A 288,358-nucleotide genomic window follows, 5' to 3' on the forward strand; every position below is an offset into this window, starting at 1 on the left:
TTATGCCTTTTAAAACAGACTCCTACTTTTTATATTTACTTTAAGTAGATAATATAATTAACCAAACTCCTAAGTTGTGCACAACAAACTTAAAATGCCTTATTTATGGTAACAGTAAATTTTATTACTTTCTATGAGCTGATATTCCGGATAGCATTTCAAAGTAATCTGCAAATTCAAAGAGGTCAGATTGGTACAATTTTGTGCTTGCATACCCTCAGGGACTTTCTTCAGTATTTATTCCAGAACTGTTACTAGAAAAAAGACAGCTTTATTCATTCCCTTGCCAGCAGGAGTCTTGGCAAGAGACAGCCCTTGGCTGACCATAAATAAAATTTCTTGAATCACCAGCATCTTGATTTAAGAAAGAAATTTTACTGTGTCTTTCATACACAAAAGCTGATTAACAATGGTTTAAAAAAAAACACTATTTCACTTTTCCACAGGTGTACAAAAGGAAATATAATGGGCTTACATTCAACAATAAAGCTTAAAGTTCACTCTAGGTAATAGTTGCATTAACATTCACATACACAAGCACAGAGTAAGTATATCTCAGGAGTCTTATAATAGCATACAGCATACATATGGGAGATTGATTCAGGTAACATCATAGGTGTTAGTAAGGTTAGCAATTCAGAGTGTTAATAGAAAAGGAAAACTAAACAAGGCGAAGGTGTAGGCTATCACACCGAGACAATCACAGGATCAGAGGAATGAAAAATCTGCTCACTGTATGTATGAGAAAATGATATTCTTCTTCAGTTTCTGGGTCTTGATATAGTGGGTTAGAGAAGGTTGTGTAATCAAAGTGCACATCATTTTTCTTAGAAAAGAGAGAGAGAAAGGTCCTTTTACTTAGTAATTAATACATGCAAGAGGCAGCCCCAGAGTGACCTGAAAGAGTAAAGCTGTGATTGGCAGGTGGCCGGTATAATACAGATGTTCCAGGCAATTCTCTTAAAGCACTTCTGTAGCAGCAATGATCATTTTAAATGGCTGTAGACTGGATTCTCTTTTGAGGGGAGTTGGGGGATTTGTGTTCATCATATTTCTTTAAAGATTTATAGCTATAGACTTTCTCTTTTTTAATAAACCTATCAAACAACAAACAGCATAAAGTGAGGTGTTGGGGTGTTTCTTTTGCATATGTGTTGCTGGAAAAGGGTGTGTCCTTTTCATAAACATTGTGTGCAAAAGAATTTTTAATAGTGTGAGTGAGCACAAGGACATGCACAGGAAACATCAGATCTGCTTCTGTTGCCCTGGCTGGCCCTCTGTTAAACACTTGGACTGCTGACTTGTGTGCATACAGGCTTTGAGTATAGTGATACTATAGCCATCAGACTTGAGGGACTCCTAAAGCTTTGTCAGTGGGGGTGGTGTTGTCAGCTACAGGATGACCACCACACCTTGAGATGAGAAAGTCTGGTGCCTTTGAGTTTCACATTTCCCCCTCCAGACTGAAGACTCCAATATTTCTGTATCTTTATTTCCCAGCCCTTCTTGTGTCAACTAGTCTAATCTGTACCATCCCAGCCAGCATCAGGCTCTTGAACACTCATGGTAGCTACACACACCCAGTGACCACAAACGCCCAAGCTGCTCAACCTGAATACCTTTCAGCCTGCCCTGCAAATGTCATCAAGATGCCTGAAGCACAGGGCTGAGAGTCCAACTCTCACTGGCGGGGCTGGGAAGCCTCTCCTTTGCGGCGGAGGAGAAAGGAAACTTGGGTCTGCTTTTTAGGTTCTGAAAACAAGCCAGAGTGGAGAGAAAGAGTTAACACCAGACTTAGGAAAGCTTTAAGACAAAACCTGTTAAATGCGATCAAGACAGACACAGGGAACTTTCTGCAGATTTCTGAGGTCTCTAAGAGGGCTCATGTCATAGGAGAAAGGAGCAGGGAGTTGCTACATGGGAGAGATTTGCCATTATTACAAAAACTGGCTAAGTGGCTTGTTTCCATTTGGTGGCCTCACTGGTCGCTGTTGTCAGTTGTACTGTTCCCTTTCTCTTTTTTCTCCTGGGTCTTGTTACCCTTCTTCTTTTTCTTCTTTTTCTTGGTCTCCTCCTTTTTGCCGAAGGTTATAAAGTCGCTTTTGTCAATTTGGTTGCTAGCAGGCTCCTGCCGAATGGAGATGATTGCAGGAGATCCTGGGATAATGAATTTGTCTGGCAACTCACCGGGACCAGACTGTTTGGGGTTGCCTGGTCCATATTTAAAGGTCCAGCTGTTGCTGTTGACACCAGCACCTACTGGAGGGGACACCTCTCCTGCCTCAGGTTCTGAAAGACAAAAACATCAACAACAGTGAATGAATGCCTTCCCTTATGACATACACAAGTGGGAAAAACTGCCCTCAAGTCTGAGGGAGAAGCCAGTGTCTGGAAACAATTAGCAGGGCAGATTTTCTTACCACAGGGCCCACAAATCTAGTTTTCTAATGACATGGTTTTGGGTCTTTGCAAAGAATTTCCTAAATAAGACAGCTGTGGTAGCTTGCCTGGGAACAAGACAGGAAGTATACAGATGTAAAGCAGAAAATGCTACTTTCAGTGTATGGATTATTATCATTTATGTTCTCTCGTTTCCTTTGTTTTGTTTTGTTTTTTCTGGAGACAGGGTTTCTTTGTGCAGCCCTGGCTGTCCTAGAATTAACTCTGTAGACAAGGCTGGCCTTGGAATCACAGAGACCCACCTGCCTCTGCCTCCCAAGTGTTGGGATTAAAGGTGTGCACCACTACCACCTGGCTTATTTTCACTTTTACTTCTGCCCAAGCTACAGATGATCTGTTTGAATTAATTATCCATCCTAATTGTATGGATAGAACAGAGACGAAATGGGAAGAAGTAGGGTACAGAGGCCACTCCATAATACAAGAGGATGGACTCCTGCTATAGACTGAATCAACTTGTTTGGATATAGTATTCCAAGTCAATTTCATTTTCAAACTAAGCCTCCTTCCCCAGAGTGGTCATAGTCTATATACCAAAGCATATGCAAAGTATTGTGGAACTACAAAGGAGAAAACTATTCATTTTATTGGATAAGGTTACATGGGGTTCTAGAGGTAAAGTGGCATTTGCACTGAGCCTGCAGATGACTACAGGAAGCTCCAATGCAAAACTCCAAGAGTCAATCAAGTTGGAAGATACTCCATAAGATGTCATAGCCAGAGCTGGAGAGGGAGAGTGATGGTCTATCTGAAAAAGTGACCCCAGGGGCCATAACACTGGAACCTTTTAATGCCACAAGAGTGTTTATTCATCTGACTCTGCTTTTTGGTAGACTCACAGAAAGCTCAGCCAAACAACTTACATTCACTTGCATCTTAGGATTGTTCGTTCACATCTGGAATTTCCATGCTTTGCTTCCTGCAATTTCTTTGGTGTCCTGGAGCATTACTGTTTTGGACATTGCCTACACCAAGTTCTCTATACTATTTCCCAAACCAATGGTTACATTTCAATTCCTACCCTATCAATCCCCTCAGAAACAATTCCTTCTTGAAACAGTGACTCATAAGTACTTTGTCATGCAGGAGAAGAATAAACCCCATGGGATCTTAGTGCAGGATTAGGCTCCTGTAACATGACATATTAACATGAAAGAAAAAGAAAGGGAACCACTTAAGAATGTATGCATTTCATATATACATAGAAAAACCAGGGGGTGGGCAGTTCGTAAAGTGTGGTAGCTTTAAATTGGGTTTCATAGGATTCAATGGAGAAGCAGTGATTTTTAGACAAGAGATAAGACAAAGGGATGAACTTTTTAGTTCCAGAGGACAGCAACTTAAATGGAAGAAAGTGACTGGTTGGCACAGGTTATTACTACTGATCCAAGTCTTCTAACGGTTCTCCCTAGTGTGTGTACAAACATTTTTCATTTGCTTTTGCAAATCTGTTTCACTTTTAGAAAAAACAGAAAAAAGGAGTCAGAGACTTTCTTCCTCTTGTCTTCCATATGTTGCAGAGTTGTGCCAGGCCACAGCAGTCGGCATTCTCCTGACCTTTTCCTTTTGCCTTTGACTAGCTTCCTATGAACGATCCTCCTCTCCCAAGTGTGTGATGGATTTGGCCTGTGACTGCCTTTATTATCTCTATACCCTCCTTTCAGGGTCTCATCCCTGTTTGATTGGCCTGTTTAAACGACCATCTAACTATGATAATAAAGTTGAACATGGTTTCACATGCTTATAATCCCAGCATTCACGAGGCTGAAGGAGAAGGGTGGAGAAGTTCAAAAACAGCCTGGGCTACATAACAAGTTCAAGGACAGCCTTGAATCATCTCAAAATAAAAAGATTAACATATAAATGAATACACTAATGGGATATGGATTTGTAGTTAAGGTCCCTATCCCTCTGCTGTAATCTCCTACATCCAACTGCCTCTCTGATGCCTCTAACAGAAAATTTCACAAAACTTACAAACTGAAGAAATCTAAAATCAAACTTTTGATTCCTTCCCTCTAGTCTGGTCTAAATCTTTCCAGTCCCAACACATGAGAATGAGAGATCTCATTGACCCTGTTGTTCAAGCCAGGAAGGGCAGCGCTACCTTTTGTTTTTCTTTATTGTCTGCTCTCGGTTTACAAGACATTGCCAAGACTTACTATTTATACCTCCTAAGTATATCTGACTCTGTTTTCTCCCATGTTCATTCTTTTCAGGACAGCATAATCTCTTATACAAACCAAAGCAATAGTTTCTCTCCTTGCTTCACTGCTTCCTCTTGGCCTCTCTCTAGTCGCCCACATAGTAGCCAAATTAGCCTTATTCTTTTAAGTCCTCCAAGTTTTAAAAATGGAAGTAAAATTCTTTAAAATAGAAATCAGATGAGATCACTCTCCCGCTTAAAATTATCCAAATTATTCTACTGTCTTGGGGGGGCAGGGAAGAAACTCTTCTAATATTGTATATGAGAACCATGAATAATATGTGACATGATGCCTTTATTCTCCACTCTCTATAAATCTTCCCTACACCACCATTCCAGACTCACAGATATCCTTTCAGTTTCTCAAACAATCCCTGGGGTTGTTTTACCTCAAGATCTTGAAACCATTAGGTAGATTCTGAAGGTGTAAGATTTACACTAAGCCTTGGGAAAATAAGAGTTTTTCAGTGTAAGACTTCTCCAAGAAAGTGTAACAGTGACTTTAGAAACAAACCAGAGCATCTCAAATGATCTTCCTTCCATTCTTTAAAAAAATATCTTTTTATGTTTATGGAGTTTGCCTGCATGTATGTCTGTGTATCAAGTGTGTGCATGGTGCCTGAGGAGGCCAAAAGAGAGTGTTGGATCTCCTGGAACTAGAACTACAAATGATTATCAATGAGCTGCAATGTGGATGCTGGGAATCTGTTTCTCTAGAACTCTGGTCCTCAGGAAGGGCAGCAACCCTCTTAACCACACTGATCCACCTCTCAAGCCCCTCCCTCCATTCTTACCCTGATTCCCCATTCTTCTAATCTGTGATTAAATGCTATCTGTTCAGAGAAGTCCCAATGTGGGACCCAAATTTCCACTTAGGGCCTGAGAAAGCTAAAAACAAAACAAACAAATAGATACAGCTCCTAAAGAGGTGCTGCTGTGCAGCAGAGCACTTGAGTAACTAAGTAGAAACAGCAAGCTAAGTAAAAAACCTGCCACAATTCAGTCGCCAACCTCCTAGAGCTGGGGTGGTTAAAGGCAGCTCTCAGCCAGGCCCCTGTGCTTAAGGTTCAGCTCTCAAGGACCCCAGGAGGGGGCAGAGCCAACACCAAAGCCACATGGCAGAGGGCCTAGCTGCCACTTAGCAGTTTAAGGTTTGACTCACATGGTCAGAGAACACTACAGGTACATAGTAAAACAGGTCCAGACTGGAAAAAAAAGAGGTTACAGTGTGCGTAGGTACTTAAGAAAGAAAAGAAAATGGGTATAGACAGTACAGGAAAAATAGTTTAAAAATAAATAAAGTCTTTAAAGAATTTTTTAAAATTATTTTTAAAAGTAATATAAAAAGAATAAGCCACATAAAGATGGGAAATACACTGGGATCCTGTATGGTACTTTGTTGACTGAATTTTTTGAATGCTGATGAGTAAATGGCAGCTGCTGAGAGACACAGGGTTGAAAAAGGAACTGCTGAATAAAACCATCCTAGATACTTTAGGATGTCTTAATTTTAAAATGGAATTCAAAAATGTGTTGCTTTGGGGGAGAGAGAGGTTATGTTTTTGTTTCCACAGGAAAGGCTGTGGATTCCTTCAAAATTAACAGAAACAAGATTTGATTGGGGCAGACCTCCTGAAAATCTTGGCTACAGAAATGAAGAAATAAACCTAGAAAGACTACAAAACAGGTAACATATATACTGACCCCTTGACATGGGAATATCTCTAAGACTGGATGAGACATGATAAATCCTGTTGGTTATAGTCCTCATGACTTATTATTACATGCCATCCTTTCATATGGTTTGGCTGTACAGTCCAAACAAACTTATAAAGTTGACAGATGGCTTTACCTCCTCAAACATAAAACAAAGAAAACATCTTGGGCTGGCCTGTGCATAATGCATAATCCATCTTGTATTGATGATATATATGTTTCCTTTGAATGTTTGTGTGTTTTCAGAGCAAGGGGACAAGACCCCAATGTAAATGGGTGGTCCAGGTGATTTAGCCTTTCAGAGTTCCTCTGTTGCAGTTTCCTCAAAGTTCTATGTTCAGAAAAACTTCAAGGCTGCTAGCTGAGATGGTCCAGCCTCACAGACTATTCTAGCCAGGACTTCAGATAAGCCTTTCTCTTTCCCATTTGTAGCCAAGTCTCTGTGTAATAGGAAAGTGCAAGGCTTATCTGCAGGTTAGTAGTTAGTCATCTATAACAAACTTGTAGTCATGTTAGGTACGTTTTCAAGGTTAAACATGTATTTTGGATACATAGGTGATCTTTAAATGCTTCAGAGACCTACAGAATATGGCATTTAAGATGTTTAATAGCCTAAGGCTGTTCATGACAGTGAGACATGTCTGCCTCCGACAACACCAATCTACTTCATAAAAGGATGATGAACCTCCATATGGAGTTCATTTTCTTTGGGGTAAAGCTAGGCATTTGGACAAGAAACTGTCCTTGCCCCAACTGTTGGCAGTATACTATACAAACTGGACAAGCAGGACACAAAGGAAAATGACTGCTGAATTTTGCCAAGACAAGGTTGGACATTCCTTCAAAATTCCTGCTTCACAGAAAAGTCTGTCCATAGGCTCAATGTTGCAGAGGAACCTTGGGTGACTGTCCAGGCAGCCAGATGCTTCTACCATTCTATAGTTTTGGAAGTTGTTTGTTCTGCACTTCGTGTTCACTCAGGTAATAATATATCCTTCTCAGGTGTCTGGTGGAGTTGAAGATGAGATAGTTACAGTTTCTTTGGTACCAAATTCAGAAAAAAAACTTACATAAGAGATGGAAAGTTTGTAAAGTTGAGAAACAAAAGCTTAAATTGTTTATCTAAGAAAATGTTTTGAGGTCTAAAAAGATAATATTGGGTTGGTAATACAAGTTAAGATAGAAAGTAAACTAGGTATACAACTTTGGACTCACCAAGATAGGATAGCTAAGGGAGTATTCTCTGAATTTGCCAAATGCAAATGGACTGGCTATTGTAAAAGTAATTCTTACTTGATAATACTTCTTAATGTATATAGTCTTACTATGGTAAAGCTAAAGCCTTTCTTTTCATTTAGACAAAAAGGGGGAAATGTGGTGGAATATTTGTTCAACTGTGCAAAGATGTGCTGCATTTGTTTGATTATGTAAAGATGTGTTGCCTGCCTAAGGCACCTGATTGATCTAATAAAAAGTTGAACAGCCAATAGCAAGAGAGGATATATAGGTGGAACTTCTGGACAGGGAGAGTAAGTAGGAGGAGGAATTTAGTCTCAGGAAGAAAGAAAAAGAGATGCCAGGGAGATGCCAGAGGCCAGACAGACAGACATGGAGGAATCACAAAAGTAGGACATACACAATGAAACAAAGGTAAAAAGCCCCAAGGCAAAACATAGATGACTAGAAACAGGTTAAATTAAGTTAAAAGAGCTAGTGGGACAAGCCTAAGCTTAGGCCAAGCATTCATAATGAATAATAAGTTTCTGTATCTTTATTTGAGAGCTAGTTGGTGGCCCAAGAAAATTCAAACTACAGAGTATTCTAATCATTCCGGCCAAGCATCTAATAGTATCTTCTTCACCTAGTAGAATCTACTTCTGCAAGATTTTCAAAGGCAAGGTATACAGATATAGATACATCCACCAATATAACCAATGCCTATATAATTCCTGGCCCAATCATGTATATAAATATTTGTTAAGTTAATGGACAAAACGGTTGTTGTGAAATGCAGAAATGGTACCCATTCTGGTAGACCAAGCAAGTCTATACTGATGATACTTTTAAGTCCAAAAAGGTAATGCAAACAAAGTGGCAATCCTGAAGCTCAGCACAATGTAAGCTCCATAAATGGTATCACATATGGGTCTCTCTCTCTCTCTCTCTCTCTCTCTCTCTCTCTCTCTCTCTCTCTCTCACACACACACACACACACACACACAATACACACACATATTCACAGTGCTTGGAACTAGGGGGCAGATAAGGCATGAGATTACAGAAAGCAGGAAAGTGGGGGACAGGAAATTTCCTTCTCTACTAAACCCCTTTTCTCATAGCACACTTCCCTTGGTAGAGTTAATGCTATAGCTCTCCAGGGATAGGGCAAGAGACATTGTTCCCCCTCTGAGGCTAAAACTACTTCCTTTCTTATAAAAATAATCCAATCTTCAGCTTAGCTCAGCCAGAATCTAGCTGTTAAACTTTCAGATACAGGCTCCAACTCTGAAAGACCTAGAATAAAGGGGGAATGGGGAAGGTGTCTATTTTTGTTTGGAACCCAAGGCTTTTCACGTGTTAAGCGAGTACTCTACTACTGAGTCATACCACCTCCTTATTTATTTATTTATTTATTTATTTATTTATTTATTTTAGTTGGAGACAAGGTCTTGCTAAGTTGAGCCTCAAACAAGTGTAGTGCCTTCAAACAAAAACAAAAACAAAAACAAACAAAAAAAACCCCACAAGGGCATGGGAGAGCTGACCCTGATCCCAACAGCTTGGGCTGACTAATAAGCTACCACCCAGACCCACATCCAGGGCTTTGAGTTGGCCCATCCCAACATCTACACCATCTATGACCTGCCAGAGTGTGTGAAGGGGCTGATCCGGCAGAACCATAGCCACAGGATCCCTATAACTGGGGCAACAGCAAGATATCCAAGAGGAGTTTCAGTGAGGGTCCAGTATTGATGCTGTACCAGAAGCCAGAGGCTTGGAATCTAACTGACAACTTATTTCAATGAACATTTGCAAATAAAGCTGACTGGACAAAAGCATATACTTCGTGACACACTGCAGCTCCCAATGCCACTCAGATGAATGAAGAGCTGTTGAAGAGGCAGGAAAGATAGAGGAGCAAGGTGGGTTTTGCTTTGAATTCATATTTTTAAAATTTCCTTTTTTGGGGCAACACTATGGTGGCGAGGGCAGATATGGAGGGACTGGAAAAGCAGCATGATGTTAAAATACCCAAAGAATCAGTAAAATTATGTTAATTAAAAACAAACAGAAAAAGAACAACTGGGGATTGAACCTAGGACCTTGCATATGCTAAGCAAACACTCTGCCACTTGGCCATAGTCTCAGCCCTACGGAATATTTTTAAAGCGTTTAAAAGCTTTGGATTTGGTGTCCAGAACTAGGTTTCAGCACCACCTGAGAGCTTTAGTTTAACCTTACAAAAACTCAGAACAGAAAAATTTCTGACCATAGACTCTGTATGAGGGCCCTCTTGCAGTCACTCAGAGAGGCCTTCATTCTGTAGAGTAAAAGAACATTAGCTGCCTCGTGCACTGGCCTAGGGAGGCCTTGCAGCAGGCCCACCTGCCAGCAGTCAGTTGACCTCTTTAATACATCAGGGAGCTTCCTTGGCCTTTGCTGGCAGTCTTGGTTTTACCTGACTCAGGCTAAACTCTGAAGAGGCAGTCAGAGAGCTATTCAAGTCAGCCCTCACATGTTCAGCTTCCTTGGAGTAGGAGGAGGAGTGGTTTCTCCAGTACTCCCCAGACACTATGCTGCTTTACCTATTCTGGTCTCCTTCTGTAAGCAGAAACACCTCTGAGGGCTTCAGCAGCATCTGCAATGTGACTCACTCAAGAGAAAGCATAGGTTAAGGATCTGACAAGACAGCATTTACTGACCTCCCACTCAGAACTGTTCTTTGACTAAGAGAACTGAAGATGGCTAGGTCTGCCTGTTAAATGCTTTTTGGGCAGATCCAGGGATCTAATTCCTTTTGAAGAAAGTGGTGAGGGAAGATGCAACAAACTCCAGCTGTAAGCCAGTCCCAGAAAATGGTCCACAGGGGAAATCTTCTTTCAGCGATACCTCCTCTCCTTCTTAGAGCTCCCACAGGCCCCCCATTATTCTCAGGGACCCAGACACAGTCAATCAAGATCCGAAGAACTGGTTCTGGAGGCTGAAGCAGAAGTATCACAAGTTCAAAGTCAGCTTGGATCATATAGAGAAACCCTGTCTACATTTTTTTAAGCGCTAAAAGGTCTGGGAATATAGATGAATAAGATTTCTTGCCTAAAATGAATAAGGTCCTGAGTTCAATTCCCGGTACCATGCCCACCCCCTGACTCCAAATAAGTGGGCTTTTTAGATCCTAGGAAGAAAGTATAACAAATATTGAGCCCATAAGAGTTTGGATCATTAGGAAGAACCCTTCCAGATATTCAGAAGACAAGAAAGTTTTAGTAAAGTTGGATCATAATTATGAAAATAAAATGGTTTTCCTTTTTTTCTTTCTTTTTGTATTGGCCAGTTTCTTCTAAACTTAAAAAGTAGAATAGTGTGCATTTTTCAAAAGCACAAAGCTTCACTTTTCACTTCAAAAACTGCTTTCCTGAAGTAGCTAGCTGGCAACTTCATGTAATCCTATAATCCACTTGGGCACTGCACAGGGGTCTTTGGGCAAAATTCCTATCTTTCCTCTTTCACGATAAACTAAGCCTAGCTGCACGAGTTCATGGCGTGCTTCAGGGACTAGGAATGATTGGGGAATCAAAAGCCAGGGGAGGGTCTGAAGATGGTTCGGTAAATGCAACGCCTGTAAACGTTTCCCCAGTGCCCTGTTCAGAGCTGCAAGAAATCAAAGGGAGGCAAATAGAACTCTAAGAAATAGATATTGCTAGCATATGTGTCTGTTTTGTAAATGAGGGACCTAAAGACCAATTTTGGTCACACGGTTACTACCTGGTGCAGCCTGGAACTAGGATCTGGATAGAAAGAGGCACATCCTGATCTGTGTATCAAGGTCCTGGGAAAACTTAAAATAAAATACGTGCACAGGAGTTGTTACGGCTATCTGTTTTGTAGCCATCTGGGAGAGGCAGAGGCAAGCAGGATGGGGCCTCTGAGCTAGAATCTGCTGAAAGGAACAGAGGTGGGGGAGGGGTGCGAATGTGAGTGAGGAGTCAGGAAAATCACAGCTCAGCCTCCAGGTTTCAGCCTCCCCCGCCCCGCCCCTTTCTCCCCATTCATCCCTTTGTTACCATCTCTGGGATTCAGTGCCGAGGTTAATAAAGAGCTTCCAGAAAACCCATCATTGTGATTAAAGCCGAGGACTATCTTGCCAGACAGCACTTTGGAGCCTGCCTACCGCCCACTCTGATCCGTCAGTGCACCCAGCAAAAGCTATTAAATGATTACAGGCGCTTCCGGGCCAGCCAGCCAGCCAGCCAGCTTCCCCGGACTGTTGCTGCTCCGGGGGTGGGCTGCTGTTGATCTGGATACTGCGGTTAGAGTCTGGTCACCAAAGGCTCTGGGTTTGTATGTATTCAGAGGTTCGCTGAGCTCGTGTGCCACTCCGCCTCTCCCTCTCCCTTCCTGCTTCTGCCATCCGCGCCACGGTTAGTCACTACAGTCACTGCATTCTTTCAAGCGGCTCCGATTTCCTTTGTGTCTTCTAGTTTTAAACAACTGCCCCTTGACCCTGCCTCACCCCACCCCACCCCCGGCCCCAGAATTTATCAGGAGTTTAGAATTGTATAGATGCTCCTTCTGCCTAGAGGGAAAACAAAAACAAAAAATGCACACCCAAACTGCTGAAAAAAGAGACTATAGATGTAAACCATCCCCTCCTCCTGCCCACCCTGCTTCCCATATTCGCTTGGGTTTGTGAACTGACTGGAGAAGCGCCACCCCTCAGCCACTGGTCAATTGCACAAACCTAAACCGCATTCACAAAACAGGAAGAATTCAAGTCTGAAATCCGAAGCTTGTTCTGGATTAGAAAAACAACAGAAAAGGCTACAACTACCTGGGGCCCAACTAACCACGGCCTTCATTTCCTTGCTGCTGCTTGTTTCAACAGTGGGCACAGAAAGAATTCCCATAAAAACAAACTGTCAGCATATATTCCCTAAACTCTACAAGACTTGAAACTTTGTTACCAGGATACCTAGGTTTAAGCCTAGCTACCTGGTTCCACTTATCATTTAATATCTTTGCGCCTCTGCTTTCATGTGTCAAACAGGCAATAATAGCAGTTGTTACGAGATAAAATGTAATTCTTAAAGAGCACCTGCCTGGCACAAAGTAAAAACCTCCTTAGCTCTTACTTGCTAGTAAGAGAGAGCCACCGAAGAGTCACTCATTTATTAAAGAACTATTATATATATTGAAGGCTTGTCTTGAGTCAGGCAGTTTATTTGCATATTCTGCATATGTATATTTATTTGATGAATTTTAAGGCACAATTAATTAAATTTACTTTAAATTTGGATTTAAATAATGTTTATTTTCAGATAAAAATCTGAAGGCTTCAATTAGAGCAAGTTGATTTGCTCTGAATCACATGGGGATTTGATAATGAAGAAGCTGAAAAATTCTTCTCTCGATGGCTTGGCTCAGTAAGACAACTTACTCCCCTGAAAACACACCTTGGGAAGCCTGGGAGTCTATTGTGTGTGGAGGGGTAGAGCTGCTCTAGATTCTCTGGCCTAGCTTGTGGTCTGGAGGGTAGATTGGGGATGGGGGGGGGTGCACCTCTGATTGGAAGTCAGACTGGGCCAGTGAAAGGCTGACCCCCAGGGGTCACCAAAACTTCCACTCCTGGTGTTCCGATCTCTTTGGGTGGGATGAGCTGATCTGGAAGAAGATTCTATGACTGTCTGGTGCCTTTGGGCCACAGCTGGGCTAATTTTCAGTAATCTTGGAGCGGAAGAGAGAATACAGTTGGCATATTTTTAAAGCCACAGCTCTCGCTTTGTGCCCAAAATAACTCTGCCATTTCTAGGTTAAGAGTATAAAGGCATCATGTGCTGGAAACCCAGATTCAGACACTGGAATGGCTGGTCTCAAACCTTCCTACCTTCTACTTGAAAAAACAAACAAACTTTTTTCAATGTCCTCCATAACCCAGCCAGGGTTCATGCTGCCGGTTTTCTCTGTTTTATTTCTTGGTTGTTTAGGTCCTTTAGAAAAAGCAATTTCCCTTTACAGCCTTTCTTCTCAAATATCCTACTCCTCCGTGGCAGCTGATTATTACACACGAAGGAAACTGCTTAGACTTCAGGTTCTGCAGGAGAGCTCGAAGATTTGAACTGCAGTCTCATCTCCGATACTTACCTGCTGTGAAACCGTGAGCATTCACTTGGCCTCTGGCGCCTATCATTTCATATGCAAAACACAGCCACCTAACAATGTTCTCTAACAATATCCACCCAATGGGGTTGTGAGCATTAAAAAGAGACAAGGCTCATAAATTACAGAGAATGATGCCTGGCATGAGGAGACTGAAATAAAGAATGGTTATCATTAGTATGTACAATTCCTTTAGGGTCACAGTACACTGTTAATTGTAACACGAAAAATAAAAGACCCAGAGACTGATATTGGGGTTCAAGCTTCAAGCTGAAGATCAGAAAAGCAAAGCAGTTGGCTACTAGCTCTCACTCTAATTCAGACTGAAATGCGGTTCTGCCTCCACCAAACTTCAGACTGAAGCCTCTCCTCAGTGTGGCTGGAGAATCCTGAGACTTCAATGTCTTACTATCCTCACTGTGACTGGAGAGTGAGTGCCTGATACTGAATGCTGAAGACCCTGCTCCTATCTTTTATGCCTCTCTAGTGTTGGAATTAAAGGTGTGTGATCCCAGGTGCTGAGATAATCTTTGTGTGAGCTGTTTCTCTTCAGGATTGGATCAATCTTGTGTAGATCTGGGTGGCCTTAGACTCACAGAGATCTGTCTCCTTAATCCTGTGTGTGCCTGCTTCTGTGGCTTGTGGCTGACCTTGCTTTCTGAACCCTCAGGCAAGCTTTAATAAATCATAAATAATATATCACCACAGTTAACCTATTTCTGTGGGCAGTCCTTCCAGGAAATGTCTTTTCCAGGGACCTTTTCCCAGAGGGTCTGCCCCTCCCAGGTGTCACTGAGGACCACCCACAGTGACACTTTCCAGTTTAGAAGTGGTTGAGAGGGAGGGAGGGATTCTTGGGGCCTCAGGAAGAGGCAACAATGTTAGGCATGGGAGCAAGCACATCTCTACTATTCTGCTTTCTTCTCTTTTCTCCTATATTATTTTGTTAACAGTGGTTTGATGGTTTCTATCTGTAAAATGCAGAAAATCCCTCCTCAGAAGCTTTATTACTCTTACCACTATCTATTTACAGCACAGTAGCCATTACATGGAAGGCATTAAGAATATGGATAGGGCCAGATGGTGGTGGCGCACGCCTTTAATCCCAGCACTCAGGAGGCAGAGGCAGGCGGATCTCTGTGAGTTTGATACCAGCCTGGTCTAGAAGAGCTAGTTCCAGGACGGCCTCCAAGCCACAGAGAAACCCTGTCTCGGAAGCCCCCCAACTCCTCCCCACCCGACACCTTTCCCACCCTCCCCACCCCCCACAAAAAAAGAACATGGATATGAATCAGGAAAGTGACTATGGAAAGGTGACCTGTTCTTGAAGAGTTACAATATAGTATGCAAAATAGGTAAGTCAATGAATTTTGTGTTTGTTTTTCGAGACAGGTTTTCTCTGTGTAGCCCTAGCTGTCCTGGAACTTGTTTTGTAGACCAGGCTGACCTCGAACTCACAGAGATTGGCCTGCCTCTGCTGGGATTAAAGGGGTGTGCCATCACACTGGCCAAGTAAATGAAATTTTGTTTTTCTGGAGCTGAGGACCAAACCCAGGGCCTTGCACTCGCTAGGCAAGAGCTTTACCACTGAGCTAAATCTCCAACCCCCAAGTAAATGAATTTTAAGGTAGAGTAACTGGCATGGTGATATGTTCAATTTCCTAGAGACAGTATGTCCAACACATAAAAACACCACTCATAATATGAAATGGCCATGCTTCAATTCCTGAACTCCTTTCACTATTTAAACCCTATTTCAAGTTCCTAAGCAGATAAATGGGCATAACAATAGCTTAATGGGCTAAGTGCTTAGGAGTACCTGGTATACTGTTTGAGTACATTTTAACTATTACTATTGTCGCTTACAAGTAAATTCTCTCCTCTCTCTGCTCCAGGACTCTCAGTATGGAGGCTAAGACTCCTAATGATAGTGTTACTGTATTAGACATATAGCACAGATGGGGGGAGGGGGTCAGAAGGAAAGGTGTCACAGTTACTGTACAACCACAGATAACAACACTAAGTTGTTATTTTCATACCCTATGGCCTCACAATCCTTCTTCTAGAAATACATCTTACACAGATATTAGTGGAAATGTATTAAGACATGGTTTGTACAAGAATACATATATTGCATTGCTTACAAATGAAGAAGCTAAAAAGAAACTGAATAAAAATGAATTATATATCAGCCTACTGCTTAGTACTACCTGCCTTATTAGAGAATGATGTAGACCTATTTTACTGACTTACATATTTGTTAAACTTAAGCATTGGTGGGGGGGGATTGAGACAGGGTTCTCTGTGCCTTTAGAGGCTGTCCTGGAACTAGCTCTTGTAGATTAGGCTGGTCTCGAACTCACAGAGATCCACCTGCCTCTGCCTCCTGAGTGCTGGGATTAAAGGTGTGTGCCACCACTGCCCAGCAAACATAAGCATTTTTAAAAGTATTAAAAAAAACACCTGGGCAGCACAGTAGAGATGACCCTATTGATGGGGGTGTGTTGGGGTGTGGGTGGGTGTTCAGGTGAGACAGTCCTTGAGCATGGGCGATCTAACTCTGCCCCTCATCTGCCATATGGTGGTATGGGGGAGGGGAATGATCTCCCACCCCAAACCCCTCCTGCCTTGGCAGCTGGGAGAACTGGCCCTGAGGTCAGAAGAGTGGGGAAGCTGGCCCTGCCCTCACCAGCTGCTTGTACCTCCACTAGGCAACACAGAGAGCTGGCCCTGATGGTGTAGGTTTGGGAGAGCCGACTCTGAGGACATGAAACCAGGAACACTGCCCCCCCCCCCGCCCCCCCCCCCTGCTCATCACTTCAAGGGATGAACTAGCCAGGGCAATGCTGGAGTGCTCACCCTGGTGGTGAGAACAGGGGAGAGCTGGTGAGCTAACCAACCCTGCAACCCAGGCCTAGAACCAGGGTTATGAGTTGGCCCACCCCAGTATCCATCCCGTCTATGATCTGCTGGAGCACATGAAGGGACTGGTCCTGCAGACCCAAAGCTGCAGCATCTCCACAGAACAACAACAAGATATCCAAGAGGGGTCCCCAGTGAGGGCCCAGCATCAATAGTGTAGCAGAAACCAGAGGCCTTGAACCAGACAAGTTCCATATATCTTTATTTGCAATGAAAACACGCAAGTAAAGATATATGGATAAAAGGGTTTACTTAGTGGCTCACGGTGTCACACTGCACCTTCCATGATAAGATTTTTTTTCCTCTTTTTCTCTTAAATTTTATTTTGGGGGGAAGTTTGCAAGGGTAGAGGTCAGATAAGAATGGATAGGGAAATAAACAGGATCAAGATGTATGATGTGAAAGACAAAGAATAAAAAGAAAACTAAAATATATACATATACATAGAACTATACACTAATATGCATGTCAAATCCTGCTTTGACTTATGAAAAAGGCATATATTATAGGACTTAACAAATGTTTTAAATGTTTGATAGAGTGAACTCTATGTAAACTACAGACTATGGGTGATAGAAAATCAATCAGTCTGGTTTTAGCAATAGTAACCAATCTACCACTCTGAAGCAGAATATCCATGGGGCCCCCCAGGCATGCGTTTCTGCATGTGGGAGGGGGGCACCATATTTCCTTCTTTAAAGAAATCCTGTAAATAAGTAAAACTTATAAATTAAAAACTATTTGGAGGATGCTCACAAAATTGCTAGCAATGATTGCCTCACTGAAGAAGAATAGTTGAGAGAATGGCATCTTTATGTAAATAGTATCATACTATTTACTATACACCAATAATATAATTATATTTTATCTCTAAAACTTTTATGGGCATTCTGGGAGATAGTCACTATGTTTCTGAAGTACTTGTTACTAGCCAGGTAGAGAATGAGGCATTGCTCATTGTTTTAGTTCATTAGGGATTTGATTTTCATAATTTTTGTTTCATAACTAAATCAAACAGAAAAAGATCAAAACAAACACACGCTCAGCCTAGTTCAAAACTCAAGGCACTATATCATTGTTGTGTATATCGGAACCCATACCTCACAGTGCTTCATGAAAATGGGGGAAAGGAGGTTGATAAGAAATTAAGAGTCTCAAGATAGTGATTATATGAAAATGAGGACATGATGGCTCCTAGGTATGGTTGAGGAGAAGAATTTTATTGGAGATAGGAGGGAGAGAACAGCCAGAGGCATCTGGGAAAGTCCAGACCGAACTGGGCCATGAGAAGAGAAGGGCAGAGTGAGAGAGAGAAAAGAAAGAGAGTCCAAGTGGCAAAGAGGCCCAAAGCCAGCCAAGACAGGAGCTGAGAGTGTGCAGGGTCAAACTGGCAGGTTTATATAAGAATAAGAAGGGGAGAGCTAGGTGCTGGTAGCACACGCCGCCGGGGAAGCAGAGGCAAGCGGATCTTCGAGTTCCAGGCCAGCCTAGTCTACAAAGTGAGTTCCAGGACAGCCAAGGCTATACAGAGAAACCCTGGCTAGAAAAACAACAAAATCAAACAAAGTAGAATCTGGGGGAAGGGAAGTGAAAGTGAAGGCCCTGGCCTGGAGAGGTCTAGGGTAGTGGCAAGGTGAGACTGCTGGGAGAAGCCACAGGTACCAAATGAGCCTACAGGGCAGGAGTGCTGTTTTGGTATGCTAACAGACCACAGTTAGCCATTTGTCCCAAGTTTCTTAGGGACTGACCGAGAAGTCTTCCTAAATGAAGTGGCCAGTGAAACTAGCCTAGCCTAGACCTAGATCCCAGTGAAATTACCCTAGCCTAGCCCTAGATCCCACAGCTAGCACCCTCCTCCAGCCCCGTGATAGTCACTTCCAAGAGCGTTCCCACTCCCTGCCCTACCCAGAAGTGTGTGAGGCACAGACAGTCCCCCTACCGAGAAAGCATCCCCTGCCTTGGGTTACTCTTTCAAACTTTTCTGCTCTCCCCTCCCCCTCTCTGCTCAATCTGTGCTTCTTGGAATTTGGCAGCGATCCCAGGCTCTGTGTTGCTGTGTCACTTCTCAGCCTCAAGCAACCATTTCTAGACGAGTAGTGATATCTCTGCATTGAGGACACAAAATGGAGAATCTGTCAGAACGCCACGGTAGCAAGATGACAGGAGCATGGAAGACCTTCACCACCACCACCACCCTGACCTACATACTTCAATCGCAGCCATTTAACATGGCAAAAAATGTTTCAAGTCTTACTTTGAGTGCCAGGCATTGTAATAACTTAAGAGCTTTAAATTTAGTGAAAAGAGTGCTGGTAGCATTTTTTTGGTGCTTGATACAAAACCATTCAGAGCAACATTCAGGCACTACCCAATCACCCCTGTTTTACATATCATTGCATTAATTGGGTGGTACAAAAGATTTTGGCACTGTGAAGTGCTATTTCAGTAAACTGTGGTAATATAAAACCAGCTTTAAACACACCTGCCTTCATGATCTACACTTCCTCAGATATGATCACACCAGGTCCCCCTAAATTGATGAAGAACATTCTCAACCCAGTCCTATGTATTTGTAAGAATGTACTTGGGTGGGTAATGTTGGATTTGCCTCCCTTTACTTCCCTATCCTAAAGTTTCTAAACTTGGTTTGTGTCTTAATTAGGGTTTGTTTCTTTTGCTGCAATGAAACATCATGATCAAAAAGCAAGCTGGGGAGGAGAGGGTTTATTTGGCTCATACTTTCATATTGCTGTTTCTTCAATATGAAGGAAGTCAGGACAGGGACTCAAACAGGGCAAGAACCTGGCTGGAGGCAGGAGCTGACTCAGAAGCCATGGAGGGGTTCTGCTTGCTGGCATGCCTCCCATGGCTTGCTCAGCCTTCTTTCTTATACAACCCAGGACCATCAGCCCAGGGATGGCACCAAGGACTGAGCCCTCCCCCAGTAATCACTAATTGCTGGATCTCATGGAGACATTTCCTCAACTAAGGCTCCTTCCTCTCTGATTACTCCAGTTTGTGTCAAGTTGACACACAAAACCAGCCAGTCCAGTTTGAGAGAGGGAAAGGCTTTTTTTCTTAGCTTATTCACTCACTCATCCTGACACCTGACAGGCTGATACTTGAAGATTTGGTAGAGCTGAAAGAGCTTTAAAGCATTTCCTAAAAACAAACCCTGGAGCTCTACTGCCAGAGAGTAAAACTATCAGTTGTTGCTTTTTTTTTAAAATCAGAGTATTTAAGGCCTGTAAAAACTAGCTTTAGTTTGCCTTCCTGATATCAGTTCCCATTTACTTTCCTACCCCACCCACCAAGTGCATGGCTCCTAGTCACCAAGATTATTTACTTCTTGTGACTTTTTTTTTTCATGTATTGTTTCCTTTGCTGGGAATTTTCTTTCTCTCTGCATCATACTCTCCATTCTTCTATATATCACACTAAATGCCAAATAATATCTGACATGGTCTGTAGACTTCCAATTCCATCATCTAGGCTTCCATAGATGGCTGTAGAGAAAGGGTTGTATCTTGCAAAAGTAATTTGGGGAGACTCTCAGAGAAGATGAATGAGCTCAATTGACTTACATGAAGTTTGTAATGAGTACAAAAGAGTCAGGCATTCTGAATGCCCAGCTTCCTCCCCCCTCGTATTTCTATCTTACTTTTCATGTTTCTATTCTCTATGACTAATTACGAGGAAAGAACTGTTATACAATTAAAATTTTAATCATATCAGCTGGATTAGAACCTGCTTTGATGTAAGGGCTTAATTAATGGCTGATGGTTCTACAGAAGGTCCCAACTAAACTCAATACTTGAGTACGTGGGTACTTGCAAATACTTGGGTACTTCCCAAGCCAAGGGAAGTATCTCTGGCAAGAAGGCAGTATTTCACTTCTTCATCTATATGTGGGAGGTGGGGTGGCAATGAAGGATAGAAAGAGAGAACAGGAATAAATGCTGGTAGACCACAATGGAATTGTAACAACCCGCCTGGCCCATGATTGGTGTAAAGATCTTCCGAGTACCTTTAAAATCACAGCCACTTAGAGGCTATTATCCTGGAGGCAAGGTTGTGACCCTGAGTGAGAAAGATCACAGAAGCTAATGTATACTTCTAAAACTCTAGAGTCAAAGATAAAACACCAAAAAGGCCATACCTCCAAAAGAAATTTCCCAGAGGCAATTATGTGGAATCAACTCATTCTTAGTTGGACAGAAGCAAACTGAAGTGACACTGGCCACTGACTAAACAGTCCCACGACAGCAGACCTCAGGAGCAATACTGCAACATCTCAGTCCATACAGAACTCATAGAAGACTATGCCCCTGAGGAGGGTCTCTCATGAGCCCAAGGCCTCATGGCCATCAGCAGTGGGAGGACAGAGTGATGAGTGTAGAGAGGCTTTGGAAGTGCCTCGCCTATTACATCTTGGGAGGAAGCTGGTGTCAACCCAGGTTCTTGTTCAAGGTACACCTAAGAATCAAACAAACCTTGACGTACCTATAAACCCAGAGCACTAGGCCCAAATTACCCAACTCCTGTCTCTAATGTAGGGAGCAGCTTTGAGGAAAACCTGGAAAGATAAAGAAGAATACTGGCTAAAGCACTTCCCACTCCTCAAGCCTCCAGTGCAGACAGATATCTACTGGTCAGGCTCTTAACTATCCTCTCCTATTCTTCAAGAAAGTCCTAATTGTACATTTAATTCCTTCCTCCTAGGCACAGACATCAGAAGCAGAGAAGACAGGCCACATGCATTGACTGTTTCCTGACATCACTTTGTAGACAGTGACATTTTTTAGCAGCTATAACGCCCCACGGTTACTCTTCTGGATAAGCTTTGGGATGATGCAGGGTGTGTCTTCTCCTGTCTCTCCCCAATCGGTAGAACACAATTTCTAAGCCAGGTGCATAGCAGTCAATCTCAGGCCTTAACATGATAATGTAGTGGGAGTTACTCCCTTTCTGCCCACATTTCCTCTGCTGTCCACAGAGAGGGGAATGATTACCATATGGACTCTTCTATCCTTAGGGTGGTGTGCTCAGGAAAGAGCTAGAAAGGAAGAGACCTTTACTCCTATTCCTTTGTTTACTGTTCATAGGAAATAACTGTTTATTCAGTTTGGGGAGGAGGGGCATGGAAAGCCTGATTTTAAATGGATTGTGCCACACACCAGCAGTCACTATCTATTCACAATATACCTTACCTAAATTTTTTCTCTATTCTCCCCAACTTGTACTGAGTAATCCATAAACTAGGATAGCTCTCTCTTCCCATGGGGGTGGTGGGCACTGGGGGTAGGTGGAACGACAGAAAGCTTTTTATTTTCATCCCCTTTGTTTTGGAAATTGGAGGCCCTGATAATATTCTTCAAAGTATCTTTGCCAGTAATAATCATACTAACTTTGATCATTCAGCTCCTTGTACCTGTTTTTTTAATTATATATAGTAATATATATATATATATATATATATATATATATATATATATATATACTATTGTGGGCAGTGCACATTTCACTGTAAGCGCACAGAAATCAGAGAACAACTCTGTGGAGTTGGGTCTTTCCTTCCACTTTCATGTGGGTTCCAGGAATCGAACTTGGGTTGCCAGGCTTGCAAGATAAGCACTTCACCTGCTTAGCCATCACACCAACCTCAGGAAATTAGTTAAGATTTGGAGAGGAAAGATGATTAATTAGTCTCAACTAGAATTAGGACAATTCATAAAAGGATTCAAAGTCTAGTCTGCAATTACTATACCCCCTTCATTTTCCTAATATGTATCTTAATTTACCTCCACCTTTATTAAACTATCAACCCATGCATGGCCACCTCTATTTGAACACCAAAGATCCCACGGTAGGGAAAATGATGTGCCCCTCTCTGAAAGAGGTCCCTATCCTAATTTCCAGGACCTGTGAATATATTGTATTGCATGATAAAAGTGATCTTAATTATATATGATTAAAGATCTTTAGACAGATTATGCTGGATTAGCTAGGCAAGCTCAGCACATTTACAATGTCCTTAGAAATTAAAGAGAAAGATTTGCAGATGCTACATTGTTGAATTTGAAGTTGAAACAAGGGCCCAAAAGTTTAGAAATTCAGGCAGTCTCTAAAAGCTACAAAGTATTAACACATGGGTCCTCTTATTTATTCTTCTAATGACTTTTGGGACAGTGTCATGCTATGCTACCAACACTGGCCTAGAACTCCACATCTTCCCTCCTAAGCCTCCCAGCTGTTAGCATCACAGTGTTGTAATTACAGTTATGTGCCTCCATGCCCAACTTCAAGAGGTCCTTCTAGAGAGCCTCTAAAAGACATATAACCCCTCCAACTCCATTATTGTAGCCAGTGAAGCCTACTTTGGGCTTCTGATCTTCAAATCAGATATGATAATCAAGTTACACTGTTTTAAACTACATATTTTGTGTTCATTTGCTTTGGTGGTCTTTGGATATAGAGATGTAATTTGTACCCTAAGGCAAAATGATGCCTTTACAAGTAACTAAAACTGTAAAGGGAGCTTTGGAATTGGGCAATGGGTAGAGACTGGAAGAATTTGAGAGACGGAATAGAAAAGGCCTCAACTACTTTATACAGACTGGTAGTAGAAAGGGATATTAATTATTCTGCTACAGAAGACCCATAAAGACACAGGAAGCATGACAAGGTAATCATGTATTTCTTAGAGAATTCCTAAATTTTTATGAACACACTATTCATGCAAATATGGATACCAAAGGTGTTGGGGGTGGTAATCAGATGGAAAGATGAAACATGCTATTGGCAATTGAAGGGAAGTGTATCCTTGCTTTGAGTGTCTAAAACACACCATGATTTATCCCCATTTGGGACTCTGACTTCCAAAACTGTAAGATAATAATCTGTGATATCTGAAATCACAAAATTTATGTTAACTTGAGATAGCAATAACATTAAACCCGTTTAGGCCTCTCACTGGCCTAGAGCTGAGACAATGAAACTGTCAACCTATTCTCTTTACCTGCCATGGGGACAATATGACAGAAAGATGTGGGTTGAAATGCTGCCTGTGGCACTGTATTCATTAATGAGTTCAACAATTTTTTCTTAAGCATTGGTGTGTGGGGGCCTTTCACTTGACACTGAGACTATAAAAGTGAGCAAAACCCTTTGGTCAGCTGTGTGATGTAAGGAAATCACTGATTTCCCATAAGCCTCAGTTTCCTTCTCTGAAACATGGGAATGATAATGTACTTCTCTCTTAGAGTTGTGTAAGGACTGGGGAGAAGCTCTATTGGTAAACTGCTTGTTTTACAAGCACAAAGACAGCCAGGCGTTGGTGGCGCACATCTTTAATCCCAGCACTTGGGAGGCAGAGGCAGGCGGATCTCTGTGAGTTCAAGGCCAGCCTGGTCTCCAGAGCGAGTGCCAGGATAGGCTCCAAAGCTACACAGAGAAGCCCTGTCTCGAAAAAAACAAACAAACAAACAAACAAACAAACAAAAACAAGCACAAAGACATGAGTTTGATTCCCAGACTGATGTTTTTAAAAAGGGTCAATCATGGTGTTGCATGCTTATAACCCTCTACCAAGGAGACAAAAACAGATTGATCCTTAGAGCTTGCTGCCCAGTGAGAGACCCTGTCTCTAAATAAAGGTGGAAGGCCCCTGAGGAATGACACCTGAAGTTGTCCTTTGACCTCCACATGCACTTACACACACACACACACACACACACACACACACACACACACAGCGCGCGCGCGCGCGCGCGCGCGCGCACACACACACACATCAAAGACCCTCCTACTAATAAACTCACTGGGAAAATCTCCCTAGGGCTGTTTATGTGATTTAGGGTTGTTGGGTTTTGTTGTTTGTTTCATTTTGTTTTCCTAAGAAGAGGACTGGGATACATTCAGTTGGCAAAGCACTTGCCGTGCAACAAGGCACTGAGTTCTATATCCAGTCCTAGGAGGAGGTAGGGAACAGCCTCCTTGTAGACTTTAGCTAAAAAGGAAAATTCTGTGCTCTGTGGCTCATCATCAAATTTACAGACTCAAATGGGTCTTCCTAAGAATTGTCTACACACCCAGTGATTCCCCTCCCCCCAAAAAATCCAGCCTCTCTTCATTCAGGTTGGTGAGTGAGCATCTGTTGCTCACATTTTCAGTGGTTTTAGGGTATTCATCTGACTCCAACTAATGATGGGAACAGTTTTGGCCCAGCATGCCATTCTGGACACAGGGTAGACTTTTGTTGGACATAAACTCAATCTGCTGACTTTTATTGAATCATCAACAGTGACCTTGCTTATTTAGACTGTTGTCTACAAAGCAACCCTCACTCATTTTTAAGTCTTTTTTTTTTTTAAACATATGATGAAACCTGTCATCTAAAGACCAAGGATTTGGGATACAGCAGGTAAGAGATATGACTCTAGTAATAACGAAGCTCTCATTGCCTCTTTTCTCTTGTGGACCCAAACCTGGCCATCCAAAGCTACTTCTTCATACCTCAAATTTCTACAAAGCTCTCAATTTCCTGCTTAAACTGGAGTGCAAACATTTCTTTTCCTGGATATCCTTTGGTAATATCTCCTCTAGTACTGGCTCCTTCCATCCTTTCCCTAGTCCTGTCCCTAGAAGGTAGACAAGACTGTTGCTGAGGCAGTGTCTGGCTTCAGAAGGTAGATTAGAGCAGCTTCCATCTCTGCTTCCCCCCCTTTTGCTGATTGAGAGCAATGAGACTTCAAGTGCCAAGTCAGAGAAAGTCCCCTTGCAATTCTCAAGCTTGTTTCCAGCTATCAGAAGCCTGATGGCTCTTCCCTAGAGACCCCTGGTCTACAGCCAATGCTTGACCTGAATATGTTTCTCCAGATTAGGCAGTGACCTTCTCAACTGCAAGGCTGACTGCTTCTGGGAAGATGAATTTTTCAAGTTCCTTTGGCTGACTGTCTCCAAAAATTCTTGCCATAAAAGTCCCTTGCTATCACCATGGCAGGCTTTAGTTTAATGATAGCCAGTGTGGGTGAGGGGTAGAGCAAGACTCTCTGGAACTGCAATGCTTAACACCATTCTGAATTGTCATGATAATTCTACTGTAAACCCGTCCATAGGAAGCAGACCTTGAAAACAGGAGTTCCCAGACCCCTAATCTAAACAATCCTGATCTTCCTCACAGAAGGAAGTGCAGACTCCACCCTCCATTTCCCCTTCCCCACAAAGCTCGCAAATAGCAAGCAGCCTGTTGTCTTTAGTTTTGAGCTGAGTCAAGTGGAAAAATTGTGAAATTCTCCCTTTCTTGGGCTCTTTACAATAGGATCTCCCTGGCAAAACCTGACTCTGACTGTTGATAGAGGGCTTTAAAAATGCAACAAAAACAGTCAAAGTGAATAGCAAGAACTAGAAAAGCATTTTAGAAAACTTGTTTCTTTTTCCTTTCTTTCGTTCTTTCTTCCTTCCTTCCTTTCTTTCTTTCTTTCTTTCTTCTTTTAAAGATTGGATCTTACTATATAGTTTGGCCTGAAACTCAGTATATAGGCCAGGCCACCCTTGAACTCTTGACAATCCTCCTGCCTCAGCCTCCTGAGTGCTGCTTTACATGTGTGTATCATCACAGCTGGCTCCACACAACTATTAAACAAAAGAATAAAATATATGACTTTTCTAAAACATAGTCAAAAGTTGTCAGGAGGAATTTCCTCAGGAACCATACTCTATTGCTCCAATGTAGTCAACATGTCAAATGGATCAATGATAACCAGAGAAACTACTATTAAGGTCCTTTTTGTTTGTTTGATTGATTGTTTGTTTGTTTGGCCCAGCATTAGCTTGTGTCTTTGCATCTTTGGGGTCTGAAGAAAACTGCAGCCTTAGGGAACAGTTATTGATGTCCATCTCTCCTCACTGCATATGTCTTCAAAATGTGTGTCAAGAAGCACACATGAGTGTATACAAGGTTGGGTAATTTCCAGAAGACATAGAGTTTCCATTTGAGGCCACTGAGAAGGAAGAAATTTCTTAGTGCATAACAGGGTTTCAACCCTGGTTGTATTTTGCCTTGAGTTACCAATCCAGAAAAAATTGGTATGAAGGAAATATACAGAAAACACACAGGGTAGAGAACTACTGCAGAAGGTACTTCTTATAAATAAATAAATAAATAAATAAATAAATAAATAAATCCTCAGAATACCAGGATATTCTCAACCCCATCCTTTTACCTACACAGCCAAAAAAAAAAAAAAAAAAAAAAAGATACAGAGTGTCTCTCCAAGTAGGAGATGAAGAAAGGACACATAGACAGAGGCAACAAAGCTTCCTGGCTTCTCCAGGCTTAATCCTTCCTTTGCCACCTTGATATCATCCCCCAGGCCAGGCTATAACAAACACATCTTTGTCTATCATGGGCTACATAGACCACTCCACCAAGCATAATGAGCTTCGAACCCCCAGACAATGAAATTGCATCTTCCACAGGTTTGCTTTCCTGAGATCATTACACAGAGCTCTTTTCCTGGACTGTCAAGTGGAAGGTGACAGTGAAAGACATAGAGAAGAGCTGCCCCACTCACGAGATCCCTGAACTCATTTTTTTTTTATCCTAATAAGGATATGTACACACCTACCAGGACCAGCATTGCCATGACAACAGCTGAAGTCCAGGGTGAGCAGGTTAGTGGAACAGCATGCTCTCTCTCTAAATTCTCCCCAAAGAGCCTGAGGCTGCACTCACTCATGAGACATAAAAGATGTTGACAGCCTCCTAAATGGACTCCAAAAGAACTAAAGGAATATAGTTTCTTTGGGAGGACTGATTAGAGATGGAGCCTTTCCTTGAGGACTTGGCTTGGTCAGAAAGGCAAAAATCTATAAAATTAATAAGTGCTTGGATCTCCCTATAAAACTAGGACACACAATCATGTCAATTTCCCACAAAGTAAAGAGAGGCCACAAACCAGGACAAAAGCAATCCTACAAGGAAATAGAGAGACAGGCACTTAAATAAAATCTCAGTAGCATAGCCTCCCAAAAGAGGCGACTCAGAGAAACTCAGGCTTAAATTTTGAAAGTAAAGGATAAAGTCGTCTCTTCTATGAGAAATCACACAAAAAAAATAGCTGTTTTTTTACTAATTGTTTTTCTTTGGACCCTTCAATATATGAGTTCTATGTCATTTAATTCTCCTAATGACCTCATAAGGAAGACACTACACTTATGTCCATTTTACTGAAAAAGAAACTGAGCACAGAAAGGTCTTGGGGACATACAGCAACCAAGTGGCACAGAAAAAAAAAAATCCAAGGAAGGTTGCTCTGAGTCTGGCATTTGGGTGTTTAACAATTATCTCTGGGGTCTGGGAAAGGACCCTGCTTCCCACAAGAATCATAAACAGATGGCTTCCTCAGTTTCAGAGCCTCTAAACATACTAGTAACATCAGAAATATTTACTCTAGCCCAATTCATTTTTGCTGTTACTGATTGTGACTTCAACACTGGGGACTGAGCCCAGGGCTTCCCACATGATAGGTAAGTAATCTAGCATGGAGTTACATTCTACTGCTCTTTTCACTTTTTATTTTGAGACAGTGTCTCATTAAGTTGTCCAAGTTGGCCTTGAATTTGCAATCCCCCCTGTTGGCAGCCCCCTGAGTAGGAGAGCTTACAGACCTGAATCACCAAACCCACCTCTAGACAAATTCCTAAATTTTAGGGTGCACTGAGACTACATGGGGAGTTCTTCTGAACACTCTTCATTTCTAGCAAGTCCCTAGATGTCGTTGGTACTCTACAGCAGAAACTACACTAAGAGAACCACTGTCTAGTACCCTGAGTTCTCTAGCTAAGTCTCACTGCCTTAGAGCCTATCCCACTCAATTAATCTTTCACTGCTTAGTCCCAGGTCCCCTGGGCCTTGCTTCACAGGCTATAATGTTATCTTTGGCAATGTTATGTGCCTTGGGATTCCCTGAGCTCTTCTGATAAATATAGAGAACAGTTATTATCCCCTGTTATCCCTAGGGGAATGGACTCCTGGACCACCACAGACACCCAAATCAGTTGAGGTTCAAATCACATGTAAAATGCAAAAGGTGTAGTGATTGCCTGTAATACATATCATAGACCCTCCTCTGTACTTCATATCATCTCCAGATGAGTGACAATGCCTAATACAATGAAAACGCTATGTACATTTTTACTTTGTACTATTTAGGAAAGAGTAGCAAGGCCTGTATGTGTCTGGTACAGATGCATTTTTTTGCCTCATATTTTTATTTGTGGTTGGCTGACTCCATGGATGCAGAACTTGGAAGATCCAGTTGGATTTCCCACTCTAAAATATTTTTACATTTGCTTTAGTGGATAGTTTAGTGGGTTTTTGTTGTTGTTGTTTGTTGTTGTTGTTGTTGTTGTTGTTGTGTTGTTGTTGTTTTATTTGGAGTGGATTTTTTTTCCTAGAGAGAGTTTTCCATGTAGATTATGCTGGCCTCAACTTGAGATCCTGCTACTACATCAGCCTCCCTTGTGCTAAAGTGTGCACTATCACAACCAGTTTGCACATATCTTGTAGCTCTTGAGGAACCTTGAAGAACTAGTAGGCAAGGGCAGCCTGACCCACCCACCACAGATAGCCAAACCAGTTTCCTGGCAGGCAGGGCCCATCTTTTTTAGAATCTCTTGGGATTTCCTCTGGGAGTTAATCCCAAGAGAATATTCATTAAGACTTTTTCAGGTCATTCACCCAGACAAAGTTAAAAAGTTGTAACACCTGTCCGTGTTTGGCCCTCTAACATCCCTCTCTCTAAAACACATTCCTCTATCCTTGCAGGGGCTGTAACCATATTTTGTGCATTCTCTGCTTAGCTAATTTTCTCTGTGCTCAGTCTCATGGGAAGCTGGAGGGAAATAAGGAGGCATGTGATCCAGTGCTGCTTACACAAAAGGCAGAGCTGGAGAACAGGGGCCAATCATCAGAATTAACCAATTTAATGCCTGACTTGTTTATCCTACATAAAACATCACCTGTAGCCCCCATTGATCCCTTCAGAATATGGCTTCTTTATTCTAGGCTTCTGCAGACTGTGAAATTAAATGAACAGCTTACCAACAAAGCAGAAGAATTAAAAAGGGAAAGCAACTCCAAGAAGCACACACATGAATAAGGAGCAGGGCACAGCAGGTCCAGGTCCTTTGTGCCTATGGTTACAGCCACTGCCAGTGTTGGTATGAAAAGAACAGTTTGGCAAGACACTAGAACATCTCAGACACAAGTGAAAGGACCTGCAAGCACAAGAAAGAAACCTTCCAGAAGCAACTGCACCTTCGTCATGAAGCACTAAGAATAACACAATCAGTGAAAAATAGGATTTGTTTGGGATTGAAAATCAAATTTGGAGAAGCATTTTCCTTTTCTCCAGGGAACAACAAATAAACCCTCCTCATCCCAAGTCCAGGAGGGTAGTGGTGGGTAACTGGACTGTATAGATGAGTGAATGACCCAGGTAACCTCAAAGGACCCGTATCTGGGCTACAAATGGAAACCACTGAAAATTCTAGCCAGGAGGTTGTAAGTCAGGGCCAGAGAGTAGATTATGCACCACCTAAGTATTTCCCCAAAAAGGCATATGCATTGATGCTACATGTCAACCATTGTCTTCGGCCCTTCTTTTCCTTTTGTTCTCATGGCAAGTCAATAACAAAGGCATCGCTACACTCAACTTACAGAAAGAACAGTTTAAAAGATATGCATTTAGGAACTTTGTCTATGTGCACTCAGTGAGTAAGCATGGCATTGGAATTCAGCTCAGCCCTCACTCTAAATCTTAGTTGTCACACCATTCTTTGACAAACAACAAAAATCACACTTTGAGTTCTAATGCCAAAAAGTACAAAGGACAGGGCAGAAGGCAGAGGAGAACCCTTTTAACTTCATGTAATTGGTGTGGGGGCATTTCAAAAAGCATGGTTAGGTCACCACGGAGTAATTAGAAAATGTGAGCTCTCCCCATTCCACGAGGGCCATGAGTCATGTGTCAGCAGCCAGCAAAAAAGAAAAGCAATGGAAATTCATCATCTGTCTCCATCAAAAACATGGGTCATGAATAGTTGGGATAGATGATCTCCAAGCACCACTCCTCCCTAAGAAGCTATTGGCAGTGGATGGATGATGGAGGAGAGAGAAATTGCCACTGGTAGGTTTCCGGTTCTCCAGTGCATGGCCCCACACCCATGCACATATGGGCAGCACTAACTGGACTTAGTGAGCTATCAAAATAAATGACATGAAGTTAGGAAGGGATATGTTGGGAATACATAAGGAAACTCGGAAGGGGTACATGGGAATTAGATAAATTATGTTTCATTGTATACATGTATGTAATGCTCAACAATAAAAAAAATAAAGAAAAAGAACTTGGATGCATTCTACTTGCTGACCAGTAGTAAATGCATGGTATGTGTATGTGTGGTGTGTACACATGCATGCATTAGGGACATATATTCCTAATATCCTTTTGAATATGAAGAAGAAACCTGGGTCAAAAACATGAAATAACCCATAAATGTTCCTATTTCACATGTGTCTAGAAATTTATATCAACCAATGTCATTCATGGGAAGCTATATTTAAAGCTAGCTCCTAGCTCACCAAACTAACCTATAATGTCTCTATGACAACAGGAGTAAGCCTAAAGGTAGGATGACCAGGCATGACTTCACATGTGGCTTTGAGTAGCTCGGAAGTGTCTAGGTGCCTCCTCACCCTACATTTACTATTCTGAGAACACACTCCTCAGTCATTTGTTCATTGGCACTGGGGTTGCAGATTTGTTCAATGGACTCTTGTTCTTATCCTTGCCATCTGCCAATATTAGCTGTCTGATAAATTGCTTCAACTTGTGCATTTTTGACAAATCTTACTTTTAGTTGACTTGTGAAACGCTCATAAATAGCAAATGCTGCTTGATTAGAATAAATGAAAAATCCTTAGAGTTGTCAGCAGAAACCAGGCCCTTAGCTGCACATGCTATTCAGCCTAACCATTTGAAAGGCATCCGATTATTTATTTTTAGAAAGAAGTCCTCACATATACCTTCTTACGTCATCTTTTATGTATGTGTGCATGTACTCATTTTAACTACTGAGCCATCTCTCCAGCCCCAATACTTTATTTAACTTTATTTTATGTGCATTGGTGTAAGGATACTAGATCCCCTGGAACTGGAGTTACAGACAGTTGTGAGCCTCCATGTGGTTGCTGGGAATAGAACCCAGGTCCTCTGGAAGAACAGCTAGTGCTCTTAGCATGTACTCATTTTAATATGGGTGGATTCTTAACAAAGCAGCATACTCTGCAGCCCTGTTACATATGCCTGGATACACTTGTGTTTGAACCCTATCTCTGCTGCTCAGAAGCTCTATGAATGTGGGTTCAACCCAAACTTCTATTTCTTCAGTCTCTAAAATGAAAACAGATGTAATAAGTTCTTGTTTATCTATTTTCAACTCTTGAAGAACTTCAAGCATAAAATCAAAACAGTTGTTTATATACAGAGACCGAGTTTATAGGAAAGAATAAAAAAGGAGCCATCTCTTACAAAACCAGGTCATTTGACCAATTTCCAGAACCCAAACAAAAAGAGAGAGAGATCCTGACTCTTTACCTGGTGTTGCACTGGATACTGTTGGCCACTGCTGATCAGGTCCTCCTGGACCAGCCCGTAGAATGCCAGCCTCCTCCAGGTGCACAGAGCTGAGGAAACAAATAGACCCAGATAACAGTTAGACCATTAATGCTTTTTCAACTCTTCTCCCACCCTCAGAAATTGCCTCCATTATGAAGGGAGGTCTGCAGCTAACACTCCCTGCTCATGCTTAAACTGCAACCATTACTGCTGAACAGTCACCTTGTAAAAGTGAAAAACCATTGCTGACTTACTGCCTGCTGTGCCACAGTGATAATAACGGGTTCTATCTTTGGTGGTTTTGGTTTTCATTAATACCTTGTGGTGCTCATTAAATCTAACAAAAGACCCACAAGACGACAAATGTCATTTTAACATCTCAGTGATGATGAAGGAAGCTTGTTCTCCAAACTCCCAACCCTCTCTCATGTTAAAAAACACTAATATTGTCAGCAGTAATATCAGTTTGGCTACCCAACTCACTCCTGGGAGTGGGGGTGCCCATTAACCCTAGGTCTCATACATACTTGCAAAGGTCTCTATCACTGAGTTACATCTCCAACCCTTCCTAATTTATTTTAAGACAGCATGATACTAAGAGGACTGGCTTTGAAACTGGCTTTAAAGTTGCTGGTTTTCTCTATCTGTCTCCCAAGCAGTTGGCGTTATAGGCATGTGTTACCATACCCAGCCCACTAACTATTTTGTTAGTTTTCCTGAAAGAATATATATATATATATATATGTATATATATATATATATATATATATATAATATGTATATATTACAAGAAATAGTAGTATGGACAGACAGTAATAAAAGTATTGTCTGCCACCAACCCTGAATAATTCTTAGCATTACTTCTCTTTTATTTTTTTCTGTATTGTTCTACAAACAGGTGACCTACCCAACATATCCTAAGACAAGAGAAACCCAATCACAACAATTCATAGGTCCACATTCAGAAGAGATTAATTCAGCATAAAATACCGCTGGGACCTGACCTGAAAGAGAGACACCTGGAGGCTAGCAGAGAGAAAACAAACTATCCAAGGACAGGAAGAGCACTGTGTCTATTGATGTATGTCTATAGCTATAGTGCACATCAGAACTTCAGAGGAAGAAGGAAAATGGGATCCCAACTCAGTAGCTGGGGAAATTCTCCAAAATTGGAGGACACTTTTAAGTAGACATTTGTTTATCCTCAAATTAAGTTACCAAAGCCTCAGTGACTGAGTGAAGGCCTCATAATGATATGGTGGGTCATAAGTTGAATAGGAAAGAGGATCCTACATCCAAGCAGTCCCTTGCTCTTTCACTCCAAACACTCGGGGTAATCCCCTGACTAAGCTGTGACCTAACACTGCTATCTTCATCTACAAAGTAGAATTTTCTCATTTTTTGTAAATATTTATGTCCTTTGGAAGTTTGGGAATCTACCAGAAAATTATGTGGACATAAAGATGTAACTTCCCTGCAATCAGTTCAGCTCAAAGCAGATCTGAAAAGTAAAATACAAGTGACATGATACCGAAGGTTAGACAGATCAAGAAGCTGATGCTCTGCGAAAAGGGAACATTCTTTATTTCCCAGCTCTGATACATGTTCAATGCACTACACCATGGAAAAGATACAATGTTTTAGTTTCAAATTGTATTTCCTTTCTTCTTACCATTTAAATCTCTTAATATCCTAACTGAAACCTGAACAGGAACAGCTTTGTCCATTTGCTTATGGGACGAGAAAGTGACAATTCTTTAATAGTTTATTTTAACCACAGTTTTAAAAAAAGCTGCACCTCACAGCCTTGGTACCTTTCAAGCAAAGCATGAATTCAATCGAAATAGTAAAAGCTGATACTGAAAAAAGAGCTTAATTTACCTAGTGCACAACGACACAAACATCTCAGCTGCAGACAAAAGCACAGGTCATCTTTAATGAGTATAAACAATTCCTCTGGTGCCTCACAGAAGAGCATCTGCATGAGTGTTTCTAGCTTAAAATTATGAGCCTGGTTCCAGCATGACATCTCAACAAGCCCGTTACCAATCTTCAGTCCTTCCCTGATTGCTCCTGATTCAGAAATAGCACCCACATAATGATCTCTGATCATTTGTAAGCTTGAGAAGGCACTACTTTATTTTAATCTAATGCATGTTTAATGAGCCAAAATTATATTTTCATTAATTCTACACATACTATTCTACAAGCTTTCTCTTTGGACATTGTCCTAGGTTTGATGAAGACTCAATAATTGCCCAGATATTCTGAGGGGCTTAAAGTCTGGAGTTCATTTCTTCTTCAAAGTTAAATCCTTTTGCTAATATAATCATTAATTTCTTGAGCCCCCTATCTGGTTTTCAAAGACAGTCACAAATAACGACTCTTTCATTTGGCCCCATGGCATGGACACACTCTGGGAATCAGTTACTGTCAAAGAGACAAAGTAGACAAGACAAAACTATATTAAATCTGGGTCTTGAGTAATGCTATTACTCTAAGTTGATCTAAAGCAAGCTAGATTTGGTCTCCAGATATTCAATAAACATGGCTCATCTCTAAAGAGCCCATGATATTGGTAACAATAAGAGAGCAAAATGATGGAGAAGACAGAAGATTCTCTCAGGGGCAAGCATAAACAACAATGGCTATCATTTATTGTGGCTAACAGTATGTAATAGGGTAAGCTAGGAGAACAAGGAATAGGAAATGGGAAACAATGTATGTATATACATTCATAATGTAGTCAAATTTGAAAGCGTCTGATTTTTATAAATTAAAATTTTAAGAGAGACAAAGTGTAGATGAGAGAGGGGATGAAGGAGTCTGAATCATCACAGGAAATTTAAAATAGTTTTACGTTGATACCAAAGCTTTTAAGCTGACACATCCTTGTAAGAATTTTGGTGAAAGTACAGAAACCTGCCAATGATTCCACATAGCATTTTCATTTCCCAGTACTCAATAAGCATTTGGCACTGATTACTTCCAAGGTTTCAAGAAATAATCATGGAGACAAAAATAATTGCATTCCCGGGGCACAATTTTTAAAGCGTCTGAATTTAAACAGCTGCTTCTGGCCTGGGGAGATACAGTTTATCTAACAGAACCCACTTCAAGTTACTCCCAAGAGAAGAAAGGAAGGAAGGAAGGACATACATACCTGTGCATGCCTGCTCTGAGCGAAGCAGAGTAACGCCAGTCAGGGTTGGGCTGTCGGGGCTGCAAAAATCACAAAGGGAGTTTGCTGTTAACATGGCAAATCAATGTGCTCCCAGGGCAGTATTACTCGATTAGTTGGCCCTTCAATATTTTCATGCATCCAGTCAAAAATACCAAACGGGACATTTCATATGGGATGCTAAAATGAAACATATAACATATCACTTTTAGGAGAAAATTAAATTACATGGCCCAGACTGAATATCAAGGAAATTCATATTTAGGAGTGTTGTGAGGGTCACATTTAGTTCTGCTCTGCCCAATATAAGTCTATGTTCTTAAAACACTAGAGCAGTCTGTCTTGTGACAAGAAAAACTTTCATTGTTTTTACCCTCAAATGCCCCACCAAAGGCACACCTTCAATTCTGTAGTCTAGCTATAACAGAAAACACAATTACACAAATTCTGCCGATCTGGCTGGACTGCAGAGGACTGCAATCTACTGCTGGCTTTGCAGACTGCAGTGTGTTTGAGCCGGGAAGGATGTGTCCAGTCATAACACTAGCAACTGCTAACAGCTTCTTCTACTGATAGAGGAGGGATAGTACTGTACTGGCTCCCCGCTCCTTTCTCACACTTTACCTCCTCATTTAATTCTCTTCACTAGGCTCTGATTGCTTACCAGGAAGTAGCTGAAGTCCATGAAGACCCTGACTCTTTCTGCACCACCTGTGTCCCAGAAAGAAATTTTGTGTGCCCTCTGCCCACAGACTATCATTCCAGAGTAGAAGTAACAAAGGGGAAAGTATGGGCACCCGAAGGCCAGGTGGGGAGCCATGTACTGGTTAGAAGGTACTCAGACTCACCAGAGACAAATCAAGCGTGAATACTAAGATGTAGTTTAGATGGAAAATGGAAATGGGATGTAATTGTGCTTTCCTCTGGTTACATGATCATAGTTAGCATCATAAAGCTGTAGCAATGCCAATAAACCATTTCAAAGTACAAACTAGTCTTCCTCATCGCTCACATAGTTCATGCAAATTGTGTAAAGTATTTTCATAAACACTTCATAGTTCACAGAGAAGTGATAGAGCCAGAATCCCAAACTTCTAACAGATTTAGGGATGGCTAGGCGGTACCCAGAGAACCTAAATCAAGGCCTAGAAAAGTGACGAGTCTGAATACTGTATTGCTGTTGTCCGCTGACCTCCACCCCGCACAAGCTGTCACTTCGTTCTCTTGTATTCTGCTGGCAAGATATGTTGATGTTACTGGCTTCATCCTTGGTTTCTAAATCTATAACATGTTATTATTGTTCCATATAAAGTAGCATAAATCACCCACAGACCATATAAAGCAAGTTTCTGTTCTCTACAAGTACTGTTAGAGGCAATGAAAGAGAGTGTTTGCAAAGAATTTTGTGAACCTGAAAACATGACTAAAATACATCTGATTAAATTCTCACCATCACCATCTCCTCCTGCCATTGGCAGTACCAGTGTCCGCTTGTGCACGAAGAAAATCTTTTTAGAAAGATTCTGGCATCTCCTGAGTGACTGTTGCTTATTTTTCTATGATTGGGTAATACTCATGATGAAAATTACCGAAACTTGATCTTGGGGAATGAAATCACTAACTTCGATTTGCTGAAAGGCACAATTCTATCAGGACTGAGCAGGAGACTCGCTTTATTACACAATCTCGCTTCCTCAACAACACATTTAATTTGTCATGTTGCTATTTTCAATTAACAGTCGATTGGCAACAACGTACTTCTCAGATTCATTTGCCAAAATGATAGTTACGAGATTTCTTATGGCAATAAGACCAGACAGGGACAAAGAAAGGAAGAAAGCAAATAGTATATTGTAATTCACCATCTAATACTACACAATGAAATAAGTACCTTTATCCTAATACTTTTCTAACCAAACGATACATTCTGTGAAATTGATTGTAACTGTTTTACTCATAAAACACACAGATATCCCCCACAACATTAGTGAACACAGAATTCATGAACTTTTAGAATGTAGCAGAGGTCTGACATTGGATAGGTTTTCAGAGGTGTGTGTGTGTGTGTGTGTGTGTGTGTGTGTGTGTGTGTGTGTGTGTGTGTGTTTTCAAGACAGGGCTTCTCTGTGTAACAACTTTGGCTGTCCTGGAACTCACCCTGTAGATCAGGTTGGCCTCAAACTCATAGAGATCCACCTGCCTCTGCCTTCCAAGTGCTGAGATCAAAGGTGTGACACCACACTCAGCCTTTTAGAGTATTTTAAATAAATGAACTGTCACACAAGTTGTGATAATTGTACTTAAAATATAAAAATGAGTGCTCTTCAAAGACACTAAATTTGCTTGGTTGGTGAATACATATTTACTTCAACATACCTAGATACTGATCCATCTTAAAAGAATATAAAATTGAAACCCAAAAATATGTGTGGATTTCATACAAAATTTGGTTAAATTTGGAAAAAGTTCAGGTTGAAAGACTGACAACTGACGTATCTGCTACAAGACACTAAGGCCTTGGTCTAACTATGATTATTTACCTCTAAAATATTTGGACATTATATCTCTTGGTTTTGTTTGTATGTTTGTTCATTTGAGAGAAGGCATCATGTGCCCAGGCTGGCTCAAACCGCTATGCCAAGGCTGACTTTGAATTCTTGGTTCTCCTGACTCCCCCTGCTAACTACACTAAGATTGCAGACTCAGCCACCATACTTTTGTGTGCTGAATTTCCAATGGTGAAGTACTCCAGTTAGTCTTTTAATACAATGATAGTCACAGAACATCAGATGCAGAAAAAAAGTCAATTAGGTAATCCAGTGATGTAATATTACTGAAGAACAAGCACTGACTTGAGTTCCTGCTAAAATTATAGCAAAATTTAATTTATCCTGTTCTGTATTATTTGTAATTTGTGCCATAGGATCCTTAAGCAACAAAAGGCTGAGTCATTTCTAAGAAAATTTAAAGTAAAACAGGTTTAAAATATCCTGTTATTCATAAACTCACATGAACGCTCAGTGAAATAAAATGCTGTCTTTTCAGCTGGGCATTGGTGGTGCAGGCCTTTAATTTTATCACTGAGGAGGCAGAGGCAGGTGGATCTCTGTGGGTTCAAAGCCAGCCTGGTCTATAGAATGAGTTCCAGGACAGCTAGGGCTACACGAAGAAACTTTGTCTTGAAAAACCAAATGCAAAAAAAAAAAAACAAAAACAAAAACAACCACAAAACCAGTCTTCTTACTATGCATATCAATGTTGAATTTGTCAATAAACTGCTCTTTGAAACTTGAAACTATATGCAATATCTTCCTTTTCATTCAGGATGTATCCACAGCCAATTTTTCAGAGTGCTGTCTAATAGACATTGATCTAAATTGCAGTAGGCAGAGTGCTAAGACAACCTCGAGACCTCCACACCACATGTGCATGTCCTGTATAATCTCAAGACTCAGAGTGTGGTGACTTATCGCCATAATTGCGTTTATACCGCTCAGCTGTCTTTCTAAAAAGGGGGATTATTCAGGTAGGACTAACCTAGTCATAAGAGCCTTTGGCATCCAGATCTAGAAGTTCCAGACAGAAAGAAGTCAGAAAGATGGAAAGCATGATCGAGACTCCATGTGACAGGTGATTCTCTAAGGCCAGCCCTGTGAGCAAGTCACATGACAGGACATAAGAGAGACATCTTTGAGCGGGGAGTAATGGGCCCTCCTTGGTCCCAGCAAAAAGAGATAAGCCAGCATAGGATTCTCTCCCCAAGGAATAGAACTCTGCCAACAACCTGAATGGATTTCCAAGTAGATTCTCCTCCAGAACCCCCAAAAGAGTATCTAGCCATTAGGTGTTGAAGTTTTTAGCTTTATGAAAACTGAAGTGAAAAACTCAACCACACAGCGCAGGACTATAAGACACTAAATGGATGAGGTTTTAACCACTAATTCATGGTAATTTGCTACAAAGCAATAGAAAAGGAATGCATTAAACATAATACTGAAAATAATAATCATGACTGTACATTACATTTCAGTAAATCAAAATTTGGAAAAAGATAAACTTGAGGATTCTGGGTAGAAACCTTCCTTCCAAGTACAACATGTAAACTCCAAGCTACAGAACAGGAAAGGAAAATAAAATATGCATGATACGTTCTAGTACAACAGAAAGTGCAAGGTCTGGTTATTCTGGATGCACAGCCTGCAGTACAGCAGCAACTCTTTTCCACACAGTAGGACCTCCCTGGAGCCAGCAAGGCCAGAAAGAAACTGACATTTCTCTTCACCTTTGCAATGTCAGATATTTCTTTGCATGTGCCAAGTTCAAATTCTTGAAAAGAAAAAGCCTGCATAATTTTTAGGTTAGCATATTTAAAACATTGCTAAAGAGTTCTCTTGACCTCTGAACTTTAAAGTCATGGCTACAGATTATACTGGTCAAAATATTATATTGATAAGGTAAAATGTGTTCATATTATAATATCCATGAAAACTGTTCCAAGTGAGGGAGGTCCTGTAAAAGTCACATTTAAGAAAACACCTGTAAAAACAAACATCCAGACCAAAAAATCAAAAATAAAAAGGCCAGGCAGTGGTGGTACACATTTTAGTCCCAGTACTCAGGAGGCAGAGGCAGGTAGACCCATGTGAATTCAAGGCCAGCCTGGTCTACAGAGTGAGTTCCAGGACAGCCAGGGCTACACAGAGAAACCCTGTCTCAAAAGAGAAACCCTGTCTCGAAAAACCAAAACTAAATCAAACAAATAACTGCACCTGGGATAACAGACTACATGTGACATGAAATCAGAATGGGAGCTACTTGAAAGGAGGGAGGAGACTAGATGGTCGGGGGAGCACCAATAAAAAGAAAGTATGAAAATTCCATGATGCAACCAATCATCTTGTATGATAACAGAAGGAGGACGAAAAAGGGGAGAAAGAAGAAAGGAGGAGGAGGAGGATTATTCCATTAAATTCTCCTAAAAGTATCTTGGTGATGGCATTTTTTTCCTCAAATACTTGCAAACTGACATCATTCTGACCTCTCATTGAAAGCAAAAATTCATAGCCAACCAGGGCAAGAATCCAGAAATGAACCTGCTATTCTTTCAGGCAGACAGAGTGCCAATAGACAATGTATAAAATGCCAAGCTGTGACCATGCAGTGTTATGAGTAAGACCAGATGCCCATGTAATAGATTACAGTGGAGTCAGAGGAGAGGGTAGGTCAAGGGCAAGCAAGCCACAACAAACACATTTTTCCAGCAATAAGAATATGTATGTCTAACCTGGAAAAGCTGTTGCTGCTATTGATGCAGAACACACTGCTAATATATATATATATATATATATATATATATATATATATATAGTCTAAAGAGATGGAGAAGAGCAGTCATTCTTCTGTTTGGCTCAACTGTCTCTATGGGAAAAATGAGGAGGGATTCATTTGAAGAAAATGCTGTGCTATTAGACCAAGAACAATAAACTTTTCCCCTCAGGACAGTCCTATAGCCCAAATGAAAATGGCAACACTAAACATCCCCACCCACTAAAAAGTGGTCATCAAAGATGAAATGCTAGAATAGAAATTCATGATTAAAATTTCTTGGCCTTGGAGCTGAAGAGATAGCTCAGTGATTTAGAGCATTTGCTGCTTTTTCAGAAGATCAGGGTTCAGCTCCCTGCACCCACATAGAGGCTCACGACTGCTTGCAATTCCAGGGCATCTGATGCCTTCTACTGCCCTCTGTGGGCTCTGAAACACTTGTGGTGCAAAGAAATTTGTAGGCACACACACATACACATAAAAATAATGAGTACAAAATAAAATCTCTTGGTCTTGTGTGGTGTGGGATATCACATGCATATAATCACTCCGGAGGATCAGGAGTTCAAGGTCATTCTCAACTATGTATTGAGTTAGAGGCCAGCGTAGACCATAGGAGACTCTGTCTACAAAAAAGCAGCTTTGTCTATTCTGACAATAACACACCATCACGTTATTATACCTTGAGTGTAAATCATTCCAGGACAGAGCCACAAAATGACAAAGTCAATCCTAGAGGAAACCCTTGTCTGGATTAAGTTGTATATGCACGTACAGTTGGTAGAAGTAACTGAGGATCTGATAACTGCAAATTGCTTCATTATACAGAAAAGTGAAGCCAAACTTAAACCTCTCTGCCATTCTTCATGATTTCACATGCTGTGCTACTGAGGACTCCAAATGACTCACTAGCAATCAATCTTAGGATTTGGTCTTTTCATGGAGACTCTGAAAGAGGTGCCAACTACTTTCTCTTCAGGTTTTCCGAAGGATCCAAAGAGAAATTCTGCCCTGTTGCCAAAAAGCCATCCTAGCACAACTCAGGAAATTAAAACAAAACAAACAAACACTGTAAGTCTGATGCTAAATGTTGATATTTAATAAATAACAAAAGATAGCTTTCTTAGTGAAAGAACAAAGATAAAAGCTCTGAGTAAGCTTTGCCAATGGTACAGCAGTAAATAAATAAATAGCTGACAGTGGCATTCTGCCTGAATATCCCATGCAAAAAATATAATTGGGATTTCTGTCTACTCCTACTATTGAAGAAAGCAGGCTTTAGAGTCAGAAAGATGTGGCTTAAAATACAACTAGCAGTGTGTTACATTATATAACCTCTCTGATATTGTTTCATGTAAAACGTACAAGAAATAAAATCCCATATACACATAGTGCAAAGTAGAGTATATATAGCAGGGTGGCCAATGAGTAAAAATTCCTTCACTCTTCATTTCCAATCCCCATCTAATTTAAATGCTGGCACATGGCATTAGTAGCATTCCAGCACCCTCTTGCCATCTGCAGTAACTAGGAAAGAAAGAGAAAGCCCTACCTGGGAAAGTCATCTTGACCTAGCAATGATGATTTTCAAAACAGACTGACTTCTGTGGCCATTTTGCCACGCTAGAGCAATGGGACTGACATTTTCTCCATAACTGCAATAAACTCAAGAGCTGTAGACCTTGGGACACTTCACTGAATTCTGAGAAACGTCTTTCAGATATCATTTGCCTTTACTAAATTCATGCACTCTCCTGGCAAAATCCCACAAAAGCAATCACTTTCTGACATAATTTTATCTCTCCATCAGAGGTTTGTGTGCCACAGTAACTGTTAACATACAGGTCAGCGAAAGACAGAAATAGTTCGTGTATCAAAATGCCCCAAGTGTTGGGTCGAAGGAGAAAGGACAAGCATGTCATTTTTCTATGCTTCCAGCACACAGCTGGTGGCAAAGCTGAGCCTGGCCTGGCTTGCTCTCCATATCTCTTCACCACCTGCAGGCTGCCCCAGTCCAAAGGACGCTACCTGAAATTGTTAAGCACAAGTCTAGAGCATCTTTATTTAAAGACAAATCATTTTTATAGGCTTCCAAAAGCTACCATGTAACGATTGTGGAAATGCTTTAATGCCCCACTTCCTCCCTGTTCTCCGCCCCCAACCCTGCCACCACCACCCCCTTCTTAGTCTGCAATCCGCCTCCATGGGAACTCAGCATTGATTACTTTCAGCTCTTCTGATAAGTGAATAACAGCCAGAGGAGAATGAAAACTGCAATCTACTGTAAACCAAGAATGGAGATTCTGTGGCTTATGCATTACTCTCCTTAAGATGGCTGTGAACTTTGAATGTGGAAGTATAGACATTAGTAAACTTTACCAATGTGCTAATGAAAAGCCACAAACTATAGGAAAAATAAATATTATTAATTCATTTTGTGCTGACTCTCAGAATCCTAACTGCAAGGTAGTTATTTGGAAAGTAAATTCACCCCTATTTATAGGACAGGATTTTGCTTTGAAATCCAAGTTTAAAGGAACACAAGGCATGCACAGAGTTACTACCCAAGTGTACCAAAATATTAGTGTACTTTTCATTCATTCGTACTATGCATTCTTCATTTTAATGAACAATCTGGCCTGTGACTACTTAAAACTCAAAACTAGTACATAATACAAACCATCATGTACAGTAAACCAGCCACCTTCTAAGCCTTTTATACTATTGCAGGACTAATTTTGGATCCAGAAAATGAACACATACTTTCAGAGTATTGTCATTTAACTTGTAGACGTGAAAGGCTTGGAAAGTATCCTTCACGTTTCAACAAAAGCACAAATTGCTAACATGGAATCAGAAGATTACTAATATTTGAGGATATTTAAAATGAATTCTGGGACCTCATATTAAAATTAATTCTGAGTGTGCTAAGGAAGGTGGCTAGGTTGGAGTTCTTGGTCTCTTATTCCCCAGCCTCAGCTTGTCCTGGTCTTCACCATCCCCACATACTCCTAGCCCAATTCTTCTCTGAGTTCCCTCAGCCAATCAGACAAATCTGTACTCATTTACTCTGGCTTACTACCATTCACTCCCTCTCACAGCCTTCCACAAGAGTGACCATATCATCCAGCCACTGCAAACTCTAGCTTCAGAGGGACCCCAATGTGAATTTCCAGAGAAGCCTATCACATTAGCCCTGTGTAATTGATTGAATAAGTTTTAGGGACAAGGTCTCACACTATGTAGCCTCAGCTGGCTTGGAACTCTTTATGTAGACCAGGCTGGCTTCAAACTCACAGATATCCACCTGCCAATGTTTTTTTTCTTTTTTCTTTTTTTTCTTTTTTTACTGTGGACCTCTAAGATAAAAACAGCAACAGTACCCAGAAGTAACCATGCATCTCTGGAGGTCTGAAAGTGTATATATTTAATTTTTAAGCCCAAAGCAATTACCCTGTAGATGATATGGCAGAGGTCATTTTTCCTTGAACCTCACATTACGTCCAGTATATAACCCTTACTCCCAGACCTGTTCCATTTCTACAGAGCTGGGCTTCAAGACTAATCCTCACTTCTCAAACACTTTTATGGCTAATTCTTCACCTGTGCCATTAGAAAATGGTAAGTAAAATAATTCCCCAGGGCTTATTTCCTAGACAGCAAACAGCAGGTTATAATAAGATCAGAGATACCATTAATATTCAATTTACCAGATAAACCTTGTTGGTGTTAATAAATCAGTAATGCCAATCACATGGAACTAGGGGAAGGGACACATGAAAAAAAAAAAGAAAAAGAATGCATGGCTTTCTTGGAGACACTCTGATCACTCCCTCACCTCATTTTGAGAGACAGCCTCGTTTTTTAGGATAATCAGGTTCCCGGCACTCTGCCCACTTTGGCCGGTGAGATGCCTGTTGTCAGTCACCGATGCTTGGGCTCCCCCAGGCCCTGGCCCTGTCTGGGCCCCTGTGTTGTAAAACATGAAAGTATCACTCCCTGAGCCTGCTGTCAGGCAGGCCTTGTAGCAGTAGGTCTTGGTGAGAGAGCCGTTGCCTCTAACCTCAATGAAGTGAGGCTGTACTTTGAGGCCATGTGGTATCCTGGCATCAATATTGTTATTGGCCTGTTTGTACAGCTCTGCAGGGCACCGCTCCCTCACGCCACAGAAGCCTCCACAGCAGGTCGTGCCATAAGCAGTGTGGCGGTAGCACTTGATGAGGCTCAAAACAATGATTGTCAAGAGAAATATAAAAGACACTGTGCTTAATGCTATTATCAGATAAAGTGTGATTTCAGAGTATGTCCGAGCACTCTTTATATGTCTCTGAGTGTCGGGGAGCATTTTAGAAACCCTGTCCACCACAGCTACTGTAATGGCCACAGTAGCTGACAGAGGCGGCTCTCCATTGTCACGAACCACCACGGTCAGGTTGAAAGTGGTACCACTCTCATCTCCTATCTTTCTGGTAATCCTAACTTCTCCCGTGTGAAGCTCTACTTTAAAGAGGTCCGAGTCAGAAGTTGGGACTAAATGGTAAAAGAGCCAAGCATTCTGCCCGGAGTCTGAATCCATGGCTATGACTTTGGTGACCAGGTAGCCAGCAGGGGCAGTCCTAGGCACCATCTCAATGGCTGCTGATGAGTTAGTTGAGGTAGGGTAGAGAATATGAGGGGCGTGGTCATTCATGTCCACCACATACACATTGGCGGTCACAGTGCTACTGAGTGGCGGCCTCCCCTTGTCCTGGGCTTCCACAGTCACAAAAAACTCTCGAAATTTCTCATAGTCAAAGGAATTGACAGCATAAAGGCTGCCACTGGCACTGTTAATGGAGACATAGGAGGTGACCGGCAGCCCTTGAATCTCCCTGTCTAGGAGTGAGTAAGTCACCTCTGCATTCTCCTTTTGATCTGGGTCTGTGGCTTGCACAGTGCAAAGCAGCACACCCGGCAAATTGTTTTCCTGGATGTAGATGGAATAGGAGTCCTGAAGGAAGCTTGGTGGATTGTCATTGATGTCAGAGATCTCAATCTGCAGTGTCCTTTGAGATGTGAGTGGTGGTATTCCCCCGTCAGTGGCTGTCACTGTGATGTTGTAGGCAGCTACCTGCTCCCGATCCAGTGGGCCACTCACCACTAGTGTATAGGAGTTTCCAAAGCCATTCAGCCGGAAAGGCAGTGTAGACTCCAGACCTAGGTTCACTTTCCGGTTGGAGCCTGAATCTTGGTCGTTCACACTGAGAAGGGCCACAACGGTGTTGAGAGCAACATCCTCAGGCACTGGGCTGTATAAGTCTGTGAGCACCACCTCGGGAGCGTTGTCATTCACGTCAAGAATGTCCACCAACACCTTGCAGTGACCCGCCATGGGTACTGGTCCCCGGTCAGTCGCTTGCACATAGATCTGGTAAGAGGAAGACTCCTCATAATCCAGAGTCCCACTTACTCTCACTTCCCCTGTAGTGGCGTCGATGCTGAAGAGCTGTCTCTCCCTGTCTGATGTGTAGCTGCTCAAGGAGTACCTGAGTTCACCGTTTGAACCCTCATCCGGGTCCGAAGCATTCAATTTCACTACCAGTGTGCCTGGGGGAGCGTCCTCCCGCAGCTGGACGCGGTAAGTGGATTGGTCAAAGGCAGGAGAATTGTCGTTAGTGTCCAGGACGCGAACAGAGATCTGAGCCGTGCCTGAGCGAGCTGGAATGCCCCCATCCACCGCAGTGAGAACCAAGTGGTGCAAGGCAGTCTGTTCTCGGTCTAGGCCCTTCCGCAGTACGAGCTCCAGCACCTTGCTGTTCTCCTGCAGGGGTTTAAGGTCCAGCTCAAAGTGCTCGCTGGGGCTGAGCTCGTAGGTCTGCACTGAGTTGGCGCCGACGTCGGGGTCCTGTGCACTCTCTATGTGAAACCGCGCTCCAGGTGCCACGGATTCGCTTACCTGAAGCTGGTAGTCGGGCCGCGGGAAGCGCGGTGAGTTATCATTGATGTCCAGTATCTCCACCTGGATTGCGCTCACTGCCACCGGGTTGTGCGCCAGGACTTCCAAGCTGAGCACGCAACGAGGCCGCTGCTCGCACAGTGCCTCGCGATCGATGCGCTCGTTGACGAAGAGTGCTCCGCTGGTCAAGTCCAGCTCCAGGTAGCGCGGACTGGGCGCACCCAAATGGTTGATGCGCAGGCAGCCGGGTCCCAAGCGCCGCAGTTCCAGCCCCAAGGCTCTGGCCACGTTGCCCACGAGCGCGCCCGGGCTCTGCTCCTCCGGCACTGAGTATCGTAGCTGGGAGGCCGCAGGGCCTGGCAGCAGCACCAGCAGCAGCCGGAAAGACAGAAACAGCAGCCAGGGCAAGGGCCGCAGGGGTCGTGGATGCTCTGTCGCCCCAGGTCTGGTGCCCGCCTGCTCCATAGCCGCCGGCCCTGGCGGAGGCAGCCGGGGCAGGGCGGGAGGCAGCAGCTTGGCGAGCCTGCTCCTCGCCGGGCCCCGCCTCCGCCCTCGCGGCTCTTCACGGCTCACGCGCTACAAATGCCCGAGGCGGCTCCCCTCCCAGGCGTTCTCAAGGGCTCCGGGCCCTGCCGCCCCCGCTGACTCCCCATATCCCAGCTCCTCCACTTGCCTCCAGGCACTCCACGGGTCTTGGTTTTCTGCGACTGTCGCCGCCGCCACCGCCGCCGCCGCTGATGATGCTCTAAGGAGAGGGAGGGAGAAGCGGAGAGGGAGGAGGTGCTCCGCAAGTCCAGCTCGGATTCCGCACCCAAGTGGCAGCGGACTGCGACCGTGCACCGCCCTGCCACTCCATCTACTCCAGCCCCTTCTCCTTCATCCTCGACCCGCCGAATCCCAGCAGACCGCGGGAACGCGGCCACTCCCTTTATCCCTGCCCCCACGGTCCTGTTCATCCAGTCTCCACGCTCCCCAGCAGGCTTAACGCATCTTGTAAGATTAGCCTGAGAAAAGCAGCTGAGTCCCTAGAACTCCCACTGTCAGTTCCCCAGGTAAAGATTTCAAAGCGCCATCCAGGAAAATAAACTGTAGGGGAACCTGGGCGGTGCCTTAACAGTCAGAGGAAGTAAACGCTGAGGAGGGGCTTTGGGGCTTTTGAAATGTGGACCAGTTGTTTACTTGACCCCCACACCTTCCCAGCCCCGTTTCTTAGAAGTACAGAAATCCTTTAACTCCTAGGGCAAAGGGCAAAGAAATGGCTGGTGCTTTCTTCCGTGGAGCAAGCGTCCTGGGATCCAGCACTCAGTCCAGCTCCCAGCCACGTGCCTTAACTTTCAGTGTGTATTTTGGCATTTACCAACACGTCAGTGTTTAAAATTCTCTCCTTAAACAACTGGCTCCTTAAAGCTTCAAGAAAAACCCGTGTTCAACCTGTTTCGGTCACAGTAGGGGGAAAAATGTAGTAAAATTTCAAGCCACTCTTTCCTCGTGCTTTTACTAATCTTACTTCAAATCTTTTCATTTATTGCGCAAGACATTTTCTTTCAAGAGTGATTAATTTTTTTTTCTTTAATGGATGACAATGTCGTCAAGGGCCTACAAAGCCATTAAATCAGCAGAGTTACTCTCGTTCTGCCCAGCCAGGCTGGAATTTGAATTCATTAATGCTTTACAGAAAGAAATAAAAAAATATCACTCTGCTGTTATTAAGCAAAACGTAGGAAGCTGGGCTTTATCTTACTATAGCAGAAATATCGGCGGTACAGCTCATCTTCTGCAAATACAGGTCTCCAGTACCTCTGTGCCCGCCTCAGACTCCTCTTAAATTGTTACAGAGGCCACACGCAAATGCTCTTCAGTGAGCATGAAAGCTGAAGGAGCAGAGGAGGCCGCTCTGTGCTGTGTCATTGCCTCCCGGTTCTGAATAGTCAGCTTTCCCAACCCTCTTCCAGAAAGGCTTGAAACCACAGGCCCCTGTGCAAACTCCATTTGCTGCAACATTCTTTTTTCTTCCTTATCTCCCAGTTTCCTTGTGCTACATAGATGGCCCCTTGGGTAACTTTCTAGCTATGTACTGGAAGGAAGCCAGAGTGAGACCTGACATTTGGCATGGTTCCCTCCATTGGCAGGACAAGTTGATGGAGCCCAGATTTCGAAGACCAGGGCCAGCACATCCTTCCTTCTACGACCTACTAAGTGTATCCACTAACAGTGTCCCACAACCTAACCGATTCCTTCTAGAGAAGCTAAGTTTCCTCCCATCCCTGCCTATTTGTCCTCTTTGTTCCATCAAGGGTGCAGAGTGGGAAGCAATTTCCATCAAAATCTATTCCTGTCTCCTTTTTAAGGTCCTTGGCTTCTCCCTCTTCTGTCTGTATCCTTCCCAAACATCCCCCAGTAGCTCTGTCTGTTTGCTGTGGTAATTTGATCTCTGGGAGCCTTAATCTCTCAAGAGCACAAATTGTAGACCTGGCCTATGTCCTCACCCATTACTTATTTCAGAAAACAAATGGCCTGTAAGTGGAATCAAGTTATAAGTTGTCAGGAAAAGTGACCTTTCTTCCCCTCAGCTCCTCCAAGCCTCATAGTCGCTGCCACAACTGCCCAAAGCCACCGGGTGTTGACCATGCATGATCCTATGCCCCTGAAAAGATCACAGGCACTTAAGGAAGAGATAAAAGTGACAAGGGCTTTGTGGTGCTTTTAACAGAAGCCCCAAGTACTGTGCCTCCAGAGGAGGAAAACGCAGAATTTGTTTTTCAGACATCTATAAGAGTAGCGGCTGAGATGTCCTCTTTTTTGTTGTTTTTCAGAATTATAAGCTCCAACTAGTATTTACTCCTTCAGTGGCTGGAAGGGCAAAAGAGCAGCAAAAATGGCCTCCTTTCCAGAGACTAGATGCTAAAGAGTTGATATTCTATTTGGCACCACAGTGATTTCTTTTCTCACTATATTGTACTGAGATTCCTGCCAACCTTACCAATGTTTGCAATGTGATTGCCCAGACTGTTGCTAAGTGCCTCATCTACAAACATTTGTACTAATGCCCCAGTCATACTATTGTGCTTTCCTTCCTTTTTACCTTTAAGTATTCCAATTAAAAAACAGAGTAAAACTGATTGGGAGCATAAAATATGGAAGTAGTTGCGCCTCTGCTAAAGACTATGTATCTTTCAATGCCTAACCTTCAGTTTGCTTGTTTTAAATAATGGAAACAAAAATAAAACCTATGAGGTTATTGTTATAATTAGAATAACTAATAAGTTATTTGGACAGTTTCTGGCAAGCACGCTATTGTTATTGGTGGTAGTGGTGTTTATTAAGTGTAACAATTGTTAGTATCAAATAACATCTTGACTAATCACCTATATGTGGCATGACTCCTTAGACACAGATAAGCAACTATGACATTTACGAAGCAAATGGTGGCTGGGGACAGGTAAGTATACTCAACGTCTAGCTTTTCCAAAGTTTTCAAATATTTCTAGAACTTACCCTGTATCTTGAAAATAAAAGAAGCAACTCTTTCATATCAACAATATATGGTTTATATATCACTTCTTTTGTATTTGTTTTATGTATCTTTGTGAGTGTCTGATTGTGTGTGTGGGGAGTACCCACTGAGGCCAGAACAGATCTCAGATCCCCTAGAGTTGGAGTTACAAGTGGTTATGATCCACCCAATATGGGTGCTGGGGATCGAACTTACCTCCTCTGGAAAAGCAGCAAGTACTCTTAGCCACTAAACCAGCCCCGGAAAAAACTTATATCCAGCTGTATAGTAAAATTACTAATTACAAAATAAAATTACTTCTCCATAATTAATAAAAGGTGACATGATAAAAAGAGCCATAAGACAGGTCACTGTATTTGTCTGCCCCTGTGCTGGACAAGAACTTCGAAATCATATTCCTCAATTATGTTTCTTAATTATATTTGTAAAATACATCTCCCATGAGGTCATTGAGCACAGCAGCAAAAACCAATCACAACAGAATTAAGACTGCAAGAAAAAATACTCAAACTCAGAAAATCTCCTAGTTCTCATCAATTTTCCTTAATTACTGACATCATTATAAATCATTTTACTTTGAATAACCAAATGACTTGAGTTTGGGGGCATGGGACAAAAGGAAAATACTAACTAGTCACTAGTTTTATCAGGCTTTCAGTATGAATATATGTCACAAAAAGGAAAATCTAATTTCCTTTTTATTTTTAAAATCTTTGTTGTTTTGAGACAGCATCCTGTGTAGCCCAGGTTGGCCTTGAGTTGGCTGTGTAGCCACGGCTGGCCATGAACTCATCCTTCTGCCTCAAACTCCCAAGTGCTAGAATTACAGGCAGGTACCACCATGCCTGGCCCCTAACTTTTATTTATAACTCATGAATGAGTGCTATTCTACAAACTAGGCATGTGTTACACAATAAAAAGAGAGACAACTAGATATCCTTAATAATTAGTATGACACAAAGTAGTTTTTAAACTCATCTCATAGTAGGCATAGGAGCACTCTTCTATAACTAATACTGACTCCTAAGAGACAGAGGTAGGAAGCTCATGAATTCAAGGCCAGTGAGATACGACTTCAAAAACTTTATCTTGTTAAAAAGGTACAGGACTCTTGATCTCCCTCTCCACAGGAAAATACTCCGCAATGAGATTATACCATTATGAAGGTGTAGTTTTGCAATGACTGGGAGGGATGCAATGTTTTCTATATGAAATGATAGCTGGATTTTTTCATATATCCTTCATCCAGAAAGAATGTACCCAGAAAATGTTTGGGTTTAACAATCGGATTTTGGGGAGGAATCCTCTGAAACTTTGTCCTGAGAAACTGAAATGCTGTAGCTATGTGGCTGAGGCATCTCAGAACTGTTTAGAGTAAACAAGAGACTCAAGCCATCTTCAGATTATTAACAATAAAAAGGTAGAGACAGGCTAAAGGCTTGGGTCAGATAGTTAATACCAACAGATAAAATCAAATTTTACTTCTTCATCAGTGTTCTCAATTGAGGTGACCTAACAAGAATCAGAGATTGGAGACTGAGATTCATTAGGAAAATATCTTATCTAAACCATTTATTTTTTCATTTTATAAAATTCAGTGGTTAAATGGAGTTTAAATCTAAGGTTAAGAGGAGAGAGAAAGCATAACAGCAATAATAAAAGGTATGTGGAGATGAGAAGCAGAGACAGAAGAATATAGAAGCTTTCAGGCCAGCTAGCATGGGCTACACAGAGCAGAGAAAACAAGAGACATTTTCTTAACAAAGTGGAAGTAGAGAGCTTCCAAGATTGTCCTAACTCCATAAACGTGCTGAAAGTATGCTGAAGCTTGAACACATGTGTGTGTGTGCTTTCGTGCATCTCTCTCTCTCTCTCTCTCTCTCTCTCTCTCTCTCTCTCTCTCTCTCTCACACACACACACACACACACACACACACACACACACAAGGATACATTTTAAATGTGATATGCCTGAGGGATCATTCAAGGTATTAAAATAACTTACAGATGGACCACAAAATGCTAATTTTTAAAAGCCTTTGAGCTTGATATAAATGCCTCCCACACTCCAACATTACTGAGGTAATTAATTACTCATGAACACTCAGAAATGAAGGCATTCTTACTGGGACCTGCTCTAGCTCATCTGAAAACTGATGACTTCAAACTAATTACACAGACTTAAAGTTTGTTTGCTTTTTCTCCAAACAGGTATTTTTGGGGTTTTTCATTGGTAGAATCATTGATGGGGGTGCTATAGACACAGTTTATCTGAAATTTATGGAGAATTAAATAATATCCTACTTACCTACAAAGACGAGACAAGATGAAGTAAGAAAATGGCAACACAGTATAACCATGTGGTTTTTATAATTCTTTGAATAGCGGTGCCAAAGAGGTTTTATTAATGGGATGGTTCAACTTGGAGGGATTCTAATGAGGGACTTCAGGGCTCTACCCTCTATCATATCCTAGTCAGCATTTTCTCAATGACTCAAGACTAGTAAGTAGCAGCAACGGTACCGGTCAATCCAGAAGCGAGTTGAGCCCTTCTGGAACAAGAATTATGACTGTCTAGGACAAGCTGCATCTTAATTCACAAAATTAGTACCAATATTCTATTTGAGATTCAGTACATGCCTCCAGTTCGTAAGTTTGTATTTAAACTGACTTCTGGCTTCCTCGTTTGCCATTGAAACATGTTCCAAGTCTCCATTCATCACTTTGGACCTCTTATTTTAATAGAAAGCCTTGTTTGGCCCCGTTTCTCCTTTACAATTTTTGGGATTTAGCCACAGAATAAAATAAAAAGGGAATCTGGCACTAAAGAACATTCTTGTTCCCAAGTGGGGTTTAGCCAAAACAGTCATTAATTCTCATGGATAGATAGCCAGGCAGATAGTAGGTCTACAGACAGACAGTAACATACATGGGTAGATGTGAATGACATTGACATTCAGATATCAATAGCTGTTGACTTTGGGGGTCCCATTTATAGTCTGATTCCTTAAGAGTTTACAGTTTACTACTTCTGTGTATATCTAATCTCATTTAATTCTTGTAAGACCCTAATGAGGTTGGCTGAAACTCAATTCCAAAGAGGCAAAGAAATTTATCAGACTCTCCAGAAAGTTTTTTCCTCCCAGGCCTCTTTTCCTCCTCAAAAGAACATTTCTTTGCATTTTTATCTATTTGTGTTTTGCTCAAGCTGGGTCATATGAAAGATCTTTTCTTAGATTTTTAGACACTTTCATAGGGACTTCCTTTCCTACTATCAATGTATAAAGGTACTACTGAGTCCACATCCAGGCCAGAATTTGTTGTCATTTCCTTGCTTAAATGACTCTGTTCTGGTTGGATAAGATGAAATCTCAAGGTAGTTTGTATTTGCATTTCTATGGTGGTTAGTAAAACTGAACATTTTTCATGTTTATTGGCCATTTGTAAGCTATAATTTGAGAATTGTCTGCTCATGTCATCAGTCCATTTACTGATCAGGCTGTTTGATTTCTTGCTGCTTAGTGTTTTTTAGTTCTTTGTATATTCTAGATATTAAACATCTGTCAGATGTATAGCGTGTAAAGATTTGTCCCATTCCAGAGGCTGTCTCTTCATTGGATTAACTGTTTCCTTTGTTGTATAGATTTTTAGTTTAACAAGATCTCATTTATTAATCATTCGCCTTTTCCCTGCCAGCTATCTTTTCTTTTCTGTTTTGTTTGTCATTTTGTTTTGTGCTTTGGGTAAGCTGGGTTTTCTTTTGTTTTGTTTTGGAGGGGTTGTTTTATTTATATATTTGGGGAGAATGTTGAAAATTGAACCCAAGGCCTTGCACATACGAGGTAAATGCTCTACCAGTGAGTTCTGTCCCAGACTCCTGTACATCATTATTTTTGAGTAATCTAACATCTGTCCACTTCACACACACACCTCTAATAGAAATCTTGTTATTGCTCACAAACTACGAAATTTCAAATATTTTACATAGACTCCTATTTAGCAGTGTTTCACAATTATAAACTTCTTTTGTAAAGACTTTGATCTTCTGTATATATAAGTATTATATATATAAACAATTAGAATTGCCAAAATAATGCTGTAAAAAAGGGGGGGGTTCATCTATTCATCTTCTATTATCCAAACTGTTCTTGTATTCTCTGCCCTTGCTGGAATCAGTATTTTCCCACTTGACATATTCCATGTAAGTAGTGGGGGGTTTTACAGATGAATTTGATTTGCAGACATAATTCCCAGTCATGTTCCTAGTGATGGATTTTGCTATAATTCATTTAGCATTTATACATACAACAGAAGAACAAGAACGGAGATAAAATATAGCCATCAAAATTAGCCAAGGTAAGATGGATTTCATTTTCTATGAATGATACTTTGAGGCATTCTGATGAGATAATTATCTTAACAAATCTCATTTTGTTAAAGCTATTTAGAAATAACATTCATATTCTTCCATTTTACTTTGCACTTTCCATTCTTTTCTTCCACACGTGGATGAAGCAAACTACACTGAAAGAATTGAGAAGGAAATCCAGGTTTGATTCTGTGAGCATCACTGAGCCAGCGCTCTCAAAGACGCCTCCACAGCAACATTCCCTGGTGGGTGCCAACTTCAGCTTTTCCTAATACAACAGGGAAAATGTACAAAGCTTCCAAATAAATCAATATTTATGATTTCCCTTTGTCTAATTCTATTGACCAGTTCTCCAGTAAAGACGGTGAATACAAGATAACATGGTGGTAACCTTACTGAAACCTTAAAGTTGAAGCAGAACAGTTTGACAGTTACCAGAAATGAGAAGTTGATTTCAAGTAGAAGTGGATGAAAGTTTCACTTTCCCTCTTTCTAACCCAGCATCACATCTATTATAGCAGCTGTCACCCTCAGATCTTCAATATCCTCTCTAATGAAATTTTCATCAGAGCCTCCCGTGACTGGCGTCTGTAGTACTCTCAGGTTGAACGAATACACCTGTGATCCAATTGCTATAAGTTCATTTAAAATTTTAACCGTGTATGAAACATTTATTGGTGCATAAATCAGTGCACACACAGGATGTACTGGACAGCCATGACACATGGGCTATGTGGATTAGTGTTGCTCTACCTAGCAAGAGTTGTGGAGTAAGGGAGATTTTTAAATCATTTTTTGCAAGGGCCAATAGTGACACCAGATAGCCTGTTAGAAATACAACAATGATCCAGATAAAGTCAAGCTGCATTTCCTTTGATTTCTTTTTATTTTTTCTTGTTTTTCTATTTATTCTGGTTCAATAGTATTTAAAAATACATACTAACACAAATTAAACTTATCTAATCATTTAAAGCAGTAAAAATTAAGTCTCATTTTTTTTTGGTATTGGCAGATCTCTCTAGACTTTAACCTGTGCATATGTAAATATATCAACATATGTTTTTCCAAAATGGAATCACACTCTACATACTATTATACAACTTTGATTTTTTTACATTTTTATTTTACACATGTGATGGCTATCTTTCCCTGTATTATTTATATGTCTGTATGCATATATATTACTGTTTCCTTCTCAGTGTTACATAATATTCATTGCATAGATATTTCATAACAAAAAGATATTTCATAACATTTTACTACACAATTGAATATTTAGGTACATTTCTGAAAATGTGCTTTTATACATGCTTATGTATTTACTCTGAGAGGCTTCCTTTTTAAAAAATAAATTTATTTTTATGTGTGTGTGTGTGTGTGTGTAGGCCACATGCATAAAGTTGCCTTTGAAGGCCAGAAGTAAGAGCATGAGATCCTCTGGAGTTACAGAGGTTGTGAAGTTGTGAACTGCCTGCTATGGGTGCTGGGAACTGAACTCAGGACCTCTGGGAGAGCAGTTAGTTCTCTTATCCAATGAGCCATCTCTCCAGCCCCTCTGGAAGGTTTTTAATTAAAAATAATTTACATTTATATTTTATTCATACATATCAAAAAACCTTCTGCAAATTTTATGCCTTTTATCACACCCATCACTTGTAAATAAGACAATTGTTGACTTAGGATTTATCCACAAAATTTCTAGTTCATAATATAGAAAAAAACAGAATCATGTTTACCACAACATTTTGCTTTCCTCAGAAGTTTCATAATCTAGTTCATATGACTCCATAAATACCTAAATGGTAGCTGAAAAATTCAGTCCGTTTACTTGAATATTTCATTTAAATTGACTAATCTATTACAGTGTTTTAAATAATTTTTACTGTTAAAGTCTGTATCTTTAAAAATATGTGTTCATTCCTAACTCTCCAAACAGTCATTCAATCTTTTTTTTAGTTCTTTTTTTAATATTTTTTTTAATTTGAATTAGAAACAAGATTGTTTTACATGGCAATCCCAGTTCCCTTCTCCCTTCCGTTCTCCCCTACCACCCCCCAACTAAAACCCTACCTATCACATACCCTCTCTTCTATTCTTCCCCTGACTCAACCTTTCTGCTCCCTCATGACCTCTGCATCCCTCCTCTTCTTCCCTTCTATTCTCGTAGCTCCCTCCCGGCTCTTCCCATGCTCTCAATTTGCTCAGGGGATCATGACCCTTTCCCCTTCTCCAGGGGACAATATTTGCCTCTTCAATCTTTTAGGCAGATATTTTTTAAACTCTTAGATTTCATTCTTGGATAAATAAAATATTTAAGCAAAGCCCTAAAACTTCAGGCCTGAAGCTGAATCCAGTATATTTAAGCCCATAATAAACACAGAGACAACAAATTTCAGCCTCTTGACAAGAGGAGAGGTCAGTTAGTGATTTCAGAACTCACAGTGGAAAATCTAGTGTCCTGTCCTACACCAAGGCAACCAATGTTAACAATAATTTTTGTACACACATACATGTAGTATACACACACTAATTAATAAATAAAGTTTAAAACACACCAAGCAACTATCCGAGAACTTGAAAATAAAACTGGGTAAGAATTTCTCTCTTCATCCGTGGCTTCATTGTCTACAGCTTTATTTTCCTGTTGTTGACTGTAAACCAAAAATACAATACAGAATAAGAACTGATCTGAGAGGTAGAAACTTTCAATGCGGAATACTGTTACATCTGTTCTATTTTACTATGCTATTGTTGTTGATCTCTTACTTGTTGATCCATATTTAAAATTAGACTTTAAATTTAAAAATTAAACTTTATCATAAGTTTGTATATATAGGAAAAGAATTTAGTATGACGACACCTCATTTTATTGTACCATTTTAAAAATAATTTATTGTTTTGTTTTGTGTGTACAGATGATTTGCCTGCAAGAATGTCTGTGCACCTCATGCATGCATGCCTATTGCCTGTGGAGCAAAAGAGAAGGTGGAATCCTCTGGATTGGAATAAGAGATTGTTGTGAGTTACCATGTGGGTGCTGGGCTTGAACCTGGAATATCAGTCAGTGCTCTTAACCACTGAGAAATCTCTCTAACTTCTGAACTTACTTTTATTGTGTTCTACACATAATGCATTTTGTACAAATTGAAGATTTGTGGCAACTAAATATTAAGAAAGCCTCCTAGCAACATCTTTACAATAGCTGAGAATGATCATTAACATATTAGCAATAAATCATTTTAACTAAAATATGTGCACATTTTTAGACATAATGCTATTGCATGTTATTGACCCCCCAATTCCAGTTCCCTCCCAAATCTGTGACCTCTTTTTCTTAATTATTATTGTTTTACACACACACACACACACACACACACACACACACACTCACAATGCAAGTGGTTTGAGTAAGAATGTCCCACAAAAGTTCATATGTTTGAATACTTGGTCCTCTGTTAATTGAACTCTTTGGGGGAGATTATGAGGTGTGGCCTTGTTGGAAAAGATGAGTCATTGGGGGAAGGACTTTGAAACCTCAAAGTTCACACCACTCTCCGTTAGCTCTCTACGTGCATCCTGCTTGCAGTTAGCAAGGTAAGCTCTCAGTTTCTGCTCCAGCACCCTGCCTACCTGCTGGCATGCTCTTTACCACAAAATCATGGACTCTACCCCCCCAGAACTGTAAGCCCCAGTAAACTCTTTCTTCAATAAGGTGCCTTGGTAAGATGTCTCTTCACAGCAATAGAAAAGTAACTAAGAAACACACACACACACACACACACACACACACACACACACACACACACACACACACACACAACCTATTGAGTTTATTTATTGTTACGTGCATACACACACACACACACACACTTGTGTGTGCCTGTGCATGCGTCTCTCTCTCTCTCTCTCTCTCTCTCTCTCTCTCTCTCTCTCTCTCTCTGTGTGTGTGTGTGTGTGTGTGTGTGTGTGTGTGTGTGTGTGTGTGTGTGTATGTGTTTAGGGCTTATCACTTGTTATTGGATAACCAATTAGGGGCTCATCTGTAGGAAAAATTGATTTCCCTTGCTCAGCACCCATTAATTGTCTATAGATTTTCATCTAGGAATGGGGCCTTGTGAGATTTCCCCATCCACATGGGCACATTAACCGGTATTGTCATTGTCCAGGTCTTGTTTAGGCAACCATTTTAGTGAAATTTCATAGGGGTAGCCTCCCTGATACATATAGAGAGCCCAGTCTCACAGCAGGCATCCTGGTCCTCTGGCTCTTACATCTTTCCATCTCCTTTTATTCAATATTTCTCGAGCTTTGGATACAGGGGCTATGCTGTAGATGTATTGATTGGTGCTGGGCACCCCACTGTCAGTGGTTCCTTGCATTTTGACCACTTGTGCTTCTCTGTAATAGTCTCAACCTGCTGTAAAACAAATCATCTTTGATAAAGCTACACTTGTCTTGTGGGCATTAAGAATAAGTAGAATGAAGTTAGGAACTATATTAATTTAGGAAAGTGGCCATAGTAGGATCTCTTCTAGGTCTCATAGACTTACTAGTTACAACTATTTGGCTGTGTTTATAGGACCCGGTATGAATTCCCTCCTATAAAGTAGGCTTTAAGTGAAAACATATAGCTATTGGTTATCCAAGATGCCTTTGGGTAACCTAAGATATGAGTAGCATTATTCACCGTTGGGAATATCTTGCCATGATGGTCAATGTTGACACATTTGTAAGTTTCACAGCTGGGAAGGACTAGTGATTGTTTTTCTCTCCTGCAAGTTTGTAGGGCGCCTTCAAGTTCTGTGAGCTAGTCCTCAGGGAGGGGGCTTTCAGGTCATATATGGCTTGAGTCCTCCAAGTTCTGTGTCCAAAGTGTGGTGTCTTCAGCATTAGAGATTTATCTTCAACCTCTATGAAGCAACCAAAGGCTATAGCTGCATGTCTCTCCATCACCGCTCCCCAGCTAAAGCTCTCATTTTCACCATTTCCCTCGTAGTCCTGTGTCCTGCTATTCTCTCTAGAGCTCCTTCTTCCACACTACATGTCCTTTTTAAGTTTCCTGGTTTCTGTGGTTACGCCAGGTTACATAGTCACACATTAAGATTCAGAGCTAGAAACCAGCAGCATTTGTCTTTCTGGGTCTGGGTAGCTCTGTATAATATTTCTAGTTCTTTAAATTTACCTGAAAATTTCCTGGCTACATTTTACCCCATATCCTTGCCAACATTTGTTGTCCCTTGTTTTGTTGGTCTCAGAGATTTTCCCTTGAACTGGCTTTTTGGAGCCCATTCCCTATGAAGGGATACTCTCTCAGCCTAGTTACAGGGGTGAGGGCCTTGGTCTTCCCCCAATTGATGTGACAAACTTTGATGATCCCCCATGGGAGGTCTCTACCTCTCTAAGGAGAGGATGGGGGATAGGATAGGGAGATGGTGGGGGTGGGGGTAGAAGGATGAGAGGAAGAGGGAACTAGGATTGGTATGTAAAATAAGATTGTTTTTAATTTAAATAAAACATAATAAAAATAAATCTCAAAGTAGTTTTATTTTTTGGCATTATGTTCAGTTTACTGTCTCTTTAATAAAATATATGCAATATCGTCCAATGATGAATAAAATAAGGTTGTCCCTAGAATTTAAGTAGCAATCTAATTAGGCAAACAGGGCATGTCAGTGGGGTGTCCTGAAGACTTGTAAAATGTAATGCAGAGAAAGCAATTCTATCCAGCCTGTATTTACAAGTGTGGGAGTTACACAATTGCTACATAAATACTCACTGAGATTCTTGAGTGGAACCAGGTACAAATGAAATAAGGGAAGTCAAACATCAGATTTAGGTCCCAAAGAGGACAAGGAGCTAGTCTCTCATCCTGCACGTCACTGCACATCCCAGATCTCACCGAGGAGCGGGGTAAGCTTGTGGTCATTCACCCTCCAGGTCATCAGCATCTCTGCATGGTGCAAAAGTCATTTTAATTTGCATGCCCATGATTGCTAAGAATGAAGTAACACTTCTTGAGATATTTTAAAACCATTTTTATTTCTGCTTTTGAGGACCCTCTGTTCAGGTTTAGAGATCATGTTTTAGTTGTGGCATTTGTTTCCTTGACTTTGCTTTTTGAGTTCTTTATGTATTCTTGATACTAATCCTCTATCAGATGCATAGCTGGCAGAGATCCTCTCCCACTTTGTGGGCTTCTCTTCACTCAACTGATTATTGCATGTGCTTTGCAGAAACATTTTAGTTTTGTAAGGTCCCACTTGTCAGTTGCTGGTCCTAATGGCAGAGCAAATAGAATTCTGTTCAGGAAGTCCTTTCCTACACCTGCATCATGTATGGTACAGCCTGTGTTTTCTTTCAGGAGTTTCAGTGTCTCAGGTTTCACATTGAGGTCTTTGATCCATTTGGATTTAATTATTGTGTGGAATGATAGATACGGATTGAATTTCATTCTTCTGCCTGTGGGCATCCAACTATCCCAGCACCATTGCTTACAGAGGCTGTCTTTTCTCCAGTGTTGTTTTGGCATCTTTGTCAAGTATCAAGTGGCTGTAGCTATGGGCACTCATGTTCAGGTCTTTATTTTGTTCCATTGGTCTACATGTCTGTTTTGTGTTAATACCATGCTGTTTTTTTTATAACTGCTGCTCTGTAATAAATATTGAAACTTAGAATAGTAATGTTCCCAGAATTTTCCCTTTTACTCAGGATTGCTTTGGCAATCCAGAGTCTTTCATGGTTCCATATAAATTTTAGGATTTTTTCCTATTTCTGAAAATAATTTTATGGGGAATTTTATTTGGGCTACGTTGAACTGGTAAACTGCTTTTGAGAAAATGGTCATTTTCACAATATTAATTATGCCCATTCTCGAGCATTAGATGTCTTCCCATTTTATAGGGTCTTCCTTGATTTCTTTCTTCAGGTATTCAAAGTACTCATTGAAGAAATCTTAAACCTCTTGATTAGGTTTATTTCTAGATTTTTAAGGCTATTACAGATGGGCGTGTGTCCATAATTTCTTTCTCAGAATGTTTGGTTTTGGGTGTATAAAACATTACTCACCTTCCCCGAGGAGTGGATGGGGGTTGGCATGGGGGTCGGTGGGGGGCATGGGAGGACAGGAGGGAGAGGGAAATGGGATTGGTATGTAAAATAAGATTGTTTTTAATTTAAATAAAAATTATTTAATTAAAAAGAAATGTTGCTGGTTTTTTTTCTAAGCTGATTTTGTATTGTGTCAACTTGCTAAAATTGTTGATAGTTTCTGTAAGTTTTCTGGCGGAATTTTTGTGATTTCTTATATGTAATATATCATCTGCAAATAGGGATAATTTGACTTCCCTTTCCTATTCATATCTTTTGATTTTCTTTTATCTTATTGCTAGGGCTTCAAGTATTATATTGTAAAGGAGAAGAGATAGTGGACAGCCCTGTCTCATTCCTGATTTTAATGTAATTGCTTCAAGTATTTCTCCATTTAGGATGATGTTAGCTGAGTGTTTGTCACATTTGGCCTATATTATGTTTAGAAATGTTTCCTCCAGTCTTATTCTTGCAAGGACTGTAATCACAAAACATGTTGGATTTTGTCTAAGGACCTTTTCTGAATCTATTGAGATGACCAGTGGTTTTTGTCTTTAATTCCATTTGTTTATTGCATGTATTTATTCATATATGCTGAACCATCCTTGTATCTCTGGAATGTGGTGGATGATGTGTTTCTGATATGTGTCTGTATTTGGCACATATTTTATTGAGGAGTTTTGCATCTATGTTCATCAGGAATATTGGCCTGTAGTTTTGTGTTTTTGTTGTATCTTTACCTGGTTTGGGTATTAGGGTAACATCAGTTTCATAGAGGGAGTTTGAAGTACTCATTCTGTTTCTATTATTTGAATAATTTAGGGAATGTTGGTTATAGATATTCTTTGAAAGTCTGGTATAATTCTGCTGTGAATACATCTGGGCCTGAATGTTTTTAGTCATTTGGGTTTTTAAAAACCACTGTTTTGATCTCCTTATTTACTATGGGTCAATTTAAGACACTGATTTCTTCTTGATTTAAATTTAGTGATTTGGGTGACTCTAGAAATTTAACCATTTCCTTTCAGTTTTCTAACTTAATGGACTATAAGTTTTTAAATTATTCCCTCATTTTTCCTATTTCTGTCAAATATCATTACAATTTTGAGAGGGATTACATTGAACATATAAATTTGTAGAATATAGTTATCTAATAATATTAAGTCTTTCACAAACAGGATATCTTTCCATCTATTTGGGATTTCTATATCTTTCATCAGTTTTTTATTCTTTTCATTGTACACATTTTCAGCTACTTGGTTGAATTTGCTCCTATACATTATAAATTTATTCTATTGTATTATAATTATTTATTTACTTACTTGTTTATTGATATTTATGTAGTGCTTGGAGATTGAGCCCAGGGCCATGCACATGTTTGGCAAATGTTTCAGTACTGAGCTTTATCCCCAGACCATTTTTATTATTTTTGTAGCTAATTATTTTTGCAAATAATATTTTAAAATTTCTTTTTCAGATATGTTCTTCAGGTGATTTTTTTTCTTCAGGTGATTTTTGTATCCTGTAACTTCACTGAATTCATTGGTTAGCTTTTAACAGGCCTTTTGGTAGGCTATTTAAATGTATTTAATATCATAGTATCTGCAAGCATTAACAATTTTATACTAAATATTTGGGTAGAAAAAAAGTGAATCTCAATCTTATCTCAAACCATTCACAAAAAGATGAGCTTGACTAGATCATAAAGCTAGAAGCTAAAGCTGAGCAATACTAGAAGAAAACATAAGAACACCCGACTAACATGGTAGGAAATGCTTTTAAAGTAAAGACACAAATCAAAACACAAAAAGAATAATTTACATTCCTAATTTTTTTAAAATTTGGAGGCTAGGATGTGGCTTAATGGTAGAGCACTTTCTTAACATGTGTGAGCCATTGGTGTGATTTCCAGTAATGAAAAATAAGCAAAAGAAACTTCTGGCTTTCAAAAAATAAAGACTAAAAGACTACAGTGCAAACTAAATATTTACAACACATATGTCTTATGTAAGACTTGTATATGTAATTTCAAAAAACTGAAAAAATGAGGTAAAGGAAATTACTATTCTTCATCTACATGGAGCTTCTCATTGGAATGTAGATCATTTGCTATCTTTGGGAATTCTTGAGATTTACTTTTTTTGTAATGTTTTTGTACATGTTTAGATGTAAACCTATTGATACTATAAACAGAAAAAGAATCTTCAAATACAGACATTCAATTTCTTCTGGTAGATTTCTGAAAAACCCTAGTAAATCTGATGTACAGGAGACTATTTAGCTATCAGTACAAAAGTTCCTAAATTTAATAAAATTAGTCTGAGTATATACTACCTTCAAAACTGTATATATAAAGAACTATAGATAAAATATTGATTAGTTTTAAAATAGACTGTAGTATAAAAATAGTGTACTACGGAGCAGAGACAAATATATGAAGCATATGGGAGCTGAAATATGCCTAAACTGCATATAAAAAATTCACAATTCATCACTCTGCCCATCTAAATAGGATGAATAATGAATCTCAGAGGTAAAAATAAGAACATGAACTACTTTCAGCTTCTCTCTTATCACACAGAAGGTAAGCCTTATTTGGCAGTAGAAACTGGTATAAATTAAATATTTGTGAACCCAATGATGACGGATTAAGAAGGACAGTGCATAAGGCTCAGAGCCTAAGGCTCTGAGCTTTGGTCTTCACAGAGATACAATCAGATCTAATTGATTTTCTAGTTGAACAGAAGGCAAAAATTGTCATAGTAAAAAATTATAGATTGCTGTACTTTCCCCAATATTTATATTAATTCTTGATGACAAAGATGTTTGGGAGATGTATTTAATCTTATCCACATAAATAATTAAATGTCTTGCACACACTATTGTTAAAAGCTTTGGAAAGATATGGAATACACCTTCCTTTTTAAGAGAAGAAGCCAAAAGTAATGGCTTGTTTCTACTCCATGACATTTTCCAAATACTAACAGAGCAGAGATAAAAACTATGCCTCTTTTTAATTGCTTAGGTATCCATATTATTTGTGGGTACTGAGCTGGGGAATAGAAGCAAACTGTCTTAGACCTAATCCAAAGTTAATTTTAGTATTTTCCAAGACATTCCCACACGTGGCTACCAAAGATAAATCCATAACCCACAAGTATTACAGAAGTAGAGAAGATAACAGTACTCTAAATCACAAAAGTGTTCTCTCTCAACACCAATGAGGCTTTGTCTCCTCATTGGCATTTTCTCCACTGTCAACTAGCTATAAGTTCACTTCAGTCTCTTTTGTCTTTGAAACTTATTTTGCTAATTTTTCAATGACATCATAATGACCATACCAATGAATACTTCAGAGATCACTTCTTAGTTGATGACTTTAACATCCTACGTTTGCAAGCAACTCTAATTCTTCAAGATTCCTCTTGCAATTTGTGCTAAGTAATCCCTTCAGGATCCCCCCCCCCGCCCCGCCCCGAAAACCTCCACCCCATTTCTTCTCTATTGGGTTGTGGACTTTCATTCTCTCAGACTTTAAAATGTTTTCCATACAGTTTGATCTTACCTGCCTCATCACCCCTGCCACCCCACTTTATATATTGTCCATTATTCCTTCCACACTTTAGCTTCAAGTATCGCCCTAATGCAGATGACTCAAAACATATCCTCAGAGCTCCCTTCAGATACACAAATACTTCCAAAACTTAACGTATCATTTCTATGAACCTTGATAGGGTCTCCTTGTTCCTTTTCTGAAACTAACCTATCATTTCTCCTCTTTATATCACACCAAGTTGTTTCCTCCTGGCATCAGTTTAAATCTCCATAGCTGACTACTTGTATATTATTAACTGTGACCTAATTTCCTTTCTTCCACTCTGGTCTTTTACAACGGGAGCTACACAATATTTCTAATGATATCCTTGTGAAGCTTAACTCTGACAATAGAATGCCTACACTTCAAATCTTACTTTTTCCTGTATGATTATTCTCTGTGTGTGAATGTACACTTACAAATGCAGTTGCATGGCACACATGTAGAAGTCAAAAGGCAGCCCTTGGTGTCTGTTGTTGTTCTTTCCCTTTGTTGTTTTTCTACTTTGTACACCAGGCTAGGTACACCACTAGCTTCTGGGTGGTCCCCTGACCCTGTCTCCTATCTTCCGATAGGAACACAGGGCTACAGACATTCACACTGTGTATCCAGCTTTATGAGTTCTGGAATTTGAGCTCAAGTCCTCACCCTTGTATGGCAAACACTTCTATTCACTGATAGCCCTGGCTGTCTTGGAACTCACTCTGTAGACCAGGCTTGCCTCAAACTCTCAAAGACCTGCCTGCCTCTGACTCTGGAGTGCTGGGATTAAAGGCATGTGCTGCCACCGCCTGATTTATATGGTTATTCTTAAAAACAAATTTTGGGGGAAAGTCATGTCAAAATAAAATGATAACCCCATTGAATTTTTTTAGCACAAGACCAAACACAACTAATTCAGAGAACATATAGTTTGGTAATATTTAACCTAAGAGCACATTATAAAAGATTTAAAAATCTTTGTCAACAAAATTTTCATTTTTCCTTCACTATCATTAAAGCTATTCCTTGATTTTTATGTTTGTTGGTTTTTTTTAGAAAAGGCCACTTTGCCATTTTTTACATGAGAAAATATAAAATCTATAATTATTTGGATTCTCAACATCCAACCAGTCACCTCTATATGATTTGAAGCAAGGCAACTCAAGTAACTTTTTTCAATCAACTTTCTTGGATTTTCCAAGTATCTAATTTTCCATTACTTGTATCTATAAATATTAATATAAACATAATTCTAGACAGCTATTTTATTTTTGAAGCAAGCCAAATTATTACAGACAAATTATACATAGTCTTTAGAACTATGCTGGCAAGCTGGGTGGTGATGGTGCACACCTTTAATCCCAGAACTTGGGAGGCAGAGGTAGGCAGATCTCTGTGAATTCAAGGTCAGCCTGATCTGCAGAGTGAGATCCAGGATAGACAAAGCTACACAGAGAACCCTGTATTGGAAAAAGAGGAAAAAACTACACTGATACATGTTTTTATTGCTTAAATGTAAAATGTTACATTTCCTTAAATTTTACTGTATTTAGTAATGAATATATGTTAACTTTATAATAATATACCATATGCTTATGGATGATTTTAATTGTTTCTAAATATGCATGGAAAAACTTTAAAGAGATATAAAATATATCACTATATTTATGTATGGTCTTGGGATTACAGGTGGTTTTGTTCTTTCTCTAAAATGTCTCTGATGTAGCTGTGGTATATTTGAATGGGAAAGTTACTCTGAGAGCATGCCATCCTTACTGACTCTCTACCTTCTTAGGATAAAACCTAAAGCCCTAAGGATTGCATTGATCATCTAAATTTTATTATTCGCTAGTCTAGCCTCAACTTCTATCTTGTTTGGATACATAGACTATGTTTTGGACAAATGAGACTATTTTCTGCAAATTATGTCTTTTCTCATTTTTCCAGGCCTTTAGTTGGGGTTTTAAATGTGATTGAGAACTCCATATTCTACTCCCTTGCTTCCCAGTTCACTCCGTTATTCTGAAAGGAGACACTATGCCTGGGAAGATGCCCCTGCCTAGCCAAGTACTCCAACAAACACTCCACTAAGTTGTTGATGTCCTTTCGGTTTCCCAGGCTGTATGGATTTACTTCAATTTTAGCTTCAATGTGACTGTATTATAGTTTATGGTCTACCAGGTTATTGTTATATTTCTTTTAACAATACGGATTGCATCTAATTTCTCTCCATACTTCCTCATGCTAAAAAAATCAAATCAAATAAATAAATAAATATGAAAAAAATTATGCCAAGCAAAGCCACAAATACTACTTTTGAAAAGTTTGACTAGGTGAACATTTTAAGTAAAAACATGTGCTATTTTGTTCAGTTATTACATATACCATTATTTAATATACATTATAATTGAATTATTTTTCTAAAAATTGAAAAGAGATATAAATATCCTTACCAAGGTTTAGAGAAAATGAACATACTCATCTTCAAGGGAAAAGTAATTCAGATATTTTAAGACATACATAAAAGCACTTCAATATTACGTAGATGTTAGTCTACTGGTGATAAAACTTACGGTAGGGAATATCAAGTAATGGCAACCTAAATTATTCACACCAGCCATCCTACTGAAGCAAGCAAATGTTCTGGATAAAATATTAAATCTTAAAGAGGACTGGAAGTCTGACAAGACAATGGGAGAACTGCAGGACAAATCTGGGGGTGATCTAAGAATCTTAGTGAGCTGTGAAACCTGTGGGCTACACCAATGCCCAGGCTGGCAAGACATTCCCACTATGCATTAGTCCCATGAAGTTTATAGGATTTAAGGCCTGCTCAACAAGTTGAAACCCATACCTGAAACTGATATTGTAATGAAGAACTTGAGGCTAGGAAGGTCATCGGCCCTAACAGAGAACCCACTGCTGTAATTCTACTAAATGACTTGTGATTCTATCCATGAACTAGAGTACTGGGCAACCCAGAGAAGCCTCTTTTTTGCAGTAGATGGTGAACACAAAGACCCACAATTGGTCACAGTTCAGAGAATAAGAGTGCAGAATGCTCAGTTCCTAATGGAACAGCTATACCGTACCCTATCCACCCAAGGCTTAGGGATCATGGTGAAAGAGGGTGCAGAAAAAAGTATAAGAGTCATACATAGGTGGTGGGTTACTACTAAAAATGGTGTTTTCTGGACACAGCAGGGCAGTTAAGCATATGGATTCCCAGCCAGTGAGACAGCACACACCAGACCTGCTTAGGCTCTGGTCAGACAGAATTTCATCACTGAGAGGGGAGGTGGGCATGAATCCCCACCCCAGCTAAGGAGCTGTTGGCAACTGACAGCTTCTAGGAAGGAGAGAGCCAGGTTTCCCTCAGGGCATGGCCCCTGGTAGGCAAATCACCCTCCAGTGAAGGCCACACATCGGAGAGTATATAGGCAGCATACATTGTGCTTGACACAAGCCAGGTGTGGTGGCGCACGTCTTTAATCCCAGCATTCAGGTGGCAGAGGCAGGCGGATCTCTGTGAGTTCGAGGCCAGTCTGGTCTACATAGTGAGATCCAGGACAGCCAGGGCTTTGCAGAGACACCCTGTATCCAAAAAAAGGACACAAAAAGGTGGATAGTGAAGAGGATCTGGACTAATTGAAGGAGAGGGAATATGGTCAAAATACATTACAGAAAATTCTCAAAGAACTGATAAAAATAAGGAGATAAAAAGACAACAAATACTGCAGAGATGTGAAGAAAGAAGAAACCGTATCCTCTGTGGGTGGCAGTGTAAACTGTGCAACCTCTATGGAATTTAATGTGGAGATCTCTCAAAAAGCTAAAAGTAGAAGTGCCATACAACCTAGCTATATTACTTCTGGGAAAACACTCAAAGGAGACCTTGCACATCCATGTTCATCACTGCTCTATTCACAATAGCTAGGAAATGATTCAGCCTGGACATCCATTAACTGATGAATAGATAATGAAACTGTAGTACATACACACGATGGAACTTTACTAAGCTATAAAGAGAAATGAGATGATGAAAATTTCAGGAAAATAGATGGAATTATAAAATATTATACCAAGTAAGGTAGTGCAGGCCCAGAAATACAAATGCTCCATGTTTCCTCTTACATATGAATCCTAGCATTGAATCTTTAAGTTTATGTGTTTAATTTCAGAAATCTGTAGAGCTGAATCTATAAAGGAAGCTATAAAGGGCCCATGAGAGGGAGAGGGGAAGAGGTCTTAGGAAGAGAGAAGATGCAAAAACCAAATGACATGTAAGAGGTTTAAGATTTAAGTTTGGATGGGGATGGAGTGGAGGTAAAAGGAGATTGGGCAGGGGGGATTGGTTAACTGAATCAAAGAATATTTGAAAAGCCCCTATAGAAGCCCACTACTTCGTAAGCTAATATAAAGCTATTTTTTAATTATGTTGCTCTTAAGTCACATAGTTTATGGTATTTTGTTGAAGTAACCCAAATGGACAAAGACAAACTCAAAGAGTTAAAAAGGAAGGAACTTCTCTCAACTTATTTTATGAGGCCAGTATAACACTGGTTGCAAACCCTGACAGAGCACTGTAAAAATGGGAAACAGCAAGTCAATTTCTATAAACACAGATTTTAAAAATTTTAAATAAAATAGTAAAAAGAACTAAAGCCAATGATATAAAGGAGGATAATGTAACACAACCAACCTAGATTTACTCTAAGTTTGGTTTGAATTTCAAACAAAGCAAAATTGAATGGGTATGTCATTAATAAATTAATAATCTGAGTCATTGTATAAATAAATAAAAATGTGGTGATATTTTGTTTATGATCTAACAAATAAACCTTGCCTGAAGATCAGAGTACAGAGCTACCTACAGGCAGTAGGTACACGCAGTACAGGCAGTAGTGGCACGCACCTTTAATCCCAACACCCACATTAATTAACCATAGAGGCCAGGTAGTGTACACATGTTTAATCCCAGCACTCAGGAGGCACACAGATCCCTCTTAATTCAAGGCCATCCTGAGCTGCTTGAAATGAATCCAGTCTAAATGAGAAACAGAGCTTATACAAAGGTGATCTCAGCACTTGGGATCCCACACCTTTAGTCCCAGCACTAGAGAGGAATATAAGGTGTGAGGAGACAGGAGGAGGTCAGTGAAGTCTGAGGTTTGATGGAGACAGATGCAGACTCCATCCAGATGCAGTCTGAGGCAGGATCACCCCTTTGGTCTGAGCATTGGCAGAGGTTAAGAACTCTCTACTGGCTGGATGCTTTGCTTTAAACTCATTATCTGTCTCCGAGTTTTTATTATTAAAACCTAGTAGAACTTGTAATACATAAAAGGATAAAGCCCATACGACCTCAATTCACAAGCAGAAAAATACATGATGTAGTTAAGATCCATTAATGATTTTTAAAATTCTTAGCAAACTAGAAAAACATAAAACGTCCTTTATGTAAAAAGGATCTTTGAAAAAAACCAATCAGGCAGCATATTTCATATTAAATACTATTTTTCTCTGAGATTACCAATAAGGTAAAACTACTCATATCATCATTTCTGTTCAGTATGATGGCAGATTTCACAATTAATACCTTAAAGCAAAATATATGTTTAGAAAGTAAAACAAAATAAAACAAGCCAGTATTACTTGGAGATAGTATGATAGTATGTGTAGAAAAATCTAAATAGGGGCTGGAGAGATGACTCAGTGGTCAAGACTGACTGCTCTTCCAGAGCACATGGGTTCAGTTCCCAGCACCCAACATGATGGTTTATCACCACCTGTAACTTCAGTTCCAGAGAATCCAATACATCTTTTAAATTCTGTGGGCCTCCAGGCATATGCATGGTACAGATAAAACACCTATACACCTAAAATTATTTTAAATAAAAGATAGTTTTTTTATTTTAAAAAGAAAAATCTGAAGTAATATAAACTTAAAGCTAAATTTGGCAAACTAAAGTTGGCAAAGGTATTAGTACGCATTGATGTAAAAATCAGTTTTATTTCCATATATATATATATATAATTAAAAATTTAAAGACCATGTGAATAGCCCCAAATGTCAGGTATGTAATAAAACTTGTGCAATAGTTCTTCACACACACTTATGCAAAAGTAAACACTGAGAAAAACAAGTGAAATAAAAAAATTGCTTTGTGCATGAACTGAATTCCTCACTATTTCTGTTAAACCCCATATTCTTATAGATTCAGAATATCTGAATGAAATATTGTCAGTATAATTCCTATTCTCTTTTTTATTTTTTTAATTAAAATTTTAAACACTGTTTTCTGTGTGTTTAAAGTAATACTAATTAAAGCCACGGATTTTTGGTAGGAATGTATTGAGCTGCTTCTGCAGTTTATATAAGAAAAGAGAAGGGCCAAAAATGCCTAAATTAATCTCAAAGTGGGAGAACTTATACAACTGCACACCAACACAATTTAAACCGACTATATTTAACACAGGATGAAAATGGCTTAAGAATAGACAAGGAGGAAAATGAAACATAAGAGAGTCTAGAAACAGAACCAATGAGTGTGCACTCTTGATTTATGAGAATGGAAGCACTAAAGTACACAGTGAAAGGGGGACTCTTTTTAATCGCACCAATCTAATATAATAGTGCTGAGAATGTAGAAAGTCTGACTGGGTTGACACAGAAAAAAAATGAATATCAGCTCTCACATTATGCCTTACTCTAAAGTCAGCACTGGTAATTTAAGATCTAAATGTTCAAGTTAAGACAGGAAAATTTCTGGAACTTATTACCTAAATGTAGCCATTTAGATTTAAGTTTCATTAAAATTTGTCACATTGAGCAAAATATGTTAAACAAATTAAAGAATAAGCTTTGTAAAAGAACCGAATTCCTCACTATTGCTGATGAACCTAATATTTGTATAGAGTCAATAAATATCTGAATTTAAAATATTGCCAGTATAAGCCCTATTTTCTATAGATCCACTGTAATACTAATTAAACCCCATTATTTAGCTAAACAAATTTCTTTTTGAGGGTTAAGAAAGGGTAATTTTACTAATAGTTTTATGCCAATTAATTGAATTTATATTTTAGAAACCTTCTTTAAGTCTATAGTCAGGCAGTTTCAGAGCTGTAGTCTATAAAAACGTAAGGGAAAGGTATTACTAACTCTACACAATTTTTTTCCAAAAACCAAAGAGCAGAGAATATGTACCAATTCATGTGTAAATATTTTAAAATATGTTAATACTTAAACCAAACACAGAAAATAGAAGATCACCAAAAATAAGTATCACTCAAGGACATTTACATAATTAACAAGTCAAATCCATGAACATACGGTGATAGCCACTTAAGAGCACCCCATGGATGTAGTGTAGTTAGAAGAGTGCTCTCCTAGTAGGCAGGAGGTTTTGAATTGGACCCCCAATACCATGTAAACCAGCATGAAGATGCAATCAGAGGTGGACGCAGGAGGATTAAAAGTTCGGAATCTCCCTTAGCTACCTAATGAGTTTTTAAAGAAAAAAAAGGAATTAAAAAGCAACGTATATTTCTATGTACTACTCTGAAATTATGTTGGGTTTATATTTCTAATGGAAAAAAATCAAATGAAGAATGCACACTATATGGAATGGGTATGATGTTACTTTGAATGTGTCTTGTCCATAAATTTATTTTGGAGCTATGTAAACACTTCACATAATTAAAAAATTTTGAAAGAAACTTGAAATAAATGAGCGTGATTTCTATATATAACTGGTAGCTATCTATAAAGAGATACTTTAAAATTTAAAAAGACTCAAAGATACTTTAAAACAATAAAAAGTAGTAACTTCCCTGGGTGTGCTTACTGCTATCTGAATCTTAAGAATAACAAGAATAGTAAAACACTAATTATAGTGACCATGTCATTAGTGCTGTGGTAGCATTATTTTCTAAGTCTGTTGCTTGAACGGTGTATGGTAACAAATGATTGATCTTGTTGATGTAACTGAAATTTTTAATTTTGGGTTTAGGATAAATATAAGATTGATGAAGTTAGTAAAGACCTCAGAATGATGAACTTGAGTTAGAAAGATTAATATCAACTTATATGTTTCATCTTTTTAAAGATTAATCTGTAAAATCAAAAATACCAATGACAGTTTATGGCTGGAGAGGATGCGGAGAAAGAGGAACACTCCTCCACTGCTGGTGGGAGTGCCAACTTGTACAGCCACTGTGGAAATCAGTATGGCGACTCCTCAAGAAAATGGGAATGAGTCTACCACAAGATCCAGCAATTCCACTCCTAGGCATATACCCAAAAGAAGCACATTCATATAACAAGGACATATGTTCAACCATGTTCATAGCAGCATTATTTGTAATAGCCAGAAACTGGAAGCAGCCTAGATGCCCCTCAACTGAAGAATGGATAGAGAAATTGTGGTACATTTACACAATGGAGTACTACTCAGCAGAAAAAAACAATGGAATCTTGAAATTTGCAGGAAAATGGATGGAACTCGAAGAAACCATTCTGAGCGAGGTAACCCAATCACAAAAAGACAAACATGATATGCACTCACTCATATGTGGACCTGCTTTATGATACATAGTAGTGACCATGCTTTATCAGAATTGTTTTTAATAATGTTGCTCAGAATGGTTTCCTCCCAGATGATGACTGAGAAACTAATTTTAAAAAAAATGGTGCCAAGTACCACAAGAGTAACAGAACTGTGCTGTTTTCTGGGATTTTGTTTTTCACTTTGTTGTTGTTGTTGTTGTTATTGTTTGTTTGTTTTTTGTTTTTGTTTGTTTGTTTTTTAAATGGAGTGTGCTGGATGTCTCTACAATTTTGTTCAAAGGACTGCAGAACCTGGAAAAACTGTTGCTGCTATTGATGCATAACATATTGCCATTATTGCTATATATATATATATATATATATATATATATGCTAATTGAAACTCAAATATGTGATGAATCCAAGGTGTTTCAGGGAGTGCTCACCTGTGCATGCAAATTTGATTTCATCTTTAGTAAGTAGTAAAGTTATATGCTTGCCAAAAAAATTAAGTGACACAATGGAAGACAAATGTCACACAATTTCAATTTCATGTATAACCTAGAAATGATGAACTTATGGGAACAGAGAGCAGAATTGCGGCTATTAGGCTTCAATGTGGTTCTTTTAACAATGGGGAAATGATTGGTTTAAGGATATAAAACTGCAGTTGGACAAGAGGCATGGTCTCTCTGAAGTCTTGAGGTCTACTGAGAACATGATGAATATGGTTGATAACAATATGCTATATTTTAAAAGTTGTGAGATAGTATACTTTAAGTGTTCTCAAAACAAAAATGATAAATATGTGTGATATAACATGTTAATTGGTTTAATTTAGCCATGCCATTGTGAACATACTGTATTCTGTATCATAACTGTGCATGACTTTATTTATGAGCTAAATAAATGAATGAAAAAAAAGATTAATCTGTTTTGCTGTCACTGTTTTGTTCTTGTTTTGTTTCATTTGAGACAGATTCTCTCTACATAGCTTTGGAAATTGCTCTGTAGTCTAGGCTGGCCTCAAACTCACAGAAATTTCTCTGCCTTCTGAGTTCTGAGGTTAAAGGTGTACATCACCATGCCTAATTAAAAATTAAAATCTTTTAACTCGGTAACTAACAATACCTAAAAGCTTGACAGTAACAATAAACACATATGTTTTCTGAATTATATTTTAAACATAACCTACTAAAAAGAGTGGAAGGAATACTGGAGAATGACTGATTACAGGTCTAGGAAAGGCAATGTAGAACATGACTTATAAGACTGTTTTACTCTACAATTACATCAAAATAAAAGATTTAAAAGAAGCCATACATAAATATAGACTCAGTATCCCAGCTAAATAGAACCAAACTTAACAAACCCAAATAATTTGAACATTAAAAATTAATAATTATAATGGATGGTGGTGGTGCACGCCTTTAATCCCAGCACTTGGGGAGGCAGATACAGGCAGATCTCTGAGTTCAAGTCCAGTCTGGTCTACAGATCAAGTTCCAGGACAGCCAGGGCTATACAGAAAAACTTGGTCTTGAAAAACAAAAAAATAATAATAATTGTAATGTATTGAGTCATATTAAGTTTATTTATCGGTAGCAAGTCTTTCTGTATAGCACCAGCTCCCAAATAATGGCAAAGACTTCTTATTAATTATAAAAGCTTGGCCTTAGCTTAGGCTTGTTTCTATCTCTTATAACGTAAATGAACCCATTTCTATTAATCTACATGCTGCCACATGGCTCGTGGCTTTTACCTCTCCCCTTGCATGTCCTACTTTCTCTCTGTCTCCTCTGGCTTCTCTCCCCTACCTAGATTCATCTCCTCTTCTTTTTTCTTTGCCTGGAAGTCCCTCCCAACCTCTTCCTGCCTAGCTATTGGCCATTTAGCTCTTTGTTAAACCTATCAGAAGGCACCTTGGCAAAGATACATCTTCACAGTGTACAAAAAGATTATTCCACAGCATTTGTCTAAAGTTTGTTCAACATTTAAAAAATTATTTTTCTTTTTTTAGGGGACTAGGAAATTAATTTTCTGTGTTTTGTTTTTATTTGTTTTTACATCGCTAGGGACTGAACCTATAGTCATACTCATTCCAGACAAGGACTCTCTGTCACTGAGCTATCTACCCAACTTTTTGAGGCAGGATCTCACTAAGTTGCCCAGTCTAGCCTTCAACTTACTCCTTAGCCCAGGAAAACCTTGAGTTTGTAATCCTCCTTGTTTAGCCTCCCATATACCTGGGGTTAAAAATCTCTGCTACCAGGCTAGCCTTGCTATTCTGAAAACTACTGAAGAAATGAAAGAATCAAGAATTTGTGCTACCTTTCTATATTAGTTAGGGTTTCCATTGCTGTAATACATCACTATGATCAAAGCACCTTGGGGAGAAAAGAGTTATTTCATCTTATAGTTCGAGTCCATCACTGAGGGAAGTCAGAGCAGGAACTATAGCAGGGCAGGAGGCAGGAACTGATGCAGAGGTCATAGAGAGGTGCTGCTCACTGACTTGTCCTCAGGGCTTGCTCACTCTACTTTCTTATAGTCTTTAAGTTCAAAGTTAAGTTCAAAACTATGCCAAAACATTCTTTCTCACTGTTTTTGCATTTTCACAGATGATACAAAAGCACTAATAGGAAAAACTTACCACCACAGATGGAATTAAGTCAGTGTCTTCAGGCTCCACTAATCATCACTACATTCATTATCACACATTTGCAGCAAGAAAACACTAGAGGGATGTCCTTGATTAAGCACTTCATCTTATTAATTTTATTAAACCTCAACGATTAAGTGCATTTGTTTTAAGTATTTTATGTAAGAAAACCAACCTGGAAAAAATATGCTTCAGATGCTTCTGCTACATACTGAAAATGTCATTGCCCCAAGGAATGCCAATTGTTTCAGGATGATTGGGTGTTTCTCTACAGAACAGCATTTTTACTGACAAGAAATACTAACAAACCATGACTATCTGACTGATGTTCTCTCAAAAATGAATGAAATAAGCTAGTTGCTATAAAAAAAACTAGCATTATTTACTCTGAATGATAAAACTCAAGATTTGGGATGAGTGAACTTTGGAGAAACTATGGGAGCTGGGAGATGGCTCACCAGTTAAGAGCACCAGATGCTCTTCAGAGGACGTGGGTTTCATTTCCAGTACCCACAGCAGTTCAAAACTACCTGTAACTTCAGTTCCAGGGAATCTGATGTCCTGTTCTGGCCACTGAGGGTACAGGCACACATGTGGTAAACAGACATACATACAGGTAAAACACTTGTACACATCATTTTTAAAAATGGGTTAAATCTTTTAAATTTTTGGAAGACATGTATCTACCATTGTGAGATTCCAGCTTCATAATATGAAAGGCTCTTATGAGGTCACTGATAGTATGAACAAATGTGTTTTTTACTTTTACATACTAAAATATGTTCACATTTGAATTACTTGCATACTTCAGGAACCAAATTACAAATGAGTATGAATTTTAAATTACACATTAGAGCTAAGATGGCTAAGCCAGTGAAGTGTCTTTCATGCAAGCACAGGAGCTTGACCTTCACAGTTACAGAAAGTGACTTTAGTACTCTACTTTTTTCAGTAGACAGGTCATCCAGACAAAAACTAAACAGAGAAATGCTCAAATGAAATAATGTCATAAATCAAACAAACTTAGAAGACAGCTACAGAAAATTCCATCTCATCATGAAAGAATATACTTGCTTATCAGCAGCCCTTGGAACTTTCTCCAAAATTGATCAAACACTAGGACAAAAACCAACAGATAGAAGAAATTTGAAATAACACTCTACATCCTATCTGAACAACATGGATTGTAGTTGGTTATAAATAACAACAGAAAGTTTATATAAACTCATAGAAATCAAAATGGAAGTTAAAAACCTTTTTAGAATTTAAAATGAAAACAGAATACAACCAAACCCATGGGAGATAATGAAAGTAGGTTTAAGAGGCAATTTCATAGCACTAAGTATCCACATCAAAACACTGGAGAGAGTGCATAATTAGGAACTCAATAACTGAAAGCTCTAGAACAACAAGAAGAAATAAGTATCCAAAAGAGCAGATGGCAAGAAAGAATCAAACTCAGGACTGAAATCAACAAAACAGAAACAAAGGAAAACAATGAAATAAAACAAAACCAATGTTAAAAAATGAAATAAAAATTGGTTCTTTGAGAAAATTAACAAGAATGACAAACCCTCAGCCAAATTAACTAAAAGGTAGAGAGAGAAGGGGCATTACAAAAGACAATGAGTAACTTTAGAGAATCATATGGACAAATTCTAAAAATATGTACTCTAATAAGTTGGAAAACCTAGAAAAAAGGATGGGTTTCTTGACATATACAACTTAACAAAGTTAAACCAAAATCAAATAAGTAATTTAAACATATCTATAACTCCCGGTGAAATAGAGGGAGTGATTAGAGTATTACAAGCAAAAAAATAAAGCCCAGAGCCAGATGGATTCAGCACAGAATTCTACCAGACCTTCACAAAAGAATTAACGCCAATGCTCCTCAAATTTTTCCACAAAACAGAAACTGAAGGAACGTGTTCTACTTCTTTTTATAAAGCCATTATTATCCTGAAACCAAAGTCACACAAAAACCTAACAACAAAAGTAAAACTATAAGCCAGGCAGTGGTGGCACATGCCTTTAATCCTAGCATTCAGGTGTAGTGATATATTTTTTTATGATTTATTAAAGCTTGACTGAGGATACAGAAAAACAAAGTCAAGCACAAGCCTTATAGAAGTCAGGCACACACCTTTAATCCCAGCAGACAGAAGATAGGAGGTGGTTGTACACACCTTTAATCCTAGGATTTGGAATTAACAGATAACCGGATCTTTGTGAGTCCAACCAAGGCCACCCAGATCTACACAAGAGTGAATCAGTCTAACTGAGAATTATCACTCACACCTTTAATCCCAACATTAGGGAAGTATATAACACAGAAGCAAGGTCTCAGAGAGGCATTCATTCTCCAGCCATGCTGAGGAGAGATTACAATCTGAGGCTTGGTGAGAGCTTCTGACAGGATCAGCCCATTCAGCCTGAGGTAGAGGTAAGAAGCTTGAAGTTTGAATCTCACTATCAGTCTCTGGGTCATTTTTTGTTGTTTTACACTCAGGAGGCAGTGGTAGGCAGATTTCGATGAGTTCAAGGTCAGTCTGGTTTACCAAGAGAGTTCCAGGACAGCCAGGACCACAAAGAGAAACCCTGTCTCAAAAAATAAAAAAAAACAAAACAAAACAAAAAAATCCCCAAATCAAAGCAAAACTAAAAACCCCACCAAATTATCGACCCATATCCCTATGAACAGAGATACAAATGCTCTCAATAAAATACTTGCAAACTGAATCCATGAACACATAAAAAAGATTATCTACCATGATCAAGTTGCCTTATCCCAGAGATGTAGGAATAATTCAAAATATGTACATCAACAAATATAATCTACCATGTGAACATCTCATTAGATACAGAAAAGCCTTTGACAAAATCCAATACTCCTTCTTCATAAAAGTTCTGAGAATGTGATGTAAGAGGAACACTTACTCATTGCTGGTGGGAGTATAGACTTGTACGGTCACTATGGAAATCAGTGTGTCAGTTCCTCAGGAAGCTGAGAATAGATCTACCTCAAGATCTAGCTATACCATTCCTGGGGATATATAAACCCAAAGAACTCTTCATCCTACTACATAGATACTTGCTCATCTATATTCATTGCTGCTCTATATATAAATAGCCAGAAATTGAAAACAGTCTAGATGTCCATTAACTAATGAATGGATAATGAAATGTGGTACATTTACACAATGGTATATTACTCAACTATCAAGAAACATGGAATTATGGAACTCACAGGTAAATGGATGGAGGTAGAAAAAAATCATCCTGAGTGAGGTAACCAAGACACAAAAGGACAAATATTGTACATTTTCTCTCATAGGAAGATGCTAGTTTTTAAGCTTTTGATATGCGTGCCACAATCCATATAACCACAGAAGTTAGGTACCTAGTAAGGGGCTGGGGCAAGAAGAGTATGCCCCATGGTAGAATAAATACAATATACTGTTATGGAAAGACAAAGGGAGAAGTAGACTAGGAGGATTAAATAGGGAGGGGTGGAAGAGAAGGGTAAAAGAAGGAATTTGGGGAGGGACAATTAACACTAAAAGCAATTTGAAAAACTATACAAAAAACTATTGCTATAGACGCTTACTAAAATATAAAGATATGTTAAAAGAACCTATATGGAGTCATCAAATAACAGGAGAGAGAATTTCCCAACTAGATATCTTATGCTACCAAGTAAAACCTCCAGTTCCAATGATAGGTTATATCTTGTTGAGTCACTGGCTAAAGGAGCCCTATGGAAACCCCCAACCATCACAGGCTATCGTCAGAGCTATTGGTTACTCTCTGCAACCTGATGGTGAAGCCCTATTGCTGAAGACAACACTTGTCTATATCATCCAGCATGGAGAAGTTAAGCTGGTGCCTAACTAGAAGTTTCACCCCTGACTAGTGTCATGGTACTGGAAGGTACTTCGTATTTACTGGAGGAGAAAGGTAATCACCACTATCACCAACCTATAATCCCTGCAAATTACAACAGCAACCTGACTGAAGATACACCCGTGCAATAGCGGCATGAGGGTTATAGGAGTTCCAGTGAATTTTCATTGGATTTAAGATCCACTCCTTGACATGGAACCCATACCTGAAACAACTAATGTGGCCAAGAACCTGAGACTAGATAAGTCATGAGCAAATGGAAAAAACCTACCATGCTATTCTGCAAAATGAACCCAGCAATAAAATGACTTCTAGGGACCCATTGCTATTCCCACAGATCAGGGCCTCATTCAAACCATATCAAAGAAGCTTATTGCAGTAGATGGGAATTAACTCAGAGACCCACAACTGGACAATGTGCAGAGAGCGAGAGACTCTGAAGCACTCAGTTCTTCATCAAACTCCTCCCTTCGAGGCTCAGAAAACTGTGGAAGAAGGGGTGGAAGACTGTGATAGCTGGAGATGATGGATGACTCTAAGGAAACAGTGCTGTCCAGACACAACAGTACTACTACACATACAAACTCAAAGAGTCTGGCAGCATGCATAAGACCTGCACAGGTTCAAGTCAGATGCGATCCCAGTACTGAGGTAGGGGAGTGAGCATAGGGTCCTATCACAAACCATCTTCAGTTGATACCCACTGGCCACAGGAAAACTCGGCTTTCTCCAATGGAGTATCAGTGGGTATATCAACCACACTCTAGGGCAGGTCCCATGCCCAGGAGTAGTTTGTTGGTCAACAAAAGACAAAACCAATAATATTTTGAACTTTTATTTCATTTTGCTTTGTTTGACATTTTTTTGTTTTTGTTTCTCGGGGGTATTCTTTGTTTTTTTGAAAGAAGGAGAGAGAAAAACAAAGCTTGAGTAAGGAAGTGGGGAAGATATAAGAGGAATTGAAGGAGAGGATTTGTTGTTGCTTGTTTATTTTTCAAGACAGGGTTTCTCTGTGTAACCCTGGATGTCCTGGAACTTGCTTTGCAGACCAGGCTGGCTTGAACTCACATAGATCCATCCTCCTCTGTCTCCTGAGTACTGGGACTAAAGGCATGCACCACCACGCCTGGCTGGGAAATTTTTTTCAATAAAATTTCAATAAAAAAGAGCCACGTGGAAAAACAAACAAACAAAACACCTAGGGAACAAGACAAGTAATCCCCTTCATCATTTAGCTTGTGTTTTTGTTTGTTTTGATTACTCTTAACAACAAATTGTTTATAGCCCATAATATTGCAGTCAGGAGCTTGTGTTGTGGGCCATATTTATTTTATATTCTTACAGATGTTAGTATTTCTGATATGTATTTGAACAACATAATAAAAACCTTTTTGCAATTAGTCAGTCCTCAAAGCAACCCATAGAAGTGAATATTATTGTTTTGCTCTAACTGCAGATTTGAAGACAAAAAAAATCAATAGATCACTAACATATCAGACATATTGCCAATACTTTCCCACTCACATATTTCTGAGTATTGCTTTTCTTGTCTGTCCACTCAAGCTATGATGCTATCTTTCTTTTTATATTATTTCTTTTTATTCTTTTGGAATTATAATATAGTTATATCATTTACCCCTTCCCTTTACTCCCTCCCAGATCTTCCATATGCTACTCCTTGCTCTCTTTCAAATTCACAGTCTTTTTTATTTTTACCTATCTGAGGGTCCCTATTTTCAATTAGCAATAATCACACCTTGTATAAACTTCATTTGGCCACTGCACAAAGCTCAAAGAGTCTCTATTTTACAATCAGTGCCATTATGCTATCTAAATGATTTTTATTTTTTATATTTATTTTTTATTTTATGTGCATTGGTGTTTTGCCTTCATGTATGTCTGTATAAGTGTCAAGTCTCCTGGAACTGGAGTTACAGAGAGTTGTGAGCTGCCATGTGGGTGCTGGGAATTGAACCCCGGTCCTCTGGAAGAGCAGTCCGTGCTCTTAACCACTGAGCCATCTCTCCAGCCCCCTAAATGATTTTTAAATCTGAATATATTTCACATGTCATGCAAGCTTCCTAGGTTACAGCACTCTAAAATATTGTAAAGTTACCAGTATCACCAATAGTTACAATCTATGATAAAGTCTACTTGCAACCATATATCCATGAATAAGCAAAAACATTTTGAATACCAAACCATTCTATTACTCCGTAAGCAGGTCACATTGCAAATATCCTTAACCTATTTATTCTGGAACAATAACACATTAGTATAGCAGTGAGATGCTCAACCCAGTAACTTTGATATAACATATTTAAGAGTAGTAGTTGTATGCTGTTTCCCGATCCATTTTTGTTACAATACTGTAGGTTTTCTGAAGAAATTGCCAACACTTCAATTATAAATGACAGGTTGAAATTTACCCATCAGGGGTACCTTTTTTTTGATGCCAGCTTAAGAAATTAGACTACCTTAACAGAAAAAAAAAACAGGGACATGAGGTGCATTATTTGTTGTACAGTAGGTCAATTTTGTTTGTGTCTGATACATAGTTTCAATAAGAGAGATGCAGGTGAAATCCACATTTGACTGGATTTCTTAAGCTGGCAGTTTTTGGTATTATAACTCTCAATATATTATAAACAAACTAAAATGAGAAAACAACTTAAACTCAACAAAGTATAAACAGGTGATTCCACGTATTCTTGCCACTTTGTCTTTCCCATAAGATCACATGTGAAAGAGAGGTATTTCCTCTCTGCTATTAGCTCTTAGTTTTTTAATAGTGCAGGTGATGTGTGCATGGGGACCTGCAGGTGCATGTCCCCGTGCTCCACGTGTGAAAGCTAGAGGAGGGCATGGGAGGTCTTCTACCACTCCGTCCTTTACTGAATCTAGGCAAGGTTTCTCACTGAACCGGAACTCACAGTTGGGCTTGTCTGGTTAGCCCTGTAGTGCCCAGGTTCAGCCTGTCTCTGCCAGCCAACACCCAGTTTGCAGGCTTGCCCAGTGTTTTACATGGATAGTGGAGATTCAAATTCAGTTTCTCATGCTTTCATAGCAAGCAATCTTACTCACTAAGACAACTGCTCAGCCTTTTGTTTTTTACATAAATGTTTCATTTTCCTTTTTAATTTCATATTCATTGGCCTTTATAATGACTTATTTACATTTCCCTTTTCTAGTCAAACCTGTTTCTCAAACTATCCCTATCATCAAAATGCTCAACTCTCTTTTTACAGAAAGCAATGAACAGGGAGTGGTGGCATATGCATTTAATTCCAGCATCTTGGAGGCAGAGCCAGGCTGATTTCTATGAGTTAGAGGCTATTCTAGTCTACATGTTAAGTTCCAGACCAGGGTAACATTGGGAAACCCAGTGTCAAAACAAAGCAAAAACATAAATAAATTAAATAAATGGTAATCACATATCAAGTACTTTGATGCTTGAATTGTTAACATTGGACACACCAGTTTCCCACTTTAACACTAATGAGATTTTGTTGGTAGAATTTTCTGCAAATTTCACAATGTAAATTTGTGCATTCTATTGATCCCTTTGCCATCTAAAGAACTGGAGTCATGCTTATCCCGAATATAGCATTGAGTGTTTTCATGAAATTTTAGGGCCAGAAAGTTCCTCTGCTTTACTATTTCGTTGTGTATGTCACGAGAAGAAAATAATCATTGAGCCATTATATCTGGAAATGGCCATTAAACTATTAACTACATATACACATGTGCAAAACATGTTGAAGTATTACTATTCCAAACCATTGCTTGCACACTCATTAAGTTCATTCCATAGGCATAGCTTATATATTAGGTTTTATTATAGCATGTAAGAATAGTAAGTATATAACATTATAATAAATCTAAATCTCTTGCATTTGCAGTCCCATCATTATTTGGGGGAGAATAATTCATAAGCCATTTTCCTCTTATTTCTTAGAAGACTAAAGCAAGAGATGCTTTCTCTTCCTTCCCCGATTTCTGCATTCATAATTTCTTGTATCCATGATTACAATAGTGTATAATATTAATTGTGTAAAACATACTGTTCTAACTCCATTCAAATTTTTTGAGATTACCAAAGCCTCTGAAGTATTTCAATCACTTAACTTGCAGTAGGTGCACTACTCTCAAATATAGTGGCTTCTAAAATAATAAGAAAACTGAATTCAAATAGAATGAGTTTTGAAAAATAAACATAACTCTGAAGACACATATGTATCTGACAAAAGATTACTCAGTTTTGTTTTTGGAAAACACAAAATAAAAGTTATCAGAGTCATTGCCCATAGGTGTCTGAGAGATGCTTGTAATTTTGTGTGTTTTACAAAGTGCTGTGGAGCTATTAACCACATTTAGGCATGTCTTTCTGAAAGAGTACTTGCCACAATGATACTTAGAAAAAGTACAGGATGCAGAATATGCCATATTTTATTAGATGTCATTCAAGACCAAAGTCAAATGTCATCTTGACTACAAATGTCTCTTTGATTCCTTCCTTCCATCCAGATATTCACTCATGTTTTGTTTCTGTCTTTGATGAGTATCCACTGCAATTTATTTTACATCTCCAGTGATTATCATCTTTTCATAAAGTATTATAGTGATCTGAGTGTCTCTTCTTCCATGTTTTGTTCATGATCTGCATATTCACGTGTTTTTCACTTTAGGTATCTGAGCACCCGTCTCGTATCTGTTGCCCATGAGACACACCAGCCCTTCATTGACTTTAGACCTCTAGTCCATGTTACCCTTATTGATTTTAATAAGTTTTAATGTTTTACCCTCTGGCTCAGAAGATAAAGGTGCTTGGCAACTGGAGTTCAGAAACCTGAATCTCCATGATAGAAAGAGAAATCCCACTTCCTCTGATGTCCACAGGCCTACCATGCTTCACACATGCACATGCATGTATGTGCACAGGCACACACACAAAATCAATCTTTAAATTTGATTTATAAAAATTAACTTAGTTCCTTGGTGTCTAGAGAAATTCTCTAAAGCATACTCCCAGAATTCTTGAAATATAGAGAAGTATACAAATGATTAAATATAAACTGAAGAAAGACTCCTCTAAGAAACAATCTAGAACATAGCTGGCAGCTATCTCCCTGTCAGAGGAGCCAAACACCACAAAATGTGCTTACCAGGGCCTTGTCATTTGTATGATCTCCTTTTCTATTCCGAATCTGAGCACAGGATATTGGCAAATTCAGTCCTACACCAGTGGCCAGATTTCTCAGATCAGCAGCATTGTATTTCCCATGCAAGAGCAAGCTGCTCCTACCAGAACCAAGTCCCAGAGAGGTTTGATAGAGGTATGTCTGAGAAAGTCTCTCCACTGTAGTGACATCTATTGTGGTTGATGTCACCCAAGGACCAGAAGACATGGTCCTCTCACGTCTCACAGTTTCTGGAGAATGACAGCAGTTCTGAGAGCAACAAGCTGGTCTCTGGCTCAACTTGTTGCACACAAAGAAAAGCAAGCACCCCAGAAATAAAAAGGAAATGCAGACCAGGGCTATTACCAAATACAAGTTCTGGGCAGAAAGCTGTGTTCTTGGTTCCCAGATATCTTCAAAGTCTGGAAGGACCTGAGGAGCAGAGTTGCTCAATAGCACACCCAGAGTGACAGAGGAGGACAGTGGTGGCTCTCCGTGGTCCTGAACCACTACCACTACCCTCTGTTTAACCGCATCCGTGGGAAAAACTAAACGTGCAGTTCGAAGCTCTCCCATATTCACTGAAATTCTGAAAAGACTAGAATCAGAAGCCCAAGAAATGTGGTAGGAGAGCCAGGCATTAGGACCACTGTCTGCGTCCTCTGCTACCACTTTTGTGACCAGGTGTCCAGTTCTAGCAGAGCGGGGCACTCGTTCCACCGGGATAGAGCCATTTCTAGGCAAGGGAAACAAGATGTCTGGTGCATTGTCATTCCTGTCTACCACAAACAGGTTCACAGTCACCGTTGCACTTCTGGGAGGAATGCCACCATCTCGGCCTTCCACTCGGAAGCGAAGCCCCCTGAGCTGTTCAAAGTCAAAGGAAGTTCTGGCAGTGACAACACCACTAGTTGGTTCCACCGACACCAAGCTGGAGGAAGCTGGCATCCCTTCAGGGATGACATCCAACAGCTCATAAAAGACAAGGCCATTCTCCCCCAGGTCTGGGTCCTGAGCAAACACACTTCCTAATGAAACTCCAGGGCTATTGTTTTCAGCCACAAAAAGTTCCTGTTGTGGTTGTGGAAAGCTTGGTGTGTTGTCGTTCACATCAGCAATGGACACTGTGAATGTCCTTCGAGTGCTTAGTGGGGGTGAGCCACCATCTGAAGCAGTGATTAGGACCTGGTATTCACTTGCTTGCTCCCGATCCAGGGGCCCATTCGTCAGCAATTTGTAGTAGCTGTCGAAGGAAGCCTTCAACCGAAAGGGGCCTTTGCTGGACATGCTACAAGTGACCTTACCATTGGAACCAAGGTCCTCATCCTTTACACTAAGGAGAGCAACTACTGTGCCAGGAGCTGCATCCTCAGGCACTGGGCTGAGGAAAGTCACAAAGTCCATCTGGGGGACATGATCGTTCACATCAGTCACCTGGACAAGCAGTTTAGTAGTGCTAGCTAGACTAAAAGCACCTTTGTCTCTTGCTTCAACATATGCTTCCAACAACGTTTCCGGTGGACCTAGCGAAGCAGCTACCTGCACCTCCCCACTTTTAGGGTGTATGTGAAAGAGGCACCTCAGTTCTGCTGGTGTGCTGTTGCTTAAGGAGTACCAGACGTCCCCGTTGGATCCTTCATCCGGATCTGAGGCTCGAACGTGGAATAACACAGTTCCATTGGGTGCAGTCTCTGGAACCTTAGTACTGTATACGGAGCGCTCAAATGCAGGCACATTGTCGTTGGTATCCACCACAGTGATGGTGACTTGAGCATCTCCAGAGCGTGCAGGCAGGCCGCCATCCTGAGCAGTGAGCACCAGCAGGTGGGTGTCCCGCTGCTCTCGATCCAGCACTTTCTCCAGCACCAACTCCGGGTATCTGCTGCCATCGACCCGCGACCCCATGTCCAGGCGAAAGTGCTGGCTAGAGCTTAGGCTGTAACTTAGCACCCCATTGCTTCCCTCATCAGCATCTCGTGCATTGGGAAGAGTGAACCGGGCTCCTGGTGTCAGGGACTCCGGGATGTGCAGGTGCACATCTCCAGCAGGGAAGAGGGGTGAGTTGTCATTGGTGTCCAGGAGGTGAACACGCACCTTATGCAGCTCCAGAGGGTCATCGAACATTAGATCGTAGGTCAAGATGCAATCAGCTTTGGCCCGGCATAGCCGCTCACGGTCCGCTGGCTCTCGAACCACCAAGCTACCACTGCCCAGATCCACCCCGAAGTAGGGCTCGCTGTACCTGGAAAGGAAGCGTAAGTTCCGCGAGGACAGAGCAGCTGCTGACAGCTTCAAGTCCAAGGCGATATTGCCTACAGAGACTCCGGGTTCGGTCTCCTCCAACACCGAGTACTCCAGCTGTCCCGCCGCCGTAGCACCACAAGAAACCCACCAACACAGAACTGCCACCCCCCAGCCCACCATCCTCCCTTTCGGCGTCCACGCTCCAGCTGCCGTCACCTGGGACCATGCTCCGAACTCCCGAAGAGAAGGAGCCTTGGAAAGCTCCTGCTGCTCCGCCCGCTAGCACTGCAAGCTTGAAGTGGCCCGGCCACCGGCGTTCCACCGGGGTAGGGCTGCAGGGTGCTCCGGGTGCGGAGGAGCGCAGCGCCGCCTAGGGGTGCAAAGTTAAACTGCCCGGGTGGGGACTCTGGGGCGGCGCTCGCCAAGGACTTGGGTCTGGAGCCTGACTGGCAGCGAGCTCCGTGTTGGACCAGGAAGATGCTAGAGGAACAGACACGCCTCTTGCCAGTGACGTTTTCTAGGTCAACTCCCTGTGGCTGTTGAGTTCTCCACCAGCCACGGCTAGTTCAATACGGGGCGACAAGGCGGAGTCTCTGGGGACAGGTGTTCATTTCAAACTTCCTTTGGACTTAAGCTTTTGGAGGCAGCGGAGGAGCCAGTGGGAATTAAGAGTCCGCGCTCCGATTTTTCAGCGAACCCGCAGTTTCTCTTCCCTGAAGAGTATCTACCACCTTTCTTTTCATGCCTTAGCCTCTCCAGAGTATGGAATAGGATGCCATCGACCAGTCAGAACCCAGAATCAAAAAGCAGGCTTGTCAATTGTCCCCAAAGAGGTCCTGTGACCGTGTGGAGGAAAAGAACGCACTGGCTGTCGTCCTTCCGCACAGTGTGACCAGAACCCTGAATTCCCTCCCTGTAAAAACATTCGGGAAGCAGCAAAGGGAAGCAGCTCCACGTTCAATCTGCTCTTCTGCAGAGAGAACAGATAGGTTTTACGAGAAGCGTCTCTGTTAGGCTACAAAAACAAGTCCGCACTCTACCTAGCACCCTATAGTTCACCTTTTACCCTGTGGGGTAAGCTGAAAAACTGATTGAAATAAGTATTAAACATTAAATTGCTCATTCAAAATCTTTCATTTAATACAGTTGTTCAAACCCCCACAGATCAAAATTTGAAAGGCAAAAGCTGAACGGGATTGGGGGGAGAAGTTCACACTATATTGTATTTTCTGGCCAGAGAGTTGCCTAAAAGTGGTGATTTTTGAATGTGGGTGACTGTAAACCTTTTAAAATTTTATTTAAAAATATTTTTCATTTTACATACCAACCCCAGTTCCCCTCTCTCCCTCCCCAGCCTTCCCCCTTCCCACACCCCCATCCACTCCTCAAAGGGGGTAAGGCCTTCCTTGGGGAGTCAACAAAGTCTGGCATACCAAGTTAAGGCAGGACCAAGCCCCTCCCCCTGTATCAAGGCTGAGCAAGGTATTCCACCATAGGGAGTGGGTTCCAAAAAGCCAGTTCACTACGAGTGTAAATTAATCACACATTTCTCTTGCTTTTTTAGTACTGTGAAATTTTCCATTTTCAATTTGCCAATTTAAATGGACAAACTCGGCACCCTCTTCTTAAGACTCACAGTGGAATTACTAACTGCAGAGCTCCACTGAATTCCAATTATTCCCCTGAGTGTCTCCAGGCAGATTCCCTGTCTCACCCGGGAACTGGAGATAATAGGAAGCAACAGGGCAATGAAAAGGGTGAGTGAGTCCTCACTAGCTTGCCTTTACCAACCAAAGAAAACTATCGAATCTGAGACAAAAATAAAGCAAGAAGCGCAATGGGCCTACAAGGTAGCACCGATGTGGACATCATTAAAAGATCTTAGTAAAATGTCAAACAGCCAGTAAATCTGAATCTATTCCTCACCAAATTCCCAAAGCAAAATGAATTATCTGTTTCTCTGCCAGGGAGCAGGATTTGCAATTTCTCCTCTTAGTTTAGCCCAGCCTGGCTAGGCTGCCTCCTATGGGATGAATGATTATTCTTTGAACTTTCCCATTTATCCTCAGCAGAATAAATACAGCTGGAAAGACATACAATGTGGTAAGCCCACTTTAGTTTTAGACCTGAATGCAAGCCTGCAATTATATCAGGCTTAGGAGTTCTGAGCTGTATCTGGAAGGACAGTGTATGGGTTGTAGACTAAAGTGTAAGGAAAAGAAGAAAAAAAGAAACTCAAAGAATCAGCATGGAAAAATCTCTAGGGCAAACATCACATTTTTAGTTTTTTTTCCTTTTCCTGTCTCCCCACTTAAAGAATCATTGATATCCACTTTCAAAGGATCTCATTTGTGCCATGAATAAGTAGACATCACTTATCTGATCCCCACCCTCACCATATGCCTCCCAAACTCTCAGAATAAATAGCATTGCGTTCTTGTCCAAATAAAATAGAATTTATGGGGAAGCAATGACTAAAAGAAAGGATAGCGCAATAATGAAAGCCAAATATATAAGCTCCTTTAAATAATTTTTTTAGAACTATTATTTCATGTGTGGGCATGCCTCGTGCCGGCAAAGGCCAGAAGAGGGCATCATATCCCCTGAGACTGGAGTTCCAAATAATTTCCAACTGCTATGTGGATGCTGGAAGTGGAACCCAGATCCTCTGAAGAGCAGCCAGTTCTCTTAACTACCAAGCCACCTCTCCAGCCCTTATATTTGCCTTTTTGATAGCATAACCAAACAAACATCAAATCCTGAATTGACAAAAATTTCTCTTTAGCAAAACCTCCACAGTTTCTCCTGATCCATTAATTTTTGTTTTTGCTTTTTTGTCTTTTTGTTTCTGTTTTTGTTTCTCAAGAAGGGTTTCTCTGTGTAGCTTTGGAGGCTTTCCTGGAACTAGCTCTTGTAGACCAGATCTTGAACTCACAGAGATCCGCCTGCTTCTTGCCTTCCGAAAGCTGGGATTAAAGGTATGTGCCACCAACTCCTGTCCCAGATCCAAGTATTTTCAAGGTTTTTTTTTAATTGGGTGTATAACTTAACTTAACATAGAAAATAAGCAAAATCAGAATCTTGATTTCCTGCCTGGGCTCTGATGTCCAGATTAATACAAACCCATCCACCTTAACTTGGCCTTCAGCCATAGATCCAGAACACTGCTGGCTGCTTTACACTCGCTCTTATTAGATGTCTTCAAATAAGAAACCAGCAAACCTGTTATCCACCAAAAAGCTCATCAAGAAAACTTACTACACTTTAGGCAAAACTTTCCTAATGGTTTGCATTATTCCCTGGAAGTAGTCCAGGCATTATGAAATTAACAGCTAGAACATCAAAACCATATTAAATGCATTTTAACTTTATAAAACAGCTTAACTGAGAACTCAAATCAAATCTAACAGAGACCCCTGACAGAAGAGATTTGTCTGACATGACTTTGTTTCTCGGATGCTTAACTAAGTCTCAGACACACAAAAGAGAGGCTACACACCCTTAACAAGTAACTTAATCTCCTGTCCTTTCTTTAACTTAAACCTATTACCAGTAACAAATTGCTGTGTGTAATTTCTTAAGTTTCTGCTCTAAGGAAATGGTTTTTTCTATATGCCACATCTTCTAAAATGTCTTAAACCATTGTTTCTGAATCTACACTCTAACTCTGCTCTGTATGTACTTATTTGTGTAATTATACATCAATTATCAGAATATTATCAATTGAAATTATTTTCTATTTCACCTTTAAAATCTGGCCCTAAAGTCAATCAGCCAAAAAGGTAAAGAGCTAGGCCCTTTGCTCTGAATATTGTATAATAATCTTATATATCAAACTGTAGTTTGACAGTAAAGCCAAACTATCCTCACTGCCTGTCTGCTATCCTGAAAGCAACCTAGATAGACATTCTTGAAAGTCAAATTCTGATGTTTATATTTGTCAAAATCTAGGTTTTATTTATTTCTGTTTGTTTGTTTAAGACAAGGTTTCTCTGTGTGGCCCTGGCTGGCTTTGAACTCACAAAGATCCACCTTCCGATGCCTCCTGAGAGGCAGACATTTGCCACTTGGCCTGGCTTCAATTTTTCATGAATAATGCGTTTGCATTCTTCCCATTTCCCATGTATTTTATTTTTAAAGGATGTTTATTAGAGGTGTGCTGGATGTCTTTTTCCTGATTCAAGCTGTAATTTTCAAGTTTGCCATTTTCCATTTATTTTCATCCTTCTCATGGTATCGCTTTTCAATTTTGCTTTTGTCTTTGTTTCTGTCTTCTTTGCTTTTTACAGTCTGGGATCAAACACAGGACTCACATATGGGGTAAGAAGTGCTCCTCCCCTGACCCACAGCCCAGCATGCTTTGCCATTTTACTACTTTTGATGTGGCCTTCATTTCTGTATTTCTTTCTATTTCATGAATTGTGCTCCTCAATTTCATGAGCATTGTGGCTTTTTAATTTTATCCTTGAAACTCTGGACCACATTCAAGTTCTTTATCCTCTGAAACCAATACATTTAAGTTTTGTACAGAGAATTAGAGAATGTATTTGCATGCTATACATTTGATAAGATATTAACATGCATAAAATTCAACTAAATAGTAAAAGAGAACTAATTAAAAGATGGGCAAGGGAGATGCAGTTCAGTGATGAAGCACTAGCCTAGCATGCCAAACGCCCTGAGTGTCCCAGAACTGTCAAAGGAGGAACAGGGCTATACAATACTTAAATAGACACATATCAAGAGAAGATACACGAGTGACTAGCAGGTATGTATGAAAAGTGCTCAAAATTAATTATCACTAAAGAAATGAAAATATAAAACAATACCAAGATATCCTATGCCAGCTAGAATGATTTTCAACAGAAGGAGGAAGTATTGATATGGAAGTCAAAAATAGGAACCTTTAACACTATTGGTAGAAATGTAAATCAGTGAAGTCATTAAGGAAAACATGAAGAATCCTCAAAAGTTAAAAATGAGTAGCAGAGAGATTGATGACTGACTTATATGCCACCTGATAACCCTCATCCAGCAGCTGGTGGAAGTAGAAGCAGACACCCACAACTACTCACTGAACTGAACTGGAATCCAGCTGCAGAGAAGGAGGAGTGAAGAGCAAAGGGGTCCAGACCAGGCTGGTGAAACCAACAGAAACAGTTGACCTGAACATTGGGGAGCTCTTGGTCCCCAGACTGATAGCTGGGACACCAGATTGGGACTGATCCAGACCCCAGGAACATGGGTTTCAGTGAGGAAACCTAGGAAATCTACGGGACCTCCTGTGGTAGTTCAGTACTTATCCCTAGCATAGGTGTGGACTTTGGGAGCCCATTCCACATAGAGGAATACTCTCTGAGCCAAGAAACACGGGGGTGGGCCTAGGCCCTATCCCAAAGGATATGATAGACTCTGATGACACCCTATGGAAGGCCTCACTCTCTGGGGGGAGCAGAAAGGATATGTGATAGATAGGGTTTTAGTTGGGGGGGGGTAGGGAGGGGGTGGGAGGAGGGAATTGGGATTGTCATGTAAAACAATCTTGTTTCTAATTCAAATAAAAAATCTTCAAAAAATGAGTAGCAGAGTGCTGGCTCAGAGATTAGGAGCACTAGCTGCTCTTGTAGAGGATTGGGGTTGGATTCCCAGCACCTACATGGTGGCTCACAGCTTTCGGTGGCTCCGGTTCCCCAGGGATCTGACACCCTCTTATGAACTCTATGGTTACCACATGCATATGGTGCACAGACTAAAATTCAGGAAATATACCTATACATATTAAAAATAAAATAAAATATAAATTCTTTTAAATTAAGAAAAAGCCAAAGAAATGGTCTAACAATCCCACTACTTAGAATATTTATTCAGAGAAAATCAAATAAGTATGTCAATGAGACATCTGGAGTTCTGCGTCCACTTCAGCATTATACAAAATAACTTAAGAGTTGGAATCAATCTAAGAATCCATCAGACTATAAATGAATAAATAAAGTGCAAATGTATTCAATGGAATATTATCTAAAGGAGTTCTTGTCATTTTCTTGTAACAGATGAACTGAAGGTCATTAAATAAAACAGAACCACAAACACCATGTTTGTCTTGTACAGTCAGCTTTTATACTTTTGGGTCAAGATCCAGGGTCAATTAATCACTGGTTGAAAATATTCAAATGTTGGTCTTGCACTAAGATGTAGGTTTTTTAAGCTCTTTCCTGAACAATAAATATAACGAATATTTAGACAGCATTTACATTGTAACAGGTATTAAAAGTAATCTAAAGGCAATTTAAAGTATATATGAGGATGTGCATAGATTATATATAAACACAATGACACTTATATAAGAGATTTGAATATTCATATATTTTGGCAATGGGGGACTAGAACCTTTTTTTGCTAATTCTCTTAAATCTTGATAGTCTGGGGTTTTTCCAAATAGAAAATTGTATTATCTAGACATTTTCTCATCTAATAACATATTTTTATTAAAGATTTTATTTATTTATTATGTATATAACATTCTGCTTCCATGTATATCTGCACTCCAGAAGAGGGCACCAGTTCTCATAACAGATGGTTGTGAGCCACCATGTGGTTGCTGGGAATTGAACTCAGGACCTCTGGAAGAGCAGTCAGTGCTCTTAACCTCTGAGCCATCTCTCCAGCCCCTAATAACACATTTTAACCTCCTTTATAACAGATATATATTTCTTTACCCTGTATTATCTAGAAAAACCTATGTCAGTATTGAATAGTTGTTAGAAATATCCTGGTGTGTTCAAGATTTTTAGGGGGGAAATTTCATATAATATTTAAAGGCAGGTGGCAAATGCCCCATGATAGCTGTCAAGCATTTATCAAATTTCTCTTAAGTGTGTGCCCTAGTGATGAGCTGGCAGTTTGTGTTTGTCATTTTTGAAATCCTATGAGACTTGTATGGAGCGTCTTTTGGAAAATATTGGTAGGATATTTGTCAGACTTTAATGTCAAGCTAGGCATCATCTGATAAACTGTTGTCAGGAAGAATGGTTTGTGTGTTTAGGCTTTCCTTTTAATCCACAACTGTGAGAAATTTTCAGCTGCATCTCAGAGGAAGATCTGCTGTGAATGTTCACCATTTCATATGTGGAAATATTCAAATAGATCATCCGACTGAACAAAATGGTGTAGCTCTTCATACTGTGAAATTCTATGAATTAGAGTTTAGAAGAAGTAATAAAACTCCATAACTTTCTTGCCTTAATATTCTATAATAAAGAAATAAATTTTGACTTTTAAAAATGTCTTGGTTTTTCATGACAGGGTTTCTTTGTTTAACAGTCCTGGCTATCTTAGAACTCTCTTTGTAGACCAGGCCAGCCTTGAACTCACAAAGATCCACCTTCCCCTGTCTCCTGAGTGCTGGGACTAAAGGCACAAACCACTATGCTTGGTGAATTTTGACTTTCAATCTATGGAAAAAAGTATGTAATATGGTTTGTCCCCCAAAGGTTCATATATTGAAAACTTGATTCCCAATACAACAATATTAATAGTTTATAAAAACTGCTTTGTTGTTTTGGGTTTTTTTTTGAAACATTGTTTCTCTGTGTGTCTCTGACTGTCCTGGAACTCACTTTATAGACCAGGCTGGACTCAAATGCACAGAAATCTACCTGTGTCTGCCTGCTGAGTGCGGGGATTTAAGACCTGCACCACCACACCCGGAAGTGAAGGACCTTTATGAGGCGAAGTCTTATGAAAGGTGATTAGGTGATTAATACCCATTTTAGTTTTGCAGCAGTGTGTTCGGCTCTGGGAACTGGATAAGTTACTATGAGAGCAGGGTTTTTCAGTAATTATTTAAATTAATATATAATTACATGACTTCAATTTTCTTGATCCAAACCAACCTGTGTTATTCAACACACACACACACACACACACACACACACACACACACACACACACACACACACACCTCATTCTCTTTCAAATTACTGGTTTTTAAAAAATTGTTGTTGTGTGTGTTCCTAAATATATAAATACAACATGTACAGTCATATAATGTTACTTGTATGTATATTTTTTCAGACCATTTGGTATTGGATAACCAATTTGTGTGTTCTCCTATGGGGAAGAGAGTCAGTTTTTAGAAAGCCAATTCAGCTTCATGATCTCGCTTTCTTGCTCTATGTCTTACTGGGTTGTGCCCCTGGTATACTCCTCTACCTTCCAAATTCAGCACATTACAGAAGCTGATTAGGTTCTTGTACCATGTTATTTGACTTTCCTTGCTCCAGAATTTTGAGCCAAAATAAACAAAATTTTTTCTTACAATGTACCCAGTCTTGGGTAATTTTGTTACATCGACAAATACATCATGGCTGTCAAATAATCAAATGTACTTTGAGACTGGACTACTAGAGGGCTCATTGTCTTCTTCAAGAAGCCTATGACCAACAAAGTATTTACTTTCAGTTATGGAAACCATACTTTGAAAGTAAGTATTTAAAGCAATTATATAAAATAAGATATTAAAATGTGTTGTTAAAGCCATACCATTTAGAAATGTAACAAATTTACCAACATAGTACAGAGTAAGGAGGTAAGAGAACACCTGAACCAGATAAGGAAATGACACCATTTGGTAATTCAAATCCAAAGAAATAGAGCCAGAGACGGTAAGAAAGAATTGCTATATATCAACAGTTTTAACTCTCAATACCTTTAAAATATATCAAATTAAGCAGAGTATATTTCATAATTATGTTTTTTTATTTTGTTTTTGAATCAAGGCCACATGTAGCCAGGCTGCCTTTATCATGATGTAGTTGAAGATGATCTTGAACTCCCGGTTTCCCAAGTGCTAGAATTACAGGTGTGCATCACCATACTCAGTTTTATATAGTGCTGGAGCTCAAACTCAGGGACAGATAATGCTAAACAAGCAGTCTACCACCTGGGCTACATCCCAAACCCTGAAACAATGATTCATTGGGTTTTCAATAGGTAGAGAAATACATTTTGTTTGGTTTCTGGCAGCGATAGTAACAAATCACCACATATTTGATAGCTTAAGACAGTTTTTCTCCTAATTCTGAAGAAGTGCAAACTCCAGGTGGCTGGAGAGCTGCATTCCTTCAGGAGGTTTTAGGATTCCATTCTTGCCTCTATCAAATTCTGTTAAGATACTCAAACTCTGATGCATTTTCACTTGGCTTTCTCGTGTGTGTGTGTGTGTGTGTGTGTGTGTGTGTGTGTGTGTGTGTGTGTGTGTGTGTGTGTGTGTGTACGTGAACATCCTCTGCCTCTTAGAAATGTGTTTGTCATGGGAATTATCATTTCCCTAGAAAAATCCAGGATGATCATATCCAAAGACCTTAACTAAATCCCAGCATTTTTACTGAGCTTTCTTTACACAAAAATAAAAGAATCATAAGAACACAGAACTGCCCGACACACACCTTTAATTCCAGCACTTGGGAGGCAGAGGCAGGCAGCTCTCTGTGAGTTTGAGACCAGCCTGGTCTACAAGTGCTAGTTCCAGGACAACCTCCAAAGCCACAGAGACCCTGTCTCGAAAAACCAAAAACAACAACAAAAGAACACAGAACTAAAATGTCCAGTGTCATCGAAAATAAGTTTACCAAAAGCTTGTAAATGTAAATATGAATATCAAAGGGATTATAGGTACTAGAAAGAGAAGGGATTGTTTTTCAGAGAAATTCATCTGGGAATGCATGACCACATGGTAGATGTGATATGATCTCCATCTTCAGGTTAACCTGCTGCTGTGAAGCACCAACAGAAACCCCAGAAAACCTCTTCCAGGTGTCCAGAGACTTGCTAGAGGATACCTTCTTTTTTGGTCACCTCTCCAGCAAGATTGGATATGACACTCCAGGAAGGAGATGAGAGATGCATATCCATCATTCCATCTCTAGTCAGCCAGGGCTTGCCTCTCTGACACAGTGTGAACAGTGACAGTTTTGAACACAAAGGACCTGGGGAGAGGAAGAGACAGCAGCATGTTCACCAACCTCATGGTGCTCCAAGACAGCAGTCCACCGGTGGGAATTATGTCTATTGGACAAGGCAGAACACGGGGACAGAGAGCTCAAACGCAAAGAGCCACTTGGAAAAGATTTCTGAATTTAGAATCACAGACTTCGTGACTGCAAAATGTAAAGACATGCCTCTGTGTCTGCATCACTCAAAAGCCACCACATTAAGTAGTGGATTCTGGACTGTTAATGATGCATTTCAAGTCTTATGAATTGATGCTCACACTGCACAGGGATGTGAGAATCACCACTCTCAGTCTGGTGAACTGACCCATTTTGTACACTGTGAAGATGTGTTGCTCTCATTGGTTTAATAAAGAGGTAAATAGCCAATAGCTAGACAAGAAGAGGTAAGACATTTAGAGAGCACCAGGATGAAGAAGGGCAGAGTCCCAGGAGATGCAGGGAGAAGCAAGATGAATATGCCATACTGAAAAAAGGTACTGAGCCACATGGGAGAAAGTAGATAAGAAATACGGGTTAATTTAAGTTGTAAGAGCTAATTACTAACAAGCCTAAGCTATCAGCAGAGCATTTATAATTAATAAGTCTCTGTGGTAATTTGGGAGCTGACTGGAAGGACAGAAAAGCCCGCCTATGGACCCATCTTCAAAACTCCCTACTCCAGCAGCTGCACTCAACTAAAATTGAATAAGAACACACAGCTGTGTGCAATGGCAGCAACTTCTGTTACAATTCCAGTCAGCACAAACTAACATTCATTAGAGTTGACCTCCTCCACCCCTTCATACCCCCATCTGAAGGTGGGTTTAAAGGAGTCCACAAAAACCCAGATAAATTAAAAGGTATTTATTAGGGGAGCACTAACACAATGAAGTTAAATCGATGCCACGGTCTTCCTGCTCCTGAAGATGCAGTCTGCCCTCCTGGATGCTCCAACCACACCCAAGAGAGACCAAGCCAGCCCCTCCCCTTCCTTATAAGGGATCATGTCCACACACCTGAAGCCACACCCCTAGGATACAGCCACCACCCCAAGTCCACTGGCAGAACAAGATGCCATTACATGCATCCAGTGGCTTCACAAAACTCTCCATTGTTGACCCATAATGTTTAAAACGGTCAATGTTTTATATCAACCTCCTCACTACTGGGGTCCCCTACCGGTTTAACCTCACTACTGCAGACTCCCTATGGGAGGGTGCAAGCTGATCTCCTCACTATTGCAGAAGCCTGTGGGAGGGTTCAGGGGCTGCTCCCATCTGTGCACAATACTCTGCCTGAAGAGGGAACTGCTGCTTGGCGTCGCTCAGCTGCCCTGGAGGTGCCAGCTCTTTCCTTCCTGCTTTCAGCTGGCATTCTGGGGAGGCTCTGAACTGCTCCATGTCTAGTTTCAGTCACTCTAAGCCTTGCTGTTTCCTTTCCAGGGTTTTCCTACCATCTTTATTTCTGAAACTTTCCAGCACCTCCCCATTTGGTATTCTGGGTAAAAACTCCATATTTGCATTTTTCTAGTTGTCAGGAATTGTGAATCCTTCTGTCTGACTTTAACAAAATTTTCCTTAGATTCCTTGTGCACACAGGATTCCCTGATGCCTCCTGCCCCACCATATTGTTAATTTTGCTATTCTTCATTGATATAAAAGATGGCTACTCACTTAAAACAATAATGATAGAAATACAGGAGAAGATCCTACTGTTGGATAGGCAAGATGAATGGCAGCAAATCAACAAAGGACTGGTAGGGGAAATTGAGGCTACTCTGTGATAAAGTCCTTTGGGGAGTTAACCTTGTCTGTGAACTTGACTAAATTTAGAATCACCTGTAATATAAGCCTTCTGGGTGTGCCTGTAAAGGCACTTACAGAAATGTTCAATTGAGTGGGGAGGCTCACTCTGAATGTGGGGAGCACTGTTCCATTGGGACAGAGTCCTGGGCTGAATAAGGAGGAGAAAGAGTGAGCATCAACATTCATCTCTCTATGTTTCCTGCCAGTGAGCAGACAGAGAACAGGAAGCAGAGCTGAGCTACAAAGCTTCAAGGCCAAACCCCGGTGAGCCACTCCTTCTACCAAAAACCTGCTTCCTACAGGCTTGACAGCCTTTCCAAATTTCACTGCAGGGAACCAATATTGAAACACATAAGCTGATGGAAAACATGGCACATTCTTGTTTAAAGTATTGTACCATCTGTACAATGATGTTCGTAGCAGCACTATTTGTAATAGCCAGAAACTGGAAGCAGCCTACATGCCCCTCAACTGAAGAATGGATAGAGAAAATGCAGTACATTTACACAATGGAGTACTACTCAGCAGAAAAAAAAACAATGGAATCTTGAAATTTGCAGGAAAATGGATGGAACTAGAAAAAACCATTCTGAGCGAGGTAACCAGATCACAAAAAGACGAACATGGTATGTACTCGCTCATATGTGGATTTTAGACATAGAGTAAAGGATTACCAGCCTACAATCCACACTGCCAGAGAAGCTAGTAAACAAGGAGGACCCTAAGAGAGACATACATGGTCCCCTGGAGAAGGGGAAAGGGTCAAGATCTCCTGAGCAAATTGGGAGCAAGGGAGGAGGGGGGAAGGGAGCTAGGAGAATAAGAAGGGGAGAAGAGGAGGGGTGAGGAAGACATGATTGAGCAGAAAGGTTGAGTAGGGGGAAGAATTGAAGAAAACAAGAATGGAGATACCATAATAGAGGGAGACATTTTAGGTTTACAGAGAAATCAGGCACTAGGGAAAGGTCTGTAGATCTACAAAGATGACACCAGATAACAATCTAAGCAACAAAGGAGAGGCTACCTTAAATGCCCTCCCCTGATAATGAGATTGATGACTGACTTATATGCCACACAATAGCCCTCATCCAGCAGCTGGTGGAAGTAGAAGCAGACACCCACAACTACTCACTGAACTGAACTGGAATCCAGCTGCAGAGAAGGAGGAGTGAAGAGCAAAGGGGTCCAGAACAGGCTGGTGAAACCAACAGAAACAGCTGACCTGAACATCGGGGAGCTCTTGGTCCCCAGACTGATAGGTGGGACACCAGATTGGGACTGATCCAGACCCCAGGAACATGGGTTTCAGTGAGGAAACCTAGGAAATCTACAGGACCTCCTGTAGCAGTTCAGTACTTATCCCTAACATAAGTGTAGACTTTGGGAGCCCATTGCACATAGAGGGATACTCTCTGAGCCAAGACACACCCAAAGGATATGATAGACTCTGATGACACCCTATGGAAGGCCTCACTCTCTGGGGGGAGCAGAAAGGATATATGATAAGTAGGGTTTTAGTTGGGGGCGGTGGGGGGGAAGTGGAGGGAGAGGGAACTGGGCTTGACATGTAAAACAATCTTGTTTCTAATTCAAAGAAAAAAATTTTGTGACAGATTGAAACAAAATGATGTATGTTTCTAGGGAAAAGTTTTGGAATATCCTGGAGTTAAGACAGTTTGACTTGTATGCAACTGTGCATGAATATTCTCTTAAAACATCTTTTGATAGCAGCTGGTGACACTGAAAATAAAATCTGAAACTTCAGTCTATGAAAATAAATGCATAAATTATTGTACCTATCAGCTCATTTAAAACATAATGCAACATTTTAGTCCTTGAAAGTTATTTAGGATGAAAAAATACAGGTTAATAGTTAGTCATCTGTAACTATCAAACTTATAGTCATGTTAGGTATGTTTTCAAGGTCATACCGAGATATATTTTAGATAGATAGGTGATCTTCAAACACATTTAAATTGCTAAAATAGCATAAGGCTTTTCATGACAGTGAGACACGTCTACTCCTGGCAGCACCAATTTATTTCAAAAACAGAATGATGGGCATTGATTAACCTCCATATGGAGTTTTCTTTCTTTGTGGCAAAAGCCAGTCATTTGGGCAAGTAGCTGACCTTGCATTGACTACTGACAACATGCTGTACAAACTGGACAAGAAGGAAACAAAAAGTGACTGCCAAACTTTGCCAAAACAAGGTAGGACAGTCCTTCAAAATTTCCTGCTTCACAGAAAAGTCTGTCAGACATTCTATGCCTGTAGGTTGAATATGGATGCCCCAACATTACAGAGGAACCTTGGGTAACTGTCCAGGCAGTGAGCTATTTCTGTCATTTCTTAGCTTGGAAAGTTGCTTTCTCTGCAATTCCTGTTTACTCAGGTAACATTATATCCTCTTGGAATCTCATACAGAGTTGAAGATGAGAGAGTTACAGCTATAGTTTTCTTTGTTACCAAAATTTTAAAAACTCACAAAGTGTATAAAATGTAAAAGGATGAGAGACATAAAAGCTTAAATTGATTATCTAAGAAAATGTTTTGAGGTCTAAAAAGATAGTTTTAAGATGGTAATACAATTTATGATTAAAAATAGTTTAGGTATAAATTTTTTTTACTAAGATAGGACAGATAATGGAGTATTTTCCCTAAATTTGCCAAATACAAATGGACTGAACATTGTAATATGATTCTTACCCGATAATTGTTCTTACTGTATGTAGCTTCAATGTCTTATCATTAAAACCTTTTTTATTTAGACAAAAGGAGGAAATGTTGTGGAATATTCCTTTATTCTGTGTGAAGATGTGTCAGTGTGATTGATTTAATAAAAATCTGAATGGCCAATAGCTAGGCAGGAGGTATAGGTTGGGCTTCTGGGCAGAGAGAGCTCTGGGAAGAAAAAAGTCGGAGTCATGAGGAGACATGGAGGAGGCAGGAAAGCAGGATAGAAAGTATGTAGATGAGGTAAATGAGCCTGGGGCAGCACATAGACAAATAGAATTGAGTTAATTTAAGTTATAAGAACTAGCTAAAAACAAGCCTAAGCTACCAGCTGAGTTTTCATAATTAATAAGTCTGTGTCATGAGTTGGGAGCTGGCTGGTGGGACAAAAAAAAAGACTTGTTACAAAGGTCTCTCACTCTCTGCATAATGTCTGCATCTGGGTCTCTGCATTTGATCCCATCTGGTGCAAGAGGAAGCTTCTCTGACAACGGCTTGCAAGGTACTGATCTGTAACTATAACAGAAAGTCACTAGAAGTCATTTTATTGGTTTGTTAAAAATAACAGTAGTATTTGGTTTTACTGAAGGTCCCCAGACTATGTAGCCTTGGTTCTTGATTACCCAAGCAATGTTGGGTATAGGTTCCATCTCATAGAGTGGACCTTAAATCAAATAGGATATTGGTTAGTTATTACCACAAGCTTTGTGCCACCATTGCCCTAGCATATCTTGCAGGCAGAACACCATTATAGTTCAAAGGATTTATGTCTGACTTGGTGTTTACATTTCTCTTTTGGTAGCTTGTAGAGTACCAAAGATGCTAGAACATAGGGGTTAGAGAAGACTCTATATAGGCACCAGCGTGAGTTCTCCATGTTCAATAAGTTGTGTAGGTGTTCTCTTCTGTGGTGAGCAGCTTATAATCTTGGCCACAGCCTGAGTTGTTTGGGGAGTCCTATGAGACCCATTTGGCCAGCAACTCAATTAGATATAACTCAATCCCAGTACTTGAAGCTTCATTTAGTGGCAAGAGATGACCAACTGGGACTCTGTCTCCCCCATTTACTTGTCAAATTCATTTAGATTGCCGTCATGTATGTATGTATTTTAGGGTGCTTCTACTGTATTAGGTTTCCAGATTAGCACTCAAATGGCCCTTAATTTTAAATCACCTTATTTTTAAAAAGAGGCATAAGAGACAGTCAGTGGTAGGAGAGGGCACAGTGTATTCAGCAGTCAAGTGCTATGAGAGAGAAATCACAAGCTAAAAAATCATAAATCCAGCAAGTATCTTTCTGAAGCTAAAAAGACAAGAGAATGGAAATTTTCTCGAAAGTCTCCAAAAAGAAAAATTCTTCATAGCCATTAAATTCATAGTAATGTATTACAACAGTAATGGAAAACTTTTATATTATGTAATAAATTGTATTGTGTATTATTTATACATTATATGTTATATTTATATATGAAACACACACACATACACACACACACATATATATATATATATATATATATATATATATGGATTTATTTGTAATGAGGGATTGTTTAGGTAAGACAAGTGAATATATATATATATATATATATATATATATATATATATATATGCACACACACACACATTTATCACAAACCAATGAGATTTGTTGCAAGTGTGAAAGGCTGGTTCACAGTTTCAAAATTAATCCAGGTAAACAACCAAAATAAATTTTAAGAAAAGACAAAACATATGATGAGATCCAACACCATTCATTATAAAATATCTGAAAAACCCACTCCCATGACCTGACTGAGAACCAAGTGATCTGCATTCTAGGGTAGAGAGGAACAGCCTAAGGTTTTCAAACAAACAACTTTAATTTGTCCAGTCATCTTACAGGAACAACTGCCAAATGATAGATATCCCCAAGGCTGTACAAGAGTTAAATGGATTCCTGTGGAAATGTTAGATTTAAGGACATTCAAGAAAATGATAATATCATGTGCATGCATTCACCTTCTGAAAAACAGATGATAAACTTGTGGTCAAATTGTATTAGAATTATCCATCAAGACTGGAGAGTCTTGGTTACAGCAGTTTTGAAGCCTGGTCTTCAATTAAAATGGAGGACCTGGTGGAAAGGAGAGGCTAAGACCATTGAACAACAAAGTAATGCTAAAGGTATGGAAATCGCTCAAGACCAAATTCTTAGAGAGGGAGATTATGCTGATGTACAAAGGTAATCTCTATATGATGACCACATCCTGGATTTATGGCACACAACAGCTTTGAATGCCTGGGACAGAATTGGAGCGTTAGGGAATAAGATTGAGTCATTTACTAACATTACACAGAGCTCAAAGCACATCTTCACAGATTTCTTACAAAGACTGACTTCAGTAGTAAATAGAAGTCAGACAAATAATAATGGGATCTCTGGCTTTTGAAAATGCTAATGCACAATGCAATGGGGTAATTAGGTCATTAAATGCAAAATCAGCACCCTTGGAGGAATGGATCAGAGATATAATCAATATTGAATCTCATGATGATGATGATGATGCTTGGATAGGAGAGGTGATTTCCAGAAGTTTGAAGAAAAACTGAAATGTCAAGTGTTTCAGTTGTGGCAAGCAAGGTTGCCTAAGGGACTGTAAAACATGGCATTCCTAGAAACAATGTTTTTCTAAACATAAATCAAACAGAATACCCCTCCCTTCTGGACTATGCAGAAGGCATGGCAAAGGCAGTGATTGAGCTAATGAATTTAGATCAACAAGGGACAGTCAAGGTAACCCTTTGCCATCAGGAAATGCCTTGAGGGTCCTCTTCCAGACTGCCATGTTAAATTTGGTTCGGTTGTTTACTGTAACCATGGAGGAAATGCTTTCCCAGAGCAATTAAAGAACCTAATGCCTATTGTAAGAAACCATACTTCTCTGAATGATAGAAAAGTTATAGAATACAGAACAAAAATTTCAGGAGAAACCATAAGGCAAATATTTTGGCAAACTTATATAGATAAAAAAACAAAATTAAAATTATGAATGACATTGTCATTGAATGTCTTGTAGACACTGGTGCAGATGTAACAATAATCGCACGAGAATCTTGGCATTCAAACTGGCCTCTTTAGGAGGTAAATATTCAACTTTTAGGGATTATCTCTGGTAAAACAGAGTATGAGATGGGTCAAATGTATAGGACCAGAATGACAGAGATGAAAATTAAAGCCATATGTGTTTAACATAGTAAAGAGTTTATGGGGATGTGATTTGTTGCAGCAGTCGAATTCTCAGATTAGCATTCCTCCAATCTTAGAAACAAGTCATAAATTAATGTATGTTCCTGGGAAAAATATTAGAAGGAATTGTAGTACAAATGATAAAAACCCAGAGACAGATATTGGGGTATAAGCTGAAGATAAGAAAAGCAAAGTGGCCAGTCACTAGAGAATTCTCACCTCTATCAATGCTCAGACCAAAGAGGCAATCTACTGAACCTCAGATTGCATCTCCAGACTGCATTGCTCTCCACCAAGCCTCAGAATTCTAGATTCTTCTGAGACTGTATTGAGCTCCTTATAAACTCTCTATTGATGGGATTAAATGCATGAGCTGTTTCTCTTTTAGACTGAGTCACTCTAATGTAGTCCTGGGTGACCTTGAACTCACAGAGATCCGTCTGCCTCTATCTCCTGAGTCCTGGGATTAAAGGTGTGTGCCACCACTGCCCAGCTTCTATACCTAACTAGCATGGCTGGCTTTGCATTCTGATCCTTCAGACAATCTTTATTAAATCATAAATAATATATCACTTCAAGATATTATAAAGAACAGTCACCAGCCATTCAGGTTATACAAGAACAGGGCACAACAGCTGCTGTTCTTTCAAAGGCACCAACAGTAATACCTTTAAAATGGTTGACAGAAAAACCTGTATGGGTTGAGCAAAGGCCTTTAACAACACAGAAACTTCAGGCTTTAGCACGGCTGGTAAAGGAGGAGCTAAATGCTCAGCATACTGAAGAATCAACCAGCCCTTGGAATGCTCCTGTGTTTGTTATTGAAAAGAAGTCTGAAAATGGAAAATGATAATAGTTCTAAGAGCTGATAGTAAGGTCATTCAACCAATGGACTCTCTACAGAATTCCTTTATTTTCTTCATTACCTAAAGGATGGCCTCTTATTGTTATTGATTTAAAAGATTGTTTTTTCACTATACCTTTACAAGGAAAAAAAACAGAAAATTTTGCCTTCATGGCATCTACTTATAATAATTCTCAGCCTGTTAATTGATATCAATGGAAGGTTCTTACATAGGGAATGTTAAATAGGACCACTCTGTGCCAATATTTTGTTAGGCAGCCACTGGAAATAATAAGTAAGCAATTTACCCACTCTATAGTTTTCCATTACACGAATGACATCTTACTGATTCAAATATAGATACTTTAGAAAGAATGTTTGAAGAACTAAAGAAAGTTTTGTCTTGTCAGGGATTACAAATTGATGCTGAAAAATACAAAGAGGAGATTCTATTATTTACTTAGGATATAAACTATATCTACAAAAAATTGGGAGAGATCAATTGCTGAAACTTAATGACTTTCAAGGATTTCTAGGAGACATTTCTTATCTATAGGGGTACACAGTGATGAACTGAGTAATTTGTTCAAAACCTTAAATGGTGGCAAGGACTTAAACTGTCAAAGAGAATTATCAGCTAAAGCTAAGAGATAATTGGCTTTGATAGAAAAGAAATTACAAGAAGCACATGTAGATTGTTTGGATCCAAAGCTTGATTGCATTTTGGTTATTTTACCCTCTAAACATTCTCCTACAGGAATATTAAGGCAGAGGGAAAATATTACCTTAGGATGGATCTTTTTAATCACATAAACAGTAAAAATTAAAAACTTATATGGAAAAGGTATATATGAGTTGATTCCAAAAGGAAAACTGAGATTTCGTCAATTAGCTGAAATAGATCCAGCAGAAATTGTAGTACCTTTTACTAATGATGAAATTGACAAATTATGGGTAGACAGTGAACTTTGGCAAAGAGCTTGCAGTAATTTTTGGGAGAGATTAACAACCAATATCCCAAAAGTAAGAGAATTTTATTTATAAAGAGAACAAACCGGATCCTTCCTCACATTGTATGGGAAACACCAATATCTGGAGCCCCTACATTCTATACTGATGCAAATAAATCAGGAAAGGCAAGTTACAAATTATAAAATTTAAGTGGCTCAAAACCCTTATGACTCTGTCCAAAAGTCAGAATTATATGTTATTCTCATGCTATTAATGAATTTTACAGAAGCCCTTAACATAGTTCTGTTTCTCACTATGCAGAAAGAGTTGTTTTGTATATTGAAACTGCTGAATTTATACCAGTTGATACAGAATTAACTTCATTATTTATTCACTTACAAGAAATAATCAGCAATAGGAATCATTCCATATATACATAACATACATCTGATCCCATATCTGTAGCAGAAGGTAATGAATAAATTGATTCAATGTGCCAGAGTCCTCAGAATTTCATAAAAACATTATGTCAATAGCAAATGTTTGATACAAAATTTTTCCATCACTTGGCAACAAGTCAAGGAAATTATAAAGAAATGTCCTGCTTGCTCTTTATACAACCAAATTCCAGTACCTGCAGGAAGTAATCCAAAGGGTACTCAAAAGAATGAAATCTAGCAGATAGATGTTTTCCATTTTGTAAAATTTGGAAAATTAAAATATGTACACCACCCCATTGATACCTATTCAGGCTTTCAATGGGTAATTGCTTTGAGTTCTGAAAAGGCTAATTCTGTAATCACACATTTGTTAGAAGTTAGGGTCATCATGAGTATACCTGCACAAATAAAGACAGACAATGCTCTAGCATATGTCTCTAATAAAATGAAACTGTCTTTTGCTTATTACACTATAAAGCATATTACAGAGCAAAGCAGTTACAGAAAGATCATATCAAATTCTAAAGAATATGCTATATACACAGAAAGGGGTAATTTAGACCCCCAGAAATCAATTGCAAAATGCTTTATTAACTTTGAATTTTCTGGATGCTAATGAGAAAAGAACAACAGCTGCAGAGAAGCAATGGATAGTAGGAAAAGCTATGGAATTAAACCAGCCTGTACACTTTAAAGATGTGCTGACCTCAGAATGGAAACCAGGACATGTGTTAAGTTGGGGAAGGCGTTTTGCTTTTGATTCCACAGGAGAAGAAAAACTATGGATACCATCAAAATTGATAAAGATTAAGAAGAGGCAATAGTTAATCAAGCAGCATGTCTGTTCAATCTAAACTAACTTTAAAACCAGCAAATGCTTTTCATTTGATCAGATATAACTTGCCATAAGGGAACCCCCCCCCCAAAATCAGGGTTTGGGAAGGGTTTTGTTTCTGTCTTTTCAGGAGAATGAAGGCATCCAGCTAAGGAATCTGAAGACCACCAAACAAATGAGACATCTGAAGACTGCCACTAATCTCATAATCCTTTGGTTTTATTTAGACTTTTAACAGACTTTCTTAAAGCATAAATATTATATTTATATAAAAACTTGTAAGATTAATATATATGTATTTTAAAGCTTTTGTCATGATATTAAGGGTCATATAGAGCACTAACTAATTCTAGAAAAAAGCTTCGTCTAGCTTTCCTGTACATGATTTTGGTTTGAGTCTCTATCGTGTAACTAGGAATTAAGTTTTTGTACTCCGTGCATAAAAACTATAGATCGTTGGCCCCAGTCACTGAGCTGCTGCCAAGGACTCAGCTGCCTCCCCCTCGAGCCCCCTCGCTTCCCGACACTCTGTCCCCCTGCCCCCTACCCGCCTTCTCCCACAGTCGCCTTCTGCAGGCCGTTTCCATCGAGGAAAAGGAATCGTATCGTATGTCTGCTATCCAGAACCTCCACTCTTTCGACCCTTTGTTAATGCAAGTAAGGTGATGACCTGCTTCTTGCTGGCACTGAGGATTATATCCATATAAAAATTCAACAGAGAAATGGCAGGAAGACCCTTACCACTGTCCAAGGGATCGCTGGTGGTTACCATAAAAAGAAACTAGTGAAGGTGTTTAAGAAGAAATTTGCCTGCAATGGTACTGTAATTGAACATCCAGAATATGGAGAAGTAATTCTGCTACAGGGTGACCAGTGCAAGAACATATGCCAGGTCCAGATAGAGATTGGACTGGCTAAGGACTAAGGACGACCAGCTGAGGGTTCGTGGGTTTTAAGTGCTTGTGACTCTCTGAAGCTTAAGTGAGGATTTCCTTGCAATGAGTAGAATTTTCCTCCTGTCCCTTGTCACAAGTTTAAAGCTTGTATAACATAACCATTTGGGGTCGGCTTTTAACTTGGACTAGTGTAACTCCTTCATGCAATGAACTAAAAATAGCCATGCTGAAAAAAAATATTGATCCTTTAACTTCTTTAAGATCTGCTGTATATGACATTTAAAAATTTTAATATTTCTGCAGTGAACCATGACCATGCCTAACAGTGACCTTTGAAGTCTTCAAAAGCAGGATGGGTACCCACAATGATGATTCCACCAGGACTGTGACAATGCCACTAAGCTGAAAAACACCACCTAAAGATTGGCTTTGGACTACAAAATGCTAGGGACAGTTTTGAGGTGAGTAGATGAGATGATCCAGGCTCACAAACTATTCTAGTCAAGACTTGAGAGAAACCCTGTACTTTCCCAATGTGCAAAGACTGGATAACAAATGACACAGCTACCTCTGCCAGGACTTGACAATTAACCCAACTTTTTCTTTTCAGGAACCCCTAAAGATGTCACCCCCAGACATCAGGAAGTCAATGTAAGAACATGATGCCCACATTCCCAAGAGGTGGGTGGGGTGGGTGGGTTTTGGTCATTCAGTAGGTTATGGATATTTGTCATTGTTTAGAGAAATTGGTTACAAGTTGTTATCGGTAATGGTCAGGGAAAAAGCTAAACAAAGGAGACTAGATTCAGGGTTCTTGTTTTGAAAAGAAAAAAGGGAGATACAGATATGATAGGTAAAAAGGGTAAATTATTGAATCTACTATGAAAAGAAGGAAAGGAGGATATAGATATGATAAGATAAAAAGGTAATTATTGAATCTACTTTTAAAAAGCAACTACTAGTTTAAAATATTTTACATTGGATTGGACTTCTGTATTGTATACAAATTTAAGATCATTTTGTTAGAACATACTGTACATACATTTCTAATCTTGTTCAAGGTATTGCACATATGCAATCCATTTAACAATGTAATATGAAACTTTTACGTCTTAAAAGTTATTATTACCAACTATTTAGGATAATAAAGAAATGAAGGTTAGCAATTAGTCACCTATTACAATTGAACTTGTAGTAACATTAGATATTTTTTCAAGGTCAAACACAGATATATGTTAGAAAGACAGGTCGTCTTCAAACACTTCAGAGATCTACAGAATATGGCAATTAAGATTTTTTAATACCATGGGTTCTTTTTTATGACGATGAGACATGTCTGCTCCTAGCATCACCAATCTACTTCAGAGAAGATGATGGGCATCAAAGAAACTCCACATGGAGTTTACTTTCTTTGTGGCAAAAGTTAGCCACTGGGTCAGGCATTGGTGGTGCACACCTTGAATCCCAGCAATCGGGAGGCAGAGGCAGGTGGATCTCTGTGAGTTTGAGGCCAGCCTGGTCTCCAGAGGGAGTGCCAGAATTGGCTCCAAAGCTACACAGAGAAACCGTGTCTCAAAAAAACAAGTATGCCACTGGGCAAGACAGTGCTCTTGCCTTGACTTCTGACAGTATGCCATCCAAACGGACAAGCAGAAAATAACAGAAAGGACTGCCAAACTTTGCCAAAACAAGGCAGGACAGCCTTTCAGAATATCTTGTTTCACAGAAAAGTCCGTCGTATATGCTAGACCTGTAGGCTGAAGATGGATGCTCCAACATTACAGAGGAATCTTGGATGGCTGTCCAGACATTTCTGTCATTTTTCACATGTTTTTGGAAGTTGTTTGTTTGGCACTTTCTACTTACTCAGGTAATATTATTTCCTTCTCCGGTCTCTGATGGAGTGGAAAACTTTATAGTTATAGTTTTCCTTGTTACCAGATTCAGAAAACAAAGTCACTAAAGAAATAAAAAGTGTAGAATGTTGAGAGACATAAAAAGATAGTTTTGGCAATGCAAGTTAGAATAGAAAGTAAATTAAGTACAACCTTCTGGATTCACCAAGACAGGATAGATATGGAGTATTTTCTCTGAATTTGTCAAATGCAAATGGACTAGAAATTGTTGATATACTTATTGCCTGTTTGTATATAGTTATTATGTTTATTGTATATAGTTTTTCTTATATTAATTATAACCTTTTAAAATTTTAGACAAAAAGCAAAATGTGGTGATATCTTTTTTTTGTACTCTAACAAATAAAGTTTGCCTAAAGCAGAGGGTGGAGCTAGTTACTAGTTAAACATACAGTTCTGGAGGTCTGTACACACAGACAGGAGTGATATGGCTGGGCGGAGAAAGGAATATAAGGTGGGAGGAGACAGGAGCTCAGTCTCTTTTCATTCTGAGGATTTCAGAGGTAAGAGCTCTAGTGGCTGGCTGCTCTGCTTCTCTGATCTTTCAGCTTTTACCCCCTAATAACTGACTCCAGGTTTTCATTATTAAGACTAATTAGAACTCGTGCTATAATCTCCCTCTGGATCCTACTCTTCAAATATGAGCCTAGACTCACACTGCCAATTCCACCCTCTTGCCCTCCCTCTTGCCACCCAAATCTAGGTATAAATCCTAGACTTTCATCACCAATGCTATCAACTCTACCACCACAAGCTGTCTGAGAAGTCCTCCTAATAAATTCCCCTGAAGATTGGCTGTGAAAATCTTCCAACTCTATAGATCTATTCCTGAGCTTAGAAACTTAACTTAGCCCAAGATGAGCCAGGACTACTTTTTATACACCATCGGAACATCAACAGTGAATTGCCCAAGACTGAACCTTAAGCCCCATACTTCTGGCCTACAACCTGACAAATCTGAGCTATGGGAAACAGATGCAAACAGCCAGTCAATGAAAGGAAGAAAAGATGTCTTTACCAAGAAACACTACCAATGGCCTAACTCCAGATACCTAGATCCCATCACTAAAACACAACAGGTCTTTATGAACAATTTGTTCTCCCATAGCAATGATTGTCCCTCCAAAAGTGTCTTAGGTGATATACAAAAATGTTTTTTTCAAAAAAGCCATAATAAAGATGATCAAGGAACCCAAAGAGGATGCAAATAAATGCCAGGATGAAGACTAGGAAGACAAAAACAAAACAAAAAATCCTGAATGAAATAATAGAAACACTTCAAGATGTAAAAATAGAATTTTAATAGAGATAAAATATCTGAAGAAAAACAAAAATGAAATAAAATGTGATAAAAAATTCAGAAATTTGAACAAAAAATCAATAGAAAGTCACACCAATAAATTGAAAAGTGGAGAGCATATCTGGAAGATAAGGCAGGGGAACAGATTACTCAGTCAAACAAAATGTCAAACTTTAAAAAATAGGATGTGCAGAAACTCTGGGACTCTGTATACCATCATGGAAGCAAAGTCAAGGCTGCAGAAGCTTGAAGCAGTTGGTCATATTACATCCCCAGACAGAAGACTTAATAATTTCTCCATTCAGGCAATTCAGAATCTCCTGCCTACAGAATGATGCTGCCTACACTGGGAATGTCTTTCCACCTCAGTTAAAATAATCAAAATAACTCTCCCACAGACATGTTCACTTGTCTTACCTAACAATCCCTCATTACAAATAAATCCCTGTTTCCAAACCCAGACCCAGAAAATAAACAGACATCAAATGTTCCCTCTCATCTGCAGATCTTCATATAAGAGTGTATAACCCTGTAGTAACTGCAGAAATCAACAAAGCAAAACGAGACTGTGGTGGAGGAGAAGCAGTAGAGAGGGAAACAGCAGGGTACAAGTTATGTGAAGGGATAAATGGGGAAGGGGGCTTTAATTAGGGACAGAGAAAGTGATTAATACAGGAGGAGAATAAAATAACAGTAAGGATGCCTGATAAAGTCATATGGAATCATATTATCATCTATCTGCCTAAAATTACATATAAAACATATAAGCCTATATATAAATACAGAAATATAATTTAAATGACATTTTCTCATCTGGACAATGCTCCCCAAAGAGCTATAGACTAACAAAAACCACACCACGCATGCGATACCCCTTTTATGTTGTTGGTCAAGGTTGTCTAAGAGACTCTTAAAACCTAGACTATTGCTTCTGCCCTTAGTTGCTTCCATGTACTTTGGATACAGAACCTGGAGGATCTGAGCTGGTTCTGACTTGAAAGCCTTCTCCCTAAGGACTAGCTTTCATGGTACTAGAAGGCATCTTACAAGTTTCCAAGATAGGAAGGAACCAATAGCCCTTACCAAGACATGATGCCTGTGAATAAAAACAGTGGCCATCATAGTGCAATATTCCTAAGGCTACAAAGTTGTCATGCATACTTGGCAGTAACCAAAAGCTCTCTGATTGGAATTATGGCCCACTCAACAAGAGAGAAACCATGGATCTTGGAATAGAATCTATAACTCCCACTTCACTAAACCAGAGTAACTCATAACTACATACTATTTATATTCACATCCACAAACAAGGTATATAAGTCTTAGCCCTCATCAAAGAAATTGCTTCTTTAAACAGATGTATAACATTATAGGAAACCATAACCAATCAAAATGCAGGTAACGCTTCCTTCCCCTTCTGCCGACTCATCATAGACCAGACCAGATCCCTCCAGGCTTGTCCCGGCTTGAAACAGACATGCCCAGGCAGGGAGGAGCTCCCTGAATCCGGGTACAGGACACTCTTCCTTCCCCTTCCGCCGACTCATCACAGACCAGACCAGGTGAGCGATCCCCTGCTTTGACCCAACTTCTGTCCTAAGCGCCATCCACCCAGATCCCTCCAGGCTTCTCCCTGCTTGAAACAGACACGCCCAGGCAGGGAGGAGCTCCCTGAATCTGGGTACAGAACACACTTCCTTCCGTTCCCGGCAACCGATCTGCCTGGAGGATCCCTATGGAGGCCTAACTCCTGCAGAGTGAGCAGACTACGAGGAGAGGCAAGACCATCCAGAGCTTCGGACATTGAATTCCTGGCCCACACACAATACAGAGTAACAAGAGGAGATAGAGAGATCCTTCCTGCACTCACTGGAAAAAGATATGGGAAGAAGACAGAATAAGAACTTGCTTAATAACAGAAAGACCAATATGACACCACCAGAATCTAGGGACTCCACTACAGGAAGACCTGAAAAGCCCAACATAGTGCATGAAGAAGAGATGGACCTCAAAAATTATCTCAGCAAGATGATAGAGATCTTCAAAGAGGAAACAAGAAAATCCCTTAAAGAAATAGAAGAAAAAGCAAGCAAAAAATTACAAAAGACAAACCATAAAATTCAAGAAATAAACAAATCTCTTAAAGAAGCTAAAGAAACCCAAGATAAAACAACCAAACAAGTGAAGGAAGCTCTTGAAACAGTTCAAAGCATGAAAGCTGAATTAGACACAATAAAGAAAACACAGAATGAGGTGATGCTGGAAATGGAAAGACTGGATAAACGATCAGGATCTAAAGATGTGAGTATAACTAATAGAATCCAAGAGACAGAAGAGAGAATCTCAGCTATTGAAGACTCGCTAGAGGATATACATTCATCAACCAAAGAAAACCTCAAGTCCAACAAATCCCTAACACAAAATATCCAGGAAATATGGGACACCGTGAAAAGACCAAACCTAAGAATAATAGGTGTAGAAGAAGGTGAAGAAACACTGCTCAAAGGTACAGAAAACATATTCAACAAAATTATAGAAGAAAACTTCCCCAACCTACAGAAAGATATGCCTATGAAAGTACAAGAAGCTTATAGGACAGCAAACAGACTGGACCACAAAAAGAAGTCGCCCCGACACACAATAATCAAAACTCCAAATCTACAGAATAAAGAGAAAATATTAAGAGCAAATAAAAAGGAAAGGAAAAAGGCCAAGTAACATATAAAGGGAAACAAATTAGAACACATCTGACTTCTCAATGGAAACTCTGAAAGCCAGAAGGTCTTGGATAGATACCCTACAAGCACTAAGGGAGCATGGATGTCAACCCAGACTACTGTACCCAGCAAAACTTTCAATCATTATAGATGGAGAAAACAAGATATTCCATGACAAAAACAGATTTAAACAATACATATCCACAAATCCAGCACTACAGAAGGTTCTGGAAGGAAAACTCCAACCCAAGGAACATAACTACATGCACAAGAACACAGGCAATAGATAATCTAATTTTGCCAAACACAAAAAGAAGCAGGAGGGCAAAATCCACACACAATGACACCACCAACAATAAATCCAAAACAAACAAGAACCAACGAACAATGGACATTAATATCCCTAAATGTCAATGGTCTTAACTTACCCATAAAAAGATATAGGCTAACAGAATGGATACGAAGACAGAATCCATCCTTCTGCTGTTTACAAGAAACACACCTCAACTTCAAAGACAGGCGATACCTCAGAGTAAAAGGATGGGAAAAGATTTTCCAATCAAATGGCCTCAAGAAACAAGCCGGTGTAGCAATCCTAATATCTAACAAATTGAACTTTAAACTAAACTCAATCAAAAGAGATGAAGAAGGGCATTTCTTACTCATCACAGGAAAAGTCCATCAAGATGAAATCTCAATCCTGAACATCTATGCTCCAAATACGAAGGCACCCACATTTGTGAAAGAAACATTACTAAAGCTCAAACCACACATAAAACCACACACACTTATAGTAGGAGACTTCAACACCCCCCTTACACCATTGGACAGAACCACTAGACAGAAACTTAACAAAGAAACAAAGGATCTGAAAGAAGTTATGACCCAACTGGGTTTAACAGATATCTATAGAACATTCCATCCAAACACAAAAGAATATACCTTCTTCTCAGCGCCACATGGAACCTTCTCAAAAATTGACCACATAGTTGGCAGCAAAGAAAACCTCCACAGTTACAAAAGTATTGAAATAACCCCCTGTATCTTATCAGACCACCATGCATTAAAGCTGGAATTCAACAGCAATATGAATTGCAGAAAACCTACATTTGCGTGGAAAATGAATAACTCCCAATTGCACCATTCCTGGGTTGAGGAAGAAATAAAAAAAGAAATTAAAGACTTCCTAGAATTTAATGAGAATGTGGACACAACATACCCGAACTTATGGGACACCCTGAAAGCAGTGCTAAGAGGGAAGTTCATAGCACTAAGTGCTCACATGAAGAAACTGGAGGAAAGTCACATTAGAGAATTGACAGAACAACTGAAAGCTTTAGAGCAAAAAGAAGCAAACACACCAAGGAGGAGTAGACGCCAAGAAATAATCAACCTGAGAGCTGAAATCAACAAAGTAGAAACTAGGAAAACAGTACAAAGAATCAATGAAACAAAGAGTTGGTTCTTTGAGAAGATCAACAAGATAGACAAACCTCTAGCCAAACTAATCAAAAGGCAGAGAGAGAGCATGCTAATTAACAAAATCAGAAATGAAAAGGGGGATATAACAACGGACACTGAGGAAATCCAGAGAATCTTTAGGTCATACTTTGAAAACCTGTATTCCACAAAATTGGAAAATCTAAAGGAAATGGACAGCTTTCTGGATAAATATCACTTACCAAAATTAAATCAAGATCAGATAAACAGTTTAAATCGACCTATAACCCTAATGAGATAGAAGCAGTAATCAAAAGCCTCCCAACCAAAAAAAGCCCAGGGCCAGATGGCTTCACTGCAGAATTCTACCAGAAATTCAAAGAAGAGCTAATTCCAGTACTCCTCAAACTGTTCCGCACAATAGAAGCAGATGGGATATTGCCAAACTCTTTCTACGAGGCTACAATCACTTTGATACCCAAGCCACACAAAGATAAGACTAAGAAAGAGAACTACAGACTATATCCCTCATGAACATTGATGCTAAAATACTCAATAAAATATTGGCGAATCGAATCCAAGAACATATCAGAAAAATCATCCACCACGATCAAGTAGGCTTCATCCCAGGAATGCAAGGATGGTTCAACATACGAAAAACCATTAATGTAATCCACCATATAAACAAACTGAAAAAGAAAAACCACATGATCATCTCACTAGATGCTGAAAAAGCCTTTGACAAAATCCAACATCCCTTCATGATAAAGATCTTGGAGAGAACAGGAATAACAGGAACATATCTAAACATGATAAACGCGATATACACCAAACCAATAGCCAACATCAAACTAAATGGAGAGAAACTCGAAGCTTTTCCTCTAAAATCAGGAACAAGACAAGGATGTCCACTCTCTCCATACCTCTTCAATATTGTACTTGAAGTTCTAGCTAGAGCAATAAGACAAGAACAGGAGATCAAAGGGATACAAATTGGAAAGGACGAAGTTAAACTTTCACTATTTGCAGATGACATGATAGTCTACATAAGTGACCCGAAAAACTCTACCAGGAAACTCATACAGCTGATAAACACCTTCAGCAAGGTAGCAGGATACAAAATTAACTCAAAAAATCTGTAGCCCTACTGTATACAGATGATAAACTCAATGAGAAAGAAATCATGGAAACATCACCTTTCACAATATCCACAAGCAACATAAAATATCTGGGGGTAACACTAACCAAAAAAGTGAAAGACCTGTACAATAAGAACTTTGAGACTTTAAAGAAAGAAATTAAAGAAGATACCAGAAAGTGGAAAGATCTCCCATGCTCTTGGATAGGCAGAATTAACATAGTAAAAATGGCAATCCTACCAAAAGCAATCTACAGATTCAACGCAATCCCTATCAAAATCCCAACACAGTTTTTCACAGACATTGAAAGAACAATACTCAACTTTATATGGAAAAATAAAAAACCCAGGATAGCCAAAACAACTCTTTACAATAAAAGATCTTCTGGAGGCATCACCATCCCTGACTTCAAGCTCTACTATAGAGCCATAGTTCTGAAAACAGCTTGGTATTGGCACAAGAATAGACAGATAGACCAATGGAATCGCATTGAAGACCCAGATATTAATCCACTCACCTACGAACACCTTATTTTTGACAAAGGTGCTAAATCCATACAATGGAAAAAAGATAGCATCTTCAACAAATGGTGCTGGCACAATTGGATTCGGACATGCAGAAAATTGCAGATTGATCCATACCTGTCACCATGCACGAAACTTAAGTGCAAATGGATCAAAGATCTCTCCATAAATCCAGCCACACTGAATCTTCTAGAAGAGAAAGTGGGAACAACCCTTGAACAAATTGGCACAGGAGAACGATTCCTGAACATCACGCCAGAAGCACAGAAACTGAAGTCTGCAATCAATAAACTGAAACTGAGAAGCTTCTGTAAGGCAAAGGACACAGTCAGTAAGACAAAACGACCACCCACAGAATGGGAAAAGATCTTCACCAGCCCCACATCTGACAGAGGACTGATTTCCAAAATATACAAGGAGCTCAAGAAGCTAGCCACCAAAACACCATACAATGAAATTAAAAAGTGGGGTGCAGAACTAAACAGAGATTTTTCAACAGAGGAATCTGAAATGGCTGAAAGACACTTAAGAAAGTGCTCAAAATCCTTGGCCATCAGAGAAATGCAACTCAAAACAACTCTGAGATACCACCTCACACCTGTCAGAATGGCTAAAATCAAAAATACCAATGACAACCTATGCTGGAGAGGTTGCGGAGAAGAAGGAACACTCCTCCATTGCTGGTGGGAGTGTGAACTTGTAAGACCACTTTGGAAATCAGTATGGCGGTTGCTCAGAAAAATGGGAATCAATCTACCTCAAGATCCAGCCATTCCTCTCTTGGGTATATACCCAAATACTGCATGTCCATACAACAAGGACATATGTTCAACCATGTTCATAGCAGCATTGTTTGTAATAGCCAGAACCTGGAAGCAACCTAGATGCCCCTCAACTGAAGAATGGAAAGAGAAAATGTGGTACATTTATACAATGGAGTACTACTCAGCAGAAAAATGCAATGGAATCTTGAAATTCGCAGGCAAATGGATGGAACTAGAAGAAACCATCCTGAGTGAGGTAACCCAATCACAAAAAGACAAACATGGTATGTACTCACTCATATATGATTTTTAGACATAGAGCAAAGGTTTACCAGCCTATAATCCTCTTCCCCAAAGAAACTAGAAATCATGAATGACTCTAAGGGATAAATGGACCCCAGGAATGGGAAGTGGCATAAACTCCCGAGCTAATTGAGAGCATGAGGGTAGGGGAGTGGGTGCTGCCACAATAAGAGCACAAGAAGAAGAGGAGAGGAGAAGAAATGGAGGAGCAGATATATTGAGTTGGGGGAAGAATAGAGGAGAGAGACCAGGATGAGAGATACCATATCAGAGGGAGCCACTATAGGTCCGAGAAGAGATCTGGAACTAGAAAGATCTCCAGAGACCTATAAGGATGACACGATCTGACAGTCTGGGCAGTGGAGGAGAGGATGGCCTAGAAGCCCTTCCCCTAGAATGAGAGTGATGACTACTCTCTATGCTATCCTAGAGTCCTCATCCAGTGGCTGATGGAAGCAGAGACAGACATACACAGAAATACACTAAGCTGAATTCTGGAACCTAGTTGAAGAGAGGGAGGAATGAAGAACGAAGGGGTCTGTACCAGGTTGGAGAAACCCACAGAAACAGTTGGCCTGAAAAAGGGAAAGCATATCGACCCCAGACGCTCTTTGGGAGGCCAGTACGGGACTAATCCAGCCCCCTGATCATGGATGCCATCGGGGAGGCCCCTGCACTCCTGGGAGCCTCCGGAGGTGGACTGGCTTTTTGCCCTGGTGTATGTGGGGGACTTCGAGAGCCCATCCCACTTGAAGGGATGCACTCTGTCTCTGAACACATGGGGAGGGACCCAGGCCCAGCACAGGAAGATTTGGTGGACTTGGTGGAGCCCCGGTTGGGGGCCCTACCCTGCCTGGGGAGTGGTGGGTGGATGGGGTGGGGGGTAGGTTGGAGGTGGGGGAGAAGGAATGGGGGTAAGGAGAGGGAGAGGGAGAGGGAGAGGGAGAGGGGAATTACATGTGAAACAAGCCTGTTCCCTAACTTAAATTAATAATAATAAAAAGAGAGAAAAAAATGCAGGTAAAAAGTGACCACATGGTGCCCAGCCCCAACTGGTACACAACTCCTGTATCTAAGGCTCAGAGATCCTACCTGGACAAGGAGCAGAAAGGCTGTTAAAGTCAGAGGAACAGGAAGTTTACTGTAAGATTTTGTCTCTTGGAATATCAGAGCAGTAACATTCAGGAAGTCTAATCAATATAGCTGCCTAAACAAGACCTGAACAAGAATGATGCCAATAAACGTGCTAACATGGAAAGGAGAAGTCACATGGGGCTCAATCCTAGATGAAGGACTATAGTCAATTAAGGAATGTGGAGAGTGATAAAAATAATCTTCCCCCAAACTAGTTATCCAAAACCAAATGGTCAGCCCTGAAATCATAGGTAACATTCTACAGATTGAGCAGGTTTTAGTATATAGGAAGTATATATTATATATGTAATATATATGTATAAACAAATAAATAGAGGCCATAAATTTGAAAGAGATCAGGAAGCTACACGGGAAGGGCTAGAGTTAGGAAAAGGGAGGGGGAAATGATGTAATTATATTTTAAATTCAAAAAATGTTTAAAAACAAAGAAAAGGCCAGGAAATAATCAATTTGAGGGCTGAAATCAATAAAATGGAAACTAGGATAATAATACAAAGAATCAATATAATGAAGAGTTGGTTCTTTGAGAAAAATCAACAAGATAGACAAACCTTTATCCAAACTTACCAAACAGCAGAGACCGAACATGCAAATTAATAAAAATCAGGAATGAAAAGGAGGACATAATAGACACAGAGGAAATCTAGAGAATCATCAGGTCATACTTCCAAAACCTATATTCCTCAAAAATTCAAAAATCTAAAGGAAATGGACAATTTTCTGGACAGATTTCACTTACCAAAATTAGATAAAGAACAAATAAGCAACTTAAATAGACCTATAACCCCTAATGAAATAGAAGCAGTCATCAGAAGTCTCCCAACCAAAGACAAGCCCAGGGCCAGATGGTTTCAGTGCAAAATTCTACCAGAAATTCAAGGTACAGCTAATACCAATTCTCCTCAAAGTATTCCACACAATAGAAGCATAAGGGTCATTGCCAAACTCTTCTTATGAGTATTCAATAACCTTAATACCCAAGCCACACAAAGACACAACTAAGAAAGAGAACTACAGACCAATATCCCTCATGAACATTGATGTGAAAAGTCTCAACAAAATACTGGCAAATTGAATCCAAGAACACATCAGAGAAATCATCCACCATAATCAAGTAAGCTTCATCCCAGGGATGCAAGGATGGTTCAACATGAGAAAATCCATCAATGTAATCCACCATATAAACAGAGTGAAGAAAAAAACCACATGATCATCTCACTAGATGCCAAAAAAGCCTTTGACAAAATCCAACACCCCTTCATGACAAAGCTCTTGGAAAAATCAGGGATAACAGGAACATACTTCAACATAATAAAAGCAATATACAGCAAGCCGACAGCCAACATCAAATTAAATGGAGAGAAACTCAATGCAATTTCTCTAAAATCAGTGACCAAGACAAGGCTGTTCAGTCTCTCCATACGTCTTCAATATTGTCCTTGAAGTTCTAGCTAGAGCAATAAGACAACAAAAGGAGATCAAGGGAATACAAATCGGAAGGGAAGAAGTCAAACTCTCACTATTTGCAGATGATATGATATTCTACATAAGTGACCTGAAAAACTCTACAGGGAACTCCTACAGCTGATAAACACCTTCAGCAAAGTGTCAGGATACAAGATTAACTCAAAAAAATCTGTAGCCCTACTATATACCGATGACATACTGGTGGAAAAAGAAATCAGAGAAGCATCACCCTTTACAATTGCCACAAACAACATAAAATACCTTGGAGTAACATTAACCAAAAAAGTGAAAGACCTGTACCGTAAGAATTTTGACTCTCTAAAGAAAGAAATTAAAGAAGATAACCAGAAAATGGAATGATCTCCCATGCTCTTGGTCTCCCATAGGTATGATCAACATAGTAAAAATGGCAATCTTGCCAAAAGCAATCTACAGATTCAATACAATCCCCATCAAAATCCCCACACAATTCTTCACAGACCTTGAAAGAACAATTCTCAACTTTATATGGAGAAACAAAAGACCCAGGATAGCCAAAACAACCATGTACAAAAGAGGAGCTTCTGGAGGCATCACCATCCCTGACTTCAAGCTCTATTATAGAGCTATAGTCCTGAAAATAGCTTGGTACTGGCACAAAAATAGACAGGTAGACCAATAGAATAGAATTGAAAACCCTGATATTAACCCACACACCTACGAACAACTGACTTTTGACAAACAATCCAAATTTATACTTTGGAACAGAGAACATCTTCAACAAATGGTGCTGGCATAACTGGATGCAAACATGTAGAAGACTACAGATAGACCCAAGCCTATCACCATGCAAAAAAACTTTAGATAAAATGGATCAAAGACCTCAACATAAACCCAGCCACACTAACCCTATTAGAAGACAAAGTGGGAAATACCCTTGAATTAACAGGAGACTGCTTCCTGAACATTATACCAGTAGTACAGACACTGAGATCAACAATTGATAAATGGGACCTGCTGAAACTGAGAAGCTTCTGTAAGGCAAAGGACACAGTCAGCTCACAGACTGGGAAAAGATATTGACCAACCCCACATCTGACAGAGAACTGATCTCTAAAATATACAAAAAACTCAAGAAGCTAGTCTCCAAAACACCAAACAAGCCAATTAAATAGTGGGGTACAGAACTAAATAGACAATTCTCAATTGAGGAATCTAAAATGGCTTAAAGACACATAAGAAAGTGTTCAACATCCTTAGCCATCAGCGAAATGCAAATCAAAACAACTCCGAGATACCATCTTACTCCTGTCAGAATGGCCAAAATCAAATACACCAATGACAGTTTATGCTGGAGAGGATGTGGAGAAAGGGGAACACTTCTCCACTGCTGGTGGGAGTGCCAACTTGTAACTTTGGAAATCAGTATGGTGACTCCTCAAGAAAATGGAAATGAGTCTACCACAAGATCCAGCAATTCCACTCCTAGGCATAAACCCAAAAGAAGCACATTCATACAACAAAGACATCTGTTCATAGCAGCACTATTTGTAATAGCCAGAAACTGGAAGCAGCCTAGATGCCCCTCAACTGAAGAATGGATAGAGAAAATGTGGTACATTTACACAATGGAGTACTACTCAGTAGAAAAAAACAATGGAATCTTGAAATTTGCAGGAAAATGGATGGAACTCGAAGAAACCATTCTGAGCGAGGTAACCCAATCGCAAAAAGACAAACATGATATGTACTCACTCATATGTGGATTTTAGACATAGAGTAAAGGATTACCAGCCTACAATCCACACTACCCGAGAAGCTAGTAAACAAGGAGGACCCTAAGAGAGACATACATGGTCCCTTGAGAAGGGGAAAGGGTCAAGATCTCCTGAGCAAATTAAGAGCAAAGGAAGAGGAGGGAGGGAGCTATGAGAACAAGAAGGAAAGCAGAGGAAGGATGTAGAGGTCATGAGGGAGCAGAAAGGTTGAGTCAGGGGAAGAATAGAAGAAAGGATATGTGATAGGTAGGGTTTTAGTTGGGGGGTGGTAGGGGAGGACGGGAAGGAGAAGGGAACTGGGATTGTCATGTAAAATAATCTTGTTTCTAATTCAAATAAAAAATGACTTAAAAATAGTAGAAGTAACTTAAGTACAAATAAAAAAAAGAAAAGTCAACAACTAAAACCAACTATCATAATAACCTATAGCCCAGCAATTTCAATCTTACATTTATACCTATAGAAATATATGCAAATTTCATTTACAGATTCAAAAGAGTGTTCTTTAGAACCCATAAACAGTCAAGATGTCAAAAATGTTTCTAGTAAAATATTGTCTGTTTATTCAAGAAGCTACTCTAAAAATGGATAAATTACAGCACACAACAACACAGAAAATCTTAGAAACAAAATATTAGGTGGAATGAGACACAAGGGAAAACTTACTTTAAATTTGTATTTGTACCAACATTAATAAGAGCAAAATCAAACTCTTTTGTAAAGCAATAATAATCATTATAATAAAATAAAGGTTAGATTTGGAAAGCTAGAACCATTAGGAAAGGTGAGAAATCAGAAAGGGGCCTGTGGAGTGCTGGAAATGTTCTACATCTTTGAGGTTGCAACATTGACTAAAACATGACTATGTGTTTAATCTTTTCCAATCGCTGTGTTATGCCTCACAATCAGCATGTACAAACAAGACTTGGACAAGGAAGTGTTCATTATTAGAAACAAAATCTATACTGGAACTGTAAATTAGAAGGAGGAAGATAATAGCTAATCATTAAATCAAATCATCAAATCCAGAAAAGTTATAAAAAGGAATAGAAATTAAAATAGTAAGTAGGCATTGAATAAAATGGAAGCATGTGATCAAGCATTTTGGGCATTGTACTAAACATAAATGATACAAATTTTACATTAAAATAAAGTTATTATCTCATTAAGCTTAAAAAGAAATACTCATTCACATGTTTTTACTAAGAATTATACTTCATGTAATGAATAAACATTGAAAGTATAGATATAGACAAACAAATATCCAAACATGATTTTAAGACAAGTTTGTTATCTTTAATAGAAAGTTCTTTGAAATTTAGTTAAAAGAAATAAACATGGTAGAGAGACATTATGCAATGATATATAACAATTTATGAATTTGTCATCCCATGATAAATAAAAAAGTGCCATAATAATCTAGAGAGCAAAGAGGAAAGAAATGAGGTGAACTCTAAGATTGCCCTCATCGAACCATCTGGAAGTAATTTCTATGATGCCACATAGGAAGAAGAAAAATAACAGAGCCCAGTGGTCTCACAGTACAGGAGAGGCAGAAGTCAAAGTAGAAAGGTCCAGGAAAATAGAATTTGCAGAGGAGAGTACAGAACTAAGAAATGCATAGAAATGAGCTCTGGGCATCAGCAGTGGGGTCTTATCTAATCTTTGGTTGAATATTAATATCTATGTGCATTGGGTAAAATGCCACAAAGCCATGGAAACAATAACTAAAAATGTCTAAGTAAAATAACTTAGAGAACTCACACAGACTAGAAATGTTTCAAGATTCCACCAGTCAGGAAAGTCAGAGATCTTAAGACACAGAGCACTGGGTAATGTCTTCAGGAGAAAATTGCATTAATAAAGCACCAAGTCCAACGTTCTTTAATGCAGCAGGTTTGACACTTTGAGATGGTAATTCTTTGTTGTGAATAGTTGTGCTATGGCTTGAAGAATGTTTAGTGCCATTTATAAGATGCACAGTGGGATTCCTGTCCTATGTCTCGAGATGCCACTTCATTTGGGATCCCAGATGTAGCAATCAACAGTATAGGCAGGCTACACAGAGAAGAAAATAAATTTCACACAGAAAGAAAAATAACAGAAGAAGGAAAGCGTGAAATGAAAAATGTTCAAATTATCAGACAATAATGGCATAGTAGCACAAACTTTAAATTCCCGAATGCAGAAGACAGAGGCAAGTGGATTTCTAAGTTCTAGGCCTGCCTGGTCTACAAAGTGAATTTGGGGACAGTCAGAGCTCTACAGAGAAACCCTGCCTCAAAAAAGAAGAGTGTTAAACGTCTAGTATGAATATACACATATACTCAAGAATAGAGACAGGGCCAGGGAGATGACTTGGTGGGCAAGGGCACTTTTGGTGTAACTCTGACAGCATGAGTTTGATATCCAACCCACATAAAGAATGGAAAGAGATGCCAGGTGGTGGGGATGCACACCTTTAATCCCAGCACTCAGGAGGCAGAAGCAGGTAGATCTCTGTGAGTTCAAGGCCAGCCTGGTCCATAAAGTGAGTTTTATGACATTCAGAGCTGTTACACAGAGAAATCCTGTCTTGAAAAACAAACAAACAAACAAAAAGAATGTAAGGAGAGACCTAATTCCAGAAGAGTTGTCCTTCAAACCTTACATGTACACCATGGCATATGTGTGCACATACAACCATGAACACAAATACACACAATAATAATATATTTTTAAAGAATAGAGACCAAAAGGTGACTATATGGAGATAAATAACATAAAACCTAAAATATTCAAATAGAATCTTACATGAATACAAGATACAGTGTATGAAATGCAAAAATATACTGATTAAGATGAACAGTTATAGAAATACAAAGGAAACCAGTCAACACTATCCAAAGTGAGAAACAGGGACAGAAAAGACACAAAAAGAGAACAAAGCTTCAGACACCTGCAAAATAACCTCAAGTAGTTCAACACAGTTCAACAATGTGCACTTGGAGTCCCACAAAGGATGGAAGAAGGAAAATATTTGAAGAAATATGGCTGAAATTTCCCAGATTTTGTGAAAAGAAGTCCACAGATCCTGGAGCATCAACAAACCCCAAACAAACTAATACAGAAAAAAAACAAATTAAAGAACATACAATCAATATTTAGACTTCAGTGATTTTTAAAAGACAATTTGGAAAGTTACTCTAGGAACCCAGAAAGGAAACACACACACACACACACACACACACACACACACACACACACACACACACACACACACACGTACAAGTGACAGCAATTTTCTTACCAGAAACTACACAAGCCAAGAAATAATATCCTGGTCAACTATACCTTGTGAAGATATATTTTTGTAAATGAAGTGGTAATAAAGCTGTTTCTCAGAAGAATCTGAGTGGTGTACACTAAGTATTAGAGAAAACCTTCAGGTACAGGGGAAATGATACCAAATGCTTATTTGGCTTTACACAACACAACAAACTTCACCGAAAAACTGCTAACATCTAGAGTATGGCAGGCATATAGAATACTGAATAAGTGTTTAAGTGGTGAATTTAAGTGGTACTGGTGATAGGATCCAGAGCATGTCATACACTATATACAACTCATACACTGAGCCACATCTCCAACCCAATGAATTTCTATATAACATTTAAGAACCTTTTAAGTTGAACCTACAGACCTTGAAGCCCATAAAAGAAAAAACACATAGTTGTATTTTAATACATTAATTTTAATGCTTATATTGCAAAACAAGCTGATTTATAGAAATTATAGAGAAATCTGTTACATAGCAATCATACTTATACAGAGAAGTTTATTAAAATTAAAACACAAAAATTAAAATTAAACGTAAAAACAGGATGATGGAGAGATGAGTCAGTAGTTAAAAACACTGACTGCTCTTCCAGGGGACCTGGGTTCAGTTCCAAGCACCTACATGGAGGCTCACAACCACATCTAACTCCAGTTCCAGGGAATCTGACGCCCTCCTCTGGTTACTTCAGGCATGAAATGCGTGTGGGCCATAGATACAATCTGGCAAAATAGCCGTACACATAAAATAAAATAAAATGAAATAACTTTTAGAAACACAAGAAATTGTGGAGGGGAGTTTGGTTAAGAGAGAGAGAGAGAGAGAGAGAGAGAGAGAGAGAGAGAGAGAGAGGAGAGAGGGAGAGAGAGAGATTCATAGTTTAAATGATAAATTAATGAATGTCAGGTTTAAGTAACTATGACTATATATGCCCAAGTTTATGGTATGCAGGAATTGATAATTAAATTCACAAAGTGTTTCTCATAGAGAGCCGAGCACCAAGGACCCTAGAAGATGGCAAAAAAAGACCAAATAGAAAAATCTTAGAAACAAATAGGGTGTGGTAGCACAGGTCTTTAATCTTAGCACTCAGGAGGCAGAGGGAGGTTTTCTCTGTGAGTTCCAGGACAACCTAGTCTACATAGTTTCAGGCCAACCACAGTTACATGGGGGAACCTGTCACAATAAATAAGTTAATTAATTAATTAGTTAATTAATTAATGCACTGTGGGGGGGAGGCATTTGCTACCAAATGTCATGGATTGCACCTGAAATTCCAGCACTCTGGAACACAAACCAAAGGATCAAGAATTAGAGCTCAACTTGGGCTCCCTGGCAAGATCCTAACTCAAGGGGGGGAGGGAAGGCATGTAGGAGTGAAAAGTTATGAATTTTTAAAAAATAGACAATGTGTGTAGGTATCTATATACATTAAGGCTAAAATTTTAAATGATTTAGCCTCAGTACAATATTTTATTAAATGTCCCCAGTCTCATTAATTGGTTTTATTTAAAATGCCAAATACAAAGCAAACATGTCAAGCTAGTAAGAGTACCAAAAACAAAAACAAAAAAGGAAAACAAAAATAACAATTTTTCCAGATTGTGACACTTTAATATGGTTTCTGACAATATTTCATTAGTTAGTGGACAATCCAATGCCAATAATGGAAAATTTTAATTAGACTAAAGACTGAGAGGGAAAATATCATAAATGAGCAACTGTTAGAGAGGTTAAAAATAGGCCGAGTGGTGGTGGCCCAAGCCTGTAATTTCAGCACTCAGGATTCAGAGGCAGGTGGGTCTCTGTGAGCTGGAGGCCAGCCTGTTCTACAGAGTGAGTTTTAGGACAGCCAAGGCTACAAAGAGAAACCCTCTTTCGAGGGGGAAAAAAGAAAGAAAGAAACGAAGGAAGAGGAAAGAAAGGTTAAAATTAGTGAAAACAATGATTGTGAACTTACCTCTTTCAAATGTTCTACGTGCCTTTCTTTCTGGCATGTCTCCTCTGCAGAGCCTAGCAAGGGAGGGAGACTAGGGCTGAAGGCCATGAGGTCGGTCTTGGGTGGACCCTCTCCAGAGCACACCCTCTGCCGCCTCTGCTGTGAGTAAGACCAGGTCCCCACTTCGCTAGAACACACCAGCACTGGCTTCCCTGGCCCACACACGCCCTCCGTGGGCGCCGCCGAGCATCGCAGCGCGGTGTACAACAGCAGAGTGAGCACCAACAGGCTGGACACCGCGCAGATGGCTATGATCAAGTACACGTTGACAGTCACCAGCGATGCCTCAGAAGTTGCAGTGCTCTTGGAAGCCAGGGAAGAAATCTTGGGTGCCTGGCCGCTCTCCACCAGAGACACTAGCACTGTGGCTGTGGCGGTCAATGCGGGTTCACCATGGTCCTTAACCAGCACCAGCAAACGCTGGCGCTGCATATCTGCTTCGTCCAGGGCGCGCGTCGTGCTGATCTCGCCCGTGTACAGACCCACACGAAACGGACTGCGTGTGCCTCCTGCCGCCGGCTGCAACTCATAAGACAGCCAAGCATTGTACCCAGAGTCTGCATCCACTGCACGCACCTTCGTCACTACATGCCCTGAACCCACTGACCTAGGCACAAGCTCGCTCACTGCTCCGCCGGCTCCCACAGCTCCATGGGGCAGCAGCACAGGTGCATTGTCGTTCTCATCCAGCACAAACACCTGCAGAGTCACATTGCTGCCCAGGGCAGGCACACCAGCATCCCGCGCGCTCACCTGGAACTGCAGCAGCTCCAGCTCCTCATGGTCCAGAGGCTGCAGCGCGAACACCTTGCCGCTCTCTGCGTGCACAGACACGAAGCTCGACAGCAAGCGCTCGCCCACCCTCCGCTCCACCAGAGAGTAGGACACCAGCGCGTTCTCCTGAGCGTCAGCGTCTGTGGCCGACACTGTGAAGATGTGCGCGCCAGGAGGGTTGTTCTCCTTCACGAACACCGTGTATTCGGGCTGCGCGAACGCGGGCGCGTTGTCGTTCACGTCAGCCACCTCCACAGACACGATGGCTGTGGCCCACAGCGAGGGCGAGCCTCCGTCCTGGGCGGTCACCACCACCTTATAGTCAGCTGTGGTCTCCCGGTCCAGGGCGCTGTCCAGCACGAGCGAATAGTAGTTCTTGAAGGTGGACACCAGCTTGAAAGGGACATGAGGGGTCAGAGAGCAGGTCACCTGCCCGTTGACACCAGAGTCACGGTCGGACACACTGACCAGAGCTATGACAGTGCTTGGCTGGGCATCTTCTCTGACTGGGAGTGACAGGGAAGTAATCGTGACCTCTGGTGCATTATCATTTACATCTAGCACCTCTACCAGAAGGGTACAATGGCCTGTCATTGGGACATTCCCTTTGTCCACTGCTTCCACGGGTATCTCATATAATTGATTTTCCTCGAAATCTAGTTGGCTTTTCATTCTGACTTCTCCGCTCTTGGGATCTATACTAAATGCACGCCCCACTGCAGGGGATACGGGCCGCCTGAAGGAGTAGATTATATCTCCATTTGTACCCTCGTCAGGATCTGTGGCGTTTAAGTTAATCACCATTGTTCCATTACGTGCATTCTCAAGCACTCTAACTTTATAAATGAACCGATCAAACTCTGGAGCGTTGTCGTTCACATCGAGGATGGTGATGAGCAGCTGAACTGTGCCAGACAGCTCCGGTTTGCCTCCGTCACTGGCTGTTAGTAATAAAATATGTTCCTTAATTTCCTCTCGGTCTAATGATTTCTTTAACACGAGTGATAATGAGGAAGTTTGCCCTCGATTGTTTTGCGTGTCCAAAGCGAAATAATCACTGGGATCCAATCGGTAAGTCAAGGCGGAATTGACTCCGATATCTGCATCAGATGCGCCATCTAGTGGAAATCTAGTTTCTGGAGGTCTTGATTCTGCAACCATTATGCTTTTGTTGGTTTCGGGGAACACGGGCGGATTGTCGTTAATGTCCCTCACCTCCACCTCCACGTGGAAAACCTGCAGAGGCCGGTCCACGATCACCTCCAGGTGGATGCTACACTCCTCGCTCCGCCCGCACAGCGCCTCCCGGTCGATCCGAGAATTCACAAACAAAATGCCATTCTGCAGATTTACCTCCAGAAGGTCCCCGCGGTCCTTGGACGCCACCCTGAACAGGCGGGGCACCAGCTCGGCCAGCTCCAGACCCAGGTCCTGAGCGATGCGGCCCACGAAGGTGCCGTGTTTGGCCTCCTCGGGGACGGTGTAGTGGAGCTGGCCGCTCCCTGCCTCCCAGGTTGCGAGGAGAAGCCAGAGTAGGAGACCCTGGGATCCTGGGCTACTTTGCCAGGACAACAACATGGTACACGCAGAAAGATGCAGTGATAGCTACAGTATATAGAATACCTTACCTGGAACTGCCTCTAAAAAACTGATTTGACGACGTCCTAGCACTGGAGACGAGTTCTCTGAAGGAAGTGACTTTCTTGGCAAAACAAAAAGTTCTCAGTGAAGAGCGACATCATGAGGCATGAATGTGTAAGTGCAGAGATCACTGGAGGTTCATATTTTCCACTGATATAAGCCTTTATTCCTTACATTTTCTTAATTTTCCATTTATGTACGTATATATTTAGGAGTTAAATATTTGTCCTTCCAAGAACAGCAAATGATTTACTCTATCAGCATCAGGTGTTATTTAACAAGTGGTATATGTCTTACAATGTTCTGCAAACTTAAGTGTGTGTGTGTGTGTGTGTGTGTGTGTGTGTGTGTGTGTGTGTGTGTGTAATTTTAAATTAGTGAATATTATACACTTAGCTTTGGTCTCCAGTTCTCATAGTCATGTAAGTTTTGTTAGAAATTTTCTTTTCCTATAACAACTTCAAGACCTTCTCCCATTAATCCCAAATGGAAACATAGCGATTGCATAAAATAGTCGAGGTGGAAGATGGGCAGTTATAGACTAGAATTCAAGTAATTCACCATGTTCATAAGTTCCAAGAGTGGATGAAATGTTTGCACTTTAAAAGATGTGCCTGCATGTAATATGTTTGTGTGTGGGTACATGAATCTATCTAAAACAATGTTTTGATGTTTTCATTTCACCTTGTAGAAAACATAACAAAAACTAGCATCCTATTAGTTTGTATAATTTGAGCTACCACCAGTGCAATAAACTTGCTTTTTTCCCTACCACATCTTAATTTTATCATCAGTAGAAGAAACTCTGGTATTGCTTAACTCTGATTTCTTCCAAGTATGTGACAGTAGCTAGACAATGATGCTAATACATCCTTGACAAAAGAATATAATTATTGTTATCTGTTAGTAGAGCTACCAAGTCATAAAGCTCCAGGCTAAACAATACAATGAAAGATATTTTATATGTTATAAATGTAGGGGCTGGAGAGATCGCTCAGCAGTTAAGAGCACTGGCTGCTCTTCTAGAGGTCCTGAATTCAATTCCAGCAACCACATATTGGCTTACAACTATCTATAAAGGGATGTGAAGCCCTCTTCTGGTGTGCAGGGAGACATGTAGACAGAGTTTACATATACATAAACTACATAAACAAAGGAGCCGGGTGTTAGTGGCGCAAGCCTTTAATCCCAGCACTCGGGAGGCAGAGGCAGGCGGATCTCTGTGAGTTCGAGACTAGCCTGGTCTACAAGAGCTAGTTCCAGGACAGCCTCCAAAGCCACAGAGAAACCCTGTCTTGAAAAAAAACTACATAAACAAAGAAACCTTAAAAATAAATGTAGATTATATGTGGCTCCAACTTTATATTATAAATTATGCATCCAACTATGTGAACAACTTTATAGGAAATGACCATTGGGTTCATTTCTTTACCTCTACTCACATCTAAAAATCCATGTAGACCATTGTATTCTCTTGCCCACACAATCCTCTCCTGTTCCATTATTTCTACCACATGCTTTACTCTTGTCATGGGAATAGTACCTAATCCTTCCTGATGCTTCTTGTCTACCAGGCTGTACACATACCACGTCCTAGCCTCTCCACCTAAGTAAACCATTTGCAGTATGCCCTTTAGATCCCCTAGAATCAATCTTCCGTTTCTCTTACTTCTCAAACATTCGCTTCAGTTTCCAAAAGTTAACTATTTATTCTTCCTATTGATCTTCAGTATAAAGCTGTTTATTATCCGTGGTGACTCTAGATATTGGCATTCTCCTCTACCTCAAATGTATGTATTCCTCTTATCTACAGACATTTTTTCATATTTTCTTTTGTTTCTCAATTTCTCAACTGCATTTCTACTACATGACTTGATTGTTTCTCCATTAAGATGAATCAGCAAACATGAAATCAAGGGCTTTCTTGCTATAGCAACATTTATCCACATTAACTATTTATTTATCGATTTATTTTATTTATGTATATATTTTGTCTCCACGTACAAATATGCATGCCTGGTGTCCATGGAAGACAGAAGAGGGTGTTAAGTTTCCTGGATATTCACTATGGATCCTCCATGACAATAGCAAGTGCTCTAAACCACTTTGCTATCTGCCCTTCATTGTAGGCCAACCCTATGATCTGGTAAAAATATGTATTGTTTTTATTTGTTATTCTTACTTAATTATTTTCCTCTATTTAGTCGTATTATCTCTTTCTTCATTTCCAGAATGTTTGCGTTATCTCTAATGTCTCCTACATTCCTTGTTTTTCTTCACACAACTACAATGCTCAAACATCTTTACCTTGCAGAAAAAATATTCTATTCATCTTCTTTCCTTCACTTCTAACTCCTAACATTTACTGGACATATCATATCTGAGTTTCAGCCTTGGTTACCTCACAGAGATCAGCTGAAGTCCTGAGTGTACATTCTTGACAAGATCGAAGCCTTGTCTACAGGACTCACAGCTAAAGAAATGGCACAGCCTCCTCCATGCCTGAGACTAGGCAGGATGATTAAGTAACAGTTGACCCTTTTATAAGAAAGCAGCCATGAAGAAGGCTCTACCAAGTTTCCTTGCTCCAGAAGACTGCATGTTCACCACCCTCCATGAGTTTCCCTGCTAGGATTAGCTGGCCACTCCCTCCTTTTCCCAGTATATAATAAAAGTGTTGCGTATCAGGGAGGGGGCTGCCATGTCTCCATCCAAACATACAGCCCACTTGATCCCATCATGACTTCTACTTTGTGTCTGTTTTTCTTAACATCACATTGCCCCCAGTCAGATTTCCAGGACCCAGTCTTGACAGCATAGGCATTGCCTACTTCCATATTTTTCTAAGCCTACTATAGGCACCTCAGATGATGTACCCACATCTTAAGACTCGTTGATATAACTTTACATAGCAGCTAATGTCATTAAATTAAGAATAATTTATCCTGGAGAATCCAGGTCAGCATAAGTGCTTTTACATGTGCCTTTATTAAGCAAAAACACAGCTAAGAAGACATGAGGAAGAGGAATCAATGTCTATAAAGACAGAAATTGATAGTGATGTGGTCACAAGCCAAGGAATGTCAAAAGCCACCAGAAACCAACAGAAGCAAAGAATATTTTTTTCTCTCCTGCTCTATTGTTTCTAACATGCTTTACTCTTGTAATGGCTGCAGTCCCTTGATTCTTACAAATGTTTTATGTCTTCACTTTGGACTTCTGTCCTCAAAACCTGTGAGACAAATTTGTGAGCAGTGTCAGAAATGAACTTATGTGCCTACCTAAATACTTTTCTTTAATATTACTTTTCATTTTTCCATCTGTCTCTTGGTGACTTCTGTCCTTTCGTGGACATAAATTTTCTGAAAGGAATTATTCCTCAATGTGTGTGTATAACCACCCCCTATGAGTTCTAGAACAACCTTTGAGTAACAATGCGAATCCATCATAAAGCTCTCAAGTTAGGAACAGATTCTTAAGTGTCCCTCCCAATTCATACCTGCTCAAACACATATAAGCCATTTCCCCCAATACACCAAACTAAAAATATAAATGCCACTGCATTTTTGTTGTGGGAATCTTTCTAGCATAAGCATTTCCACACCAGTGAGAGTAGATGTCGCTAGTGGCAAAAGCAAGGATAGTTCCTGAAAAGTCTTGGTCACAGGTACAGTTTGCATTCTCATTTTATACTCTAAACCCACAAAGTAGGACAAACAAGTAAGTGAGATTTTACAGAAGCATAAGTAGTAGTCAGCAGATTGTTTAGGGAAACAACCTATTGTTTCAGCTATCTCTTCAGGTCATTCTGTCCAAGGTAGCAAATGCTTAGGAAATATGCAATGCAAGCAAGGTTTTAAGTAAATCACTAAATAAATCAACAAATCCATGTGTGATAATTGGTATTTTCTACCTTATGCTACTTCATTTGTATTTCTTGCATCATTTATATTCATTTTTTCTTAAGATAGGGTCTCTATATATAGTTCTGGATGTTCTGGGGCTCATTAGGTAGACTAGAGACTGACCTAAAAGCCACAGAGATCCTCCTGCCTCTGCCTCCAGGGATTAAAGGCCTGTTCCACCATGACTGGCTTTGCCATTTATATTGAGACAAACATCATCTGGATGCTTCTCTTTGCTAGTCTGGATTAGCATATGGTTCTTTCAACTCATTCCTACCACAGATATTTAAATTTCCACTGCTCAGACAGGTGTGGTTGTTCATGCCTTTAATCCCAGCACTCACAGACAGGTAGATCACTGAGTTCAAGGCCAGCCTGGGCTACAGGCAAGTTCCAGAACAGCCTGAGCTACACAAAGAAACCCTATCTTGGGAAGGGTGTCTCTATTTGCTTGATACCTAAGTATTTATGCAAATTCCTCTATGAGCTCCCCCCCCCTTGTAATCTTCCCACTGCTGATCTTTCAAGTTCACATTCTCAATAGAACACTCCTTTATTCACACTTATATTCCCTCTGTGAAACCTTACTGTTGAAATGTTGTCTCTCCTTTAAAACATAACCGAAGAAAATGTTGCCCGGACTCTGTTGCTCAGCTGCCCTACTAAATGGAAGAGACTGTCCAGACAATATACTTCAATATCATACAATAATCAAATATTAGTGATTGAACATGTACAATATTCCTGCTCCTAAAGTAATGTAGGTGAAAGAGTAAGGAAAAGCCTGGAAATTTGAATGCCTTTCGTACCAGGTTGAAGGATGGGAAGTTTTGCTATCTGATCAAAGACAAGTTCTGAATATTTTTCTGGAAGAAAATTACAAAATGTTAAGTTTTAGCTCAGAAAATTCAGCAAATACAGGACACATGATCAATATACCACAATGAGTTTGGAATCCTCCAAAGACAGATGTAAACAGGTCACACAACCTCTGTGAGTTCAGTTTCAGGTTTTTTGTCTTTAAGATGTAAGTGATGGTTGCTGTATCTGTGCCATAGGCCTTATCTGGTAATTAAGATAATTCAACTAAAGATGCTAGCAGAGGGGCAAGATAGAGTAAGGTTTATACTTATGCCTTATAAGATTGAAAAAAGAGTCATTAATCAGGTAAAGTAGTATGCTTCTGTTATTCTACCTACTCAGGAAGCTGAAGGGAGAGGATCACAGATTTGAGGCCAGACTGGGTAGCCACATTTCAGCACAAATTAACAAAAGAAAGCTATATCATTAATGCTGGGAGTGTAGCTCAGCAATAAAGCTTGCTAGGCATGTGCAAAACCCTGGATTAGGTCCCCAACTCTGCAAGATAAAGATTCCATTACTCATATGCCACCATAAAAGGAAAACAATCAAATGAATGATTACAAGACAGATCTTCATTTAGGTGATGTTTAGGTGTCTTTAAATTCACAAGTGATTTTTATTCTATGTGTTTGGGAAAAGTAAGGGCACACGGGGCTAAAAAGTGGCTCAGTAAAAGAGTTTGTTCTGCAAGTTTGGATACCCAGAACCTATGTAAAACACCAAGCAAGCACTAGGGTGGTGGAGACAGAAAGGTCCCTGTAACTTCCTGGATGGTTTAGTTGTATCAGAAAGTTCCAGGTTTGGTGAAAATTTCAATTAGAAACAGTTGAAGAAACTCCCACATCAACCTCTGGTTTCCACACCCATGTGCACGCGCACACAAACACACACACACACAAATATTTCAAGGGCTAAAGTTATATCTTAAGTTTAAATTACTGTTCTTAAGAGATCTATAAAACAAAATGCCTCTAACTGTAAGCCCCACTTGCCCAAGGACAGATAACTTCCTGGAATACTGGGGCTGTTGTTCATATAAGATAACAAGCCACGTGTTCTCTCTTCAGTAAACAAGTTGGTTGCTCCAACTGCACAAGATGTGCTTGGCCACACATAAGCTGGAGGTAGGTAGACAGGAATTATGTCAGGGTGTATGCTTGCCCCTGATTGGATGAAGGCAGGAACTGTGTAGCCTTGTGGGGTTTGCCTTTATAAGCCCATGTCTAATGCAGTTCAGCACCATTCTCTGGAAATCCCAGGTATGGACCTGGCCAGTGTCCATTGTCCTGGCCTGTATTTAATAAAACTTGCTTCAAATTTGGCTCAAAAATTGTGATAGTGGTCTTATTCTTACCAGGTGAGATTAACAATATAATAACTAATTGTCACTTCACTTGAAAATGACAAAATTATTCATCTTACAGTCAAATACAAGTCATATACTTACAAATGCTACTATTATACTTGTAATATAGCATTTTAATATCTCAGTTGTATAAAATTTGTATAGTTATTGATGAGACTATCTTGGTTGAGCAATGAATATATATATATATATATAGAGAGAGAGAGATATAGATATAGTATAGATATATATTCCTTGACCTATTTTTGTAATATACCTGTAACTCTAGCCAAATTAAAAAATTAAGAATTATCAATTATCAGACAACTGACCACGTTTTAAACTAATACATTAATAATTTTCAAGGCTAATCATTCAAAACTAGCAAGAAAATGAATATAGAAAGAAAACAAATGATGATCCAAATTTCCAATACATGTCTACATAAGTTATTCACTGGAAAAATACATGAGAACTCGAAATAACTATGATGAAATCAAAGAACCTGAGACAATCAATGATTCAAAACATAAAATTAGAAAGAAAACTAACGAAACAACAACATAAGTAGAGCCTAAAGCCTAGTTATTAAGACAAACAAAACTACAGGCATACTATCAGTGCATTACTTCAATTGAAGAATTTAAGCAGAAGGTTGGAGTTGAAGCTCATACAGTCTTGATTACATGGGACCATTCCACAGCACGACTGCTGTCTTCTTTGTGGCCAGTTCAACCAGCTGCCCACTGCACTGAACCACACCAGCCTGTTTCCCAGGCCCAAGAGCACCCAAGCACCAGAATGTACAGCAGTTTTAAGAGCACCAACAGGAAAAAAAATTTTAAAAAAGAGCACCAACAGGATGGGCACTGCACAAGAGGCAATAGTCAAGTACATGTGGACATCCGTTAGCGATGCTTCTGGCATGGTGGCGCCCACAAAGGCCCACCACGAGGTCTTTAATGCCTGGGCACTGTCTACTATAGACACCAACACCGTGACTGCAGCAGTCAGTGCCAGCTCTCCATAGTCCTTCACAATCACCACCAGACACTGATGCTACGATTCAGCCTTGCCCAGCAGGCACACCAGCATCCCGCGCCCCTCACCTGCAACTGTAGCAGCTTCAGCTCCTCATGGTCCAGAGGCTACCAAGCAAACACCTTGCTGCTCTCGGTGTGCACAGACTCTAAGCTCGACAGCAAGCGCTCCCCCACCCTCCGCTCCACTAGAGAGTAGGACACCAGAGCGTTCTCCTGAGCGTCAGCGTCTGTGGCCAACACCGTGAAGATGTGTGCGCCAGGAGGGTTGTTCTCCTTCACGAACACCGTGTATTCGGGCTGCGCGAACGCGGGCGCGTTGTCGTTCACGTCAGCCACCTCCACGGACACGCTGGCTGTGGCCCACAGCGAGGGCGAGCCCCCGTCGCGGGCGGTCACCACCACCTTATAGTCTGTCAGCTGAGCTGTGATCTTGTGGTCCAGGGCGCTATACAGAATATAGAATAGTAATTCTTGAAGCGGGAGGAGTCACCAGCTTAAAAAAAGTGTGAGCGTGGGAGAGCAGACACACTGATCAGGGTGATTACTGTTCCCACCTGAGCGTCTTCTAGCACAGAGAATGACAAGGAAGTAAAATCGTTATCTCCAGGATATTGTCATTCACATCTAGAACTTTCACTCAGACCACACTATGGAAGGAATTCTTTTATCAGTTGTGTTGACCTGGATTTCATGTTCCCTGTTCTCATCAAAATCCAGTTTCCCATCAATTCTAATCTCACCTGTGTCTGGATTTATTTAAAACTTGAAGTTCTTACTAGTAGGCTGAATCATTCAGAACCCATAGGAACTTTCTCTATTCTGGACTTGTAGATCAGAAGTGGTGAGTTGAATTACTAAAGTATCATTTTTGTTGTTGTTTTTTGTTTTTGTTTTGTCATTTCAAGTGGGTTTATCAAACTCTGGTGCATTGTCATTCATATCCAAGATGGTTTATTGACTTTTTTTTTAATTTTTGGGTTTTGGGGATTTTTTTTCTGTTTGGTTTTTTGTTTGTTTGGTTGGTTGGTTGGTTGGTTGGTTGGTTGGTTGGTTGGGTTTGGTTCTTCGTGACAGGGTTTCTCTGGCTACCCTAGAATTCTATCTATAGACCAGGCTGGCCTAGAATTCAGAGATCCACCTGCCTCTGCCAGCAGAGAGCTGTGATTTAAGGTGTGGGCCATTTCTGCCCACCTCAGGATGTTATTTGGATATGAATAGATCCTGTTAGCTCTGGTTTACCACACTCAATGACTGTTACAACAACGGAAGTTCTGATGTTTTCTCTCTGTCCAACAACTTCCAAAGAATCAGGACAGGTGGTATTCTTTTTTCTATTTGTTGATCATTATTTTAAGCGAAAATGCTTGTTGGAACTTAATATATAGATAAAACAATGTGCTTCAGCATCAGCTTCAGAAGCGCCCTCTAGAGGAAATTGAGTGTTCAGAGACCCCCATTCAGAAATAAGAGGCTTTTTTTTGGCCTGGAGGTGGGGGGGGGGACACGTCTGGATGCGATGGCTCAGCGATAAATAGCACTGGCTGCTTTTCCAGAAGACATATTGCAGCTCACAACTGTCTGTAACTCCATTTCCAGGGGATCTGACACACAGGCATACATGCAGGCAAAACACCAATGCACGTAAAATGAGACTACATAAATCATTTTTTAAAAAATTATTCTCTTTCTCTAAGCATGGGCGAATTATCATTGACCTCCTTGAAGACCTCCATCTCTACATGGAAAACCTGCAGCGGCCAGTCCAAGGTCACCTCCAAGATGGATGCTACACTCTGCGCCCTGCCGGCACTGTGCCTCCAGGTTGATCAGAGAATGTCATTCTGCAGATTTACCTCCGGAAGTCCCCGCGGTCCTTGGACGCCACCCTGAACAGGCAGCGCACCAGCTGCGCTAGTCCCAGCCCCGGGTCCTGCGCGATGTTGTCCACGAAGGTGCCGCGTTTGTCCTCGATGATGATGAAATAGCCACAGCTGGCCGCTCCCTGCCTCCCAAGCTCCGAGGAACAGGAGAGAGAGCAGCAGACACTGCAATCTCAGGCCTCTTCATCAAGAAAACCGCATGGCAGATACTAGCTGCATTTTGGTTGGAACCGTCGGCTTTAAGGAAGCATTCATGAGATATTTTATAAGCAGTCTCCATTTTCCCTATTTATTTAAAGCTTCATAGAGTATTTTGGTTTCCGTGTAGTTGAGTTTGTTCTGTGAAAGGGCGGAATCTGGGCACCAGAACCAAAATATTCTTCTTCCTCTGACGGTATAGCGACATTATGAGACTGACTATGCAAATGCAAGAAAGATCATTGGGTTCTTGATTTAGATACCGTTTCTTGGGCCACTCTAATTCAACTTTTGAATATTCCCCTGGATGATTTGTGAATGCTGTTTAATTGATTATGAGCGGTTACTTTGTGATTTTAAGATATTTTTTCAAAGTTTATCAAAAGATCCTCTTTGAAATAAGGTGTGACAGAAACTACTCTAATGCGTTGTTTCCATGGAGTAGGAAACATAGTATGTGCACCCCTGATCTTTCATGGCTTAATTCACAACACAATTTGTTCTTCACAACGTTTTCTTGGAAACTTCTGGAGAAAATCAAGGATTCCACCATTTCATAAAAGAAAACTAGAATGGTTTAGCTTACTAAACAATACTCCATATAATTTTTTCATAAATCTGGAGAACATTAGAATTCATCATATATGTGAGAGGTGGCGCTTATTGCTTAAATGTGATGTCTTTTCATGCAGCTGCTATGACTCTCACACTTCAAATCAAAGCACATGAATAGACTAATGGCAAGAATAAAACAGTTTCATTTAAAATGCTGAATCAAGCTAGGGTGGTGGCACACACCTTAGTCCTAGCTCTCAGGAGAGAGAGACAGACAAATCTGAGTTCGAGGCCAGACTGTTCTACAGAGTGAGTTCCAGGACAGCTCAGTCTCTAAAACATAAAGAAACCCTGTCTTGAAAAACAAAAACAAAACAAAAAACTAAAATGCTAAATCAAAGCCTGCAAATTCCACAGTATTCTAAGATGACAATAAAATGCTAATATGTAAAAGACTGGGAGTGTTTCACCAGATCCTAATCTTACCGGCTAAAGGGAAAGTGTGGATTTGATACTGACATTTTGCTTCTAAATCTTTTCCTGCAGGTCAGAAAGAGTTACTCAGATTGTACTTCTCAGGAAGTCAAAATTGTGGTGAAAGGAAGAATTAAAAGATCTTCCATAATTATATTCATTACTTCAAGACTGCCTTACATATAAACACAATGAAGAGGCTATAGATCACTTCCAATATAGTAAGCATGAGCTTTATAATTTCATCAACCTCCAGATCAAAATCTTTAATCTAGCAATTTACTCCCAGTCCTTTTACATGGTGGTAAATTTCCTGAACCTCACAGTGGAAGGAGAGGATGGACTCCTGCAAATTCCCTCTACATGCTGTGGCATGTGCATACACACAATAAATAATAAATAACTGTAATACTTTTAAAATAAAATAAAAGCTCTTAACCCAAGTTCCAAGAAAGGTCTTCATGTGAATTCCTCCAGAATATCATGCCAGATGGCATATTGTACAATTTAGGAGAAAGTGCTTTGAATGCACCCCAAATGCATGAGTGGCCCCCCACTTCTGCACTTATCTAAGAGGCACAGAGCTAGAAAAATCACAGTCATAAATGGACTAGCCTCTTTAGATGTGGTTAAACAAGTGAACAAATTTTAAGATATCAGTGATAAGGCATTTACGAAGGATTCAAAAGATGAAAAGGTAATTATTACCATGCATGCACATCAATAGATTTAACTTTTCCTTTCTAGAAAGAAATTAAAATTTAGGAAAGGAAGCAAATGAGCAGCAATTATATGACTACAAGATAGCAACTAACAATTGTGCATGATTTGACCGAACCATTTTATTTGCCTAGTTTACTTTGGAAGCATGCATCAGCCTTCATTGGATATATAGTACTTAATAAATCTCTTGCACTTTGATGAAAAAATCAGGAATGGATGATTTGTTCAATAGTAGCACCATATTAGAATGCAAGACTGGGATTTTTTTCTCCAAGTATTTCGAAGATGAGCTTTACCATGGTGGTAGAGGATATTTAACAACAGCTGGGGATGATAGTAAATCAATTCAGAGCTAGTGACAAGGGATCCATTGCTGACACAACATTTTTAAAGCAACTGGTTGAAGAAAGTGAAAATACCAAAACAAGTACTGCTAAAAGACAAATAACAAGCGAATATAAGTAATCTGCTCTGATTATCCACTTCACTGAAAATTAAAAATAAAATGATATGACTTAGCTTAGGTAAAACAATGATTATTTCAGGCGATTTAGTCCTGGGAACCTCTAATATTTTATAACCACATCTTGAAACAAATGGGGGCACTTCTTACCCGAAAAAAACCCTGATTATATGATTTTAAAACTGGATATATGCACATCTGGCATTTTACTAACAGAGGTTGTTCCTTGAAACAGCGCTCAAAATGTAGAGTATTCATTTTAAATTTTTCATTAAAACTGAATTCTAAATAATTTTTTACGCCTTTACCAGAAAGGCGGGATTTGTCAAAAACTCACCGGTCCAGAGTGATTTGATTCTGATTCCTGTCTTTCCCTTTCATCTCTATCCAGGTTGGGGGGTAGACTGGGGCTGAAGGCCATGAGGTCGACCTTGGGCGGACCCTCTCCAGAGCACACCCTCTGCCGCCTCTGCTGCGAGTATGACCAGGTCCCCACCGCGCTGGAGCACACCAGCACCGGCTTTCCGGGAGCACAGGCTCCTTCGGTGGGCGTCGCCGAGCAGCGCAGCGCGGTGTACAGCAGCAGCGTGAGCACCAACAGGCTGGACACCGCGCAGATGGCGATGATCAGATACACGTTGACTGTCACCAGCGACGCCTCTGGAACTGAAACGCGCCCTGAAGTCTGTGAAAAGGACTTTGGCGCCTGGCCGCTTTCCACTAGAGACACTAACACGGTTGCAGTGGCTGTCAGTGCGGGCTCTCCATGGTCCTTCACCAACACCAATACAGTCTGTCGAGGGGCATCTGACTCATCCAGGGCACGCGTTGTGCTGATCTCGCCCGTGTACAGACCCACGCGAAACGGACTGCGCATGCCCCCTGTCGCCGGCTGCAGCTCATAAGAGAGCCATGCGTTGTAACCAGAGTCTGCATCTACAGCGCGCACCTTAGTCACTACGTGCCCTGAACCCACTGACCTAGGCACAAGCTCGCTCACTGCTCCGCCGGCTCCCACAGCTCCGTGGGGCAGCAGCACAGGTGCATTGTCGTTCTCGTCCAGCACAAACACCTGCAGAGTCACATTGCTGCCCAGGGCAGGCACACCAGCATCCCGCGCGCTCACCTGGAACTGCAGCAGCTCCAGCTCCTCATGGTCCAGAGGCTGCAGCGCGAACACCTTGCCGCTCTCTGCGTGCACAGACACGAAGCTCGACAGCAAGCGCTCGCCCACCCTCCGCTCCACCAGAGAGTAGGACACCAGCGCGTTCTCCTGCGCGTCAGCGTCTGTGGCCAACACCGTGAAGATGTGCGCGCCAGGAGGGTTGTTCTCCTTCACGAACACCGTGTATTCGGGCTGCGCGAACGCGGGAGCGTTGTCGTTCACGTCAGCCACCTCCACGGACACACTGGCGGTGGCCCACAACGAGGGCGAGCCCCCGTCCCGGGCGGTCACAATCAAATAATAGGTTGGCACCCTCTCACGGTCCAGGCTGCTATCCAATACCAGGGAATAATAGTTTTTAAAGGTGGGTATGATCTTGAAGGGGACATTGGGTGTAAGAGAGCAGGTCACTTGGCCATTGACACCAGAGTCAAGATCAGATACACTAATCAAAGCAATGACTGTATTTGGCTGGGCATCCTCTCTTACTGGGAGGGACAGGGAAGTCAATGTCACTTCAGGGGCGTTGTCATTGGTGTCTAAGATTTCTACCGCGACTGTACAGTGACCTACCATCGGGGGGGTCCCCTTATCCGTGGCCAGCACTTCAATTTCATAAAACTTATTTTCTTCATAATCCAAAGTCCCGTTGACCCTCAATTCTCCGTTGTTTTCATCTAGTGTAAATAAAGACCTTCCACTGGGCTTGATTGACATCAAAGAGTACTCCAGTTGCCCGTTGACACCTTCGTCTCGATCTGTGGCGTTTAACTTTATGACAAGAGTTTCTTTAGCAGCATTTTCCATTATTCTTACCTTGTATTCTAAATGATCGAACTCCGGATCATTGTCGTTAACATCTAAAACACGAACCCAAAGCCGAACTGTACCGGTGAGCTCTGGCTTTCCCCCATCTGAGGCTGTAAGAAGCAAATTAAGTTCCGGGGTTTTCTCCCGATCCAGGGTCTTCTTTAATATGAGTGACGGTCTTTTATTCTGCTTGCTATTTGTTGGTGATTCTAAAGAAAAATACTCGTTTTGACTTAATCTGTAGACCAACACAGCGTTTTCCCCTATGTCAGCATCAGAAGCTCCCTCTAGCGGAAAACGCGAGTCTGGTTGCTTGGATTCATAAATCAGCAGCTTTTGTTCTCCAAGAGGAAACACTGGAGGGTTGTCATTAATGTCCCTCACCTCCACCTCCACGTGGAAAACCTGCAGAGGCTGGTCCACGATCACCTCCAGGTGGATGCTACACTCCTCGCTCCGCCCGCACAGCGCCTCCCGGTCGATCCGAGAATTCACAAACAAAATGCCATTCTGCAGATTTACCTCCAGAAGGTCCCCGCGGTCCTTGGACGCCACCCTGAACAGGCGGGGCACCAGCTCGGCCAGCTCCAGCCCCAGGTCCTGAGCGATGCGGCCCACGAAGGTGCCGTGTTTGGCCTCTTCGGGAACGGAGTAGTGAAGCTGGCCGCTCCCTGCCTCCCAGGCTGCGAGGAGCAGAAGCCAGAGAAGAGGTCGCAGAATGCAGGATCCACTTCTCTGAAAACCTAACATTGCATATAAAATCGGCCTCCAAAATGTCTCCTTTCGCTGCCTGTGTCAGATACTTGTCTTCAGATCCAATCTTCGCTGGTTTCTCGAGAAATTTTAAAGGATCCTTTTAACCGCAGCACTCAGCGTGATGGAGTCGGTTTTGTACGTAGAGTGCGGGACTCTTCAAACCAATTTATGAATGGACTCTTTCCACCGAGTAAAGAGCGACACCTTGTGCCTGAAAATGTGAGTATTGTGCACATTCACTACTGGAGAATTTCACGTTTTGTATACTTTGCCCCAAATAATTCCAAATCAGAACGTATGTGAAGGTGGTACTTTTTATTGAATAACATCAAATTAAATATCTACAAAATTGTTCCCTTTTCCAAACACTTGAAGAAAAAAAGGGCTCACTTCTTTAGGTACACTTGAAAACCTAGAGTTAAAAATTTTCTTAACATCTTGTCTATCATATACAATATTATCGGATTTGAGCTGTTCTAATTACAGTCTCCCTTAGTACTGTCAGGAAACTCAATAGAAAAGACAAGTCATTTCCAGTGGTTGGGTCTAGTTCGTTGTTGCTATCTGTGATATTTGGAGTTTTGCTTGAGTCTGCAGAATCCAAAGCCTGTTGGTGCTAGGCAAGTCTCAGCCTTTGAAGTTCCAAAACAATGTTCCATAACAGCATTCTTTAGCTATGTAGATTTGCATTCTCTTACACTTTTTTAAAAAAATTAAATCTTCTTGAACAGATTTATGAGGTGCAAGCAATGTTTTGATTCATGTATCCACTGTGTAATGATCAAATCAGACTTAATACATCCAACACCTCAACTGTTTATCATTCTTTGTGGTGAAATTTTCAAAGTTCTCTCTTCTCCTTACATTAATATATGCATTTCTTTATCAACAGTATCATTTCTGTTTTCTTCAGTTCTGATCTTTTATTTTTTTACATTTCACTGCTTTCTTGTAATAAATTACTGACTTTGTGTCCGTTGCAGAGTAAGTAAACAAATATTTTCAAGTTTTATAATTTGAAACAGAATGCACAAAAGAAAAGTCTGTTGATATAGATGAATTTTGCATTTGACATACATGATTTCTCACACAATTCATATTGTCAGTAATGGAATAGCAGTGTTTTACTTATGTAATCATCAATAATATGACAAAGGTGGCCTTTTAAATCAAAGAACCAGTTATCATGCAGTATTTCCATGTAACCAATATTAATTTTCTTAACACAATAAAATACACCCATGGAAAATAACTACAGTGCAGAATTTGAGGTTTGTGATTATAAGTCATCAAAAAGGTAAGTGAATTTTACGACCTCTCCTCTAAGTACGTGAGATTTTCTTAAAACACTCAAACAGTTGGACTAAATGACAAATAATTTCCTACAATATGTAGTGGGATGTGGGGATTATTGAGGATAATTTTCACTTCATTTTTTCAAGAAAATGTTTCTCTGTGTAGTGCTGCCTGTCCTAGAACTCAGTTTGTAGACTAGACTGGCCTTGAACTCAAAGATCCTTCTGCCTCTGACTCTGGAGTGCTGCCATGGAAGGCTTTATGCCACCAATTCAGACTTTTTCTTTTCTTGAAGAAGTAGTTACGTTCTCTATCTTCCACACCCATTAGCAATTTAGAGGGGGAAAAAAGATGAGACAACACAAGTTTGGAGTAGAAAATCATTCAGAAAAAAAAACCAGTATTTTGTTATATATTCTTTGAGAAACAAAGGCCTAGATTGACCTTGAGCTTCCAGGCTCAAGTGATCCTCCTACCTCAGTGTTAAATGGTTTTGAGGGTTCCTCTCCAGTTTACAACTATCACAATAACACATGGAAATGCCATAACATACCTGTAAATGCTTTTCTTAATCGTGAGTTTATAAACACACACAGTGGTGCTATTAATGCTATTCTTCTACTGTTTTGTTTACTATTCTCCCAGCAGTGTCACAGCACTGAGGATCTCAAAAGTAAATGTCAGTAAGCTTCTATATTTAAAAAAAATTCAAGAAAAAGATCCATCAACTCTAAGAGCAGTGAATTCTTTTTATTGTTTGAGAGAGGTAGAGGGTTTTCTGTGTAGCCCTCGCTGTCTCAGAACAGGCTATCCTTGAACTGACAGAGATCTGCCCACCCCTGCCTCTCAAGTGCTGGGATTAAAGGTGTGCATAACCAAAGTCTGGCAAGAACAGCGAATTCTATTATGCACCTGTAAAATAATATCACGTGCAATCAATCAATACAACAAAATAAAATAACAATAAACTGAACACAGTCTGTAAAATGTGTTAAATTTATATTGAACAAAAGGAAGCAATAGGCCTCCATATACAGTGTTACAGGAAATGGGGTTCAGGATGCAATGTGAACTTTTCAAGATAAAGAAATAAATATAAAAATTGTACCCATGAGAGATGATGGTATCACAAATGTGAGTTAAAAACATATTCTAACTCCAATGTTTATTTCCACTAATAGATAATTTGCAGGTAACTAAAATGGTCCTGGGTAAACATCAACTCAAAAAAGTTTGATGTGTGAATCCCATCTTTTGTATTTTGGCTGAAATTGTTGGGGCATCAATATCTCAATCATGTGCAGAGACCATATTACTCACTCTAAGCTTACCTGTTGGAATGGGCTCAATATCTAGCTGTAGGTTAATCTCAAGAAATCACACCAAAATCATTGTTAACACTGATTTTGTGAAAAACAATTGAAGATTTCATGAACTGTGTTCTTTACTTCTAGAAATCAGTTTGATTAGATGTAAGTCTTACCTCTACACCTCACTAACTGTATATTAAAGTGCAAAGGGTTTTTTGGTTTTTTTGAGACAGGGTTTCTCTGTGTAGCTTTGGAGCCTATCCTGGCACTAGCTCTAGAGACCAGGCTGCCCTCGAACTCACAGAGATCCACCTGCCTCTGCCTCCCGAGTGTTGGGATTAAAGGTGTGCGCCACCAACACCCGGCTTAAAGTGCAAAGTTTCAGGCCCTCTGAGCCTGTGTTATTTTGTATATCTGGTGTTATTCTTTTGGCAAATGTAAGCCATCTAAATGAATTTCAAAACCATTCTCTGAACCTGGGAAAAATTTCAAAACCAGATTATAAGTTCACTTTCCAAGCACTATGCTAACAAAGTCATAGGATTTACCCAGTGATGCTAACTAACTCCGCTCTATTGTGGCTTATTAAAGGAAATACAGTAATTTTCTCTCAATCATTTGTTCAGTTGACTAGTCTGGTCTCAGAGTGAGTTCCAGGACAGCCAGAGTTATGCAGAGAAACTCTGTTATGAAAAACCAAAATAATAACAATGAAAAAGACTGTCTAATAAAGACCTGCACACATCTGAAGATTTTCATAGGAAACCAACTCCTTTGAAGATGCTAATGAAGTATACAACGTTGCTCAATGTTCTCAAATCTTTTGACCTTATTAAGAATCCCCAAATATATTAATCCCCCACTTATATTTGCCTTAAGCACTATTATTATTTACACACAAAACGAATGAGATCATTTTCATATGTGATATTTTACTTTGGTATTTATGGTATTCTGTTGCTCTGGAAAAATATTGTGAGCCGAAGTCCAGATTTTTCTCACATTTTTAAATAATTCCTATTTATATCATTTCTGAATGACTGATCCATAGTTCTTATATAGTAGCTCTTGATTATTATATACAGAATAAATGTATATCTCAATGTGGTATTGATTAAAATAAGTTAATTTAAATCATGAGCACAACTAAGAAAATATCACTCAATATGGAAAAGCTTGACTCTCATCTCTCATCTCAATACAGCATTTATGCAAAACTGATGATCAATATCAGCATGAAGAATTTTTGTAATTGAGGCATAAAAAGACTCTCCTGTACACAGCTCGTGTTTCACTTTCACATTCAGTCTAGGCTTGAACAGAAAAGAGGTTTACTGAAGGCTCCACATTGTGGTGGAATGAGTGATTCTAGACTCTGATAATTTGTACTTAGATATCACCACTAGACAAGACATACACCTCATATTTTCTTATTCCATCTTTAAAATTCAGATAGTCATAGATAGTATTACTATTATTATACATAGTATAAAGAAAAATTTACTAAATAATATTCATGATAACAAGAATGAAAGGCAATGAAGATTGCTAGGTTTCCAGAATGTTTTAAATTAGCTATCTCAAGAGGGGCAAAACAAATAAATTTATTAACTTTGTAAATTATTGTCAGAATTAAATGAAATAATATATCTAAGCCCTCACAACAAGCCTAACACATAGTGATAACTCATACAGTGTGGTTTAACATACTCTAAGTCTATATAAGTATGTCTATAGAAGTAGACATTGTGGCAGGGCATGATGGTGAACACTTTTATTCCCACTCAGGATGCAGATACAAGCAGATCTTTGTGATATCCAGGCCAGCCTGCTCTACACTGTGAGTTCCAGGCCAGCCAGGACTACACAGTACTTTGTCTCAAAGAAAATAAGCATTGGGCAACATGAAATAAGGCATAAGTCATGGTTATCTCTTTTTGTATGATTTTCCTAATATTTATTTTCACAAAAATCATTCTTCCAAAATTCATCACCTTCTCAGACTTCTATTACCCTTACCCTGTCTAAAGCATGGTTTTCTTTCTATATGTAAATATTATATGATTTATTTCTTCAATAGAATTAAGGTGTATGTCATTTACCATTAGAACCAAAAAAATCTTCCACATTGTTTTGTGCATATTCTATTGTTTTTAAATACAATATTTGGGTCCTTTTTAAAAAATCTGTATGAACATGATGTTGAGACAAAACTACATTTTATATTAGATACATGGAGTATATATTATAGTCTGTGCTGAGTGGTTGTCAGGAGTGCCTTTATTGACATTTCATGGCTCTTTTGCATGAAGTATTGTCAAATACAGGTTTTGTAAACTGTAAAGATGTGTCTTTGCCACCTGCGCCTTCTGATTGATTTAATCAAGAGCTGAATGGCCAATAGCCAGGAAGAAAGAGGTCAGACAGGACTTCTGGGGAGAGAGCGAGATGGAGAAAGAGAGGGAGAGAGAGAGAGAGAGGAGAGAGGAGGAGAGAAGAGGAGAGGAGAGGGGAGTGGAGGGGAGGAGGGGAGAGGGGAGGAGGGGAGAGGCATCTAGGCATGGGAGAGAAGCCGGGGCACATGAAGAGGAAACAGTTGGTGCAAGATGGAAGAAAGGTAAAAAGCCACAAGCAAAATGTAGATTAATAGAAATGGGTTAATTTAAGTTGTAAGAACTAGTTAGAAACAAGACTAAGGCCAAACTTTCAAAAATTAAGAAAAAGGCTCTGTGTCCCTTTTTGTGAGCTAGCAGCCCAAGAAAAGGCCTGCCACAATGAAGTATTTAAAGTAATGTAATTTTGAAGAAAATGCAATTTGACCAGCACAGGCAATGGTGGTGGACTTGATAAATGACAAGACTCCCAAACTCAAAGCACAAAGAGGTGAGGCTCCCCTACCCTAAAATACTTCCACATAGCTTCATGACAAAGGCCAAGAATTGAAGAAAAGTAATTCTGATTCATAATGGAAGAAATTTCTCAAGTAAGTAGAAGAGCTCAATAAGTTAAATTTTGAGAAAAAGCAACAGTTACTTTAGTTTAGCAGGTGATTAAGCAGAATTAACATCATATTAGGAAGTAGCAAAATGTTGTCTATCCAAAGCAGCTGAGGACTTTGAAGAAACTGTCCTCTAAAATATAACGGACTAATGACATAGAAATAAGATATCCTCCAAAGGCAACACTAGAACTCTGCCCACTTCAACTGTCAGCTCACAAAACATGCTACTGAATATTAAATCACATAGAAATAAGGGTACTTCAAGCATGCCCGTCTCCAACAGTGACAGATGATTTCACAGTTTATAATGAGTCAAGAATTCAAATCAAGTTCATAAATTAAATAACACTATAATACTTCTGAATACACAAACATAATAAAGAACAAGGAGCACCTGTTAGAATAAGAACAATACGGGATGAAAATTAGATTTGAGCCCTGCCTATGCCCTGTATTTCCCATTATGGTCCTTGACTTCTCCCTGACACACTTGTTTAATTTAAAGAAAACATTGGTTCATTCTATTTCATTTTTAACAGTATCGCTACTGTGACTACTGTTGTTATACATAGCACGAAGAATTAATTGCTAAATAATATCTATGATGACGGGAGTGAAAGGCAATGAAGATGACTAGATACCCAGTATTCTTTACATGAGCTGTCACGACAGATAAAACAAATTTAAAGCTGAAGATAGAATACTAAATTGACAAACTACATCTGAGGCATCACCAGGGATGGAATGTATCCCAGGATTTTGGTACTTACGTTCTCAAAGATCTCTTGTTGGACTCCACTATCTCCAGAACCCAAACCAGGAGGAACACTGGGACTGAAGGCCATGAGGTCGGTCTTGGGCGGACCCTCTCCAGAACACACCCTCTGCCTCCTTTGCTGAGAGTAAGACCAGCTCCCCACCGCACTGGAGCACACTAGCACGGGCTTCCCAGTTCCACATGCAACCTCAGTGGGCAGCGCTGAGCACCGCAGTGCTGTGTATAAAACCAGTGTGAGCACCAATAGGCTGGACACCGCACAGATGGCTATGATCAAATACACGTTGACATCCACTATAGATGGTTCAGAGGCTTCTGTGCCCGCCAACGCCCGTGAGGAGGTCTTTGGTGCCTGGTTGCTCTCAACCAGAGAAACCAGCACTGTGGCTGTGGCTGTCAAGGCCGGCTCGCCATGGTCCTTCACCAACACAAACAGGCGCTGGCGTGGCGCATCCCCTTCATCCAGGGTGCGTGTGATGCTGATTTCGCCCGTGTACAGACCTATGCGGAAGGGACTGCGCACACCACCAGCTCCGGACTGCAGCTCATAAGACAGCCAAGCATTGTAACCAGAGTCTGCATCCACTGCGCGCACCTTTGCCACTATGTGCCCTGAACCCACTGACCTAGGCACAAGCTCGCTCACTGCGCCACCGGCTCCCACAGCTCCGTGGGGCAGCAGCACAGGTGCGTTGTCATTCTCGTCCAGCACAAACACCTGCAGAGTCACATTGCTGCCCAGAGCAGGCACACCAGCATCCCGCGCGCTCACCTGGAACTGCAGCAGCTCCAGCTCCTCATGGTCCAGAGGCTGCAGCGCGAACACCTTGCCGCTCTCTGCGTGCACAGACACGAAGCTCGACAGCAAGCGCTCGCCCACCCTCCGTTCCACCAGAGAGTAGGACACCAGAGCGTTCTCCTGTGCGTCAGCGTCTGTGGCCAACACCGTGAAGATGTGAGCGCCAGGAGGGTTGTTCTCCTTCACGAACACTGTGTATTCGGGCTGCGCGAACGCGGGCGCGTTGTCGTTCACGTCAGCCACCTCCACGGACACGCTGGCTGTGGCCCACAACGAGGGCGAGCCCCCATCGCGGGCTGTCACAACCACGTGGTAGTTAGCGACAGTCTCTCTGTCTAGGGCGCTGTCCAGCACGAGTGAATAATAATTCTTGAAGGTGGACACCAGCTTGAAGGGGACATGAGGGGTCAGAGAGCAGGTCACCTGCCCGTTGACAGTAGAGTCAGGGTCTGTCACGCTGATTAAGGCGATAACTGTCCCCAATTGTGCATCCTCTCGCACAGGGAGTGATAATGATGTTACTATTAACTCGGGAGCATTATCATTGATGTCCAGGATTTCAATCAATACTGTGCAGTGACCGAACATTGGAGGACTGCCTTTGTCAACTGCTTCTGCTTGAATCTTCCATAAATTAGTTTCTTCAAAATCTATTTTTCCACTGACTTTAATTTCTCCACTGACTGGGTCGATATGAAAAGTGGCTTCTGTCCTAGGGGAAACATCCGTTGCAAAGGAATAAAGAATTTGACTGTTTGAACCTTCGTCCAAATCTGAGGCATTTAGTCTAACTACCAGGGTACCATTTCTTGCATTTTCTACCAGCTTCGCCCGATAGATTGCTCTGTCAAACACTGGAGCATTGTCATTTACATCAAGCACTATGATGTGTAGTTCCAAGGTGCCTGTGAGCTCGGGTTTGCCCCCATCCGTTGCTTTAACCACTAAGTGAAGCTCAGAAGCCCTTTCTCTGTCTAAAGGTTTTTTTAGCACTAGTTCGAGTGGTTTAACCTGCTCATCTGTGGTTGGTACTTCCAGGGAGAAATATTCACTGGGACTCAGTCTGTAAGTCAGCAGAGCATTGGTTCCGATATCTGCATCTGAAGCGCCCTCTAGTGAAAAACGAGAGTCTAGAGGCCTCGTTTCTGAAACAAAGAGAGTCTTTTGTGTGGTTGGGAACACCGGCGGATTGTCGTTAATGTCCCTGACCTCCACCTCCACGTGGAAAACCTGCAGAGGCCGGTCCACGATCACCTCCAGGTGGATGCTACACTCCGCGCTCCGCCCGCACAGCGCCTCCCGGTCGATCCGAGAATTCACAAACAAAATGCCATTCTGCAGATTTACCTCCAGAAGGTCCCCGCGGTCCTTGGACGCCACCCTGAACAGGCGGGGCACCAGCTCGGCCAGCTCCAGCCCCAGGTCCTGAGCGATGCGGCCCACGAAGGTGCCGTGTTTGGCCTCCTCGGGGACGGAGTAGTGGAGCTGGCCGCTTCCTGCCTCCCAGATTGTGAACAGCACAAGCGAGGGCAGCAGGTACCAGGATCCCTGGCAGTATATCATGGCGACAAAGCACATATTCTCTTTGAGATTTTTGTTTGTTTGTTTGTTATTGGTAGTAGTAGTATTCTTGCTCCAGAACAATCCCAGAAATGCGGGTGCTGTTTAGTCTTTACAGCTCAGGACCAGCTTCTTTCCGGTCTGCAGAAGATCTGATTTTTTTTCCCTTAGCGCTCTTGTTGGAGAACAACGGCATCCTGTGGCTCAAAGTGTAAGTGCAATTGCGCTCTGAGATTTTCGCTTACCTGGCTTCGGAATGCCTTCTTATTTGTGTTTTTCTTTGTAGGCTTCTAACTAGTTCACATTTCAGTAGCCGGTAGCTAATTATAGGTTGCTTTATCTTAGATCTATAGTTCCTAGAGTAGTTTTGTCTACTATATAGACATCTAAGTACATACTACTGAACAAGCTATATTATCGTGGAAAAGAATATGGACAAATTACATTTCTACTGGCGATACCGCTTTTAAGAGGTTTTTAAGAAATGATGTAACATGTAAAATGCTTCTTATCCAACCTCTTCCTAAGACTTTGTAATTGTGTTTTGCTGAATCTTTTTAAATGCTAAATTATTCTGATTATTTTATTTAACTCTACAGATAATAATTCAAGATGCAGATTTTCTATGTTACAACACAATGGGATTTCAATTCAATGCTAATAAGCTATTTACTATTTTAAACTCTATTTGACGTTATTGAGTTTACTCAGCATAGATTGCGGGAAATTTAGAGCGTATTTGTAAGGCTATATCATTTTGAAGCTTTTGTTCATTCATTATATCTGTTTAGGGTTAATGCTGTTTCCATCATATTGGACAACTTCAATGTCAAGTATAATTGTTATTTACTTGGAAATAATGATTAATTTTTATCCAAAACTATGTCAGGAATTCCAGTTATATTTATCTGTTTATATTTATTTCCTTAGAAAATTATGTGAAGAGTTCAGAATATAAAAGTTATTCTAAGTCTCATTCACTCAATTTTGTTATTATGTTTTAATCTGAGATACAAAAAAATATATTGGAATTTACATGGAACACTTGAAGTTTATCAGTATCGCATTAAAGAAGAAAATGGTTTAACCAACCTCAAGACTGTATGGAACCAATTAATCTCCACCTGAATCTTGCCAGTAATATCAAGTCATTGAAAAAACTCAAATATGTCCCTGATCCCTGTATTCAACAGGCAAAAGAAGGATTGAGAATTCAGGATTATATCAAGATGATGTGAGACAAGGGGGGGAATAATAACAAACACAGTTTCAAAAGGGAAATCCTACTAGGTACTTAAGAGAAAAGGGAAAGACTTAGCTGTATGTTTATTTTAACTAAGCTGTTAGCTGTATTACTTTGGGTTGTATACTCTAGATTTTGTTCTGAGTTCAATCACAAATGGTCTTGTAATAATTGATAACATGAAAAAAGATGAATGAAAAATAATAATAAAGTCACCAACCTGAAATACACACAATAACTCAGTATGTTTACATCTATTAGAAATGTCAAATAATATCTATTATTAGATAATAGATATGAGCAAGGAAAGAGAAAGAGTGATGAGAAACACAGAAAAGACAGGGAGAGACAGAGACAGAGCGGTTCTCTTTTTAAAACTGGCAGCCAAGCTAGGTGTAATGAATATGCCATGCCTGTAATCCTGGCACCTGAGAGACTGAGTTAGGAAGTTTGTTCTGAGTTTGAGGCCAGCCTGGACTAAATAGAGATTCTAGGCCAGCCTGGGTTACTGTGAGACTCTGCCTCAAAAACGTAAAATTAATTTTAAAATTGGAGGTCAAACTAGGATATCTTCACTATGATGGTTAAGATACCTCTTCAATTTTATATTATAATACTTGAATTATATTAGTTTAAATTAGTATATTTGGAGACAAGAACAACTGAGACATTATGAGTAATATGAACTCTGACTAAGGGAAAAAACGAAATTTTTATATGATTCCAAGTCTAAGGCATATATTTCATGAGTGTATTTGATATAGTGGCCAATAAAATTTTAATTTAGCATGCATTTTAAATCAATAATCTCTAAAAATTTGGCATTGAGACCAGCCATGGCAATTGAAAGCAATATTTCATTTGCATTTTTTGTACTGATTTTTGTGTTGTCAAACTTGCCTAACGATTTCTGTTAGTCAGTCAAGGTTCTCTGGAGGAACATAGCTTATAGACTGTGGTCCAGCTAGTCCAACATGCTTGTCTGCCAATGGAAGGTCCAAGAATCCAGTAGTTGTTCAGTCCCTGAAGCTGAATGTCTCAGCTGGTCTTCAGTATACACTAAAATCCTGAAGAAGTAGGTTCTAATGCCAGGGAAGGAATGGACTTGCCAGTGAGAACCAGAGCAGGCAAAGAGCAAATTTTGTTCTTCCCTATCCTTTATATAGGCTACCAACAGAAGATATATCCTAGATTAAAGGTGGATCTCCCCACCTTAGAAGATCTGGGTTGATGTTATATATTCTCACCTCAAAAGATACAGATTAAAATTGATTCTTCCTGCTTTACATGATTTAATTAAGGAAAATCTCTCACAGATGCATCCAGTTGATGGAATTTTAGGTAATTCCAGAGGTAGTCAAGTTGACAACCAAACACAGCCATCAAACCATGTAATTTAACTATTTTGTATATCTGACTATATATAACCAAACACCACTCTGTTTAAGATGACAAGAAAAGCTATTAAACTAAACCATTCACCACAGTAATAGAAAATATTATGAGTATAATTTAATTTTCTTTTTCCCATTTTAGTACTAGTTTAGACTAAAAGAACCCTCATTAATTTCTTTTTTAAAAAATAATGCTTCCCTGATAGGTAGACGACACTTCATCTGAAATGTCACAAGAAGATAAAGCTTTTGTGTTGTAGGAGAGTTTGTTTATACTCTGACATTCCTGAGACTGCCAATAAAATCAAACCTTGAATCAGAGGGCGGAGCTAACATTCAGTTGGCCAGAATTAACCTTTGGAGGATCCCTGATAGGGATAGAGAGAGGCTGGAAGAAATAGGGAGAGGCTTAGAAAGATTCACCCCCTCTGCCGGACGGTGGTGGCGCACGCCTTTAATCCCAGCACTTGAGAGGCAGAGACAGGCAGATCTCTGTGAGTTTGAGACCAGCCTAGTCTACAAGAGCTAGTTCCAGGACAGGCTCCAAAGCCACAGAGAAACCCTGTCTCAAAAGACCAAAAAAGAAAGAAAGAAAGAAAGAAAGAAAGAAAGAAAGAAAGAAAAAAGAAAGAAAGATTCACCCCCTTTTTGGTCCAGGAAGGTGAAGAGTCGGGCCAGCTGATCACGCTTCTGTTGATCTTTGGATCTAGCAGGTTTTTATTCCACTATTTAACTTCTGAGTTTTATTTAATAGTAGAACAATATAAGTAATCGATTCATTTTGTTGTTGGTGCTATTCCCCATTTTTAAAAGATTTATTTATTTAAGTTTTATGTATGAGTATTTTCTTTTCATTTATTAGGTGCACCATATATATGGCTAGCACACATAGAGGACAGAAGAGAGTACCAGATACCCTGGAACGGAAGTTACAGATAGTTGTGAGCAACCATATGGGTGCTGGGAATCAAACCTGGGTCCTCGAGAAGAGCAGCCAGTGCTGCTGAACCATCTCTCCGTCCTCAAGAGAGAAAGTTTTTTGTTTGGTTTGTTTTGGTTTTCTTTTGTCTTGTTTTTAGAAACTGTTTGATCTGGCTGTCCTGGAATTCACTGTGTAGATCAGGATGGCCTTGATCTCACAGATATTTGCTTGCCTCTGTCTCCTGAAGGCTGGGATTAATGATGTGTACCACCAAACTCAGTGAGATAAAAATTTTAATAATTTCCGGAGGGTTTCCACTCCCATCGTAACACCTTCCTCAAAGCAAATGAGCTAATACCTGAATATCACAAGTTGCTTGGGCTTTTCCAATAAAGGAGACCATTGTGAAGAGTTGTTCAATAAAATTATGCCAATTACTACAAACATCCTAATTCTAAAATAAAAGTGAATAATACATACTGGAACAACGGTCAATACTACAGAAACAAAAAAAAATCATCAAATAAGAAAATGTCATCACTGAACTGGCACCTTAGCTTGCTGTGATACAAACAAGAAAGAGCATATTTTAGATATTATATTTTGCTGAATATAAAGTACAGCTCTATGACATACATGCTAAACATAAAATTCTAAACGTTCTCAATAAAAGGGGGAAGACATGAATCGGTGTAGTATTTTCTAAATGCAATTGGATGAAATCAAAATGTCACTGAAGCAGGGTGTTGTGGCACATGCCTTTAATACCAGCACTGGGAGACAGAGGCAGGAGGATCTCTAAATTCAAGGCCAGCCTGGTCAACAAAATGAGTTCCAGGACAGCCAGAGCTTCAAAACGAAACCCTGTCTTGAAAAACTAAAAATAAAAAATTAACTTGAAAATGATAACACTGAGCTTACCAACATATATACATGAAGAGAGCATATAAAAATAAAAATTACTGCATCCAAAACATGAGTTCTGTTGAGGAAAGCTTATGTGTTCATGATAGCTGTATTAAAATTATACATTCCATGCAGAGGATTGATGTCATCAAACAAATTTCTGGAATAAAGTGTATTGAAACATTACTAGAAATACTTTCACATAGTGGTACTCCGACAAAGAAAATATAGTCTGGGGCATGTATTTGTCACAAAATAAAATGAGAGGGAAAATCTATTTCATCAAGCAAAATACAAAAATAAAAAGTAATGGCCCACCTTCCCAGAAACGTCTCCTCCAGCAGAATGATTTTCCACTCCCACATCGGTCACAGGGCAGGGTGTAAGACTGGGGCTGAAGGCCATGAGGTCCGTCTTGGGCGGACCCTCTCCAGAGCACACCCGCTGTTGTCTCTGCTGAGAGTATGACCAAGTCCCCACCGCACTGGAGCACACCAGCACGGGCTTTCCAAGCCCACACCCGCCTTGTATAGGCACTGCGGAGCAGCGCAGTGCAGTGTACAGCAGCAGAGTGAGCACCAACAGGCTGGACACTGCGCAGATGGCGATGATCAGGTACACGTTGACATCCACCAGCGACACCTCCCTATTTGAGGAGTTGGACAACCCCTGAGAAGAAGCTTTTGGCACCTGGCCGCTCTCCACCAGAGATACCAGAACCGTTGCAGTGGCGGTCAATGAGGGTTCTCCATGATCCTTGACCAACACCAATAGGCGCTGGCGCGGTGTATCAGTTTCATCCAGGGCGCGTGTCGTGCTGATCTCACCCGTGTACAGACCCACACGGAAAGGACTGCGTGTGGCCACAGTGGGCTGCAGCTCGTAAGACAGCCACGCATTGTAACCTGAGTCTGCATCCACCGCGCGCACTTTTGACACCACATGTCCAGCACCCACTGACCGCGACACAAGTTGGCTAAATTCACTAGCAGGTCCAACTGTCTGAGGCCCTAGCAGCTCAGGCGCATTGTCGTTCTCATCCAGTACAAACACCTGCAGAGTCACATTGCTGCCCAGGGCAGGCACACCAGCATCCCGCGCGCTCACCTGGAACTGCAGCAGCTCCAGCTCCTCATGGTCCAGAGGCTGCAGCGCGAACACCTTGCCGCTCTCTGCGTGCACAGACACGAAGCTTGACAGCAAGCGCTCGCCCACCCTCCTCTCCACTAGAGAGTAGGACACCAGCGCGTTCTCCTGCGTGTCCGCGTCTGTGGCCGACACTGTGAAGATGTGCGCGCCAGGAGGGTTGTTCTCCTTCACGAACACCGTGTATTCGGGCTGTGCGAACGCGGGAGCGTTGTCGTTCACATCAGCCACCTCCACGGACACGCTGGCTGTGGCCCACAGCGAGGGCGAACCCCCGTCCCTGGCTGTCACAACCACGTAGTAGTTAGCGACAGTCTCTCGATCTAGGGCACTGTCCAGTACGAGTGAATAATAATTCTTGAAGGTGGACACCAGCTTGAAGGGGACATGAGGGGTCAGGGAGCAGGTCACCTGCCCATTGGCCCCAGAGTCACGGTCGGACACACTGATCAGGGCGATTACAGTACCCAAAAGAGCATCTTCTTTCACCGGAAGAGACAAAGAAGTAAGGACTATTTCTGGTGCGTTATCGTTTTCATCCAGGATTTCCACGAGTACAGTGCAGTGAGCCACCATAGGTGGATGTCCTTTATCTGTAGCATCCACGTGAATTTCATAACTGTTACTATCCTCAAAGTCAATAGCGCCATTTACTTTTATCTCTCCAGTTTGTTCATTTATTAAAAATTTCTTTCTTATGCTAGATGGAGTCAAAGAACTAAATGAATACTCCACTTCCTTGTTTATTCCTTCATCTGTGTCAGTAGCATTCAGCCATATGACTAACGTTTGATTCTCTTGATTCTCAGACATCTTAACTTCGTAAACAGATTTGTCAAAAACGGGAGCATTATCATTAGCATCCAACACCTGGATCAACAAAGAAACCGATCCGGTAAACTCGGGTTTGCCTCCATCCGTTGCTGTCAGTAACAACTTTAGCTGAGGGTTTTCTTCCCGATCTATCAGTTTTCGAAGAACAAGCACTGGGAGCTCGCCTTTGCCTTTTTTGTTTACAATATCAAGAATAAAAAAATCGTTTGAACTGAGTTTGTAAGTAAGCATCGCGTTCTCGCCAACATCTGCATCAGAAGCGCCTTCTAGGGGAAAACGAGAATCAAGCAGCCTAGATTCGGGTACCAAGATCTTTTGTTCTGCTACGGAGAACATCGGAGGGTGGTCGTTAATGTCCCTGACCTCCACCTCCACGTGAAAAACCTGCAGAGGCCGGTCCACGATCACCTCCAGGTGGATGCTACACTCCGCGCTCCGCCCGCACAGCGCCTCCCGGTCGATCCGAGAATTCACAAACAAAATGCCATTCTGCAGATTTACCTCCAGAAGGTCCCCGCGGTCCTTGGACGCCACCCTGAACAGGCGGGGCACCAGCTCGGCCAGCTCCAGCCCCAGGTCCTGAGCGATGCGGCCCACGAAGGTGCCGTGTTTGGCCTCCTCAGGGACGGAGTAGTGGAGATGGCCGCTCCCTGCCTCCCAGGCTGCGAGGAGAAGAAGCCAGAACAGCAGACGCCAAACTCCATGGCTCAGGCCTCTGGACATCACCATAGAACCATTCTCTTGTCTTAAAACTCCATGAATATGCCATGTAGAATGCACACACGTTCTAATATCTTCCGGTCGATTTCCTAGTCTCATTTTTTTCTAATCGAAACGCTGAGATCTTTGAATGTAGCTACTTACTAACCCTCGTGAAACAGTGAAGTATGTCTTTGTTCTAAAAAGCTACATATTTTGTGGACGACAGCGACATCCAGTGGTTAAACGTGTAAGTATACTTTTATGAGTGCAATTTTTCTTTAATTCACATCTTTGGTTTGTTTCTGTGGATTATTGTCTCTGTGTCTCATATTACATCTCTTTAATACGCGTTAATGTTTAATGTGAATCCGTAATGCAACTTTTCCTTCAATATGAAACCACAAAAAGTAATTCATTTCTTGATATAAGCGAGAATTACTAGCTAAATTTTAACATGACCTTAAGAGTCATGAAATAATGAGAGGGCTGATAGTATATTGCACAACAGGTGTAGACTCCTTCAAGTTGTAATACTCAATTCAATTATTTTGGCATTGTTTTAAGATTAAGTAAATTTCATTTAGAGAACAATTTCAAGACACTAAGTCAGTTGTTTGTTAGGTTCTTGTGGCTCCAAAGTCAACACTAGGAAGTAGAGATTGCCTACCTCACACTGGTCATGTTTCCACTTACGTTCTTATACGTATTCTTAGTAACCATGCAACTTTGGCTTCCCATCCATGCAAACTCTCTGTGCCATTTCCCACCTTCATAATAGTGTCTCAATAGTAGGAAGACAGTGTGTAAATTATAGCATATTAAAGTCTGCAGTGCTTCTTTGAAAGAATGGGTACTTCATAAGTACAAACTATTCTCAGACCCCAGTTTAAACACATTTGTTTTTATGATACTTATGACTGAATCTGACTCCTCAGGAGAAAAAAAAAGAATTTCCTTTGGAAAACTGTCACTCTCCAGTGGCTAAACTCTGGCTAGCAAAAAGACCAAAAGAGGATGGTTCTTGTATTTAAGAAAATGGAAATCAGTTACATGAGAAGAAATATCATTTTATTACACATAACATTGACTAAAGAATCTCATTTTGAATTAAGTAATTGACAAATTCATGTCTACTGCTTTCATAGTTTGCTACAAGAAACGCATTGTTGTCATATTTTCCAAGTTTTGAGTAGTCTCTGAGTTCTTGTGTCAAATGTATGCCCTTCAACACAACGTACCTTGAATTCAGACTTGTACTTTCAAATGTTTCTGTTTGAAGTTATTTTTCACATTCCATGCACCATTTGAGCTTGGGTTCAAGTATTTGCCTTTTGTTTTGTTTTCTTGGGAGAAGAGTTGAGACAGGGTTTCTTTACATACCACTTCCTACCCTTGAACTCACTTTGTAGGCCAGGCTCGATTGAAACTCACAGAGACCTGCCTGCCTCTGCCTCCAGAATGCTGGGATTAAAGGCGTGTGCCACCACTCCCTGCAGGTTCAGTTGTTTGAATTCATAGTATAGACTGAGGGGAGCTCTCAGTGCCATTTGCATCCAAGACAGTTCTGTCTTTAAGAGCTAATACTTTCAGCAATTACTTTATGATAACTAAAAACACATTCCTTCTTATTCATGTCTACATTGATGTAATTGGCAAGTTAGTCTTTCATGGTAATCCACATTATCTCCCAGATCACAGACTACCACCATATACAAATTCAGAATTTATGAAATGCCTGTGAGATTAGTTCATCTTTTGATACATGAAGAAGCATGAAGGCAAAGAATCTATGGCCATAAGACTGAAAAGGGCTGAGAAATTATAAAGAGAATGGTGATAAATCACATTGTGTTCTGCCTAACAGCTGACAGTGTAGACCTCTATAGCAACTTCACTCAATCTAAAATGGAATTACGAAGCCAAAAATGAAGTGCCTATTCTTCCAATCTCCCCAAATTTAGTTTTTTAAGTACAAATGGCAAAATTAAAAATAGCTTGGACTAAATGTCCAGCTAAAGAAAACCAATGTGAAAGTCATAAATTATAGTTTCAAAATGTTAAGTAGCATGTAAGGGCATTGAAGATATGTTCAGATTCTTGTCTTATGGAATAAAGAGAGAAATCTAAATTTTCAACTATTGTAGGAAAGTTTTCTTAGGTTTTAGACTATTAATTGCAAATAGATTTAGAGGATTAATCTTTACATCTCAATTTTTAATCACTAATCAAAAAAGCTAATTTTAAAAATCACTTTCTTGAAGAAAGAAATTATTAACTACCAGGAGAGAGTATTTTCTCTAAAACCACAAAAAAGAGTTCAGAATTGTAAACATCATAGAGATCAATGTCAGTAATTTTTTATAATTTACATTATAAGAAACTTAGGGATCTTTTACATTCATTGAAATGATAGTTACATTTATACTCTTAATAGAATTATATTTCCGGTTTGTGGGATTGTTTTGCTGGGTGTTTTGTTTTGTTTTGGTTTTTGGTTTTTCTTTTTCTTTCTTTCTTTTTTTTTTTTTTTTGGTTTTTCGAGACAGGGTTTCTCTGTGTAGCTTTGGAGCCTATCCTGGCACTCGCTCTGGAGACCAGGCTGGCCTCGAACTCATAGAGATCCACCTGCCTCTGCCTCCCGAGTGCTGGAACTAAAGACGTGCGCCACCAACGCCCGGCGGTTTTTGATTTTTCAAGACAGGGTTTCTCTGTGGATTTGGAGGCTATCCTGGAACTAGCTTTTGTAGACCAGACTAGTCTTGAACTCACAGAGATCCATCTGCCTCTGCCTCCTGAGTGAGGGGATAAAAGTTTTACACCACCACCTACCGGTTTTTTACTTTTTTTAGACATGGTCTCTCTACGTAGTTCTGACTATCCTGGAATTCACTATGCAAACCATGATGGTCTCGAACTCACAAAGCTATACCTGCCTCTGCCTCTGCCTCTGCCTCTGCCTCTGCGTTAGGATCAAAGTTGTGCACCAGCATGCCCAGCCTAGAATTAGGTTTCTAAGTAGAGAAGTAGTTTTTTATAACTCCTTGGTTGTTATATGTCTCCATCCAGAGAACAGCCAATGTTAACCGAACGACTACGAAGCCACTGAGGGTTGTTTTGTTGTTGGTGGTTGGTTGGTTTTTTTGGTTTTGTATTTCACAACAAATAGCTTTCAAGTGTCATAAAAGCTCAACACTAGCAATTTGATTAACTCATTATGGTTTTTAACTAAAATGATGTCAACAGCTAATTGATGTGCAGCTACAAGTTCTAAGTTTGGAAACACAAGCCTTTTCCGAATTTAGATATCTACAATTTAAAAAAAAAAAAAAAAAAAAAAAAAAAAAAAAAAAAACCTCTGGTAGAATTGTAGACAATGAAAACCACTATTTAAATATATCAATGAAGTAAGAAATTCTTCCACAAAGAAATAACTACATAAATAATGCAGTTCTACAAAAACTCACCTTCTCATGGGAGTCCAAAGAAACAGATGGTTCTCCCGATCCATCTACAGATCCAGGACATGGAGGTAGACCCGGGCTGAAGGCCATGAGGTCTGTCTTGTGCGGACCCTCTCCAGAGCACACCCTTTGCTGCCTCTGCTGCGAGTATGACCAGGTCCCCACTGCACTGGAGCACACCAGCACGGGTTTCCCCGGCCCACAAACGCCCCCCGTGGGAGCCGCGGAGCAGCGCAGCGCTGTGTACAGCAGCAGAGTGAGCACCAACAGGCTGGACACCGCGCAGATGGCGATGATCAAGTACACGTTGACATCCACCAAGGATGATTCTGGCACAGTAGCACCTACAGAGGACCGCGATGAGACCTTTGGTGCCTGGCCATTTTCCACTAGAGACACCAGCACGGTGACTGTGGCGGTCAGTTGAGGCTCACCGTGGTCCTTCACTAGCACCAGCAGGCGCTGTCTAGTCCCATCTCCCTCGTCCAGGGCCCTTGTGGTACTGATCTCACCAGTGTATAGACCTACACGGAATGGACTCCGCGTACTGCCTGGCCATGGCTGCAGCTCATAAGACAGCCAAGCATTGTAACCAGAGTCAGCGTCTACTGCGCGCACCTTCGTCACCACGTGACCAGGATCCACAGATCTAGTCAACAACTGATTAAACACTCCATCGGCACCTCCCGTCCCAGACCCAAGCAACACCGGTGCATTGTCGTTCTCATCCAGCACAAACACCTGCAGAGTCACATTGCTGCCCAAGGCAGGCACACCAGCATCCCGCGCGCTCACCTGGAACTGCAGCAGCTCCAGCTCCTCATGGTCCAGAGGCTGCAGCGCGAACACCTTGCCGCTCTCTGCGTGCACAGACACGAAGCTCGACAGCAAGCGCTCGCCCACCCTCCGCTCCACCAGAGAGTAGGACACCAGCGCGTTCTCCTGCACGTCGGCGTCTGTGGCCGACACCGTGAAGATGTGCGCGCCAGGAGGGTTGTTCTCCTTCACGAACACCGTGTATTCGGGCTGCGCGAACGCGGGCGCGTTGTCGTTCACATCAGCCACCTCCACGGACACGCTGGCTGTGGCCCACAGCGAGGGCGAGCCCCCGTCGCGGGCGGTCACCACCACCTTATAGTCAGCTGTGGTCTCTCGGTCTAGGGCACTGTCCAGCACGAGCGAATAGTAATTCCTGAAAGTAGACACCAGCTTGAAGGGGACATGAGGGGTCAGAGAGCAGGTCACCTGCCCGTTGACACCTGCATCTAGATCAGTCACACTGATTAAGGCTATAACTTTCCCTAGCTGTGCATCTTCTTTAACAGGGAGCCAGAGCGTTTTGACATTCAGCTGTGGCGCATTGTCGTTAGCATCTACAACTTCCACAAGAACTGTACAGTGACCAATCAGTGGTGGGAAGCCTTTGTCACGTGCCTCTAAAGGAATCTTGTAAGTTTTACTTTCTTCGTAATCAATAACTCCTGTAACTGTAATTTCTCCACTCACAACATCGATGTGAAACTTGGATTTTATATCTGGAGAAATATCACTAGAAAATGAATACATAACTTCCCCATTCACGCCTTCGTCTGAATCTGAGGCATTGACTTTGATAACCAAAGTCCCGTTTGGAACGTTCTCTGGTAATTTCACGGTATAGAGAGATCTATCAAAGACTGGAGCATTGTCGTTGACATCCAGCACTGTGATGAATAACTGAACTGTGCCCGTCAGCTCCGGTTTGCCTCCGTCAGTGGCCGTGAGCAACAAGCGCATCTCTGCAGCTTCTTCTCTGTCTAATGGTTTCCGCAAGACAAGACCAAGAGGTTCCACCTGTTCGTGGTTGGGTGGTACATCCAGCGCAAAATGTTCATTGGTGCTCAGTCTGTAAGTCAGCAGAGCATTGGAACCGACATCTGCGTCTGACGCGCCCTCTAGTGGAAACCGCGAGTCAAGCAGTCTGGATTCCGGGATAAACAAAGTCTTTTGTGTGGTTGGGAACATGGGCGGATTGTCGTTAATGTCCCTCACCTCCACCTCCACGTGGAAAACCTGCAGAGGCCGGTCCACGATCACCTCCAGATGGATGCTACACTCCTCGCTCCGCCCGCACAGCGCCTCCCGGTCGATCCGAGAATTCACAAACAAAATGCCATTCTGCAGATTCACCTCCAGAAGGTCCCCAAAGCCCTTGGAATCCAATTGAAACAGACCAGGCACCAACTCTGGCAGCTGCAGGTCAAGATCCTGCACGATGCGGCCCACGAAGGTGCCGTGTTTGGCCTCCTCTGCGATAGAATAGTGGAGCTGTCCGCTCCCCACCTCCCAAACTGTGAAGATCAGTAGCGAAAGCACGAGATGCCAGCCCTCCGGATCTCCTCCGCCTAAATACAGCATTTCAGGAGCTTGATATTTCCGACTCGCTTAAATTGCCTCTTGATGAAGAGAAAATACCTGATTCTCTCAATTCCACCCTCCCGTGTTCACCATTGCTCACCCGAGTGAAAAAGGATGGAGCATCTCTTCTCCTGGAAAAAGGATGGCTGTGCTTGTCTTGAATCAGAAAGAATAAGATGGCCAAGAGCGACATCAGGCGGCCCAAAGAGTAAGTACATATTCGGCGAATAAACATTGAACCATTGACTTGCAAACTCTTACTTTATTCTCTGAATTTTATAATTGTTGAAACAGAAAACAACCTTTCTCTTCCTGCAGGCTTTATTAGAGGACTGAGCTCCAGAACTATGAAATGCCATAATTACAGTTCTCTTGCGCCTGAGAAAAATGTCCACATAACTTTAAAATACCGATGAAAACGGAATGGCAATTAAAAACGATCAGTTACACAATAATAAATATTAAATTCGAAAATCATTTTGTTCTGTAACTCAGGATCATCCATATTCCTAAATTTCAGATTCTGATGTTACAGACTGCTGTGAGTCACTATGCCTAAGGAAACTAGGTGCCCAGAAATTTACTGATCAAAAATAAACTTTTTCATGCTGGATAAAAGAAGTCAGTAAATATATTTATGAAACAATTTTTAAGTAATTTCATGAATTGTAAATGAGTAAAGTTTTTTTTCAAAATAAGAATTTAGTTAAACAACCCTCATGGAGAGAAAAATATTATGTATGTATTTCTCTTTATTAATATTTATGTAACTGTTCCCACCATTATGTTTTATTCCTACACCTACATTATATGATTGCTTTCAATCATTGTCATATGCAAATAGCAATCTCTCTCTTCTTTATCTCTTGTATTGTATGACCCCATAGTTCATTTCAATTTCAGTATTATTCATTCAGGGGTTGGGGAGAGTTCTACTGTTAGAGTTATGCTTAGAATTCTTTTCTGCCTAGATTTTACTTAAGAAAAATTCTTTCACATTCTAGCCTCTCATTAAAACATGCAAGTCAATTAATTAAATCTATTGTTAGTCCTTTTGTGGTCTAAAAGCAAAATCATAGACATTATTGATAATAATTGAAATGAGCAGGGCGTTGGTGGTGCATGCCTTTAATCCCAGCACTCTGGAGGCAGAGGCAGGAGGATCTCTGTGAGTTCAAGGCCAGCCTGGTCTCCAGAGCGAGTACCAGGATAGGCTCCAAAGCTACACAAAGAAACCCTGTCTCGAAAAATCAAAAAAAAATAATGATTGAAATGATTAGTTGCCAAATTCAGTATTAGATGATATAAAGGATCTTAAATGCCATTTCTACTTTGTAAAACCAATTAAAATTTAGGAAGAAAATGTGATAAAGTCACATCTGAGAGTTAGATAGATGTCAACATAATAGGAACTATAAAATAATTTCCACAAAGAGAAGGCCACACACTCTATTCAAATAGTGAAATAAACATACAGGTACAGAAATCCAAAAATCCTTAAAACTGGGAGCTAAAGTAATTCATTTTATGTAGAGCATTTTATAGACAAGTAAGGTGGTAGACATAAAAGGAATTATGAAAATGAAAACAACACAAAAAGAAACTTGCTTTCTGATACCTTTCATTTTGGAAAGAAGGATAAAATCTAGTCATAAATGATCACACAGTGCCATTATGTCCATAACAGGCTATAAGAATCCAGAGTCCCAAAAACCTCTAAGTCACTTCCAGTAAGTATAACCATTGTCATCTGAGGGATGTGCTCAACATTCAATTAGTGCGCAATGCCAGGGCAAATGAAACACACAAGAAGCAAAGGAAGAATAAAGTTCTAAAATTTAAACACTGAAAGACAAAATAAGTATCTAAGACTTTTCAAAGATTTACTTCCAAAAAGCAAAATATTTCTACATGAACAAGAGAATCCTCATTATTTTGAGTATTTTTATGGGGAAGATGTATATATTATACATCTCTCTACAACAATAGAATTGGGACTACTGCACACAGTATTCTTGATTTTCAATTTTTGTTAAATCACATTAAATGTAAACTCAATGTAGACTTTGGGGGTGGTGCTAGGATTTGAACCTGAGACCTTGAACATGCTATGAAACATTTTTATGAGATACACCAACTTATGCACAAAAGATTAATACAAATGTACTGCATCACTGATTCAAGTTCAGCTGATGTCTATCAGAATAAGAGCAAATACTGACCAGCCAAGGATGTTAAAAATATTAAATTATTGAATATAATATTGTAAAATTTCTGTACCAGTAAAATAAATAAATAAAACGTGAAATGGTGAAAATCCCCAGATCCCAGCACTCAGAGGTATAAGACAGAAGGATTATGAGATTTCGGTAAATCTGAGCTGCATGGTTGACACCATTAAAAAAAATAGGAAAAGGAAAAGTTGATAAATTTAGGGTGTATTAAAAGCAGCCTCATACACTCATCTTCTCATTTTACTTTTGGCTAACTTATAAAAAAAACAGAGAGGAAAAATGAAAGTTAAATATTTCAAAGGAAATTATTCTGTACATTATGACATGAATAATATGAATAATATCACAACATCTTGAAACAACTAGAACTAAAATAAAAAATAAGATGATAAACTAAAACCATGAAATTTATTAATACAACTGTAAGCAGAAGATAATATTTAAAATATACCTTTCCAATAATACTATAGAATATATTAAAGGCTCAGAGCGTAATCATGAAATTTAAATGTTTAGAGGAATGCATTTCCATGGACCTCATTAAAGTTCTGTTCTAGAAGATTAAAATCATATTAAGGCTAAAATCAGTGTCTCACACAATAAGAAATTCTGACAACTTGAAGCAACAGAGACTCTGGTATATGGATAATCAGTGTGTGACATGTCAATTGAAACCAAAAGTATTTGGCCAACCTAAAAATGTCAGATCCCAGATATAAAAAAATAAAAGTATACAACACAAAATAATAAACTAGAGCCTGATAGTAGTGGTGGCACACACCTTAAATCCCAGCACTGGGGAGGCAGAGGCAGAAGGATCTCTGTGAGTTCAAGGCTAGCATTGCTCACAGAAATCCAGGACAGCCAAGGTGTTACACAGACAAACCCTGTCTCGAAAAAAGCAACAACAACAATAATAAACCTGGTAAAATTATTTTAAACTAAAATAATGTTGAATTTTGCCAATAATGTGCAAATGTGAAACACCATGAATGTAATTGCAAAGTTTGTACAACTTAAATATTCCGAAGTATAAATGGACTTACTTGAAAGCCATGATCAACATTTAAATCTTGCACTTCCCCAATGACCTCTGATCCTGGACGCGGTGGAAGACTGGGACTGAAGGCCATGAGGTCGGCCTTGGGCGGACCCTCTCCAGAGCACACTCTCTGTCTCCTCTGCTGCGAGTAAGACCAGCTCCCCACCGCGCTGGAGCACACCAGCACAGGCTTCCCAGGAGCACAGGCTCCATCGGTGGGCGTCGCCGAGCAGCGCAGCGCTGTGTACAGCAGCAAAGTGAGCACCAACAGGCTGGACACCGCACAAATGGCGATGATCAGATACACGTTGACATCCACTAGTGACACCTCTGGGACTGAAGAGCGTCCTGAAGCCTGAGAAGAGGCCTTTGGCACTTGATTACTCTCAACCAGTGACACTAGAACTGTAGCTGTGGCAGTCAGAGCTGGCTCACCATGGTCTTTCACCAATACCAACAGGCGCTGTCTGGGTGCATCCAACTCATCCAGGGCACGTGTAGTACTGATCTCACCCGTGTACAATCCAACACGGAATGGGCTGCGAGGGCCCACTGAGGGCTGCAGCTCATAGGACAACCACGCATTGTAGCCAGAGTCTGAGTCCACCGCCCGCACTTTTGCAACCACCTGGCCCGCGCTCACAGACTTAGGTATCAGGTCAGTTGCCATACTACCCAAGCCTTCTGTACCAGACAAAAGCAAGGTGGGAGCATTGTCGTTCTCATCCAGCACAAACACCTGCAGAGTCACATTGCTGCCCAGGGCAGGCACACCAGCATCCCGCGCGCTCACCTGCAACTGCAGCAGCTCCAGCTCCTCATGGTCCAGAGGCTGCAGCGCGAACACCTTGCCGCTCTCTGCGTGCACAGACACGAAGCTCGACAGCAAGCGCTCGCCCACCCTCCGCTCCACCAGAGAGTAGGACACCAGCGCGTTCTCCTGCACGTCGGCGTCTGTGGCCGACACCGTGAAGATGTGCGCGCCAGGAGGGTTGTTCTCCTTCACGAACACCGTGTATTCGGGCTGCGCGAACGCGGGCGCGTTGTCGTTCACATCAGCCACCTCCACGGACACGCTGGCTGTGGCCCACAGAGAGGGCGAGCCCCCGTCACGGGCGGTCACCACCACCTTATAGTCAGCTGTGGTCTCTCGGTCTAGGGCACTGTCTAGCACAAGCGAATAGTAATTCTTGAAGGTGGACACCAGCTTGAAAGGGACATGTGGTGTCAGGGAGCAGGTCACCTGCCCGTTGGCTCCAGAGTCCAAGTCCGAAACGCTGATTAGAGCAATGACAGTACCCAGTGCAGCATCCTCTCGAACAGGCAGGGATAAGGAAGTCAATGTGACCTGAGGCACATTGTCGTTTTCATCCAATACCTTCACTAGAACAGTGCAATGACCCGCCATCGGAGGGTGTCCTTTGTCCGTCGCGTCAACGCGGATTTTGTAGACATTGACTTGCTCAAAGTCCAAGTTCCCTTGAATTATGATTTCTCCTGTATCTGTGTCTATGCTAAACTGCTCGAGAACCATGGATGGGACCAGCCTATTAAAGGAGTAAGAAATTGCTGAATTCGTCCCTTCGTCCCTGTCAGAAGCATTCAGTCTAATAACCGTCGTTCCGTTGTCTGAGTTTTCCAATATTCTCACTTCATACTCAGACTGCTGGAAAGTAGGGGCGTTGTCGTTCACATCCAGCACAGTGACTAGCAGCTGAACAGAGCCTGTGAGCTCAGGTTTGCCTCCATCCGTGGCTGTCAGCAGTAGCTTATGCTCAGGAGCATCCTCTCTGTCCAAGGACTTTCTTAATACTAGCTCAACCTGTTTATTTTCTTCGTTCTTTGAATTCACAATTAGTGTGAAGTAATCATTAGAATCAAGTCTGTAGGTTACAATTGAATTAGCACCAATATCTGCATCAGATGCGCCCTCTAGCAGAAACCTAGAGTCTAACATTCTGGATTCTGAAATATACAGCTTTTGTTCTTTCACCGAGAACACTGGCGGGTTGTCGTTAATGTCCCTGACCTCCACCTCCACGTGGAAAACCTGCAGAGGCCGGTCCACGATCACCTCCAGGTGGATGCTACACTCCTCGCTCCGCCCACACAGAGCCTCCCGGTCGATCCGAGAATTCACAAACAAAATGCCATTCTGCAGATTTACCTCCAGAAGGTCCCCGCGGTCCTTGGACGCCACCCTGAACAGGCGGGGCACCAGCTCCGCCAGCTCCAGCCCCAGGTCCTGAGCGATGCGGCCCACAAAGGTGCCGTGTTTGGCCTCCTCGGGGACGGAGTAATGGAGCTGGCCGCTCCCTGCTTCCCAGATTGTGAACAGCCAAAGCGAGAGCAGCAGTCGCCGGGAATCCGGACCTCCTCTCCAAGAAAACACCATGTCAAGTATTCTTTTTGTTCCTTGAGAAAAATCCTGTTTTGATATAGAGATCAACTGTTGTGCGTTTGGAATTCTTTAATCCAGTTGAGCCACAACTGCCATTGTTCGGCTTTTAAGAGACATACTACTGCTGGAAGGCTTGCGATCTTGGCGAGCCAGAACTTGATAGACAGCGACATCATGCGGCGCCAAAGGGTAATGATTTCAAAGATTTAACTTAACTGGGCAATAGTTGGGTTCTTTTATTACATAAATGTTTTCTTTTCATTTTTCATTCTTTAATATAGATCCTTAGTATTACAAGTGAATGTCTGTTTATCTTCTGTCTTCTTACATAAATTTAGTTTCAGTGAGAGGTCTCTTCATAAGGAAAAGGTTTCTTCCCAATATTTTAAATACTGGTTTAGCAGGAATATGTTAACATTACTCTGTAATATATATTATGACCTGAGAATGACATGGATATCAAAGGTATAAACTGCCCCCACACACGTGTGTGAAAGGAATTTATTCTCTGGTATCTGATCATTCGAATACATTATTCTATATTAGCATGTAATCCTAATGTTTCTTAAGTTCATATGTGTCCCTGTGGATTCTTATTAAATTTCTACATGATTATTTGGTGGACATAAAATTTCTTAAACTATTTTGCTTACTAATTCTTGGAAAATTAAAACACGTTATTTTTTCAAACATTCATTCAATATATGTGTGATGTGTCAAATAGGCCTCTCACTACATTTCCCATTGCAGGGTTCTCAGCCATTATAAATCCTAATGGTTTTCAACTACGGTCTATGGGGGATTTGGATCTTTCTGCTACTCCCAAATATGAATATTTTCCAAAATTATGGCTTTATGCACTTCATAGGTTTTGCTCTTAATGTGATTCTTGTCTATTGCAATGTCTTTAGACTAGTTTATCTTTTGAAGCATGGAATAAGAACACTTCATTACCTTCAGATGATAAGTGTACTACTGAAAATGCACAGACAGAATAGTAAAATGGAAAAGAGGAATAATGGAATTGTCTAGGCAACTATTAAATTTATCTTCATTTTACTTGCAATTAGACCATCTCTACCTCTGTAAATAATATTAAAGACTTTAGAAAGAAAATGGGCTTACAGAATCCCTTAGAACTTTACAAACAGTAAATATATCCCATACCCAGAGAAGAAAAACCTGAAAAAGTTTGTATCTCTCAAAAGCGATTTTCCAACAAAAGAAAATTATGGTAGCTCATGAATATAGGGGTGGCGGTAAGGAGGACCTCTGTCAATGTCTACCGCATCCAAACATGACTTGATTTTAATTTCTACTAAGTAATCTGCTAAGGCTTTAAAATGACATATGCATGTAAAATAAACCAAACATTTTAAAAAGCAGTTAAACAGCTACAATTACCATCACTAAAACTCTATAATTATCATAAGTGTTCTCCAAAATGAACTATTCTTTAAACAGGAACAGAAATTGGTATACTTGTGGTAATGGTAGTGCCCTATGATAAGAATCCTTTGAGAGCTGCTCATGACTTGAACACCTTTGTTTTTATTTATATGGAAACAAGAGCAAAATACTGTAAAATAATCTCATAGCATATATTAGAATTTAGCCAACCTTGAAAATTAACAGTCAAAGCTAACTAAACAAATACTTGAAATTTTAAAAACACGATGAGTTTTTTATTTGTTTTGTATTTGGTTTTGGGGCCAGGATTTGTCTGTATATCCCTGCCAGTCCTGCAGGGAACTCACTCTGTAGACGGGGCTGGCTTGTAGTTCAGAGATCCACCTGTCTTTGCTTCTCCAAGTGAATGCCGGGATTAAAAGTGTGTGCCACCGCTGCCCTGAAAAGGGATGTTTTGGTTTGTTTTGGTTTGTTTTGTTTTGTTTTGGTTTGGTTTGGTTGTTGTTCTTGTTTGGTTTCTCTGTGTAGCTTTTTGGAGTCTATCTTGGAACTTGCTCTGTAGAACACACTGGCCTCAAATTCACAGAGATCCACCTGCCTCTTCCTCCTGAGTTCTGGGATTAAAGGTGTGTGCCACCACCACCAAGGCTTGGTTTTTTTGTACAACACTAGTTTTATAATCAACACTGTGCTCCATGGATAGACAACTGAACTAATAAATCTTGATAAATCTGAGTAATGAAACTAGATGCAGATACTTTATATGAGGAAGAAACAAAAGACAATGTATGACTTGCAAGAGAAGAATTGCAAAAATGCTGAAAAGAAGGTGTTAAGTGTTACTATTTTTCTAAATCACAAAGGCACATTGTATATGTATTCATAGTTTTAGAATGTACAACAAAACCCAAAAGCTCCCAGAATTCAGAGAGGTAAATACTTTACTGTAAGAACTGCAGAACTTTCACGGCACACTAGTGTCAATTTTTCTGAATGTGAATATACTCCCTATACAAACAAGGAGTCAAATAAAAGCACTACCAAGTCCTGAAAAGAGTATATTTTAAAATAATATTAACTATCACAGGCACAGCAAACACAATCCTAGAAGTAAGGATTAAAAAAAAATGAAGTGCTCACCAATACGATTGGAGAATATAGAATGTTGCATTAAAATACAGATAATTCGACTTGTAGAGAAATTAAACCAACAATGTTGAAACACAGGTTGTGATACCATATGCACACTATGGAGAATGAGTCAGCACATATTTAAATCCATTTAAATATATTGAGTAAATATTTAAATATATAGGTCGGCACATATATTTAAATCGCTTTACTGTAGGATTTATAAGATGGGATAGAGTGGAACCCATTAAGAATGCTTGCCTAGCATGCTACAGGGACAGGAAGCCTTTTCTAAACAGTGTGGGCATTGAATAACGCAGTAGATATGCAAACACTTAATATTGGAAATCAGCTATATAAAGAAGAGCTAATTTGCTAATATGAATAATATTAGCAGAAGCAGAAGATGGCCTGAAACTCCCTTGTCAGTCAGCCTAGACTCGAAATCAAGTCTCTTCCTGCCTCAGCCTCCCTAATGCTGGAAAGAATGGGGTGCATCAGAAAAAACAGCTAAAAGTTTCTCTTCAAGCCTGGAGAGAAAAATATTTAAGACTCACGTTGTCTGTAGAATTGGGGCCCTGAGGTAGGCTGGGGCTGAAGGCCATAAGGTCGGTCTTGGGCGGACCCTCTCCAGAGCACACCCTCTGCCGCCTCTGCTGCGAGTATGACCAGGTCCCCACCGCGCTGGAGCACACCAGCACAGGCTTCCCGGGAGCACAGGCTCCTTCGGTGGGCGTCGCCGAGCAGCGCAGCGCTGTGTACAGCAGCAGAGTGAGCACCAACAGGCTGGACACCGCGCAGATGGCGATGATCAGGTACACGTTGACATCCACTAGCCCCTGATCCAGGCTGGAGGCGCCAACCAACACCTTAGATGACACCTTCTGTGTTTGGCTGTTGTCTACCAGAGAAAGCAAGACTGTAGCAGTGGCGGTCAGCGAAGGTTCTCCATGATCCTTCACCAACACTAACAAGCACTGCCGCATTGCGTCTGTCTCCTCCAGGGCGCGTGTGGTGCTGATCTCGCCCGTGTACAGTCCCACACGGAAAGGACCACGAACTCCAGTCGCTTCTGGCTGCAGCTCATAAGACAGCCACGCATTGTAGCCGGAGTCCGCGTCTACTGCCCGCACTTTTGCCACAACCTGACCAGGCACGAAAGCCCGAGTTACCACCTCATTGACTGTGCTACCAGCCCTGTTTGTCAAAGGACCTAGCAGCACAGGCGCGTTGTCGTTCTCATCCAGCACAAACACCTGCAGAGTCACATTGCTGCCCAGGGCAGGCACACCAGCATCCCGCGCGCTCACCTGGAACTGCAGCAGCTCCAGCTCCTCATGGTCCAGAGGCTGCAGCGCGAACACCTTGCCGCTCTCTGCGTGCACAGACACGAAGCTCGACAGCAAGCGCTCGCCCACCCTCCGCTCCACCAGAGAGTAGGACACCAGAGCGTTCTCTTGCGCGTCAGCGTCTGTGGCCGACACCGTGAAGATGTGCGCGCCAGGAGGGTTGTTCTCCTTCACGAACACCGTGTATTCGGGCTGTGCAAATGCGGGCGCGTTGTCGTTCACGTCAGCCACCTCCACAGACACGCTGGCTGTAGTCCACAGAGAGGGCGAGCCTCCGTCCCGGGCAGTCACCACCACGTAGTAGTTAGCGACAGTCTCTCGGTCTAGGGCACTTTCCAGTACGAGTGAATAGTAATTCTTGAAAGTGGACACCAGCTTGAAAGGGACATGAGGGGTCAGAGAGCAGGTCACCTGCCCGTTGACACCTGAATCACGGTCAGATACGCTAATTAAGGTGATGACTCTTCCAGGTTGGCTGTCCTCAGATACAGGGAGAGACAAGGAACTGACAATCAGCTGTGGCGCATTGTCATTCGCATCTACAACTTCCACAAGAACCATACAGTGTCCGGGCAGTGGTGGGAAGCCTTTGTCACGTGCCTCTAAAGGAATCTTGTAAATTTTACTTTCTTCGTAATCAATAACTCCTGTAACTGTAATTTCTCCACTCACAACATCGATGTGAAACTTGGATTTTATATCTGGAGAAATATCACTAGAAAATGAATACATAACTTCCCCATTCACGCCTTCGTCTGAATCTGAGGCATTGACTTTGATAACCAAAGTCCCGTTTGGAACGTTCTCTGGTAATTTCACGGTATAGAGAGATCTATCAAAGACTGGAGCATTGTCGTTGACATCCAGCACTGTGATGAGTAACTGAACTGTGCCCGTCAGCTCCGGTTTGCCTCCGTCAGTGGCCGTGAGCAACAAGCGCATCTCTGCAGCTTCTTCTCTGTCTAATGGTTTCCGCAAGACAAGACCAAGAGGTTTCACCTGTTCATGGTTGGGTGGTACATCCAGCGCGAAATGTTCATTGGTGCTCAGTCTGTAAGTCAGCAGAGCATTGGAACCGACATCTGCGTCTGACGCGCCCTCTAGTGGAAACCGCGAGTCAAGCAGTCTGGATTCCGGGATAAACAAAGTCTTTTGTGTGGTTGGGAACATGGGCGGATTGTCGTTAATGTCCCTCACCTCCACCTCCACGTGGAAAACCTGCAGAGGCCGGTCCACGATCACCTCCAGGTGGATGCTACACTCCTCGCTCCGCCCGCACAGCGCCTCCCGGTCGATCCGAGAATTCACAAACAAAATGCCATTCTGCAGATTTACCTCCAGAAGGTCCCCGCGGTCCTTGGACGCCACCCTGAACAGGCGGGGCACCAGCTCGGCCAGCTCCAGCCCCAGGTCCTGAGCGATGCGGCCCACGAAGGTGCCGTGTTTGGCCTCCTCGGGGATGGAGTAGTGGAGCTGGCCGCTCCCTAACTCCCAGGCTGCCAGGATTATCAGCAGCAGGAGTAATTGTCGGTTCTTCCAGTTGTATCCTCTCAGGCTTACCATTTCAAATTACTGACGTTTTATTCTCATTCGTGACAGTTACCTCAAATTTTGGAGATTTCTCTTTTATTTCTTCAATCCAATCCCGATTTGCTGGCCATTGTCGAGCAACCGAAGAGTGAAGCCCAGTGGATCCTTTCTAATGGAAAATGAATGGCTTCACGTCGTGACCATTTAGTGGTTAACAGCGACATCATGTGGCCCAAGTAGTAAGTAGAATTTACAAAATTTAACTTTACAGTTATGAAAAAAAAATCGTGTATTTTAAATTTAAATTTTTCTTGTTTGTTGTCAACATGTAGAGCAACATTTCTCATACGTCTTCATGTGATTTTGGGTGATTAACAGCGTTTGACTTTAATTACTTTTGACCATAATTTCGGTTTCTTTCTTATTAGAAAAACTTTGTCCCCACGGTTTGACATATAGATCTCTTTAAGACAAGCTTAGAAAATGTTTTTAATCTCAAGAAAGGGAGTTGATGAACAATTTTCATATATCTTTATTTGACAGGAATATAAAGTTTAGGGATCTTTGGGACAAGCTTTTGTATTAAAGCAGCTTCTTTCGGAGCAAGTATTGTGAAATTCCCCTTCAGGATTTATATATTCCATTGTAGGAGTTCGTAGTTCTCGTGTTTATTTACTCTTTCCATCTTGTTTTTATGAGTACATGCCTGCTTTCAGTCTTCAATATCATCGAGGTTATTTCTTCAAAACATAATCCTATTTTATTAGCTAAATATTGGTGCTGCACCTTCTTATTTTCCACAATTTTTAATTAAAGTCTTTGAATATTTTATGTTTTCAGGGTTTGTTTAGCAAATGTCGTTTCTAAAATGTCTCACCCAATGTTCCCAGGTTAAAAAAAATTATATGTATGTTTCAATGCCTCCAAAGTTTGATATTGGCCCACATCAGTTTTTAATGGGCACGCTCCTTAATTATTACACTGCATTCATTCCTTAGTTAAGCCTTCTGGCCAACTTTATGAACACCTTTATTCCATTGCTTCAAATGTTCGGTACTTTCCAAATTAGAAAGGGGTTAGAAAATTCTAATAGTTACCCAAGAAATTCTCTTCATAATACTTTTCCTGTCTTATCTCATACTCGATCCTATGAGAACCATACACTTCAATCCTAAGTGCACTGTTCCCTGATTTCAGATTAAATTGGGATTTTGCTGTGCACCCATTTACTTAAAGTAATTTCTTCCCCCAAAATACTGGTTATTGTCAATATTCTCCCACGGGATCTTCTCCATTTTATAACCATCAAACTCATCATTAATCTGGAAATATCCTTAAACTAGTGAGATAGGTAGATAGTTGCATTCAGCCATGCTATGATTTATTTGCCTTTCTTGTGGCTCATAACATTCTGCCCTCTATGATTTGTTACATTATATATAGCATGTCTTTATTTTTATACGAAATTCTTGAAGGTTGGGCTTTGACTCTGGTTTTTGGCAGATACTGGACTATGAAGTCCTCCTATGCAGGTTTTAATATTTTATTTGTTGGCTATGGCCATAGATGTTTTTCTGCTTCCTAGAACAGTGAGCTGTGTTCAGGTTGCTAGACATAATTATCCATACAATTTGTCTTCTTCTTCCTCCTTCTCTTCTTCTTCTTCTTCTTCTTCTTCTTCTTCTTCTTCTTCTTCTTCTCCTCCTTCTTCTTCTTCTTCTTCCATTTCCTCTTCCTCTTCCTCTTCTTATTCTTATTCTTTCTTATTCTTTATTCTTTATTCTTATTCTTATTCTTATTGGTTTTTCAAGACAGGGTTTCTCTGTGTAGCCCTGCCTGTCCTGAAACTTACTCTGTAGGCTAGACTGGCCTCAAACTCAGCACTAGGATTAAAGATGTGCCATCATCACCTGGCACAAATTGTGTTCTTTATTGATTAGTATGTCCAGAAGTAAATTTGTTACTCTTAAGTATATAGAAGAGTTTAGAGGGCTTTTCATCTTGCTATTATATGTTAAAAATTACTCTTCACTTTTTTGAAGAACAAAAAACTGGATTAATGATTTATGGAATTTCAAAAATGAAAAGATGAAGGCATTAGATACACAAACTCCAAATTAATCCTCTTATTGATAATGACCAGTTTTTAGTTGAAGTAGATATATGATATGGAGCTTATCATGATCTATTTTCTAGGGGAAATACACAATGCAAAAAGTTAAAACTATCTCAGGGAGTCACTTCTATGTCTTGAATGTCTTTTGAAACCAACCCCTTTTCTATTGCTGAAGTCTTAATTCAACAGTTAACATTGAAAATAATTGTTTTCAAAGTACTACATGGCACTAAAATGCTAGTATTACCTCCAAATAGTTTGGTAATACTGGCCTTCCCAGAATGACAAAACAAATAACTTTCCATAAAATGAAAATTATATAGAATTCATACTAATTAAGCAGCTACTCCTTGGCAAACATTAAAAGCACCTTAGAAGTATCGAGTTACAAATGTTTTAAACGTTTTTTTTGTATGACAGATGTTATTATTTATATTCTAAATTTTGTAAATTTGAAACAGAGAACTAACAAGATAAGCAGCTTATGCAATGCTTCAAAACTAAAAGGCAGGAGTGGAATTTGACAAGGGAGGATGTCCTGAAGACTCACAAGAAAGACATTAAATGACTGCCTTTTTGTAGAGAAATGGTAAATAGTGAAAATAACTACACAGAAAAAGAATGGAAATATCTTGTACTCCATAAGGAGACCCATTAAATGAAGTTAAAGTTAAGTGAGGTAACATCACAGAAGTGGGTTGACCATTATGTTTGTTTCTTTGTGATTTCCTCTTCATTAAATAGAACCTAGGGTCTTGCACCTGTTAGACAAGGGAACAACCCTTGAGCCCAACATTGGAATATTGACATTATGTGAGTTTACTGGATTAAAGTCTGAATTCCCTCCAACTATTGTTTCTATAGCATCCAGACCACTAATAAACTGAGTAATAACCATGGCTGGAACAAGTTTACGAAAGACTATGAAATCTCCTTCACCAGAATCACTCAACCTCGTCATTGTTCTTTATCCCTAAATGGGCTCAAGTAACAACTATTTTTTTTTAAAAAAAAAAAAAAGGGCTCCAGTCACTCTAGGAATAACAATGACTACAGAAAGAACATAGAAAATAACATAGTATGAGTGTCTTTTCAGAAGAGTATAATATTCAGTGTTGTTACATAGATCATTCATAGAGTGTTTGTCTGGCATGTCCTTGGTTTTATCTCAAGCATACACATACACGCACAAAGCAAGAAAACAAAAAAGGCAAAGAGAAACGAATGTGTGACCCAACTGTGTTATGATTTCAGTGTTCTATGAAAAACCAATATATTCAAAATAGTTCTCTCGGTGTTACAATACAAAAACGCAAATAACCTATGGATTTACACAGAAAAATATTAAGACAGACCTAAACAATGTGGTAGATAAGGACAAGTGTAACAAAATTTTGAGTCTGCTTTTTTAAACTGTATAGTGCAGAATGTGTGAAGTAATGTTTAACTCTATTTACATGTAAGCCCCCTCAAAAATATGAATATTGTAAGAAAAATAATAAAATAAAAATACTTAGCCCAGTGAAATGAAAAGAAATTTAAGGAATGAGAAAATATGAAACTAACTACAGAAAAACAATACAAAATTTAAACCGTGATATATGACAATTATAAATTTTGGACTTACTCTTGAACAATGATCATCGTTCAAATCCTGATGCTCCCCCACTACCGGACAAGGAGGAAGACTCGGGCTGAAGGCCATGAGGTCGGTTTTGGGTGGTCCCTCTCCAGAACACACCTTCTGTCTCCTCTGCTGCGAGTATGACCAGCTCCCCACCGCGCTGGAGCACACCAGCACGGGTTTCCCAGACCCGCACACGCCCTCTGTGGGGGGCACTGAGCACCGAAGTGCAGAGTATATCATGAGAGTTAGAACTAACAGGCTGGACACTGCGCAGATGGCAATGATCAGGTAGACATTGACATTCACTAACGAAACTTCCTGGCCGGTGGAGCTTGAAGCCCGCGAAGAGGCTTTTGGAGTTTGGCTATTCTCAACCAGAGACACTAACACGGTGGCAGTGGCCGTCAGAGCTGGCTCCCCATGGTCCTTCACTAGCACTAATAGGCGATGGCGCGGTGCATCCGTCTCATCCAGGGTGCGTGTAGTACTGATCTCGCCCGTGTACAGACCAACCCGGAACAAGCTCCGAGTTCCACCTGATAAAGGATGCAATTCATAAGACAACCATGCATTGTAGCCAGAATCCGCATCTACAGCACGCACCTTAGTGACAACTTGGCCGGCACCCATTGAGGGAGACACGAGCTCGCTCACTACACCACCAGATCCTTGTGTCCAAGGTCCTAGCAGCGCGGGTGCATTGTCGTTCTCATCCAGCACAAACACCTGAAGAGTCACATTGCTGCCCAGGGCAGGCACACCAGCATCCCGCGCGCTCACCTGGAACTGCAGCAGCTCCAGCTCCTCATGGTCCAGAGGCTGCAGCGCGAACACCTTGCCGCTCTCTGCGTGCACAGACACGAAGCTCGACAGCAAGCGCTCGCCCACCCGCCGCTCCACCAGAGAGTAGGACACCAGCGCGTTCTCCTGCACGTCGGCGTCTGTGGCCGACACTGTGAAGATGTGCGCGCCAGGAGGGTTGTTCTCCTTCACGAACACCGTGTATTCGGGCTGCGCGAATGCGGGAGCGTTATCGTTCACATCAGCCACCTCCACGGACACGCTGGCTGTGGCCCACAGCGAGGGCGAGCCCCCGTCGCGGGCGGTCACCACCACCTTATAGTCAGCTGTGGTCTCTCGGTCTAGGGCACTGTCCAGCACAAGCGAATAGTAATTCTTGAAGGTGGACACCAGCTTGAAAGGGACATGAGGGGTCAGAGAGCAGGTCACCTGCCCATTGGCTCCAGAGTCCAAGTCTGAAACGCTGATTAGAGCAATGACAGTACCCAGTGCAGCATCCTCTCGAACAGGCAGGGATAAGGAAGTCAATGTGACCTGAGGCACATTGTCGTTTTCATCCAATACCTTCACTAGAACAGTGCAATGACCCGCCATCGGAGGGTGTCCTTTGTCCGTCGCGTCAACGCGGATTTTGTAGACATTGACTTGCTCAAAGTCCAAGTTCCCTTGAATTATGATTTCTCCTGTATCTGTGTCTATGCTAAACTGCTCGAGAACCATGGATGAGACCAGCCTGTTAAAGGAGTAAGAAATTGCTGAATTCGTCCCTTCGTCCCTGTCAGAAGCATTCAGTCTGATAACCGTCGTTCCGTTGTCTGAGTTTTCCAATATTCTCACTTCATACTCAGACTGCTGGAAAGTAGGGGCGTTGTCGTTCACATCCAGCACAGTGACCAGCAGCTGAACAGAGCCTGTGAGCTCAGGTTTGCCTCCATCCGTGGCTGTCAGCAGTAGCTTATGCTCAGGAGCATCCTCTCTGTCCAAGGATTTTTTCAACGATAGTCCAATTTGTTTGTTGCCATCACTGTTTGTTTTCACATCTAGCCCAAAGTATTCGCTGGGACTGAGTTTATAGGTTAAGACAGAATTTGATCCAACATCAGCATCTGATGCGCCCTCTAGTGGAAACAAAGAATCTGGCAACCTAGATTCATAAATTAACATTCTTTGCTCCTTTACGGAGAACATGGGAGGATTGTCGTTAATGTCCCTCACCTCCACCTCCACGTGGAAAACCTGCAGAGGCCGGTCCACGATCACCTCCAGGTGGATGCTACACTCCGCGCTCCGCCCGCACAGCGCCTCCCGGTCGATCCGAGAATTCACAAACAAAATGCCATTCTGCAGATTTACCTCCAGAAGGTCCCCGCGGTCCTTGGACGCCACCCTAAACAGGCGGGGCACCAGCTCGGCCAGCTCCAGCCCCAGGTCCTGAGCGATGCGGCCCACGAAGGTGCCGTGTTTGGCCTCCTCGGGGACGGAGTAGTGGAGCTGGCCGCTCCCTGCCTCCCAGGCTGCGAGGAGAAGAAGCCAGAGCAGCAGACACCGTGTTCCCAGTCTGCCTTCAGTGGTAAAATCCATGCCAAATGCTTCTTGCTTTATTTCCATTGGAAGATTTTTTCCCCTTCATAAAATTCTGTATAACTCAAAGACTATCAATTCATTTCTTCTGCATTCGCCATCATTCAGCAGTCATGGAAAAATTCAGCAACCTGAAGAAAGGGCTTTGTGTGCTGGCTAGATGTAACTCTTGGTAGACAGCGACACCATGCGGCTCCAAAGGGTAAGAAACGAATTCGTATAACCTCACTTACCTTGAGAGCAAATCCTCCAGGTGTTTGTAATTTTCAGGGCAATTCTATTCGTATGATTTTTTGTTGTTATTTAGAGGGAGGATGTTCTTTATTCACAGAGAAACAACATTCTTAACATTTTAAACATTTTGCCATCCAATGTAGTAATATTAAGTGTGGCATAATCTAATCTTGGAAATATAGAGCAATTCTCTATAATTTGGGTACATAATTAATTTGTCCATATATTTCTTTCATGACAAATATATATACACTTCCTTGATTTAAAAAAATTAATCATCGATGCTTACTGTTATTTTGTTCCACAGATATCACACATGCTTATGGTTCCTTCATGTGACGTTGAGCATGGTTTTAATGCATAGTGTGTGCAACATTTTAAATTTATATGTGTTCTCATTGAAGATCAGGTTCACCTTAAACTGTGCAGCCCAGGATGTCCTCAAACTAAAATATTTGCATCCCAGAATTGAGAATAAAGACTAGGATACAGAAACATGTCACTCAGCCTGTCTCTACATCATGTCTCTATTGGGATTCACTTTATATTGATAATTTCCCATCGGTATACCTCACCACATTAATTTTTGCTAGAAATTTTTCCTGTTGTGTTTTGTTTTTCTTCTGCTGTTCCTAAAGACTTCATCTTTTTCTCTAAACCTCAACTTCATCTTATATTCTTTACCTTTATAGAGTCTCATCTTCTCCCATGTTTCAAATGATACCTTTCTGAACATCCCCACCCACGTCTTCATCTCCCTTTCTATGTTTATGTCAATGTCAGTAATATATGTGGACTCTTAGAAAGAATTTGTTTAACATGAAAGCTTTGCTAGTAATTATTAGAGATTTAGTAAATTCAAGGCTTGAAAATTAACATTTTGTTTTACTAACGTAAGCATTCTTTATATTACCTATAGTAATTTTAATTTTTATTTGTTTGTCTCCTTACTTATCTTATTCAAAGTCAGCCTACAATTTCTCTATCTTTCACATATGCCATATTTATCTTTATAAATATAAATTTAATTAAATTATAAAAACTATAAATTTAATATTAGGAACGATTACAGCTTGATCAAAAGCCAACTTCTCATTTTAATCATAACATCTTCTTTTTTTCAAATGTTTCTTCTTGGTAATAATTACTTTTATTATTTTGCAAGGTATGTATTTTATACAGTATCTTCAATATGTGTTTAGTTTCTAGGTAACATTACTAGTCATAAATGCACAAGCCAAATAATTGTTCTCAGTTATTCTTCAATATGGATCACATTTTGTAGGGAATACAGAATATCTGCAATCTCTTCCTAAAAGTGGCCTTTGCTCAAACACTTTCTCTTGGCTGAGGATTGAACCCAGGGTCTTGAGTTAGTGTTCTACCACTATGCGGGACCCTCAGCCTAAAGTGGGCCTTTAATATTTTCATCTTTTCCTGTAAAATATCATCATCATACATTAAAGTCTTGCCAAATACAAACCTTACTATTACTTCATCCTTAATGTCACCAGGTGGAGATGATTGAACTTCTCTTCAAACTGGAGCAAGTCACCAGTAAGACTTTGCAAATGAGGAATGGCATCCCACCTTCTTTTGCTATTCTGACATACATTAAGCCTCACAATGATAATACAAAGCTCTCCCTTTTGTGAGATGCTATCTTCAAATAATTAACCCAGATCTATTTAACATTTTTCCCACAGACTTCCCATTACAATCTTTTGTGCAAACAAAAACATCATTTGATAACTGATAACAAACCCCCAAAAGGAGAAGTTTCTTTACTTAGAATAATGTAAGCCTGGCATAAAATATATATTGATCTAGTCTCTTCAGCAATAGGTTTTCTATATCATTCTAAATAAAGTGTACTTCCTACAGGAAACTTTGACTGGTAAAAATTAACAAACAAACATATTTACTTTTTGTTGTAATTCTTCAAAGTTTCTTGAAGTTTACAACTGGAATTGTTGTAATAATCTTATCGGTTCCAGGCAAAAGAAATTTTATAAAACATTACTGAAATCCTTTATGTAAAAATAAATTTATATGAAGATGAAAATGTTAATCTTTTGATGACAAATAGCTTACAGCTTCTCTATTTTATTTATTCAAATACTTTATTCTAGTTGAGAGTGAAGATTATATAGAAAGATGATTAGCTGATCTCTTGACAAACAAATAGCTCCCTCCTCCATAAGGAAAATTTTATAAAAATTATGTAAAAACAGTAAGCTTGTGTTTCAAAATTTTTAAGTTGGTTGGTATTTGCAATAAACCAATGCTGTAGTAAAATCTATTTCTAATTCTAAGACCCTAAAGCTTATCACTGTGTTATAAATATCAAACAGCATGATAGCAGGGGTAACTATAAAAGTTAATGCATATGTAAGTTTTTAAAATCAGCAAAGCAAGAAAAAAGGGTTCCAGAATTTACTATAGTAGGTATGTCATGTCTATTACCTATGGAGCCCACGTTTGCCCAAAACAGAAAAACAAAAAGAGAAGCAAGACAGTTTTATTTTTCAATAGCAAGGACTCTCACCTATGTTTGTAGACTACAATGTTTGTAAACAATAAACAAAAAAGAAGAGCTCTTATAATAGTAAATTTATGTTACTTCCTAAGCTGAAAATGTAAAGCAATAAGCAGTACATTTTCTGACCAAGTACATGGGATTTTCAGAACCGTGGGGGTTCACAATACTTCTCTATACAAATAAAGTAAAACAGTACCCAAGTTTCTGAAAAATTACATCATTGTTCCTCCAAATTCCAATGTTAAACTTTGGGGGGAAATGATACGATGTATTCACATAATGCTCTGTTAAGCGAATGGAAAGGAAATTTTAGCTGTAGTCCTTTGTATTACACAAATTTTAAACAATAGCTATGTATATCCAAGTGAAAACACTCCGAAAATAAAAATTTTAGCAACAAAGTTTTTAATTATAAGCCATAGGTGTGCAAATCTATTTAGACAAAGAGTAAATAAATTACTAGAGAAATGTGACTGAAAAAGAAATTAAACTTTTATATAAAAATAAAATAATTCAACAGAAATCAAAAAGTATAGTTGATGGAATATTGTAAAAATACTGATATGTAGTCATAAAATCATTTATAAAGAGTGTATCACTTAACCCAGGCTCTTTAACCCAGCTCTTGGGAGGCAGAGGCAGGTAGAAATCTATGCATTCCAGTCCAGCTGGTTTACATAAATAGTCCCAATTCAACTAATGCTACATAGTAAGACCCTGTCTTAAAACTGACAGAAAGAAACATTTAAAAACATGTCTTACAATTTGTTCTATGACGTTCCCTAGATTAAGTGTAAGTGTACTTATATGACAAGATATAATGAAAACATTTTGCAAGCAGAATGGTTTGTCTCATGCCTGTAAACCAGCTCTAAGGAGTCTAAGACAGGAGGATTCCAAGTTTGAGGGCAACCTAGGAATCTAGTGCTATCACTAGCCTGGGTCACATAGCTCAGCTCAGTCTTGGAAAAATAAATAAATAAACAAAAATAAATGAATATGAAAAAAATGACCTAACAGAAAGAATTCTTGCTATGCAAGCATAAGGACCTGAGTTCAAATCCCAAGAACCCAGGAGTCGCATATGATCCTCAATACCTGTAGCCCCAGCATGTGCAGTGGTAAGTGACAGCAGAGATTGCTGGAGCTAGCTCTCAGCTAGCCTAGCTCCAGGCTTAGTGACAGAACCTTTCTCAATGGAATAAAGCAGAGAGTGATAGAGCAGCGACAAACACACACACACACACACACACACACACACACACACACACACACACTGCATGTCCCCAAAAGACTTGAAAACATTATAGGTTGAGAAAGAAGATTGGTGTGTGTGCTAATAAAACCTCTTATAGAATAACAGGGGCTGCAGGCCCATAGTCAGCACAAAGATATATCCAAAGATATAGATTTAAATATTTTATGTGTATGAATGTTTTGCCTGCATGCCTATAGAGGTCAGAAGGTGTTGACGCCCCTGCAACTGAAGTTACAAATGGTTATGTGGCAGAAGGAATTGAACTCAAATCACACCTGGTGCTCTTAACCACTGAGCCAATGGGGTTAAACCTGGGGTCTCTCCAGACCCCAAATAAAGCTTTTTAAAAGCATCGTACTTTAAAGAATAGGAAATGGCACAGCTAAAACTCGACTATGAATTTGCTAGGTTAATTGTGTGTAACGTTTGGTTCTTACGGGCTAAAATAATTACTGGGAAAGCCTTCAAATATTCTATGTTAAGGAGTTAAGAGAAAAATTAAGTAAGATTATGAAACTCACATTCTCTGTAGAGGTGGGGCCCTGAGGAAGGCTGGGGCTGAAGGCCATGAGGTCGGTCTTGGGCGGACCCTCTCCAGAGCACACCCTCTGCCGCCTCTGCTGCGAGTATGACCAGGTCCCCACTGCGCTGGAGCACACCAGCACAGGCTTCCCGGGAGCACAGGCTCCTTCGGTGGGCGTCGCCGAGCATCGCAGCGCAGTGTACAGCAGCAGCGTGAGCACCAGCAGGCTGGACACTGCGCAGATGGCGATAATCAGGTACACGTTGACATCCACCAGCGTGGAGTCTGAGCCCGAGGTTCCAACCAACACCCTAGATGAGACCTTCGGTGTCTGGCTGTTCTCCACTAGAGACACCAGGAAGGTGGCCGTGGCAGTCAGTGCTGGCTCACCGTGGTCCTTCACCAGAACCAACAAGCGCTGACGTGGAATGTCCGATTCATCCAGAACACGTGTTGTGCTGATCTCACCAGTGTATAACCCCACGCGGAACGGGCTGCGCACACCACCCGCCGCCGGCTGTAACTCATAGGACAACCACGCATTGTAGCCAGAGTCCGCATCTACAGCACGCACCTTCGCAACTACATGGCCAGAACTCACTGACCGGGATAACAATTCAATCGTCCCTCCGCCACCCTGAGGACCCAGAAGCGCAGGCGCATTGTCGTTCTCATCCAGCACAAACACCTGCAGAGTCACATTGCTGCCCAGGGCAGGCACACCAGCATCCCGCGCGCTCACCTGGAACTGCAGCAGCTCCAGCTCCTCATGGTCCAGAGGCTGCAGCGCGAACACCTTGCCGCTCTCTGCGTGCACAGACACGAAGCTCGACAGCAAGCGCTCGCCCACCCTCCGCTCCACCAGAGAGTAGGACACCAGAGCGTTCTCCTGCGCGTCAGCGTCTGAGGCCGACACCGTGAAGATGTGCGCGCCAGGAGGGTTGTTCTCCTTCACGAACACCGTGTATTCGGGCTGCGCGAACGCGGGCGCGTTGTCGTTCACGTCAGCCACCTCCACGGACACGCTGGCTGTGGCCCACAGCGAGGGCGAACCCCCGTCGCGGGCTGTCACAACCACGTGGTAGTTAGCGACAGTCTCTCGGTCTAGGGCACTGTCCAGCACGAGTGAATAATAATTCTTGAAGGTGGACACCAGCTTGAAAGGGACATGAGGGGTCAGAGAGCAGGTCACCTGCCCGTTGACACCTGAATCACGATCTGACACGCTAATCAGGGCAATGACAGTCCCCAATTGAGCATCCTCTTTGATAGGCAAAAAAAGCGAGGTTATGGCCATCTCGGGCACGTTATCATTTACATCCACAAGTTTCACTATAACTTTACAGTGTCCTGCTAGTGGAAACGTACTTCTGTCCACAGCGTCAATATTAATTTCATATAATTTACGGTCTTCATAGTCCAGCGCTCCCTTAACTTTTATTTCTCCGCTGGTAGAATCGATTGTAAATTTAGATTTTACATCCTCAAGAACAAGATTACTGAAGAAATATAATATTTCTTTATTCATTCCCTCATCCGCATCTGAAGCGTTGAGTTTAATTACTAATGTCTCGTTGGGTGTACTTTCTAACAATCTAACGTTATAAACAGATTGATCAAACTCCGGAGCGTTGTCATTTGCATCCAATACATCAATCAGCAACTGAACAGTTCCTGTTAGTTCAGGTTTCCCTCCATCGATTGCAGTCAGTAACAAACGATGTTCGTGGGTTTCTTCTCTATCTAGGGGCTTCTTCAAAACTAGTTGTAAAACGTTTGTCTCTTCTTCTTTTCTTTTAATATCCAAGTCAAAATATTCATTAGGATTTACCTTATAGCTCAAGGCTGCATTGGAGCCTATATCCATATCAGATGCGCCCTCTACCGGAAACCGCGAGTCTGGCATTCTTGACTCTAAAATACTTAGTCTTTGTTCTGGTCGGGAGAACTTAGGCGGGTTGTCATTAATGTCCCTTACCTCCACCTCCACGTGGAAAACCTGCAGAGGCCGGTCCACGATCACCTCCAGGTGGATGCTACACTCCGCGCTCCGCCCGCACAGCGCCTCCCGGTCGATCCGAGAATTCACAAACAAAATGCCATTCTGCAGATTTACCTCCAGAAGGTCCCCGCGGTCCTTGGACGCCACCCTGAACAGGCGGGGCACCAGCTCCGCCAGCTCCAGCCCCAGGTCCTGAGCGATGCGGCCCACGAAGGTGCCGTGTTTGGCCTCCTCGGGGATGGAATAATGGAGCTGGCCGCTCCCTGCCTCCCAGGCTGCGAGGAGCACAAAGGAGATCAGCAGGCGCCGGGATCCCGGACTTCCTCGCTGGGAATATAGCATTGCAATCTTGATCCACTTCTCCAGTCTCTATGCAGCACCACACAAAATTCTTTGAAAACTTAATTCCAATAGATATTATTTCCTCGATTTTTTGGTGAGCTTCCGTAGCAGAGCCTAAAATGGAAGGTCTTTTTTCTAAGTAAAACGTATTCTCCGTATCCTTTTGACGTTGGAAGACAAAACATACCGTGGTGTCTAGCGACATCATGTGGATAAAAGGGTAAGTATTTTATTTTATTCTGTTTTATTCACTTACCTTTTATTAGTGAAATATATCTCAGTACTACTCAAGTACATGTTTTGTATGTCTCTGTATATCCCTGTTCTCTATTTAAACACCACTTTATTAGCTAGGTTCCTTCTATATTAGTCGCATTACTTCCCAATCCCCCAGATGTTCTGCTGACGGTCTTCCAATTGGACTTGACTTTATAAATACATCCTAAAGCAAAACGTCAACATAAGTATACCACTGTATATCGATACATCTTCAGTAAGGACGCCCCAAATAATTTGTTATCTATTTGTTTATAGTGGATTTTATACTCGAACTGAGAAAAGCTTCCAATAGTTATTATTTTCAATAGTTACTGTTGTTCAATAGTGTCCTTTCCATATTTGTCTATCGCCTATTTTTTTTAAGTTTTTCTGTATCACCTTTAATGGGCATGACCTCTCTCAGTATTACTTGAACAGAATATTCTAAATTTCAATGTTTAATACTGGTGATTTATTGATGCCATCTTCAAAAATAATTAACAATTTGAATATGATAGTAACTTACGTTCCTTTTTTAAAATCTATCCAAATTACTGAGCATTTAGTCTTTAATCTTATTTCAGCAACTAACAATTTTTATGTTGTATTACTGTAATGTGGAGACTTTAATTTCCAGATGTCCTTTAGTAAGGAACTTGACACCATTTTCAAGATACAGCATCTAAGTAGCAATTATTTGAGTTTCTATTACTGTGTAAACTGTATAATCACATCACTTACATTTATTCAACAAGTCAGAATCCTAACATTGATTGAGAAGTGGTGTGCCACAAAAATATTTAGGATCCACTAAAAGTAATGTTACACTCAATGGAGAAAGGGCATTCTTAATATGGAAAATAGTTTACATTTTTATACGGATGTGTGGAAGATGGAAGTCTCTTAACATCTGACCCATCTCTGCTGCTGTTGTAATCATGGCTTGTATTTGTCATTCTATAATTGATTCTTAATTTGAGGATTTCTTTCTCAGTCATTACATCCTAAGTCCCACAGAAGACTCATAAGAAAGTACCTTTAAACCTTCTAAGCCATTCTTTCAGTCAGATATTAAAGAGTACTTTCTTGGCTGGTCCAACTCGCTGTTCTCTTTCCTAGGAATTCTAGTTATAGCCAAGAGTGGTAGACCATGCTGTTAACCCCAGCATTCTATAATTCACTTTATTTATGTTGCCCTACGAAGTATAATAAAAGTAATGAATAGGAAGTACAAAGCTTAAATGTTCACAACACATAATTACAGATAGCACAGAAGTGAAAAATAAAAGAAATTAATATTTACTTCAATTAAATCTTTCTCATTGATGAAATGTATATTTTCATTTCTTTTTATTTTTTAATTTTTATTTTGTGTGAATTGGTGTTTTGCCATGGGTGTCAGGTCCCCTGGAACTGAAATTACAGACAGTTGTGAGCCACCATGTGGGTGCTGAGAATTGAACTCAGGTCCTCTGGAAGAAGAGTTGGTGCTCTTAGCCACTGAGCCATCTCTCCAACCCAGAAATGCTAGATGTACATCAAGCAAATATTTAATGAGGTTATCCTTCTCTAGGAGAAAATATCACTCTGGACAACTGCAACTTTTCAAGTACAATGTCTATTATTGGGCTTAATAAGAAATTTGTGAGAAGAGAAACATGGGCCAACAGATGATTCAATGACCTGAGAGATAACAAGTAACTATAATTATTGTGTTAATTAAATTCACAAAGAGTAGCGAATGAAAAATATCTACAATTTTTTAAAAAATAAAGCAAGGTCCTAAAACTGAAAAATGCACTGACAGAAGTTAAGAATACAGTTGATGATGTGGGTGGTACCCCAGACTAATAAGACAAGAGTCAAACATGTGGCCCATGCCTTTAATCTCAACACTCTAGAAGCAGAGGCAGGCAGATTTCAGATCTTGAGGCTAGCCCGGTCTGCAGAATAAGTTTCAGGACAGCAAGGGCTACAAAGAAAAACTCTGTCTCAAAAAAACAAAGAAGAGGAGGAGGAAAAAAATTACTAAATAAGGGAAAAGTTGCTATAACATATTCATCATGCAGCAAAGAGTATAAGTGACTTAAAAGCACAAACTGAATATAAAATCCATGAAGTATATAGTGAAAAGATTTAACATATATGCACTGTGACTCTCAGGAGAGTATGTAAGGTAGAAACAATATTTGAAGGCAAACTAATAAGTATTATTTTAAATTGATAAAATATCAACTCCCAGATACAAAATGTTGTAATAACCTCAAGGAAGATTTTAAAAGTAAATCAAAGCTGATCAGGTAATGGAAGGTTGGTGACAATTTTAAAACAAAGAAAATATTAGAAGGAGCTAAAAAAGAGGAGAAAAGTCACACTATATCAATAATAAATTCAGTAGCCATATTCTTAAGAAAGAACTATAAGAAGTTTATCTGGAAAGTTATGGGAGAAAATAACTTGCAACTCAGCATTAAATACCTAGCAAAATTATTTCTCAAAGGTGATACTGAAATACTACATCTGAATATACAAAAACATGAGGAGTTCTTCACTGTCAGGCCATAGGGAAAGACATGTTCAAGAACTTTTCCAGAAGAAAAATAAACTCAAGAAGAAACAGAAACATAAATGAGTATTAACAGTAGAAAAGTGATAATTTTAAGTCTAAGATCTATGTCTAATTCAAAAGCACGAATGCAACATAAAGTGGGGAGCAGATACACAATGATTTCCTAAGGTCCTAGCAATCACTCAACATGACAATACATTGCAAGTATTGGTTAATGCTTTAAGAAGTCAACAGTGAGAAGGGCGGTGGTGGCGCACGCCTTTAATCCCAGCACTCGGGAGGCAGAGGCAGGTGTGAGTTTGAAACACAAAAGAGCTAGTTCCAGGACAGCCTCCAAAGCCACAGGGAAACCCTGTCTCGAAAAACCAAAAAAAAAAAAAAAAAAAAAAAAGAAGAAGAAGAAGAAGAAGTCAACAGTGTGCATTATAGTCTCTGGGAAATCAAAGAAAATATGACTTTAAGACACACATCAGGCCAGGCATTTAATCCCAGAACTCAGGAGGCAGAGACAGGTGGAACTCTGTGAGTGTGAGGCCAGCCTGGTCTACCGAGCAAGTTCCAGGGAAACTTCCAAAACAACACAGAGAAACCCTGCCTCGAAAAACAAACAAAAGACATACATCAGAGCTACAGACATCAGCAAAAAGGGGTCATATGAAGTCCCAGACCCTTCTTTCCTCCCACACCCAAAAAACCACTTTGGCAAGACTACATGGTCCTGTTCCAATCATGAGAAACCTAAAATGAAGCAAGAAGTTTCTGTCCTCCAGACAAGCTCAGATCTCCATCCCAAAGCAGGAGAGAAACACAAGGAACTTCTCATTCAATTCTTTTCTCCAAGTACAGTGCCGCTCACTCAGGGAGAAGCAACAGCTTTCACCTTTTCTCCAAGGAATGATGACGAGTGGAACATGCATTCTACATCCTACATCTCAGACCACAGAGCACTACTCGAAGGCTTGATGTCTGTCTCACTGCTCAGAACACAAATGGAAGCCAGCATACAGGATGAGTGAAGACATCTAGAAGCAGTGGATGCTCCACAGGACCTACAGCTCAGCAGGCAGGGGTTACCCCACACTAGCAGCCTCTCTCTCTCTCTCTCTCTCTCTCTCTCTCTCTCTCTCTCTCTCTCTCTCTCTCTCCCTCCCCTCCCTCTCTCATGAGGAAAAGAGTGGAACAGGGAAGGACCCCATTTTTATGACTTCTCAGTGAGCAGATGAAGAAATTCTTTTTTATCTAACCTGAATCAACACACTGATAGGGCACAAAAGATTCTAGATGCCTGAAAACAACTCAGAACAACAGTAAAATGTTGCTTCTGGGTGTGGGTGCACACCTTTAATCCCAGCTCTTGGAGGCAGGGCCAGGAGAGTCTCTGTGATTTCCAGGTCAGCCAGGCCTTCTAGTGAGACCCTGTGTGGGTAAGAGGGAAGAACTGAACAGACACTGCCACTCCAGGGTAGCCACAGTGCAATGAACAGACCAATGGGAGCAGAGTTGATGAATCCCAGGGGAAAAAAAAGCACTCCTGCTAGGACTTTCTGCATAAAACCTACAGAGAATATATATCCGCCCATATGGCTTCATGGAGCCCCAGGTTCTTAGACAACTGACAAGTGAGGGTCTTTCCTTGAACAAAGGTAGGCCAGAAAGATTGGGAGAGGTGGCTGTTTTTTTTTTCTACAAATAAGGGAATGTTGAGACCATATAACAATTTTAAAAAAGCAAGAGAAAACAACATAAAAGAATTTCTGCTATCTACAAAAATCAAACGTAAAAGACATAGAGGCAGATGAATTCTGACAATGTTTGAACTAACAAACACAAAATGTCCCATGAGCTCGAGAAAATAAAGCATTAACAGAAAGAGAATTTCAACAGAGATGGAGTTTTCAATTCTACAGCATACATGACCAAGCAAAAGAAACTGTAACCTCAAGGTGGAGCATTTGAATTTACTTAGGAAGAGAGTAAAAACTAAAAGAGAACTTTGAAGACTGAAGAAGGACTAAGAGACTTACGGGATATAAAAAGAGTGAGCCAATATGTGCATTGTTATTCAAAGAGAGGAGAGAAAAACAAGCATAAATTTTAGAGAAATTATGGCTTAAACACTAAAACATCTTGGGATGAAATGGATAGACCAAGAACCTTAACATAGATCAGATAGGATGAAACTAAGTAAAGCCGCATCTACAAACTAATTGTAAAGGGTCAACAATGAAGAAAAATTTTGACAGCAGTAAGGAAAAAGTGATTTATATACAAGGGACCACTGACAAAGCTTAGCATCAGATTTCTCAGCAGAAAATTCGCATGCTAGAAAATATATTTAAATCCCTGAAGGAAAACGATCACCAGGCAATAATCCTATATCCAGTAATAAGTAAAATTGTTAAGTGGCAAACCGCATATGAAAAATTCAAATTAAAGACAACAATAAAACTAACCTTTCCCGAGGAATCCCCTGCTGAGTGCAATTGATCCTCTCTGTCCCTTGAATCAGATAAACTGGGGCTGAAGGCCATGAGGTCAGTCTTAGGTGGGTACTCCCCAGAGCACACCTTTTGCCTCCTTTGCTGAGAGTATGACCAGCTCCCCACCGCGCTGGAGCACACCATTACTGGTTTTCCAGGCCCGCACATGCTCTCATTGGGCACAGTGGAGCAGCGCAGCGCTGTGTACAGCAACAGGGTGAGCACTAACAGGCTGGACACTGCGCAGATGGCGATGATCAGATACACGTTGACATCCACCAACGACGCCTCCGACCTTATGACATTCGTGGACACTCGCGATGGCGTCTTTGGTACCTGGCCATTCTCTACCAGTGTCACCAACACAGTGGCAGTAACCGTCATTACTGGATCACCATGGTCTTTCACCAGCACCAGAAGGTTCTGGCGCAGCGAATCTGCCTCGTCCAGGATGCGTGTGGTAGTGATCTCGCCCGTGTACAGACCCACGCGGAACGGAATACGGGAATTGCCTGCTGACGACTGTAGTTCATAAGATAGCCATGCATTATAGCCAGAATCTGCATCCACCGCACGCACCTTCGCCACCACATGGCCTGCACCCACTGACCTTGACACCAGCCGGCTCACCACTCCACCAGATACTCCCGCCTCTGGTTCCAGCAGCAGTGGAGCATTGTCATTCTCGTCCAGCACAAACACCTGCAGAGTCACATTGCTGCCCAGGGCAGGCACACCAGCATCCCGCGCGCTCACCTGGAACTGCAGCAGCTCCAGCTCCTCATGGTCCAGAGGCTGCAGTGCGAACACCTTGCCGCTCTCTGCGTGCACAGACACGAAGCTCGACAGCAAGCGCTCGCCCACCCTCCGCTCCACCAGAGAGTAGGACACCAGCGCGTTCTCCTGCGCGTCAGCGTCTGTGGCCGACACTGTGAAGATGTGTGCGCCAGGAGGGTTGTTCTCCTTCACGAACACCGTGTATTCGGGCTGCGCGAACGCGGGAGCGTTGTCGTTCACGTCAGCCACCTCCACGGACACGCTGGCCGTGGTCCACAGCGAGGGTGAGCCCCCATCCCGGGCGGTCACCACCACCTTATAGTCAGTTGTGGTCTCTCGGTCCAGGGTGCTATCTAGGACGAGCGAATAGTAATTCTTGAAGGTGGACACCAACTTGAAGGGGACATTAGGAGTCAGGGAGCAGGTCACCTGCCCGTTGGCACCAGAGTCACGGTCCGACACACTGATTAGTGCGATGACTGTGCCTACTGGAGCATTCTCTAGGACTGGAAGTGATAGAGATTTGAATTCCAATGCTGGTACATTATCATTGATGTCTTGAATTTCTACAATAACTTTACAATGTCCGGAGAGTGGGAGTTGTCCCTTGTCAATGCCCTCTATCAGAATTTCATAGGATTTGCATTCTTCAAAATCAATGTATCCCTTTACAGTAATCTGTCCTGTAACTGGGTCTATGTAGAATTTGCGTTTCACATCTGGTGAAATATCCGTGGAAAATGAGTACATAACGTCCCCATTCAAACCTTCGTCTAAATCTGAGGCATTGACTTTGACTACCAATGTTCCATTTGGGACGTTTTCTGGTAATTTCACAGTATAGAGAGATCTGTCAAAGACTGGAGAATTGTCATTGGCATCCAGCACTGTGATAAGTAACTGAACAGTGCCAGTCAGCTCGGGTTTGCCTCCATCCGTGACAGTGAGCACTAAAAATATCTCTGGAGTTTCCTCTCGGTCTAAAGATTTTCGTAGTACAAGCCCAAGACCTTTTATCCGTCCATCGTCTGATGGTTTTTCCAAAGAAAAATAGTCATTGGGGCTTAGCCTATAAGTCAGCATAGCATTGATTCCGATATCTGCATCTGATGCTCCCTCTAGTGGAAACCAAGTGTCAATAGGCCTTGATTCTGCAATGAACAGATTCTTTTGTGTAGCTGGGAACATGGGTGGGTTGTCGTTAATGTCCCTTACCTCCACCTCCACGTGGAAAACCTGCAGAGGCCGGTCCACGATCACCTCCAGGTGGATGCTACACTCCGCGCTCCGCCCGCACAGCGCCTCCCGGTCGATCCGAGAATTCACAAACAAAATGCCATTCTGCAGATTTACCTCCAGAAGGTCCCCGCGGTCCTTGGACGCCACCCTGAACAGGCGGGGCACCAGCTCCGCCAGCTCCAGCCCCAGGTCCTGAGCGATGCGGCCCACGAAGGTGCCGTGTTTGGCCTCCTCGGGGATGGAATAATGGAGCTGGCTGTTCCCTGCCTCCCAGGCTGCAAGAAGCAGAAAAGAGAGAAGCAGGCGCCGTGATTCCTGGCCACTTCTCCAGAAAAATTCCATTTCAAGTGCACAATGCTTTGTTCCGATTAGGGATCCTCTCTCAGAGATAGGATAATTCTTCTAATCCGTCAGTCCATCGCCCTGCATCCTCCATTATTCAGATTCTGGATGGTGGATACAGCTTTCCGGGAAGAATGGAAATGATTTTCCTTCGGTCTGTCTTCTGTCGGATTTATTTTATGGCAAAGAGCGACATCATGTGGCTCCAAACTGTAAGTGTGGATTCCGGAAATGCACACCTCTAAAAACTGTCGTCTTTATTCCTTCAGCTGCTCCAATAGGTTTCTCGCTTTGCAAAATAGAGTTATATTTTGTAGGTATGCGTTCTGTACCAGATTATGTGAAATCTTTTGTTTTCTTAAAACATCAATTTCTAATACAGTGGAAGTTCTTTTCCATGTAGCTTTTAGGTATTTGCAGAGACCCAGCTATCACTAATATAAACTTTGTAAATATGCGGTTGTGGGGTGTAAGTTAGGAAAATTCATGACAGATTCCTTTTGTGCCTTCAAATGGTGGCTTGTGATTGCTAATGGCACTCTGTTCATCCTTGGGTTTGTAATATTGGTTCTGGGTCTTGAGAGAAACAACATTCAGGGAACCACTGATTCGAAGAATAAGCCTTTGAAAGGGAAGTTCGCAGATACTGTTTTAAGAAATTGAAGTCTGTTAACATTTAATGGACTGCCTTCTTGGAGTCACAGAAGGGCTGGGTGTACATGGGAGATTTAACATGGAATTTGAAGCATGTAGTAAATAGCTGTGTGCAAGTGTGGTATTCTCATTTTTGATCTTCTAGTTTATAAATTGCTGGTGCTTTCTGGCGTTCAAGATACCTAGATTTCTATTTCCCATATTGTCCTCGTGTATTTTAGTCAATGAGGATATCTCCTACCTCTGAAAAACCATACATTAACAAACAGACACACTCCTTTTGTCCATTAAGTAATGAATTTAGTAAATAAAAATCTTCATGTAATTTATTTTCAGAAGATATAAAAATAAATAAATGTTTTAAGTAGACTTGTAGAACAGTCTTAAATTGAGTGGTAGAATCTGGGGTTGGCTAGAGAAAGGGAAATAAATTTTTCTAAACTATCTACAAACCAGTTTCACACACTTTGTAACAATTTTAAGAGCTCCCCAACTTATGAGACATTTCATGATTAAAGCAATTGGACAGTCATTCTACCCTCCTTGATAATCTGAAACACCAAGACTGCATTGTTTGGTTCATTTGTTACTTTAATTTCTCCTTTACATCCCTTTAAGTATGTGTGTCCTCTTTTGAAATAATACTTTTAAAGACAAACATTGTATATTAATATTAGTACCTCACATGTATTAAAATACTGTTTTGGGGTATTTACCCAACACAACTGGTTTCCTTTTCTTTTCATTTTTGAGACAGGGTTTTATTTAGCCCTGGCTATCCTTGAACTCGCAGTGTAGCTATGATTGACCTGAAATGTCTGACTTCCCTGTCCCAAGTGCCCTATTACCAACACAAGTTTCACAGGGTGCTGGGAGTAGAACTCAGACCTTTTTGCATACTAGATAAGCACTCTAGCAACCAGACTGCATCCCCAGCCCAGTTTCACTTCTTTAATTTCTTAATAAACTATGTTAATTTAAGGTTAAAAATATGGTGTCTCAATGCTTTAATTTTCTAGAGATAAAAAAATCTATATGACATTGACCTAAATAGGACATATTTCAATGTAGAAAGCCTAGGTTTTACCTTATTTTCGTGTCATGTTTTGCCAGGCATGATCTTTGGATCCATCCAGGGTTTTAATGGACAATGGAGAGTTCCCAACAAATAAAGTAATTTCCTATACAACCTTAACAAAGGAGAAGATGGTGGAGGTGGCCCTCTGCAAACTATTTTTGCATCTTAAATTCACAAGTTTCTTTCTTCCATGTTTGTTTAGACCAAAGAATAATCAAGTTATCAAAAAAATAATTTGAAAAGCCCATCTCTCTTTTCCTCTCTCTCACTCACACAAAAACTAATTTCTGAGTCAAAACAGAAATAGGCATGCTCTCACTGAGTAGCCAAAGGTTTTTTTTTTTCAAATTATCAAAGATGTAAAAGACACTGTGGAGCCTGCAGGTGCACAGGTTGGGGTGCAACAAAATAGGAATGGATATTTGTGACAGTTGACCTTCATTGTTAACTTGATTTCCAACAACCCTGATGGTAACAAACCTATGGGTGTGTTGGGGGGGCGTTCTGAATTACATTAACTGAGTGAGATTAATCCTGAATTGGGCAATGCCATTGCATGACTGAAGATTTGCTTTGAATAAAAAAGCAGAGAGCAGCTGAGTGCCAGTGTTCATCACTCTCTGCTTCCAAATTTTCGGCACAAGCTGACCTGCTGCCAAGACTTCCACACCATGATGGACCGTACCCTGGAACCTTGACCCAAAACAAACCCTTCTTTCATAAGTTGATTTTATCAGGAGTTTGTCACAGTCGCAAGAAAAATAACTAATACAATATTAGTTCAAAATAAATACATATTAAATAAATAAATATTCATTTTGCATCCAGTGAGATGGATTGGTGGGTAAAAAGCAATTGCCATGCAAATCTGGCAATCTGAGTTTGATCCTCAGAACACACGGAGGAAAGATATTGTCAATTCCCACAACTTGACTTCTGATCTCTATATGTGTCACACACACATTAACTAATTGATAATCAATCGATTAATTATTCACTTTTATAGCTCAAATGCATATTTAAAGAGAAAAAGAAAACACTTTAAAATTTCAAATCATCTTCGCTGAAGTTCAAGACCAACTGGATTGTTTAAAAGCCATCTCAAAAATTTTCAAAAATATCTATTTTTGAAAGTCTTTTTAGTCAAGCATTTCAAGAAGAGCTGGACTAGAAGACTAAAGTCCTATATCTGAGGAACAAAAGCTCTGAATGACCCTGTAACCTACAACAGGATGATAAGAACCAATAAAGTAAGTATTGAATTGGATTGCTTCAGCAAATGCTTGATGAATGAAGAAACAGTAAAAAAAGGAATAATTCTGGGAAAGAAAATGTAAATAAGAAAGAGAGAAGATAAAGAAAACATATTGCATATGTTTGACTAACTGAATGTATGAAGTGTTAACCCTGTTTTACTTATTAGTTCTCTCTGGAAACAAAGGAAATTGGGTGAGAATCCAAGTATTTTGTAAGAGAAGTTGACATATACATTGCAAAACTAACAGGAGAACAGTCTCACTTAAGTTTTATTTGATTAATAAAAAGATAAAAATGGAAGACACATAGAAAATTTTATTTGATATCAGTTATCTGAATGTTCTGCTTATTGTAAGGCAAATAGGTATTCACGGAGCCAAACTGCAAAAAGCTCTTCATAAAAATAAAAATATTTTTCAATTGTGGAAAAAATATAAACAACATAGTTTTGGGGTTTTTTTGGTTTTTCGAGACAAGGTTTCTCTGTAGCTTTGGAGCCTATCCTGGCACTCGCTCTAGAGACCAGGCTGGCCTCGAACTCACAGAGATCCGCCTGCCTCTGCCTCCCGAGTGCTGGGATTAAAGGCATGCCCCACCAACACCTGGCAAATACATAGTTTTTGAGAACATTGTTTTGCTTTGATGTCTCATAATTTTTAATGTAATATTTAAATTATCACTGTGGAAGGGCTGGAGAGATGGCTAGTGGTTAAGAGCATACATGTAAGGTCAGGTGTTGGTAGTGGCTCACCCCTTTAATCTCAGCACTTGGGAGGCAGAGGCAAGTGGCTCTCTGTGAGTTTGAGACCAGCCTGATTTACAAAGTTAGTCCCAGGAAGGCTAGTGCTGTTACACGGAGAAACCCTGTCTTGAAAAACAAAAAAAAAAAAAAAGCACACATGTATATGGACCAAACACATATATAATTTAAAAGTCTTAATTAGAACCACTGTGGAATAAAAATTCAATACCCACACAATACATATAGACGTTTTTAAAATAATATTTTTAATCTAATGATAAATTATTTTCAAATTGGCCAATTGGTTGAAAATAAATATGTATATAATTTTTAAACTTCTTCATTGTTAACCTATTTTGTGTAGTTATAAGGATAATAATGTCCTGTGAGTGGTAAGTCAGAGAAATACCAAGCACCCAAGCACGACTAACCATTCAGGAAATGGGCCAGTGACAATTCTACTAGCGCCTCCTAGAAATCCCCAAGAAAGAAGCAACGGATACTGAAGCTTTGCACACAGATTAGTGACAGCGAGCTGGATCCAGATGCTCTAAACGATGTCATTCACACAGAAGAAAATAGTTCCCATTTGAACACAGACTGCCATAAAATAACCTTAGCACTGTATTTACCAACAAACACACTTTTAAGTGTGCATCTCACCTCTTGTCGATTCAGTACAGAATTTAGTCATGAGAACCCAGTTTTAATGACAAAATTAGTAAGTGTGAAATGTTCAATAAAAAGAACATAAGTAGAATAATTAAGTCCAACACATCTCCAAGGACTAAAAATACTAGCATATGAAACGAGAACATGTTAGAGATAAAATTACTCACTTTGACGGAGAAATCAATGTCTGCCACCAGTTTCTCCTCTTTCTCCTGACTAACTGGGCAGGGTGTGAGACTGGGGCTGAAGGCCATGAGGTCTGTCTTGGGCAGACCCTCTCCAGAGCACACTCTCTGTCTCCTCTGCTGCGAGTAAGACCAGCTCCCCACCGCGCTGGAGCACACCAGCACAGGCTTCCCAGGACCGCAGGAGCCTTCTGGGGGCATCGCTGAGCACCTGAGTGCAAGGTACAGCAGCAGCGTGAGCACCAACAGGCTGGACACGGCACAGATGGCGATGATAAGGTACACGTTCACATCTACAAGCGATGTTTCCCTGCCCGCAGAATCCACCAAAGCCCGCGATGGGGCTTTTGGCGTGTGCCCACTCTCTACCAGAGACACCAGCAAGGTGGCTGTGGCTGTCAGCACCGGCTCTCCATGGTCCTTCACTAGCACCAGTAGGCTCTGCCTCGGCGCATCTGTCTCATCTAGGACACGCGTGGTGCTGATTTCACCGGTGTACAGACCCACGCGGAATGGAAGGCGCCCACTGCCCGCCGCCGACTGCAGCTCATAAGACAACCACGCGTTGTACCCAGAGTCCGCGTCCACGGCACGAACCTTTGTCACCACATGTCCTGCACCTACTGTCCTTGACACCAGTTCGCTCATTGTGCTGCCCGCCTGAGGTCCCAACAGAGCGGGAGCATTGTCATTCTCGTCCAGCACAAACACCTGCAGAGTCACATTGCTGCCCAGGGCAGGCACACCAGCATCCCGCGCGCTCACCTGGAACTGCAGCAGCTCCAGCTCCTCATGGTCCAGAGGCTGCAGTGCGAACACCTTGCCGCTCTCTGCGTGCACAGACACGAAGCTCGACAGCAAGCGCTCGCCCACCCTCCGCTCCACCAGAGAGTAGGACACCAGAGCGTTCTCCTGTGCGTCAGCGTCTGTGGCCGACACTGTGAAGATGTGCGCCCCAGGAGGGTTGTTCTCCTTCACGAACACCGTGTATTCTGGCTGCGCGAACGCGGGAGCGTTGTCGTTCACGTCAGCCACCTCCACGGACACGCTGGCTGTGGCCCACAGCGAAGGCGAACCCCCATCGCGGGCGGTCACCACCACCTTATAGTCAGCTGTGGTCTCCCTGTCCAGGGTGCTATCCAGCACGAGCGAATAGTAATTCTTGAAGGTGGACACCAGCTTGAAGGGGACATGAGGGGTCAGGGAGCAGGTCACCTGCCCGTTGACACCTGAGTCACGGTCGGACACACTGATCAGGGCGATAACGGTGCCAGGTGCAGAATTTTCTAACACAGGAATTGATAGTGACTTGATGACCAGTTCAGGCACATTGTCATTAACATCTACAACTTCAACTAGAACCGTGCAGTGATCTGTCATTGGGGGGTTTCCCTTGTCTGCTGCCTCTACCTGAATTTCAAAAGACTTAGTTTCCTCAAAATCTATGTTGTCTTTCACAGTGATGTATCCATTAACAGGGTCTAAGTGGAATTTCGACAGAATGTCAGCTGACATATCCGTGTGGAAAGAATACACAATGTCCTTATTTACTCCTTCATCCAAATCAGAGGCGTTAACATTCACTACTACAGTACCATTTAGAGCGTTTTCGGATAGTCTGACTTTGTAGAGCGTCCTCTCAAATGAGGGGGCGTTGTCGTTCACGTCCAGGACAGTGATCTTCACTTGAGTGGTGCCAGTTAGCTCAGGTTTCCCGCCATCAACTGCCGTGATCAGTAAATGGTGTTCAGCAATGTCTTCTCGATTTAAAAGTTTTTTCAACACAAGTCCCAGGGATTTAATTTCCTCATCTTTTCTTTTGACGTCCAAAGTAAAATACTCACTGGAGTTAAGACTGTAAGTCAACAACGAATTTGCTCCGATATCTGCATCTGATGCGCCCTCTAGCGAAAACCGAGAGCCAAGCGGTCGAGATTCATAGATAAACAGATTCTTTGTGGCCATTGGAAATACTGGGGGGTTGTCGTTAATGTCCCTTACCTCCACCTCCACGTGGAAAACCTGCAGAGGCCGGTCCACGATCACCTCCAGGTGGATGCTACACTCCGCGCTCCGCCCGCACAGCGCCTCCCGGTCGATCCGAGAATTCACAAACAAAATGCCATTCTGCAGATTTACCTCCAGAAGGTCCCCGCGGTCCTTGGACGCCACCCTGAACAGGCGGGGCACCAGCTCCGCCAGCTCCAGCCCCAGGTCCTGAGCGATGCGGCCCACGAAGGTGCCGTGTTTGGCCTCCTCGGGGACGGAGTAGTGGAGCTGGCCGCTCCCTGCCTCCCAGGCTGCGAGGAGCAGAAGCCAGAGCAGCAGACGCTGATCTTCTCTCCAAGAAAACACCATCGCAAGCCCCTTGCAAACGCTTGGTCGCTCCCACACCGATCCAAATTATCTTAAATATTTTCAGTTCCTTATTCTTCACATCTTAAACCCCTTACCGCTACCATTTTGTCTGAGACTGTGACGAAAGAGGATCGCCTAGTGTGTAAAACCCGCTGTGTTTCTTTTTGTGAAGGAACCTGTGGTGGACAGCGACATCAAGTGGCTAAATGTGTAAGTATTAATGCGTTTATTTTCTTAAATGCCTAATTTGAACTGTCCCCAAATTTGTATTTTGACCTGTGATTTCCTTCAAGTGGCCATCAAGGAGTTTTTTTTTTTTTTTTTTTTTTTTTTACCAAACCATAGCCTTACATTTTCACGATATCTCTCCAGTTCACAGCCTCACTGCTAATAATGGACTTCATGTATGGTAGGCACAGTGTTCTGACTCTCTTAATGGAGTTTACCCATTAAACTTTCACAACAATCTAGGATGAATTTTAATATGAGTCATTAATTGCAAGTACATATAAACCAACCAAATTAAAAAGGGCTTTAACTGATGATTTCTCCATTCAAGATGCCAGTCCCAAAATATATTTTATGCAAAGATGAGTCTTTGATATTTGTGATGATGAAGGTATAAGGTATGAAAATGTTGTGCATACCTACTAATATATGTTTATATAATTTCAGCATTACCAACTTACTTGGGAATAGGCTGGATTGCATTTATTAATTAACATTTGTAAATCACCCCCAGGTCCTTTATTCAAGCTTGGTACCCTTGTTAACTCTCTTAACTGGTATTTATATAAAGATGTCAGGTCTCCTTCATTCATATTCTTACTTACTGGGGATTGAAGCCAGTGCCCCAAGTACCTAGGCAAGAGTTATGCCACTGAGCTGTATCCCCAGCCCAGAGTTAGTCTTTCACAGTGAAGTTCTTTTGTAAACATATTTCCTGTAGGAGAACAACACTGTGTGGCTTGATTATTTGTTATACTCGAATTGTACCAAGTAAGAGCATTTTTTTATAAATTTCCACACTGTTTGCACATTACAATTTGCATGTATATTCTAAAATGAAAATTAAATGACTATGGCTTTAGTGATCTCCTCTCTGTATGAATTTCTGTATCAAGTAACTTTAAAAGATTTCATGTAGGTAAGTATTGTGATGCACACCCATCATCTTAGGACTTAGGGGGCTGAAGATCAGCCTGAAATCAAGACCCAACCCATACAAACAGGACCTGAGAGATGGCCTAGCGGTAAAATCACATGCTGTCAGGCCTGCTGACATGATTTCAACTGCTGTGGCCCAATGACTCCTGAAAATGGTCTTCTAACTTGCACACTCGAATCATGGCATGCATGCATGCTCACACATGTACAGCCATACAAAACAAATAAGTGTTAAAAGAAAAATAAAGAAAGATTGAACACATTGTCAATCTAAAAAATTACAAAGAGAAAAACAACTTTAGAACATGAGTCACAAGGCAACATATATAAGACTAGGTAATGAAATGTTCTTTTTAAATGTATTCTATGTACAAGAGTGTTCTAAATGCATGTATTCCTGCATGACAGAAGAGGGAATCAGATCCCACTACAGATGGTTGTTACCCACATGTGGTTGCTTGGAATTGAACTCAGGACCTCTGGAAGAGCAGCCAGTGCTCTTAACTACTGAGCCATCTCTCCATCCCCCAGGAATGAAATATTCTAAAGATCTCTGTGAATTCACTAATAAAGATGAGGTATGAGTCCTCTAAACTCCAGAATATTCATGGAAAGGGCAAATTTAAGCATTTATGGGGAAAAAGAAACTGTCCAGACTTTTACTTATAGACAGAATACTTTAAAGAGAAATCTAGCACATAATTTGAGTATTAGAAGAAAAGGGTTTCTTACAAGGCTCAGTTTCCAGTTTTTAATTGAATAAAATGTAGCAGTCAATTAACTCACATTTTATCATTTATGTTTAAAATAAAATAATTAATAAAGTTTATACTGAATAAATAAATGAATATTTAAAATTAACTTAATTTAAATTAATATTTAAAATTAAATCTTAACTTCAAATAAGGATAAGTGAAGACTACATTAATGATATTTGTTAACAATCAACATAATTTCTAATAGATTCTTCTGTGATAGCTCATAAAGAATTAATTAGATAGATGCTTATGGTGTTTTGTTTGTACTTTTCAATTCTAGTGACTGAACCTAGGGCTTCTCATCCATTATAGGGCTCTTGTTATTGTTGTTTTGTTTTGAGACAGGGCCTCACTGTATAGCCCTGGCTGGAACTCATTATGTAGACCAGGCTGGCCTCAAGCTCATAGAACTCTACCTACTTCTGCCTCCTGAGTGCTTGGGTCAAAGGTGTGTGTGACCGTGCCTGACCTCATCCATTTTAGGGCAAGTGCTCTCTTCCTGAGTTATCCTCCTAACCTAAAGGTATTTCGTTTTTAAAAGTTGTTTTATTTTATATGTATGAGGGTTTTGCCTGCACAAATGTATGCACACCATGTGAATGCCTGGTGCCTAAGGGGGCCAACTGGAGTTATACATGGTTGTGAGCCACCATGTGGCTGATGGGAACCAAACTCAGACACTCTGTAAGAGCAGCAAGGGATCTTACCTGCTAACTAACTAGATTGTGAGATTATTTCTGAATGGTATGTTTCTAAAAATCAGTTACAGATATCATGATGTCCATTAGTGATCTAATGATCATATCTTAGAAGGATGATTTGAAAATGAAATAGAAATTTTAAAACATTGTGGGCTTAAAACTTGTGAGATGCTTCTGAAGACTTATGTATGTTTGTATTTAAAGAGTATACTATTGAGAAATGTGATGTTACATATGAACTGATAACAGCTAGACTCTGGTACTGAGTATCTGTAAATAAAGGTAACACTGAAAGAATATTGAGTTTAAAAGATTAGGCCAGTGTGTAGATGAGCATCAATGAATATGTTGTACTATCACTTTGGCAAGAAAACTGCACATCAGACTAAGAAACCATAAGAATTTATTAGGAAACAGATTATGGCTCTTGGAAATCTGGGAACATTTCAACATAACTTTAAAAGCTCATAACTTAGCAATAGTAAAACACAGTGGCCAGGCTTTGAATAGGGTAGACTCCATCTGAAGGTTCAGACATTCTGCACACCAGCCTTCATGTTGGTGAATAGCTATGTACTCGAAATTGGAGGGTTTTTTCTTCAAAGAAAGGATATCCCTTGTTTTCAAGGCATTTTTTTCTCTGTAAAGCCTCGGATGAACTTTTATCATTTCCAGGGAATATGTACTTTGCATTGTAAGACTTATCAAGAGAAGATGATAGGTTTCCTGTAGGAGTGGAATCTTCTAAAAGTTCAAGTCCACCCACCAAATTGCCAACTCCAATAAAAACAGGTCCCAGATTGAAATGGATAGTCTAAGCAATAGTTAAGGATAAGACCACTTAGTGGAAGTCAGGTATTTAGTTCATCAATATGCAATTGAATCCACAGAAAGAAGTAAATTATTAGATGTCAGAAAACTGTTTTAGACTGTTAACTCACCCAAACACATCTTCCTTTGGTTGGAAAAAAAAGTAAAGACAAAAATAAAATCCTTCACAAGTGTATCACTTACTGGTCAAGCCCTGTGTTTTAAATACCCATTGCAGGAGTTTCCACTGGAAATGCAGCCATCCCAAGCCAGGTCTTGCATTTTGGGAAAATTTCAGTTTCACAAGGAATATGCTTGAAAACCAGATAAAAGTGTAAGCTCAGGGTGATTAAGTGTAAGCAGGCATAGAGTGAGAAGTGGCCAACTCCTTCACAGAGGAGCCCTGCATGAATTAGCCTAATGACACTGGATGGTGACTGTTGAGCACTAGCATGAAGACTAGGTCACAATACTCTTCACTTATACAAAGAAAAGGAAAAGATCTGGATGCTTGGTCAACCCAACTTCTCTTCTGGCAAGATCTAACTATTCAGTCCTGTTGGCATGGAATCTGCTATGTAGGTCAGGCTAGACTGGAGCTCCGTGATCCATCTGCCTCTGCCTCCCAAATGCCATAATTAAAAGCATGCACCTCCACACCAAGCCCAATGTAATCTTCCTTTTCTTTTTATTTATTTTCTTTTTTTCTTTCATTATTTTTTGAGACAGGGTTTCTCTCTGTAGCCCTGGCTGTCCTGGGACTCACTCTGTAGACCAGACTGGCCTTGAATTCACAGAGATCCACCTGCCTCTGCCTACTTATCTGAGGTTAGGCTCAAAGGTATACACCACCACACCCAGCCCAATGTAATCTTTTTGTTGTTGCTCTTGTTTTTCTTTTTTTGAGACAGAGTTTTTCCGTGTAACAGCCCTATCTGTCCTGGAACTAGCTCTGTAGACCAGGCTAGCCTCGAACTCACAGAAACCCAACTGCCTCTACCTCCCAAGTTCTGGGATTAAAGGCATGCATCACCACTACCTGGCTCCAACTTAATCTTTAAATGTTAAAGTTTGAAGGGTCCTTGCCTCAATGAACTCTCTCTTTTGCCTGAAAACCCAACGATTTTACTATAGTTAAATCTTTATCTCCCAATTTCGGTCATTTTTCCTTATTAAGAACAAATAGGCTATCCACCATCCCTAAATGCTAACATAATTGTAATGGTCAATACAAAGATAGATACTGTTATAGGCCTGGAATTAAAGGTTGAAAGAGCAAATCTGAAACATTTCCAGAGTAAAGATTATATTACTCTAAACAGACTCTGACAATAATATGGATAGGATTCTATGTTTACAACTATAGTTGTCGTACATTTTAAAAATCCTTTGAGTTTTCTAATTTGGTCTTTTAAGTTTTTGAAAGGAAAACATTTCGGAGTAATGTTGAATTATTACATTTTGGTGCCAGTGAGATTGCTCAACAGGTAAAGTTCTTGCCTTGCAAGGCTGATGACCTGCCTTGGATCCCTACAACCCAAAAAAGTTCTTTGAGGTTCACACACGAGGGTCGAGAACACTCACAATAAATACATTTTAAATGTCAGGTTTTCCTGGGCATTTTTTTTCAATTATTCAGGGTCTGATTACTCACGCAGAGATTTCTTTATGAACCTCACTATGAAAGTAAGACTATTTAGGAGAATTGTTCTATGGGCAGGAATTTGATACCCAATTCATAAGTATCTCACGACAACACAATGATATAAAATAAAGGCGGAGCTTCAGGTTTAAATAATTAACAGGAATCACAAGCAATACAGAAATTGTGACGCTCTTCTCAAGAAAAAAAATTAAAGCCTACCTTTGCTACGTATTCTGAGTCTAATGGCGGCTGTCTCTCTTCTGCTGATTCCGGGCCTTGGGATAGGCTGGGGCTGAAGGCCATGAGGTCGGTCTTGGGTGGACCTTCTCCAGAGCACACCCTCTGCCGCCTCTGCTGCGAGTATGACCAGGTCCCCACCGCGCTGGAGCACACCAGCACAGGCTTCCCGGCAGCACAAGCTCTGTCGGTGGGCGTCGCCGAGCATCGCAGTGCTGTGTACAGCAGGAGAGTGAGCACCAACAGGCTAGACACTGCGCAGATGGCGATAATCAGGTACACGTTGACATCCACCAGCGACGCCTCTCGTCCAATGGCGTCTACCAACGTTTTTGATGAGGCTTTTGGAGCTTGGCTGTTCTCTATCAGAGAAACTAGCACCGTGGCTGTGGCAGTCAGTGCAGGCTCACCATGATCCCTCACCAGCACCAGCAGGCGCTGGTGCAGCGCGTCTGCTTCATCCAGGGATCGTGTGGTGCTTATCTCACCCGTGTACAGACCCACGCGGAACAGGCTACGGGAATTGCCTGCGGATGACTGCAGTTCATAAGAGAGCCAAGCATTGTAACCAGAGTCAGCATCAATTGCGCGCACCTTCGCCACTACATGCCCTGAAACCACTGACCTAGACACAAACTGGCTCACAGTCCCTCCAGCTCCCACAGCTCCGTGGGACAGCAGCACGGGTGCATTGTCGTTCTCATCCAGCACAAACACCTGCAGAGTCACATTGCTGCCCAGGGCAGGCACACCAGCATCCCGCGCGCTCACCTGGAACTGCAGCAGCTCCAGCTCCTCATGGTCCAGAGGCTGCAGTGCGAACACCTTGCCGCTCTCTGCGTGCACAGACACGAAGCTCGACAGCAAGCGCTCGCCCAACCTCTGCTCCACTAAAGAGTAGGACACTAGAGCGTTCTCCTGTGCGTCAGCGTCTGTGGCCGACACCGTGAAGATGTGCGCGCCAGGAGGGTTGTTCTCCTTCACGAACACCGTGTATTCGGGGTGCGCGAACGCGGGCGCGTTGTCGTTCACGTCAGCCACCTCCACAGACATGCTGGCTGTGGCCCACAGCGAGGGCGAGCCCCGGTCGCGGGCAGTCACCACCACCTTATAGTCAGCTGTGGTCTCTCGGTCCAGGGCGCTGTCCAGCACGAGCGAATAGTAGTTCTTGAAGGTGGACACCAGCTTGAAGGGGACATGAGGGGTCAGAGAGCAGGTGACCTGCCCGTTGATTCCTGAATCACGATCTGACACTGAGACGAGGGCGATGACAGCGCCCAGTGGAGCATTCTCTTGGACAGGCAGTGAGAGAGAGGTTATTGAGACTTCTGGCGTATTGTCATTGATATCCACAAGTTTGACTGAAATTTTACAATGTCCTGACATTGATGGCGTTCCCTTGTCAGATGCAATGACCTGAATTTCATAGGCTGTCCTTTCTTCATAATCTAATCCCCCGTTAGTTCTGATTTCTCCTGAGGTGGGGTCTATTTGGAACTTTGTCCGTGTGGTCGAAGATACATCACTACTGAGTGAATACACAATCTCACTGTTTGATCCTTCGTCTGCATCAGAAGCATTTAATTTAACCACCAAGGTTCCGTTTGCAGTATTCTCTAACAACTGTACTTTGTAAACTGATTGGGGGAAAGTAGGCTCGTTGTCATTCACATCTAAGACCTTAATGAGTATTTGAACAGTGCCTGTGAGTTCAGGCTTGCCTCCATCCGTAGCTACCAGTAACAATTTCACCTCAGCGTTTTCCTCTCTGTCCAGAGATTTCCCCAGCACAAGAAACAGCGACTGGCTTAGTTCATCATTTGTTTGTACATCTAGAAAGAAAAATTCACTGGAACTGAGCTTGTAGGACAGAAGAGCGTTTGCTCCTATATCTGCATCAGATGCTCCCTCTAAAGGAAACCGCGAGTCAAGCAGCCTCGATTCGTGAAACTGGATAGTTTTTTCTGTGGTTGGGAACACCGGAGGGTTGTCGTTAATGTCCCTCACCTCCACCTCCACGTGGAAAACCTGCAGAGGCCGGTCCACAATCACCTCCAGGTGGATGCTACACTCCTCGCTCCGCCCGCACAGCGCCTCCCGGTCGATCCGAGAATTCACAAACAAAATGCCATTCTGCAGATTTACCTCCAGAAGGTCCCCGCGGTCCTTGGACGCCACCCTGAACAGGCGGGGCACCAGCTCCGCCAGCTCCAGTCCCAGGTCCTGAGCGATGCGGCCCACGAAGGTGCCGTGTTTGGCCTCCTCGGGGACGGAGTAGTGGAGCTGGCCGCTCCCTGCCTCCCAGGCTGCGAGGAAAGGAAGCAAGAGCAGCAGACACTGCCTGACGTCTGGGCCCCCTCTCAAAGAAGGCATCACTTCTAATCCTACGTGAGTTGGTCAAATTAAATGATCATGTTTAAAAAACAATTAAATAGTCTGACACCTGCTCAAATCCTGCAGCTTCTCCCGACGTTTTATCTGAAGTAACAAAGAGGCTCTGGGAATTTTCCTTTCTAGAGAACACTCTCTGGTGAACAGCGACACCCTGTGGCCAATCCGATTCGAACTTTACCGTATTAACTGTAAATGAGACGTTTACCGTATTAACTCCAAGTGTAAGCTTCAGTAGTGTTAAGTATATTCACACTGTTGCAAAACTTTCCTCTTGTTAAGCCGAAAATTTATACCCACTTGACAGCAATTCCAGTTTCCTCCGTCCTTGCTCATGGTAACCACCATTCTACTTGCGTTTTCTGTAAGTTTCACTATCGAGTAAGTGAAATCATACAGAATTTGTTAGGGTTTATTGCTCTGGGGTTGAGTTCTTTTTTTTCTTTGTTTTGTTTGTTTTCCGGGTGTTGGTGACGCATTCTTTTTTTATTAATTTATTTTTTACATTCCAATCCCAGTTCCCCTCCCTTTTCTCCTCCCGCCCTCCTTACTTCCCCCCTCCTTCAATCTGCTACTCAGAGAGGGTAAGGGCTCCCCTAGGAAGTCTACTAAGTCTGTCCCATCATTTAGTTGAGGCAGGACCAAGACACCTCTCCACCTCCACACCCCTGTGTCTAGGCTGGGCAAGGTATCTCTCCATATGGAATGGGCTCCACTAAATCAGTTTGTGCATTAGTGTTAGGTCTTGGACCCATGGTCATTGGCCTCATACATTGTCCCAGGCACATCATTGTCACCTGTATTAAGGGAGTCTAGTTCGGTCTTATGTAGGTTCCCTATTTGTCAGACCTGAGTCAGTGATCTCTCACTACCACAGGTCAGCTGATTCTGTGGGTTTCCCCATCATGCTTTTGACTCCTCTGTTCAAATTATCGCTCCTCCCTCACTTCAATTGTACTCCAGGCCCATTGGTTAGTTGTGGATATCTGCATCTGCTTCCCGTTTCTGGAACAGGGTTCAAGCTTCCCTGGGGTTATGGATTGTAGGCTTGTATCTTTTGCTTTATGTCTGGTATCCACTTATGAGTGGATACATAATGTATTTGTCTTTCTGGTTTTGGGTTACCTCCCTTAGGATGATTTTTCTAGTTCTGTCCATTTGCCTGGGAATTTTAGGACGTCCTTGTTAATTACCCTTGAATAGTACTCCATTGTGTAAATGTATCTATCACATTTTCTTAATCCATTCTTCAGTTGAGGGGCATCTAGGCTGTTTCCAAGATCTGACATTTTTCTTTGTTTTGAGACAGGCTTTTTCAACTTACTATAATATCCTGAAGGCTTATCAGTGTTGTAGCATGTTACATGTTCTAGGTTGTTGCTTTTCTTCTTAATATTGAATGGTTCCGTTTTGTATACACATTGCATTTCTTGAGTCCACTCAACCATCCATGGACATTGGGTTCCTCTGGCTCTTGGTTCTTGTAAAAAGTGCTGATACCAATACAGATGTTCAAATATCTCTTGGAGACCCTGTTTCCAATTCTTTTGAATTTCTTTTACCGCTTCTTCACAGCAAGCATACCAGCATCAATAGGTACTTTTGATCATTGAAAATATGAATACACTCTTGCCGTTTATAATTTTGAGTTTTGAGTTGTTTGTGGGTTACATTGACTTCTTATATGAGAAGTATATTTTATTTTAGGATTATTCTCTTTTCTATTATATTTGAATTTTCTTACAGAAAAAAATAAAATGATTTCTTTTCAGTGTTAGTTACATGAGTGTATCCATTACTTATTCATTCTTAACTGGCTCCTTCACATGCAAAAATATTAAATTTAAAGATAGAGTGGGAATTATTTGAAATTAGGAGAGGAATGTGTCAGTTGGCAAAGTGCATATCAAGTTACACACTTGTTATTTTATGTATGTCAAAGAATTTGTTTTTATCTTTCTTAGAAGAAAACAAAATGAACTGCAAAATTTACAGTGTCCATTAAAAACAGCAACAAGAAATAAATTTTTCTGGAGTTAGAATCACTAATAATTTTTATATGAGCTGGGTGCATGCCTCTAATCCTAGCACTTGGGAGGCAGAGGCAGGTGGATCTTTGAGTGTGAGACCAACCTGGTCTACAAAGAGAGTTCCAGCACAGCCAAGACTAAACAGAGAAACCCTGTCTTAATAATAATAATAATAATAATAATAATAATAATAATAATAATAACTTTCCTTGAGTCTAATATCTTGAAGGTATTCCACTTACTCACTCTTGCAGTAAAATGAATGCAACTGGAAATAACTGAAGAAAAATTATGTTCACAAAGAAAAATATCCCATGTGTTCTCTCAACTGTGGTTACTAGATTTTATATAGATAGATAAAATTGGGCATAAATACACACATGTGTAACCTATATAACACATATACCATATATGTAATGAACGCAGAAACAAAAGCGTCTAGAGGAACAAAGGAGACTAGTGAAATGAGGAAGAACACTGAGGTAGAGAGGAAGGGAGCATGAAGAAATAGGCTCAATAAGCATTATATACTTATGCAAAATACCCCACATAAAACAGTACTATGTACAATGAATATATACAGTAAAAATTTTGGAAAAAATTAAAAGGAATAAGAGCTGAAATAATGCATTCCACTAAAATGCTGTGAAAGAAGGAAAAAACTATTGAAATATTCTGAATGGGACAAGAATTCTGAATCAGCAATCAATGGAAATTCCATTCACATTCATGTTAAATGCTAAATCACACTACTCCATATATATGTGTGTGTGTGTGTGTGTATGTATGTATGTATGTATGTATGTATGTACACACACACACACACACACACACACACACACACACACACACACACATATATATATATATATATATATTATATATATAATATGTTTTCCTTCTTTCTATAATAGCATCCCATAAACTACAGCCACTTTTCAAACTTTGTAATCCTAAACTCGTCCCTTTTTATACTAGTGACTAATACTTGAGATTTACCCCCAAGTTAATACAATTCACTATTCCAGAAAACTTTTAAGCTTTATAAGAATCATTATAACAAAGAAAGAATAGTCACCCTGATCTTATATCTGCAGTGTAATCATCTTAAACTCTGTGATCACAATGTAGTCTTATGAGGACATATCCAAACACATTAAGGTCAAGTCCGTTTTCTTGGGGTTTATTATTGTTATTATTGGGCTTTGTTTCTTCATTTTATTGTTAAGGCAATTGTCACTTATAGCTCAGGCTAGCCTCAAACTTGTTCTGTAGCAGATGATGGCCTTTAAATTCAGATCCTCATGCTCCCACCACCCAAGGACAAGTATGTGCCACTAAGCTGGGCTCTTCCAGACAAATTTAAAAGGCTACTGGTTCTATTCATAGTTTTATGATTAATGTTTCAGTACTCTGAGATAACTACATTTTCAACCTATACTAATTCCTTTATTTATTTTTATTTTTGTATATAGGTGTTTTGCCTGTGGGTATGTTTGTGCACCACATGCATACCTGGTACCCACAATCCAGAAGAGAACATCGGATCCCCTGGAACTAGAATTACAAATGATTTTGAACCACCATGTAGGTACTGGGACTCAAACCTGTGTGTTCTGGAAGAGCAGCAAGAGCTCTTAACCACTGAGCAATCTCTCCAGCCCACAGTCTACATAAACTTTTTAATATAATGAGTAAGGTCATTGTAGCCTCAAATGCCAACCAATTCAAATTTTTCTGGCTTAAATAAAAGACAGTAATATTTATCTTGTACTTACAATTTTTCAATTTAGCAACAAAACATTCTCTCTATAACTCCCAATTTTTAATCCTTTTTTGAGATAGTGTTTTTCTGTGTAGCCCTGGCTGTCCTGAAACTTGCCCTGTAGACCAGGCTGGCCTCAAACTCAGAGATCCACCTGCCTCAGCCTCCCAAGTGCTGGGATTAAAGGTGTGCACCACTGCCTGGATGTCTTATCATTTTAATTGCCCTTTCAGAGCATTTTTCCATGGACTTGCTTTAGTTTTACTCTTTAGTTGCTATCACAAAAATCATAGTTTTCTAAAAATGATTTGCATAAAGAAGGAATGCGCCCCTTTCTACTGTTTTGTAGAAACATCACATTTCTTATTTTTGTTAAAGTTACACACAGGACAATATTTTCTTTCATGGATGTGATGGTTTGACAAAGAAAACTGAAAAGGGTACATTACACCAAACCCAACACACTGTGTGCTTCGGGTTCTATTGCAGGGCTCTTCATATGCTAGGCTGTCAATATGTGCTTGTAGAGTGAATGATAATAAATATTGAATGTCCCTCTAAAGACCATGTTCACATGTTGCTAATGAATATAGCTATGGAGATATAATAATGTAAGTGGGGGAGAAAATTTTATTTATGGTTTTTGAATCTATTCTCTCCAATTGTATCGTCCTACAAGATTTATCTCACATATAGAGAAAATTAGAAGGGTTTTTTAAGCATTATTATTCCAAAAACTATTTTGTGGTTATTCTTGCTAAATAAGACTGGGTGTAATAATATTAATATTTGGAAAGTTGAGGAACTATGCTTTGGCCTGTGTCTTACAGTGCTCTAAACAACACATCTGTCAACATATCACCCAAATCTCAGGAAGCTTAGCTGCCATTTTTTGTAGAATGTTTTATAAAAGTTTTTTGAAGTTTAATATAATTACATCATTTCCCTCTTCCCCTACCTCCACCCAAACCTTTGATGTACCTTCCCTTGTTCTTTTTCAAATTTATGTCTTCTTTTTCTTATTGTTTATATACATGTACATGTGTGATACCTAAATACAACCTGCTCAGTCTGTATAATGTTACTTGAATATGTTTTCAAGACTGAGCATTTGGTATTGGATAACCAGCTGGTGTGCTCCTCCCTGGGGAAGACTATTCCTCTTCTCCTCAGCCTTCCTTACTTGCTTGTGGTTCTTTGTCTAGGGTTGGGACCTCCTGAGCTTTCTTTCTTCCAAGTTAGCACATCTATTGGTGCTTTCCTTTTACAAGAAGAATTTTAAGGAACTTTTCTGTATGTGTGTTTGAATATTTGCCCAACAAGTTTCATTCACTTTATACTTGTGTAACTTCAGATTTGAATGTAAGAACTAAAACACTATATTAGAGGTTATGGAGATGACTTGGTGGGTAAAGTGCTTGGTGTGCAAGCATGAGGACCTAAGCTCAGGTCCCTAGCACCCACATGCCCAGTCAGTCTAGCCAAAACGATGAACTACCTGACTCAAAAAAAAAAGATAAGGTAATTGAGTAAGACACCTAACATTAATTACTGACCTCCATCTGCATAAAGGAGAGCATACCCAAGAATACACATACACACACACACACACACAGAGAGAGAGAGAGAGAGAGAGAGAGAGAGAGAGAGAGAGAGAGATTTAACAAGCTCTTGAATAAATAGTTAGAAGACTCAAAGAGACCTATATCAAAAGCATATCAGTTGGGTTGTTAAATCTGCTGTAAAACATACTGCCTAATATGTTACTCATTATTGATCAACATGAATATATGAATCAAACTTTGAAGAGACCATTATTCACAACCGGCATAAAGAATTTTCTTTTCCTGTTTTGTGTTTCTACATTCATTTCTAGAAAGACAAGCATTAGGGATTTGTGCATAGTACAATTTTGTTTGGAAAAAATTACTCCACCTGTCTCTCTGTCTTTTATTTTGATTTCAAACAGTGTTTAAAATTTAGTATCTGCAAAATTCTTCCTTTGGAAACTACTTTAAATATTTAATCAAATGCAATGGACTGTACTAGAAACATTTTAAATTAGTAATTATCCTTAACTTAGAGGTTTTTGGGGGGTTAGTTTTTTTGGGGCCTCAACAATTTCATCTGTAGAGGGAAAAAAGTTTCCCCTAAGAAAATATCAGAGGGATTTTAAAAACAGAAAATAAAGGGTTTAGGGGCATTGACAAATAAACGGGAAGTGTTCTCAGTACATCTTGACTGGATCATGCAAGACACAAATTCATGTAATAATCAGTCTTTCCAGCCAGGGAATGGCACCAGGAACTTGTTGGATACTTTAATGTGGAAATTAATGTATCATCAACAAATATATTTTAAATCACAGTGCTTAAAATTTATCTTTTACTGCCCACTTTGAAACTTAGCCGTGTAGGGAGAAAGCAGATGGTTTCTGTAACTTTGCCTACAATCATTTGAACAGAGTAAGACATTTCACAAAAACTAACAGCCCATGTTAAAGTTCACCAACACCGTGCTTGCCTGGCATTTATGAATTCCTCAGTTCCATCCCTAATGCCACCACTACCCAAAATTAACACTAATAGTGCTGAAAGGTTTTAAAGCATTCTACCATATTGATAAAAGAATACAATAATTTGCATCTATTTTGCTTCCTAGCTCCATGCATTATGCAATTGGAAATACTAGAGAATTTGCAAAGGTATGGTTTGTTAAATGTCATTGAACACCCTGATACATTTTAAATGCTATTTAAATAATGCTTTAAAAATGAAGTTAAATCTAAAAAGAGGTTGAAGTCATAGCTCAAATTTGGACTTACATTACCAGAAAGATCCGAGTTTACTTCTGCCTGTTCACTTCTTTCCAATATGTTCAAACCTGGAGACAGGCCAGGGCTGAAGGCCATGAGGTCGGTCTTGGGCAGACCCTCTCCAGAGCACACTCTCTGTCTCCTCTGCTGCGAGTAAGACCAGCTCCCCACCGCGCTGGAGCACACCAGCACAGGCTTCCCAGGAGCACAGGCTCCATCGGTAGGAGTCGCCGAGCAGCGCAGCGCTGTGTACAGCAGCAGAGTGAGCACCAACAGGCTGGACACTGCGCAAATGGCAATGATCAGGTACACATTGACATCCACCAGCGATGCCTGGGGGCCCACTGCACCAGTTAATACCGGCAAGGAGGCTTTCTGAATCTGTCCACTTTCCACCAGAGACACCAATACGGTGGCGGTGGTGGTCAGCACCGGCTCGCCATGGTCCTTCACCAGCACCAACAGACGCTGTCGTGGAGCGTCGGCCTCGTCTAGGGCGCGTGTGGTGCTGATCTCACCCGTGTACAGACCCACGCGGAACGGGCTGCGTGCGCCACCTGTCGAAGGCTGCAGTTCATAGGATAGCCACGCATTGTAGCCAGAGTCTGCGTCTACTGCGCGCACCTTCGTCACCACATGCCCCGCACCAATTGACCTTGACACCAGTTCACTCACTGAACTGCCCGCCTGAGGTCCCAGAAGCGCGGGCGCATTGTCATTCTCATCCAGGACAAACACCTGCAGAGTCACATTGCTGCCCAGGGCAGGCACACCAGCATCCCGCGCGCTCACCTGGAACTGCAGCAGCTCCAGCTCCTCATGGTCCAGAGGCTGCAGCGCGAACACCTTGCCGCTCTCTGCGTGCACAGACACGAAGCTCGACAGCAAGCGCTCCCCCACCCTCCGCTCCACCAGAGAGTAGGACACTAGAGCGTTCTCCTGCGCGTCAGCGTCTGTGGCCGACACTGTGAAGATGTGCGCCCCAGGAGGGTTGTTCTCCTTCACGAACACCGTGTATTCGGGCTGCGCGAACGCGGGCGCGTTGTCGTTCACGTCAGCCACCTCCACGGACACGCTGGCTGTGGCCCACAGCGAGGGCGAGCCTCCATCCCGGGCAGTCACCACCACCTTATAGTCAGCTGTGGTCTCTCGGTCCAGGGCGCTGTCCAACACGAGCGAATAGTAATTCTTGAAGGTGGACACCAGCTTGAAGGGGACATGAGGGGTCAGGGAGCAGGTCACCTGCCCGTTGTCACCAGAGTCACGGTCGGACACCTTGATCAGGGCGATGACAGTGCTAAGTGGAGCATCCTCTTTGATGGGCAAAGATAAGGAAGTGATCTCCAGCTCCGGGGTGTTATCATTTATATCTAACACTTTCACCAAAACCTTGCAGTGATTTGACATTGGGGGAGTCCCTTTATCAACTGCTTTTACTTGAATTTCATAGGATTTTATTTTTTCATAATCCAGGTCACCGATCACTCTAATTTCTCCTAAAATAGAATCCACTTTGAATTTTTCTTGAATGTCAGCAGAAACGTCATTGCCAAAGGAAAACACAACTTCACCATTTACACCTTCATCAGCGTCAGAGGCATTTAACGTGGTCACTAATGTTCCATTCGCTGTAGATTCTACTAACTGAGCTCTATAGACAGCCTGGTCAAACAGTGGGGCGTTATCATTAACGTCGAGCACAGTAATCTGAAGCCGAACTGTCCCTTCCAGCTCTGGCTTGCCCCCGTCAGTGGCTGTCAGTAATAACTGAAGTTCTGGTGTTTCTTCTCTATCCAAAGATTTTCTCAGTTCAAGCGAAAGGGATTTACTGAGTTCGTCAGTCGTCTCTACCTTCAAAGAAAAGTATTCAGTGGGGCTCAGCGTGTAAGTTAAAAGAGAATTGACACCAATGTCTGCGTCCGCAGCGCCCTCTAGTGGAAACCTCGAGCCTAGTTGTCTATTTTCAGGAATAAATATCCTTTGTTCTGAGCCTTTGAAAACCGGTGGGTTATCATTAATATCTTTAACCTTCACATTCACGTGGAAAACCTGCAGAGGCCGGTCCACGATCACCTCCAGGTGGATGCTACACTCCTCGCTCCGCCCGCACAGCGCCTCCCGGTCGATCCGAGAATTCACAAACAAAATGCCATTCTGCAGATTTACCTCCAGAAGGTCCCCGCGGTCCTTGGACGCCACCCTGAACAGGCGGGGCACCAGCTCGGCCAGCTCCAGACCCAGGTCCTGAGCGATGCGGCCCACGAAGGTGCCGTGTTTGGCCTCCTCGGAGACGGAATAATGGAGCTGGCCGCTCCCTGCTTGCCAGCCAATGAGAAGCAGAAGCGAGAGCAAGAGCAGGCGCCGGGCTCTCAGGCCTCGGAGCCTGGAAAACAGCATCGCAAAAGCACTGCGCCTTTCGTACCGCTGTCACTCCAAGATCATACTTTGTAAATTCATGTTTTCAGTCATTTGTCTCCTCACCATTTTTATCTTTTCTCGGCTGATGACGAAGCTTCCTCCCTTCGGTTTTATCAGTACCTCATTTCCAGCTTCAAGACTTTATGGTGTACAGCGACATCATGTGGCCAATGTGAATTTTACATCCATTCCTTGGTCTTTCAAAGTAGTTTTTGTATTTATTTACAATGCGCACAATTCAATCATTTATAAATTTCGTAATTTGAAGATCTAAGGCAGTTTGAATGTCGTTTGCGAGTATGTAATTCGATGTTTTCATTGAACTATAATCGTAAAGTCATTACAACTGGGTTTGAATTAAAATATGCTTAAATAGTCTCTATATCATTGCATTTTAAATGATTCAGTTGGAGGGGCATGGTGGTGCATTGCTTTAATCCCAACACTCAGCGTCAAGGCACAGGCAAGTGGATCTCTAGGGTCTACATAATGAGTTCCAGGCCAGCTAGAACTACATATTGAAACCCTCTTTAAAAAAAGAAAAAAAAAACAAAAACAAAAGGAAGACATATTGGCTCACATATATTCATTACTAGATTAGATATTCATAATTGATTCTGAAGTTTTAACATAAATTCATTTTGACCTCTAAAGTCTACTTTGTTCTAAGACAGTTTGGGAATTTATTTGCAAATTATATCATCATTTATATGTAGATTTACAAAAGTATAGTTACAAATACATATTTATGACTATTTTAGAGGATTTTCAAAAACATACTTAACATTTCTTCTATGTGTGTGAACAATTTCTTATCTGTTATATCAAGTGAAGATATTTGAGGGTTTATCTTTCTGTTTTTTACAACATAACAACCTATGAGTTTTGTTTTTTAGTTTTTATTTGATTGTTTTTATTTGCTTTGTTTTTGAGGCAGGATCTCAGTGTTTGTACACCTTGTTGGCTCAGAACTCTCTGTGTAGACCAGGTTATGTGAGCTTGAGGCCAGCCTGATGTATTTAATGAGTCCCAGGCTAGCCAGGGGTGCATATGTGAGACCCTGTTTCAAAGCAAATGTGGGTTACTGGATATAATAGAATCTTCAGAGTTCTTTGAGAAAGGTTTCTGTGACTTTCTATTTAATTACCATGGCTACTTTTTGTTATTTCCAGTATATCTGAAATTGCAATAGAATGATTCATCAATGAAATATAAAGTCTTGGCAAATAAATAACTGGTAAAAGTAACAGAAGAGATGTTTAGAATAGGAAATGCAAAAATCATCATTAAGTATTCTATATTTTCATATAATTTTGTTTACTGTAAATTGTCACCACACTGTAACCATTACATGCATGCATCAAATGGGCCTATAGTCCTTTAGAGCATTTATTCCAGAACATATCTCTCTTTCTTAAGTTGATTTCCATCTATAGATGCTCAAGTCCTTCATATAAAATGGTATAGAACATACTTACACATGTCCTCTACATCACTTTATATAACCTCTGAATTACAATAGCTAAGGCTATATAAAAATGTAAATAGCTGTTATATTGAATTGCTTAGAAAGCAAATCCTTCTCATGTTCATCACAGATACAATGTTTTTTTTTCAAACTTTTCTGTCCACATTTGGTTATACTTCTGAATGTGGAATCCATTGGTATAGATGACTGTATGTATGTATGTATGTATGTATGTATGTATGTATGTATGTATATTTCTTGGTGGGAGCCTAAGCATGAAAGTGTGCATATCGTCACAGACTAATTCTATGGTTTCTCCCAAGTTATAAGACACTATAAAATAACAACTACTTTAATGTCTCTGGAAATAGTCTCAAGGCTATTTGAGTAAATTCTTTACTCAAATTCAATTACTTCAGTTTCATTTAAAGAGTTTTAAATGGACAAACATAAACTAACAGAGAAATCACAAGAGTAGTCCTGAAAGTTATGGAGGGAATGGAAGTAAGAAATGCTCACAAATGTCTGTAACTCCAGTTTCAGGGGATCAATACATCACACAGACATATATGCAGGCAAAACACCAATGCAAGGCCGAAGACTGACCTGGAACTAGGTGAGTGAGCTCCTGCCCGCTCCCGACCCCAGACCAGAACACCCCACCACCCCCATCCCACCACCCCCTCCTGAGCCTGCCGGCTTGGGCCAGACACGCCCAGAGAGGGAGGAGCCCTCTGCCCCACCAATCTGCTAGCACTCCATTCTTACATTCCGCCGCCGCAGACTGACCTGGAACTAGGTGAGTGAGCTCCTGCCCGCTCCCGACTCCAGGCCAGAACACCCCACCACCCCCATCCCACCACCCCCTCCTGAGCCTGCCGGCTTGGGCCAGACACGCCCAGAGAGGGAGGAGCCCTCTGCCCCACCAATCTGCTAGCACTCCATTCTTACATTCCGCCGCCGAAGACTGACCTGGAACTAGGTGAGTGAGCTCCTGCCCGCTCCCGACCCCAGACCAGAACACCCCACCACCCCCATCCCACCACCCCCTCCTGAGCCTGCCGGCTTGGGCCAGACACGCCCAGAGAGGGAGGAGCCCCCTGCCCCACCAATCTGCTAGCACCCCATTCTTACATTCCGCCGCCGCAGACTGACCTGGAACTAGGTGAGTGAGCTCCTGCCCGCTCCCGACTCCAGGCCAGAACACCCCACCACCCCCATCCCACCACCCCCTCCTGAGCCTGCCGGCTTGGGCCAGACAAGCCCAGGCAGGGAGGAGCTCCCTGTGCCCCAAATCTGGTAGCACCCCACTCTTCCATTCCGCCGAACGACCAAGAAACTAGGAACTAGCGAGGAGACCACCAGGAGCGTCGAGATCATCTAGAGTTGTGGACATCGAATTCCTAGCCCCCACACACCACTGGGCCACAAGAGGAGATAGAGAGAACCCACCCGCACCCACTAAAAGGATATGGGGAGAAGACAGAATAAGATTTCACTCAACAACACAAAGACCAACATGACACCACCAGAACCTAGGGACTCCACTCCGGCAAGAGCTGAAAAGCCCAACACAGAGCATGAAGATGAGATGGACCTCAAAAATTATCTCAGCAAGTTGATAGAGACCTTTAAAGAGGAAACAAGAAAATCCCTTAAAGAAATAGAAGAGAAAACAAACAAAAAATTAAATGAATTGGAGGAAAAGACAAACCAAAAAATTCAAGAAATAAATAAATCTCTTAAAGAATCCAAAGAAAGCCAAGAAAAAACATCCAAGCAAGTGAAGGAAGCTCTTGAAATAGTTCAAAACATGAAAGCTGAAATACACACAATAAAGAAAACACAGAATGAGACCATGTTGGAAATGGAAAGGTTGGATAAACGATCAGGAACTAAAGATGTAAGTGTATCCAACAGGATTCAAGAGATGGAAGAGAGAATCTCAGCCACTGAAGACTCGCTAGAGGATATACATTCATCCACCAAAGAGAACCTCAAGTCCAACAAAACCCTAACACAAAATATCCAGGAAATATGGGACACCGTAAAAAGGCCAAACCTAAGAATAATAGGTGTAGAAGAAGGTGAAGAAATACTGCTCAAAGGTACAGAAAACATATTCAACAAAATCATAGAAGAAAACTTCCCCAACCTACAGAAGGATATGCCTATGAAAGTACAAGAAGCTTACAGGACACCAAACAGACTGGACCACAAAAAGAAGTCCCCCGACACATAATAATCAAAACACCAAATCTACAGAATAAAGAGAAAATATTAAGAGCAGCAAAGGAAAAAGGCCAAGTAACATATAAAGGCAAACCAATCAGAATCACACCCGACTTCTCAATGGAAACTCTGAAAGCCAGAAGGTCTTGGATAGATACCCTACAAGCACTAAGGGAGCATGGATGTCAACCCAGACTACTGTACCCAGCAAAACTTTCAATCACTATAGATGGAGAAAACAAGATATTCCATGACAAAAACAGATTTAAACAATACATATCAACAAATCCAGCACTACAGAAGGCTCTGGAAGGAAAACTCCAACCCAACGAACATAACTACACTCACAAAAACACTGTCAGTAGTTAATCGAATTTCACCAAACACAAAAAGAAACAGAAGGGCAAAATCCACACGCAATGATACCACCAACAATAAATCCAAAACTAAGAAGAACCAATGAACAATGGACGTTAATATCCCTGAATGTCAATGGTCTTAACTTACCCATAAAAAGATACAGGCTAACAGAATGGATACGAAGACAGAATCCATCCTTCTGCTGTTTACAAGAAACACACCTCAAATTCAAAGACAGGCGATACCTCAGAGTAAAAGGATGGGAAAAGATTTTCCAATCAAATGGGCTCAAGAAACAAGCTGGGGTAGCAATACTAATATCTAACAAATTAGACTTTAAACTGAAAGCAATCAAAAGAGATAAAGAAGGGCATTTCATACTCATCACAGGAAAAGTCCATCAAGACGAAGTCTCAATCCTGAACATCTATGCCCCTAATACAAAAGCATCCACTTTTGTAAAAGAAACATTACTAAAGCTCAAACCACACATAAAACCACACACACTTATAGTAGGAGACTTCAACACCCCCCTTATACCACTGGACAGAACTACTAGACAGAAACTTAACAAAGAAACAAAGGATCTGAAAGAAGTTATGACACAACTGGGTTTAACAGATATCTATAGAACATTCCATCCAAACACAAAAGAATATACCTTCTTCTCAGCGCCACATGGAACCTTCTCAAAAATTGACCACATAGTTGGCAGCAAAGCAAACCTCCACAGGTACAAAAGTATTGAAATAACCCCCTGTATCTTATCAGACCACCATGCATTAAAGCTAGAATTCAACAGCAATACGAATTGCAGAAAACCTACATTTACGTGGAAAATGAATAACTCCCAATTGCACCATTCCTTGGTTGAGGAAGAAATAAAAAAAGAAATCAAAGACTTTCTAGAATTTAATGAGAATGTAGACACAACATATCCGAACTTATGGGACACCCTGAAAGCAGTGCTAAGAGGGAAGTTCATAGCACTAAGTGCTCACATGAAGAAACTGGAGGAAAGTCACATTAGAGAATTGACAGAACAACTGAAAGCTTTAGAGCAAGAGGAAGCAAACTCACCAAGGAGGAGTAGACGCCAGGAAATAATCAACCTGAGAGCCGAAATCAACAAAGTAGAAACTAGGAAAACAGTACAAAGAATCAATGAAACAAAGAGTTGGTTCTTTGAGAAGATCAACAAGATAGACAAGCCTCTAGCCAAACTAACCAAAAGGCAGAGAGAGAGCATGCTAATTAACAAAATCAGAAATGAAAAGGGAGACATAACAACGGACACTGAGGAAATCCAGAGAATCTTTAGGTCATACTTTGAAAACCTGTATTCCACAAAATTGGAAAACCTAAAGGAAATGGACAATTTTCTGGATAAATATCACTTACCAAAATTAAATCAAGATCAGATAGACAGTTTAAATCGAACTATAACCCCTAATGAGATAGAAGCAGTAATCAAAAGCCTCCCAACCAAAAAAAGCCCAGGGCCAGATGGCTTCACTGCAGAATTCTACCAGAAATTCAAACAAGAGCTAATTCCAGTACTCCTCAAACTGTTCCACACAATAGAAGCAGATGGGATATTGCCAAACTCTTTCTATGAGGCTACAATCACTTTGATACCCAAGCCTCACAAAGATATGACTAAGAAAGAGAACTACAGACCGATATCCCTCATGAACATCGATGCTAAAATACTCAACAAAATATTGGCCAACCGAATACAAGAACATATCAGAAAAATCATCCACCATGATCAAGTAGGCTTTATCCCAGGGATGCAAGGATGGTTCAACATACGAAAATCCATCAATGTAATCCACTATATAAACAAACTTAAAAAGAAAAACCACATGATCATCTCACTAGATGCTGAAAAAGCCTTTGACAAAATCCAACATCCCTTCATGATAAAGATCTTGGAGAGAACAGGAATAACAGGAACATATCTAAACATGATCAAGGCAATATATACCAAACCAATAGCCAACATCAAAGTAAATGGAGAGAAACTCAAAGCGTTTCCTCTAAAATCAGGAACAAGACAAGGCTGTCCACTCTCTCCATATCTCTTCAATATTGTACTTGAAGTTCTGGCTATAGCAATAAGACAAGAAAAGGGGATCAAAGGGATACAAATTGGAAAGGATGAAGTAAAACTTTCACTATTTGCAGACGACATGATAGTCTACATTAGTGACCCGAAAAACTCTACCAGGGAACTCCTACGGCTGATAAACACCTTCAGCAAGGTAGCAGGATACAAAATTAACTCAAAAAAATCAGTAGCCCTACTATACACAGATGATAAATCCAATGAGAAAGAAATCAGGGAAACATCACCTTTCACAATATCCACAAGCAACATAAAATACCTGGGGGTAACACTAACCAAAAAAGTGAAAGACCTGTACAATAAGAACTTTGAGACTTTAAAGAAAGAAATTAAAGAAGATACCAGAAAATGGAAAGATCTCCCATGCTCTGGATAGGTAGAATTAACATAGTAAAAATGGCAATCCTGCCAAAAGCAATCTACAGATTCAATGCAATCCCCATCAAAATCCCAACACAGTTTTTCACAGACATTGAAAGAACAATACTCAACTTTATATGGAAAAATAAAAAGCCCAGGATAGCCAAAACAACTCTTTACAATAAAGGATCTTCTGGAGGCATCACCATCCCCGACTTCAAGCTCTACTATAGAGCCATAGTTCTGAAAACAGCTTGGTATTGGCACAAAAATAGACTGATAGACCAATGGAATCGAATTGAAAACCCTGATATCGACCCACGCACCTATGGATACCTTATTTTTGACAAAGGTGCTAAATCTATACAATGGAAAAAAGACAGCATCTTCAACAAATGGTGCTGGTACAATTGGATTCGGACATGCAGAAAATTACAGATAGATCCATACCTGTCACCATGCACAAAACTTAAGTGCAAATGGATCAAAGATCTCAGCATAAATCCAACCACACTGAATCTTCTAGAAGAGAAAGTGGGAACAACCCTTGAACAAATTGGCACAGGAGACCACTTCCTGAACATTACGCCAGAAGCACAGACATTGAGGTCTGCAATTAATAAATGGGACCTACTGAAACTGAGAAGCTTCTGCAAGGCAAAGGAAACAGTCAGTAGGATAAAACGACCACCCACAGAATGGGAAAAGATCTTCACCGATCCCACATCTGACAGAGGACTGATTTCCAAAATATATAAGGAGCTCAAGAAGCTAGCCACCAAAACACCAAACAACGAAATTAAAAAGTGGGGTGCAGAACTAAATAGGGAATTCTCAACAGAGGAATCTGAAATGGCTGAAAGACACTTAAAAAAGTGCTCAAAATCATTGGCCATCAGAGAAATGCAACTCAAAACAACTCTGAGATACCATCTCACGCCTGTCAGAATGGCTAAAATAAAAAACACCAATGACAATCTATGCTGGAGAGGATGTGGAGAAAAAGGAACACTCCTCCATTGCTGGTGGGAGTGCGATCTTGTAAGACCACTCTGGAAATCAGTATGGCGGTTGCTCAGAAAAATGGGAATCAGTGTACCTCAAGATCCAGCCATTCCTCTCTTGGGTATATACCCAAATAGGGCATGTACTTACAACAAGGACATATGTTCAACCATGTTCATAGCAGCATTGTTTGTAATAGCCAGAACCTGGAAACAACCTAGATGCCCCTCTATTGAAGAATGGATTGAGAAAATGTGGTACATTTATACAATGGAGTACTACTCAGCAGAAAAAAGCAATGGAATCTTGAAATTCGCAGGCAAATGGATGGAACTAGAGGAAACCATCCTGAGTGAGGTAACCCAGTCACAAAAAGACAAGCAAGGTATGTACTCACTGATATATGAATTTTAGACATAGAACAAAAGACTACCAGTATATAATGCTCTTCACCAAAGAAACTAGGAAACATGAAGGACTCTAAGGGTTAAATGGTCCCCAGGAATGGAAATGGCATGAACTCCCGAACTAATTGGGGGCATGAGGGTGGGGGGGGGAAGGAGCTGCTACAATAAGAGCAAGAGAAGAGGAGAAGAGGAGAGGAAATGGAGGGGCAGAAACATTGAGTTGGGGGAAGAATAGAGGAAAGAGAGCAAGATGAGAGAAACGATATCAGAGGGAGCCACTGTAGGCCCGAGAAGGGATCAGGAACCAGGGAGATCTCCAGAGACCTACAAGGATGACACGATCTGACAATCCAGGCAATGGTGGAGAGGATAACCTAAAAACCCTCCCCCTAAAATGAGATTGATGACTTCTCTTTATGCCATCCTAGAGCCCTCACCCAGTGGCTGATGGAAACAGAGACAGACATCCACAGATATACAATGAGCCGAAATCGGGAATTTAGTTGAAGAGAGGGAGGAATGAAGAACGAAGGGGTCTGTACTAGGATGGAGAAACCCACAGGAACTGTTGGCCTGAACAAGGGAGAGCACATCGACCCCAGATGCTGTCCAGGAGGCCTGTACAAGACTGATCCAGACCCCAGAACATAGATGTCAATAAGGAGGCCTCTGCACTCCAGGGAGCCTCTGGTAGTGGATTAGTATTTTTCCCTGGTGCAAAAAGGGACTTTGAGAGCCCATCCCATATGAAGGGTTACACTCTGGCCCTGGACACATGGGGAAGGGCCCAGGATCAGCATAGGAAGACTTGGTGGACTTTGCTGAGCTCCCGTTGAGGGCCCTACCCTGCCTGGGGAGTAGTGGGTGGATGGGGTTGGGGGGATGGGCTGGGGGTGGGGGAGAAAGTTTGGGGGTGAGGGGAGGGAGAGGGAGAAGGGACTTGAAATAAGCTTGTTCCCTAACTAGAACTAATAAAATAAAATTAAATTAAAAAAAAACACCAATGCAAATAAATAAATGATTTTTAACAATATTCTACAAGTGAGCATCATCCCTAGCCTCACAAAGGAGGAAATTCTGCAACAAGAGAGGTAGAGAACAGAACTTAAATGCTTAAAAGTAAAACTTTTTATACCTCAAATGGGAACACAAATAAGACTAACAGCTTCTTTCCAGAAAACTCAATACAGGCTAGAAGGCAATGAGATATCATTCTCTGTTTGCAGGAATGAAGTATCAACAAGATACTCAGCAAAACCGTATTTCAAAAATAAAAGAAAATGGAGATATGTACATATGAAAAAGAAAAATACAATAGCTAAAGTAAAATCCCAGTGGAAGAATGGGATTTTTCAAAAAAGAAAGTAACAAAGCTAAAAGATAGAAAGAAATTGCATGAGAAAACATGCAATACAAAATAGAACCACATAGACACCCAAAACTATAACAAAACATCCACCATTTGTCACTCTGTCCTGAGGTAGAGAAAAAGAGAAGGTTGATAAATTAGTCAAATAAATAGTGGGTAAAATAAATCGAACTCTGGCAAACAAAATAGGGAATTAACCAGGCACCAAATATGATAAACCCAAACAGTCGAAGCCAAGGTACATGGCAGGCATAATTCTGAAAACAAAGGACATCATATGTATACATTAGGAAAACAATTGTAATTTCAGTGAATTCCTAGAAGAAACTAGAGACAAAGAAACATGATAGTATTTTTAAAGTGTTTAATGAAAGAGATATCACCTGAGAAGTCTAGATGCACCAAGAGAATCATTCCTAAATGAAAGGGAAATTGAGACATTTTCTTATGACCGAGAATTATAGTAAGTTGTGATTGGTACACCTATGTTCAAACAACCACGAAAGGGTCTCTACGTAGAAAAGAAAACACGAATGAAGTTATCTTGAAAGGTCAAAAAAGAAAAGGGAAGCAGGACACGGTGGCGCTCGCCTTTAATCCCAGCATTGGGGAGGCAGAGTCAAGAGGTTCTCTGAGTTTGAGGCCAGCCTGGTCTACAGAGAAAGCTCTAGGACAGCCAGAACTACAAGAGAAACCCTGTCTCAAAAAAAGAAAGAATACAGTACACAGAAAAATGTATAACACAACAAACTTTTCTTGGCTTTCCAACTATTAAGGGTAGAGGAATGCAAAGGATATAAATATTTTAAATTTTATGTAACTGATAAGATGATGACACATTTCAACATGATTTTGTTAGCAAACAGATAAAATAATGTATGATATAAATACGCAGAGAACCCAATAAAAATCTATACAAAAGTGTAACAACAAAACACTAAAATTAAATAAAATGTAATTCAAAGATGTGATCAAGAGGGCTAAGGAGACAGCTCAGTGATAGTGTTTACCTTTCAAGTTTGAGGACCTGAATTCAAATCCACAGAACTCGTGTAAAAAGCCAGATGCAATATCACAAGACCACCTCACCTTCCATATGCATGATGAACAAGGTATCTGGTTTAAACAGGTGCAAAGTAAAACTGACACCCAAGTTTGTTCTCTTACCTCTACACACATGCGTACCTGTTCTCATATACACAAACATATACATATAGAAACACACACATAAAGACCAAAAAGTAATCATACTGTGTTTTATTGGCAGATGGGCAGATATAGATCAATTGAAAAATAATCAAAAATAGACCAAGCAAATTCTGACAGAGGTGCAAAACAATGGGCCACACAAAAAACAACCATTCAGTAAACAGCATTGGATAGGAAATTGGGAGTGGAAGTTTGTGATAATTATGACCAAGATGCACTGTACCCAAGTATGAAATTGTCAAATAATGCATACATTGCTTAAGTAAACAAATGCCCAGAGGCAAAATACAACTCCACAAAACAAGCAAATATGGCACTGGATAGATGGCTCAGAAGTTAAGAGCAGTGGCTGCTAATTCAGAGTACCTGGGTTCAATTCACATGGTGGATCACAACCATCTGTAACTCCAGTTCCAGGGCATCCAATAACCTTTTAAAGCCTCCCTAAGGTAGCATATATATACAAGAGGAACACAGACACATTCAGGCAAAATACCCATACACATAAAACTATAGAGAAATTTGAAAAAAAATAAATGGTTAAAACAAACAAATAAAAACTCACCATAAGCCTCATATAGTGTACTAAGGTTAATTAATAAAGTGTAACAGACTTTAAAGTAACACATAAAATCCAAAGACTCTTACAAAAAGTATAAAAGACAATGTCTAGGTTCTGAAGCTAGGTAAAGGTTCTCTGGCTTGACACCAAAGGTCCAAAGGAAATACTAATGAACTAGACTTTAGAGTGATTTTTTTTTACATTTTACTCTGGAAAATTATTAAGATGGGGGCAGAGCTAAAATTTTGGAAACAATATTTGGAAGTACACATCCAACAAAACACTTGGAACTAGAAAATACATTTTTTAAACACTCAAACTCAACATAAATACTCTTACGTCTTTTAAGTAAGAAGTCTTGGCCAGAGCAGAAAGGCAAAGAAAATCGTAAAGGACATACACAGCTTTCAAAGGTTCAGGGATCAATTTTAAGGAGGGTAGAAAAAGTATAGGATTATAGGATATGGATTGCTACAAGAAAATATCATATTCTAGAAACATCAGGGCAGCTACATATATGAAATAAAAATTTGCAACAGTGTGTACAAAACCGATGCAAGTCCAAGACAATCTAAATCGCAGAGAAGTCAGGCACATGACTCCAACCCAAACCATAGAGCTTTCAGCAAATATTGGCTGCTGGGGAAGGGAAAGGAGAATGTCTCTAAGAGGGTAACTCCTGGTTAATGAACCACTCTCAAGTGGAAGACCATACATCCAAGAATATTTGGGCAGCACAAATCAGTCTCAATTTTTTTTAGTGAAGGCACAAACTTGGGTGGATAAAAAGGGGGAAGTGAATGAGGGAAGATGGATATAATCAAAACATGCTGTATGCAACTGTCAAAGAACTAATAAAAAGGAAAATTTTAAAAGAAATAAAACTAGAAAAGGAAGAAGTCAAACTATCCATTTTTACATGTGATATGATTCTATACTTTAAAGACCATATGGACTCTAACAAAAAACTCTAAGATATAATACTTTCATTAAAATTGAAGGATAATCAATCAATATATAAATATCAGTAGTCAGGGGATGGAGAGATGGCTCAGTGGCTAAGAGCACTCACTGCTTTCTCAGAAGACCCAGGTTGAATTCCCAGTACTGAAATGACAGTTCACAACCATGTGTAACTTCCAAATCCAGGGGATTTGATGTGCCATGTGGTCCACTGATGTATGTATATTCAGGCAAAACACCCATACAGGTGATAGATAGATAGATAGATAGATAGATAGATAGATAGATAGATAGATAGATCAGCTGAGTGTGTTAATACATGCCTTTAATTCTAGGACTCAGGCAGAGGCTGAAGGATATCATTAAGTTTGCAGCCAACCTGGCCTACATAGTGAGTTCCAGGGCAACCTTGGCTACATAGAGAGATGATGTCTCAAAAATAAATAATATATATTAATATAATATATTAAGTATATATTGCATTTTGATATATATTAAATTTGGTAGCCTTTGTAAGTACCAACATGGAATTTAAATGTAAAAATTTAGGAAAATAGCACATTCATGATAGTACCAAAAATAATAATATATCTATGGATAAATTTAACCAAGGAAGAGAAAGACTTCTACAATGAAAACTTGAAGACCCAAAAAAGAAAACAACAAGAATGTGAGTATTGCAAAGATACAATTAAAAATTATCAATATCAGTAGCTACCTAGAGGTACAAATTAGAATTATAATGAGGTATCAAGAAAATGGAAGGAAAATCAAAATGTTAGTGAAAAGTTAGAAAACCTAGTTTCTGGTTAGGGTTTTTGTTGTTGTTTAGTTTGTTTGTTGTCCGCTGGACACATAGTATGGTCATCTGAGAAGAAAAAACATTGATTGAGAAAGTGCTTCCATCAGAGTGGCCTGTAGGCAAGCTTATGGGCCCTTTTCTTGATTGGTGATTGTTGTTGGAGAGACCAGCCCACTACTGGCAGTATTACTCCTTGACAAGTGGTCCTGTGTTGTAGAAAAAGCAGGTTGAACAAACCATGTGGAGAAATCCGGTAAGTAGTGTACATCCATGGTCCCTGCTTCAGTTTCTGCCTCCAGGTTCCTGCCTTGAGTTGCTACCTGACTTCTCTCATTCATGATGATGTAGGATGAAATAAACCCTTTCTTCCACAAGTTTCTTTCTGTCATGGTGTTTATCACAGCACTAGAAACCTATCTAGAACATTAGAATACTCTTGCATTGCTGATGAGTATGTAAACTACTACAGGCCTTCAGAAGGAAAAAGAAGTGGCAACTACAGAAGAAAAAAAGAAGGAAGGGAAGGAGGGAAAAGTGAGGAAAAAGGAAGGAAGGAAGGAAGGAAGGAAGGAAGGAAGGAAGGAAGGAAGGAAGGAAGGAAGGAAGGAAGAATGGATGGATGGATGGATGGATGGATGGATGGATGTGGGTGCTCCAGGAAATAGCTTAATCTCTTAAGAGCTTACTGCACAAACATGAAGACCTTAGTTTGGATCTCTAGAACTGGTGTAAAAATCTGGCCTGCATGGGAAACACCAGTACTGCGAGGTGGTTGGTGGGACAGTAGAGACAGACAGATCACTAGAGTTTGCAGGCCATACTGTAAGAGATCATGTCTCAAAAATAAATAAATAGTGTAGTGTGCTGCTGAAAAGGCACTAGACATCAGCCTATGGTCTCCATACACACCCATACCTGCACACACACATGCACATACCCACACAAATACCTACATATATTACACAAACATACACAAAAAAGAAAGAAAAGAAAAAAGAATAAATTGAGTATGGTAAAACTTAACTGTGAAACATTGGTGCCATGGAATCCTATTCTTTAATAAATGGGAATCAAATACTGATATACAATAAGGTAGGTGCATTTCCAGACAATTAAGCAGACCAGAGAAACTAATCTCAACATGATACATGACATATGATTACATTATAGGTCATCCTTAAGAGGACGCCATTTTAGAAGTGGATGAATTGACTGGGGGAGAAGTGAGCTTGGGAAGGAACTGTGGGAATGAGAAGGCGTTTGGAAAAACTTTGGAGATGAGGGAATTATATTGTGGCAGCATCAATGTCTATATTATAAATATGATATTGTATTGTAGTTGGGCAAAATGTTACCATAAGTGGAGATTAGCTAAGAGACATAGGGCTTATGATATCTTATAACTATATATAAATCAACATTATATCAAATAAAAATGTCATTGTGGAAGCTAGAGAAACCCATCAGTTTATAGCATGTCCTCTTACAGAGGACTAGAGGTCAGTCAGGTTTCAGCACCAGCATAAGGGATCTCAAATATGCCTGTACCTCCATCTCCAGGGAATCTGATATCCTCTCCTGGACTCCATGGATCCTTGCACTCACATCTATGCATTCCTACACCACACACACATGCACACACACACACACATGCACACACATACACACACACACACACACACACACACACACACACACACACACACACATAAAAACAACATAGAAACAACTTGAAACATTCTTAAATAAGGCTGAGGAAATAAAGGATTTCAACAGCCAAAAACATGCTATTTCAACTAAAACATATCTTAAATATTTTCAGCATACAGCAATAATAATAAGAAGATAACTATGTTTAACATAATTGAGACAATACATACTATATACATGAATTATGATTTGATTATGAAATTTCCCCAAAGGCTCATATTGTTGAAGGCTTGGTCGCAAGCTAAAGTGCTGGTAAAAATGTTAGGAGGTTGGGGGGCCTGCTAGAGAAGGTAGGTCACTAATGTCTCCTCACCCTACCCCATTCTTGCTGCCTTAATATTAACAGCTTTCTTCTATCATGCCCTTCCTCCACCATGACTCCATCTGACCATTGACTTAAAGGCAGTGGAGTAGCTAGAAACTAGTGCAACCACAAACCAAAATAAACCTTTTCTCATTGAATTGTTTGTGTTGGGTATTTTGTCATAGTAATGAATAGTCTAGCACAGCATTATGAAAACATTATGTATAAGCTCCATAATATATATAATATTAGCATTTTAGGTACTTGTTAAAAATAAAATTTAAAAAGAAAAAAACACTTTCAGTGAGAAAGTTCTTTAGTGTTTTACTTGTCCGAAGCCAACTCTTTCTCTGTTTTGTAGAGCATCAGTCTTGAGTAGATGGAAACACAGTTCCCTCTCTTAAACCAGGAGAAAAGAACTTTATCACATTTCTGCCTGTTCTAGCTTGTATAGAAGACATCTGAAGAAATAAGTCTAGGTATCTGTTTGTTTTTAAGTCTTTAAGTCCAGATGGAAGAAGTATTAAACACTGCTCCTTAAGGCTACTAGGTGACTTAAAAACATACAAACACCTAGAAAAATAGACTCTGTCCTAGTCAGTGTTCTTTGCTTTGAAGAGACACCATGACCAAGGCAACTATTACAAGAGAAATAATTTAACTGGGGATTTGCTTACATTTTCAGAACTTTAGTTTATTATCATCAAGGTAGGGAGTAGGGAGGCATGCAGGCAGATACTGGAGCAGCAGCTTAGATCTGTATCAAGATCCATAGTCAGAAAGGGAGAGATACTCTGGGATTTGCATGATCTTTTGAAACCTCAAAGCCCACACCCAGTGGCACATTTTCTCCAATAAGACAATACCTCTGAATCCTTTTAAATAGTGCCACTCCCTGATGACTAAGCATTATTCAAACCACCATACTCCGTGTAATAAATACAGCACTAAACAAGGATACAGTGAATCTTTTTTGGAAATTAAGGCATTCAAAATTAGTGCCATGTATGTTGAAACTTGAAGATTGATATACTTGCTCTGGAAAGGGACCAGACAAGGGGGCACCAAGATGGTCCAGAAGGTAAAGACATTGCCAAGTAAGTTTGGACACCTGAATTTCATACAAGAAACCCACACAAAGGTAGAAAGAGAGTTATTTCCACAAAGTTGTCCTCTGACCTCTATATGCAAGCTATTGCATATATGCCTCACATAATAATGATAATGAATACACACAAAAATTAAATCACACACAAATATTAAATCCCAAGAAGATGCCAATCTTTAACATTAGGCTAATCTCTGCATGTATAATAGCTTATACACAGTTATTCCAATATCTCATTGTAATATAGCTCCCAGTTTCCTGATTCACCAAATATGAAGAATTTCCACCTCACATTCCTGATTAATGATCAAGACATCTGATCAACAAATTCTTCCTCAGTATTATTGATTACATCCCTTGAGACTATGAAACACAATCTATCTGCTCTTAAATGCTCTGTCAAGTAGGTCACAACAAGAAAACTAACTAATAAAGTTGATAATCTGATTTTCACAGTTAATATATAGTAACCAAATGTACAATTTTCAACAAAAACACACAGAAAACATAAAAAGAAACAGGAGAATGCTGATTATTCAAAGGAATAAGATTAACAAATGAATATGCATCATCTCTGGTGATATCTAGCTATCAGACTTAACGTTTAAAGACTTTAAAATATACTAGGCATGGTGGTGTGCACCTTTAATCCCAGAACTCAGGAGTTAGAGGAAGGCAGATCTGTAAATTTGAGGCCAGCCTGATCTGCATTGTGAGTTCCAGGACAGCCAGGGCCACACATGAGACCCTTTTGCAGAAAAATAAAGTGAAATAGTTATTGTAAATATTTTCAAATCAAGGATAGAAAACATGAGCAAGAAAATAAAGCAATTAAAGACAAAGATAATGATGCAAATCCAAGCATGGTGTCATGAGATTAGATCTCAGTACAGAGAGGAGGCAGAGACAAGAGGCTGGTAAGAAGAGGGATAGAGACACCAATGAGACATACAAAATAAAAAATGGAAGAGAAAGTCACATGGCAAAATGTAGATTAATAGAAGCAGGTTAATTTAAATTATAAAAGTTAGTTGGGGCCGGGCATTGGTGGCACACAACTTTGATCCCAGCACTCAGGAGGCAGAGGCAGGCTGATCTCTGTGAGTTTGAGGCCAGCCTGATCTCCAGAGCACGTGCCAGGATAGGCTCCAAAGCTACACATAAAAACCCTGTCTTGAAAAAAAAAAAAAACGCTAGTTGGGAGCAAAGCTAATCTAAAGGCCAAGGTTTCATAATTAATAATGTCTCCATGTTACTATTTGGGGGCTCATGGGCCAAGAAACTCTGGCTACAAGGAACCCCTTTAATTCAAGTTACATATGTTTATGAGCAACCATGTAGACTCTGATAACTGAAACTGGGTCCTTTGTAAAAACAGAAAGCGCTCTTAACTGATAAGTGCTGGAGTATGCTTGGAATCCCCGTACTTGGAAGAATGAAACAGGAGGATTGATGTGTCACTGGAGTCAGGTTTAAGGTTTCAAAATACCAATGTCATTCTTAGTGCTCTCTGATTAATGGTTGTGTCTCAAGATGTGAATTCTGAGCCACCACAAAAGTGCTATATCAGCCTGCCTGCTGCCGTGCTTCCTTGACATGTGCTCAAGGACTTGCCCTCTGAAGCTATAAGTCCCAATAAACTTTTCCTTCTATACATTTCTTTGGTCATGTTGTTTTATCATATGTAAAAAAAAAGTACCTAAGACAATGACCAATGAATTTGGGAACTCATATTAGTAAAATAATACACACTAATAAACATAGAACCACACACATCACATCTGTAGACACATTTATATTTTGATTTGGGTATTATGAACTTGAAACAATGCCCAAAAATCTAAATGGTACTATATATGATATTCCACATACAATATTAAATACATTTTAAATTTATTTTTATATGTGTGGGTGATGTAGTATACCCCTCCGTATGCTGTGAATATGTTTTATTACTATTGGTTAATAAAGAAGCTGATTTTGCCAGTGGCCAGGCACAATAGAGCCAGGTAAGAAATCCAAACAGAGAAATGGAGAGAAAGAAAGCAGAGTCAGGGAGATACCATGTAGCCACCAGAGGAGTAAGATGCCAGAGCATTACCCATATTTCCATGTGGCAATACACAGATTAATAGAAGCTGTTTACTTGAAATGTCAGAGCTAGTTATTAATATGCCTGAGCCATTGGCCAAACAATTATAATTAATATTAAACCTCAGAGTGGTTTTTCAAGAACTGGTGGTCAGGGAGAGAAGTATCCAGATACACATGGGTGTTTCGTCTGTGTGTATATCTGTGTACTGCATACATGTACATTGTGCCTGAGAGGCTAGGAGAAGGTATTGGATCTCCTATGACTGGAGTTACAAATGGTTGTAAGCTGTTGTGTGGGTGCTGGTTATTGAACCTAGGTCCTCAGGAAGAGCAGTTAGTACTCTTAGATATTGGGCCATCTCTCCAGCCACTCTTTCTCTCTCTCTCTCTCTCTCTCTCTCTCTCTCTCTCTCTCTCTCTCTCTCTCTCTCTCTCTCACACACACACACACACACACACACACACACACACACACACACCAATTTTACAATGCATCAAGGTAAAAGGAAAGAGTAAAGTGAAGAACTAGTGAAAGTTCAGTGAGGTCTTGGGAGTGGATAAGAAAACTGTAGACTGCATAGGAAATGAATAAAATGGGATTTCCTGCATCTAAAAATGTGACGGGTTAGAATTTCACATGTTTTCAACTGCTTTAGGCTAAAGAAAAACATGTTGAAAATTTAAAGTCCATATTTTGCCTGAATTTGACATATTTATTTTATTCCGCTTTCACAAAATAAGGAAAATAAATCCCATGGAAGAGAGAAATTTTACTTCCTGTTAGTTCCTAGGTCCCTCTAAATTACACAGCCTACTCCATATCTGTTATGGTTAAAAGTTTCACCTTGACACAATCTAGAATCAACCATAAGACACAGATATGAAGGATTACCTATATCAGGTTGGCCTTTGGGTTTGCCTGTGAGTGGTTTTCTTGATTAAAGTGGGGAAAATTTACCCTAAATTTGGGCAGCACCATTCCTTTAGCTTGGGTCCCAAACTGTATGAAATTTTTGTGAGCCAAATGAATACCTTCCTTCTTTAAGTTGCTTTATCAAGGCATTTTATCACAGCAACAAAAATATAATTAATACAGAAAACTGGTACTAAGAAATCGGTTCATGGCTGTGATAAACCTGACCATGTGTTCTTAATCCTTTGGAACTTTGGGTAAGAGTATGGAAGAGTTTGGAACTGTGAACTATAAAAGCACCTGAACACTGTAAGTAGAGATTTGTGGGCCATAGCAACAGGAATGGGGTATACCAGAAGGCCAAGAAAATGCAGACTGTGAAGGAATATCTTATGAGGTTTCAATAGGGAAAAAGGACTTTATCAAGAACTGGAGTCATCTGTGTGATATTTAGGTTAGAATCTGACTTCATTTCTGCACACATTCTGAGAACTTCCATGAAGTTACATTTAATAATAAAGAATAAATTTTATTGGTAGTAAAAAATCAGCAACACTCAGGCTTTGACATGACTACTTTTTGTTTCACTTATCCATAGCTACAGAAAAAAAGGAGCAAAGAGTTGGACAAAAAGATATAAAAACATACAGTTTGCCAATGAGAAAAACAGCTGGAAGAGTTAAACTTTTCAGCCAATAAATGTCCTGAAAAAGAAGTTGTGAATAGCTGGAGAGATGGCTCAGGGCTAAGAATACTGCCTGCTCTTCCAGAGGTCCTGAGTTCAATTCCCAGCAGCCATATGGTGGCTCACAACAATCTATAACCAGGGCTGGAGATGGCTCAGTGGTTAAGAGTACTGGCTGTTCTTTCAGAGCACCCAGGTTCAATTCCCAGCACCCAAATGACAGCTCATAACTGTCTGTAATCTAGCTCCAAACATAAATGCAAGCAAAACACTATTGCACTTAAAATAAAAAAAGAAGTTGTGAATGATAAAAAGAAATGCTGTCCCCTGCACTAAGACAGTAGGAACTGTGCCTAAGAGGGAAAGTTCATCCATCACAGCCTCCTGGTTATGAAAATACAAACTTATTTGAAGAGTGCACCTGAACTGAGAATTCAACTAATTGGGATTCTTATTCCTTGAAATTAAATGCCTTGAAAAGTGTCCCCCGCCCTGGAGTCATCACTCAGGCATAGACACTGCTTAGCTCAAAGTTTCCAAGCTATATCTTAGACTGGCAGCAAAAATTGTGGTAGTCATCCATATGATATCAGTTCACAGACATTAAAAGAAGCAGGTCTGAGGGGATACGAGGGTCTTGCTACTGAGAGATCATTATGTAAATCTATGAAAGCAAAGTCTACATTGAAGTGGGGATCACAGGAAGCTGAAGATGTCAGACTATGGTATGTCTGCCAGAGAAAGCTGCAGGTGTGGAGTGGGCCATGTCCAAATTAAATGCTATGTGTGCTTCAAGAAATACAGCTGGATAGTGGAGATAACCAAGCCTTTTAAACTCAAATGACTCTAACACAAACCATAGATGCTAAGCATATAGCTGAAGGATTTGGTGTTTGCCCTGTGGGGTTCTGTACTGTTTTAGTCCTATTTGCCTTGCTATTCCCCAATTGTTGTTGTTGTTGTTGTTGTTGTTGTTGTTGTTTTTACATGGGATTTCTCTGTGTAGTCTGCCTGCTCTGGAATTCATTTTTATAAAAAGCTGGCCTTGAATTTGGAGATCACCTACTTCTGGCTCGAACGTACTGCATAAGATGGCCTTCAGACTATGGAGTCAAGGAGAGGAAGTTTGTGTCTTAAATATGAGGTAATGTATTTGTTTGTCATGTTAACAAAAGGTTAACATCACAAGGTAGACTTGTGATGAATAATATTGTCAACTAGATACAATCCACAATTAACCATTCAACAAGTCCCTGAACACACCTGAAATGAATTTTCTTGCTCAGTTGAGATTCTGGGCATTCCTGTGAGACATTTTCATGAATAAATTAGTTTAAGTGGTAAAAACCCAACCTATAGACAGCAACATACCATGCAATTAAATAGAAAACTACATAAAATAGAAAAACTTACTAAATATGAGCATTAATCTGATCTTAGGTTATGACTTTCATTGAAATATGATCAGCTACCTCTGTTGCATGACTTCCCTGCCATGATGGACTGGCCTCTTAACTGTGAGCCAAAAGAAGCCACTTCTTTCTGTCATGGTATATTATCATAGCAATGAGAAAAGCAACTGATAGGATATCAAATGTTCTCCATAGTAATCTCTGTAATTCCAAATTTTCCTGGTAAAGCTATGTCACTTAGAGAGATATGGCCTAAAGGTAGCATGAAAAGACAATATGTTTTCCAAATTGACATAAGGATAGATATTATGTCATTCTACAAATACATATATAAAAATGAATATGGGCTAGGCATGATGGTACACAACATAATCCCAGCACTTGGGAGGCAAACACAGGTGGATCTCTGTGTATTTGATTCCAGCCTGGTCTAAGTATCAAGTTCCAATCAGACAAGGGTACATAGTGAGATTCTGTCTCAAAATATGAATTTATGACTAGTTTAATAATCACATTGCAAAGAATATATAACCATAGAATTTTCATCAGTATGAATTCTCTTTTATATATGAAGATTTTTTTCATTCTTTGACTAAATAATTTATTGCACATGGTAACTATCATGAGTTTCTAAAGCTGAGTAATAGGCACATATTGTTCAAAGTCCTTCCTATAAGCCTTATAAAGATTTTTGTTACAATTAATTAATTAAATACTTTGTAATCATGTTTTCGATCCTGTATGAATTCTCTTAAATTACACAAATTGATATCCATTCATTATCATTTGCTTGAGCTGAACTTAAAATGCCTTTAATGTAATCATGTGCTAGGTATCTTGGCACCTTCATATATCATTATTTTGGGAGGGTATGAAAATTTTAGGGGTAAACCTTAGCCAAAGGAAGTAGATTCTGGATATAGGATCATGGGACACATTTCCCTGGCTCCTATTATGATTTCAACTTTGTCCACTATAAAGTGAACACCTCTGGTCTTCAGGTATCCATACCACCATGATAGGTCTGATGAAAAAGGAATAAAACCTCTAAAACCATGAGCACAGATATCCTCTTTAAGTTTTTTATTTCAGGTGTTTGATCACAGGAAGAGATTTTAGCTAACACATCTCTCCACTGTGTTTATAATCGTAGGATTTGTTCATCAGTATGAGTTCTCTTTTATACATTAAGATTTGCAATTTCTTTTCAGAATAAAGGCATGATTTTCATAAGAATAAATTTACTGACATATACTAAAATCATTCCTGACTACCCTGCATATACATACCTTCTCAACAACAGAAATAATCTGATTCTGAGTCATTTTCAGTTTTCTTATATTTGCAATGAATTTCAACCAATATAAATGTTCAAATTTTCTCAAATTGATCAGTCACAGTAAGAGCTTTACTACATTTTATATTAATAATATATGGAAAAACACCAGTATGAGTTCTCTGAAATATAGTAAGAACAAAATATAAATATTTTCTTACATATCTTATACTTGCTAGGTTATCCACAGTATGAATTCTCTATTAAGCAACTTGTCCACAAAGAATGAAGGCAGTTAAACTTTCAATACACTAAAAACTTTACCAAAAGTATAATTTACTCAAGTTTTGGGGAGAACTAAACTATATGTAAAGACAATCATCATTGGCTTGCAATCATGGAATCTCTCAAATGTGTGAGTACTATGATGTTTAATAAACTGAAGTCAGTTCATGAAAACTTTAATGTATTTCTCATATTGTGATCATTCATGACAATACCCAGAATGAATTCTCTCATTTTCAGAACACATTTAGCTACTTCAAAAGAACTTCCATGTTCTGTAGTTTCACAGAATTTCTTACCCAGTATGAATCCTCGGATGCTGATTACTTATAAAGATAATATTTTCCTCAACTTCTTGATATTGATGGTTTCTCAGTAAGATTAATATATAATGGTTTGATTAAGAGTTGTTCAATTTAAACATGTTTTCTGATTTTTGCTGTCATTGAAGTTTTCACCAGTGTGAGTTCTCTGATGTTGACTAATTTCCCCTCCTAGAGATCATCTCGTATTATTTATAATCATATTTTTCTTTTTATATTAGAAACTTTATTTTACATGTCAATCACCCATTTCCTCATCCTTCCATACTCCCATGCCCCCCACTAACCCTGCCAACCCCCCAACCCACCCCGCACCCACTCACCAAAGATAGTGAGGCCTTCCACAGGGGATCACCAAAGAGTCTTAATCACAACATTTTTAATTTTTTTTCCTTTCTCCTCTTTTGGTTTTTATTTTCTTATTATCTTTATTATTGTCATTCCCAAAGAGCAAATACAAGCAGCTCAGGAGATTATAAAGTGTTAATTGAATTTTCTTCCCTGCCAACAAAAGTACTTGTTCATTTCTCATTGTAAAAAAGGCATATGCATATGTGTATATGCATATCTATATGATATATATGTGTCTTGAAGACCTCCATATGATCAGGGCATGTAATCATATTTCTCTCTCTTTTTTTGAGACAGGGTTTCTCTGTGTATCTTTGGAGCCTATCCTGGCAATCGCTATGTAAACCAGGCTGGCCTCGAACTCACAGAGATCCACCTGCCTCTGCCTATCAAGTTCTGGGACTAAAGTCTGTAATTAGATTTCTTGATAACATTTATGTCACTGCGTAATTTGGCCATAATTTATTTAGCCTGATAATGAACATTTCAATTGTTTTCAGCATTCTTCACATTCACAGTGTTGCAGTGCACATTTTTTGAATCTTGTTCATATTTTATTTTTGTTCTCTTGTCTGTCGAGTTGCTTCTGCACGATAATTTTCTAGAAAAAGTAGTGCGCTTTTAATTATACTGCATGCTGCCTTATAACAAAATAGCCAAATTTGCTTTAAAATTTTTTGGTCTGTTTATGAGTGTCCTCCTTTCTGTACTTTGTCATGGTGTGGTGAATTTTATGTTTCCATGTCTTTATTCATCTCCTCCTAGACAAACAGAAACCTATTCCATTAAGTATGTTATTAGTCTCCTAAGAGGAGGAGCACAGATTTGTGATGAAAGGAAAATGGAATTTGGAGACATGCCATAGAATCGTATCTCCACTGGACAAATGGATAAAATCCTGAACTTTCTGATGCATTTCATTCCCATATTCTCAAATACAGAACTTATTTGATCATAAGTTTATTTGATTGATTATAATTTCACAGAATTAACATATATGTAGAACTTTCATGGCAGTTAGGTCAGGTTAAATGAAATAATGGTAGTTTTCTTTAAACACAATTACATAGATTATGCTGTTTGGCCTTTCTGTCCCTTTCCTTGCTAGACCCCCTCTCTATCTGTATCTGGTAAAGTAGGAATTATTAGTATAGTGTATTCCTTTTAATTTGAAACAATTTTGAGGTATTAACTATAAACTTGATTATAGTTTGTTTGAATTCAAAAGCTAAGGGGTTATGGTGTCATATACATCTCAGCATTATATACATACTAAAACAAGGAAGTTATATCCAAAGAATAAATCCATGTATGAAAATATTTCATCATAGCTGGGTGGTGGTGGTGCACACCCTGAATCTCAGGACTTGGGAGGCAGAAACATATGGATCCTGGAGACCAAGGCCAGCCTTGTCTACAGAGTGAGCTCCAGGACAACCAGGGCTACACAGAGAAAACCTCTCTCAAAAATATCACAAAAAGAGATGGGAATGTGTTGATAAAATGGGACTTTAGGGAAACCATAGTGTGTGTGTGTGTGTGTGTGTGTGTGTGTGTGTGTGTGTGTGTGTGTGTGTGTATTAGTGGCCCATTGCTTCTGAAATATACCTCCTGTCTCTAGTTACACAACATGGTGAGAGAATGCCAGAGCTTGGCAGCTAACTGATGTGAAAAATAGCCTTTCTTTCTCCGCCACCTCAGCTTGCAGCATATGGTCCTCCACTATCACAGGCAGAAAGACAACCTGAGCATCCAGTGCTTGTGCAAGACTTCCCCTTACTCCTTCTTGTTACATCTGAAAGCACCAGAGAAATACAGGTCAAAAGGAAGGTGTTTTCCAGCAGGATGTGGAATTTCAATATGCTTATAGACTGGAACATTGGTTGGCTACTCCCTGCACTGTGTCTTTTATTACCATGGCTACACTTCCCTGACCCTGTGACCAAGAGCATTCACTTGCTTTGTGATGCTTTTTCTTTTGGAAAAACATAAAGAAAATTTGAAGTTCTAGCATTCAGAGGGATTTGTGTGCAGAACCTAATTCCCATACAAAATCAATAAGAATCCCTTCCTCTTTTGCAACACTGCCAACTTGTTTACTTCAAGGTGAAATTATGCACTGCCAAAACCACACTGATAAATAGTCTCCCTGTATTTGAATTTGAAAAGCAGGCCCTCAAGAGGGTGATGATCAGAAAAGAACCCAGTGAGAGCTTACTTTTGGGTACTGATGCTCAATCTGAAATTTGCATCTTAATAAAGAGAATAAAGAGAATTTCTTTCTATTTGAAGGAAATTAAGTCTGGTTAGTCAAACCCTTAGCAATCAGCAAAACATTTTAGAGTTTGAAATGGCTTCAGAATTCCTTGCAGTTCACGAGTCAGAGCCCCTCATTTCAACAGAGAAGGCCATGATTAATGGAGAATCTGGGCAGCTTCATTTGTGCCTGAAGATTGAAAAACACTGCACTTAGTAAGTTCACAGCCTCACTGCCAACAGGCAGGAACCTGCCAGATTGGGAGGGTACAGCCATCTGGAACAGCAGAAAACGGGGTGAGGAAAGCCTTTTCAATTTGCAGAGAAAGCCATTACTACATAAAATGAGCAAGATGGGACCCCAAAAAATGAATGCCCTGTCTACCCACCAGCTGTTCTTGATCTAGAAATAATTCAGTTGTTTGGTTATTTGCAGGGAGCTTTGCAAAGGGAACACATTTCCTAAATCCCCATGTGCCACAAACCACTCAGGGAGAGAACCACACTGCGGGAGAATCAGGGTCTTGGTACTCAGGTTGGGATGGATTCGGCATGACAGACAGACACAAACATAAGAGAGGTTTGATGCTGCTGCGAAAACCTTTACTTCATCACCGTAACTTATACAAGCAATACAGGAACTTCAGCTTTGGCTTAAGTACAAAAATGTGCATCATAGATATTATTAGCTCTGAGTAAGTGTTAAACCAAAAATACAAAACAGGAAGCAGTTTTAATCAGAATTATCTCAGCCCCAGACAGTGGTTAAGTTGCTGAGCTGGCTGTGACTCTGAAAATATGATCTTACTGAACTTTAATATTCTTTAGGCCAATCTACAAATTTCATAAAGCAATCAATAAAATCCTTTTTATTCTGTATGTCTCCATACAAAGTCTTCTGATTGATAATGTAAATATCTATACATTTGCCATAAAATCTCTCTTTTGCCAGCTAAAGCTCAATGATGTATACAATCTCTTCTCATCCCCAATGACAACCCAGCAATAAAGTCTTTATCATAAGCTCCTGTGTATGGCAAAGGGGCAGCTATTGTCTTATAAAAATATGGACCTTTGTTCCTTAGGGACTGCCACCTCTTCCCATTAATCTTGTAATAAATTCTGCTTAATTCAACCTTTATAGGAATTCCAAGCTCCCCTAAGCTTTCTGAATCATCTCCTTCTTGAGCTACTCTTTTACTTTTCCTAGACACCTGGTAAGACAATTCTGCTTTCTGGAATGGATTCATAATTGATCTGAAGCTTTTATTTTCTGTCTAAAACATTTCTAATAGAATTCTAACTAATGGGGGCTTCTAGTAGAAATATTCATATCCTGAGCCATCCTAGCAAGGAACTGCTCCACCTGGACCACAGGCACAAATGAAACTTCAATGATAGCATTTTATACAAAAATTGTTGGTGAGGTGCTTTCAGTTCCTAGAACCAAAATATCTAGAGGTACTCAATCTTTCTTCAACCACCACCTGATCATCTGCTGATGCTGACAAAGCCAGACCAGTCATAAGATAAAAGACAAAAGCAGAAAACAACATACCACATGATGGCAAGACACAAGAGACCACCTTGTCCTTTTTGGATCCTGCCAGTGACCTCCAGAAGACCTAGCTACAAAAGTGCACGCCTCAGGCCTGGACATGTTTTTAGCAATTTTTGCCTCATGTCACACAGACTCCACTGGAGTGGGTGTGTCACCCATGGCTACAGAGATTGCTGCAATGGTTATCATCCTGCCCAACACCCCTGGATTCCTGTGGACTGTTACACGGCTCAGCTGACTCTGAGTCACCAGCACCTGCTGCTATCAAGAACCTTGTTGTCCTCACTGCTGATAAACTCAGCATGAGTGATGCATCCAGGAAGAAGAAATGGTGCCTTGGGCTCCTTGCAGGTATTAGCACTCTTAGCATTGCCTCTGATGCAAGTCAGACAACTGGAATAATAAAAGTTAACCCATTCATCCTTTAACCCATGATGCTACAGATCTGAGAATATGCTGGAAAGGGCCTTTTATTGAACCTACTTCTAGGATTCCAAGACACTCTCCTGGGGTCTTCACAATATCAAAGCACCATAAACACTCAGCTCGGTGATTAACCAGCTAAACTGAGTCTTAATTTTCTTTCTCTAGGAAACAGACCTCAGACCCAGCACTAGGACTGTTTGGAGCAGGAGGGTGGGGATGGGGGGAGGTGGGAGGAGGAGTTGATTCCAGGGAACACTTATTGTATGAGGTGGGTGGTATTCTTTTGCTTATATTAGAAATGAAGACAAGGGGGCACAAGATGAGACATGAGACTAAGAGACATGTTAATGAGTTTATTATAGGGTGGGAAAGCTAGTGAGACAGAAATAGAAGAACAGAGCAGGACAGAGAATGAGGAAGAGAGAGAGGCAGAGAGAGAGCAAAGCAGGGAAGTTGGATTTTTAAAGGGAAGACTGTGCATTCACACTGAGGTTCTACACATGCCCAGAGTCCTCATGCAGGCTGTAATGCATAGTGGGTGATGTGGTGATGGCACGTCCCTGTGCTTGCCCAACTGTTGTCAGGGGGCAGGGTCTGTCTCTTAAAGAGATAGAGCTGATCATCATTAGAGCCTGAACCTTTCATTCCCACTTCTACTTATTATTTTAAAAGATGGGGTGTTAGACATGGCAGGTTAAGGAATAAGGGTGTCAAATTCTCAAGACTGCTTCCTGTTGACATGAGTGGCATTGACCACCTTTGGGGGACCTGAGAAAGCTGGGATGCTGCCACGTCCTGGGGTATCTGGTTGCTCCATTGAAGTCCAGGCATGGAACTCTGGTACCTCTTTGTCCTGGCAAGATGTTGGCAGAGCAGAGGACAAGGTTAAGTTTAGAAAAAAATTTCTTAGGTCCTGGCACTTGAGGGGAAGATTGTAAGATGAGGGAAGGGTTCCTGAAGGGTCCCAGCATGAGGGAAGGGAGTCCTGGGACCAGGGAAAAGTTGAATGACTGGAGTTAATCTGACCTGCTTGTTTGGATCCAATTCAGCTCCCTGGAACTTACAAGAATCTTTAGTTTGTGAAAACATAAGTATTAGACACATTAGCAGCATATTCATGTTAGAAGCAACTTGGCTGAAAACATTATGACTATGAACAGTAGCATGAGAAAGAGAGAAATCTGGAACATATCTCATTCTTTTGAATGTCTCAAATAACTTTATCATCTTTAAACCTTCAAATACCTGTTCCTGAAATCTGTTTTGCTTTAAGCTGCCAAGACTACCAGTTGCCAAAAGCATCAGAGTTCTTAACAGGGATATAATTTTACCTGAGTTAATGATTAAAGAATAACAGAGGATTGCCAGCAGGCTGCATGAACAGCTACCCCCAAGGTTCTCCATCCACGGTTGTGAGCTGCAAGACACCTGCCTTCTTGCTGATAGCATAGGACCTGTGGATTTAGGGACTGTAGGAAGGCTCACCTGAAGGGACCAGCTCCCCTTTTGGCAGCCATAACAGCTGAACACGTGCTTGTCTGACCTTGTCCTAGACACTAGAAAGTCAGATGCCTGCCTCGTGACAAGGAACCAATCAGAAGTTAGCTGGTGGTGCTATGCTTTACAACCCTGGGTGTACTTTACGGACAAGCACACGGCAATGACGCACAGAGCATAGCAACCACCCTGGGAGGGCCTATGGGCCATAACAACCAGTTGGCCAATCAACACAGGGCAAGCCCTCCAAGCCTGGAGGCACACCAATCGTGAGCCTATGCGAACCCCTAGACACTCCCCTTACGCTGCCTTACAAGATCTCTAGGGAGGCCCTAGGAGCTATCTTTTGTGAGCCATCCGCCATGGCGGGTGGGTGAAAGACCCGAGCTAACATGGGGTTAGCTCGTTAAATTACAATAAAGCCTCATGCAGTTTGCAGCAAGCTCTCGAATTCTCCTGGTAATTGGGGTGACCGAGGTCGTGGCCTGGGACCCCGGATACCTGAGTTTTCTGTGGGTCTAACACACCTACCATTGACTCAAGCAACGTGGGGAGTTGATTCCTTTGTCCTCTTGTCCGTGGTCCAAAGAGTCCTTTGTAGCAGTTGAGGTGAAGGGCAGGGTACCTCAGTGGCCAGCGTTGCCATTGACTCAAGATGAAGTTTCTACAGCGCCTGCCAGTCTTCTTGGAGGAGATGGGGTGGGGCCAGCAGCTGGCCTATCTCTGTGTTATTAAAAGCTTTTTAATAAAACATTTTAAATGCCGTGTTCTCTAAGTCTCTGAGCATTTGAGGGCTGTCTGTCTGATTAGTATCTGAGCAGTCAAAAAATTGCCTTTAGTTAGGAAAAAATCCCCTTCTGTAATAAAAAGCCATACTTTTGTAAATGGCTTACAGGATGAACTAAGTGGTATAAATATTTTGTTAATTTGAAATAGAACTTTATAATGTTAAATGTACCATCATTTAAAGATACATAACAACTTAGCACAGTTAAATTTAAGTTGCATATAGAGTTAGATAAATATAAAGTTAAATTAGACCTTTATGACTTTACATGTACAGAGACAAGCAGGACTGGATAAGAGTAGAAGGGGGAACCAGAATGCAATCGCTGATCTGTACATTGTAGCAAACGGGAGATTTAAAGCATGGTAGACTTACTTAAACAGGGGGCCCTGGAAAGGCACAATATTCTGTAAACAAGCCATGAGCAAAAGGGCCAGTGAAAGAAGAAATCACAGACAAAAATAAAAAGCAAAAAGATCTGACAGAAAGCAAAAAGTCCAGCAGCCAGGTTTGCTGGCATAGGCAGCTGGAGTGGGATTGCCTACAGGTAGGTCACATGGCCAAGATGGCAGCCCCAATAAGCCACTTTTTTATCTGTTTACCTGTCTGTTGGCTGCAACCAGAAAGGTTCTATATGCATTTCCCATGAGTGAGGCAAACAAAAATGGCAAAATCCACTCTCCGGAAGCTCGTCAGCCTGGAAGTGGTGCCAGGGCAATGCCCGAAAGACACACAAGTCTAATGTAGGAGCTCAGTAGTCCCAATACCAAGGAGGACCTAGCAGTCAGAAACAAAACACACCACTCCCGGAGCAGGGTACTAGACCTGACCTGTGGGAGATGCACCCAACAAGTATAAGAAGAAATCAGAGACAAAAAATAAAAAACAAGAAGTCTGGTGGCCATGCTTGCCTGTTCAAGTCGATGAACTGAGTGGGCAGGGCTAAGCTAGGTCACATGGTCAAGATGGCAGCCCCCAGGTCAGAACACATGGCCAAGATGGTGGCCCCTGTAAGCACATTTTCAACTGCCAGCAAAAGTGAGTTTTTCTCCACCAGTGAGGCAGAAAGATGTGTGAAACCAATAGGACACCGGAGTCCAAACAGCACAACATCCAAAAAGACCACCATAGGTTTGGGAAACAAACACACCAGTCTATGGACAGTGCTAGGGTACAAAACCCGAAAGATCCCTCATGGATCTGAACCAAAAGCCTCAAACCTCATTCATGTGGAAAATTAAAACAACAGCACAAGTCTCAAAGTGTCTCAAACAGACACTGCCAACCAAGAAGAAACACAGTCAGAGATAGAACAGAGATAAAACAGAAGAGTGAGGGACAGGTGAAAGAAAGTTCCCACAGGGAGGTGTAAGAACTCTGCTCATTTAGCTCCTCGCTTGCAGTAACCGAAAGGTGCCGTAAAATGTATTTCCCATGGGTGAGGCCAAAAATGACACAGATTGCTCTGTCTTAGAGCACCCAACAGAAAGCCCGAAAGAGGCGCAGCATTTCCGAAAAAAATGGACCCAGTAGACCAAAAGGCAGTGAACTCCAAAATGAAGTCCTGGGTCTGCCCCGTGGGATAAGTAAGGAGTATCTTACTGGATTGCATCGAATTGGCAGATGAGTGAGCTCCAGATATCCTTAGTTTGAAAAGCAGTGAGTTGAAGTTTACAGAGTTTGGGCATCTCAGGCTGTTGCAGGCAGGAGGAAATGCCAGGAAAAACTGAGATGGAAAGTGGGTTGTGTGTTCGGATTCTAGGATCCCCATTATTTCCTGTGCCCCTGGCGGGAGAGGTTTCAGGAAGAGCCTAAACTGAGTTGGGTGCCAAAAATTGTATTCTTTTGCTTGAATTAGAAATGAAGAAAAAGAGGTTCAAGATGAGCCAGACATGAGACTTGAAAGACCCCCGAAGGGATACTTTCGTAGAGGGAGACCCACACACCCAGGAATCAGCGAGGCCACGAACTGGATGCAAAAAACAAGAGGCTTTATTGGAGACGTGGGTATCCGGGGCGACTTAGCCTTTGTGTGGCTAAGCGCCCCGAGCCAAGGGAAAGGGGTCCTTATATAGGGAAAAAGGCGCAAGCTAGGAGCAGGGATTCGATTGGATAATTCTAATGAGGCATTATACAGAGCTATTCCCATTGGTCAATGTATATGAGGCGCTATACAGGGTTATTCAAATGAGGCAAAGTACAGAGTTATTCAAATGAGGTGAAACACAGAGTCTTTCAAATGAGGCGAAATACAGAATCATTTCCATTGGATGGTTCAAATGAGACACAGAGCCATTCCAGATCAGCATATTCTCAAGGTCTGGTGTCTGGTACAGCAGACTCAATTCCCCCCCCTTTCCTGATGGCTGACCTTGGGGGCGGAGACCTTGGGACGGAGTGTTTCTCTTCGGGCGGGGCGGGGGCTCAGGGGCAGGGCTCCAGGCCGGCTCACTCGGTGTTTGTTCTCGTGCTGACCCACCTGGTGCTCGCCCTCGTGCCGGCCCACCCGGTGCTCGTTCTCGGGCTGGCCCACCTGGTGCTCATTCTCGGGCCGGCCCCACCCGGTGCTTGTTCTCGGGCCGGGCGGGGAAAGGCCACCGGGGGTGGGGATTGGGGAAGCCGCCGACAGGAGGAAGAGGAGACAAACTTGAGAAAGAAAGGGCTAAGGGTCAGGGGTCTTTCAGACTAAGGACATGTTAATTAGTTTATTATATGGCAGGAAATCTAGCGAGAGAAAAATAGAACAGAGGACAGAGAGTGAAGAAGAGAGAGAGGCAGAGAGAGAGCAATCACAACATTTTATCAGAAGAATTTTTCTCAATTTTAGAAAAATCTGATGCATGATATTACATACACAGACATTCTATTTTTTTATTTTTTTCACAGACATTCTATTATGAATTACATAAAAGAACAGAATGTTTATAAGTGGTCATATAATATTATAGAGGATAATTAAAAGTAAAGCATTCCATTTGAATCATGTTCATACAATTTCAATCATTTCTTACTTTTGTCTTTTAAATTAGGATCTTAATATATAGCCTAAGTTGACTTTGACATTCTAATCCTTCTCTCTCATCCTCCAAAATCTGGACATTACAGGTATGCCCCACCACACACCTATTTTCATTCATTAAAAACATCTTTATTAGTTAATTTTTTATTCTTGTGATAAAAATGCCATGGCCAAAGCAACTTGTAATTTAATTGGGCCTATTTAATTTAATTTAATTTAATTTAATTGGTCTTCTTATTGTTGCAGAGAGTTAGAGTCCAGGATGGTTGAACACAGGCATGAAAGCAGGAACAATAAAGTACTCACATCTCAATTAATAAGCAAGAGTCAGAGAACACACAATTAGTAGTATGAGTCCTTTAAATCTTCAAAGCTCACCCACAGTAAAGTAACTCCAACAAGGCTACAATTCCTAATCCTTTGAAAACAATTCCACCAACAAAGAACAAAGCATTAAAATGTATGAGGATATCCGTTCCATTCAACTGCCATATTACAACAACCACTACATGGAAGCCTTCTAATCAATTTTATTATTTCTTAATATTCTCTCTCTCTCTCTCTCTCTCTCTCTCTCTCTCTCTCTCTCTCTCTCTCTCTCTCCCTCCTCCCTCCTCTCTCTCTCTCTCTCTCTCTCTCTCTCTTCTCTCTCTCTCTCTCTCTCTCTCTCTCTCCCGTGTGTGTGTGTGTGTGTGTGTGTGTGTGCTCCTTGAGATAGTTTCTCTGTATAGCTGTCTGTCCTGGAACGCTGTAGACCAGTTTGGCCTCAAATTCACAGAAATCCACCTGCCTCTGCCTCCTGAGAGCAGGGATTGAATCCACCTGGATTTCACGTGTTTTCTTAATTACCATTTGACATATTTACTGTCTACTCTCCAGAATGATGGGTTCAAAGGCTGGTGGTGATCTGCATTTAACCCTTGTCCCAAATAATGCATTCAGTGTTTGAAATACTCTCTGTTACTGTGATAAAACACCATGGCCAAGCAATACATAGAAGGAAGGATGTATTTGGCCAACAGTTACAGGAAATTATGAGTCCATCATAGGGGAAGTGTGGCATCAAGCAGAAGGCATGGTGGCAGGAACTGAATACTGAAAACTTGCATTTTGTTACTTTGTTTTTTTGTAGATGAGTATTTTATTTAAATTTTAAAAAATCTTATTTTACATACCAATCTCAGTTTCCTCTTCCTTTCATCCTCCCATGTGCCCCACCAACCCCCCATGCCACCCCTTATCCACTCCCCAGGGAGAGTGAGACCTCCCATTTGCGATTATCAAAGTCGGTCACATCATTTGGGGCAGAGCCTAGGTGCTCCCCCATGTATCTAGGCTGAGAGAATATTCCTCCATAAGGAATGGGCTCCCAAAGCCCATTCATGCACTAGGGATAAATACTGGTTACACTGCCAGAGGCCCCATAGACTTTCCACAACTCCCAACTGACACCCACGTTCAGGGGGCCTGGTTCAGTCCCATGCTGGTTCCCCAGCTGTCAGACAGTGGTCCTTGAGCTCCCACTTGTTCAGGTCAGCTGTTTCTGTGGGTTTCCCCAGCATGGTCTTGACCTTTTTGCTCATCACTCCTCCCTCTCTACAACTGGATTTCAGGAGTTCTACTTAGTGCTTAGCTGTGGGTCTCTGCTTCTGCTTCCATCAACTACTGGATGCAGACTCGAGGATGACATATAAGGTGGTCATCAATCTCATTATAGAGTAATGGCATTTAAGGTAGCCATTTCACTATTGCTTACATTCTTAGTTAGGGTCATCATTGTGGATTATTGGGAATTTCCCTACTGCCAGATTTCTCTTTAAACCTATAATGGTTCCCTCTATGAAGGTATCTCTTTTAGCCGGGTGTTGGTGGCACACGCCTTTAATCCTAGCACTTGGGAGGCAGAGGCAGGCAGATCTCTGTGAGTTCAAGGCCAGCCTGTTCTACAGAGTGAGTTCCAGGACAGGCTCCAAAGCAACACAGAGAAACCCTGTCTCGGGGAAAAAAACACAAAGGTATCTCTTTTCATGCTTTCCTCTCTATTCTTCCACCAACAACTTGATCTTCCTGATCCCAATATGCTCAGGAGATCCTGTCCCTTTCTCTTTCTGTGAGTGTCCATGTATGTCTCTCTTAGCATCCCCCTTGTTTCCTAGCTTCTCTGGGGTTGTAAATTGTAGGCTGGTTATACTTTGCTCTATGTCTAAAATCCACTTATGAGTGAGTACACATCAAGTTTCTCTTTCTGGACCTAGGTTACCTCACTCAGGATGGTTTCTTCTAGAGAAAGTGCTTTTTGAAACTACAAACCTAAAGTAGAGAAAGAAACCTAGAAATGGTATGAGTCTTTAAGCTCTCAAAGCCTGTCTCCAGTGACATGTGTTCTGCAAACAAGGTGAAACCTCCTACTCCTCCCAAAAAAATACTACCAACTGGTAATGATCTCCGGTGGCTTTAATAAATTATAAAAAAATGTAGCTCCACAATTCCTCTCTTTATCTAATAAAACCTATGAACACATGATTTTTGACAAAGAAGCTAAAGTTATAAGCTGAAAAAAGAAAGCATCTTCAACAAATGGTGTTGGCATATCTGGATTTGGACATGTAGAAAATTGCAGATAGATCCATATCTATCACCATGCACAAAACTTAAGTCTAAATGGATCTAAGACCTCAACATAAATCCAGCCACACTGAACTCCCAGCAGAAAAGATAGGTGGTACTCTCCAACAAATTGGTACAGGATACCACTTTTTGAACAAAACGCCAGTTGCACAAACATTGATATAGACAATTAATAAATGGGACCTCCTGAAACTGAGAAGCGTCTGTAAGGTAAAGGACAGTCAGTAAGACAAAACGCCAGCCCACAGAATAGGAAAAGATATTTACCAACCCCACATCTGACAGATGGCTGATCACCAAAATATACAATTAACTCAAGAAGCTAGCCACCAAAACACCAAACAATGCAATTAAAAACTGGAGTGCAGAACTAAATTGAGAATTCTCAACAGAGGAATCTAAAATGGCTGAAAGACACTTGAGAAAGTGCTCAACTTCCTTAGCCATCAGGTAAATGCAGCTCAAAACTACTCTGAGATACAATCTAACTCCTGTCAGAATGGCTAAAATCAATAACACCAATCACAGTCTATGCTGGAGAGGATATAGAGAAAGAAGAACACTCCTCCATTGCTGGCGGGAGTGCAAACTTGTACAACCACTTTGGAAATCAGTATGGCGATTTCTCAGGAAAATGGGAATCGGTCTACCTCAATATTCAGCAATTCCTCTCTTGGGCATATACCCAAAGAATGCACATTCATACAAAAAGGACATATGTTCAACTATGTTCATAGCAGCATTATTTGTAATAGCCAAAAGCTGGAAGCAATCTAGATGCCCCTCAACTGAAGAATGGATAGAGAAAATGTGGTACATTTACACAATGGAATACAACTCTGTGGGGAAAAAACCAATGGGATCTTGATATTCGCAGAGAAATAGATGGAACTAGAGGAAACCATCCTGAGTGAGGTAGTGCAGTCACAAAAAGATAAACATGGTTTGTCCTCACACATATATGATTTTTAGACATGGAGCAAAGGACATGGAGTAAATATAAAAATATATTACCAGTCTATAATCCACACTGCCAGAGGAGCTAGGAAACAAGGAGGACCCCAGGTGAATATTGCATAGTCCCTCAAAGAAGGGGAGGAGAACAAGAACCCCTGAGCAAAGTGGAAGCATAGGGGAGAGAGGAAGGAGGTGGGAAAGGAAGAAGGGGAGGGGGGAGGAGAACAAGAGGCCTGAGAGGGGAGGAATGGAGGAGGGCAAGAAAGGAGATGCCTTGATAGAGGGAGACAGTACAGGTTTGGAGGGAGATCTTACATAGAGGAAATGTTAGGGGATCCACAGGGATAACCCCAACTAAGAATCTAGGCAATGGTAGAGAAGATGCTATTGATGCCCTTCCGAAATAATGAGATTGATGTCTACCTTGGTTACCATTCCTAGAGCCTTCATCCAGTAGCTGTTCAAAGCAGAAATAGGCAGCTATAGATAAGCACTAAACCATACTCCTGGAATCCAGTTGTGGAAAGGGAGGAGGGGTGAGCAAAGGAGCCAAGATGTTTGCTGGAGAAACCCACAGAAACAGTTGACCTGACCTACTGATAGCATGGAGACCCTAGTCGTAAAACTGGGGAAACAGCATTGGAACAAACCAAGCCCTCTGAATGTGGGTGCCAGCTAGGAGGCCAAGACAGTCTATGGGACCTCTAACAGTGGAACCTGTCTTTAACCCTAGAGCACAAATGGACTTTGGGAGCCCATTCCCTATGGAGGTATACTATTGCAACTCAGATACAGCAAGGAGGGCCTAGGCCCTCCCCCAAATACAATGATGGACTTTGAAGGTCCCTTGTGGAGAGCCTCACTATCCCTGGGGAGAAGTTGGGGGTGGGTTGGGGGGCTTGGTGGAGAACATGGGAGGATGGGAAGGCGCTGGAATGGGGGGGTGGATATGCAAATATGAGTAGTAATTAAAGAATAAAAAAATCCTCTTTTTGTCTAACAAAAAGAAGGCTACAACTAACATAAGATATCATATATCACTGGGTGTTGGTGGCAAATGCCTTTAATCCCAGCACTGGGGAGGCAGAGGCAGGTGGATCTCTGTGAGTTCGAAGCCAACCTGGTCTACAGAGCGAGTTCCAGGACAGCCTCCAAAGCAATACAGAGAAACTCTGTCTCGAAAAACAAACGAACAAAACAGCATTATCAAAAAGGATAATAAGTATACATAACATATACAAGCAATAACTACATCAACAATGTCTAGTCCATTTGCATTTGACAAATTCAGAGAAAATACTTCATTATCTGACCTATCTTGATGAGTCCAAAGTCTTGTACCTAATTTACTTTCTATTCTAATTTGCATTATCAAATTATCTTTTTATATGTCTCAACTTCATATACTATACGTTTCTTTAGTGAGTTTCCTTTCTGAACCTGGTAAACAATGAAAACTTTAACTATCTAGTCTTCAACTCCCTCAGAAACCCAAGAAGGAAATAACATTAACTGAGTAAGCAGGAAGTACAAGCAAGAAACTTCCAAAAAAAATGTAATTAATGACGAACACAGCTGGCTTCCTAGACAGTCACACAAGATTTCTCTGAAAAGTTGGGGCATCCATGTTAGGCCTAAAGCCCTAGCATCTCTGACAGACTTTTCTGTGCATCAGGATTATCTGAAGGACTGTCACACCTTGTCTTGGCAAGGCTTGCAGTCACACTTTTTGGTGTCCTGTTTGTCCAATTTGGACAGCATACTCTCAACAGTCGTGGCAAGGGTACTTTAATGCCCAGTGGCTACTTTTGTCACAAAGAAAGTGGAGATTTTTTGATACCCATCATCTTCTCTGAAGTACATTTATGCTGCCAGGAGCAGACATGTCTCATTTTCATAAAAATACCCATATTATTAAAACATTTTAAATGTCATATTCTGTAGATCTCTGAAGTGTTTGGAGATGACCTGTCTTCCTAAAATATATCTGTTTGACACTTAAAAACATACCTAATGTGACTGCAAGTTCAATTGTAATAGATGACTAGTTACTAACCTACATTTCCTTACTATCTTATACAGTTGGTAATAACTTTCACGGACTAGAAATTTGCATTAATTGATAAATGAGCTATATAGGTTCAATCCCTTGAACAATATTAGAAATGTGTGGACAGTATGTTTTTACCAATTAATTTCAAATTTGTATCAATACACAATATTTGTATACAATATACAAATGTCCAATCTAATATAAAATGTTGAAAACTAGTAAATGCTTTTTAAAAGTAGATTCAGTAATCTACCTTTTAATCATATCTATACATTTTAGAAGTAGACGCAATAATCTACCTTTTATCTTATATCATATCTATAACCTCCCTTGTTTATTTCCAACAGCAGATTCAATAATCTATCCTTTTATCCTATCACATCTCTATTTTTTTTTCAAAAAAAAAAACTGGAATCTAATCTCCTTTGTTCAACTTTTTTCCGGACCATAATCAACAACATTGTGTAACCAATCTCCCTAAACAACAATGACAAATATCCATAAATCATTGAATGACCAAAAACTACCCACCCTACATCTTGGGAATGTGGTCCTTGTGTTCTTAAAGTTACTTCCTGCTGTCTGGGGATAATGGCATCTTTAGGGGATCCTAAAAAGAAAAATTTTGTGTTAACTGTGAAACTGTAACATTTTTGTCCAATCCCTGCATAATGGAAAACTGCAGGGCTTGTCTCAAGTCCTGGCTTGGGTAGTCTGTGAGGCTAGATCATCTTAGCTGGCCACCTCAAAATTGTTCTGAGCAATTTTTAGTCCAAAGTCGATCTTTAATTGGTATTGTTAGTGTAGGGGATGCTGTAGCCACAACTGCTTAGGGGCTGGCTACAGGTGTGCCTGACCACGCCTGTGAGGGTGTGGTCAGGGTGATGTAGAGTAAGGGACATTCAGGTGGCAGGTTTCTGTTTTCGGTTTCACTTTTGGCTTGCTGTATGGACTGCTGCCATGCCGGCTGGCTAGGTCGCTCTGTAAGTAAGGCTTTTCCCTATTAAAATCCCTTGTATTTTTATCTGGCTCTGTATTGGTAATTTTCCCACAATAGTTCAGCTTAATGGTGTTGTCATAGTCCTGATGAAATGGTCATTGTGGAGCCTCATTCTTCTTTCAGAGACTTCAGTTGATCAGGTTTTATCCCAATAATGTGCTGTAGATGGGAAATGTCTCCTAGCAATCTTTGAAATCATTAACAGTCTACAGTTGATCTCTCCTAATTTGTACCTTTTGGGGTCTAATATTTTATAAACCTACTTTATACAATAATTAATTAATAGAATCTCCTCTGTATTTTTTCAGGAACAATTTGTAATTCCCAACAAAGCCAAATTTTCTTTACTTCTTCAATCATTCTTTCTAAAGTATCTATATTTTAATCAGCTAGTAAGATGCCATCCATATAATGGGAAACTATAGATTGAGGAAATTGCTTACATATTACTTCCAATGGCTGCTTTCTACAATATTGGCACAGGGTGGGGTTATTTAACATTCCCTGTGGAAGAACCTTCCTTTGATATCTCTTAGTAGGCTAACAATTATTGTAAGTAGACACTGTGAAGGCAAATTTTTCTCTGTCTTTTTCTTGTAATGGTATACTAAAGAAACAATCTTTTAAATCAATAACTACAAGAGGCCATCCTTTAAGCAATAAATAAGACAAAGGAATTCAAAACTATAGAAAGCCCATTGGCCATATCATCTTATTAACAGCTCTTAAATCTATTATCAATCTCCATATTCCTGATTTATTTTTAATAACAAATACAGGAAAATTCCATGGGCTAATTGATTCCTCTATATGCTGAGCATTTAGTTGCTCCTGTACCAGCTCCTCTAGAGCCTACATTTTCTCTGTTGTTAAAGGCCTTTGCACAACCCATACAGGTTCATCTGTCAGACATTTTGAAGGTAGAGCTGTTGGTGTCTTTGGAAGATTAGCAGCTGTTGTGTCCTGTTCTTGTGCTACCTGAATTATCAATGATTGCTCTTTTTAATACCTTCTTATAAATTTTCCATAACCATAACTTAATTTATGTTTTGTTTCTAAGATTGGAGGAATGTTTATCTGAGTATTCCATTGCTGTAATAAAGCATGTCCCCACAAATTCATTGCAATATTAGCAACATATGGCTTTAATATTCCTCTCTGTCCTTCTGGTCCTATACATTTGAGCCTGCTTCAATGATAACATCAATTATTCACACTTTTAATTTTGGTCTTTGCTCATTTCTAGAAGTTTGCCAATATACTCACTTTGTGATTTTTCCTGACGTTTTTGCTGTCTCTTTTATAGCTCTTCTATCATCCAGAACAGTATGATTTCTTACAATAGGTACTAAGCTCTTTGATTGCTCTAGGAAGTGGTTTCCATGGTGACAGGAAAGGACTGAACTAAATTTGACAAAGGGTTTTGCATAGGGGCCTTAGAGAAGCCCCTCAAGGTGTTTCCTGATAGCAAAGTATTACCTTGATAATCTCTTGTTGACCTACATTCCTTTCTTCAATGCCTGCTTTGCCACACCTTCTGCATAGTCCAAAAGGGAGGAGCATTCTGTTTTGATTATGTTTATAAAAGAATTTTTCTAGAAATACCCTATTTGAAATCCCTTTACAGGTGACCTTCTCTGCCATAACTAAAACATTTGACATTTCAAATTTTCATTAAAACTCTTGAAATCACCTGTCCTATCCATGTATCATCATCATAGTCATTAGTTTCAATATTAATTGTATCTCAGATCCAATCTTCCAAAGGTGCTGATCTTACTTTTAAAGGCCTAATTTTGCATTGGGCATTAGCATTTTCAAAATCCATAGTTTTAATTATTATTTTTCTAGCTTCTAAATCTGATATCATTCTATTTACTGCTGATGACAGTCTTTGTATGAAATCTGTGAATGCTTTCTTTGGACCCTGCATAACTTTTTAAATGATTCAATTTTCTTCCCTGCATCTCCAATTCTATTCCAAGCATTCAAAGCTGCTGCATGGCATAAACTCAAGTGGTGATCATCATAGAGACATTGCCTTTCTAAAGTAGCATATCTCCTTCTCCAATAATTTGATCTTGGGAAATATCCATACCTCTTGCTTTAGCCTTTTGTTCAATATTCTTCACCTTTTCTCTTAGCCAGGAAGTCTATTGTAATTGTGGTACAGGATCTAGGAAAGCTTTAATCAAATCTATCAAATGTATAGGGAAAACCATATTACAAACAGACTATGTGTCTAATCATCTGTTTCACAAATTGTGAGTGCATGCCATATGAGACTACAGCTTCCTTGAATTTTCCTAAATCTAGCATTGTCACAGGCTTCCAAGTAGCGCTTATAGAAATTCCTTCATTTGGTATTACCTGTAAGGTTCCTGGATATATTAAAGGTGGTTCTCTTAAGACCTTAAAGTGTTCCTTTTTAACCTTAAAATGCAATGCTGAATTTGGTTCTCCATGTAATTCCTCACTCTGGGTTTTAATATCTCTACAATATGCCTCTTAATAACTTTTTCAAAGGCCTGCATCATAGCACTCATATCAACCAACATTTTTAGAGATAAAACAAGAATCATCAAAATTACAACAAAGATTATCAAAATGATAATCAACAGTATGTCAATCCTGTTTAAGTTGACTATCCCTTCATTTAATTGTTCCATTTTTAAACCATCCATTATTTAATCGTACAGAGACCTAATTCTCTCTATTTTAATAGTGATTTTCCCATTTTTAGTGTGGAAAAACTCTCTTTTTAACTAATCCCTTCCTTTAAGAATTTCCAATTGACTTACCAAATCTGCCAACAATGTCAGTGAACTGTGGGGCATAGCACATCTGAATCAGAGAAATCACTTGTGGCCATGAGCTAAGAGTGTTAGCCTGAAGAGAGAAGCTCTAAGGAAAGCCCAAAAGCCTCCCAAGTTCGAGTGGCACCTGAAGACTGTTTATAAAGGCTACAAATGAAAAATCCCACACTTGCTCAAAGATTTGAGGAGAAAACAAAAAACCTAGCTGGTTGGTCAGGGACTTAGGCAGGAAGAACTCAGTTGGGAGTCCTGCCTGCAGCTCAGGCTTGGGCCTAGGCAGGTGACCTCAAAACAGCTTTTAAATGAGTTTGTACTTTAACACTGGTCACCAATTTTAACATGAAAAATAAAAGCCCAAGAGACAAATATTGGGGTTCAAGCTTCAAGATGAAGATCAGAAAAGCAAAACAGCCAAGCCACCAACTCTTAACCCTACGCCCAGCTGAAAGGGCTAATCCTGTCTCCACAAGCTCTCACCAAGCTTCAGACTCCTGTCTGTCCTCAGTGTGGCTGGAGAATAATCCTGAGTCTGACTACTGAAGACCATGCACCTATCTTTTATACCTCTCTAGTATTATGATGAATAACTAATGTGTAACCTGTACAGTCAGGATATCTTCTAATAGGAAAATGCCAACCAACAGGAAGACAGAGCATGCCAAAGCAGCAAAGAAAGAGAGACACCATGTGCCTTGTCTATCCCTTTAAAACCTCTCAATGTCACCCTGACATCACCTCTGCCCACACGTTCTAAGATTAAAGGAGAATGTCACCACCATCTACATGGCTAATTCTTTAAAAATATACTGTGTAGGCTATGGATTACAATTCAGTGTTAAAGGAAAACAAAATCAGAACACTGCAGGTAAATGGATGGAACTAGAAAATAGCATATTGAGTGAGGTAATCCAGACCCAGAAAGACAAACATTGCATATTCTCTTTTCTTGGAGACTCCTAGTTCCAAAGAAACTACAGACCAGAAATATAAAGTAGGCCGTTGTCAGTATAAAAAGGTGTTGGGAGACAGAGTGGAGAATAGCAGGGTATAAGTCATCTGATCAAGGAGATGGGTAAATTGATGGGCTCCTTAATGAGTGGGAAGAAGGTAAATACAGAAGAATATGTGAATAGGGCAAAGTCAAATAGCAGGATACAAGTGATGTAATCAGGGAAATGGGAAAGGAGACCTCCTTAGGTAGAGAGAAAGAGATAAATACAGAAGAAGCTGGGAAGTTCTAGAGGTCTGTACAGACAGCCAGGAAGTGATATGGCTGGGTGAAGAGAGGGCTATGATCCTTAAGAGGAGAGGAGACAGGAACTCAGTCTCTTTTTTGCCTGAGGAGCTAGTAAGGTAAGAGTTGGCTGTGACTTGCTCCTTTGACTCTCTGATCTTTCAGCATTTGCCCTGACTCTGAGTTTTTATTATTAAGACCTATTAGAACTCGTGCTACAAAACCCTATAATTCAGCTGGGAGATGGTGGTACACTCCTTTAATCCCAGCACTTAGGAGGCAGAGACAGGTGAATCTCTGTGAGTTCAAGGCCAACCTGGTCTACAAAGTGAGTTCCAGGTCAGCCAGGGCTGTTACTCAGAGAAATCCTGTCTCAAAAAACAAAACAAAACAAAATCCCAAAAAGCACATTATTCAGTATATTAATATACATATATAGCTTTTAGATCTAAAAATGTTTAATTATAGATAAGATAAATAGGAGTTTAAACTCTAAAGTGTGTTGCATAGTGTTTTCACTAAAGTTTTTGCTGATAGCCTAGCTGTTAACTTGTGGACTCAATCCTTCTCCCTCAATCTTGGCACTAAGAATTTAATCTCACATGAATCTACATTTTAATGCTAAGCAAATGTCCTTAGTTATCCCAACAATGTTTTGAAGCATATTTTAATTAAACCTGAATATTTACAAATCAGAAATTAAATGAAAATTTGTCAGTGGGTATGTATAATACATGGTGCTAAATAGTTATAAGGGCCCGCAATAGAAATATAAAACAGAAGAGATGGTGAAGAAGATGTTACATATTGCTACAATCTGATTCATATTCTTCCTTCAAAGATTCTTTAGCATAATTTTCTATTTTCTCCTTTTCATCTTTTGAAACAATTTGATGACTTTGTTTATTTAATTCACCAATAGTGTTGAGTTTTAGTTCAAAAGCTTTATTCTTAACTTCATTATGTACTGTGTAAATTATTTTTACAGCTTCTTTAACAATGTCATGGCAGGTCATTTATTTCATCTGAAGCGTTTCTATTTTTGTCTTTTTGGTTTGTCTGGCTTTGCCAATGGCACAGCCCCGATAACCATATGAAACACCTGATGGCCAATCACACAGATCGGTGCACCATTATTTGCACTGTAAGACCCTAACATGAAACTTCAGCCAAAATGTCTGACAGCACTGTAGATGTATAAGCATGTACATGCACACACTGAAAGATGTTTTACAGGAATATGTTAGACAAAGTTAGGTATAAAATTGGATGCTTCTTTTCTTGTTATGTCTGCTAACAAATGAACATCTGCCAGTAAACCTGCTACTGTCATTCTAACATGTCAAACAACTTTAAAAAGCCATTTACTAAAATCTTCTTCAAAAAATTTATAAACGGCTAATTTACTACCCCCAAAGACAATTACAATCTCTACTTCTGACTCCAGTAGCTGTATGACTCTTTCCCACAGCCCTCATGGCATATTCACCTTGAAAAACTCTCCCATTAGTAGAGAATATAGAAGCTAACAGGTTATATCCTGGGCTGATGGAGCTCATGGTGCTGACTTGGCAGACCATGGAGCACTTCCAGACCTGAAGCAAAGCTCCTAAGCCATGGCAATGCCCACATACATCGTTTCAATGAACTTTTTTCATCTGGACTAATGGTGCTCCCTCCAATAGCCAAAGATCACCTAATAAAAACTCTAAAACAGATACAAGGAGCTCTCCTTCAAGTTGTTGGCTAGGGCTGTCTAAGAGACTGCAAAACATACCGCCTACTGTGCCCCCAAGAGGTAGAAGGTAAATCCATACACTTAGAAGCAGGGCCCAGAGATTCCTGAGCTGCAACTGACCTAGATACTCCCTTGCTCAGGACTACCCTCAACGCTACTAAAAGACACCATGCAACTTCTAAAGGAGGTCGGCAGTCAGCAGTCCTACTCAGATATGACACCAAGAACCACATCAAAGACCAGTATGGCATAACACCATGGTGCAGGAGTGCCACACATACTTTAGCAGTAAGCAATAGCTCTCTAATTGGACTTAACACTCACTCAAAAAGAGGGATACTTTACCTGACTCTGGTAACCTAGATAACTACTCAGTGGTAGTGAAATCATGGTTACTGGGGAAGATAATATAAACCAGAAATTTATGAAACCAGTATTCTCCCTATGCTGGCAAGTCTTGTGTCAATTTGACAAAAGCTAGAGTTATCTGAAAGAAGGAAACTTCAATGGAAAAAAATCTGCAGTAAGATCCATCTGTAAGGGATTTTCTTAATTAGTTATTGATAGGGAAGGGTTCAGCACATTGTGAGTAGTGACATCAATGGGCTGGTAGTCCTTGGTTCTATAAGAAATCAGGCTGAAAAAAAAAAGAAAAGAACGCAGGCTGAGCAAGCCATGAGAAACAAGCTAGTAAATAGCATCCTCCATGGCCTCTGCATCAGCTGCTGCCTCCAGGTTCCTTCCCTGCTTAAGCTCCTGTCCTGATTCCTTTGGTGGTGAACTATGATGGGGAATTATAGGATGAATAATCTCTTTTCTCCCCAACTTGCTTTTGATCATGATGTTTCATCACAGCAATAGTAACCCCAACTGAGACAATCCCAAACAACAATCTATAGACATTTGCCTTTAAAGCTAGAGATAAATGTAGTCTTCACCCCTCATCAAGGAAACTTCTCTTTGCAACAGAGATCATTGCAAAAAACCCACAACCAATAGAAATGTAGAGTTTCAGACCCAAGCCCCAGTGGATACATATACAAAACAGTCCAGCACCTAAGGTTCAAGGAACATTGTGGAAGAGGAGGCAGAAAGATCATAACAGTCAAAGGACTGGGGACTTGACTGTAAGGATTTGTCTCCTAGTAACATCAGAAGCTATACCCATAAAATTTCACCAACATGACTACCAAACATGAGCTAAACAAGGATGACACCAAAGAACCTGCCAGTCTGGATTTGGCAAAGGCCGTGAGGCCTCAGCCCAAATCAAAGATTTGCAGGCAATTGAGTAAAGCTGTTGAGCGGGAAAGGTATTCCTCCCCAGGGAAGAGCCCACCACTGATTGTCACCATAATGCTATAAAGACTCAACAGTCTATATTTAGGAATATGTGTATGTATATGCAAATATGTATGTGCATGAGATAACAACTAATGGAAATAAATGCCATGAATTTAGAAGAGAGTGGGGAGGGGTAAATGAGAAGTTAGAATAGAGAAAAGGGAAGGGAGAAACACTGTAATTAAATTTCAATCTTAAAATTAAACAATAACAATGGATAATGTGTAGGAAACTTCCTTTATTTGATAGTTAAACATTAAAAACTAGAGAAGAAAGGGCTAGACAAAGGACTCAGCTTGCTAAACAACCATGAGTTTTGAACCCATTACCCACATCAAAAATGGTCTTATGTTTCTGTAATCCCAACACTGCAGAAAGTATAAGCAGAAGGATTGCTGGGGCTTCCGGGCTGCCAGACATAGCTGAAAACTAGCAAGCTTCAGGTTCAGGAAAGTTCCTGAACCAAAGGTGAAGAATGATAGAGGATAACACCTAATGCCCTCCTCTGTCTCTGAACATGGGCTCACCACACATATACCACACTCACAAATGAAAGCAAAAAACTAGAGTAGACATTACTTAATATAACAGTATAACAGAAGAACCTCAAATGGCCAAAAGACACTTAAAGAAGTGTTCAATAGCCTTAATTATCAGGGAAATGCAAGTCAAGACAACGCTGAGATACCATCTTACACCTGTCAGAAGAGGCAAGATCAGAAACACTAATGACAGCCTAAGTTGGAGAAGATGTGGAGTAAAGGGAACACTCCTCCACTGCTGGTGGGAGTGCAAACTTATACAGACACTTTGGAAATTAGTATAGTGGTTTCTAAGAAAATTGGGAACCAATCTACTTCAAGACCCAGCAATACCACTCTTGGGCATATACCCAAAGGATATGCAATCATATCACGAGGACACTTGCTGTACTATGCTCATAGCAGCATTACTCATAACAGCCAGAACCTGGAAACAACCTCGATGCCCCTCAATCAAAGAACAGATAAAGAAAATGTGGCACATTTTAAAATGGAGTGTTATTCAGCTGTAAAAAAAAATCATGAAATCTTCAGGCAAATGGATAGAACTAAAAAAAAATCATCCTGACTGAGGTAACCAGACCCAGAAAGAAAAACACAGTATCTTCTCACTCATAAGTAGATATTAGATGAAACCAAAAGATAACCAAGATACAGTCCATAGCCCCAGAGAAGCTAGGTAACAAGGGGGATGCTAAGAGGAGTGCATGGATCACCCTGGGAAGGGGAAATAGGAGATCTCCTAGGTAAACTAGGGACAGGGGGTAAAGGGGAGGCGATGGGGGATGGGAAAATGAGTGGTCAGGACGGTGGAGTTGGGAAGGGGATGGAGACGGAGAGCAATGAAAATGATATCTTGATAGAAAGGGGCTATATGGGGCTAGGGAGAAACCTGGTGCCAGGGATACTCCCAGAAATCCACAAGGATGATCCCAGGTACAGCTCCTAGCAATAGTGGAGAGGATGCCTGAACAGGCCTTTTTCTGAATTTTTATTTAAATTAGAAACAAGATTGTTTTACATGTCAATCCCAGTTCCCTCTCCTGCCCCCCACTAACACCCTACCTATCCCATATCCTTTCTGCTCCCCAGGGAGAGTGGGGTCTTCCATGGGGGTCTTCAGAGTCTGTCATATCCTTTGGGATAGGGCCTAGGCCCTCCTCCAAGTGTCTAGGCTGAGGGAGTGTCCCTCTATGTGGAATGGGCTTCCAAAGTCCGTTCCTATGCTAGGAATAAGTACTTATCTACTACAGGAGGCCCCATAGATTTCCAGGGCCTCCTCACTGACACCCACATTCATGGGGTCTGATCAGTCCCATGCTGGTTTCCCAGCTATCAGTCTGGGGACCAAGAGTTTTCCCTTGTTCAGGTCAGCTGTTTCTGTGGGTTTCACCAGCCTGGTCTTGACCCCTTTGTTCATTACTCCTCCCTCTCTGCAACTGGATTCCAGTTAAGTTCAGTGTTTAGCTGTGGGTGTCTGCTTCTATTTCCATCAGTTGCTGGATGAAGGCTCTAGGATGGCCTTAGCTCATGGCGTGTGGCAGTTGCCAGGAGAAGTGTCTTTGTACCAAAGCATGTATGAGAGACATATGACCAGGAAGTAATTTCTGGATCATTTCTGTGTGTTTAGAACCTTTTTGTAAAGTTTTCTCAGGGTTTATGTGGATGTACATGTCCCTGGAAGTTGGGCACCAGCTGTTTTTGTTTGTTTGTTTGTTTGTTTGTTTGTTTTACAATAGGCATTAGGTCTTTTAATTGCTCTGAGCCAATAGCTCAGGCTTGTTACTAGCTAACTCTTACATTTTTAATTAACCCATATTTCTTACCTATGCTTTGCCATCTGGCTCATAGCTTGCTGCCTCATTTTTTTTACATGTCCTGCTTTTTCTGTATCTGCCGGCATCTCCACTTACTCTGTCCTTCTTTCTCACAGCATTTTCGGTTTGACTCTCCCAACGAACCTTATCCTGTTCAGCTATCGGCCAGTCAGCTCCTTTATTAAACCATTATTAAAACTTCACAGTAGGCAAAAGGATCATTCCACAGCACAATGCCAGGAATAATATAGTTGTAAAATACCCAGGATCTATTTTTAGTTGCTTTTGGTCCTCTGTGATAAGCATAATAAAAATGCCCTTTAGACATTCAGAAATAGCTTAGTCCAGAACTCCTCCACACCCAAAACTTCACCTGATAGCCAGAACCCAGTGATGTCATTTACTCAAGATAACCATACATTTGACAAAGTCCACTTGACACTGTATGCAAATACCAAGAACGAAGCATCACTCTTAGCCTCTTCAGGACTGCTGGAGACATTAGAGAGATGCCACTTTGATCTGCCCTGTGGATGGAGTTTACTGGGATCCCAACACTCAAATGGGAGACTACCAACTAAAGTTAGAAACTGGACATAACCTTCAGCTAAGATATATCACACAGATGAGCAGCCTTGGGGAGATAGGCACAGAGCCATAGTTAGGAACTTGGAGTGTGAGCCTTGAGTGATGATCTTCAGCATAATAAAATATAACTTTTATTATATCAATTATGCATATAGTTGTCATAGTCTGAAGGATCTTAGATGATTTTTTAAATTTCTACCAATAACTATTGTTGAATATTAATTTTTTCTTTTTTATTATTTTTTTAAATTAGTAACAAGCTTGCTTCATGTGTCAATCCCATCTCCCTCTCCCTCTCCCTTCCCTCCTCACCCATCCCTACCAACAATCCAAGCCCCCACCCAATCCCCCCTCTGCTCCCCAGGGAGGGTGAGGACCTCCATGGAGGATCTCCAAAGTCTGTCATATCATCCCAGGCAGGGTTTAGGCCCTCCCCCATGTGTCCAAACTGAGAGAGCATCCCTCAATGTGGAATGGGCTCCATTTGTGTGCCAGGGATAAATACTGGTATACTACCTGAGGTTCCATAAATTGCTGAGGCCTCCTCACTGACACCCACATTCGGGGGGTCTGGATCAGTCCCATGCTGGCCTCTCAGCCATCAGTCTGGGGTCCCTGAGCTCCCCCTTGTTCAGGTCAGCTGTTTCTGTGGGTTTCACCAGCCCAGTCTTAACCCCATTGCTCATCACTCCTCCCTCTTTGCAACTGGATTCCAGGAGTTCAGTTCAGTGTTCAGCTGTGGCTGTCTGCCTCTGCCTCCATCAATCACTGAATGAAGAGTCTAGGCTGGTCGAGGAAGGGTTTTTAATGTAGCCTCTCCACTATTGTTTACATTGCCAGTTGGTGTCATCCTTTAGATCTCTGGATACCTCCCTAGTGCCAGATTTCTCTTTAAACCAATAATGGCTCCCTCTATTATGGCATCTCTCATCTTGCTCTCCTCTATTCTTCCCTGACTCAACCATCCTGCTCCCCCATGTCCTCCTCTCCCCTCCTCTTCTCTCCCTCTCTTTCACCCAGCTCCCCCTCTCCTACCTCCATGCTCACAATTTGCTCAGGAGATCTTATAACATTCCCCTTCTCTGGGGTACCATGCATGTCTCTCTTAAGGTCCTCCCTGTTTCCAATCTCTCTGGCGGTGGAATTGTAGGCTGGCAATCCCCTGATCCAATGTCTAAAATCCATATATGAGTGAATACATACCATGTTTGTCTTTTGTGACTGGGTTATCTCACTCAGGATGGTTTCTTCTAGTGCCATCCATTTACCTACAAATTTCAATATTCCATTGGTTTTTTTTCTGCTGAGTAGTATTCCATGGTGTACCACACTTTCTCTATCCATTATTCAGATGAGGGGCATCTAGGTTGCTTCCAGGTTCTGGCTATTACAAATAAAGCTGTTATGAACATAATTGAACAGATGTCCTTATTGTATGAATGTGCATCTTTTGGGCATATGTCCAAGAGAGGAATTGCTGGATCTTGAGGTAGACTGATTCCCATTTTCCTGAGGAACTGCCATACTGATTTCCAAAGTGGTCTTACAAGTTGGCACTCCCACCAGCAGTGGAGGATTGTTCCCCTTTCTCCACATCCTCTCCATCATAAACTGTCTTTGGTGTTTTTGATTTTAGCCATTCTGACAGGAGTGAAATGGTATCTCAGAGTTGTTTTGATTTTCATTTCCCTGATGGCTGTGGATGTTGAGCACTTTCTTATGTGTCTTTCAGCCATTTTAGATTCCTCAATTGAGAAATCTCTATTTAGTTCTATACCCCACTTTTTAATTGGATTTGGTGTTTTGGAGACTAGCTTCTTGAGTTCTTTGTAAATTTTGGAGATCAGCCCTCTGTCTGATGTGAGGTTGGTGAATATTTTTCCCATTCTGTGGGCTGGCTTTTTGTCTTGCTGACTGTGTCCTTGGCCCTACAGAAGCTTCTCAGTTTCTGGAGTCCCTTTTACTAGTTGTTGATCTCAGTGTCTGTGCTATTGTTATGTTCAGGAAGCAGTCTCCTATACCAATTTGTTCAAGAGTACTTCCCAATTTCTCTTCTAAGACGTTGAGTGTGTCTGGATTTATGTTGAGGTCTTTGATCCATTTGGACTTAAGTTTTATGCATGGTGATAGATATGGATCTATCTGCAGTCTTCTACATGCCAGCATCCAGTTATGCCAGGACCATTTGTTGAAGATGCTTTCTTTTTTCCATTTTATAACTTTAGCTTCTCTGTCAAAAATTAGGTGTTCATAGGTATGTGGGTTAATATCAAGGTCTTCAATTCAATTCCATTGGTCTACAAGTCTGTTTTTATGCCAATACCAAGCTATTTTCATTACTATAGTTCTATAGTATAGCTTCAAGTCAAGAATGGTGATGTCTCCGAAAGTTCCTTTATTGTACAGGGTTGTTTGGGCTATCCTGGGTTTTTTGTTTTTCCATATAAAGTTTAGAATTGTCCTTTCAAGGTCTGTGAAGAATTGTGTCAGTATTTTGATGGGGATTGCATTGAATCTGTAGGTTGCTTTTGGCAAGATTGCCATTTTTACTATGTTGATCCTACCTATCCAAGAGCATGTGAGATCTTTCCATTTTCTGGTATCTTCTTTAATTTGTTTTTTTTCATTCATTTATTTAGCTCATAAATAAAGTCATGCACAATTATGATACATAATACAGTATGTTCACAATGGCATGGCTAAATTAAACCAATTAACATGTATATCGCGCATATTCATCATTTTTGTTTTGAGAACACGTAAAGTATACTGTCTCACAACTTTTAAAATATAGCATATTGTTATCAACCATATTTATCATGCTCTCAGTAGACCTCAGACATCACAGAGTCCATGCCTCTTGTCCAACTGCAGTTTTATATCCTTAAACCAATAGTTTCCCCATTGTTAAAAGACCCACATTGAAGCCTAATAGCCACAATTCTGCTCTCTGTTCCCATAAGTTCATCATTTCTAGGTTACACATAAAATTGAAATAGTGTGACATTTGTCTTCAAGTGTGTCACTTATTTTTTTGGCAAGCATATAACTTTACTACTTACTAAAGATGAAATCAAATTTGCATGCACAGCTGAGCACTCACTGAAACACCTTGGATTCATCACATATTTGAGTCTCAATTAATATATATATATTTATATATATATAGAATATATATATTCTATAATATATATATATCAATAATAGCAATATGTTATGCATCAATAGCAGCAACAGCTTTTCCAGGTTCTGCAGTCATTTGAACAAAATTGTAGTGACATCCAGCACACTCCATTTAAAAAAAACAAAAAAAACAAACAAACAAACAGCAACAACAACCACAAAAAAATAAAAAACAAAATCCCAGAAAATAGCACAGTTACTCTTGTGGTACATGGCACCATCTGGGAGGAAACCATTCTGAGCAACATCATTTAAAACAGCTCTGATAAAGCACAGTCACTACTATGTATCATAAAGCAGATCCACATATGAGTGAGTACATACCATGTTTGTCTTTTTGTGATTGGGTTACCTCTCTCAGAATGGTTTCTTCGAGTTCCACCCATTTTCCTGCAAATTTCAAGATTCCATTGTTTTTTTCTGAGTAGTACTCCATTGTGCAAATGTACCAAAATTTCTCTATCCATTCTTCAGTTGAGGGGCACCTAGGCTGTTTCCAGTTTCTGGCTATTACAAATAATGCTGCTATGAGCATGGTTGAACAGATGTCCTTGTTATATGAATGTGCTTCTTCTGGGTATATGCCTAGGAGTGGAATTGCTGGATCTTGTGGTAGACTCATTCCCATTTTCTTGAGGAGTCGCCATACTGATTTCCACAGTGGCTGTACAAGTTGGCACTCCCACCAGCAGTGGAGGAGTGTTCCTCTTTCTCCGAATCCTCTCAGCATAAACTGTTATTGGTGTTTTTGATTTTAGCCATTCTGACAGGAGTAAGATTGTATCTCAGAGTTGTTTTGATTTGCATTTCTCTGATGACTAAGGATGTTGAACACATTCTCATGTGTCTTTCAGCCATTTTAGATTCCTCTATTGAGAATTGTCTATTTGGTTCAGTACCCCATTTTTAATTGGATTGTTTGGTGTTTTCGAGACTAGTTTCTTGAGTTCTTTGTATATTTTGGAGATCAGCCCTCTGTCAGATGTGGGGTTGGTGAATATCTTTTCCCAATCTGTGGGCTGTCATTTTGTCTTGCTGACTATGTCCTTTGCCTTACAGAAGCTTCTCAGTTTCAGGAGATCCCATTTATTAATTGTTGATCTCAGTGTCTGTGCTACTGGTGTTATGTTCAGGAAGCAGTCTCCTGTACCGATTAATTCAAGGATATTTCCCACTTTATATTGTAGTAGGTTCAGTGTGGCTGGGTTTATGTTGAGGTCTTTGATCCATTTTGACTTAAGTTTTGTGCAGGGCGAAAGGCTTGGGTCTATCTGTAGTCGTCTACATGTTTGATCCAGTTATGCCAGCACCATTTGTTGAAGATGTTCTCTTTGTTCCAGTGTATGTTTGTCAAAAATCAGGTGTTCATAGTGTGTGGGTTAATATCAGGGTTTTCAATTCTATTACATTGGTCTACCTGTCTATTTTTGTGCCAATACCAAGCTGTTTTCAGGACTATAGCTCTGTAATAGAGCTTAAAGTTAGGGATAGTGATGCCTCCAGCAGTTCCTCTATTGTACAGGGTTGTTTTGGCTATCCTGGGTCTTTTGTTTCTCCACAAAAAATTGAGAATTGTTTTTTCAATGTCAGTAAAGAATCGTGTTGGGATTTTGATGGGGATTGCATTGAATCTGTAGGTTACTTTTGGAAAGATTGCCATTTTTACTATGTTGATCCTACCTATCCAAGAGCATGTGAAATCTTTCCATTTTCTGGTAGCTTCTTTAATTTGTTTTTAATGACTCAAAGTTCTTGTCATACAGGTCTTTCACCTGTTTGGTTAGAGTTACCCAAAGATATTTTATGTTGTTTGTGGCAATTGTAAAGGGTGATGTTTCTCTGATTTCTTTGTCAACCCCATCTATATATATATATATATATATATATATATATATATATATATTAACCCTAATATATATTTTATATATTTTTTTAGTAAATCTTGGTGAAGGTGTTTATCAGCTGTAGGAGTTCCCTGGTAGAGTTTTTCAGGTCACTTATGTAGACTATCATATCATCTGCAAATAGTGAGAGTTTGACTTCTTCCTTTCCAATTTGTATTCCCTTGATCTCCTTTTGTTGTCTTTTTTTTTAATTTTTTTCTTTTTATTATTATTATTATTATTAATTCAAGTTAGGGAACAGGCTTGTTTCACATGTAATTCCCCTCTCCCTCTCCCTCCCCTCACCCCCATTCCTTCTCCCCCACCTCCAACCTACCCCCACCCCATCCACCCACCACTCCCCATGCAGGGTGGGGCCCCCAACCGGGGCTCCACCAAGTCCACCAAATCTTCCTGTGCTGGGCCTAGGCCCTTCCCCATGTGTCCAGAGACAGAGCGCATCCCTTCAAGTGGGATGGGCTCTCATAGTCCCACACACACACACCAGGGCAAAACGCCAGTCCACTTCCGGAGGCTCCCAGTAGTGCAGGGGCCTCCCCATTGGCATCCATGATTGGGGGGCTGGATTAGTCCTGTACTGGCCTCCCAAAGAGCGTCTGGGGTCGATATGCTTTCCCTTTTTCAGGCCAACTGTTTCTGTGGGTTTCTCCAACCTGGTACAGACCCCTTCGTTCTTCATTCCTCCCTCTCTTCAACTAGGTTCCAGATTTCAGCTCAGTGTATTTCTGTGGATGTCTGTCTCTGCTTCCATCAGCCACTGGATGAGGACTCTAGGATAGCATAGAGAGTAGTCATCAATCTCATTATAGGGGAAGGGCTTCTAGGCCATCCTCTCCTCCACTGCCCGGACTGTCAGATTGTGTCATCCTTGTAGGTCTCTGGAGATCTACCTAGCTCTGTATCTCTTCTCGGACCTATAGTGGCTCCCTCTGATATGGTATCTCTCATCCTGCTCTCTCTCCTCTATTCTTCCCCCAACTCAATATATCTGCTCCTCCATTTCTTCTCCTCTCCTCTTCTTCTTGTGCTCTTATTGTGGCAGCACCCACTCCCCTACCCTCATGCTCTCAATTAGCTCGGGAGTTTATGCCACTTCCCATTCCTGGGGTCCATTTATCCCTTAGAGTCATTCATGATTTCTAGTTTCTTTGGGGAAGAGGATTATAGGCTGGTAAACCTTTGCTCTATGTCTAAAAATCATATATGAGTGAGTACATACCATGTTTGTCTTTTTGTGATTGGGTTACCTCACTCAGGATGGTTTCTTCTAGTTCCATCCATTTGCCTGCGAATTTCAAGATTCCATTGCATTTTTCTGCTGAGTAGTACTCCATTGTATAAATGTACCACATTTTCTCTATCCATTCTTCAGTTGAGGGGCATCTAGGTTGCTTCCAGGTTCTGGCTATTACAAACAATGCTGCTATGAACATGGTTGAACATATGTCCTTGTTGTATGGACATGCAGTATTTGGGTATATACCCAAGAGAGGAATGGCTGGATCTTGAGGTAGGTTGATTCCCATTTTTCTGAGCAACCGCCATACTGCTTTCCAAAGTGGTCTTACAAGTTCACACTCCCACCAGCAATGGAGGAGTGTTCCTTCTTCTCCGCATCCTCTCCAGCATAGGTTGTCATTGGTATTTTTGATTTTAGCCATTCTGACAGGTGTGAGGTGGTATCTCAGAGTTGTTTTGAGTTGCATTTCTCTGATGGCCAAGGATTTTGAGCACTTTCTTAAGTGTCTTTCAGCCATTTCAGATTCCTCTGTTGAAAAATCTCTGTTTAGTTCTGCACCCCACTTTTTAATTTCATTGTATGGTGTTTTGGTGGCTAGCTTCTTGAGCTCCTTGTATATTTTGGAAATCAGTCCTCTGTCAGATGTGGGGCTGGTGAAGATCTTTTCCCATTCTGTGGGTGGTCGTTTTGTCTTACTGACTGTGTCCTTTGCCTTACAGAAGCTTCTCAGTTTCAGGAGGTCCCATTTATTGATTGCAGACCTCAGTGTCTGTGCTTCTGGCGTGATGTTCAGGAAGTGGTCTCCTGTGCCAATTTGTTCAAGGGTTATTCCCACTTTCTCTTCTAGAAGATTCAGTGTGGTTGGGTTTATGGAGAGATCTTTGATTCATTTGCACTTAAGTTTCATGCATGGTGACAGGTATGGATCAATCTGCAATTTTCTGCATGTTCGAATCCAATTGTGCCAGCACCATTTGTTGAAGATGCTATCTTTTTTCCATTGTATGGATTTAGCACCTTTGTCAAAAATAAGGTGTTCGTAGGTGCGTGGGTTAATATCTGGGTCTTCAATTCGATTCCATTGGTCTATCTGTCTATTCTTGTGCCAATACCAAGCTGTTTTCAGAACTATGGCTCTATAGTAGAGCTTGAAGTCAGGGATGGTGATGCCTCCAGAAGATCTTTTATTGTAAAGAGTTGTTTTGGCTATCCTGGGTTTTTTATTTTTCCATATAAAGTTGAGTATTGTTCTTTCAATGTCTGTGAAAAACTGTGTTGGGATTTTGATGGGGATTGCATTGAATCTGTAGATTGCTTTTGGTAGGATTGCCATTTTTACTATATTAATTCTGCCTATCCAAGAGCATGGGAGATCTTTCCACTTTCTGGTATCTTCTTTAATTTCTTTCTTTAGAGTCTCAAAGTTCTTATTGTATAGGTCTTTCACTTTTTTGGTTAGTGTTACCCCCAGGTATTTTATGTTGCTTGTGGATATTGTGAAAGGTGATGTTTCCATGATTTCTTTCTCATTGAGTTTATCATCTGTATACAGTAGGGCTACAGATTTTTTTGAGTTAATTTTGTATCCTGCTACCTTGCTGAAGGTGTTTATCAGCTGTAGGAGTTTCCTGGTAGAGTTTTTCAGGTCACTTATGTAGACTATCATGTCATCAGCAAATAGTGAAAGTTTGACTTCATCCTTTCCAATTTGTATCCCTTTGATCCCCTGTTCTTGTCTTATTGCTCTAGCTAGAACTTCAAGTACAATATTGAAGAGGTATGGAGAGAGTGGACATCCTTGTCTTGTTCCTGATTTTAGAGGAAACGCTTCGAGTTTCTCTCCATTTAGTTTGATGTTGGCTATTGGTTTGGTGTATATCGCGTTTATCATGTTTAGATATGTTCCTGTTATTCCTGTTCTCTCCAAGATCTTTATCATGAAGGGATGTTGGATTTTGTCAAAGGCTTTTTCAGCATCTAGTGAGATGATCATGTGGTTTTTCTTTTTCAGTTTGTTTATATGGTGGATTACATTGATGGTTTTTCGTATATTGAACCATCCTTGCATCCCTGGGATGAAGCCTACTTGATCGTGGTGGATGATTTTTCTGATATGTTCTTGGATTGGATTAGCCAATATTTTATTGAGTATTTTAGCATCAATGTTCATGAGGGATATCGGTCTGTAGTTCTCTTTCTTAGTCTTATCTTTGTGTGGCTTGGGTATCAAGGTGATTGTAGCCTCGTAGAAAGAGTTTGGCAATATCCCATCTGCTTCTATTGTGCGGAACAGTTTGAGGAGTACTGGTGTCAGCTCTTGTTTGAATTTCTGGTAGAATTCTGCAGTGAAGCCATCTGGTCCTGAGCTTTTTTTGGTTGGGAGGCTTTTGATGACTGTTTCTAATTCATTTGAGGTTATGGGTCGATTTAAACTGTTTATCTGATCTTGATTTAATTTTGGTAAGTGATATTTATCCAGGAAACTGTCCATTTCCATTAGATTTTCGAATTTTGTGGAGTACAGATTTTCAAAGTATGACCTAAAGATTCTCTGGATTTCCACAGTGTCCGTTGTTATATCCCCCTTTTCGTTTCTGATTTTGTTAATTAGCATGCTCTCTCTCTGCCTTTTGGTTAGTTTGGCTAGAGGTTTGTCTATCTTGTTGATCTTCTCAAAGAACCAACTCTTTGTTTCATTGATTCTTTCTAATGTTTTCCTAGTTTCTACTTTATTGATTTCAGCTCTCAGGTTGATTATTTCCTGGCGTCTACTCCTTAGTGAGTTTGCTTCTTTTTGCTCTAGTGCTTTCAGTTGTTCTGTCAGTTCTCTGATGTGACTTTTCTGTAGTTTCTTCATGTGGGCACTTAGTGCTATGAACTTCCCTCTTAGCACTGCTTTCAGAGTGTCCCATAAGTTTGGGTATGTTGTGTCTGCATTCTCATTAGATTCTAGGAAGTCTTTAATTTGTTTTTTTATTTCTTCCTCAACCCAGGAATGGTGCAATTGGGTGTTATTCATTTTCCAAGAGTTTGCAGGTTTTCTGCCATTTGTATTGTTGCTGAATTCTAGCTTTAATGCATGGTGGTCTGATAAGATACAGGGGGTTATTTCAATTCTTTTGTAACTATGGAGGTTTGCTTTGTTGCCTACTATGTGGTCAATTTTAGAGAAGGTGCCATGTGGTGCTAAGAAGAAGGTATATTCTTTTGAGTTTGGATGGAATGCTCTATAGATATCCGTTAACCCCAGTTGGGTCATAACTTCTTTCAGGTCCTTTGTTTCTTTGTTAAGTTTCTGTCTGGTGGTCCTGTCTAGTGGAGTAAGGGGAGTGTTGAAGTCTCCTACTGTAAGTGTGTGTGGTTTTATGTGTGGTTTGAGCTTTAGTAATGTTTCTTTCACAAATGTGGGTGCCTTCGTATTTGGAGCATAGATGTTCAGGATTGAGATTTCATCTTGATGGACTTTTCCTGTGATGAGTATGAAATGCCCTTCTTCATCTCTTTGGATTGATTTTAGTTTAAAGTCAATTTGTTAGATATTAGGATTGCTACACCGGCTTGTTTCTTGAGGCCATTTGATTGGAAAATCTTTTCCCATCCTTTTACTCTGAGGTATCGCCTGTCTTTGAAGTTGAGGTGTGTTTCTTGTAAACAGCAGAAGGATGGATTCTGTCTTCGTATCCATTCTGTTAACCTATATCTTTTTATGGGTAAGTTAAGACCATTGACATTTAGGGATATTAATGTCCATTGTTCGTTGGTTCTTGTTTGTTTTGGATTTATTGTTGGTGGTATCATTGTGTGTGGTTTTTGCCCTCCTGCTTCTTTTTGTGTTTGGCAAAATTAGATTATCTATTGCCTGTGTTTTTGTGCATGTAGTTATGTTCCTTGGGTTGGAGTTTTCCTTCCAGAACCTTCTGTAGTGCTGGATTTGTGGATATGTATTGTTTAAATCTGTTTTTGTCATGGAATATCTTGTTTTCTCCATCTATAATGATTGAAAGTTTTGCTGGGTACAGTAGTCTGGGTTGACATCCATGCTCCCTTAGTGCTTGTAGGGTATCTATCCAAGACCTTCTGGCTTTCAGAGTTTCCATTGAGAAGTCGGGTGTGATTCTAATTGGTTTGCCTTTATATGTTACTTGGCCTTTTTCCTTTGCAGCTCTTAATATTTTCTCTTTATTCTGTAGATTTGGAGTTTTGATTATTATGTGTCGGGGGACTTCTTTTTGTGGTCCAGTCTGTTTGGTGTCCTATAAGCTTCTTGTACTTTCATAGGCATATCTTTCTGTAGGTTGGGGAAGTTTTCTTCTATGATTTTGTTGAATATGTTTTCTGTACCTTTGAGCAGTGTTTCTTCACCTTCTTCTACACCTATTATTCTTAGGTTTGGTCTTTTCACGGTGTCCCATATTTCCTGGATATTTTGTGTTAGGGATTTGTTGGACTTGAGGTTTTCTTTGGTTGATGAATGTATATCCTCTAGCGAGTCTTCAATAGCTGAGATTCTCTCTTCTGTCTCTTGGATTCTATTAGTTATACTCATGTCTTTAGATCCTGATCGTTTATCCAGTCTTTCCATTTCCAGCATCGCCTCATTCTGTGTTTTCTTTATTGTGTCTAATTCAGCTTTCATGCTTTGAACTGTTTCAAGCGCTTCCTTCACTTGTTTGGTTGTTTTATTTTGGGTTTCTTTAGCTTCTTTAAGAGATTTGTTTATTTCTTGAATTTTTTGGTTTGTCTTTTCCTCCATTTCGTGTAATTTTTTGCTTGCTTTTTCTTCTATTTCTTTAAGGGATTTTCTTGTTTCCTCTTTGAAGGTCTCTATCATCTTGCTGAGATAATTTTTGAGGTCCATCTCTTCTTCATGCACTATGTTGTGCTTTTCAGGTCTTGCTGGAGTGGAGTCCCTAGATTCTGGTGGTGTCATATTGGTCTTTCTGTTGTTGAGCGAGTTCTTATTCTGTCTTCTTCCCATATCTTTTTCCAGTGAGTGCAGGTAGGATCTCTCTATCTCCTCTTGTTACACTGTAGTGTGTGTGGGCCAGGAATTCAATGTTCGAAGCTCTGGATATTCTAGCCTCTCTTCATAGTCTCCTCACTCTCCTGGCGGATCGGTCCACGGAAACCGAAGGAAGAGTGGCCAGTACCCAAATTCAGGGAGCTCCTCCCTGCCTGGGCGTGTCTGTTTCAAACAGGGACAAGCCTGGAGGGATCTGGGTGAATGGCACTTAGGACAGTTGGGTAAAAGCAGGGTGTCTCTCACCTGGTCTGTGATGAGTCAGCGGCGGAAAGGGAAGGAAGAGTGGCCTGTACCCAGATTCAGGAAGCTCCTCCCTGCCAGGGCGTGTCTGTTTCAAGCAGGGACAAGCCTGGAGGGATCTGGGTGAATGGCACTTAGGACAGTTGGGTAAAAGCAGGGTGTCTCTCACCTGGTCTGTGATGAGTCAGCGGCGGAAAGGGAAGGAAGAGTGGCCTGTACCCAGATTCAGGAAGCTCCTCCCTGCCAGGGCGTGTCTGTTTCAAGCAGGGACAAGCCTGGAGGGATCTGGGTGAATGGCACTTAGGACAGTTGGGTAAAAGCAGGGGTCGCTCACCTGGTCTGTGATGAGTCAGCGGCGGAAAGGGAAGGAAGCTCCTTTTGTTGTCTTATTACTCTAGCAAGAACTTCAAGTACAATACTGAAGAGATATGGAGAGAGTGGACAGCCTTGTCTTGTTCCTGATTTTAGAAGAATCGCTTTGAGTTTCTCTCCATTGATGTTGGCTGTTGGCTTGCTGTATATTACTTTTATTATGTTTAGGTATGTTCCAGTTCTTCCTGATCTCTCCAAGACCTTTATCATGAAAGGGTGATGAATTGTGTTAAAGGCTTTTTCAGCATCTAGCGTTCATCCTGTTTAGATATGTTCCTGTTATTCCTGTTCTCTCCAAGATCTTTATAATGAAAGGATGTTGGATTTTGTCAAAGGCTTTTTCAGCATCTAGTGAGATGATCATGTGGTTTTTCTTTTTCAGTTTGTTTATATGGTGGATTACATTGATGGATTTCATATGTTAAACCATCCCTGCATCCCTGGGATAAAGCCTACTTGATCATGGTGTATGATTTTTCTGATGTGTTCTTGGATTCGATTTGCCAGTATTTTATTGAGTATTTTTGCATCAATGTTCATGACGGAGATTGGTCTATAGTTCTCTATCTTAGTTGTGTCTTTGTGTGGTTTGGGCACCAAGGTAATTGTAGCCTGGTAAAAAGTTTGGCAATGATCCTTCTGCTTCAATTGTGTGGAACAATTTGAGGAGTATTGATAATAAGCTCTTCTTTGAATTTCTGGTAGAATTCTGTGCTGAAACCATCTGGCCCTGAATCTTAAAGAAGGTGACACTAGGGTAGCTTCTTGCTCTTCCAGGGGCTTCCCCAGATTCCTGACTGTATGGACCATTAGGCCCTAAGACTGGGTAACAAAGAGACAGTCATAAGAAGGAAAGAACCAGAACCCCTCAGAGGGGTTAATTTACCAAGCAATACCCTAACAATGGAGGCAATGAAACCCCTACAGACACTGTGGATAAACTATTGAAGGAATCAGGGATAGTGATGCCACCAATCATTCTTTAGTGAAGGGACCAGGACACCAATCCAGCTACAAAACCTTCGACCTGCAACTTGCCCTAACTACAAGATGTGCTGGGGTAAAGATGGCACAGAAATTGTGGGAGTGACAAACCAATGGCTGGTCCAGCTTGAGACCCATACCATGAGAGGGATCCCACCCCTAACACTGCCGAGAGGGCCAGGACCCAGAAGCGAGATAGCCCATAGAGATCTAGGATAGAAGCAAACATGACTAGCAAAAAAGTCAATTAAATGATTCCTAACGATATTCTGCTATATTCATAGATACTTGCCTAGCTCAGTTGTCATCAGACAGGCTTCTCTGATCAGAGAGAAACCTCAAGGAGGTTATGAATATATGAATATACACCCTTTGGTTTAAAAATCCTTATTCCTTCCAGTGTGTTGTCAGGATAAGAAAAGCATATTTAGAGTCTATGTACAGCATTAATGATGTATTTTTGGTAGTAGGGAAGGCTTTGGTGAGGGCTACCAGCTCTGCCTATTGATTGGAAGTGGGGGGGGTAAGGAAGCTGCTTTGGCAATGGCATCATCTGAAACACTGCATATCACACATCACAGTGGCTGTCTGACAACAAGGAACTGCCATCTATATAGGAAGTGTAATCAGAAGTATCCAGAGGACTTTTTGTATACAAAAGGGGTAAGGAAGAAGGTCTTCAAGAGTATTGGTACAGGAATAGAGAGGATCTGAGAAATGTTGGGACAAACGGATAAGTGTGGATGGGTTGAGGGGAGGACAGGAAAGAAATATGAGTTGTGTATTTTTGATGAGAGAAGTGTTGAGGAATAGAATTCAAGGTGGTGGGAGGGATTGGAGTCCTTGGTAAGTGAGAAGTTGAGAGTGAGTGTGATGGGAATAAGTTGTGAAGGAGAAATCCTAGAGTTAGTTTGTTAGATTCAGAGATAAGTAGAGAGGCTGCAACAAGGTCATATAGACAAGGAGACCAGCCATAGATGGTGTTGTCCAGAGTTTTGGAGAGGTAGGCAATAGGGGTAAAGGACAATCCAAGAAAGTTTCCCAAGACCCCAAAGCATAATCTTGCTTTTCAGAAGTATAAAGAAGGAAAGGTCTGCATAGATCTGGGAGTTGGAGGACCAGGGAAAAAAGAAGAACATTTGTTTGTATGTTTTCATGCTTGCTTGTTTGTTTTTTTTGTTTGTTTTTCTTTTTCTTTTATTGAAAATACATCCTTTCTCATAACATATATCCTGATTACAGTTTTCCCTCCCTTTAGTCCTCCAAGTTCTTTCCCACCTACCATACCAGCCAGATCCACTCCTTTTCTAGTTCTTACTAGAAAAGAACAGGGTTCTACGATATAACAGCAAAACATGACCAAATAAAATATAACAAAACAAAAAATCACATCGGTGCTGCACCAGACAACCCAACAGAATGAAAAAAGCCCAAGAATGGGGCTGGAGAGATGGCTCAAAGGTTAAGAGCACTGACTGCTCTTTCAGAGGTCCTGAGTTCAATTCCCAGCAACCACATGGTGGCTCACAACCATCTGTTATGAGATCTGGTGCCCTCTTCTGGTGTGCAGATATACATGGAAGCAAAATGTTGTACACTAAATAAATAAATTAATAAAATCTTTTTTAAAAAAGAAAGAAAAGAGTCCAAGAGCAGGCAGAAGAGTCAGAGACTGGCTCTTTCACACACTCAGGAATCCCATAGAAAGACTAAGCTGAAAGCTACAACAGAGGATCTGGTACCGACCCATATAGGCCCTGTGCTTGCTGCTTTTGTCTCTGGGTTCATTTGAGCCTTGCTCAATTGATTCAAAGGACCTTGTTCTCATGGTCTTCTCCATCCCCTCTAGCTCTTTCTACTTCCTCTTATTCAGAGTTCCCTGAGTTCTAAGGGGAGGGATTTGGTGGAGATGTAACATTTAGAGCTTTGTGTTCCAAGAAAATCTCCTCTCTCTCTCTCTCTCTCTCTCTCTCTCTCTCTCTCTCTCTCTCCTCCCTCCCTCTCTCTCTCTCTCTCTCTCTCTCTCTCTCTCTCTCTCTCTCTCTTTATCTCTCTCTATATATAATGTGTAGCTGTGGGTCTCCATATCTGTTCCAGTCTCCTGCAGGAGGAAGCTTCTCTGATGATGACTGAATAAGGCACTGATCATCTTCTATGTAGATGAATAATACATTCATGACAAGTAGCAGAAAGTGGATTAATGATCTCTTAGGGTCTGAAGTCAGATGTGTAAAGTAGCTGGTGCTCGTAGAGGCCATAAGAGGGCATTGGACCCTTGTAACTGGAGTTATAGGTAGTTGTGAGCCACCTTGTGGATGCTGAGAACTGAATTCAAGTCCTCTGGAAAAGCAGCTGATGTTCTTAAGGACTTAACCATCTAAAGAGAGTGCTAAGTTTAAGGAATTGTTTATGGATGGGAGGAAGGAGTTCAGGAGGAGATTCAGAAGCAGCTTTATATAGAGGCTCTATGAAAAGTAAGTGTGCAGGGATTAAGTGGAGGAAATTGGCCAGCTCCAAAAAAGAAAGCAACTCAGATTTTGTTGAGGATGGAAATGAGGAGTGGAGATGGGCAAGGCAGTCCAGAGTT

The 288,358-nt window shown here is 40.6% G+C and overlaps 13 protein-coding genes and 3 pseudogenes across 14 annotated transcripts; 1 reads left to right on the plus strand and 15 right to left on the minus strand.

The window, feature by feature from the left end:
- Positions 1–1,978: 1,978 nt before the first annotated feature.
- Positions 1,979–199,550, minus strand: Pcdhac2 (protocadherin alpha subfamily C, 2). Of its 2 annotated transcripts, XM_035440185.1 has the most exons (5): positions 198,687–199,550; positions 189,540–191,024; positions 35,525–35,583; positions 32,341–32,429; positions 1,979–2,289 (listed from the first exon to the last, which is right to left on the minus strand). In XM_035440185.1, the coding sequence occupies exons 1-5, from the start codon at positions 199,548–199,550 to the stop codon at positions 1,979–1,981; spliced, it is 2,808 nt and encodes a 935-aa protein (XP_035296076.1). The 2 variants fall into 2 exon arrangements, with proteins under 2 accessions (XP_035296076.1, XP_027253903.1); XM_027398102.2 differs by lacking the exons at positions 189,540–191,024; positions 198,687–199,550 and adding an exon at positions 44,706–47,267.
- Positions 85,600–88,071, minus strand: LOC113833711 (protocadherin alpha-C1-like). The gene has a single exon (XM_027398109.1). It carries the CDS (start codon positions 88,069–88,071, stop codon positions 85,600–85,602), a length of 2,472 nt encoding a protein of 823 aa, XP_027253910.1.
- LOC100768657 lies at positions 109,303–109,758 on the plus strand (annotated as a pseudogene).
- LOC113833712 (protocadherin alpha-13-like) lies at positions 128,664–131,769 on the minus strand. Its single transcript, XM_027398110.1, has 2 exons — positions 129,379–131,769; positions 128,664–128,702 (listed from the first exon to the last, which is right to left on the minus strand). The coding sequence occupies exons 1-2, from the start codon at positions 131,767–131,769 to the stop codon at positions 128,664–128,666; spliced, it is 2,430 nt and encodes an 809-aa protein (XP_027253911.1).
- On the minus strand, positions 139,013–142,143 carry LOC113833713 (annotated as a pseudogene).
- On the minus strand, positions 143,608–147,636 carry LOC113833714 (protocadherin alpha-11-like). Its single transcript, XM_035439650.1, is given in 3 exon segments — positions 143,608–145,910; positions 145,913–145,992; positions 147,545–147,636. Coding segments are annotated over 3 exon segments (2,475 nt in total).
- Positions 152,337–154,775, minus strand: LOC103162566 (protocadherin alpha-10). The gene has a single exon (XM_027398112.1). It carries the CDS (start codon positions 154,773–154,775, stop codon positions 152,337–152,339), a length of 2,439 nt encoding a protein of 812 aa, XP_027253913.1.
- Positions 159,505–161,906, minus strand: LOC103164307 (protocadherin alpha-9-like). Its single transcript, XM_027398113.1, is given in 2 exon segments — positions 159,505–161,849; positions 161,852–161,906. Coding segments are annotated over 2 exon segments (2,400 nt in total).
- Positions 162,245–167,762, minus strand: LOC103164308 (protocadherin alpha-8-like). Its single transcript, XM_027398114.2, has 2 exons — positions 165,369–167,762; positions 162,245–162,289 (listed from the first exon to the last, which is right to left on the minus strand). Exons 1-2 carry the CDS (start codon positions 167,760–167,762, stop codon positions 162,245–162,247), a joined length of 2,439 nt encoding a protein of 812 aa, XP_027253915.1.
- Positions 171,013–173,433, minus strand: LOC103164308 (protocadherin alpha-8-like). The gene has a single exon (XM_027398115.2). It carries the CDS (start codon positions 173,431–173,433, stop codon positions 171,013–171,015), a length of 2,421 nt encoding a protein of 806 aa, XP_027253916.1.
- LOC103164309 (protocadherin alpha-7-like) lies at positions 176,505–178,919 on the minus strand. Its single transcript, XM_027398105.2, is given in 1 exon segment — positions 176,505–178,919. A coding segment is annotated over 1 exon segment (2,415 nt).
- On the minus strand, positions 178,964–185,029 carry LOC103162562 (protocadherin alpha-6-like). Its single transcript, XM_035439738.1, has 2 exons — positions 182,558–185,029; positions 178,964–179,122 (listed from the first exon to the last, which is right to left on the minus strand). The coding sequence occupies exons 1-2, from the start codon at positions 185,009–185,011 to the stop codon at positions 178,964–178,966; spliced, it is 2,613 nt and encodes an 870-aa protein (XP_035295629.1). The 5' UTR covers positions 185,012–185,029.
- Positions 199,551–203,967: 4,417 nt separating the features above from the next.
- LOC100768950 (protocadherin alpha-3-like) lies at positions 203,968–206,496 on the minus strand. Its single transcript, XM_027398119.2, has one exon. The coding sequence runs from the start codon at positions 206,494–206,496 to the stop codon at positions 203,968–203,970; it is 2,529 nt and encodes an 842-aa protein (XP_027253920.1).
- A 97-nt stretch (positions 206,497–206,593) lies between these two features.
- LOC113833715 (protocadherin alpha-2-like) lies at positions 206,594–214,187 on the minus strand. Its single transcript, XM_027398120.2, has 2 exons — positions 211,797–214,187; positions 206,594–206,698 (listed from the first exon to the last, which is right to left on the minus strand). Exons 1-2 carry the CDS (start codon positions 214,185–214,187, stop codon positions 206,594–206,596), a joined length of 2,496 nt encoding a protein of 831 aa, XP_027253921.1.
- A 54-nt stretch (positions 214,188–214,241) lies between these two features.
- LOC113833716 (protocadherin alpha-1-like) lies at positions 214,242–223,212 on the minus strand. The gene is made up of 2 exons (XM_035438737.1): positions 220,766–223,212; positions 214,242–214,359 (listed from the first exon to the last, which is right to left on the minus strand). The coding sequence occupies exons 1-2, from the start codon at positions 223,210–223,212 to the stop codon at positions 214,242–214,244; spliced, it is 2,565 nt and encodes an 854-aa protein (XP_035294628.1).
- Positions 223,213–267,596: 44,384 nt separating this feature from the next.
- On the minus strand, positions 267,597–268,355 carry LOC100769799 (annotated as a pseudogene).
- Positions 268,356–288,358: the final 20,003 nt, after the last annotated feature.

This window comes from Cricetulus griseus, chromosome 2 (genome assembly GCF_003668045.3).
Source record: "Cricetulus griseus strain 17A/GY chromosome 2, alternate assembly CriGri-PICRH-1.0, whole genome shotgun sequence".
Lineage (NCBI taxonomy): Eukaryota > Metazoa > Chordata > Mammalia > Rodentia > Cricetidae > Cricetulus > Cricetulus griseus.

What these genes read in the sequence shown, in the direction of transcription:
- LOC113833712 (XM_027398110.1), bottom strand. Translation starts at nt 131,769, where the DNA reads ATGTTGTTGTCCTGGCAAAGTAGCCCAGGATCCCAGGGTCTCCTACTC. An exon ending in ACGTAGAACATTTGAAAGAG is followed by an intron (nt 128,703 to 129,378) that starts GTAAGTTCACAA and finishes TTTGTGTTCCAG; the next exon opens with AGTGCTGGAATTTCAGGTGC.
- LOC100768950 (XM_027398119.2), bottom strand. Translation starts at nt 206,496, where the DNA reads ATGGTGTTTTCTTGGAGAGAAGATCAGCGTCTGCTGCTCTGGCTTCTG.
- LOC113833711 (XM_027398109.1), bottom strand. Translation starts at nt 88,071, where the DNA reads ATGGTGGGCTGGGGGGTGGCAGTTCTGTGTTGGTGGGTTTCTTGTGGT.
- LOC113833715 (XM_027398120.2), bottom strand. Translation starts at nt 214,187, where the DNA reads ATGCCTTCTTTGAGAGGGGGCCCAGACGTCAGGCAGTGTCTGCTGCTC. An exon ending in ACTCAGAATACGTAGCAAAG is followed by an intron (nt 206,699 to 211,796) that starts GTAGGCTTTAAT and finishes TTACACATTTAG; the next exon opens with CCACTTGATGTCGCTGTCCA.
- LOC103162562 (XM_035439738.1), bottom strand. Translation starts at nt 185,011, where the DNA reads ATGGAAATAAAGCAAGAAGCATTTGGCATGGATTTTACCACTGAAGGC. An exon ending in TATATCACGGTTTAAATTTT is followed by an intron (nt 179,123 to 182,557) that starts GTATTGTTTTTC and finishes ATAACTGTAAAG; the next exon opens with TTAAATTTTGTAAATTCTAC.
- LOC103162566 (XM_027398112.1), bottom strand. Translation starts at nt 154,775, where the DNA reads ATGTGCTTTGTCGCCATGATATACTGCCAGGGATCCTGGTACCTGCTG.
- LOC103164308 (XM_027398115.2), bottom strand. Translation starts at nt 173,433, where the DNA reads ATGGTGTTTTCTTGGAGAGGAGGTCCGGATTCCCGGCGACTGCTGCTC.
- LOC103164308 (XM_027398114.2), bottom strand. Translation starts at nt 167,762, where the DNA reads ATGCTGTATTTAGGCGGAGGAGATCCGGAGGGCTGGCATCTCGTGCTT. An exon ending in CTTTGGACTCCCATGAGAAG is followed by an intron (nt 162,290 to 165,368) that starts GTGAGTTTTTGT and finishes TTCATATTGAAG; the next exon opens with GAAAAGTTGCATTACGGATT.
- LOC113833716 (XM_035438737.1), bottom strand. Translation starts at nt 223,212, where the DNA reads ATGCTGTTTTCCAGGCTCCGAGGCCTGAGAGCCCGGCGCCTGCTCTTG. An exon ending in GATTTAACTTCATTTTTAAA is followed by an intron (nt 214,360 to 220,765) that starts GCATTATTTAAA and finishes GATTGGCCACAG; the next exon opens with GGTGTCGCTGTTCACCAGAG.
- Pcdhac2 (XM_027398102.2), bottom strand. Translation starts at nt 47,267, where the DNA reads ATGGAGCAGGCGGGCACCAGACCTGGGGCGACAGAGCATCCACGACCC. An exon ending in CTCAGAGCAGGCATGCACAG is followed by an intron (nt 32,430 to 35,524) that starts GTATGTATGTCC and finishes TTGTTTCCTCAG; the next exon opens with CTCTGTGCACCTGGAGGAGG. An exon ending in AGTATCCAGTGCAACACCAG is followed by an intron (nt 2,290 to 32,340) that starts GTAAAGAGTCAG and finishes TTTGTCTTTCAG; the next exon opens with AACCTGAGGCAGGAGAGGTG.